Here is a 288,358-nt window from a genome sequence, read left to right as displayed (position 1 = left end):
AGAGGAAACGCCATCATAGCAGAATTACTGAGACTGTCAGACTTCATTCCTGCAGTTTTCAGACTCAAAGACAAGAGTGACCAGCAGAAATATGGAGACATAATCTGTGATTTCAGCTACTTTAAGGTACTCTCATTGTCATCTCTAATTACATCATCTTAAATGAATGGGATCTGATCTTTCTAAGATGATCAGAAATATTTGCAGTAAGCAACTGGTTCTGATGTGAAGCTGTGTGTTCTAGGGTCCTGAGTATTATGAGGGTAAACTAGAAGCAAAGCCGGAGCTCCAGGATTTGGATGAGGAGTTTCGGGAAAACAACATAGAAATATTGACGCGGTTCTACCTGGCCTTTGAGAGTGTCCATAAATATGTTGTCGACTTGATAAGGTGTGTTGTTTTCAAACGCAACGTATCTGAAATTATCCTAGTGATTAAAACACTTTTTGCAAAAAAAAGGGGAACATTCAACACGAGCAAATCAGCACCATTAGTTTTTTTGGAGCAAATCTACATTTATTTATTTGACATAATTTAGTTGATTTCTCACTAAATCAAATCTTTTTATTGTTATTTATTCAATTTAAAGAAATGTATTGGTTCCTCTGAAGGTACTTGGATGATCTCAATGAAGGGGTTTACATTCAACAAACACTGGAAACTGTTTTACTGAATGAAGATGGGAAACAGCTGCTGGTAAATTTCTGACTCACTAAATATAAAACAAATAGGAGTAAATCAGTTTGTAAATGCATGTGATTTCTGTCAGTGTGAGGCTCTGTACCTGTATGGAGTCATGTTACTGGTCATTGATCAGAAGATGGAGGGGGAGGTGAGAGAAAGGATGCTGGTGTCCTACTACAGATACAGGTAAGACAATATCTTGCCTTACTCTTTTTGGAGATGTTTTTTTTTTTTTTTTTACTCAACTCATCTGAAAGTAGCTCAGATTAGATGATTTATCTCATCAAATGGACAAACACGTCCAGGTGCTACTGAATTTACACATTAAACACTATTTCTCATCTCCCCAGCGCTGCTCGCTCCTCGGGTGACTCCAACCTGGACGACATCTGCAAGCTCTTGCGCAGCACGGGATACTCCAGTCACCCGGGAGCCAAACGGCCACCCAACTACCCCGAGAGCTACTTCCAGAGAGTTCCCATAAGCACCACCTTCATCAGTATGGTGATCGGCCGCCTCCGCTCTGATGACATTTACAACCAGGCAAGACAGTAGCGTGATTTAAACTGGGGGAGCTAGGGGCTCCTCGTGAAAGAAAAATGGTGTAAAAAAAAAAACAGTAAAGTAAAATAATACTAATAAATAGTAAAGTAAATTATATTATGTTAAAAAAAAATATTCTATTGACATACAAACAAAAAATGAATCAGTAAGGTTCAGATACAATTTTTTTTTCTAAAACATAAAAATGAATGATAAAATAAGTTTGATAATGTAAAATAATTTTATTCTTTTGATGGATAAAATTCAATAAAGTTACTTAATCTAAAAGTTCAAAGAAAAAAGTGCAAAAAAACTATTATTAATAATAAAACAAGTTTGAAAATGATAACTATTTAATTTTATTGACAGATAAATGTTCCAAGAAAAGGTGTAAAAACATTTATATATTTATATACTGTATAAGTTTGAGAAAACATTTTTTATTCTATTCAAAAATAGTTCAGAGAAAAACTGTACAAATCCACACACACACACACACTTGTATATAATATATACAATTAAATGCATATATAAAAATAATTATTATATAAGACAAATTATTTCATTCTGTTGACAGATAAAATGCAGAAATTTTATAGAAAGTATATTTTCTAGTTAATACATTTTTCATATTTTTCTACATTTGTCTTCTTTATACATTAAAATGCTGGCTTATATTTATATTTTTGGAAGGAGGTTCCTCACATATTCGGGGTGTTTGGGATCTGTACGTTTGAAAACCCCTCATTTAGGCAGATAACTCATGTTTAATAATGCTTCATGTTCAATGTTTCATCTGTTCTAGGTCTCTGCGTATCCTCTGCCGGAGCACCGTAGTACAGCGCTGGCCACACAGGCCGCTATGCTGTGTGTCTGCTTATATTTCACCCCCTCCATCCTGCAAACGCAACAGGCCAAGATGAGAGAGATCGTGGACAAATACTTCCCTGACAACTGGGTGAGAAGACTTTATGAAAGGGATAGTTCATAATTACTCGCCCTCTTGTCGTTCCAAACCTGTAAGACTTTCGTTCATCTTCAGAAGTTCACAAATGAAGAACTTTTTGATGAAATATGTCTGTCCCTCCATTGACAGCTATGTAACTACCACTTTGACGCTTTAAAAAGATATGATGAACAGATTGAATTTAGGCTTTTATCCACATATTGATCAGCGAACATAAACAGAAGCTCAACCGAACCTGCTCTGCGCAAGAACAAACCTCATTGGTTCTTGCGGAAGCTCAAACGTGCTCCGTAACACGAGAATGAACATCATTGGTTCTCACACATCAAGCGAGGATGCTTGAGCTTCAGTTTACCACAACTGATGTTATGAAAATGTTATATGCATGATATGTTTGTAATGCAATATCGACATTAAATCTTCAGGTTATAAGCATATACATGGGGATCACTGTGAACTTGGTGGAAGCGTGGGAACCATATAAAGCTGCTAAAATAGCCCTGAACTACACGCTGGAGACAGCCAACATCAGAGAACAGGTACAGTCACACGGTTGTTCCCGTTCACACACACATTCGATCTAAACCAGAGTCACTCTGGGCTCACACACAGTTCTCTCGTCTCAGGCCGGTCGATACGCTGCCAGTGTGGAGAGTTTGCGGCCGCAGGTGCAGCAGTTGTTGAAGGAGGGATTCCTGAGAGAAGAAATAGTCCTGGACAACATTCCCAAACTGCTCAACTGCCTCCGTGACTGTAACGTTGCCATCCGCTGGCTGATGCTACACACTGCAGAGTCCGGTGAGGCCAATAACGCCAATAACCCAGCACTTCTCAACCTTTTTGACTTAGACACCCACATTTTCAAAGACCATATATCAGATATTTTTGGTGCTTCTGCTGTAATGACAAAATATTTTTAACCTCTTTTATTTACAGAAACTAGTAGTGTCAATATATTTAAAGAAATACATAATTATATAATAATATATTGTTATTAAACACTGCCTGGGCAAAACATTTCACTCTTTTGATTTAAATTGGCAAATGCTTAAGAGTCTATTATTGAATCATTGCAGGGATTTTTATGTTTCTAGCATGTTATATATTTGGCAACAGTTCTTCTAACCCTAATTGATGGAGTGTGTAGGAAGACACATCATGGCCATATTCCAGGATGACAAAGTCATAATTCATCTGGCTCAAAGAATGAAAGAATGGGTGGGAGGAGCATGAAGAATAATTTTCACACATGAATTGGCACCTCTGAGTACAGACCTTAAATTGATTGAGAGTCTTTGGGATGTGCTGAAGGAGACTTTATAGAGTGCTGGACTCTTGCATTAGCAATACAAGATCTTGACACAAAATTGATGCACCTCTTGATTTGAAGTAACTCCCCGACTTTTTTGGGCCGGGCAGTGTATTTAAAAATTCTAGATAATTAAAAGAAGTATATTCCATAATTCTGGAAGTTTCATTGACATGTACATTCAAGTACATTGGACATGACATTTCCAGGTTTAGAAATTACAGTTGTAATAATAGGCTTGCTTAACTCTTTCACCACCAGCACTTAAAAAAAAAAAGTAGATTTTTGATCATTTTGACAAAAATTGCATAGCCCCCAGAAAGCATATGTATGAATATCTGAAAATGCAATATATGGAAAAAAAAAAGAACAGGGCCTCTGCTTTTAAAAACAAACAAACAAACAAACAAAAACGTTTTATTCTAGCTTCATGCATTCTTTTTTTATCTACACTTCAATGTGGGTAAGTTTCGTAAAAGAAGCATTTTTCCAAAGACTATAATGTACATAAGCAATTCTTTTATCACTGGTTTCTACTACTTTTTTGCCTGTTTTGATCTGGATATTCTCTACTCCTTCAGAAGATGCATTATAGCGCCCCCTACCGTTCACGTAAAGCCGGAAAATTCCGTCAATGGCGGGGAATCGTTGTCTCATAAATGTCGGAACATTTCGTCAGCGGCGAGGAAAGTGTTAAATATCCAGGCCTTTCAAGACCATAGGAATTCTGGTGCTTAAAATAAAAATGACAGTTGTTGAGGGAGTGAATTAAATTTTGACATTATCTTGAGGCCCCCTTGTGGTTCCTAGACCCCATTGGTTTAAATGTTTTGAGCTTTGATTACTGAATCCATTTGAAAGAAATGATACCTTTGTAGAGTTTGCTGTTCGATATAATGCATCAAAATGCTTTTCTAAGTAATTGTTGTTGTTTTTTTGTTCTTTTGTTAAAGCTTATGATCCAAACAACAAGAGACTGCGTCAGATCAAAGAGCAAATTATCAATGACTCCAAATACAATCCCAAAATTCTGTTTCAGCTGCTGCTGGACACGGCCCAGTTTGAGTTCATACTCAAAGAGGTAAATCGAAATAATCTTAAAGTTGTGCCTCAAATGTCACTTATTTTGTTAATTTGTTTTATCTGTAACCTAAGACCAAAATGTAAAAATGTAATTCATCCTAGGGCATATCTACCAATCTCAGCTCAGACCTTCATCCTGTTCTGACTGTATTTTTGTCTAGTGGACTTACAAATTTTGTGTATTTATCTGTCTGTGAGGCCAATATAGCCTTCCATAGTTAAGGTTTTTATTAACTTTCATGCAAGATAACATTTTTGTTGTTCACTACTGTTCAAAAGTTTGGGGTCAGTAAAAATGTGTTGTCTTTCTTTAGAGAAATGAATGCTTTTATTTAGCAAGGACACATTAAATTGATCGAAAGTGACACTAAAGACTTAATGGTAAAAGAGATTTCTATTTCAAATAAATGCTGTTCCTTTTAACACTATTCATTAAAGAATCCTGTAAAAATCACAGCTTCCACAAAAATATTAAGCAAAACTGTTCTCAACATTGATAATAATAATACATGTTTCTTGAGCAGTAAATCAGCATATTAGAATGATTTCTGAAGGATCATGTGACACTGAAGACTGGAGTATTGATGCTGAAAATTCAGCTTTGCATCACAGGAATAAATTACTTTTTAAAATATATTAAATTAGAAAAGAGTTATTTTAAATTGTAATAATATTTCACAATATTACAGTTTTACTGTATTTTTGATTAAATAAATGCAGCCTTGGTGAGCATAAGAGACTTCTTTCAAAAACATGAAACAATCTTACCGACCCCAGACTTGAATGGTACTGTGTTTTGATATGGGATCTCACAAAGAAGCCTCTCATTATTCATTTCTCTCGGTTTGCGTGATTTTCAGATGTTCAAGCAGATGTTGGCAGAGAAGCAGCTCAAGTGGGAGAGCTATAAGAAGGAAGGATCAGAGAGAATGATGGAGCTGGCCGAGGTGTTTTCTGGGGTCAAACCTCTCACCAGGGTGGAGAAAAATGGTAAACATGCAGAACCACAACATGCAGAAGGCACTGTAGACATTATTGCTCATGCATTGATTTGTTTATCAGAGAATCTCCAGGCCTGGTTCAGAGAGATCTCCAAACAGATCGAGTCCCTGAACTATGAGGACTCGACCGCTGCTGGCAGGAAGACTGTGCAGCTCATTCAGGCTCTTGTGGAGGTACAAACACATCTGAACATGTGCTGTGATGTAATTCTCTTCAGTGATTTCACATGAAATTGTTTCTCTGGGAAGGTCCAAGAGTTTCACCAGCTGGAGTCGAACCTGCAGGTGTGTCAGTTCCTGGCGGACACACGCAAGTTCCTCCATCAGATGATCCGCACCATCAATATTAAAGAAGAGGTGCTAATCACAATGCAGATTGTGGGGGATTTGTCCTACGCCTGGCAGATCATTGACAGGTATTGGCGTTACATTGGCCTCTTTTTGTTTTCTCAAACATTTAAGGTAAACGTTCCCCTATTATGCTATTTAAAGATTTGTAATTTTGTTTTGGAGGTTTCTTGCAATAGCTTTAAGGCCGGAACATACCAAGCTGACTTCCGGCCATTGAGCAATGTCGGGCCGTTTTTCAGTGTCGATCGGCTTCGGGGTTTTTTTGGTGTGTTCCGCACTTTTGTGCTGATGCATCATGTCTCAGGCCGTCGGTGAGAGAGAGAACTCTGATTGGCTGTTCAGCTTAGTTTGGTGAGTCAGTGCACGTGAATAAAAGCAAAAGTGGTGAAAGCGAGCAAAGAAGTCAAGACGGTACAGACAGAAGGCGGTTAAAATGTTACCTAATCTTACCTGAGCATTTGAATGCACACAATTTTCATAATAACATAAGCTGACTGTAATGAAGAAATTGATCCGCGTGATTGGTATTCAAAATAGTAAGCAATCACTGCTTTGTTTACGGTTTGTATTTCTGTAGTCCCAGTTTCGGTTTCTCTTTTTGAATTACGAAAATAGACTATTGACACCTGCTGATATAGACAGATCGCGGGCGCTGAAAGCATGTGCTAGTTGACAGTTGCCTTTTTAGTCCTTTTGGTGTGTTCAAGCACAGCTTTTTGGCAGAGATGCAGATGACGAGAAGCCACAAAACAGTCAGCTTTTGTCATCGCTAGTTCTATCGCTACTAGTGCATCCAAGGTTAAAAACACATTCATTTTCTCATAAATATACATTGCAGTATCATCTCTTTTCTCTGAGTGAAACGGCACAATAAAGGATCAGGTTTCACTAAACACCTCCTTTCTGAGATCCGACTCTGCTCTGATTGGTCAGATAGCCCAGTCTGCTGTGATTGGTCCACCTCTTACAGCGCTTGTCGGAAACGAAAGGCTCATTACGATATCTGAAGTTCAGTGTCTACGGCTTCATAAGCACTTGTATACACAGTGATACTGACAGTAACACTTCTGTCAAAATTTTCTATATTAATTTCAGCGCAAGCCCTCATCCTTTGTAGATAGATAAGTACACTGAACAGAATTATAAGCGCAACACTTTTGTTTTTGCCCCCATTTTTCATGAGCTGAACTCAAAGATTTAAGACTTTTTCTATGTACACAAAAGGCCTATTTCTCTCAAATATTGTGCACAAATCTGTCTAATAATCAATCAATACAGTTTTACCCCCCAATACAGTAAAACTGCACATTTTAGAGTGGCCTTTTATTGTGGCCAGCCTAAGGCACACCTGTGCAATAATCATACTGTCTAATCAGCATCTTGATATGCCACACCTGTGAGGTGGATGGATTATCTCGGCAAAGGAGAAGTGCTCACTAACACAGATTTAGACAGATTTGTGAACAATATTTGAGAGAAATAGGCCTTTTGTGTACATAGAAAAAGTCTTAGAACTTTGAGTTCAGCTCATGAAAAATGGGGTGCGTTTATAATTTTGTTCAGTGTAAATAAATAGATAAGTAGATTTGCAGCGCAGAAAACAGCATCTTCTCGACACGTCGACAACACGAACCAAACTCTTCAAGGCCTCAGCTACAACTATAGTGTTTGAGGGCGGGTCAAAGTAGATGTTGTTTGCAGGCAGCCAATAAAGACCATGGGCTAATCATTATGCAAATGTGTTACAAATCAACATAAGTTCTTGCAGAAAGTTAGACTGGAATCGCTGACGACTCGTTTCAGGCGGTTCAGAATCGGTTTCGAACTCCATTTATCAGGCACTATGATCTTTGAAACTTTACAGACCTTTAACATTCACAAACAACTATATCACACACTACATTAAAGTTAATATCTGAAAAAGCACAATGGTGGCACTTTAAAGTTCCTTTTCCCAATGTGTTTCTCACAGCTTCACCTCAATAATGCAAGAGAGCATCAGAGCAAACCCCTCGATGGTGACCAAACTCAGAGCCACTTTTCTAAAGGTGAGTCAGACTGGCCTGGTAATGTGTGACACCAGAAACAAATCCACTTCTAACTGAATCTGCTCTTAATTGTGAACACGAACAGCTGGCGTCTGCGCTGGATCTGCCTCTTCTACGGATCAACCAGGTCAACAGTCCAGATCTGCTCAGCGTGTCTCAGTTTTACTCCGGGGAGCTGGTGGCTTATGTTAGAAAGGTTTGGAGAAGACATGACTTTATTAATGTCTCTGTATTTGTTCCATACCTCTGTACACGTGTTTCATGCAAACATGCTTCCTACCAGGTACTGCAGATCATTCCAGAGAGTATGTTCACCTCGCTGGCCAAAATCATCAAACTGCAGATCCATGACATTATGGAGGTGCCCACACGTCTGGACAAAGACAAACTGAAGGACTACTCTCAACTCAGTGCCCGTTATGAGGTACGACAGATACATTTGAATTCTTGAATGTGGCGGTAATATGCGATAGTGTTATCAAACCAGATGTGATATTATCTAGGAAGCTTACTATAAACATGCCGCCTTTGGCTTGAAAGTTATGAAATATTGACATGACATTTTAGTTAGTCAATTTGAATATTTTATTCATTTTTTGAGTTTTTCAAGTTTTTTTTTTTTTCTTCCACAAAACCTGTAGATTATCAGCGGTATCGTTTAATTGACCAGTCGAATAGTCTCACACATCCCTAATTTATTCAACAACGTAGTATAGTATTTTTTGTGCTGCCTTTGATTTATGATTTATTTGATCTATTATATTATAAATGTAGTATCTATTAGGGGTGGAACGGTACACAGAAGTCACGGTTCGGTTCATACCTCGGTTCAGACATCACGGTTCGGTACGATTTCGGTACAATGGAGTGAATAGCAAAACAAAAATGCAGAAGGCTTTTTTTATAAATGTTTTAAGCCTTGTATTTTTTAAATAAGTTTTATTAATAAAGGCATAGAACCAGTTTATTTGTAGTGCACTGACAGTAGTTTTATATAATTAGTTTATTAATAAATTATTAAAAAGACGAAAAGTCCTTGAGATATGTTTGGTAATTGTACCTGAATGAATCTAAAATTATTTTGCTATTTCAGATCAATATATATTTGTTTTCCTTCATTTTAATTAACCCTAACTTTATTCTCATCTGAATTATAAATAATTGATTTCCGTATAAAATAATACTACCATTAAAAACTTTTTGTTGTAGGTTACAGTTTGACAAGAGTTTAGAGTGTGACAAAGCACAATGTTGTGTTTTATTGCGAGTGTACACAAATATAAGTAAACACTTTGCAGTTTTAATGATGTCCTGTATGAAAAAAATGACGGAGTATGTTTTTATGTTTCTGATGTTCGATCGCCCGTGCCTCTCACACACACACACACACACACACTGTTCGATCGCGCGATTCGCGCCCGCGCGCGCACACACACACACACACACACACACACTGTTCGATCGCGCGATTCGCGCCCGCGCCTCTCTCTCTCTCTCGCACACACACACACAAACACTGTTCATCGCGCCTCTCTCTCTCTCTCTCTCTCTCTCTCTCTCTCTCTCTCTCTCTCTCTCTCTCTCTCTCTCTCTCTCTCTCTCTCTCTCTCTCTCTCTCTCTCTCTCTCTCTCTCTCGCGCGCACACACACACTCCAGCATTGCAATCTTGATCGCAGCCTGTTCATTGCCGCGTGCAGTCACACCAAAAGCAAATAGAGCGAAAATATTTTGTACCGTGTATTCTCCGTGCAAATTCGTGCACCGAACCGTGACGCCCGTACCGTTTCGGTTCAATACGAATACATGTACCGTTCCACCCCTAGTACCCTATCTATTGTATTATTTATTTGTATTTATTTTACACTCCATATATTTATAATATTTTGGATTATTTTACTCTGTGTATATATATATATATTTAGGGCTGGGCAACGATTAATCGCGATTAATCGCATCCAAAATAAAAGTTTGTGTTTACATAATATATGTGTGTGTAGTGTGTATAATTATTTTGTATATATAAATACACACACATGCATGTATATATTTAAGAAATATTTGCATGTATATACTTTATATATATTTATACATAATTAATATTATATATAAATATAAATATTTGATATATTAATAACACATTTTTCTTAAATATATACATGCATGTGTGTGTATTTATATATACAAAATAATTATACACACTACACACACATATATTATGTAAACACAAACTTTTATTTTGGATGCGATTAATCACGATTAATCGTTGCCCAGCCATAATATATATATGTATATATATTGTGTAATTATTTATAAATGATAATAAATATAGTAACTCGCTGCCGTTCTTCATTTGACAGGTAGCTAAACTCACTCATGCCATCTCAGTCTTCACTGAAGGTATTTTGATGATGAAGACCACACTTGTCGGCATTATCAAGGTACTCTAAAGATTCTCTGAATGTTTCACTTTGATCATTTTTGATAGATCACAGCATTTTCCTTTTGCACTGATGCAGACCATAAATTTGCATTAAGAATTACAGGTAATAGGGTGGATTTTTTTTATATCTTGTTGAGAATAATGTAGTTGAGAACATGGTTTAACTAACCTTATTTCTATGTTTACGGTGTATTACACATTCTTATACGTTTATACCATGAGAGCTCGGAAGCCATGAAAACACGTCTGTTTCAGGTGGATCCGAAGCAGCTTCTGGAGGACGGGATCAGGAAAGAGCTTGTCAAACGTGTCGCTTACGCTCTGCACAAAGGCCTCATCTTCAACCCCAAAGCCAAAGTGAGCAAACCTTCATCTTGCCCTGCTAAATAATTATATTTCTGTCCTTTGTGCTTTAGAACATCATATCGTTTCTCTTTCAGCCCAGTGAGCTGATGCCAAAGCTGAAGGAAATGGCTGCCACCATGGATGGGTTTTATCGCTCATTCGAATATATTCAGGATTACGTGAGCATCTACGGACTGAAGATCTGGCAGGAGGAAGTGTCTCGTATCATCAACTACAACGTAGAGCAGGAGTGTAACAGTTTCCTCAGGACGAAGGTCTTGTCTTTGTAGCGTCTTATTCATATTGAGCTTCTTTTAAACCTCAGATTTTGTTGTTCGTTGATAGTTTATACTGCTAGTGTTGATTTAAAGATGTTCTTTTCAGATCCAAGACTGGCAAAGCGTCTACCAGTCCACCCACATTCCCATTCCTAAGTATCCGTCTGTCGATGAATCCGCCACGTTTATTGGACGCCTTTGCAGGGAAATCCTGAGGATCACGGATCCAAAGTAAGTCAGCGCAAAACTGATTGTTTCAAACTTTTGATGCTTTGACGGCCAGATGCCAAAAGTCTGGAGAAAAGTCATGTTCCTCGTCTTTATTCCTCTCAGAATGACGTGTTACATTGACCAGCTGAACACTTGGTACGATTTGAGGACGCATCAGGAAGTGACCAACAACCGACTCTTCTCTGAGATTCAAGACACGCTGGGAACCTTCGGGCTGAACGGACTCGACCGACTCTTGTGTTTCATGATCGTGAAGGAGCTGCAGGTGAAACTTGTGTTCAATTTCTATTGAAATGCAATGATTTTGAAATTGACGATTGATGATTTGAACGAATCAAATCAAGTCAAATTGCATAGAAATGTACGATTTCAAGGTGTATTGTTTAATTTAGTAAAGGCCCCTATATAATCAAGTCAAGTCATCTTCATTTATATAGCACTTTTAACAATGGAGATTGTTTCAAAGCAGCTTTACAGTGATAAACATACAATTTACGGTAACAGAGATTGTTTTGGCTTTATAGCGATTTTTGAGTAATGTTATTTCCAGCTAAAGTTAGTTGTGATTGATTCACTTCCAGCAAAATTATCATTTGTTATTACATTAGGGGCCACTAAGACGACGGCATTCTCTCTAAACAGACTTTAAACGCGAACCTGTGACCTGATGGCATTCACATGCGTTCACATGCGCATAAAAAATTTATTCTATAGTTATATTCGTTTTAATAAATGTGCGCAGGTTTGTTATTTCCCTAAAAACCATGCCTAAACAAACTACTTGTCTTGCCTATACATTTGATAAAGAATTTTGTTTTATTTTATCACTTCGGGGTACGCGAACCGGATTTTCAACAACGCTTTATTATATCTGTAGAGTGGGAAAGGGATCCTCCATAGCGAGAGGATAGTTGACACTTCAGCACTGCATTGTCATCGGGTCCTTCGTCAGATCTGGATACGACCTGGATCCGGCAGGCTGCGGGGAAACCTCGGGATAAACAAAGACACTAAAGTTAGCGTAGATGCCATTCTTCTTATGATGTAACGAGTACATCAGGATTTACGGGACGTGTTCCCAGTTCCGGCTGACCTAATCTGTGCAGCCTAACATTGAATTATAGAAGTCTATAATGTATTATGTGTATGCTAGGTCAAAGAGATGTGTTTTTAGTCTAGCTTTGAACTGACAGAGTGTGTCTGCTTCCCGGACAATGGTAGGAAGACTGTTCCAAAGTTTTGGTGCTAAATAGGAAAAGGATCCACCGCCAGCAGTCGATTTTGATATTCTAGGTATTATCAACTGGCCGGAATTTTGAGATCGCAATAGACGTGAAGGACTATAATGCGTTAAGAGCTCGCTCAAGTACTGCGGAGCTAAACCATTTAGTGCTTTGTAAGTAATCAACAATATTTTAAAATTGATACGATGTTTAATAGGGAGCCAATGCAGTGTTGACAGAACCGGGCTAATATGGTCATATTTCCTGGTTCTGGTAAGAACTCGAGCTGCTGCGTTTTGAACTAGCTGTAGTTTGTTTATTAAGCGTGCAGGGCAACCACCCAGTAGAGCATTACAATAATCTAGTCTTGATGTCATGAACGCATTAACTAATTGTTCTGCATTTGTTAATGAGAGCATATGGCGTAATTTAGATATGTTTTTAAGATGGAAAAATGCAGTTTTACAGATACTAGACACGTGACTTTCAAATGAAAGATTGGTATCAAAGAGCACACCCAGGTTCCTAACCGACGACGAAGACTTGACAGTGAAGTGACTTATATATACTCACAGTGAAGTTCTTTTTCATTCTTTGCTTAGGGATAAAAAAAAAAGTTCAAAATACGTGACTAGCAGTACGTATACTGTTAGCGAACGTCCCACACTGTTGGAGCGGCGTTTAGAGGAATATGTAAATATGTGCTGCGCGCTTTCCTCTCAATGACAAAATAAACACAACAAAAATGACAACGGTGAGAGAACTGCACTTAAGAAAGCGTCTGATTGTAGTGATGTGGATATGTTTGCACAGGCTCTGCAATTCACATCAATCACATCACATTTATTAATACAGTATTTTATACAATAGATTGTTTAAAAGTAGCAAAACATGAAAGAATTGTGAATTATAACTTCAGTGTTTACTATAAAGCAGCTCTCCAGTGTGTTCAATGGTAGTTCAAAGGGTTTTCTGGAAAGTTTGCTTTGGCAAGCTATTTCGAACTCCTGAGACGAACACTAAACGAACTTCATTTTGGAAATGACATCACACAAGTTCGTTCGTTCGTTCTTCAATTTCGCTTGAAGTATATCAGGGCCTTAAAGGGTTAGTTCACCCAAAAATGAAAATGATCTCATAATCTCATAAAACTCTCAAGCCATCCTAGATGTATATGACTTTCTTCTTTCAGCCAAACACAATTGGAGTTATATTAAAAAATATCCTGGCTCTTCCAAGCTTTATAATGGGAGTGAATGGTTACTGAGTTTTTGAAGCTTCCTTTCAGGAACTGAATCATAAAAGTCGTAACTGAATCAAAAAGTCAATTGAATCAGTCAATAAATGTCTGTACAAATAATTACATAAATATTTAGTGAATACCATGAAATCCCCTCATCACAATAAATTTCATCTAAATAATAATAATAATAATATAAACAATAATAATAATTAAAAAAAATCTGTCTTTGTTTCTCCTTTGCAGAACTTCCTGACAGTCCTTCAGAGGAACATCCTGAAAGACAAAGCGGTGGTTGACGTGTTTAAAGCTCTGCTGACAGCTGTCAATCCTGTCAAAGGGATTGTGGGTATGTGTGTTTGATGCACTTCCAAAATGCCCAAAGTATACTTCGGCCATCTGCTCTCCGTGTAATTTTCAGGCTCCGCGCACACTATCTGCGTGCAGCCCAATTTTTTGGATGGTGCACTTGAAAACAAAGTCCACTAGATAGTGCGCACGTGCCGAACGCATCTTCCCGTGCTCACAGCCAAAGGAGTATACTTTAAAATGCCCGTGTGCTCAACTGTGCGAGAGACGGAGCGGAATGTGGAAAATGAAGTATACCCGGGCCTTAAGCCCGACACTTATTCCCACAGTTATGTTCTTAATATATTTATCTTTCTGCATCAATATTCAGCAAATGCAAGCAAAGTTTACACCAACGCTGTGGCCAAAACCCAGAAGATTTGGGCGTCTTATCTGGAAGCCATCATGAAGGTGTCGCTTTCTTTTTATTTCTGAGACTTCATTTTGAACATTTGTTTTTCCATCCATTATTTCTATTTGATTTTGCATATTCATGCTGAAAAAGACCGTGATCCTTTCACAGGTGGGTCAGATGCAGATCTTGAGGCAGCAGATCGCCAACGAATTGAATTACTCCTGTAAATTTGACTCGAAACACCTCGCTGCGGCACTGGATAATCTGAACAAGTGGGTTGGGAAGGATGTTTCTTTCTTCCTTTTGTACTTGGATTAGTTTTGACAACTTACAATGGAAGTGTGGTCATTTTCAGGTCTCTGCTGTCCGATATTGAAGCACATTACCAGGACCCATCGCTGCCGTATCCCAAAGACGACAACACCCTGCTCTACGACATCACCGCCTATCTGGAGGCGGCCGGAATCCACAACCCACTAAACAAAGTGAGTCATGTATATGAGAAATATTCATTTCTCCATGTCAGTGATTATTTTATTAGATAGGCCCAAATTTCAGTGCTTCACTGCCTGACATGATGTGACCTGTGATCATCAATTTTGTTGTATTTATCAATTTGAAACTTTCAGATCTACATCACGACGAAGCGTCTGCCTTATTTTCCCATTGTGAACTTCCTGTTCCTCATCGCACAGTTGCCAAAAATGCAGTACAATAAAACCCAAGGTCTGTAACTTTTCTTTTTTTTTTTGCATCTGTTCAAAGGTTTGGGGTAGGTAAGATTTTTTTGAATGTTTTTGGTTCCACAGGGATGACGTGCAGGAAGGCTGCAGATCCAGTGGATTGGGCTCCTCTGGTCCTGGGTCTCCTGACGCTGCTCAAACAATTTCACTCCAGATACACAGAACAGTTCCTGGCTCTGATTGGACAGTTTATTCGCTCCATAATGGAGCAGTGCACCAGGTACCTCACTTCACTATGTGATGATAGAAGGGTGAATCTCACCAGACAATGTCCAGAAAAATATGAAATTATATTTTGTATTGAATAAAATAAAGACTATTTTAGCACTATTAAGATTTTGGTAACACTTAAGTTTAGGGTCCAATTCTCACTATTAACTAGTTGCTTATTAGGATGCATATTACTAGGATATTGGCTGTTTATTAGTACTTATAAAGCAAATATTAATTCTTTATTCTGTATGACCATATTCAACATCCCTTAATCCTACCCAATTAAGACGAAGCTTTTTAAATAAATGCTGTACTTTTCGGCATCATAGCAACAGAAGTGTCTAACAGCGTCTGTTCCCTACAGTCAGAAGATTCCAGACATGCCTTCAGATGTAGTCGGAGCATTAATGTTTCTGGAGGACTATGTGCGTTACACTAAACTGCCCAGAAAGGTAGGAAATATTGCCATGAGATGTTGTATTCATTTTCTTTAAAGACACAAATACTGCACATAAAAAATCATGAGTAATAGTTATTTTGGTTTTCTCTCCTTTTCAGGTGGCAGAGGCTCATGTGCCGAGTTTCATTTTCGATGAATTCAGGACTGTGCTGTAAACATGCCTGTCATAATGTCAAATCATATTTGATATCATTCATCTTTCTCTTAAAGCACTAATGAAATTGAGCAATTAGCATTTTTAACATTTCAATTTTTAAACATGTTGATCTTTTGTAGCTGTTACTGACCGGATGTCTGTCTGCTGGTGTAATAAATGCCATATGTGTATGTTTTGATAACTTTGATGAACTTTTTAGCACACTTTCAAAGAATGAATCACTTTAACTCACAACCTCTCATGATTTATTGCTTTTATAAAATGATGGCAACATCAACCTCATATAATTTTCCTTTTTTGCGAATATCGTTGGTTTAACTGTACGCTGTGGCTCATCCTATCAGAATTTAGACTGCGAATTATTATTTTGAGGTACTAAAACTATTAAACTGTACCTTTTTTTTGTACACAACACAGGAGACATGATTTGAATGAAAGTTTTACTTTTATCTTAAATATATTACAATACTGAATGGATACTGTATGAAAAAAAGAGCTTTTATCGTTTTAATTATCAGTCTATGTACAGCACACAATGAAAGAAAATTATAGCCATGAAGAATCTATGAATACCAACACTGTGTACATGGTCAGATGAACAGAAGAGAAACAACAGGGTGTGACAGCGGCTGACTTGATAAAGACCTTACAGCTGAAAAACAAAAAAGGGTTAATGCGGTCCTGGATTCCATTATGTGTGTGGGTGTTCTGTTTGTGTTGAATATGATTTGCCTTAAATACATTCATTGATATTTTGGTTGTGTCCTTCAATCAGGGATCAATGCGCTGAGATGCCTGATGCATTGATTATGACAATTGGCATCAGACTGACGTTTAATTCCAGTACGAATGTGCATTTGTTTCTGACAGGTCAGGGTCACAGTGAGCCGAGTATTGCTTCAGATGGTTATTACAAACGAAAAGAAACTACATTAAATTATTGTCAACTGAATGTTCTTTGTGTGAGTTCAGTCCTGGTGGTTACATATAATTTTGCACGTAAACTGCAAATACAATCACACGGAAACAGGACAAGCGTCCCACGGTGTGTACAAAGGCGACCTGAAATGAAATAAAAACTTTTATTTGCACAAAAACCTATCGCGGCATTAATCATTCTAAAGCACTTAATCGTTGTTAGGGTTAAATATGTACATACTAATACTGGGGAGGAGGGAAAGACTTTACAAATTTACCTTAAAAATACTTCATATGCATCATGGCGGTGTTACGGGACGTTATTCGTGGATTACAGGCAGAGTGCAAAAATCAGTGCCGACAGGTCGACCGCACAGCAGACTATGTACAGATGAAAACTGCCATTAATAATACAATACTGACCAGAAGTAGGCAATCGATCAAGACCGAGTGGTCACGTGACCAGAGAGTGTAGAAGAGTGTCATGCTGTAAACAAACATCTACCAAAGAATCTGAAAACTGATTATGGGTTCACAACAGCTAGTCTACATAAATGCTATTTAGGGAGAATGTTTAAAACAAATCTCAACATTAATTACTCCCTAAATCTCATTAATTCATCAAAGGAAATATGTTTAGTCTTACATTCACACATCTCCAGGTTTTTTGTTGTTGATAATATTAGTTTCAGTCACTTGTGTAACCCGTGACAGCCATTTATTTCATCTGTGATTCTGAATTAGACATTAATTCTGACGTTCGTTCTATCCACCAATTTTTTTAATTTTAAAAGAAAAGATTTAATTAAAAAGAAAATAATTTTTTTTTGTGAATGTGCGAGACGGCCGAATCATCATCGGGTAAACAAGAATAACTAAGTGTGTAGTTAACTGTAAAACTATTTGCACTGCAAACCAGAGTTTACGAGAATGAATTAAATATGAAGCAGCATAACGGACTACCAGCGAACAGGGAATGTTCTCTGTAAATGATTTTGAAAACTTGACATTTTGAACATTCAGAAATAATGTTTTCATAGCTTAATGGGAACATAAGCTTAAACATTCTTAGAAACTTTTTTGTTAGCTGTGCTGTCTTTGTTGACAGTTGACACCGGATTGCTTGCACCAAGGCCATTTCTGCTTGCACATTCAAGTTTTCACTTTTCCTATTACCTATTACATAAAAAATAAGGTGGATAGGTGATACGCAAATCGTTTTTATGAATGCAGCATGTATCACAAAAAAGCCAAGTTCCCAAAACAATCAGCTAAAACCACATTCCTTACGCTTACGAGAGAATTAATATATAACATGGGAGGATGACAATGAGTAAATGAAAGAATTGGATTCGGTTGTAAATATGAGGGAAAATAAACGCATTTGAAACACCAACAGGGACAAACTAAGGCCTCTTGCGCGTTACAAAACAGAAGCTCATGGTCCTTTGCACATTTCATTTTCTCTTGTGTTGTTATGCTAGCACTTGTACAACTACATAAACTCACATAGACAGCAACACTAGCGCTGATTTTAAGTTATCATCTATTTTCTAAATGTATGTTGTTGATCTTATTGTGAATGATTCTTCCATGCATGTTTCACTTTTAAATAATTTTTGACTATGTAATGTTTAAAATGTCATAACTCGATCTTTGACAGACTTCTCTCTGGTGACGTAAGCCAGACTTTCCCAATCATTTAGTCTGCTTAAACCCCGCCCCTTTCTTATAAAATTGAGTGAAAGCTCACATTCAGATCTGCCTCCATCCAATCAACAACCGATCGATAGAACCAAGTTCTCGCCCTACAGTTTTCTGTAATCTATTACGCTCGGATATATGTCAAAATGCGGAACAAAAGATCTGTCGCTATTTCTGTTTCATCACGACAAGAGCGTTAGTGATTGCCACGTGCTGCTATGATTTGGGACGGATGCAGAAAACATGAAACACCGCTTCTGTCTTGTAGCGTGCACTAGGCTTGGGATGGATTCTGTAAATTTAGCAAGACGATCACAGGACAGACACTCTAAAGCAGAAGAAAAGTTCTGCCACGCTCTCCACAATCAAACATTAAAACCGAAAAATACTACAATCTCACATTTCACTCTGAATTATATGACATATGTACAAAATTCTCTGAGAAAAGGTGACCATATGAACGAGGCCGGATGATGTTCTGGTGATGCGGACATGGGGGGGGGGGGGGGGGGGGTTTCAAACGTGATTGAATCTTACCAGCCTACGGAGCTGTCCTTCGATACATGCGGCACCCTTGAGTGAAAGATCTAAAATCATTTGTACATCGTTACACTACAAGGAATCGATAAACATGTTTTCTCATGCATACAGCAGTAGGTTCTACAGTGGCAGCGTGCATTCAAAACAATAGTTAACTTCCTGCTCCTGCATGAGCTTCTTGCACCCGGGCAACAAGGGCACCAATCACAAGACAGCATGTGTTTGGAGGCGGGCCAGGCTGTGTGTGGGCGGGGTCACGAGAGGGGGCGGGGTTTAATGAGGGCACGAGTGGCTGCTGTTGTCTCTGTTGTTTGCCATTCTGGGTTTGTATCGTGATGAAATCATGTTCCTGAGTCCTGTTTGCGAATGACAGCAGGAATATGATCCTGATGCCGCACTCCTCAACATCCAGGGTAAGACGGCTCCATGCCACAAATACTGAACAGACATCGGAGGAGACCACGCCCAATTCTTCCATTCACTAGTCCCTTGTTTCTCCTTTTGAATTCCTTATTTTCTGACTGGTTTCATTTTCTCATTCATACAAAAGCAGAGGAAAATCCTTACGGAGTTTTGCAGACCAGTTTCGAGGAGTTCTTTTATATTGACGTTTCCCACAGCTGAAACAAACAGACAAAAGACACAATGAACACATGCTAGTAAATATGACTCATGTCATTTAACAAAACAACTATTCATATACTTTTCAGAACGAATTCAATTTGTTATACACACAATTGAAGTATTATGGCTTTTAGCTATTAGGTCATCTATATTCTAGTGTACATGTGTCAAACTCCTGGAGGGCCACTGTCCTGCAGTGTGTAGCTCCAACCAGCTCCAAAACACCTGCCTGGAAGTTTCTAGTAAACCTGAAGACCATGGCTGCGTCTGAAATCGCATACTCTTTGAGTAGGTATTATTTTGAGTAAGTAATTACTTCACGACCGCTAAAAAAAGTATGTTCTATATAGTATGAGTGTGTGTAGTATGAATGTAATCTGAACGTACTACATTCGCCATGTTGTCATTATCATGTGGCCTACCATCAGCGTCCGTTACGTCGCTTCACTGCCATTCATAAATCCTCTCCCGTGGCGTCATGGGATAGTAAAGTGTCCATCTGTCCATCTCGCTGGAAGTAGTAGGTCATCCGGGTACTTTTTGCCTATTCTTTTGTGAGTACTACTATATAGTAGGGAAGTATGCAATTTCGGATGCAGCCCCTTATTAGCTGGTTCAGGTGTATTTATTTAGGGTTGAAGCTAATTGTGGCCCTCAAGGAACTGAGGGTACGTTTACACGACAACGATGTACTAAAAACGGAAAAGTTTTTTCTGTGTACAGATGCCGACTTCAGCAAAAGGATCCACGAAAACTACTAAAAACGCTATTATACATGCCAGACAAGTAGTTGGTGATGTCACTTTGCAAAGAAAGACTATGCTGCGCTCATAAGCATTCTTTTACTACAGTGCACTTGAGCCGAACGCACATGCCCATAGACACAAATTAAATAATCTATCATTTTTTTGTCTGATTTTCATTCTAAGGATGTTAATCTTGATAATACTGTATTATTACTTTGTCTGCAGGGTGAATTTCCTATAACCACTTGTGATGATGTCCGTATGCCCCCCCACACACACACACACCCACACTTATTTCTTACTGTTAATATCTGAATTCTTTCATTTGCAAAGCCTGTAGAGTTTAGACTAAACAAGTAATAGGCTACGCATGTGGATGACAACACCTTTTTCACAGATTAGTGTTTGTAGTTTACATGATAAGGGGGGTGTCGTTTTCAAAAACTTGGACTTTGAAACCTGTTTTCAAAAGTTTGTGTTTTCATGCCACCAAAACATCATTGTCGTGTAAATGAACGGCCAAAACGCATAAAAAGTCTTCTGTTTTTAGTTGAAAACGGTGTCGTGTAAACGGCCCCTGAGTTTGACATCTCTGTGCTAGTGTTGCTGAAATTACTTATAGCAGATATACACTTATTAAATATATAGGCACATTAAAAATAACTGTTTACCTGTTAAGCATTAAAAAAAACGCAACTCCGACTGCTGAACTCCAGTCAAGCCAGTAGAGATGAAAATAGTGAGGATGCTTATTATGATTATTCTAGTAAAGTGCTAAAAGACGTCTTTTCGAGTGTTTTCATTGAGTTGATCAGTCTTCGGCAAGAACCGCTATACAATTAGATAACACCAAAGCCAGTCATTTTCTTCTTAAGAAAAAAAGACGTTCTTACATTCATTTTCATAACTTCTTTCTTAAGAAGATTTTCGTAAATCCAGCCTCTGAAGTCCTGTCAAGCCAGTCACTATGAAAAAAGTGTGCTCGCTTATTATGATTATTACGGTAAGACGGCCTTTGAGGTGTTTTTGATCAGCGAGTGTTCCGCTATAACCACTATACAATCAGATAACACCAAAACCATTTTTGGCCAAAGAAAAAATAAGATGATCTTAGGAAAATATTTGAGAACTTTTCAAAGAATTGCACTTAAGATGAATTCTTAGAAGTTCGTAAGAATGTTTCTAAAAAATGTCTTAAAGTGCCCCTATTATCGATTTTTGAAAATGACCTTTCATGTAGTGTGTAACAGCTCTAAGTGAATGAAAAAAGTTTTAAATCTGAAAGTGCATCGTATATAAAATTATTGTCTTTCAAAAGTAAGAGTCGACTCTGAGAGTCAATGAAATTAATTGTTTTTCAAACGAGTCGTTTCGTTGTGACGTCAAGACGAAACATTAGCATATTGCCCGCCCACTTATTGCGCGCGCAGACACCAAGGAAATCTTGAACCTCAAACCAGCAGCTGATTCCTGTGGATACTGGATAGCATCATGTCCAGAAGACACTGTGCTCTACAATATGACAGTAAAGCCAGTTTTTTTTCACTGCCCAAGGACGAGCATGTGAAGAATCAGTGGTTAAAATTCATCTTTACCACAATACCACAGCGTACAATCCAAAAATGTTGCTCTGTTCCCTTTATTTTACCGACGACTGCTTCTCAAATCTCAGAGTTCAATGTCGGATTCGCAAAACCGCTTGCTCTTGAAAAATGGTGTTCAAAATACTTAGTTTTGAGTTTTATATTGTGTAGGTCTCCTGCTAACTGGTTAACTCACATTATTACTGTCTTACTGAAATACTTCTGCTAATCAGTTGTGGGCCACTATTACCTGAAACTGTCTATTAATGCAGATTGTCTGTCGTTCTCACTACTTTGAGGAAAGATTAAGCATGGAGCAAGATTTGTTTTACCAACGTTTATGTTACATCAGTCATTCACGCTAGAGCTCGGCTAATGTATGCACTGTTATTGATACAGTTCCCACATGTTCACCGCAATAAATGAGAAAAATACTCTGTAAATAAGTACAAGTAAAGTAATCTGTTTGTTAATGGATATGCACTTGTTAATGCTGATGTTGAGGAATTACAGTTGCAACATCTCATAATGTTCCTCAATCTGAGTAGCTTATCACTGAGAAACGTCCTGCTCGAGTCGTCCTTGCGATGGAGGTTCGGGTTGAATGACTAGTTCTTCCAATGTTTCATCATCGGACTCGCGCTCGGATTGATATGGTAAAATCGACGTCATTGTTCGTTACTGTGTTTAGTTTACGGTGTAGGAAGCCTCAGGACAGCTGACGTTGTTATGGCAATGGGTGTTTTTGTTTTCAACGCGCGCTGTACACGGTAGACCAATCACAACAGACTGAGCTGTCTGGCCAATCAGAGCAGAGTAGCTCGCGGAAAGGATTGATTCATCTGACGAGTCGTTTGAGAATCGTTGAAAATGTGGTGATGTGCAAATGTATATTATGAGAAAATGAAACAGTTTTTTGAGCTTTGATGCATGTAAACCTGTTGTAGGAGACTCCAAAACAACATTAGGAAACTTTAAAATAGCATAATAGGGGCACTTTAACTTCTTTCTCACAACGGTTTTGTGAATTTAGTTTACTTGTTACTAAGTGCTTCTGTGGACAGACCATCGTAAAACCTCTAAATTTCATGCATGTGCTTCTGTAGCTTCTCTACCACATTATAGTGTAGAAAATGTAGTGTGATAGACCACAGAGAAATAAAAGAGCTAAATCATAATTCTGGGAATTGTCTAAATATTTTGATCCTGAATACCTGCAATGCGCTGAATGACGATAAAAAGAGGCTTACGTATGGTGAGTCTTACCCTGGCACTCTGTCTGTTGGCCTTCCTCTCTTCATCTGGAAGGGGAGGCATGGGGTAGGGGTATCTCCGGCTGGAGGCGATGGAGCCCGTTGAAGAGGTGGGCGATTTGGCCGGTGACAGAGTCCTGTGGGATCAGAGAGATGTGACATTAGTACTGAAGTGTGTGAACCGGATAACAGCGTCAAGATCCAGAACAAACATGGACCTGTCACCTTTGACCTCTTGAAGAGGTCAGAGGGAGTGTTCCCACGGCAAGCCATCATCCAAAATCACTAACTTCATCAGTCCTTGCCACAAAAATACCCACTGGCTCTTACTGAAGAGTGAAGCTAGGCAGATAATGCAAGCACAATGCAGTGCTTTTGGGATGTTTAATGAACAAACATACCCGGCGTCATGTGGGCTTACAAACATGGCGGACATGATGAGGTGATCAGGACAGACACAAGTGATCATCATCACAGAGAACATGGCAGCCATACGTTGATGACATCATAGAGTGAACAAGCGACAAGTTAAGCAGCAGCCGGCATGCAGAGAGTGGACTGAGTGTGAGAGGGACAGAACCGTGAAGGAGGAATACAATACAAATATCATACAAACATAAGAGCTTTAACTACAATCAATGAGTCTGGTTTGGTCTTTTGATGTACACATACAGATGAACAAATACAAGAACCTAAACAGAGCACCTGAGTGAATCTCATATTTCAGTCCAAAATCAAAAGAAAATATTATTTTGAGTAAAAATTAATTTTACATTTAGCTGACGCTTTTATCCAAAGCGACTTACAATTGCTATATATGTCAAAGGTCGCACGCCTCTGGAGCAACTAGGGGTTAAGTGTCTTGCTTAGGGACACATTGGTGTCTCACAGTGGATTCGAACCCGGGTCTCTCACACCAAAGGCATGTGTCTTATCCACTGCGCCATCACCACCCCATTTTTTCATTTTTTTAGACTTAATGGGACATTTCTTATTTCTGTTGATTTTGAGATGAAATCTGATCTTGGTTTTGTGATATGATCATATGAAAGGCATGGATGCTTGCATCTCATGGTTATCAATGTTTACATCAAATGATTTACTGAATGCCTTTCGTCTCCTTTAAAAGACAAGTGGTGAGTTATACGACTATATTGGGATGTATGATAGGAAGATTTCTAAGGACAAACAATTAAGATTCATGATTACAAAACTCTGGATGTAAATCTTTGAAATTGTAGAAATGTTCATGCACTACTTTGCACATGACATTGTGCAAAGTGACATTGCAGTTAAATTTCTACTGTAGCTGTTCATGACACATTGGAATTGAATAATACACGTTTAGAAGATCAAAAAGAAACAAATACATCGAAACGAAAACCCTTCAAACCCTAACGCTCAGCTCTCATCCCTGAAAAATGATATTTGGTCAGGGAAAAAAACAACTGAGGAGGGAAACTGATGGATAGGGGACAGATATAATGCAGTCTGTTTTTTTTGTACCTAATAAAAGGTCCTTCAGTGTTTTTATTCACATCTTCTACCCATTTAGTAACATAATACTCTGATTTGACGCAAGGGGTTAAATACCTGCAGGAAGAGGATGGGGAAGGAGCGATGGTGAACAGAGAGAGAGAGATAGAGAAGGGAGGGGGAGAAGAGAAAGAACAGGAGAGATAGGAGAAAGAGGAGAAAGAAGGAAGTTGGTAAAAGACAGCAGCAGCACTGACATTCTTTTTGGTCCAAGATGCAGGTGAGAGATCAGACAGCAGCTCAGACTACAGCACCTACACAGATATCATATCAAGTTTTTTCGCTTTGTGGCTGGTGCAGGACAAAACAAAACGAAGACTCCACAAAATACAGCTGCTGTAACATTAGCATACAATTGACCTTAGTTTTAATTTGTCATCATTTACATATCCTCATGTTGTTGCAATCCTGTATGACTTTATTTCTTCAGTGGAACACAAAGCAAAATGTTCCTTTACATACAATTCAAGTGAACAGGGAAAGGGGTTCTGAACCTTCTGATCAAAAACGAATCTTGACAAAAATGAATCACTGTTTCCACAAAATATATTAACTGTTTACAATATTGATAATAAAAAGAAATGTTTCTTGAACACCAAACACGCATATTAGAATGCTATCTGAAAGATCATGTCTTGATCAAATAAATGCAGCCTTCGTGAGCATAAGACTTTAAACAGTAGTGTATATATTCAAATATATACAACATGCATATAATATATGTATATATATTGTTGTTTGGTATCACTGACATCAACCTGGCACAATTCTTCAAGCACTTAGGTTGAATATGTGTATGTGTGCATTAGATTTAAGAGCTATGGTAGAGGTGAATGTCAAGGAAAACACAAACTGTTTATAAAATTGCAGACCTTGAAATTAAAAGAGTTGGTCAAATTTAAAATACTACAAATTATGTGGAGAATGAAAAATAATTTGGTGCCAATACATATTCAAAACAAATTCATGCTAATTACAGACAGTAACAACAGAAGAAAAGGTCATTTTTGTGTACCATATTCACGCACCTCACAAAAACAAAAAGGGTTTCTTGTCATTGGGATCAATTTATGGAACTCTTTGGACATTGTGCAAAAAACATGTAACACGATTGTTCAATTCAATAAAATGTATAAAAAAAATGTTCTTAGAAAATAAGAAGGCAGTGAAGCATAAGAACCAATGTTTGACAAATTTGAAATTGTTAATTATTTAGATGTGAAGTAATATTGTAGCCTACCTCAAAAAAAAAAAAAAAAAAAAAAAACCTGAGCCATCTGTTTTGTGTCAGCTAAGATTATTGAAAAAAGGGGCATGAAATTCTAAGACTAGGTCTTCCTCATGCTCCTATTCAGCATTGAATGTTATTATTTTGTTGTTTATGTGATTAATATTGTGTCTGTAATAACATCATGACTGAATAAAGATTTTGAAATGAACTGAACTGAAGGTTATCTGTCAATAAAGCATTTCGATCTCTTCCTAATTTCATATGGCCTTAGATGTCTTGAAATATAGTGCATTTTGGGCTACGTTTATTATTCTTATTTGGCTTAACAGCCCCTGGTCACTGAATAGTTTAGTAAAAACGTCAGAATTCTGTTGACAGAAAGTCATTCAGGTTTGGAATGGCATGAAGATGAGTAAAGGTGACAGAATGTTTATTTTTTGAGTGAACTATTCCTTTAAATTTAGCAGAAGAATTTTTCCACAACCATCAAGCTATTCAACGTTAAAGCACATCACAGAAGTGTGACGCCACTTCCTAATGCATTTTTTAATGTCTTGCTTGAGATTTGAACAAATATTACAAAATAAAGTAGTAGTATTTGTGTAGGTCAGCTGAATGTTGTTCTTTGGTCAGTTTGTCACATGCGTTTGAAAAAGGAGAGTTCAAGTGCAGAAACAAGCGTCAAGCTGAAATCAGAATTTGAGTGTATATTGTGTTCATACAGATGAAGACGTGCAGGTCAGTTTCGGCGTGCTGTTCGTTCCAGAGATTAAACCAATGCACACATCAATGCACACCAAAAGCAAACCAGGATTTACACCAAACAGAACAAATTCATCTTGGACACACTGCAGTACTGATACATGGCATAGAGTTTAAGACTCCATGCAAAGTCCAATATCCACCCTGTGTTTCCAAATCACTCATTGTACGGTAAAAAAAACATGTCTCTATTTCAATACAAAATCTCTTACTCTGTGGAGTTGGAGCGAGGACGGAACTTCTTCCCCCTGAGCTTCTTACGGGTACCTGTGATGTTTCCTGCAGTGACAGAGGAGACAAACGTGATATGAATGCTGAGATTAATCTGATGTAAGCTCTGTCATTTAGAGCTGATGCATTTATGGATGTGTTACCTTGCCATGAGTTGCTCCTGGGTCGTCCGTTTTCACAGACGTCAGAGATGTGCTTGGCATCTGGGATTCTTTCACTCCAAGAGTGAGACAGACCGTTAGATCTTCAGACCAAAGAAAAGAGAAATTATCTTTTAAATTCCTTAAATGCAGTTACAGAGATTAAAAGGGTTCTGTATGAGGAAAACAAATGCCTGAGAAGTCACATGGGTCATTCCTACTTAGCAGTACATTTTAATGTTCCTATCGTGTATGTCTTAATATATTGGATAACATTAAACTCACGTTAAACATTAAATCGTTAAACTCACTGTTATTAATGATATCACAATATCACAATGAAGTGAACATGGGATAATTTTTCTCATGTCTCTGGGTGCTGCAATAACTTCTAATATGGAAAACTTGGCAATATATTTTCAAATAAAAGTCAAATTCCTTAATGACATCACCATCATCCAAGTGACATCATGTACTTCTTTAAAATTCTCTCTTAAATTATAACTACAGTATGTTCATTTCAAAACGTTGCAGAACTATACTGTGAAGCAGGAATGATTCGCAACACTGTGATGAGCAGAACAAACACACTGAGATGAGTGAGATGAGCATGAGATCATGGAGATGGGACACCAAAGACACTGACTTACTTAATGCCTCAGTATTAGTGGTACTAGAGCCTGATAAGACTTTGACAATAACCAAGAGAGGGACAAACAGACAGTTACAGCATTTTTGAGCCAATAGCACAAACCTGCAATGGAGAACTCATCAATGAAGTAATAAAAACCTGCAAGTCTTCAGTAAAAATTACATCCTGTACACTGGAACTGCACACTTTGTCTTAAAAAGGTCTGTGCCAAATAAAACAGGAATTATTTCATACTTTAAATAATAGAGCTCAGTCAAAAGCATGAATTGGCCCTTAAAAATAAAAAAATTCTCTCTTTAGGAGATCTCTTTAATCTCTCAGTTGTATCTCCTAGACAGTAATGAGACTAACTCCAGAACAAATGGTGACTTTGGCTCTGAGAAGTTTTATGTCTTATGCCTAGAAAGTATTTTCATGGAAACATCTGAGACAAAGTTGATACTTAAAGGGTTAGTTCACCCAAAAATGAAAATTCTGTCAGTAATTACTCACCATCATGTTGTTCCAACCCCGTAAGACTTTCGTTCATCTTCGGAACACAAATTACGATATTTTTTATGAAATCTGAGAGCTGGATCACTCCTCCATAGGCTGCTAGGTAATTGATATCTGCCGGCCCAGAAAAGTTAGTATAAGACATCGTGAAAATAGTCCAAGTGACTACAGTGGCTCACCTTAAGTTTATCAGGCGACGAGAATACCTTTTGTGCGCAAAAACAAACAAAAATAACGACTTTATTCAACCATCTCTTCTCTTCCATGTCATTCTCCTAAGATGTTGACGTAGTGTAACAGCGCAAGTACTTCTGGGTTGTACGTCAGAACGTAGGCTCACTATTGGCCGACGCTGGTCATGTGTGTGATGCGTGTGATGCAGGCCAATAGTGAGCCTATGTTCTGATGTACAACCCAGAATCGCTGCGCTGTTACACTACGTGAACTCAGTCAGAGGCCCACACAGAAGAAAATTAATAGTTGAATAACGTCGTTATTTTTGTTTTTTTGCGCACAAAAAGTATTCTCGTCGCCTGATAATCTTAAGGTGAGCCACTGTAGTCACTCAGACTATTTTAACGATGTCTTTACTAACTTTTCTGGGCTGGCAGATATCAATTACCTAGCAGCCTATGAAGGAGTGAGCCAGCTCTCAGATTTAATCAAAAATATCTTCATTTGTGAACGAAAGACTTACAGTCAGACATCTTTATGGGGAAGATCACCCTGTGAGGGTGAGTAATTACTGACAGAATTTTCATTTTTGGGTGAACTAACCCTTTAAATTTAACATAATTGAAAACTCCAACTTCAAGTCTTTTGAGCTCTCAAAGTAAACTTTCCTATTTGTTTTTAAATAAACGTTCCACTATATGTTAGCAAAGCAGGCAAAGCGATGAAGATGAAAATGGAGATGAAGCACACCTGAAGCCGAACAGAGAGATGTTTTGGCTGATGGAGGGGATAGAGGGGGTGAAAGAGCAGGTGTTGATCTGGAAGTGAGACAGGTAAGCAGACCTCTTCTTGGAGCTGCTTCCAGAGTTCGAGCTAACGCCCTGCGGCATGTCACTGTAGAGAGAATCCGCGTCTCCTGGCTTCTTCACGTAATCACCCGGAGGCATTTGACTGACAAACAGAAAAAAGTTTGCTCTGAAAACTGGGCTGGAAATATCGTCCACCAGCAAAAAATTTATCACTTAGGGAAAATATAAACACCACCGGTCAAATGTTTGGGGTCAGTAAGTTAAAAAAAGAAAAAGAAATTAATACTTTTATTCAGCAAGGATGCATTAAATTGATCAAAAGAGACAGTAAAAACATTTATATTGTAACAAAAGTTTCTACTGTTTATATTTCAAATAAATCCTGTTGTTGTTTTTTTTACTTTATATTCATCAAAGAATCCTGAAAAACAATGCATCAGTTTCCACAAAAATATTAAGCACAGCACAACATTGATAATTATAAGAAATGTTTCTTGAGCAGCAAATCAGCATATTAAAATGATTTCTGAAGAATCATGTGAAACTGAAGACTGGAGTAATGATGCTGAAAATTCAGCTTTGCCATCACAGAAACAGTTAAAAAAAATATATATATTTCACAATATTACTGTTTTAACTGTATTTCTGATCAAATAAATGCAGCCTTGGTGAACATAAGAGACTTCTTTCAAAAACATAAAAAAATCATACCTAGCCAAACTTTTGAATGGTAGTCTGCATGCCAAAATGTAGGGTAAAGTGCTTGTTCAAATTCTTAATCCAAAAGTATGAGCATTAATAATAGCCTTAGAAATAATTCAAAACTTTCCACTCCTTCACACAACACATAAAAGAACACTCATAAAATGAAGAGAAAGCTGGACAAACCGACAGAATCTTCGATGTACATCAGATTCAACATACTGACGCTGCCTGTAGCTCCTTCATGAGGAGAGCGGAAAAAACACAATTAACAAAATAAACATCAAGAGAAAAATCATAATAAAATAACAAATATATGTATGTACAATTCCAGTTTAAAGGGACATTTCACTAAAAAATGACAGTGTCTTCGTTTACTTACCCTCATATTGTTCCAAAACTGTATGTTAGGATTGTTTTCCTTCCATGGAGCACAAAAGGAATAGTTTGCAATATCTCTTAATTTTATTGAAAAACAGCTGTTTTGACGATTCTGCTGATCTTATTTTGTGTTCAGTGAAAGAAAGTCAAGTTTGGAACAACATGAGGGTGAGTAAATGATAATTGAATTTTCATTATTGGATGGACTATTCCTTTAGGGAAAGTTTAATAATGTTTTCAGCTAGTGAGACGTCTGTAGTCATGTGACTCACTTATATCCCCACGCAGAAATGCCTAGAATCAGTGCAAGGACCAGGATGGAGCCAGCAATGGCCCCGATGATGATGTTAGTAGTTACGATTCCTGTCAGAGGAACAGAATGGTTAATCTGTAGCCATGGCAACTAGCAGACAACACTGACCTGCAATCATCTGGACAAAGCAAAACTAATCTGGATGTAAACATGATTCATATTTATGTTTGATTTAGCATTTTGTTTGTTTTGTCCTGTTGACCGCATGACCAAATCAATCTGAAATAAAGACAGATAGAGACAGGAACTAGAAAAAAGATTAAGATAAAAATGTATGACTTTCTCTTTACGGAGGCTGTATGTTAAAGCCATCCATACAAATCAAATCCATGAAACAGGGTATATGACGAGGTTTATAACAACACAGCACAGCAGATACACACTGTTAGCTTTCATTCAGAAAGAAACACGGAGGAATAATGGGGTGAGTGAACGACAAAACGACAGAGAAGAAACAACAAGAAACAACAACTCAAATCTAAACTCACTGTCACTCCAGCAAAAGACATGAGCCTGTCCACAAAGAACGAGTGCGTATAAACAAAAGCCATGAAACAGAAAAATAAAAAGAGAAATTAAAAGCGTGTGAAATGTGTGAGTGGTGAATGAACTGTTGAACATGAATATGATAGAACAGAAGAATAACAGACTAATAAAAAAATGAAATTATTATATCTTGATATCCTTTTTTTTACACATTTAATAACAGGAACCATCAAATTTAGCCTAACACCCCTAACCTAATTAGATTCAAAATATTTAATGTAAGAAATAATCTGATGTAAAATGTCTAGTAAATAATCAAGAAATTCTATGCTGTTGCCAAAATAAATTAAATGATAAAATCCTTCAGTGCGTTAATATTGCTGGTGCCACGGTTTCATGTTGTGCTTAAGAAAGCATCTTATCAGTGGTAAAATCGCTGTAATGCACTGCATCACATTGCTTATTACTTACATTTTGACATATGTTATTTGTTTTATAGAAATGACCTATGAAATATGTTCAGAAGTGGCACCTCTTCTGATTCTTGCAACTTTGGTAATGAAGAGTTCACACTTGCTGGAGCCTTTACACATAACCACCATGTCTTCTGTCATCAGCTTTTTTGTAATGCGTGCTGGTAAAGGATCTCTGAGTAGTGGAACTGTGACTGGTTCTGTGCATCATCCTTTTGTGAAGTCTAAGGGAAAGTGGAAGTTTGGCCTACCTGATGTTTTGGCTGTGGGGCGCACCAGCAGGTAACTCAAAGGAGAGGTGGAGTTACAGTCCTCACCTGCCCAGCCCAGGTCACACACACACCTGAGCTCATTACTGCACACCTACAACACACACACACACACACACACAAAGATACCACAGTATTGTTTAGCAGCATTTCAACTAAATATTTTGCTTGCAGAACATGCAGGGACTTAAATCAGTGAATTGTTTATTTACATATTAGGGGCATTAAACACATATTTAGTGTTAAACAAAAAAAAATGGCCTTTAGAGGAGTTCAATCCGACCCACACCATGATTTGAGAAGAAAATAAAAATTGATTTATAAGTAGATAAGTAACTATTTAAAAGTTACTTAAAATGTTTATTTTTAATTGAATTTGGATAAATTATTATTCTCTTCTTCTTATTATTCATATATTCATAATAAAATATATTTAACTATACACATTTTATGTTTTTTTTTTAGTCAAAATGTATTTTTAGCTTTGTTCTATTGCATGTTTCAGGTCATATCATCATTTCAACTGAAGCTGGATCAGTGGGTGACACAACTGTCCCCGTTCACACCACACATAATCTCTCACCCCATGTCCGGAGCAGATCACCCTTTCATTGGTGCCAGGGCACGTGCTGAAGTTGAACTCCTGCACTGGGAGGCATTTGTGGTTAAAGCAGATGCGATCCGTCCCACATGCAGTTCCGTCCTCTACGTATCCCAGATCAGTGTCGCCGTCAATCAGCACATGCCCTCCACTGAAACATTCACACTTACTTTAGGAAAATTAATCAACACATAGAAACCTGAAGTGAGTGTCTCTGACTGTACCTGCAGTCCAGTGAGGCGCTGTGCTGGGCCACAGAGAAAGAAGTCAAACCTCCCTGTAACTCTCCTAGTCTGGGTGCTGGAGAAATGTTGGAGCAGAGCAGGTATCCACAGTTTACATCCCTGAAAACACACATGTGCACACTTTTTAAGTTAAATGATCTCACACATCCCGGACATGCTTTAATGACTCAAATGTGATCACTACTAGTAATTAAAATTAAAATAATCTTACTTAAAACCATCTCACTTGTACCACCTGACTGCTGCAGATTCATTTCGGCATTGATAGGGTTGCCATCTCGTAATTACGGTTACAACATGGCATGAACGCAGCATAAGCTTGTTGTTTAGGCTCAGGAGGAACTGTAAAAGGTGGCTGCTGTTTGTTTGTGGCGCTCTGTGACTGTCTGTCTACAAGTCTGCACAGCCTCATGAAACACGCTGATGATGTGTGATGTCTGCGCGAACAGGGTGCGGAAATACATATGTTGACAGGCAGATAGGACATCCTATCATTGCATTCGGACCGAATGCAATGATTGGACCAACATTTTTTTGGTCCTGAGACTTCCACAGAACAGAAGATATATGTACATGTTTTATTATTTAGACCACTTCTATTTTTGATTGCTATCAGGATGTGAAGAGAGTTTTAACCAGTTTTTTTTAAGTTATTTTTTTATTAAAACATATTTTACCCTTCCTCTAAGTGTAATTTTATATACATGAACCTGTCATGGAAATTCATTACCCATTACTTTCATGTAGTAACCTCTTATGCCGGTCAAACTCACTGTTTTTTACACTGAATCCAGGTGTCTTTGTCACGTCCACAGTTGCCCTTCTCTGTGCCCTCAATGTTGAGCTTCTCATAGCAAAACTTATCAGCCGATGTTGCTTCTTTTAAAACAAAAACATCAGATCATAATCACACCAGAACCACACACCAACAACAAAAAACATATTTCAAACAGCAGGAAGTGATGTCACACCCACCAGTTTTATTGTCATTAACTAAAACTATAAAAAAATGTTTTTAGTGATTGAATATATATATTAGATGAAAGACTTAGATAAAAAATACTAAATGTTGCATTGGTGGCAGCTAACTTCAACATCAAACTGAAACTGAAAGCTAAATGGAAATATAAAAAAAACTAACAAAAATGACAAAAGGACATAAATGACTAAAACTAAAATGAAAACTAAAAATATAAATAAATACTCTAATAGTATATAAATAATACTAAAATAACTGTCACTCACTCTCTCCCCAGAGGTACTTGCACTGCCTGTCCTTGGTTTTGCATCTGCCATTGAAACATCTTCCCTGAAATGAGATCAAATGAACAAAAATAGGTCACATAATATAAATTGTAACTATATTTCATATATATTTCATATTTAAAAACGCACTTGGTCTTTCTCACATGTGTACCCATCCATCTTGTGCAGGTTTGGAGGACACTGTAAAAAAAAAATATTGAGTTATTTACACTATAAATATAACATAAACCATTAAAAATTCTTCACTACAGGAAAGAAAAAGAACATGTTTATATTGTCACACTATCTGCTATTTTTAAACGTATGTAGTATGCACTATATAGTTCATATGTCATATGCTGTGCTGGTCACCGTGATTTTGCCAAGTAAGACATGTTTCTGAATCAACATATTTTGTTGACCCTGGAACAACATTTCTGTCTGAAAATTTAGTCCTAACCCTACCCCTACCCCTACCCATAACTTCTCCCTAAAATCAGAGGGAAATGAGATGTAACATTTATAACACTGATGTATAAGCACCTAACCCTGGTTGTAAACCTAAACTTCACATAAACTGGTAAACTTGTCCCTCAAATCTGATTGGTTGATTGGAATGTTGTTCCAGTATAGACTCTGTTGTATTAGTCCATTAATTATACTGCTGTAGGATGTGTTGTGCCCCTCACCTGGCTGGAGTTCCCAGAGCACATTTCCGGTATGTCACAATCATTGACAGCCTCACGACAAAGTACACCCATAAACTCCAGCTACAGACACAGCACAAAGAGCATTAAAAATCACACAAACAGAAGGCTGCAGATTTTTCTTGTACGACTCAGCGCCTACCTGGCAGTTTTTACAACAGAGGCCATCACTGCATTTGGCTCCTTGTGTCAACATACATTTCTTGCAGCAGTTTTCCCCTTCTCTAGCACACTCCTGCATAAAGACAGAAGAAAAAAACAGATTACATAAGCAGTGTCAGATTATTGTGATCATGATGTTGATGTAAGATCACTCACGGCTGGGCTTCCACAGTCACACTCCTCTCCTGCCTCCACAAAACCATTTCCACACTCTGGAGGATCCAAGAGCTATAAAATAAAAATAAAAAAAGAGAGAGAAAAAAGAACTCTGTTATTTTGCAGCATTTATTGCACTAATATTATTTCACATATATTACTTATTTTCATATACTAGTGCTGGACAACGATTAATCGCGAATAATCACATCCAAAATGTGTGTGTACTGGTTATAATTATTTTGTATATATAGATATACACATATGCATGTATATATATTTAAGAAATATTTGCATGTATATATATTTATACATAATTTATATTATATATAAATATTTTATATATAAATAACACATTTTTCTTAAATATATACATGCATGTGTGTGTATTTATATATTCAAAATAATTATACACAGTACACATTTTAATATATTTTTAAATGTAATTTATTGCTGTGATGACACTGCTGAACTACTCCAGTCTTCATTGTCACATGATTCTTTAGAAATCATTCTAATATGCTGATTTGGTGCTCAAGAAATATTCCTTATTATTATCATCAATGTTGAAAACCGTTGTGCTTTTTAATATTTTTGTGGAAACCATGACACATTTTTCTCCACATATTCTTCAAACATGAAGTTCCCAATAACAGCATTTATTTGAAATATCATTTTTGGAATATAAGCATTTACTGTCACTTTTGATCAATATAATGCAAATTTCTTTAAAAAAAACTTCCTGAATGAAAGTGTACGTATAAAACTTTGTGAAAGAGCATTCCAATTTTGTGGAAATCTGTGGCACTTTGTTTGAAGTTCTGTGGGTGCAGATTCTATGTGGGCTTAGTGGTGTGCTAAGGAAAGTAAATGCTATGAACTCAGACAGAACTGAAGTGGGTTTACCTTTGAAGGTTTGTTGAAGAGACACGCACCACCTCCACTGTTCAGAAAATCATGAAACTCTTCCACGTTACAGTCAGAAAATCTCTCGGGTAAGTAGAAGCTGTTACAGAGAACCACAAAGCACAAAAGTCATAATGCCTAATTTTCTTTGATTCATACAGCAGCTGAAACTCTATTTTATAGGCTATAAAAATTAGTGTTTGTAACACTATCAAACTCACATTAAGCTTATACTGAAAAGCAACTATTCTTACCTCAGTAACCACTTTTACATGCACATAATTCACATTTACTGCGCAAAAAAACTGACAAGCAGATTCTTTTCCCACTACTCACGTATGGAAATACTGCTTACCAGTAGAGGATTATTATTATTTTTTACCCATGTGTAGATGTAAATGAATATGGATATTCCAATCCCATATAAAAAGTATAGCATTTCTGATTATTACAGGGAAATGCCTTATGGAGATTGGTTTATAGCAATCAAGTTAAATCACGTTTACATGACACAAAATCAATATGTTTATGTAAACGTGGTCACTGTTGTGGAAAAGTTTTAACGGAGCATATTACTGTTAAAAATGATGGTCTCGGGTTAGAAAATAGGTTTAACATGAACTGGTCATGCTGAATGTAAACATCAGTCTGGCTGGCAGTGGCTATTGACTCGGTTTCATTCAGACCAGCAGAGGGCAGGACTCAGACTAACAAACAAAACACACCATACAAACACAAGGACCACAACAACCAAATTGGGTGAAAATGGAAGAATCCGTCAATTCCCTGTCATTTGTTTACAGGCAGATCTCGACCTTTTAAATATGATGGATGTGCTAATTGTAGAATCTGTGTATTTATTTCTATACTCTAAAACCAGGATTCCCAAATTTATTTTACCAGCCGAACCACTTTAAATTAAATATTTACTTGAAGTCCCCCTGAGATTTAAATCAATATTTGAAGAATTTAACACGTTTGCATGTTTTCTAATGTCAGTGGTCACAGTACATGCAGGGTAAATAAAATATTTCATCCTTTAATTTAGATTGATTTTATTAAAAAAATTATTTATTTACAATGACTTATTTTTATGATTTCATTATTTTGTAATCTTTTAATCAACTCACAAACCCCCTGCAGTTCCTTCATAGTTTGCGAACCCTAGTTTGGGAAACCCTGGTCCAAATAAATGACCCAAATCACTTTCTTTTTAGGCGAATCCTCTCTGATTCTGATGACACTTTCATAGCTTTTGCTACCCATCCACTAGACCCTCCCTTTGATGTAAATCACAATTTTCCCACTTGTAAACAGAGGTGTGGCAGTACGGTTAAATCGTACAGTATCAGGAGAACGCTGAATACTGCTTAGCCTGTATCAGCCGGGTCGCTGCCCTCAATATCCTGCAGAGATCATTCCGAACCAGTAAGCACTATTCCAATCTGTAACAATCTGCAACAATGCAGTTCAGGAAGCCTTAACCGCAGGCTGCAAATCAATAAGTGCATATCTCACATTATGCCTTGTACAAATGGTTTCTCTTCATTTACCAGACGCTGAGTGTGTTCCTGGAATATCAGGGCACCTTTTCTTACCTGCTCGAGCATTGGTAATTAATTTTAATGTGTTGCAGACATTTTCACAGGATTGTTAACAGCAGGAAGACAAACTTAAAGGGGGAAAACAGAGAACACAACATATCCTGCCACATTAACACTGGAGTTAGTGGATCAGATCGGACATGCAGGCTGCACGGAAAATAAAACTCATCAAAACATCTATCAATGGAGAGACAGATCAACATGAGCGTGTCTGTCTGAAAGGCCATTGATACTGGTGTTAATAACATGAGCCGTGAGAGTGTGCTGTAGCTTTCAGGAAATGATGGATATATATATATCAAAAACAACCCAACTACAACATATATAAGTGCATGTTGGAACCACAGGACTTTCTCATACTCAGAAGTTTGGACTTTTTGTCCCAATAGTCCCATATTCTCCTGATGGTGAGAAAGAGCTTAGCTTCGTGTGGTGATTACAACACTTTTTCTCTCAGTTTATGAACTTCTACAAATGATATTCAAGTTTGAAGGAGTTGTGGAAATGTTTGCATTGATTAAAAAAAAGTGAATGACTAATAAATGTGTTCTGAAACATGACTTGTGAAGAGAAGAAGTCTTTTTTGAGAAGCTAAGCACACAGCAAGACGGAGGGTGAACACATACTGAGAGTGCTGGTGTGAATTTCAGCTAACGTCCTGTCAGTAAGCCATTACATATATCAGATGACAGGTGTCAATCACTTTTGTCACCTTAATTCTGATTATCTAATTGTATTATAAAAGAGTTTTGTGTTTGAAGGTAGACTGTGTGTGTCTCACGCAGGCTTTATGACATTTGGCATTAGCGTGAAATCATGATTGTTCTGTTCTGAGTGTGAATGACTGCAGACAGTTTTAAACTGTTTAAAGGGGTTATATCACGGAAAATGAGTTACATATTATATATGTTTCGGAACTCAAAAAGATTGGAACTCATTCCAAAAATTTTTTTTTTTTAAACTATGCTGCAAAAACAGCTAGTTATGAAATTTTCATGGTTATTATAACCACACAAGGATGCCAAGGTGTTCATCTACTTTATTTTGGCACATATTGTATTTTTTTTTTTTTTTTTGCAAAAAGGCTTTTATTTAATTCAAACTATATTGGACCAAAAAATTGAATGATCAATTTTTTTCAAAACTATATTGGACCCCCCAAAAATGTTTAAGGGACAGAGAGAAGGTGGAAAATACTGAAAGCTACTATTATAAGGAACAAAATAAAAGATTAAAAATGCATGATATGACCCCTTTAAAATGAGAGGATCCCAAAAATCCCCTCTTAATGAAACATGTCCCACTATGAGCTGTCGGCCGAATTAAAAACCAGTGAAAAAATTTAAGAGAGCACACAGGAAACTGCAGAATGTTCCAACATAATGCACTTCCGCCATATTGCACTCTTGACTGAATAAAATTAAGGCCATAATGCTATTAGATGGAGTGAGGGGGGCGAGGCTGAAGTGACTCAGCAGCTGACTGGTCGACAGGACACGAGCGAGTAGCATGACACAGCCAAGCGTCTGCTCACCTGCTGTCCCATTCGGGAACAAGGGGAAACGCAAAAGGTATTAAAACACATGGATAAAGACAAACCAACACACACAGACGCACACTGTGACATGAACAAACACCTATGACATCACACGTATCTGATCACCTCACATCACGGCATTTCTTGCATGACCACTGTGAATTTTTTTTTACCGTTTTAGGCATAAATACTAATTATCAGTTGTGCTTTGCTACGTCTGATCATTCAATTTTTCACTTTGACACTGACAAACACGGTTTGTGAATATTAAGATTACTGAATTTGAATCATGAACAGTGAAATGTCAATGTCCACATGTGAAATGTCAACAGTGGAGAGCCAAAAATAGAAAATTGGACTAATATGATCAATAACACTTTCTCATTAAATGTTGAGGATATTGTGTTCTAATTTTACACAGGAGTTCATTGGTCAGTCTCACAAAAACGTCTTATATCAAAATATCAATATCAAAAAAACAAAACAAAAAAACAACAACAATGATATATATATATATATATATATATATATATATACAAACAGGAATAAGAATTAGGTTATTTTTGGCATTACAGTAATAAGAATTGATTATAGTGTGAAATGTGATTCTGAAATGTGCATATTTTGTGGAAGGTTTTGTGAGATTCACCCTCGCAGACTGTACTGTTAATCTGCCCACCCATCAACAGTCTGTGAGGTTCCCATGAAAATGAAAACAGGACACAGAAATGACTAAGCACCGAGACAGATGAATTGAGATGCCAAATTATTTACTGCCACCTAGTGGACTTTCATGAGAAATAGCATTTAAATCAGTCTCAGTTTCTTACTAGCTGCCAGTTAACAACATCTGATGTGACAGAAAGCGTTATGGATCAGCGAGTGGCACAAATTTGAAACACTGTTACTTTGACTACATTTAATGTAACGTTATTAAAGCAACAAAACACAGGAACACAGACTCAGCACAAAGCATGACAGGCTGTTTTAGTAAGACTAATATGCATTTCCAATAGGGTCTCAAAACTTAAGTGAGTTATGTGTGTTAGGAGATCTGGGAAATCAGCTTTATTAGAAACTTACCCAACATCATCCATTATGCAGCCAGACCATTTATCTTCACACTTGCACTCCCCTGTGTGGGAAAGACGGATTACAGTGGAAAAACTATGAGAGTCTGTGTGAGTACTCCTGTGTTTACTGCCAAAGTACACGCATGAAAAATATAAAGGTTAGAATGAGAAATGAGAACACTCACCGTTTAAAATGCGTTTCTTATCAGAAAAGATGCCGATATTTTGTCCCAGTGACTGAGCGAGAGTTATGGCCATTTCCTTTCCATACTAACAAATCAGAAAAAAAAACACCCAAATAAAATACCTTTGATACTGACAAACAAACAGATTAATTTTCATTACTTAAAAGCATCTTCCATAACCACAACCACAAACCTCATTGACTCCGCCTCCTTTAGTGAGCGAGCAGACTCCGCCCATGTATGAAGCTCCTCCCCAATTACTATGGAAACGGTTGCCCCTGGAGGCAGACAGAAAACTCATTAGAAATGTCCTTTCACTTGATCATAAAAATAATGTCTGCTGTGTGTATGTGTGTGTGTGTGTGTGTGTGTGGGGGGGGTTTCTTTTTAACTCACGAGAAAAGGTGAACGGAGTCACACTTTTCTTTAATAAAGTCTCTTCGGTACTTCATAAACTCTCGTAATGTCACCATGGGGTCATCGTTGATGTTAAACCTGTTGTCTGCCGCCCACGTTTCCATTGCAACCAAGACAATTCTAGTGTTGAGTTGCTCTTTGAAATACTGAAGATACAAAAAGATGATGTCTTTATTAACAACAGGGGAATAAAGAATTGCATCTCTTCCATGTAATTCTGAATCCAAAGGACACATGTGACGACTGCAGAATGATTGATCTTTTTTTTTGTTGTTCTTTCTAGAGCTCATTTGACATAATGAACAACAGGCTGAAGCAACCAAATGCCAGCTGCCTCTCACGAGAGAGAGAGAGAGATGGAGGAATGTTTATGGGACTGTCAAGGGGAGACAGACTGACAAACAAGCAGATAAAGCAGCTCATGACAAGAGTGTCAGCCTGCTCTATTTGTCTTGAGAAACTGATGAGGATTAGCCTTCTGCAGTTATAATATTATCTGTTTAATACATTTGCAATGTAAGTTATTCTGGGTTCAGACCACAATATCAGCCTGATTTTGGCATGATCCATTTGACGTAGGGTGTCGCATGTAGACGCAAGAATCGATAGTTTTATCTCATTCCGATCGTTTTATCGTACTTTATCATAGTGGACGACAACCAATGCCGCATCTGTAATGCTGCACAACATCCCGACAGCATGGATATTCTGTCCTCCACAACAGGTTTAGTCACATCTGTGACGACGTTGACCAATAGGTGCACAGAAGCTCTTGAGTACATAGCTTTCAAACATGGCGAAATGAAAGAAAGACAATGGCATTGGTGCTGCTAGGTGGAATTATGCAATGGCAACAATAATCCTGCCTTTATGATGTTTCCTCGACGTACTACCATGACAGAGTGAAAATAGATAAATACGCTTCGGTAGCCATTGTTTGTTTACACTCTTGTTTCTGGAAGTTACTCGCTAGTTCCACCTTCTCGATGACATCACGCAAGTTGTTAAAGATGGCAAGCGATGACTGGTCGTTATATCTGGTCGTGATATGTTTCTTGTCCATGACACAAAAAGGATTTAGGAGTCAAAATTGCATGATCTGACACAGTGACTATCGTAACAGACATTTTGATTGTGTAGTAGTCTGAACCCGGCATAAAAACATACATAATTAAAATAAATAAAAAAAGACTGTTAAATGTATATAATATGAGCAACTTACCAGATCAGCCATATTTACAACAGACTTGGCATAGTTGTTTGTTTGTCCAACGGAAAGGCGATGCTTCTTGTACTGGGGGAAAATGAACGTGAATGCATAGAACACTGGACTTGATCATTTAGATTGGTTAATAATTAGGTCGATCATGGACTGTCACATATCTTACCATTAAATGATCATTTATGACCATCAGCTCTACATATTTGGTCTCATCTGCAACACTCCGTGGATTTCGCGATACCTGTGTGAGAAATTTGACATTGTGCATTATTTTCCAGTAGTTTAAGGCTCTGATGAGTTCTGAGATAGTGACAAGGGATGAGGATTTCTGGTTCCCTTATGATTCTTTGAGTAGTTTTGAAGAAAAAATAAACAATTAAAAAGTGTGGAAAGTAATCTTAATGCATTCAATACTATCAGCAGCCTGTTATGAAATCTTAACAAAGCATTAATTTTAATTCCAAAAAACAATGTATCACACGTTCAGTCTGACATGCACCAACACATTTTCACGACAACAGCAAAGTTTAAAGCAGCACAGATGCACATACTGCAATTTTATTCCATCAACATAATTAGAAGAATGCAGAATAAACATCACGTCCTTCTATTCGAATATTTTTTTTAAAAGGAACCTGTTTTGAATTGGAACTGTTCTCGACTCCCAAACCTAGTGACAAACATGTTTCATATGATCACCCTGCAGCACGCAAAACATGCTTACTGCAGAGGAACAGCTGATCTATACATTAGTGCCATAGAGAGTCCACAGCCCTGCTCTAAATATTTCATGAGAGGAGCAGAGATGGTGAGAAAAAGATAGACAGACGAAACAGAGAGAGAGAGAGAGAGAGAGAGAGAGAGAGAGAGAGAGCAGAACTTACAACAGCATTGAAATCACATCAGAATGAATACTCAGTCAGACACACACAATGTCCCACAAGTGTTTTGAACACAGTACACACACCTGTCTCTTTTTCCTCCTGTGGGCGGCACTGAACAGTGGAGGGTTCTGGAATGGTGACTCTGCCAGATGAACTTAAACAAACATTAACTATCAGTATGGACAGTTGAACACAGAGTGTATGCAAACTAAACTAACTAATTTTGCTTTATTAATGATCCCCCATGGACCCTGATTTATAGTGTATAGTATACATGCTATATATATATATATATATATATTGTATATATCTATATATATATATAATGGTTGAAACCTGAACAGGAGAATGGTCCATACCTGCAGAAATGAAGTCCTCTGGGCCGTCCAAACTATGAGACTGATAAATCATGTGCACACGAATCTCCTCCTACAGAGAGGAAATACAGTATGATTATGTGTCAAATACTCCCACATAACACTTAGTGAATTTGATGAGGCACAGTGCTCAATCTGTATAAGAAAGAGATAGAGAGCATATTTAATAAAGCAACAGTCAGATTTCCAAATTAATTAATTACAATGTTACAATGGCCTAAACAAATGTTTAATATGTATAATATATTGTCTGAAACATTTTTGCTGTTTAATTAATTATTTTACCCAAAGGATCTTTTGTATCCAAAATTGTACCCAAATTTATATAGAAATATAACCAAATATATAACCACCCTGAGAAGTATTCACAAGTGTGACAGCAAGTTGATTGGGTAAGACCATTTAAAATAAGGTGCAATAAATAAAAATGAAGTGGAAGATAAACCTTTTGACTACTGTTTTTTTGCAGGCGCCAAAATACAATTTGATTTAAGCGAGAGGAAACTCCAGACTGCGTCGTTGAAAATAACAACACAATTGCCTTTTTAAATGCCACCACTGTGTTTATGATTCGCACAGTTATTTTGTGAGCGCGCACATGACGTCATGCAGCACCGCACCCGCACAGTGAGTTCTGCGCGCTCCTGAGAGTCCTTATAAACACAACAAGACACGACGGTACGGGGCCGCTGAGGATCACCGATTGTGTGAGAAAATGACGATTGTATCACCAAAAGAGTAATTTAAAATTCACTGTTAATCAGGTATGTGTGAGATATATTGGTCCTGACAGCGTCACTAAGATGAAATTAATGCGCAACAGGTTGTATCGTAAAGTTAGCAGTTAGCTGAAATTAGCTAGTTAGCGCTCGAATATACTCTTGAATAAATCATAACCAAACCAAACCACATCTGGAATCAAAACAAACCGTAAACACCAATGTTGAGCCCGTGAAATACAGAAAAAAATACCTTCAATAGAAGTAATATATCGTTTGTGATAAACTGATACATTCAGTAAGAAACTCCTGACAGAGATTCGATTGTCTCACATCTATTGTTGTAATGACATTTACACAGAGACATACATTTACTCTCCATAAACGGAGTAACGTTACACGTCTATTGTACATAAACTCAGAGACATTTATTGTAGTCTACATACACTCTACTCTTAGGTACATAACTTACATTAACACTTACACACTCGTACTTTTAACACGACATGTTTAAGCAATGCAATCATCACTTAACCCTTTTTTGACTCATCTTTACTGTATGTCTGTGAGGGAGGGTATATTACAGTAAGATTTCCAGTAGTCAAATCAAGTCACCCTTTATTTATATAGGGCTTTATAAAATACAGATTGTTTCAAAGCAACTTTACAGTGATAACAGAAAAATATGCATTGCATTTTGAATGCAAGTCAGTTCAGTGTTGATTCAGTTCCGTTGTAAAGATCATTAAATTAGTTAATTTCATCTATAAAGCAGTTTTGCAAAAAATGTCGTCATCGTCCAGCTCAGTTCAGTTCTCATACAACAGTACAGTACACCTTTCGTATTTCCATGCACTGGTAGTCTAATTCAATTTTCAATTTGTAAGCAAACTTTTGCAAATGACTCAAAACATGTTACCCTTTCTCTCTTCATTGTTCTTGGTTAACAATTTCCTTTCTTATCTCATCCCCACAAGGTTTCCAGTTTTTCCTGACCCCAGCCATGTCTTGCCGTGACATTCACGCCACCAATGCCTTCGCCTTCATCGTCGCGATGCTGTCGGTGGGTGGGTTGACCGTCGCTACGCTCATTCCTCAGTGGAGAACCACACGCCTGCTTACCTTCAACCGCAATGCCAAAAACGTGACCGTGTACGACGGCCTGTGGACCAAGTGTGTGCAGCGAGATGGTTCTACGGGTTGCTATTACTTCGATGCGGACTGGTACTCTAAAATAGATCAGTTGGACCTCAGACTGCTACAGTTCTGTTTACCTGCTGGTAGGTGCTCATGATGTGTTCAGTGACTTTGCTCGTCAGTTTATAGGGCCATATGTGTGTGTTATCGCTTTTAATTTTTCTGGATTCCATTTTAATGATTTAATATCATTTTTTAAATCTTAATGTCTAATCTTTTTTATTCATAAAACGTATCAATATATAAAATTATAATTTATTAACATTTTAACAATAATACTTTCCTATGAAATGTTTTTTTTTTCTGTTGTCTGCATTTTTCTGGATTCTGTTTATGATCTTATACACATTTATTATCAAAAATGGTGGCAGTCATATGATTGCATAATTAATCTTTTAAAATAAAGATCAAATAAAATGTTAACAAATAAAAACGGGTACTGCACGACAGGTTTACTGTTTAAAAAAAAAAAAAAAAAAATTAAATTGTGATATTCCTTAAATGTTTTTTTACTGTATAAATATTATTGTAATTATTTTGAGAAGTACATTCTACTGTACAACAGTAATATATTATTGTCATAATTTTCTTTACTTTTCTCAGTTAAACAACTTATTTTGGTGGATTGCAGTTAAGACCTTTGAGTGTCAGTGTGTGACGGTAGTTTGATCAAATGAAATGGTGAAATGCAGGTGTGCAGTGACTCGATAGTTCATGTCCTCGTATAGTGAAATGGCAGACACTGAAAACACCACAAGAATCACGCATGCTTCAAAGTGTGTAGTAGACGAAACTACAGTCTGTGTGAATGAGCGGCGCAGTTTCGCACATTCACATGCAGACCTCATTTTTAAATAGCAGTCTTTTTGTGATTTTAATATTCACAGACACAAGTCCATATCATAATTTGATTAAGTGTACAGCTCGACAAATTTTGCCACTTTTATGACTGGATTCCACATTTTCTGTATCGTGGAAATCATAGGGCCCTAAGTTTATTCTTAAATGTTGACGTCAACCTCTTCTCTGCACAGGTCTGCTGTTTTCCAGCTTGGCTCTTCTGCTCTGTCTCACTGGCATGTGTAAAACCGCTTGCTGCTCCAAAACTCCTGATGACATCAAGAACTCGCGCTGCTTGGTCAACAGTTCAGGCTGCCACCTAGTTGCTGCGATGCTTCTGTTTCTAGGTGGGGCCATCGCCATGCCACCCTCCGTCTGGTTCCTGTTCCACACGCGCGACCTTAACGAGCGCTACGAAAATCTGTTTGCCGTTGAGTTTGGGGTGTATGTGGCCATCGGCAGTGCTGGTGGTCTGATCTTAGCTGCTCTGCTGATGTTCATGTGGTATTGCATGTGTAAAAAACTGCCTTCACCCTTCTGGCTACCTCTCCCTGAAATGCCCTTAATGGCCAACAGCCCCTCCGCGCAGCCCCTCATGACCAACGGCTTGCCTTCTCCCATGACATACGCCCCCCAGAACTTCCCTCCAGCTGTTCTGGATGCCCCCGCTTTTGTCCCAGCACATGGGTACCAACCTGTACCGACACAGCCTATGCCGCCCCACATCTATATGCAACAGATGTCTGTGCCTGACGGTTATGGCTCAGAAGTTGGAGTTTCACAAGCATATAGCTACGCCCCCTCTCAAAGCTACGCACCTTCTCAGGGATACGCCCCCTCGCAGAGCTACGCCGCCTCACAGAGGTACGCTGGGCACCGCTATTCCACACGCTCCCATATGTCAGGCATTGAGATTGACATTCCTGTCCTTACAGACTGACACTGAGTTGGGGTGTTGTTCACAGTTGTTTTAAATCAAAGAGGTCAATCTGTTATTGTTTTTCTATACATTAGAAATTAGAAAATAGCTGTGATGGTCAGTTTGAAGTGAAAAAAATGGTAATATTGAAAGAAACGCCTTTATTCACTTGATGTAGCAGGTGCCTCTTAGTTATAGCACTGAAAATAGCCAAAAAGGGAAAAATGGTCATAAAAGCAACAACACAAGTGGAATTAGGAAGTTGAGCATCACTTTCTTAATGTGCTTTATTCTTAAAACACAAGCAAAACACATTTCTGTGTAAACCGTTCATATAACTCCACTGAGTATGTTGCATTCAATTTAGTGTGACTGGTTTATGTTTGATTTACACAGAAAATAATTTTGCTCATGTTTTATAACCCTGATGTCTTTATTATGCTTTTAAACCTCAATACTAACACTGAACTTATTGTTGATGTTAAGCACTGTATTAACTTGTTGGTGAATACGTCTACTAATATTTAAATATGATTATTAATTATTAGAAAGAGTCAAAGAGATGCAACCTACATTGACTGCTTACACTCATCTCTGTGGCTTGTATTAATGTCAGTGCCATGAAGTTCCACATTTGTGGTTTAGAGAATACGTTGCTCTATTGTTCTAAATTCTAATACCTGAACATCGTTTTTTTTTTTGCTTTGTGTGGTTGTTACATGACAATATGTGAAGGATAAATAATTTTTACTGCTGTGTTTATTATGATGTTTGAAATTGATTGAAACTTTTCTTTTAATTTCTGTTCTGTTTTCAGTTTAAAAATGGAAAAATGGTCAAAATGCTAAATGAACACTGACATTATAGGGTCTCTGTTTTTGTCTTTTTATACATTGAAGAAGAGCTTGCAGGTTTTAGAAAATGACCTTGTAGTTTAACTCATGTTACTCGTCTCTGCCTGATGCCTTTGAAAAGTTGAACTACTCTTATCAAGACTACTTCCACTTTTTGATTTATGCGTAGTAATGAGCCTTACATGAGCAACATACCTTTAATGAAACGCGTTACATTCCAGTCTCCTCTTTTTACGGCAAATGTTTTTGTTGTTGCTTTTTAAAGGTCCCACACCAGAGAAGTCACTGCGATGTAACTCGTCATAGTAATGTTTGTTTACTGTTATGTAGTCACATGTTCCATTAATGAAATAAGAGAAAAACACTAATGTCTTACAAACAAATAGTTTGTCTTACATTGCCTATGAAATATTGCACAGATTTATTTCATTTGGCCTTTTTCTGCAAAGCTTTGTTGCTAAATGTTAATTTTAATTCATGTTTTTTTACATAGTATATGGACTACTAATGTCTTGAATTCTCGTTTTATTAAAATGAAATTTATTGAATGACATGTTCTGCTTCGATTTGCTGAAATGCAAGACACAATTACTTTGCTTGGGTAAACATACTTGTAGACAGTGCTGGGCAGATTACTTACAAAATTTAGTCTGTTACTGATTACATGATGAAAATTGTAATTAGATATTTTAGGTAATGTATATTCTGACTAGCCTACCTTAAAATTACTTTTATATTACTTTTGATCTAACTTGTTTAAAATATTTCCCAAACTTGGGTTAATGAAAGAACTATAGGGGGATTGTGAGTAATGATTAATTAAATAAATGAAAAAAAAAAAAATGAAAGTGAATAAATTATTTTAAAATAAAAACTATCAAAATAAAATGATTGATATTTTAGGTTTTGTCAAGTTTGAGAATCCCTGCATTACATAAGCAAACAATAATAAACATGAAAACATTACACATTCAAAGTTTTCTAGGTTTGAAATATTTTTGTCCAAATTAGTGAAGGTCACTGAATATGATTTAGACATAGTGTTTACAACTTGCTGATTTACTCATATCATACATGGTGTAATTTTGTCCCCAAATTCAGAAGCATCACAAATTTATTTACATGGCCATGAATGAAGCTAAATGATGACACACATTTGGATTTTTTTAAAGGAAAATTTAAAAGAGTAAAAACAATAATTAGTGAGAATCAATACATTACAAATAATTTACTACTATTGTGTGAATAATATGTAGTCCATAAAAGATAACTAATCTGATTATGAGAATTTTATAATGTAATAATTATAAATACAAAATTTTTGGAATCTGATTACACAATCCAGATTAAATATAATCAGTTACTACCCAGCACTGAGTTATTGACTATTCATGATTATGTGCTTAAATATTATATTTCTATTAAAGCTCAAAAGATGAGGTTAGAATGTTTGTCAAAATAACATGAAAAACATTAAGATAAAAATTACATTGGAAGCAAAGCAAGAAAAAAATATTGATTATAATTCAATAAAAGTATTGGTTAAACCAATTGGGTATCCAATATTTTATTAATATTTTATCCAATATTTGTGTGTTCTATGTATTTTATGCTTGGTAGAGTACAATGTCGAAAGCATAGAGATACACTACATTCATGCAAATTCTACTGAAATCAAATGAAAGTTGCTTCTCTCGAGCACTATTTGTTTTATATGCAGCGTTGCTGCCTATGTAGAGTATTTTAAATGTGCAGTCACATTTACCATTGTTTGGCAAATTCTTGTGGGAAAAATCCAGTCATTTTAACGGGAATCCATGCAATAGGGATTTTCACAGGAGGGTGGCAAATTTACCCACACAAAATTTGAATTTGCCACGAGCAACAGAAAGCTGCTCAATTTGAAAGTGACTTCTGTGTGAGCTGTACATTGCTAAACTATTAATAAAAGACATTGGACCTTTTTTTAAAGAAGATAATTTAAAGAATGTTGGTAACCAGCAGTTGGCAGAACCCATTGACTTCAATAGTAGGACAAAAAAAAATACTATGGCAATCAATGAGTGCCATCAACTGTTTCCAACATTCTTTAAAATATCTTCTTTTGTATTCAAGAAGAAAGAAACTCATACAGATTTGGAACAACATGAGGGTGAGTAAATAATGTCCAACTTTTCATTTTTGCGTAAACTATCCCTTTAAATCAGTCACTTAAGTTATGAGGATCCATTTCATTCAGGATGCTGCTTCGGAAAGTTAGCAAGGCTCACTGGGTTTTGGAATAGAGCCAATCAGTCTCAAGACATTAAACAAAAGTTGACATGAAATATCCAACAACTCCAAAATTTAACAATTAAATCGCTGCATTTGGCAGAAACTTCTATCCACAGTGACTTACAGTGCATTGGAGGCACGTTTATCAGGCATTTCAAAGTCCCTGACCTTGCCGTTGCAAGCACCATGCTCTAGCAGCTGAGCTACAGGAACACCACACTCCTGCACGCTTCCACATGCTGCCAGTGGGGAATATCAGTGCGCTAGATAAGAAAGACGAGGGAGACACAGACCTCGTTTCTGTGGAGGCTGTTCCGCTCCACCCCCCATATACTCGCGTATGAGAAGCAGCATTTTGTGAAGGATTAGCCGTATAACGCAGATGGCCTATCAGATGTATTGGCTTAAAATAAGATGGGGTTTTCTGTATTGGATCAGAGGAGGGTGTGTGTGTGTTCTCTTGGGGACTAGATCATGAATAGAAAGCAGGTTGGGGGTTGGCACACTTTCTCTTTTTTTTGGAAAGTGTGTTAAGGATGTTGAGGGGGTGGGGTCCCTGAGACAATCTCACCCCCAACACTATCAGCCTGACTGTCCGGCAAGCATAAGATTGAATTAATTGTATATATCAATATTAGATTTTTATTTCATAATTACAAATTAAATTTGTGTATATCCAGAGAATAAGTTTGGCATCACAAACAACTACAATAAATTTGGAAGCACCTCAATGTATCTCAAAAGTGCTTCTTTTTTTTAATATATCTGTATTTACTATTTATAACTTAACATTAACCAGAATTAAATTCCTGTTAAATTTGTATTATTATTAATAAATATAAACAATAATAATATTATTATATTATAATAAAATACACTACTGTTCAAAATCTGGGGTCAGTTAGTTTTTAAAAAATAATTTTTAAAGAACTCTTAACAAGGCCGCATTTATTTGATCAAAAATACAGTAAAACAGAAGTGTTCAAAATATCATTATTAAAAAACATACATTTATTGTTAAATATACAATTTATTAAATAAATTAGCAGTTGTTTTTTTTACTGTGAAAGATTTTTCGAAAAGCTACACTGTAATAAGCTATCTGTAAATATACTGTATATTCTTAGCTATTTGGCTTAGAGTTCAAATTATTTGCAGCCCAGCTGACATCAATTGAAAAATATAGTTACTATATTTTGATGAATGATTGCAAAGATTAACATTATTACTTTGGAAACTTATGAATCGTGCATAAAATCACAAACATGATTAAGAAAGCAAACAGCGTCCACTTTGATTTCGTGTTGACTCTAGGTGGGCTGTTAGGCAGTGACCCTGGATGTACTGTGAGCTTTGTGCAGCATCTAGAACTGAGAGACGCTACAGAGGCCAAAGAGGGACACGTTTTCATGTCCCCTGCTGCAGTGTGAGGCGGATGACAGATGCATGTGCCATATGGTGAACAGGACGATACTGCCCCTCTAGTTTGTGTCTGAATGAATCAGATAAGAGGACTGCCCTGTTGCTGAGGTCACCAACACGCAAGGTCATGATATATAAAACATGACCAAACCATCAGGATAAAGATGATAAATAAAAGGGTGAGATGCTCATGAGACAAGCTGACGAAGCATTACTCAACAACCGGAAGACGACAACCATTCCACACATTACCACAGAGGAAAAGGCAGTTGTGTTGTGGAAAAAAAGAATAACTGGGAGGTGAACTAGGAATCAGTAACATCAGATACAAAAGTCTTGAGATTCATATACAAAAAAACTATCAAAAACTATTGCTCCCCATTATAATCAACTAATCTGTCTACTTCAAGCGGCGATTTTTTATGTAGCACTTTATTTTCGGAAATAATATATATAAAATTAAGAAAATAATTAAATATAATGCATTTATTAATTACACACACACACATATATATATATATATAATTTAATAGATGTATAGTATATACATTATATTGTGTGTGTGTGTGATGCTGAAGTGAATGTATTATATATTTAAATAACTTCTGACTATTACCTTATAGACATTTCTGATAGCATAAATAAAGATTTATAATACGTCTGTGACAGATAAAACAAAGCACTGACAGATAAAAGCAAACTGTAGATGGATCATAAACTCCCTTCTGTGTCACTAAGCAGGTTTCATTCTCCTATTCTCTTATTAATAGGAGAATGAAACCTGCTTAGCTTTAACATTCCAGCCTTTCACCTTTGCTCTAAATGACACAAATCTCTTCATTAGCATTTCCCTCTGTGAATCACTTAATGAATCAGATCACCATTCTGAGGTTAAGAAATGATATTTTCCTCTCTAAAACCTTAGTGTCTCGGTGACACAGCATTAGCTCGTCTTTCACAGATATGCCCTCCTCGTTCTCTGGGAGTGTTCATGTGGGATTCTGCCATTAGCAGATAATAGCTGTGCTTTTGCAGAGTCAGGTGTCTCTATCGACTGTGTGATGGGCTTATCGGTCAACTTATACCCTGTCTGTGCAGGAAATACCCTGTTAAACTGCTCTGGGTCATTTCCTTAGGAGATTTCACGTAGTGAAACTAGCTTCTAGGTTGTACGTCACACGCATCACACACATGACCAACGTTGACCAATAGTGAGCCTACGTGTGACGTGCAACCTAGAAGCTTAGCGTAGTTTCACTACGTGAAATCTCGAGGCCCACAGTCACAGGGAAGGAAATGAATAGTTGAATAAAGTCGTTATTTTTGTTTGTTTTTTGCGCACAAAAAGTATTCTCGTCGCTTGATAAACTTAAGATTGAGCCACTGTAGTCACTCGGACTATTTTAACGATGTCTTTCATAACTTTCGGGTCGGCCAGTTTCAATCCCTTAGAAGCCTATGAAGGAGTGAGACAGCTCTCAGATTTAATCAAAAATATCTTAATTTGTGTTCCGAAGTTGAACGAAAGTCTTACGGAGTTGGAACAACATGAGGGTGAGTAATTACTGACAGAATTTTCATTTTTGGGTGAACTAACCCTTTAAAACAAAAGTAGAGATGCAGTAGTACAGAAATAGTGGCCAATACAATCATTATTTTTACTTTATAGCTGATAAAGATATGGCGCACATTATAAATATATATAAAAAAATACAAATACTGATATAATGGCGATATAACTGGGCGATATAATGTATATAGAAGAACATTCTCTTTGTTTAATGCAGTAATCAACTACTTACACTCGTAGTATTCTCTCCTCCCGGTTCGATCATGTATGTGTGATTCCCATCAAAAAACATCCCACTAGAGAGAGAGGAAAAGAGAGAGATGGTGAACTGGTAAGTTATACAGTTTAGTGGTTTTTATACAAAAACATTTGATCCCAAATAGAAAAGAGAACACATGCTAAGCATCAGATTTATGAGCTGAATTGAGCTTGAATTGATTTTAAATCGAGTTTGTTAGCAGAATTGCAATTTAAATCTGAACGTAAGTAAAAGAAGTAGTATAATTAAAATTAACAGAAATTCACAGAAATTGTCCTTTTAGTCATTTTTAACTATAAAAGTGAATGCTGGCTTGACAAAATGTTAAAAAAATTAAAAAGCCTTGAAGTTTGGAGGTTTATACGCCTTATGGAAGTTAAAACTTTTGCACAACCCTTGCTCAATACTCCACAGTATTTATTGTAAACTGCATACTAACATAAAAAAAAACTTCTCAGGGTGAGATGCTCAAAAGACAAGCTGGCGAAGCATTACACAACAACAGGGAGAAGAAGATAACCCCATATTTCACACATTACCACAGAAGAAAAGGTAGTTGTGGAGTGCAACATTTTTTTTATCATCATAACCTCATCATGTTGCATGATTAATTCAATGAATAATTTGGTTATCATCTTGGACATAAAAGTGGTGCACAAATAATTAGCATATGGTAATGAGATTCATCCATCTAGAAGATGTTTCAGTGCTGACTCTCCAAATGCAGGTCATTCTTACACTTGTATACCAAGATTATACCTGAGGAATAATAAAGCATATGAAGACTGCGTGTGTGCGTGTGTGTGTGTCCAGACGTCTCTTTTAGCCTTGAGACATGCAGAGGATATCATTCTCTGCTCTGATGAAGTCTATCTCTTGGATCAATCAGTCGGTGACTCTCAGAGAGCCTCCAGACAGTGCCGAGACACTCAAGGTGACTTCTAAAAGCAAAGCATGCATTAGGAGGACAATACAATGCCCTTTAGCCTGACTACATCCATAAATACTGAGTGCTGCCTCTCTGGTACCTACTGCACAAATGAATCGTAAAAGATTTTTCAATGGATGACTAGAAAACGAAAGTTTATCAAGACAAACACTAGTCTCACATTGTCTTTCTTTCTTAAGGGAACATTTAGGAAACGAACGAACGAACGAACGAACGAACGAACGAACGAACGAACGATAGATAGATAGATAGATAGATAGATAGATAGATAGATAGATAGATAGATAGATAGATAGATAGATAGATAGATAGATAGGCTAACATATCTACATAACTTAATGCTTTAGGTCGATGATCTGAGAGCAGTTAAATAGCTCAGTCGATGAGGGGTTTTAAAAGTGTCTGCCGTATAGGCTGTCATCAGCAGCCCATGACTTTTAAGGACATAACTGTTTGTCTGGCCCGTAATATGACATTAAGATAAACCACCATAAAACTGCAGACTCAGCAGTTCTGCTCCCTCCCTCTCACACATACACACACTGTTCTCAACACACAAAGTATTTTCTCTCTGATGCACTAAAAAAAATGCTGGGTTGTTTTTTCTACCCAAACGCTGGGTTGAGCCTGTTGGGGTCATTTTGTTGGGTTATTTTGTCCATGGTTGGGTAGTTTTTGTATTACCCAGCCATTGGGTTAGTGGCTGGCTCAATGTTAATAACAATTGAAACAATACACCCCTCCGACGCAACAACCCAGTGGTGGCTTAATCTACAACAACCCAGCAGATGGGTTATACAGGCTTTTTGCATCCTCAAAGGTGCATTTCATCTGTAAAAGGGTTTGCATATTTTTTTGGTGTATTTAGTATTTACTGTGCTGTTAATCATTTTATTTAATGCAACGCAACATACAGGGATGAAATGTCAGTCAGCTGAATGTGTCAGTCAGCATCGGTCGACTAGCATGATGGAAACGCCTTTTTCTTGAATAAACAAATGTGATTTTTATTCATCATTAAACTGAATCTAATTCATTTGGATGTTAAAATATGTTCTCAGATTTCAGCCAAACAATGCTACGCTTACAACAGGAATATATGTGGGAAAATAGAAGAAAATTAATCAAAGTGGAGAGGAGAGAGAACTTTGAAAACTGGCTGCAGCGAGTTTTGGCCATAGTGCTTTTAGTCTGTTCGTTGGAGTGAGAAAAAAAATAAGCGAAATATGGTCACATTTGCTTTTAAACGCAAGTTATTAAATATTTAACATTTAAAAAGAAATCTAATTTAACTGTATAAGCTGTATAATTGTTGAGTAGTCATTCTTTTCGGCACTTTTTCACTCACATACACATGTACAGGTTGTTTTAACTCTTGCCTATATTTTTGTGCATTCCTGGGTGTTCTTGCTTATTAATAAATGTTTACCATTTGATTATTATTCTTGCCTGTGTCGTTACACTAGCAATTATGTATGTGTGATTTTAATTTAAATGAATTTTGGGTTCCGATCCACTATGTTATTTCTCCTATTTACACAGCAGGACTATGTACAAACACAATATTTTATTTCAGCATGCAGAAACACAGAACAGAAATCTAGCAAATATTGACAAAATTGTTTGTTTGGGTGTTGATTTCAATTTTCAACAGCGTTTCTCAGTCTGCAGTAAGCAATACTTACTGATTTGCTGGCACGTACGCAGATAGACCCCAAGTGGTGCTCAAGCACCTGCCCTTTTGGTTTCTTTATGGTCTCTGACTAGTGCACTTTTTATTTTCTTTTTAATTTAAATTTAGCTCATGGCATCGATTCTTAATTAAGTGTGTGCCTGAAAACTGCATTAAGATCTAATTCTGCGAGACCGCACAAGCCCCTGCCCCACCCCAGCTTCTACATCCTTCTTTATAGCCATCATGCGAGTGGAGCAGCACTTGTGACAGCCAGGTAACGATAGTGTTTACTCAAACTAGAGCAAGCCTAGCTATGCAATAGCCCGACATTAAGTTTAACAACAAAAAACGAGTTTGGTGATGGCGTAAAATAGCGTTGTGCTGGGTCGAAAATGCCAACCAAATTAATAAAAATGCCTGCAAAATTCAAGATATGAATTTTTCCTTTGTGAGATTTTGTCTTAAAAGATATATGTTTATATCATATATAGTTGAGTAATATCACACACGCAAAAGTGATGTTTTCCCAAATATCAGCACGGTTGCAAATTTTTATATTTGAATTTTTAAACAACAGTTCAATAAACAATAAGTTGACATTAATTCCACAATTTTAAAATCAGAGTAAATTTTGACTGTTTTTGCACTATTTCACAAAGGAAAATAGTTTTGAATGAAACAAAACACTTGTGTCTCCCTGCAATACAGAGAGGTGTTTCGTTCAAGAATGAATCAGCCAGTTTAAATGAATCAGTGAATGAATGATTCTTTAACTCACATATTAAGACTTGCCGCCACCTACTGGCAGTTTGTATCTAACTTAATTTTTATGTCTTTATTATAGTAATTATGAGAGGGGGGTGGCCTTTTTTCTCAATTGAGCACCTTCCTCCTTTAAATGTCTGTCCATGGCCATGCTGATTTGCATAAATCCTTTAGTACTAAACCAATCAGATATCATGCACATTTGAAGAGAAAGTATTTAGGCAGTAAACATTCGAGTGTGATGAGTGTGAATGTAAAGAGCGCTGCCGCTCTATTTCTGAGCTACATCTGACCTGACTCTGTACATTCACATACAGAGAGAGAGAGAGAGAGAGACAGAGAGAGAGATGGATCTGACCTGACTCCTTCTCACACTAAAAATACAGACGGAAGGAACTGAGCAATCCCAGAGGGCCACACAGAGAGGTGGTGCGTGTGTGTGTGTGTTTGTGTGTGTGTGTGTGTGTGTGTGCGTGCCGTGCGCGTGTGTGTGTAAAGCTCTATAGAGACTAACTCAACTCTCCTCAGGCACACGGGCAGCTCAGGAACACAGCTAGGTTTACTTCAGCTATGCAGAGAACACAGCAGGTTGCCAATAATACAAACATAAATCTTACAAACACAACAAATATTACATTTTCCCCATGCAATAGTGGAGCACAAGGCCAGATGTAATGCAACAAGCATTAAAGCATCAATACAGGAGATAACAACAAAAGCACACACACAAAGAGTCCTGGGAGCATCAGTGTGTTATGAGAGGAGGATAATAGCATGCTGTAATTGTACAGCTCTAATTTGTTGAATGGGATAATCACAGCTTTGGCCTGCTAACATGTGTTTATTTATGAATGTGCCTTAGACAGAGACAGACAGTTCTGTGGGCAACAGCTGCTTTTTGTAAACCCGTGTGTGTTTGCGTGTTCATACAGACATGACGCACAATGACAGAGCGACTTACTGTAATCCATGGCAAGTTGAAAGCGCCACATATGATTTCAGAATATCACGTACTTTCCCATGGTAGTAACAGTGTTCTCCACCCTGCAGGGAGAAACAAACAATAATCAAAAACAGCACATACTGTTAACATGAGCTTTGAATGTGGCTCATCCAATCAGAATTTAGTGAGTCAGAAGAACCATCCCTTTTATAATACTAGATTTTTAGAGGTTTTTAACTGAAGCGCTGCATATTGTGATGCAGCTGTTGAGTAATCAATATATATATATATGCAATAGTGGTGGAGATATTTTTTGGTTACGCTAGTAGGTGGCGACAAGTGACAAGTTTTTATGAGGGAATCACGGACTCATTTTTTGAACCAATAAAGTCATTGGCTGAATCCGAAATCACCCCCTATACCAGTGGTCTCAAACTCGCGGCCCGCGGGCCATTTGCGGCCCGCAGGGTGATATTTTGTGGCCCCCTACTTGACATTAAAGTTTAAATAAATAATTTTTTTTATCCCTTATGGGCTACCATAGATAGTCTCGTGACACGGTGGGTTTGTTGTCAATAGTTGTCATAGACAACCGCGAAGTACAAACATACTGCGCCTGGAAAAAATGAGCGCGTCGCTTCAATTATGAGCGCGCTTGCCGCGCGACTACATTTGAAATAACGAACTTGAGCGCGCAAAATATGTGAGCGCGATATGTGAACGGCCCCTTGGCGAGCTAACACCAATCAGACCACGAGCTACTGGCAGCTCGCGAGCGACGTGTTGGAGAGAGACCCTGCTCTAAAACAATGTGAGAATAATCATTTTGAGCTTGTAATATGTGTCCAACAGGTTCATAAGGAGGTTTGCTTTGATTTGTGCAGTCAGTAATTTGAGACACTATTCATGTGTAGAAAGAATTCAATAAGCTGGGCAGACATGACTGCAAATATTTGTATTTCAAAAGCAATAATTGTTTTTCTAAGTATAATAAAAGGAAATGTGCCTTCCAAAAAAAAAAAAAAACATTCAATATCATTAATGTGTTGTATAAAGAAAATAAAAAGGACATAAGCAAATATAAATATCACAAATATGTGTTATAGACAAAGAAAGTTTGTGAAAATGAACTTCAACTGTCAGAAGGACAGCTCATAAAGAACCAATCATGTACAGAAAGGTATGTTCAAATTCAGAGGAAGAGTTCAGAAGAAACGTTAATAATAAATATTGAGAAGATTGGATCAGTTGTGCTCCTTTTTTGGAATACTTGAATACTATTTTTTTGTGGAATACTTGATGCGGCCCAGCCTGACCCCGACTCTACCTCCAGCGGCCCCCAGTTAAGTTGAGTTTGAGACCCCTGCCCTATACCCTCAAATAGGCCGTTATTTGAGGGGAGAGCCATTTATAGTGGTGTGGTATCCGAAACCATAGTGGACATTATGGAGTGCACTTAATCAATCCCACATTGCACTGCAATAACGAGTGTACAACCGATGTATGGTTTCGGTGATTTCAGATTCAGCCACTGAATCACTCATTAAACTGATATGTTCAGAATTGCTGATTCATTTAAGAAGGAAATGCCACTTTTGCATGTTGCTTGGAGATGTGCAATAGTTCAGCTGTGGCTTTGTTTGGCACTTTTTTCATTGGCAGATCATAAACAGACTAAAGTAATTGGCAAAATTCTGTCTAAAATGTAGGTTACTAAATATTAATGTAATGTATTTTGAACTGAACTGTTGTATGAAAGCAATAACAAAAATAAGGCCAAGAGCATGGATTAAAAAAGGTAAAAATGGTCCATCTTGATTTCATGTTGACATTAAATGTTTAAATTCTGAGTGTGTGGCTCAACATTTATACTGGCTACTTTTGTTTGTACTGAAGCGATCACAAGATTCGTAAGATTATTCCTGAGTGTGTGCGTGTTATTTATGAAATGTTTTTAGTGTAAGTGCTCGACTGCCATTAGGGCTGCAGGTTTTCTCTTCCTGCTTTTTCTCAGAGGACTAAAGCTGCAGCATTTACCAGCAGATCAATTTCATTTCATCCCTTTCTCTTTCTTTCTTTCTGCACTGGACAAGAAGCTTCATACATCTAGGTTTACCCATTCCTCTGCTTCCCTCTTTCCTCCAGCTTATTCTGGAGCATTTCTGCCTCTTTTTTCCCACATGTAGCACTTTCTGTCCTAAAGAGTTCTCAGCTCTGCCTCAGCAGGGCAGTCTCTACCACACACACACACACACACACACTGAAACATTCCTGAAGAGTGCAGTTGTTGTTGAGGAAGCCCCTTTCAGACTAATGACCCAGCATGCATCGGTGGCTAGAAGCACAGAGAGATGGGCTGTGTCCAAAATCTGAAAAATACTGCCTTCTTGTGCAGGATACAGAGGTAGGAAAGGGATCGGGATCTTCTTTTACATGAGAAGATGCCTGAAATTGATTTTTTTCAAATACACTGGTGTTCAAATTCAAGGTCAGAAAGATTTTATTTTATTTTTTTAGAAAGAAATGAATACTTCTATTCAGCAAGGACACGTTAAATCGATCCAAAGTCACAGTAAAGACTAACTACTTCAAATAAATGCTGTTCATTTGAACCTTATATTCATTAAAGAATCCTGAATAAAATGTATTACAGTTTCCACAAAAGTATTAAGACGCAAACTGTTCAGCATATTACAATGATTTCTGAAGGATCATGTGACACCAAAGACTGGAGTAATGATAATAAAAATACAGCTTTTCCATCACAGGAATAAATTACATTTTAAAATGTATTGAAATAGAAAATGTTAAATTGCAAATATATTTCACAATATTACTGTTTTTACTGTTTTTTTTTTTTAATCAAACAAATGCAGCCATGATGAGGATAAGATACTTCTTTCAAAAACATTTAAAAAGTCTTAGCATCTCCAAACTTTTGAATGTTAGTGTGTTTATTACTTGTATTTTTATGCACACTATTATATATAAAAATTATAAGTGCTATTTTCAGGTCAAAGCAATTTTCTCAAGATTGTTGTTTTTCATCTCAGCTTTTACAAAACATACAGTAAATAAACTTTGCACATAGTTTCTCAACTCATTTTATAGACTATCTACTTCCTAATTTATATAGCTACTAAATATATTTCACAATTGTGTAAACATTATCAAAATGCATTTCCTAAAACTTATACATAAAGTCATAGACAAACATTTTGCAATAGTGAGAGTATTAACTTGTTTAATAATACATAATATCTAATTTAATAAATAAATATATGAATAATAATAAATAATATATATATATATATGGTCACACTTTAGATTAAGGTTCAATTCTCACTATTAACTAACTAATAACTACAAATTTTGCTTCAATAAGTTCCTAATTACTGCTTATTAATAGTTAGTAAGGTAGGTATAGGGTAAGTATTTGGGTAGGATTAAGGGATGTAGAATGTGATCATGCAGAATAAGGCATTAATATGTGCTTTATAAGTACTAATAAACAGCCAATATCCTAGTAATATGGATGCTAATAAGCAACTAGTTAATAGTGATAATTTGACCATAAACTAAAGTGTTACTAATATGTGTGTGTGTGTGTGTGATAGCATTTTGTATTGTTTGTATAGTGCTAAATCTGTAGTTAAACTAATAGGTTATTCACTATTGCAGTGGGGAGATGAAGCTAAATATATCTGTGCTTCTGCTCTAGAATTCGTTCACTGCCTCTCTTTTTCTCTCTTCATCCTCTGCCTCTTCATCCATCCCTCGGTTATTCCCTCCTTCCTCACAGAACCCTCCGCTCTATTTTTTCATTCATCCTAGAAACAGCCCTTTTACCCTTACATGCACACTGTGTCGTCGGACTCTACAGCTGGGTTGTGAGCTATGAGGACTTGAATCTCTTCACTGAAGGCTTCTAAACTCAGATCAGTAACTAAAAAAATACATAAAACATGTTGAAGGGGCCATATCAAAGTCCAATCATAGAATATGGGCCTTTTAAGAGTTTCTAAAAAAATAACTGAGAAACCAGACACGTCCACTATGCATAATCTGTCTAAAACACACACCTTGAGACGATGATGTCCAACATGCAGTACATGACCAGGACGCTGAGCGTGATTTCACCGTAGTACAAATACAAGAACAAGTACAACATGTTCCTGGATCAACATCTTTGTTGATCCTGGAACAACATATCAATTAACCAATATGTTAAGTTTAGGCTTACAAGCAGGGTTATGTGCATCTATATCAGTGTTATTCACCTGTCATTTCCCTCTGATTTAAGGAGATTTAGGGGTAGGGATAGGGTTAGGACTACATTTTCAGACAGGAATGTTGTTCCAGGATCATCAAAATATGTTGACCTATAGGAACATGTCTTGGCAAAATCACGGTGACCCAAACAGGACACATATCCCTGCCCCAATCTGCCGCTGGGCTAAAACAAGCAAACACATTCTGCTCTGGTTGTGTTGTGTTTCCCATCTGAACACGCACGTCTCAGTACGCTGACAGAATGAAGCTGAGAGTCCCAGTGTGGCACAAAGAGAGATCTGATCAGACTATATTCACTGTCCCAAAGCGAAACACACAGTCATAGAGGGGAAAAAGAGGGTCATGGCATTTGCATGAATTGTTCAGTAAAATGTTAATTGTAAGTTGAATAAACTGGAAAAGGAAGTGGAAGAACCTCTTGTTTTGTGTTATGAATCTAATTTCCGTGGGAATTTTCCACCAAACATCCACCAATCTTTGCGTTTGAATACCTTTTATTTTGTATAAACCATTTTAAATATATATAGTAACCCTTTATTTTAAGGTGATGTAATTACACGTTACTACATGTACTTACTATAGTAATAACAGTAAATAAAAATTATGCATAATTACAAGTAACTAACCCTAAACCAAACCCTGACCCTAACCATAACTCTATAGTAAGTACATTAACATAGTTAATTAACATCACTCAGTACTTATTTAAGTACAATGTAACATCGTCACCTTCAAATAAAGTTTACCATACATGCTTGTGGGAGCATGCTTTTAAAAACAAAATAGATTTTATACTCACTTTGTTGACAACTGACTTCCCCTCCTCTGATATGTGCCTCTCAATGTAATTTGATGATAGAAGATCACTGAAGAAAAAGAGCAGAAGTACACAGTTGGCAAAAAGTGAAATGTTGTCTGGGTTATTATTAATGGATTCACTCGATTCTGAATTCTAAATATTTTCTGAAATCTTCACAGAAATCATAAAAGAGTACAGAAAAGATTTGATTGCATTTACCAATCAAAATACCAGTGCTTGCAAAGCAGTTTGCAAAAGCTTGACATAAGTTTAGATTTTAGGCTTTGGTTCAGAAACCATCTGCAATGTAAAGGAAGTTATATGGTTAAATAGATGCAAAAGAGAAAAGAGTAATCAGATTTAAGTATGCAAATACTATAATGATGTATTATAAATGGAACATTAAATTAATATAAGAGATACCTTAAATTTCTTAAAGAGGTAGAAAGTTTACAAAAGCCAAAAATGTATATGATGGATGGATGGATGGATGGATGGATGATTTAAATGTATAAACTTTTAAACTTAAAAACTTTTTTTAAAAATTGCAGATTTTGTGGAGAAGAAAAATAGACTGTCTGAGGAATATCAGCACTGTAAATATGATTCATCATCATCATCCTCCCAAACACATCACTTCTGGTGATCCTGGCATCACACATTTAATGATCAGATCAAATCAACACTCATGTCACTCATTTATCCTGCTTATCTAACAGAGAACAGAAATGGAACCGAATCTGGAATGGGATCTGCGTTCCAACACAGAGAGTGAACACAGTTAACCTGAGGAGAGATCCACGGCTTTTTCATTTCATACATCACAACTCACACCAAGTTGTGTTCAAGGACACTTCAGTGTGTGTGGCAAAGCCATGATCAAGAATGAGTTCATAAACTAGGGTTAGAGTTTCACTGGATGTGCACACTTTAGTTTTTTGCAAGCCAAATGATCCAATTGCAATGATCAACAAAAAAAAAACAAAAACGTCAAGGTACCAAAAAAAAAAACAGATCGAGCGCAGGAGGAGAGAAGGGTCAAAGTGTCTCCCAGCAGGAGTTCTGACTGATCAGTAACCATGAGCTCATCAACAGGACAGTCACAGCATGACATCAAACCAGCCTTTAAAGACAGAAACACACATCTTAAACGGCTGTTCACTAAACCAGGTGATTAGCAGGATATTTATGGAGCCGCAGCGCTGTGACATGCGAAACACTAACGACAACAAAAGAAATGTTTGTGTTTACAGACTCATTCTGTGGTAAATGCATAAGAGGGGCAAGACAGAATTCAAAACATGGATACAAGGACTAATAGAGGACAGGATGAAACCAGGGGCTAGAGAGAGAAAGACTGAGCATTGAGAGAGGATCAGAACAGGAGAAGATAAAGAGAGCGTGATAAAGTGGGATGTCAGAGAAAATAAACATTGTGATTGATGATAAGAGCTGCCGTTGCACACACACAAACGCACACCCTCATTTACACATGCACCATCTCAGCCTCCAGTTGCTACAATCTCCAACCCATCACCTCCCCTTATTTGACAATAGTGGGTGAAAATTTGCTGAAAATAATTTTAAACTGTATTTTGCATTTAAATTAAATAAAGTCAAATAAATCATTAAAAACTCCTATTTAAATGACATTATTTCGCTTTATTATTTCACTTTTTCCTTGCATATTTGAGACAAACAGAATGGGACTTTATGTCACTCACAACATTATGTACAAGATGAATCTCTGTCTCTTTGCTAAACTGCCTCTGTCACTGTGATTTTGTTCCTTATATTTTAATTTCGTCGGCTTTATGCAATTCGCCTTTGGCTAAGCCCCACCCCCCTTAGTTACTGTTGCTACGTCCGACAAACAAACTTCATCTGGGCTCTGGTATCAACATGGCTTATGCTGTGACAGCTCTTCCTGCTGACATTTTATCAAACTTTTATAAAGCAGCAAATAAAGTGTCCGATAGAAGTAGGCAAAGGGGGCTGCAATATACGTTCGAAGGCTATATTCACGACATACAGGTGAAACGCAAGGAACAACAAGGCATCCAAATAGAGGCAAAAGCATTAACGTTATACCGGTCACAGTCAAAAAATTAACCACCGCATATTCTACTAATCGAGACGAATGTTGGGACTAACAATATCAAGGAGCAACACTATTCATGCAAAGCTGGGTAGGTCTCTATTCACTTCTATAATCGTTATTACAAAGCAAACGGACTACGCGAGTATAACGTTGTATTTATTAGCAGCGTGTGCTAGAGTCTAGACGACACTTGTCAGGATTTGACTTCGGTTTGGGAAGGGAAAAAAACGGACACCCCCCTCCAACCTCTCTGGGAAACGCGTATCTGTGTTACAAATGCCCCAGGCACAACGTTTAACCATATTTTTGATAAAACTACGACGGTAATAGCCGGCCGAGACCAAAAATATGAGACGCCTGTGTTAAAGTCAATGGAGCGCTGTGAAAAAGTGTCGGACGAACCACTGTGGGAGCTCGTTCTTGGCTGCGCTGTGATTGGTCAATCTACATTCTAGGGTGTGGCTTAGCCAAAGGCGAATTAGTACCGTTTGTCATCACATTAAGTGCAAGATAATAAATAACATAGAAAAATTATTATACAAATTTATTTAACATCCTAAAATGTCTGATAATAAATGTAATACAAAAAATTATATTTATATAATTTCAAAGCCCTCCACCTTCCCCAGCTCCACCTATATAGATCTGCTACGGGTAATTCATGTATGCTTTTTACAGCAGCAACATGTCTTACTTTCTCACAGCAGCGTGTCTGTATTGTATGCATTGTATGTATGTATCTGTATGTATTGGTCCCATAGTTCTGCAGCAGCAACAGCACATATACATACACACACGCATATTTAGTCCTAAGCTTTCTATAATATTGTTTATTAAATTTATTCAAGTTTTTTTTTCTTTATAATATGAAAAAGACAAGAATGACCAAAGAAAATAATAACACTTTTTCTTTAGTATTGTCTGAGAATGCAGGGGACCTTAGTGGGGATCTTAGTCTCAATCCAAAACCCATCATGTGTCTGTATACTGTACCAGGTGTAGATGCAGTGGTGGAAAGCTGCAGTATATAGTACTTTGTGAAATGCAAAGGTAAAGGCTGATAACAGATTTGAGTTTTAATTGCTTTGGGATTTGAATAATTTATAAGGAAAGCCCCACAATTCCCCATCCCACCCCATCCCATTCCATCTTCACACACACACACACACACACACACACACACACACACACACACACACACACACACACACACACACACACACACACACACACACACACCCTGCCCTACAAACATTTTAATATGGCACTGTCACATGACTAGAAAATGGCTCTCATTTCTCATGTAAAGCTTAATGGACTGATTCATTGTATGAGACAGACACCGAGAGGGCGAGACATGCTAATTAAAGAGGGAAACCAGAGGAATAGAAATGAAGGGTTTACAGAATAAAGAACAGATTGTGTGTCAAGTAGCACTGTATTATCTGTGTGTGAGGTGAAAAGGTTCTGTTCCAAAAGCCGAATGAGCTGCTTATCTGAACTGCATTTTAAGACATCATGCCATAATTATGCTGCCATATAATACCTTTAGCCAAATTTTAAGGTAGCATTGCATGTGTTCTTTGGAAAGAAAACAACAGTATGCCAGGATGCAGGAGTCCCATATAAATCTGATATTTGAGAGAAAGGCATTATTTTAGGTTTCTTCCTCAGCAAGGAAACATCAAATTGATCAGAAGTGACAGTAAAGATATTTATGTTACACTTTTTCTTTTTTTTTTTAAAATAAATGCAGTTCTTTTGAAATTTCGATTCATCAGAGAATCAAGGGCGGAAATCAAGCAGCTTAACTGATTTCAGTATTGATATTAATAAATAAAAAAAAGTTCCTTGAGCAGAAAATCAGCACATTAGAATGATTTCTGAAAATGTGCTAAAATAGAAAACAGTTATTTTAAGTTGTAATAATATTTCACTGATTTTACTGTATGAAAAATGCAGCCTTGGTGAGCATACTTCTTTCCAAAACATTAAAAGTCCACATGAAACGGAAGTTGTGATTGTTTTTCCCTATTGTGACGTAAATCCGAGTGAAACTTGAGCTTCTCGAACAAGAAAAAATTTAGGACGGACTTGATTTTGTCCATTGGTCAATAATAATTGCTGGTTGTAGTTTGCTATTGCTGTGATCTCATGTGAGATCAAACTTGTGAACAGTAGGTTTTTCTTTATAAATATACAGGTATATTTGCACACAATAACATTTATGCAAATTTATAAGACAAGTTCATGTTTTTTTTTGTCTCATGCATTTGCACATATGCAGCATCTTTAGAGATTATGGAGTGTGTAAGTCTGGTTCTAGACCCTGGAGACCAGCAGAAGAACATCTCCCCTGAGGACAGGACACCATCTAGCACAGCAAACCCTAATCTCTGATCTAATTAGCACTCAAACGCTGCAGTTCACTTTTCATATGGCTCACTTAAAACAAGTGTAATCAAATGTTTTGTAGACTGCAGTTTCCACCATTTAGATTCCATTAAAATTTGGAGACTTGATCTGATTCATGCTGTGATTTATGTGTTTGAGATTAAGATAGTGACTCGAAATCCCTTTTGAGAAAACACAATGTTCATTAGAGACTCATGCCTGTTCATGTTCACAGACAAAAACAACTACAGTACATCAGACAGAAGTGAATGATATAAGGCATCTGTTTAATAGAAATAAACATCATGTTAAAGTGTGAGAGCATTTGTTAACAAGTGAATGATGTAAGGCATCTGTTTAATAGAAATAAACATCATGTTAAAGTGTGAGAGCATTTGTTAACGTGTGTGTGTGTGTGTGTGTGTGTGTGTGTGTGTGTGTGTGTGTGTGTGTGTGTGTGTGTGTGTGTGTGTGTGTGTGTGTGTGTTCGGAAAAGCTGAAGTCAGTAGGCCTATTATAAAATGTGTGCTGAGCTCTTTTAAACTTGCAGCACTGCTCGTGTTCCCAAAGAGACAAAACTGCAGCCTAAGCAAACAAGAGACCTGCGAACATCCAGCCTTATCCACACACACATTTACAGTTATAACAAATGATCACTACAATTAAATGAAATTTGCTCTGGAAGAATCAGCTAAATGTAACCATAAAACATGGACGAACTCGCGGACACAGGAAAGGTCTTTGCAATGTAAGAAAGATTTGGTGTATTTCAAAGAGAGACCCTTCCCCCCATAACATTTCTGAGGGGAGCAGGTGCAGTTGTTCTCATTGTTAACGTGTGTGTGTTTCACCAGCCCCTCCCACTGAGCTTGTTATCAAATATGTTCATTATTTACACTGGTTTTCCTTCACAAACAAATAAAAAAGATTTCTAGCAGATTAAATATTTTTGCATAAACAGAACTGTTTGTTCTTGAAAAGTTTTTTTTTTTTTTTCGGGATTCTTTGATGAATAGAAAGTCCAAAAAAACAACATTCATTTAAAATAGAAATCTTTTAATTATTTGTAACAATGTAAATGTCTTTGCTGTCAATATCAATTAATTTATTGCATCCTTGCTACATAAAAGTATTCATTTATTTTTAAAAAGTTACACTGACCCCAAACTTTTGAACGGTAGTATATACACTCACCAGCCACTTGTTTAATTGCTCGTTAATGCAAATATCTAATCACTAGGAGTGCAAATCAGACAGTTCATCACGATACGATATGATATCGATTCTCTCAGCCAACGATACGATATTTGCAGATACCTCAAAAAAATTCTGCGATACGATTCGATTCAGGGCTATATTGATTGATTTATCGATATTTTGATATTATGTGCCAAGTTTACACAACCAGTTACATTTTTATTAATTCACAAATGCAACCAAAATATATAACATTAACTTTTTATTAAACTCTTTGAAAATTGCACACCCGGCCTCTCCCAATTAGGACATTTACAACAGAAGAGTCCATTTTGCAAAAACAGATTTAACTCCGTTCTTGTTCATTTTCATGAATCACGTTTTTTTTGTGTGCATTCCAAGTAACATCAATCAAACAGCAGCTGGGTTGTTTTAAATAAGTAATAATAACTTTTAAAAAACACAGGTAACTCACAAAATTAAAGTTCATTGAAAGTATCTTTTTTATATATATATATTAAAAGTTAGTTTTTTGGCAAAAGCAGATTTCATGTTTCAGAGTTAAACAAAACCAAGTAATTTCTATGATAGCCTATATAATAAAACACTTGGTTAATATTTGTAACGTTAATCTCCGCAGCTGACATAGACGCCTGAAAAACTTTGTTGTTGTGATTAACGTACACGTAATACAGGGAGCTTTAGCGTGCTGCTTTAGCAAGGTTGCGTGAAAAAGTTTCAGCTTTTAGATATCACGGGTTCATCAAGTTCGTTGAAATGATCCATCCTCGATCACTTTTAGTCAGCTTTGACGCTTCTGCTGTAAAACATGAACTCGCGATGCCTTGACAGTGTACAATACCGGCTTTTGTGACTAAACGTGTTTAGGGTTCAGTCAATCTTGTCAGGCGTTTATTTTAGATGAGGAGATTAAGGTAACAAAGACACACCGGCAGACAGTATGATGAGTAAACAAAAATGTGCGCTTTGGCAGAAATGCGTAGATGGACGTTACGTGAGGATGTGGAGAGTGTCAAAATAAAGGTACCTTATATCGATATTTTACGTGTGGCATCCATGTATCGTATCGTTAGACGTTTGATCGATGCATTGATCCATGTTGATGTATTGTTACACCCCTACTACTCAATGCATTTAGGTACAATTGTGGCATGGTTGTTGGTGCCACACGGGCTGGTCTGAGTATTTCAGAAACTGCTGATCTACTGGGATTTTCACGCATAACCATCTTTATGGTTTACAGAGAATGGTACTTAAAAAAAGAAAAAGGGAGCGCCAGTTCTGTGGGTGAAATGCCTTGTTGATGCCAGAGGTCAGAGGTGAATGCCAGACTGGTTCAGCTGATAGAAAGGCAACAGTACCTCAAATAATCACTCGTTACAACCGAGGTCTGCAGAAGAGCATCTCTGAACACACAACATGTCGAACCTTGAAGCAGAAGAGCATCTCTGAACACTCAACATGTCGAACCTTGAAGCAGAAGAGCATCTCTGAACACACAACATGTCGAACCTTGAAGCAGAAGAGCATCTCTGAACACACAACATGTCGAACCTTGAAGCAGAAGAGCATCTATGAACACACAACATGTTGAACCTTGAAGCAGAAGAGCATCTCTGAACACACAACATGTCGAACCTTGAAGCAGAAGAGCATCTCTGAACACACAACATGTCGAACCTTGAAGCAGAAGAGCATCTCTGAACACACAACATGTCGAACCTTGAAGCAGAAGAGCATCTCTGAACACACAACATGTCGAACCTTGAAGCAGAAGAGCATCTATGAACACACAACATGTTGAACCTTGAAGCAGAAGAGCATCTCTAAACACACAACATGTCGAACCTTGAAGCAGAAGAGCATCTCTAAACACACAACATGTCGAACCTTGAAGCAGAAGAGCATCTATGAACACACAACATGTTGAACCTTGAAGCAGAAGAGCATCTCTAAACACACAACATGTTGAACCTTGAAGCAGAAGAGCATCTATGAACACATGTCAAACCTTGAAGCAGAAGAGCATCTCTGAACACACAACATGTCAAACCTTGAAGCAGAAGAGCATCTCTGAACACACAACATGTCAAACCTTGAAGCAGAAGAGCTACAGCAGCAGAAGACACACACTGGTGCCACTCCTGTCAGAAAGTGAAGCAATTCACACAGGCTCATCAAAATCAGACAATAAGATTGGAAAAAACATTGTCTGGTCTGATAAGTCTTGATTCATGCAGCAAAATTCAGATGGTAGAGTCAGAATTTGGTGTAAACAACATGAAAGCATGATGGATCTATCCTGCTTTCATCAACAGTTCAGGCTGCTGGTGGTGTAATGGTGTCTGGGATACTTTCTTACTGGGCCTATTGTACCAACTGAGCGTCGTTTAAACACCACAGCCTACCTGAGTATTGTTGCTGACCATGTCCATCGCTTTATGACCACAGTGGACCCGTCTTCTGATGACTACTTCCAGCAGGATAACACGCCATGTCACAAAGCTTAAATCATCTCAAACTGGTTTCTTGAACATGACAATGAGTTCTCTAAACTAAAATGGCCTCCACAGTCACCAGATCTCAATTCAATAGAGCAGCTTTGGGATGTGGTGGTGATAAATTACAGACATAACTTCTCAGACAGGGTTTAACACATTGACAGTTCAACAGATACTGTTAGCACATTAAAAACCCTTTCTGAAAAGTTGCATCTCTAAATTCATCCCCTTAACTTTTATCATGAAAAATATTAAAGCTAAAAAATAAACTGAAACGGCACCAGAAAGATCACCAAAAACAAACATGCCACAACATGTTACAGCAGAACAAACCAGTTTAGCCTCATTAAATGATCAAATGATGCATCTCCACCATTTAGAGAAAAGGGGAAAGAGAGATAGGCTATGTAATGTGAGTTTACCAGTATGTTTATGATGGACAGGTAAAGTCCAACATCTCAAACATGCTTCTGAAAATGTCTTGTGCCACTATATGTGTGAAATATATAAGCAAGAGCCGTTCTGAGACTCAGACGCCAGCTGTTTTTCTCTCTGATCTCTCTCCTCCATCACACACCCACACAGACTCAAGGGTGCATGAAAAATGCTGGTTGGTCGGACTTTCACTCTCCCTCCATCCAACAACTTATTCACTTTCTCTCTCTCTTTCTGCCTCTTTCTCATGTTCTGTCTATCTTTCTTCTACTACGCAGTTTCCTGAAAAGATGGTAAAATGGAGCTATAAAAATGATATACTATATAAAATCAAGCCTAATGATAACATACCAGATCAAGACAGTGCAAGCATTTGCGAGTGAACCTCAGATGAGGATAATTCAAAGACATTACATCATTGTGGCAGAAGATATTAGAAAAAGTGGCTTTATAAGTCAATATATTGTTTGTTTTATTTACATCTGATTTCTTTTGTAAATCTAATTCAGCTTTCAGTGCTTACATGTGCATTTATTAAACTGTGACACATTAACGTTACAGTTTTTTAGGTTCCAAGTGCTCCTAAACAAAAATATAAGTGTAGAGCCTTGTCATCAATATCTATTTTTGTTATAAAGCTAATTATTTTCACTACAAACTAAACCAGCCTTACAAGGTTGGGAAACAAGAACCGGTTCTATTTTAGATAATGTGTAAAAGACTAAGCACACCAAAATAAAACAAAGACAATAAAGAGACATCTCACACATGCACACACACACACGTCACAAAACCCTCAGGTGCAACTGTCATCTGAAATTAAACCAATGAGAGTGTCTGGATGTGTGTATTTGGACTCTTTTTATGCATGCTGGACAAAGTTGACATGATGATGAATAATGGCAATCCATGAAGTGTTCCTTCGAGGTGTGTGTGTATCTCTAAAAGAAAGCACTGTGTTTGAACTTGATTTATAATTGCAAGCACATGGAAATACACTGCCTGGCCCAAAAAAAAAAACGTCACTGTTTGGATTTAAACAGGCAAATGCTTAAGAGTCTATTATTTGATCATCATTGCAGTGATTATTATGTTTCTAGCATGTTATATGTTTGGCAACAGTTCTACTAACCCTAATTGATGGAGTGTGTAGGAAGACGTATCATGGCCATATTCCACGATGAAAATGTCAAGATTCATCAGGCTCAAATTATGAAAGAATGGTTGGGAGGAGCATGAAGAATAATTTTCACACATGAATTGGCACATCTGAGTCCAGACCTTAAATTCATTGAGAGTCTTTGGGGTGTGCTGGAGGAGACTTTACAGAGTGCTGGACTCTTGCATTGGCAATACAAGATCTTGACCAAAAATGTATGCACCTCTTGATGGAAATAAATGCTGTGATGTTATTTCCATCAAGAGGTGCATCAATATATGGTCAAGATCTTTGCATTTGCCTATTTAAATCCAAACAGCAACCTTTTTTTTTTTGGCTGGGCAGTGTATATTCACACAAAACAACAGTAACATTACTATAAACTGCCCAACAAAACAAACAATCCATATACAGCGCACTCAACAGGAATCAGACTGATACAGGATAGGTTTGACACACACGCACCAGTGTCTCAGCAGACGTGTCCTGTCACAGGTTTGATCTGATGAGACGTCACGTCACGTGTGTGCTGACTGGGTCAAACACAAGCTCATAGTAGCAGATGGCAGATGACACAGGGATTCTTATTCAGTGTTTTGCTGAATCAGACCCTGCCTGGAGACTGCGGGTGTCATTCACAGAAGATTTTTGATTTGACCAGATTCATGCAAAAAAATTAAATGTAGCCTGCATTATACATTATTCTTTATATAATGAGTCTCACATAAGAGACATTCAAGAATTTTTGCATTTGAGAGTGTGAGAGATAGATATGATGTGTCTTGGATTTAAATGGGTACGGTTAGTAACTAGTTAGTTTACTTTTATATATTAATTAATATGTATATACTCACATATGCACCTCTATGTATATCCCCCCCCCCCCCCCCGCCCCCCCCCCCCCCCCCCAAATATTATAATAATTTAAAATAACTGTTTTCATTTTAACGTCATTTATTCATGTGATCTCAAAGCTGAATTTTCAGCATCATTGCTTCAGTCACATGATCCTTCAGAAATCATTCTAATATGCTGATTTGCTGCTCAAGAAACATTTCTTATTATTATAAATGTTGAAAACAGGAAACTGTAATCAATTTTTTTAAAGTAAAAAGCTCCAACAAAGTTAAAAAATAACATGGAACAGAAATATTTTTGTAACATTATAAATGTATTTACTATCACTTTAGAATAGTTTAATATGTAAATCATTTAATTAATAATACATATTCAAGACACATTCTTTGACAACAAGAGCTAATGTTTCATGGAAATTTTGCTTTGGTAAATTAAATTTATTTTGTTTTAAGGAGGTTTAGATGAGGGTACTGGAAAACTAGACAATTATGGGATTTACCATACATTTATCAGAGATCTGATATAATATGCATGATTTATCTGCAGTGATTCAAAGTTTGATTCAAAGGTGAGCTTGTGATTGTTTGTTATCTGTTCAGAGTTGCAGCTGTCTGTTCCCACCCCCAGCATCAACCATATCTGACTGATTTTAATGTTTCCTTTCTGCCACATGGTCCGTTGTCACGACGACACAGCGTGATTGAAAAGCAGAAAACCCATTTGCTCCAACGGCTTTAATCAAACACACTCATTCATTATTCAGAGTGTGTGAGAGGGTGCAGGGGGCAAGCCAGTTTGTGTTGTTGGGGGGGGGGGGGGGGGGTACGCAATAAGTACCCAATAAAACAATACAAGCAAAACAAGCCTTTTTGTTGTGAAACATGATACAAATATGTCACTCAGATGAGTTGAGATTGCTAACTAAAGTTGATGAACAATGATCACATAGCAAAGAAAAACTTTTAGGAAAGTAGGTCTCAGCTGGAGGCCGGAGAAAAGCCAAATGCACACAAACACACACACAAGCAAGTTAAGAAAATCCCAAACCTTTAGAAATTCACACGGAGAGGTGAGAGAATGAGAATGAAAGAATGAATTGGTTTCCTTGGTGGAAACTGAGAAAGTAATCTGGACGCAAGTCAGTGAGGATGGATCCAAGTGCCAGCTCTCCATGGGTGTAGAAGAGCAAACGGAACAACACAACACACACTTTTGTGTTTCTCTCAGCTATATCACAGCACTATTTCAGAGGGACAGAGGCAATCAAATCAATCCAGTCAGAACCCATTAAAGCAGAACATATATTGTACTGAACAAGACCAGCCACATGCTGACAGAGAGAGAGAGAGAGAGAGAGAGAGAGAGGAGAGAGAGAGAGAGAGAGAGAGAGAGAGAGAGAGAGCATTGACTGATATAATAACCTGAATCAATGGCTCTAATCCAACACCTAGTGAGCAGCCTACGCAGGACAAGATTTTAAGGTATCAGAGGTGCGCTCCTGACGCGACGGCTGTTCAGAAGAGTAGGCAGCGCAATTATGCTGCCTTCTTAGAAAACTTCTGGCCCAAATTCTGAACCGGCATTGCATGTAGACTTTGTGGAGATTGCAATCCCATAATGTACTGCGACCACTTGTGAAAAGATGGAGGACGAAGTTTAAATTATTATTACATATTCAATCAATCTAAAAATTGTTTACCCCTTATTTTTGTGTGTTCTGTGTATTTTTAATTTAGTGTTAACTTTGCAATATGTGACACAAAGAGTTGTTGCCCATGTAGAGTGCTCGAAAAGACTTTGTCTCCAAAACACACCTCAATGTCTATTTATGCATTTGCAAAATCATCAGTGTTAGATTTGGGTGATTGAGGAGGTAGAAACATGGTTCGAATAATCTGTCGGGTCTTCACTTAAGCTGGACATAATATAAATGGGAAAGAATGCCCTAAAGGCCTAAACGTCCTTTAATATTTAAAAGCAGCAGTATTGCATCACACTCAAATACAGTGACTCTTTACAGAGGTAGAACCTGTGTTATTTTAGTATCATTGATATATATTTTTAAAGTCAACATGAAATCACAGCTACTAGAAGACATACAGGTTGCTCACGTGACAGGCTCAGTTTGACCTTGCGCAGTACACCTGGCTATCAGCTTTTAACAGGCTTCAATTTTCTCAGTTGAAATCAATGGGGTCGCTGTGTCCATTTCTTTTAGTGTCTATGGTAGAACTACATTCGAATTCCAACAGCACAACACAAACACACTCCATTGACAAAGGGCTTGACAGAAACACATAGGGAGTCCCATCTTAAAGCCAGATTTTCTCTTCACCAAGATGTTTTAGGAGAAAAACACAGACACTGAGGGAGAACACTGAAATATTCATGATGCATTATTATAATGAGATCAAATCTGCTGACTGTTGACTGTCTGGCACCAGTTTAAAGTACAACGGCCGTTGTGGTTGTAACAGTAAGAGTTAATGGATTGAATATGATGAATATGAAAGAAATTAGGTTATGACTGTGATTTTGGTGCAGACTCATAGGAGTTATTTACACAATGAGCATCTGTACAAGACAATAAGAAACTTAAAAATAAAGCAATTGAAGGTCAGTTTTGTAAATGAGCACTCCACAGTAAAATCAGCCTTAATAAATCACCTTCTAAAGATTAAATACTGATTACAGCAACAGGGTGAATCTCACAAAACTCATTAAGAACACGCCAGGTCATATTTCAGCCCAAAATCGGCAAAAAGAAATAAGAAATAGTTTTAGGACGATAAATATTTTTGCACTGTGACATTTTTATAACTTAGATTTCATAATTCAAAATGTATTATTTATGATTTATAAAGAATTCCCACATAATTCGTATTACCATAACAAAAAAAGAAAAATAATAATAAAAAATGTGGTTAGTATAATGCAAAAAAGGATTGACTATTCAAATTATAGTATTTATTCATCATGGCAATATGTGCTGTACTACTGCCTTTAATTTATGTTGATTTAAATGCAAAAATCATTGATATTACAGCAATGGGTAATCTACTGTGAATCACAAATGAGAATATTGGAAATTGCTAAATGAAAACTCATTATGGTAATGAGGATTTGGGCTCAATGGTACACTATAAATAACGTAAACATGCAAAAACAACAACAACAACAAAAATTATGGTCTTAAAACAGGCTTAATTTTATTTATATAAAATATTTTCTTGTTTATTTTCAGGGTGGAATGTGACCTGGGCGTATTTTTACAAGACAGCATGTAGTTCAGTGCATTAGGGCATTACGGCTTCAAATCCAAAACAATCTCAAAATGCCAAAACAGCCTCTACAGGACCGTAAATTAGAACAAGAACCTGTGCAAATAGTGATGTTTATCAGTATTAAGACAACGTGTATTATAGGGATCCTGGCAAAGAGAGAGAGAGAGAGAGAGAGAGAGAGAGAGAGAGAGAGAGAGAGAGATAGAAGAGAGAGAGAGAGAGAGAGAGAGAGAGAGAGAGAGAGAGAGAGAGAGAGAGAGAGAGAGAGAGAGAGAGAGAGAGAGAGAGGCGGATGCCATGATCGATAGAGTGGTCAGGTCTTTCACATTCCTTCAGCATAAATCAACAGCCATTATGATCATGCAGTCCATCAGAAGCAACATAAAACCCTTTGCAAATAGATCTGATGGGTATTTGTCATACCTCACACACTTCAGTAACACACACACTGCATTTTTGCAGTGCATTTCCGAACTCAACAGCCTGGAAGCAGATACTCACTGGTTTAGTTCCACGTCTAAAACAAAGGTCTGTCCGAAGGCCTCAACCTGGAAGCTAGCCTGAGCCACGTGGTTCTGTAAAAGAGACAAAACAAGATGAGATATGGTCATTTTCATATATCAGGGTGCAACATACAGTATATGCTGTATTAATAAAAACCACAAAATTAGGAACATATTTGGTGTTTTGGGAGAGAAAAGAAAAATTAGATGCACTAATTAGATGCAGTCTTCAGTGTCACATGATTCTTCAGCAATCATTCTTATATGATGATTTGCTCCTCAAGAAACATTTCTTTCAGTATTCTTTGACAAATGTTGAATAAATGATGTTCTTTTGAACATTCTATTTAAAGAATTAGAAATCTTTTGTAACATTATAAATGTCTTTACTATCACTTTTTGATCAATTTAATGCACCCTTGCTGAATAAATGTATAATTTTTATTTAAAAAAGTCTCAAGGTGCCACACAAGAGCTGATGCAATAAAAAGGGTCAAATTAGAACATATTCAGTGTTTAGGGAGAGAAAAGTAAAATTAGATGCGCTAATTGTTTTTTTTTTATTCATCATCCACACTTTGATGTGCAGGACTGGTGGCTGTGTGGGTGTGTGTGTGTGTGTTCGCTGATGGTTAATTCACTGCCTGCTTGGGGCCCATATGGCCAGGGCCGTATAACACCCCCTCAGGGGAAAGAGAAGCATTTTGGTTGTGGCGCATTGTTCTCGCATCTCATGAGTGGGTGTGTGAGAGAGAGAGAGAGAGAGAGAGAGAGAGAGAGAGAGAGAGAGAGAGAGAGAGAGAGAGAGAGAGAGAGAGAGAGAGAGAGAGAGAGAGAGGGCAGAAGGGGCAGAAATAGAAGCATATGAGAGAGGTGAGGGGAGTCTAACACCCCCAAGGGAACACACCTCTCCCTAAACCAGCAAAGCATAGTTATCAATATAAATGGAAGGAGAACGAAGGATTGGAAGAAATACGGAGGGGGGAGATCCTCAACACTTCACCCATCAGTGACCTTCTGAATGAAGCGACCCTCCCCGAGACACACCCACATACTGCCCCTTGATTGAGTGTGGATTTGTGTGTTTCACGTCTAAACAAAATGCACAATAACACTCTCATCCCTTGTTTCTTTAAAACCAAATCTAATAAAGAGATTCAGAGTGTTTTCTAGAAACTGTGTAAGATGAGAGGGCTGCAGCTTTCTGTCCATTATGTCAGTGGCATCATCGATCGCCGTTTCATCATATTATCGCTCTAAAACAGCTTGACTCGATTTTTTTTCTGATCTGCATTGTGTGTTAAATAAAGAAGATCTAAAATTAGCAAGCTAAAAGATTCTCTGTTTTGTTTTCAGACATCAGCAAATATCTATAAATAAAACTGTCAATCTTCAAAAAGATCCGATTGTTAGTCAAGCGTGGAGCTAAAAACAGACCTGAGCATAGTTAAAGGTGTGATATGAAAAAATATATTTCATTGGCACATGCTTCGAATCTAATCTCTAATGTGGCATCATATAACACCACAATGATTAAATCAATGCATTGGCATGATGAAAGAGCTTTTACTTGAATTATACAGAGCTCAGCTGCACATGTCAGACAAAGGGTTAAGCCCACACGTGCACGCACAACCCGAAGCACATGTACAGATATTCTAACCAGTCAAAGAGACTCGTTACAGTAACGTGGCCACGAGCGAATGCATGTCTGTGCCTCTGAGAATTATTCAGTCACGCAAAGTATAAACAACAAAGTAGCTACCTGAGCAGTCGGGATGGACAAAAATGCTAAGATATTTTACAGAGGTTTCACTCCCAAACACATACAGTATACTAGGCCTTATATTATGTAAACACAAACTTTTATATTAGATGCGATTGATCGCGATTAATTAATTTGACAGCACTAATATCCATTTCTAAATGTGTAGCGTTACTTTAAAACATTAAATAGCTAATTAATATGACTTGATGTGATATCAGTTCACTCTCAGAGTCTTATTCACTATCTTTCAGGCCACCCAAAGCAAGAACAAAAGAAATAGCAAGTCCATAAACCTCTTATAGCATTACACGCTCAACTGATAAACCAAATACAAAGTACATTTGGGAGTTTATTGTTTTCCTTTTATCATCATGGCCCAGGTTTTGAGTCCCTGATGAAGTGTTTTGCTGAATAATAAGTGGAGTTATATCAGTAATCAGTTTCTGACATTTCTGTGCTATATAATAATGTAAAAAAGAATAATGCACTATTTATTTAGACTGATAATAATGCTCCAACACAGGAGCTGATCATTTGTTCTTTCTGTGTCCTTTGTGTTTCCAAAGCTGTGATGCCACAAGATGCCTCAGGAGGCCTAAGCATCAGCATCTTCCGGAGAAATGTGTTGTTTAGGTTCATTAGATCACCCTTTAAATGACTGGAATTAACTGTGCAGGGCTCTCAGACCACCCAGAGTCAGACTACAAGACTCAGAAAGAGAGTAAAAGAGAAAAACATACACATCATTTGAAGAGCAGCGCGTCTCCAATGGCAACGGGAGGAGAGAGCATCCCTATATGACACACAGATGACATGCTAACATGAAATGAAACAATACACACCTGTTTACTGTCAGAGTTCATTCGGACTCGTGTGTTCAGAACATCATGAGGCGTCTGAGTGTCTTCGTCTATTCGGTACATCAACCGAACCGGTACCGTGCTCTCCTTCCCGAGGAACCTGGCGTCATCACGCCGAGCCCTTGTCTTTACCAAGGCGTCTCCTACAATAATAAAAACACAGTAGCCTATTTTTAACAATTACACATTTTCATTCTGAGTTACACGTATGAAACTTGAAATAATAGTCAAGATAAATAATGATAAATCACGCCTCAGGGTCATATAGGCTATTTACCGTTAAGTAACGTTCAATCTGTTTACATCACCTGAACGGATAATTAGGCTACTATGATTAAAATACGGCACTAATATGGAAAAAAAAACATAATAATGATTTTATTTCGTGATGAAAATACACATATATAAATAAACACGTAATAAAAATACACCCTCACCGTAATGGGGCAGTGAGATGCTGGTATGAACCACAGAGCTCATCAACGCTACAAAGAGACACAGAAAGAAATTCCCGACACGGAGAGGCATCATTCCCGCATCCATTCGGTTCAGAAAATCGCGGCTAATCATATCCCAAATTATTCGATATAAGAGTTAAATCCAAAGTTATACTCGGTTTTCTGTTTCCCTCAAGAAGGCACACACATCCTCTCGCGCGCTGGTTGCCATTAGTGACGCGCGCGCAGCTACTGCATCGAGACGCTGGTTGCGCGAGCAGCGGGCGGATGACTGGTCGAAGGCGGGTGCGTTCTGGAAAACTAAAATCAGGCCCTTTTTTTCTCCACCGAGCAGAAACTACCACCTCCTCAGCAAGACATCAATAATGTCCAGCCGCCTCACTGCAGAAACGACTCATAAATATGCATGAGCGATCTGCACGCGGGATGACGGGTAGTGTAGTGCGCGCTCCACCTGCTGTCACCTTCTGCGACAAACAGAAAATTATCCCGCATGGAGCACAAGAACAGCGAAACACAGAGGTTGATGTGGATATATGAAAAATTATTAATGGATATATACCATATTTTTAATGTACTACCACGACGTATAACATAACGCATACCAATCATAACCACCACAGACATTTGGTTAAATCCTTGATAATGTATATTGGTAGTATGCAATAAATGTATATCATTTACACCAGGAAATAATAATGCTTTATGGATTTATAATTTTATTTTCACATTAACCAGTAAAGATAGATATCTTTATTGTCATTCAGAACAAATCAAAAGGTTTTATAATTTGTTTAAAACCATATCCTGGGATTAAAAACGTTGTTTGAAATAAATATTATTTATATATTCTTTATGCCATTTACAGAATTTGTTAATTGGACTACATACAGTACCATTCAAGATTTGGGGTTGGTAAAATTATTAAATGTTTTTAAGTCTGTTATGTCCGAATTGCTGCATTTATTTGATCAAAAACACAGTAAAAAAGTAATATTGTAAAAGATTTTTACATTTTAAAATAACTGTTTGGTGTATAAGTGACCTTTGACCAATTTACCACATCCTTGATAAATAAATGCATTAATTTATTATATATACCCATATCTTACTGACCCCAGACATTTGAACAGTACTGTATACTGAATGTTAATACCGGAACAACTAATCTAGAGATCTGTTCTAAACAAAAGATACCCATGCCAAATAAGAAGCTTTCTAGAAAAAAAAAAAAAAAAAAACATTGTGCAAAGGACATGTGCTTATAACCATGATACACAGACACAAAAACAAAGAAAAAAAAAAACTATGTAAAAAATATTTTCAATTTAATACAGGAACCAGGAAATCATTTCAAGACTGTATCATAGGTGTTATATACTTCAATAACATACACAACATAAATGTACATACTCACTGTGTAGCTCCACTCATTTTTCACTATATAGTCAGTATGTATTTTTCCAGTCTATAATCAAAGTTCTTTTAAAGCCTGTATGGTGAGAATGCAGTTTTCCATTCTACTGAAAAACACAGATCTATTAATATATATTATATATATATATTATTTGGCATAGTAATAACTTTTATAACACATACATATGTGTTGTCCACTCAATTGTTCAATTGTTGTTGTTCAATTTTTACTACCCAGCATTAATCTCAAAAACCCTTAAAGTCTTCATCCATGTTGTCACTGGACTGAAAGAGATCCCACAGGTCCGGGATAGACACTGTCTCACTCTCACACTCCTGTACAGGTTTAACAAGTGAAAAAGAGCCCAATGATTCTCTCTCTTTACTAGATTCGATGTGCAAGGCTGGTACTTGCTTTCTTCTCCTGGGTCTGACGTTCCGAACCTTCCGTTGAAGGGAATTATAGGGGGTGTCACAGTCCGGTTCAGGTTCTGTGCTGGCTAAAGGCCAAAGAGCTTCATTTTCAACTTGATTTTCAGGCATACTTTGCGTACACATTTCACTGCAGTTAGTCCTAAAGTATTCATTTCCAGTTATTGTTTCTTGGTTTCTTTCATTGAACTCTTGAGCTGGGTGTGTGTCAGGGTTTTTCCTGGTTTGTTGGTCTGTCCTGCATTCAAGTGCATTAGAGTCACAGTTCTGCTCTCTGCTGAGAAAAGATGCACCTTCAGATTTCCGCACAGCAGATCGCAAGTGGTAGTCCCACTCAAAGGATCCACGCTTGGACTGGGACTTCTCCGGAATGTCGGATTGGTCAAACAAGCTGTCCCTGTTGCTACAAGGGAATTCACACTGGCCCCTGCTGCGTTTGCGAACCAGCAGAGGTTTTCCTATGGTCTGTTCTGAGAGACAGTGCTTTGCTGTCGAGTCCCAAAGCAAAGACCCCTCACTTTCCTGTTTCCAATCACCATTCACAGATCCCACATCTTCCTTTACTGGCAACATGGCTTCAGCAAACAGAAGAGGGGTTGATGTACTGCATTTCACCCTATGGCAGAGAGACATTGACATGGCGCTGTCATAAGGCCAGTAAATAACAATAAGCAAATAAAATAGGGCTGGGTATTGACAGATTTCACAAATCGATTCAATTCCATTGCTCAAGCTTTTGATTCAATATATATATTCATTTGGAGATGAAACAGCAGCCACCTTTTACTGTATTTTCTTTTTTACCTTTTGCATAGGGGTGCACGATTCAGAAAATGTCACGATTCGATGCCGATTTTTTGTCTCAAGATTCGATTCAAAATCGATTTTCGATTCAAAAACGATTCACAGTATATAAATGTAGTTTACTTTTTCCTATGTGATTGATTGCAGTAGACACAATTTAAAAGAAAAAAAACACAACAAATTAAATGTAGTTTGATATTACTTTGTCTTCATACAAAAATAAAAACTTTTGCAACTAAAAAGTGCAAAGTGCCAAGCTTTGGCCAGCTTTCAAATACATTTAATTCAAGTTTAAAATAAATCTTAAATAAAAAGCTTTTACATTTAGCTTTAAAGTGCTGTAGTCAGATCAAACAAACAATATGCTAAATGTGGTTTAAGGACTACTTCAGCCACCAGGCTGACTGTTGAAATGTGAACTCGACTGGGCACATTGAACTTCCTAAAAATATACTAATGTCATAGAACCCTTGCGAAATAATTTTAAATAGATTTTAAAAAGCCACCGCTACTGGTAACATCTATGGTTAGATTGATTTGTTTAGATCCAGTGAAGTCGTTCATAGGCGTAATTTGCGGGTATCTCCAGTTAACTAGCAGAGCATTCATTTAGTTCGCTATTAAGTAAGAGATCTGTTGTTTTTGAAATCAAGCTGCGCGCTCGTTGCCGCTGCTATCAGTGTCATGGATACAGTGTTCTCTGTGGCTCGCGCAGTCTTCACTCGGACGCGCTCTTCAATCTATCGCCGTTGTGGAGACTCCGGTAAAATCTCAAAAATAAAAATGCACACAAACGTGATGAACATATTCGGTTTTGATGAGAGAGAGAAAAAACTATACGAGTGCGGTTTAGAACCCGTAACCTCTGACACGCTTGGCAAAAGATCTACAGACCATTAAGAACTCAAACATAATCTGCGGATCGATGCATTTATTCACGGGTTGAGCAGAGAGGCTGCACAGTTTGACCAGCGGGCGGCAAGAACTTGCAATGTATCTATTTATCAGACCGGCCCTCGCAGCCTCGAAACACTACCGAACCACCGGTAAAAGTCCCGACTCACCCGATTGCCACTCCGCCCGTGCACGCCATAAAAAAAAAATATGAATCGATTTTTGGAATTCTATGAATCGATTCTGAATCGGTAAAGATTGAATCGCGATTCAAATGTGAATAGATTTTTTTGCACACCCCTACTTTTGCACATAAATCAGTTTATGCTTCTACTCCAATTTGTTGTTGAAATATTTAAATGGTGGCTGTCATTAAAAACATAGATTTATTCATACATAAAATAATTAAGACATCACCAACTCTAGCTAACTAAGGAGTTATGGAAATGAATGGCTCTCCTTAAAGTTACTGTAACGTCACCATATTGTTTTATTGTCATCTTTACATGGTTGAAACACTGATTTCAGTTAATTTCTTTCAGTTCATGCTATGCCTATTAGTAAAAAGGAAAAGATGACTGGTTCACATCATCTCAGTTATTTGAAAGCTCAAAGCGGAGACTTTTTTGCATATCAAAAGTAAATAATGCAAAGCACAATGCTTATTGCAATAATTGATGGGAGGAGAGCTACAAATAATGGCAAAGTTTTGTTGATGCATCAATAAAAAACAACATAGGCTAAAAGACTGATTTTGGAATTTAAGAATCAATATCGTTTAATCAAAATGAAGATGAATTAAAATCAAAAAATCAATAGCTGCGTTTCCATTACCCTTTTAAATTGCACAAATGGAAATTGCAAATTGAAAATAGGCAGAATGGAAAAAAGTTAATTTCCCAAAGACTCCCATATACATGGCAAAATATTTTTACCTTTCGCACGAGGTGGTTTTTCAGGCAATTCGAAAAAGGAATACCTCTAAAATGGCAATGTAAACAGCATTTACAGGTCACCTGGCGTATGTAAAAGTAGACCATTCCTTAAAGGAGAACTCCGGTCAATTTTAACATTGAGCTCATTTTTTTGTACATTTGGAGTCCTGTCAGTACAGACAAAAACGACAAAAATCGGTGTTGCCTACACCGTGTTATCCTCTTTTTAAAATTCGCACCCTGTTGACTTCAATGGGGCAAGTTGTAAACCTGCTTTTAGCCTCTTAACAACCTTAATGTGACATTGCAAGTGCACAGCCATGTGAGTGGTGTTAAGAGTGACCACGGTCAATCTGACTGCAGTAGATGTGCAAGATATTAATAAAAATGATGTTAATTCAGCCAGCTCACATACCTGTATTTACTTCCTGTTTTCGTTCGAAGTCCACAGTAGTCGATTGTCGAGTTTGCGCGCGCGATCATTAGTTATATTAGTTACCAATGATCGCGCGCGCAAACTCGACAATCGACTACTGTGGACTTCGAACGAAAACAGGAAGTAAATACAGGTATGTGAGCTGGCTGAATTAACATCATTTTTATTAATATCTTGCACATCTACTGCAGTCAGATTGACCGTGGTCACTCTTAACACCACTCACATGGCTGTGCACTTGTAATGACACATTAAGGTTGTTAAGAGGCTAAAAGCAGGTTTAGAACTTGCCCCATTGAAGTCAACAGGGTGCGAATTTTAAAAAGAGGATAACACGGTGTAGGCAACACCGATTTTTGTCGTTTTTGTCTGTACTGACAGGACTCCAAATGTACAAAAAAATGAGCTCAATGTTAAAATTGACCGGAGTTCTCCTTTAAAGATGGTGCGGTATGTTTGGACAGAAGACGAGACAAACTGATTTAAAAAAAGTATCACAGTAATACTGGGATAATCGTCTCGTCTATACTTAAAACCTACTAACGTACGTTGCCATGTTTTTCGGAATGACTTATCGCGAGAAGAAAAAAAATGTTCTAGTCGCATGACATCGATTAATGAAACACTGTCATTCCGCAATAGCTTTTTATCGACATTTAGAAAATACTGCTAAAGTTTTGCGCAAACCTGTAATGGAAACCAGGCTAATGTTGTCAACCTAGCCGTAAAGAAATATATAATTGTAATGACATTTTTGTACCTTCTACAGTGCGTGCTGATGTTCATGAGGTCGCAGGTCAGTCCCGCTGTGACTCGATCCAAGACTCTATATTCCTCACTCTTTGAGAAAGCCTGATGCTGCTCACTCTCCAAGTGCTGGTGGTCAGACGTTCAGACAGGTCAGACACCGTTTTTGCTATTGCATGAGCTTAAAAATTGTGAGTGACTTTCAATTTTTTCAGCACATACCGCTTTTAGGTTGTCAAATTTGACCTCACAGCACTCACAGTAACCTCCTTTCCTCTTTTCTCTGCCTTCATGTCCTCTGCGCCTCTCTTTCTTCCCTCGAGTCCCTCGTTCCCCTCCAGACCTAAAGCAAAACACAGATTCTCATTTACACACACACAAAAACTTGACAATAACATTATAGGATGTGAGTGATGCTCATTCTACCTTTGCTCATTCTGTTTCTTCTTTGTATCATCTTTTCCATGTTCCTCCATCAGGAACGGACTGCAGGGAGGAAGAGAGCGGAGGTTGCACACAGGCATGTTGGACAGTGGAAGGTAGATGGGACGATAATGCCTGCAAAAAAAATTATAGATTGTTTTGAAACTGGACCAATAACATGGAAGGTAAAACAAGAAAACAAACTAAGAAAACACACCTGCTTGAGTCTTCCACTTTTATAAACGGTCGACGAATTCTTCCAGCTGGAAATAAAAAACAAAACGATTACCGGTAATTCAAATTAATGAAAGCATTGCTATAATGTGTTCAATTAACATTTTTCTACTGGAAGATGCAGCAAATTAAAACAGATTGGTTCTTTTGTACTTACCATTGTGTCTTTGATATGCATTTTTCTCTGTGTGCTGAATGCGAGCCTAAAAATGAAGAGTGATAAACTGAATATACACAGAAATAACATATATATATATATATATATATGCAGCCCTGGACAGAAGCAGAATTGTCTAGTAAATCAATAAGTTCAAATGTTTTAGCTTAGTTCTTAAAACAGGGCAGTAAATTACCAAAAACTTTGAACAATACGGTTGAAAATGGATGAATTTTAATTAACTTGTTCATTTGGTTCTTTATGTAAAAAGAAGAATAGAAAAATAATAGAAAAACAAAAATACTCACAGCTCCGTTAACCACTGGATTAGCTGCATTCACTGCAATTACTTTAGCTTTCTTCTTGTCAACGTATGAAATAACATCTGTTTGGACGTCAAGCATTAAACACCATGAAATACTGAAACCACATCTCACTTGTCTGACAACACAAGCATTAATAATGATAATGTTGATACCGTCAACATGCAGGACTTTGACCCCCCATTCCACAGCATTGGACAGGATCCCATTCATCTGAACACGTTCCTTTAACAGAACAGATAACCCCTAAATCACTCATTCAGAGCGCTGATAAACTACTCAGGACTGCTGCACAGAGTTCATTCACAAACAAACAAGGCTTGATAAAGATTGACTCACTTGTTCCTTAACGACTCTTTCAACAAGAGATTTGCCTCGACTTACAGCTGCCTGCGAAATTCCAGCACAACAAAACATGTCAAGTGTTTTCCCCCAGAAAACACACACTAACATTCAAACGTTTGAGGTCGGTAAGATTTGGGTTCTTTTCTAAAAACAATTTAATAGTTTTATTCATCAAGGATACATTCGCATTCAGCAAATATGCATGGTTTCCATTAACTCTGATATTTAAATGGGTCATATAATGCCATTTTTGTACAAGCTAGTGTGATTCTTTAGGGTCTAAATTAAAAGTTTGTAATATACTTTAATTACAAATTCTCATTAGTATTGTAAGAAAACACTTATTTTACCTGGTCAAAAACAGCTCTGTTTTCAGCACGCCGTTTCAGTGCATATGACTTTAAATGATAATGAGCTTTGCTCACCCCGCCTCTCTGTTCTGTGCGTACACCGTTTGTAACACATTAACACAATAACCATAACGCGTTGTTCAGTATAAACGTGGGATTATGAATTATATTGAAAACATCATACATAGAAAACATGCCGTAATGTACCCTGAGTGTAAACCTTAGACGCATTCATTGTGAAGCGTGCAGCTAGCGATTTGCAAAGATTAATATAAATATTAATATAAAGTTTAATAAAACATTACACTTACTTCAGTTGTTCTAGAGGTTCAGCAGGAACACGAATATCTGGTAACGATCCTTTTTTCATGAGCAGCTTCTTAGCAAAACCAGCTTTATACTGACCCTCGTTTATAAAGCAGTCTGGTGAGAAATGATTTGCGCAAACATGAGAGCATTGACGTTGCTCGTGGGGAATATTCCCTTCGAAAACAAACTCCGCCACTGCGTCTTCAGCGGTTCGGATTTAGGAACATTAAAATGACTGCTGTGTTTGTTATTACACCCAAGAACAGAACACCACAATCGCTTAGACGCCATTCTGCTCATAGACAGTGCTCCAGCGTATCAACAATGACCGCGCCGGTCAGCGCAGACTATGATTGACGGCTCGCTCACGAGCGAGGGCGGGTCTGTGTTGAAACGCGGCTGTCAATCAACAATCGCGGGAGGTGCTTCCGAGCGTGTGACGTCACACGGTCAAACGGCTTGATTTGAGGCAGGGGAAAACATATAAGTAGATTAAAAAAAAACACTGGATGGATTTTTATCATTTTATGATGGTTGTGTACAGGCACTGCCAACACACATTTCAGTACAATCAACTTGTAAAAGTACATGTACCATTATATGACCCCTTTAAAGCATGCATTGCAGAATATCACAAATCAATTTAAAGTATATTATTAACATAATACATGTTCAAATAAACATTTCTTGTTTGAAACTTTGAATTGCTTCTTACAGTCGTATCTGTGACTCCCTGAGAGCTGCCCCTGTGCCCGTGGCTTTCCCTCCTGCTGCCGGGATGAGGAGAGCTGACTCCCGAATCCGGACTGGGCGCTGGGGAGTCCGGTAGGAGACGCTGGGCATAACGAGCCTCCGGCTTACTGGACACAAGATACTTTATCTCCTTACTGAAGAATTTTTCCACTGTCTGATGAGCAGAACATATTAAAAAAAAGTTACTTAATCTGTGATGAAATGTGCATGGTCAACATCATAATGAGTTAAATTCCAGACTACCGGTATAAAACGTTATACAGAAACAGAGGTAAAACATATAATACACTGTTTAAATAAAGCAGATGCAATTGCAGTCTTTAAAATCAAGAGAAGTGAACAAATACATTGTGTACACTTCCAAAAGCTTATTAAAATTGTTTTAAAATAGTCTTATTAACATAGTTTCAAACTCAGCTGTCTACTTTTACTAATTTAAGACATTCTCTTTCTGTATGTGAAAATACTGTGCACAATAGCCTCAAATATTAAATGTTAAGATAAGAAACAGCACTTACACCACCAAGTGTCTTGATGTCATTTTCCAAGAGTTGTGTTTTCATATTCCATGGCAGATCCAAATAAAATATTCTCCCTTTAAATGGTTTGTTGTGAAGAGCATCGCTTGCTGGTTTAATTTTGCTTTTAGATGATGCGCCATTATATCCCTCTAGTTTTGAATCTGTGAAGATCAATATAGCACAATTAGACCGTTAAACAAAATATAACTTAACGTTACATATATTCAGACATACATATTTAGTACATATACTGAACAACAAAGCACGCCAATTTTCTTAAAGCGTTATTATAAGAGGCTACTTGTATGTGGAAAAAAGTCACAGCAATACAGGTCATTAGAAAGTTAATTTAAAAAGATTCACAACACCTCGGTCTTTACACCTGGAGAAAGATTCTTGCTTCATCATGGAGTTTTTAATTTTAACGGTTACAGCCCTAAACCAGGCTAAACCAGCTAGTTATACCGCACACATATAGCAGCATTACTCAAAAAGTGTTGCTCGATTAAAACACTAAGCTAAAAACACAAGACTGCGTTAAACGGCTCCAATGTTTGTAAATGTCTTCATAACAAACACTCGACGCAGCCCCTTTCCATTTTCCCGCTCGAGAGGTCTCTTACAAAACCTGATGCAATCTTGGAATTCATGAAAGGAATTTCGACGTACATTTTTTGACGTTTCAAAAAACGACGCCACAAAAAGTTTATATTCTAATGTCAATTACACTAATATAAACAGCCTGAATTTTATGTAGAATATAAATTAGAAAACTAATGTTAAATATATAGAATATGACTTAGATAAACTGTTACGTACATGAGTGTTCTATTGTGTCTAATGGCGAAATTTAAATAGCCGGAAGTAACGAATCTGCTGCTCCGAAACACATCACCGAAATACACATGTCATGTAATGTTGTTGAGGAAACCCAATGGCGCACACTAGTGTAGTAGCGTGACACTCTCTATGAATCACGTGAATTCATTATTTTTTTTGGATTGCACTGATGACATTGTTTTTTTCTTTCGGGGTTACATAGTTGTTGTTTTTTTGTGCTATTTACATAATTTGGAAACTCAGCAGTTGGCAGTTGTAATGATAACGGATAAAGGTCAATGCAATAAGAGCTACTTATGTGTTCAGATGATCTATTAGGAGCAAGGTAAGTGTGAGCTTGTTAAACAAGGTTCATTATTGGCACATGGCTGTCAGTCACTACAGACTGAAGTCAACGGAGTTTGACTTTCTCTACATCGCAGGCTTTGAGATGAGCTCTCAGAAAAGTTCTCCAGGACCCAAGGGGGGCATTACACCCTTTCAGCAGATGATGGCGTCTTGCTCTGGGGCAGTTATTACGTCACTGTTGGGTAAGATAAATATATTAACTTGTGCAACGTGGGACAGAATAATATAGTTAGATGCTTTTTTGTAACTACTTATTTAGTCATTGACAATAAATTTTGTTTCAAAGACAATATATTTATAATTTAGCTTGTGTGTGTGTGTTTCTGTTAAAAGTACCATTGTAATACTGTACAGTAAATCTATTTGCATAAAAAAAGCATCTTCTAAATAACAGCTTGATATTTATTAAACTGACAGAGTGTGTCTGTCTCCCTAACATTGCTAGGAAGACTGTTCCACAGTTAATGTGCTAAATAGGAAAAGGATCTACAGTTTGCAGTTGATTTTAATATTCTAGGTATTATCAACTGGTCAGAATTTTGAGATCGCAATAGACCTGAAGAGCTATAATGTGTTAAGAGCTCGCTCAAGTACTGGGGAGCTAAACCATTTAATGCTTCGTACGTAATTAGTAAGATTTTAAAATGTATACAATGTCTAATAGGGAGCCAGTGCAGTGTTAACAGAACAGGGCTAATATGGTCATACTTCCTGGTTCTAGCTGCTGCGTTTTGGACCAGCTTAATTTTGTGAATTGGTATGTTTCATCAGGGCACGAAAAAAATATAGATTTGAGTATCATGAGTGTATCAGTGAAAACAAACGCCATGCTTCCTAATGATATCTCCCAAGGATAGCATACAGGGTGAAAAGAAACAGTCCTAGTACTGAGCCTTGCGGTACTCCATACTGATCTTGTGATCAGTATGACATCTCTTCATTCACTGCTACAAACTAATAACAGTCAGATAAGTATGATTTAAACCATGCTAATGCAATTCCACTAATGCCAACATAATTTGAGTCTATTCAAAAGAATGTTGTGGTCGATAGTATCAAATTCAGTACTAAAATCCAGTAACCCTAATAGAGAAATACAACCACAATCTGAAAAAGCAAATCATTTTTTAACTCTAATGATAGCAGTCTCAGTACGATGATACGGTCTAAATCCTGACTGGAAATCCTCGCAGATACCATTTCATTCTAAGAAGGAACAGTTGTGAGGATTAGTAGTGTTTTTGACAGAAAAGGGAGATTTGAGATCGGTCTGTAATTAACTAGTTCCCTAGGATCAAGTTGTGTTTTTTTAATAAAAGGGTTAATAACAGCCAGCTCAAAGGTTTTCAGTACATACCCTAATAACAATGATGAATTAATAATATTAAGACTTAGACTTAGACTTCTCTTTATTAATCCTTTTGGGATGACTCCCGCAAGGAAATTGAAAATTCCAGCAACAGTTTTAGCAAGGAGGAAAGAAAATGGTATAGTACAAAAAAAGAAGTGGATCTATCTATTTCAGAGCATAAGAGACTTCTTTCAGAAATATAAAACAATCTTATAACCTTATAATAACCCCAAACCTTTGAATGATAGTGTATTCATTTAGCAGACACTTTTTTTTTTTACAATAAAAAAAAAGCAATATAATAATACTTTTTGCTGTTTTCTTCATGTTCACAGTAACACCTCTGGATGTGGTGAAGATCAGACTGCAGGCACAAAATAATCCCTTTCCCAAAGGTATGCTTGAGCTGCTTTCTGTTCAAATGAAGTCAGATGTTAATGTGGTTGAAACCTCTTATTCATTTTTTGATGACTGGCAGGAAAATGTTTTGTGTACTGTAATGGCCTGATGGATCATATATGCGTCTGTGAGAATGGCAATTCAAAGGCATGGTACAAAGCCCCTGGTCGTTTCAACGGCACTTTGGTAAGCTAAACCATATAAAAATGTGAGTCCAGTTTCTCTTCACCATATGATACTGTTTAAATACATATTCAAATGCTCTGTTTGTTCTTATGTTCCAGGATGCCTTTATTAAGATTATACGTATGGAAGGAATCAGATCACTTTGGAGTGGCCTTCCTCCAACACTGTGAGTTTTCTATTACATTTCTGAAGATGTTTGCTGCTGTCTGAACCCAACTGACCTTTCCTTAACACGTGTAATGCAATGGTTTTCCTTTGCAGAATGATGGCGGTGCCTGCGACCGTGATCTATTTCACATGTTACGATCAGCTCTGTGCTGTTTTCAAGGTCAGGATGGGAGACCGATCGGATCTGGCACCACTGTTCGCCGGCGCAATTGCGAGAGGTAATGTTTAGCCCCACTGATTAAGTGTTTGACCTTTTCTCCACATGCTGACCTTCTAAATCAAAGTGCACCTGGCTTCATATGAGTTTTCTGAATGTGTCAGTGGGCTCGGCCACAGTAATCAGCCCCCTGGAGCTGATCCGCACAAAGATGCAGGCTGAGAAACAGTCGTACCGGGAGCTGAGTGCCGTGATCCGGTCAGCGTTGCACAGCGAGGGCTGGCGGTCTCTGTGGAGGGGCTGGGGAGCCACGCTGCTCCGAGACGTCCCCTTCTCAGGTGAGACACGCACAGCCTTCACGTTACAGGGTTCACATTTTGAAGCACTTGATTTGCAAACACAAAATACTAAAACTAATATAAAACTGATAGTTCTGACTGTAAATTCTGATGGATGTTTTCGAAACTGTTGTAAAATATCCAGTATGGGTCTTTTAGGTCAGTATGATTTTTGAAAATAAATAAATACTTTTATTCATCAAGGATGCATTAAATTGATCAAAAGTGACTGTAAAGACATTTATAATGTTACAAAAGATTTCTGTTATAAATAAATATAATAGAACTTTCTATTCATCAACTTTTGAACTTTCTATTCATACAAGAATACTGTTTTCCACATAAATATTTAGCGGCACAACTGTTTTCAACATTTATAATTATAGGAAACGTTTCTTGAGTACCAAATCAGCATATTAGAAGGATTTCTGAAGGATCATGTGACACTGAGCCAGTAATCCATTGATTACTGTTTTTACTATATTTTTGTTAGAATAAATGCAGCCTTTGTGAGTAAAAGATACTTTAAAAAAACATTAAAAAATCCTACTGACTCCAAACTGTTGAACGGTAGTGTACTACGGAATAGCAAATCATACCACTCTTTGAATGTGTCATGTTTGCTGCTATTTCCTAGTTGCTTATCTGACTTTCTGTGTTTCTCCTCAGCTATGTACTGGTTTAACTATGAGAAGGGTAAAGTATGGCTCTGTGAATACTACAGCTGTACAGATCCAACCTTTAGCATCACATTCACAGCTGGAGCGCTTTCTGGATCGGTGAGTCTGTGATTTACACCTGGATCATCAGAGCTCGCATGGGCCCCATTTACTGATGCTAACACGCAAAAAAAAAAAAAAAAATGTATCCAGGACGTATTTGGCCACTTCACATTTGTATTGTAAATGATAATGTGTCCTAATGTGTCAAGTACCTGTATTTTCTTGTTTTAGATTGCGTCTATCGTCACACTGCCATTTGATGTGGTCAAGACAAAACGACAGGTAGAACTGGGTGAAATGCAAACAAAGAAGTGTAAGTATGAAAATTCATGTCATTTTCCATCATTGGGATTTTCAACTTTCTGTTTACAGGTATATGGCATTAATGTGTAGTATTCTCTGTGTAGTGTCCACGCAAGTCTCCTCCAGCACATATAATGTGATGAAAAGGATAGTTGCTGAAAATGGAGTATCAGGACTATTTGCAGGTAAATATATTTATATAATACAGTTTCAATCGAAATTATTCAACCCCCATTGCAAATCAGGTTTATTTGAAAAATGTACAGACTTTCAGCTGTTTGCAATGAACAAATCAAACAAAAGTAATTGAAATAGCTCAACACAACAAATGTTTCAAGTGGTTTCCCCAAAATTAACTGAAAATGCAAATTTCAAAATTATTCAACCCTCTTAAAGGGTTTGTTCACCCAAAAATGAAAGTTCTGTCAGTAATTACTCACCCTCATGTTGTTCCAACCCTGTAAGACGTTCATCTTCGGAACACAAATTAAGATATTTTTGATTAAATCTGAGAGCTGGCTCACTCCTCCATAGGCTTCTATGTTATTGAAACTTGCAGGCCCAGAAAAGTTAGTAAAACCATTGTTAAATGGTCGGACCGTATAGTGTGAGCACATAAATCCTGAACTTTGGCTTTACATCGCATGCGATTCACTCGTTCAGTATGAGTAGGTACCTTGCTGAAATCGCACAGACATCGCACAGTGTATGCCTGCCTTAAGGCGCGTACTAAACGCATGCCAGATCTCCAAGACGTACACCACTACTGTACTGACCCAAAAGCACAAGAAAAGCTCAAAACCATATAAATAAGCCACAGAAGTTTTGGGATTCTGTTCTGTGGAGCAATGAAACAAAACCTGTTCCAAAACTGGAACTTTTCGGCCCTATGGATCTGCGGTATGTCTGGAGGAAGAAGAAAGAAGCATATACTGAAAACACTCTGTCTACAGTTAAGCATGTTGGGGGCTCGGTGATGCTCTGCGGCTGCTTTGCATCCTCTGGCACTGGAAACCTGCAGCGTGTGGAAGGCGAGATGATTTTTATTGAAGTATCAGGAAATCCTAGGAGAAAACGTCATGCCGTCAGTGAGGAAGCTGAAGCTTGGGCATCATTGGACCTTCCAACAGGACAATGATCCCAAGCATACCTCGAATTCCACCAAGGCTTGGTTGCAGAAGAAGTCCTGGAAGTCACCTGGTCACCTGGCTTGAACCCCATAGAAAATCTCTGGTGGGATTTGAAGAAGATGGTTGCAGCAAGCAAACCCAAGAATATTACTGAACTGGAGGCCATTGCTCATGAGGAACGGGCTCAGATTCCTCAGAAACGCTGCCAGAAGCTGGTGTCTGGTTATACATCTCGTTTGCAGCAGGTCATAATAGCAAAAGGGTGTTCTACAAAGTACGAAAGATGCTTGCCATTAAGGGGTTGAATAGTTTTGTGACTGCAGAAGTCATTAAAAGGTGCATTTTCAGTTGAATTTGGGAAAACCACTTGAAACATTTGTTGTGTTGAGCTATTTCAATTACTTTTGTTTGATTTGTTCATTGCAAACAGCTGAAAGTCTGTACATTTTTCCAATAAACCTGATTTGCAACAGGGGTTGAATAATTTCGATTGCAACTGTGTGAATACATTTGGAGGGGGGTCAGTAATTTTTTTTATGTTTTTGAAAGAAATTCCTCATGGTCATTGCTCACCAAGCCCGCATTTGATCAATAAATTCAGTACAATAGTAATATTGTTCTAGTATTGCTTCTATTTTAATACATTTAGAAATGTAATTTATGCCTGTGATGCAAAGCTGAATTTCCAGCATCATTACCTCAATCTTTAATGTCAATAAAATATTGAAATATGCTTATTTGGTACTCAAGAAACACTTCTTATCAATTTTGAAAACATTGTGCTGCTTAATATTTCTGCAGAAACCGTGATACAATTTTTTAATCAGGATTCTTTGATGAATAGAAAGTAAAAAAAAAAAAACACCATTTATTTGAAATATATATATATTTTTTTACATAAATGTCTTTACTGGCCATTTTGATCAGTTAATTTTATCCCATATATAGAACTATAAAGTAAAACTAAAACACACACACACATATATATTTATATATATATATATTGTGTGTGTGTGTGTGTTTAGTCTTACTATATGGTTCTGGATTGCTTTCAGTTGATTTTTGGTACCTTGATTTTCAAATCACCACTAGATGTCTCAGCAGTGCACTCTCTTTCATTCTCAGGTTTTATGCCAAGGCTGATTAAAGTGGCTCCGGCATGTGCTATTATGATCAGCTCATATGAGTTCGGAAAAGCTTTCTTCCGCAGATACAACCAGCAGAAACAGGGGGTGACCCAACTGCAGCCCAGCGCATGATCTCACACAGCAAACCACTGAATAAGAACAACACTTGATCACAGGCCAGATAAATTAACTACAGATTACTGCATGTTTTTCCTATCATGCATTAGTTCTTGCTGTCTGTCTAAAGCAGGGGTGTCCAGTCCTGCTTATGGAGGGCCACTGTTCTTCAGATCCTTTAAGCGCAGCTGATGACGCTTTGAAGTGACGCTCGAGTGATCAAGAATATTCCAATATACAAATAAGCTTTCCTTCATCCTCATTTTCTTTCTTTGCATCCTTCCCTCGCATCCTAAGCGGGGTGGAGCTGGAAAGCGAGGAAAGGAAACAAGGATGCACAAATTAGAAATGAGAAGAAATGTCTAAAGAAAAATCTAGTTCATAGATTTGCTGTGAAATACATTTTTACTTTCTCTATGGTATTTATTTATTGATTAAAGGTGATGAAACAAACCCTACCATACGTCTATCTCCTGTGAAGAACACCACATTTATTCCCATCAGTCATGTTTATAATTGTGATTGATTTTATTCTACCTGTTTTAAGTTTACTACTTTTAAGTTGTTTAAAACATCTTAGTAGTGTTTCAGCTATTTCTATGTGTGAATGGTGCCAAAAAAAAACCTGAAGCTGTTTGTTGTGTAAAGGCCATATTGACTGATGACACATAAATAACTGATTTTTAAATGTTAATATATTTCCTAACCCTATGCCTAAATAGTGACTTTTAACGGTTTTTTTAAACAATTGCCCTGTATGTAAATGAACACATTTTAAGTACTTCAATAATGATTGATTTAAAATCATGTTGTCCTGACTCTTGTTTTCTTTATTCAATCACATCCAGAATGTTGTTAGTAATGTTGCTTAAACTAGGAGCCCGTAAGATCTCATGCAGTCTGCAAAAATGTAGTTTATGTAATGCAAGTATGCTCATTTTCTGTAAGCACAAATGACTTACATTTTCCAAAGTCTGCAGTTTACAACTGAGTACACTGCTTGGCATACTGCATCCCACAATGCAATATGCCACACCTTCCATTTCCAGTGTAATGAAAACCAGAATTTCAGCAATCTCTTGTTTACATTCTGTTTTTACACAATATTGCAATTCATTTGTATTGGTAAAAGGAAATCAAACACAGAATTAAACATGAAATGTGATAATGTTAATAGCCAATGAGACGAAATCAGCATTCAGCCAAGCTTGTATTTACATTTAAATTTATTGAAAAAACATGATCATAGATGAGGACATAAAGTGAAATTTGACTGAACACATTGAGGCTAATAATGAATATATGATATTCATCTGTATGCCCTCATTCTCACTCCATTTATTTCTGTCACAGTAACACAAAATTAAAGAGAAAGAAAGATTAACTAACAAAAACAGATTTTAAAAAAAAGTTAAGCGGAACAAATACATTCAAAAATGTCTGTAAAGGTAACAATTCAGTGTTTCAAACAAGTGTTCATTTTTCAAACAAAACTGAAAAGTAACACTGAAGTACTGAAATGATGTATAATAACTTTAACTGCACATTTTAGATCAATCAGTGCTGTAAAAAAAAAAAAAAAAAAACACTTGATATGCACATTTAGGGGCCATTTACACCACACCGTTTTCAACTAAAAACGGAAAACTTTATTCATTTAAGCCATTAATTTAGTTGGAGTTTTGGGGGCCTGAAACCGCAACCTTTTTAAAGTGGGTTTCAAAGGGAACATTTACATGACAACGAAACTGTATTTTCTATACTAAATACAGAAAAGTTTTTCCTGTGCGTTTTTCGCATAGAGACGACAACTTTGTCAAACAATCCCCGTTCATAGGGATCCGTGAAAACTATTAAAGTAGTACATCTTTGTTGTATAAAATGTACTGGGCTTCTGAAAAAAGACTAGCTCTGAACAGTGTAAAACATGCATTTCACATGTAAAACGTATTTCTGTGGTACAGGCAGGCAGACGAGACATTCTTGAACACAATGAACATGAATGTTCAGCAAGGCAACATACAAGCCAACAACACTATTTCAAATGAGAGGCAACAAAGGGAATTCTGCATATGTGTTTCCCTGGAATTTCTGTTAGTAGTCCGCTGATGAGGAGTAATCATATATATTTCTTAATATATTCAATTATTTTCATACACAACTCATGGCTTGGCATGCCTCTGTTTTTTATTATCAAATCACACTAGTTAAACTAAATATTAATTATTTTTGTAATTATCAGCAGCAGTATTAGGAGTGGACCATTTAATTTGAACTTCAAACAACAATTAATTCTAAAACTAAACCATTTATAAAAGGGTTCAGACTGGGGCTGTCAATTAAAATTTATTAAAACCTAATGGAATACTGTATGTTCATTAACACATGCTAATTTAGTAACCAAACCACGTATATAGAAAAGCCTCCTAATGAAAAGAATTAAAAGACATTTTTGTGGCAGATGGGTAAAGCAACATCTTATTGAACATAACTGGCCTATTACCACAGCTCCATTAAGCAGTCGAGATTTGCAAAAACAAAGTGGCACTTTAAGCTTGAATTGCTCTGGAGGTAGGAAAATTACACCATTTACTTACAAATTTCCCATTAAATTTCCAACCCTACTTCTGACAATTACAAATTGAGTTACAAGATCTTCGCTGTAGGTTCTGAATACAATTTGTTCCAGTCTAATGTACATCATATTATTTATCATCCACATTATTCTTATTTAATATAAAAATGCATGGCAATGCTTTTCATCAGTGCACATTAGCCACTATCTATGAGTGATGGTGGGAAAAAGTGCAAAACTGGTGTTCGAGTGCTGTATGAATATGTAAAATCACAGAACTCATGAATATGGAAGACCTCTCCATGTAAGAGGACAGAGTGAATCTCAAACACTTCTGTTAAAATACAGAGACGGGAAAAAAAAAAAAGTATTAACATCCACATTAGGCACACCAGAGAAATGTCTGAAATCACATCCCTCTTGCACCCTTAAAAGACAAAAGATGGGAAGTGAACAAAGCAATATTTGTTGTTCACACTTCTCTGTCAATATTGGACAATTTTACATTTTTAGAGCTCCATCATCCAATTTTCTCTATTCTAATACAGAACACCCAGTTCTCACAATCCCAACAATTTCAAATGGATAAAATTGTCACATTCTAAATGCTTTTCTTAATGAATATCACAGCTATACATTTGTGTTAACATTTTTAAGGCTGTTTTAAGTTTAAGCTGATTGTTTTAGTTGACAATGCAATAAATAAAATAAAATAAAACAATGAAACATCATAAATTAGCCGTTGGCACAGACAACTGCAGTTTCCTAAATATCTGTGCTAGTATAGCTGTGATGTGCTATGATGTGTTAGGCTTTTTATAAACGGACTTTTCTCAGACTTTTCCAACTGTGCAGGGGTCAATGACCCTGTGTTAAGGACAAATTAAGAACAGGAGCAGGAAAAGCTTTGTCTATGGCCTTTGCAAAAACAGCAGTCATTTGAACTGGGTAGGTTGATTTTCCACAAATAGCTGAAATTCACTGATGTCCTGAGTCAAGATTGTCATTCATCGTGGTTCATTATGCTCAATATTCACTAATGCTTACACTAGCTATGGACTTCAACGACCAAATGTTCACATTTAAAAATGAAACTGCACTTCAAATTAAACTAAAACCAGTCAGGACAGCATTGGGGTAACTTCTTCTCCAATGTCTCTTAGAAGCTCTGAAGATGGTACAGATGGGTAGATTTTCATTTCTTCTACTTAATTTGAAGCCCACACCATCTCAAGCAGGACGGTGTGTTTGTGTGCGTGTAAGCCTGTGTGCCTGTATATGTCCATACTTGTCTCTGTGTTCAGGACGGGGTCAGTCCTGGGCTGGTCATGTCTGTTGTTGGACTGGCCAGATACTCACTGGACTTCAGACTGGCCAGAGATTTGTAACTGGCCACTGAGGTTAACGAACCACACAAACCCCTCAGAGATGGAGTATCCTCTTTCCCTGTGAAAACACATATACACACTGTAGTAGAGTGTGGAGACATTACTAATATCATTTCACAAGGCTCATGTTATCATGTTAGGCAAAAGGCAGAGCAGTAGACACAACATCTGAGCAACAGAGAGGAGCATTTGTAGGGAATGATTTTATACTATTTCTGCAGTACGCTTTCTGTGTGCTGTGCAGAGTTTGTGAATGTTATGTAGGCATGGAATATGTACGACCTACTACAATTGCTACTGTAAAATGTGAAGTATACCAACAAAGACACGCAAGTTGTTATTGTTAACTAACTGAAAACTATTCAAAATAATTCTGGGTATGTGAAATACAGCTGAAATAATAAAATAAAATAATTAGAAGGAGAAACTGGAAAATTAGAAATGCTAATTTCTAATTTTCGGCAACTAGCTGAAAAAAAGTTTAAGTGGAAGTACTAAAATTACTAAATAAATAGAAATATAAAAAAATAATTAAAGCACATAACAAAATAAATAAAACTTGAATTAGAGTAAAATTATAAGTTTAAATATAATAAACCTAAAATTTGGAACAGAACTTTGATTTTCTTGCAGTTTTAGTAAAACATGTTTTGTAAAATATATATTTGTTAATAAAAAAAAATATTACATTTTCATAAACTTGTAAAACAAATAATCTGCCATGTGTCTACCAAAGTCTGTACTCCAAAGTATTCAAGATTTATAACAATTTAAAGTGGAAATGTCCTTTTGGGGTCTATGTGAAATGTTTTAATCAAAAATAAATGTCACAATGCAAAAAAAAATAATTGTCCACAAATGTGTTTTATTTTCTTTGATCAGAATATAGTTTCCTTTTCCCCCCTTTTTTTCATGAGATTCTGACAAATATTGAGGAAGGGGTGCCGTTATCTTCCCTCAGGTGGTGTAAGGGCCCTTCCACTGAAAAATGACATCATCTTTAATAGAGCTGGTTATCAGAGAATGATGTCACCGTAGCTGACTCATAACACGCATCACAAACCTTCTCTGTGCCAGTGTGTGAGTCCTGCCTTGCTGTCCAGACTGTGAGGGTTCAGTTGTGCTGGATCGAGAGACATCTGAGAGAGACTCATATCTGCAGAAAGCTGCTCCAAACTCTGGAAGCTTTTCCTGTAGACACACTCACGGGTTATAAAATATTAAAAATGACATTTTGCTTAAAAAAAATCTATTTTAAAACCATCCAGATTTCTTACAACATGATGTTATATAAAAATGATGTTAATATTTATTATAAAAAAAATTCAACATTTAAATTAAAAATAATTAAAAAGTTATTTTTTTATATACAAATTTTTAAGATTATTTACAATGTGACAGCATAACATTTTTTAGAATATTATATTAAAAATACTTTCTTACATATTATAATATATAAACAATTATTTAAAATAGAAATTAAATAGCTAATTTATTAAAAAAAAAATATATATATAAATTATTTTAAAAATGTGTTTTTAGAATGTTATATTAAAAATATTCTTTAATATAAAATATAAACAAAGTCCAATATATGTGGAGTTTTTAGATTTATTGTATGTAGCCATCTAATAATAAAGGCTTTTTAATTCGAAAGCGTGCCATGGTCATCCTGAAGTTTTCTTTGATGGACTATAAAATATAAACAATTGTATAAAACAGTTGTGTATGTTAACAAGAATCCTCACTGAAAATAATGGGAGTTTTAAAAAAGGTCTAAACGCATGACAGTAATGAAAACTTTGGGAGGAAATGTGAAAATAATTAAATAACATATTTGTAAATAACGATGTTTTTTCGTGAGAAATACCACTGTTACCAGTTTGGGTTACAATTAGATCAACCCATTTAATAACCCTCTGTAGGTTATCAATACATGAGAGTGATAACTGTAGGAAGTATGCCAATACTATAATGGGATTTGAGAGCTGCAGACATGAGCTAAAACTAGAGCCTAAGAGCTATTGCTTCCTGAATCATTCGCTGACCATGAGGAACTTGACTGGAATTCAATATTAGATGAGTTGTGGTGTAAAGCTGCATGTATCTCAGAAGGATGTGCATAATCTGAGAGGATACATTTATTAAGTACAACAAGAGTAAGCACATACTCCTCCCATGGTCCTGTGCATTTCCTGTACAGGAGCGTATCCAATGCAACAGCATTGGTATCCAAGGTGCCAGGTGAGGGCCATTGGTTCGTCAGGTGCGAGGTAAGCTCCTGTCTGGAGCGCATGTCGTGGTTCTTCAGCACCGTCCTGGGGGAACAAACATTAACATTTAAAGACACAGTGCTAAAAAGCCGAAAATGCAGTATATGAATAAATACACTCACTGGCCACTTTATTAGTTACACCTGTTCAACTGCTCGTTAAAGCAAATATCTAATCAGCCAATCACAGCAACTCAATGCATTTAGGCACGTAGACATGATATCAAGACGATCTGCTGAAGTTCAAACTGAGCATCAGAATGGGGAAGAAAGGTGATTTAAGTCAGTGGTCCCCAACCTTTTTTGTGCCACGGACCGGTTTAATATCAGACAATATTTTCACGGACCGGCCTTTAAGGTGTGGCGGATAAATACAACAAAATAAAATGATACGACCGGCATAAAAACTGGGGTATTTTTTAAATATAATAATAAACGTGAATCCAATGTGTAGGCCTACTCGCAACTTCATTAGCAGCGTCCTCGTAACATCGCGCCAACAACATAACTTGAGTAACATCCTCTCTGCCCCCTATAAGGCGACATTAACATATAGCGCCTAAAAACTCATAGAAAACGCTAGGCGCGCCGCGTTCTCCTTTTTCCAAAGCACAAGGGAGGTTGCGCTCCAGAGGCATCTGTCGTTGCTAAGCAACCATAAGCTGCGCTCTCCATTACAGCAAGGAAATTTCAGCAATGGATTTCCACCACCGAAAAACCCTTGCTGTAACTCTGTTACAAGATTTATTTACTAAGAAGAGTAAAAAAATACAGCAGTGTTTGGGTGCACCAAATACTACAAAAACCATGGGGAATTTCACCAGCTGATTCAGGAGCTCCGCCTGCAATGGGAGGTTCAAAGCCTATTTCAGAGTGGACAATGACCAGTTTGATTATATTTTAAGAAAAGTTGGCCCAAGCATCAGTAAACAGAGCTTCTGCCGTGAAACTATCTCTCTTGCGCAACGGCTCTGCATTTGTCTGAGGTTAGACTATAACTGAAGTGGTCATAAAACGCCAGAAATAGCAAACACATACACATTTATATATAGAATATAGAACAATTCTGTATAAACAATGATGGATTTAACAAGGAATCAGTTGTGAGCATTAATATTTTTAGTAAAAATATTTTTTTACTAGTACTAGTGCAGCAGTTTACAGTGTTGAAGATGATTGGTTGGTTTTTGTCACGTGACCTACGGTGCGCTTGCGGCATTCTGAAAAGTTGAGATGTTTTTATCTCGATGCGGCGCAGACTCGCTTGGAAAAAACGAGCGCGTCGCTTCCATTATGAGCGCGCATACCGCGCGCCTACATTTGAAATAACGAACTTGAGTGCGCAAAAGACGCGAAATGGGAACAGGTAAATGTGTGAATAAATAAAACGGAAATAATGTAAGTTATTTATTTTTTCTGTGCGGCCCGGTACCAAATGACCCACGGACCGGTAACGGTCCGCGGCCCGCGGGTTGGGGACCCCTGATTTAAGTGACTTTGAACGTGGCATTGTTGGTGCCACACGGGCTGGTCTGAGTATTTCAGAAACTGCTGATCTACTGGGATTTTCACGCACAACCATCTCTAGGGTTTACAGAGAATGGTCAGAAAAAAGGAAAAATATCCAGTGAGCGCCAGTTCTGTGGGTGAAATGCCTTGTTGATGCCAGAGGTCAGAGGTGAATGCCAGACTGGTTCAGCTGATAGAAAGGCAACAGTACCTCAAATAATCACTCGTTACAACCGAGGTCTGCAGAAGTGCATCTCTGAACACACAACATGTCGAACCTTGAAGCAGAAGAGCATATCTGAACACACAACATGTCGAACCTTGAAGCAGAAGTGCATCTCTGAACACACAACATGTCGAACCTTGAAGCAGAAGAGCATCTATGAACACACAACATGTTGAACCTTGAAGCAGAAGAGCATATCCACACAACATGTTGAACCTTGAAGCAGAAGAGCATCTCTGAACACACAACATGTCGAACCTTGAAGCAGAAGAGCATCTCTGAACACACAACATGTCGAACCTTGAAGCAGAAGAGCATCTATGAACACACAACATGTCAAACCTTGAAGCAGAAGAGCATCTCTGAACACACAACATGTCGAACCTTGAAGCAGAAGAGCATCTCTGAGTCTGAACACACAACATGTCAAACCTTGAAGCAGAAGAGCATCTATGAACACACAACATGTCGAACCTTGAAGCAGAAGAGCATCTATGAACACACAACATGTCAAACCTTGAAGCAGAAGAGCATCTATGAACACACAACATGTCGAACCTTGAAGCAGAAGAGCATCTCTGAGTCTGAACACACAACATGTCAAACCTTGAAGCAGAAGAGCATCTATGAACACACAACATGTCAAACCTTGAAGCAGAAGAGCATCTATGAACACACAACATGTCGAACCTTGAAGCAGAAGAGCATCTCTGAACACACAACATGTCGAACCTTGAAGCAGAAGAGCATCTCTGAGTCTGAACACACAACATGTTGAACCTTGAAGCAGAAGAGCTACAGCAGCAGAAGACACACACCGGTGCCACTCCTGTCAGCTAATAACAGGAAACTGAAGCAATTCACACGGGCTCACCAAAATCAGACAATAGAAGATTGGAAAAACATTGTCTGGTCTGATGAGTCTCAGTTTCTGCTGCGCCATTCAGATGGTGGGGTCAGAATTTGCCCTAAACAACATGAAAGCATGGATCCATTCTTTGGGCCTCTTGTACCAACTGAGCATCGTTTAAACACCACAGCCTACCTGAGTATTGTTGCTGACCATGTCCATCACTTTATGACCACAGTGGACCCGTCTTCTGATGACTACTTCCAGAAGGATAACATGTCATGTCACAAAGCTTAAATCATCTCAAACTGGTTTCTTGAACATGACAATGAGTTCTCTAAACTAAAATGGCCTCCACAGTCACCAGATCTCAATTCAATAGAGCAGCTTTGGTAAAGGTGGAACAGGAGATTCAAATCATGGATGTTTAGCTGAAAAATCTGCAGCAACTGTGTGATGCTATCATGACCTTGTGGACCAAAATCTCTGAGAAATGTTTCCAGCAACTCGTTGAATCTATGCCATGAAGAATCAAGGCAGTTCTGAAGGCAAAAGTGGATCTAAACTGGTACTAGCAAGGTGTGCCTAATAAAGTGGGGTGTGTGTGTATATATATATAACCCATATTCATTCACAAGTCACTGATCAAAACTCAAAATCTGGAACATGGCATTTAATGTAAAATATTCTCATCCATAAAAAGTGTGGACAGCAATTGGATTTCCAAACTGACCACTCAGCTGAAAAATCACTCCTGGCGGTCTGCAAACACTTGCGGCTCTCTGTATTGATTCAGCCAGATGGACCTCTGCAGCTGATGCAGTAAAACACAAACAGTTTCACGCGGACAGAGACGGGCTTTCATAAACAACATATAAACTGCTTAAAAAGTTATCTTTTATGACCAGATCTAAGCAGCTATTGACAGACAGATAGACAGATAGATAGATAGATTTCCCCCAGACAGACAGACAGACAGACAGACAGACAGACAGACAGACAGACAGACAGACAGACAGACAGACAGACAGACAGACAGACAGACAGACAGATAGACAGATAGATAGATAGATAGATAGATAGACAGATAGACAGATAGACAGATAGACAGATAGACAGACAGACAGACAGACAGACAGACAGATAGACAGACAGACAGATAGACAGATAGACAGATAGACAGATAGACAGATAGACAGATAGACAGACAGATAGACAGATAGACAGATAGACAGACAGACAGACAGACAGACAGACAGACAGAGACAGATAGACAGATAGACAGATAGACAGATAGACAGATAGATAGATAGATAGATAGATAGATAGACAGATAGACAGATGGACAGATGGACAGATGGACAGATGGACAGATGGACAGATGGACAGATAGATAGATAGATAGATAGATAGATAGATAGATAGATAGATAGATAGATAGATAGATAGATAGATAGATAGATAGATAGATAGATAGACAGATAGATAGACTTCGCCTGTTGTGCTTGATGATAATGTTTGGCTTTGACTTAATCACAACATGGTATAAGCGCATTCACATAAGTTTGATTTGTAAGAATGAATGCCAATAAAAAAAAAGTACATGCAAACAAATGCATTCTTTCTCCTTTCCTCTATTCTTTCATTCATTCCCTCTCTCATCGATCAAATCCTCTCCCCGCTTACATGCTGCAATAATCTATTAACTTATTTGCGTCTGTCTCCATAGCAACCCTGCTCTGGTCTATCTTCTGACGTCTGGCTCTCCAGAGCTCAGTTGAACCGTGAACTCCAGCTGTCTGACAGAATGAGAGCCGAAACGAATCGGAAACCTTCAGAGATCATCCGTACTGACACTCTGCAGCCATGGAAAATGCTAAAGATTAAGTGTTCTTCGGCTACAGCATCTTGTGCAACTAAAATTAAATGAACAGCATAATATCCGCATGATAAATGAGACCACACTGCAAAAATCTCTTCACAGGGAGACCAACTTTCCCCTCCTGCAACAGCATATTTCCGTGAACACGAATCACGCATACAAAGGCAAATTTACTAAACAGTTGCACTACTTTTGCATGCAGCATTTCATTGCAAAATCCAGTGTCATATTCACTAACCAACCACAAGTTTAATCATTCAATGCAGAATGTGCCGAGATTGTCTAATACAAAAGCAAAATCAAAATTAGAACTGGAAGTATAAAAATAAAAGCATACAGTCATGCTCAAAAGTTGACATGCACCTTGGAGAATCTGCTAAATGTTAATTATTTTAACTTAAGAGGGATCATACAAAATGCATTTTATTTTTTAGTTAGTACTGTCATGAATAAGATATTTTACATAAACGATGTTTACATATATTCCACAAGACAAAATAAAAGTTGAATTTATAAAAATGACCTGATATTTTACATACCCTACCTAGATGGTCCACGACTGTTTTTTTTGTTTGTTTGTTTTGTAGTGGTTGCTCATGAGTCCCTTGTTTTCCTGAGCAGTAAAATTGCCCAAAATAAAAGCTGAATTTACATTCCGTGATGCTCCAGAATAAAACTTTTTGAATTTAAAGATCAGGGTCAATTGTATTTATTTTGTCTTTTGGGAAACATGTACTTAATGAAAAACTATGATCTTTAAACAAAATAAGAAAAATGTACACATCTTCATCCTGTTCAAAAGTTTTCACCCCCCCCATGGATCGTCTAGGAGTCGGACGACACACAGTATTAGGAATCAAAGGGAATAAAGTTTTGAACGGGGTCATTTTTATAAATTCAACTTTTATTTTGTCTTGTGGATTATATGTAAACATCTTTCATGTAAAATATCTTATTCAGGACAGTGCTAAATAAAAAAATAACATGCATTTTGTATGATCCCCCTTTTTTTGTTAAAATAATTAACAATTTTTATATATATGAACGCTCGCGTGCGCGTGTGTGTGTGTGTGGCGTGTTCTGAAATTATGAATTTACTTTTGATTTAATTAAAAAAAACTCCTATCACAGATGGCAGATACACTTAATGTGGTCACATTTTCCTGGTTAAATTCATACATAACATCAAAAAGAAAGAAAAAATAAACTAAATACAACTCTATTTTGTATTTCTACATTAACAATGTTATTAATTGTTCTTTTATTATCAAAACCAAGCATAAATCTCATCAAGTTAGTGTTTTCAAGCATTTTTACATTTATTCCAAAATAATATCTAAAAGGAAGTAATAATTTAAACAATACATTTTATTTGTGAACTGATGTTCAGCTGTTCTTTTTAATATTCAACTTATTTTCGGATCATCCGTTTTCAAGCTCGGTAAACACTGATCACAGACACAAACACGAAGATGTTCCTTTAATTTCCCCAAGCTGATTGCTTACTAAAAAAAACCACAGCCATCATGCTTTCAGGCCATTTCAAGTTTGATTTGGATGTGACAGACATAGGTGGGATTTAGCACACAAACCAATAGTATCCAATCATAACCAATCATATCCAATCATAGCACGATGGAGGCATTGCCTCCTCTCACGTGACTTTCTCCCATTCATTCTCAATTACCCCCCACTAAACCCACCGCACGCTTTAGGGGGTCTGTTAAAACTCAATGGGCTCAGGGGAGGCAAGAGCTGTTGGACAGTGTTCTTTGGAAAAACAATTTTTTGAGGAGACACTGCCTCCCTTGCCACCTCAGAGAAAACGTATATATATATATATATATATATACACATGCATTCAGTAGAAAATAGTAAAATACTATATATACAACACTAAAATAACACCAGTTCAAACTTACAGCTGATCCTGCAGCTCCAGTATGATGATCTCCAGCTGCTCTTTCTCCAGTTTGTGGCTGATTTCGGTGTCTGTGAGCCGCTGCAGTAGAGATTTATTCTGAGAGACAGACTCGGACAGCTGAGCTTCCCTCAGACGCACCAGCTCCTCCAGATAACCCTAAACAATTAGAATAGTTAATGCAATCCGTGTCAGTGTTTCATGGTCATCCCCCCAGGATGTCTCTTAACTAACACACCTGACTGAACTCATGCGCTCATCAGTACAGACCATACAGACCCCATGACCTGATTTGAGGGTGTCAGACTAGATACTTAAAATCAGGAGCTCTGCGAATCACTGATCTAGAAACAGCACTCAGTTTAACATTCAAAGTTCAGTACACAGGATATGGAAAACTAGGTTACCGCTTCTGCATATGGCACAGTATATATTCTATGTGACATTATAAAAAAATATATATACCGGTATGTAAACGGCATGCAACAAATCGTTTGCTTTTTTTGCCGTCCAATCAGTAAATGTGTCAAAAAAGAATACTTGGGGGAATGAAATGTAACTTAACTTTTTATGCCAATTTTAAAAAGAATAAGACTTTTGTAACATAAAAAGGTTTTTAAAAAAACTGATTTAAATGATTAAATAATGATGTTTTAACAACACATGCATATGCTCAGCATGGGCTGAGTGATGAAGATTAAAAAAAAAATTAGCCTTTTGTTGACATTCAATAATGTAAAACAGTTAGCATTAATAAGTACGAATAATAAACACTGTAAAGGCAGTACAGAATCTGAATCAGTGTATAGACTACTATTCAAAAGTTTGGGGTCTGTAAGATTTTTTTTAAAGATATTAATACTTTTATTCAGCAAACATTAGAATGATTTCTGAAGGATCATGTGACACTGAAGACTGAAGTAAGGATGCTGAAAATTCAGCTTTGCCATCACATGAATAAATTACATTTAACAGTTATTTTAAATTGTAATAATATTTCTAATAATATTTCTGAAGTTTTGATCAAATAAATGCAGACATTTTTTAATGCAGCATGCTTGAAAGATTTTCATGCACAGCCAGTGATAACCAAGACAAATGGAAAGGGGCTTCCCTTCACAGCGTGCTCTGGTTGTGAACTATGAATTTTGGCAAATGTAGTAGATCATGTACATACAGTCAACTATACATACTGAATACAGCAGAAGCAGTATGATTAGTAACCGTCCTCACCTTCTGTTCCAGCACGACTCTGTATTTCTGCTCTAGTCTTTTGCTCTTGCTGTACCAGGTGCTCTGATCGGCCATCAAACTGGCAGCCATGTGGGATTCAGGAGTGCCTGCTTCACTGCCGCTGCTGCCCAGCGTTCTCATTTCCTCCTCGTCGCTGCTGATGCTGTCAGAACTACAGCACACACACAATGTATGATATTCAATCGTATGCATTAAGAAGGTCTAAAGCATGTGGACAATGCCAGCATGTTTATAAGTGTGTTTTTGTGTAGCACTCTTACGTTTGTGTGAATTTAAGGTATGGCGTGTAGTCAATGACGACGGGACAGCTCTCATCCAGCACCTCCCCTTTCAGACAGAAACTGTCAAAAGAAGATGAGAATTTCAGCATAAGCCAACAAATGCACTTTATTAGATGAGAACTGTGGGAGAGTATTACGGGATGTGATGAGGTTTCAGAGGTTGTTCTCGGCATCTATATATTGTGTGCGTGCGTGTGTGTGTGTGTACAGGAACGTGTGCGGCTCATGTCAGCAGGTGTTTATGGAGAGCCACCCATTTAATAAATGATCAACATCCTGTCCTGCTGTGGCACAGATGAATGTCACTGCCACCCACAGAAAGGAAGTGAATGAACATGAACGTACCTGAAGTCGATGGCATTCAGTCCAATCAGTGTATCTGCCAGAAGCCCCGCCTCCTCCCCCAGAACTATAGCCCCCTCCTCATAAAACCTCCTGGCAAACAAACACAAGACAGATCTTCAACGCACAAAAACTGATGAAGACCAGAGAAGAACAATTAGCAGCACTTTTATATGTCTATGATTTTGTAGTTGTTTGATTTTTATTTTATTTTTATCATTTTATAGAGACACATTACCGTTTAAAAGTTTGGGGTCAGTAAGACTTTTTAAAGGGATACTCCACCGTTTTTTCATATTAAACTATGTTATTCCCTTAACTAAGACGAGTTGATACATACCTCTCTCGTCTCAGTGCGTGCACTCAATTGCTCTGACGTGCGGTGACACTTTGATAGCACAGTTCATTCAATACGTGCCAAGCAGAGAAGCGACCAAACACCTCCACGTTTCCCTATTTAAATACAGTTACACGAGTAGTGTAACTCGACCAAGGATGGTGACACAAAATAAAACGTTGCGCTTTTCTAAGCGTGTAAAGTGGATAACTATAATGTATGGCGGAATACCACAGCAAGTGCTTGGGAGCACTTCGACTCGGCGCAGTAATATCATCACTCGTGAAAAGTCCTCTCTCCCCTCTCCCTCTCCGGAGTGATGATATTACTGCGCCGAGTCCATAGATATCATAGATATGCGCCGAGTCGAAGTGCTCCCAAGCACTTGCTGTGCTATTCCGCCATACATTAAAGTTATCCACTTTACACACTTAGAAAAGCGCAACGTTTTATTTTGTGTCACCATCCTTGGTCGAGTTACACTACTCGTGTAACTGTATTTAAATAGGGAAAACGTGGAGGTGTTTGCTCGCTTCTCTGCTTGGCACGTATTGAATGAACTGGGCTAAGCTAAGTGCTATCAAAGTGTCTCGCGCGCCAGAGCAATTGAGTGCACGCACTGAGACGAGAGAGGTATGTATCAACTCGTCTTAGTTAAGGGAATAACATAGTTTAATATGAAAAAAACGGTGGAGTATCCCTTTAAAAGAAACTAATTATTTTAAATTGAAGGTGACCATAAAATACATTTACATTGTTATTTAATTAGTTTGTTATGTCAAATAAATGCTGTTCATTGAACTTTCCATTCGCCAAAGAATCCTAAAAAAAAATTTAACCTACACAACTGTTTTCAACATTGATGTTAATAATAAATGTTTCTTGAGCAGCAAATCAGCATATTAGAATGATTTCTGAAAGATCATGTGACACTGAAGACTGGAGTAATGATGCTGAAAATTCATCTTTGCATCACAGCAATAAATTACATTTTAAAATATATTTATATAGAAAACAATTACTTTAAATTGTAATAATATTTCACAAGATTGCTGTTTTTACTGTGATCAAATAAATGAAGCCTTTATGAGCATGAGTGACTTCTTTCTAAAACATTTTTAAAAAGTACAGACCCAAATGGTTGTGTATTTTTTCTATACAAAAATAATACATAAAACAATTTAATTGTATGTATTCACAAAGAGCAATCTCACAAGCAAAAAAAATATTTTAAAAACATTTATGTTTCACAATCGAATTTTAATAATTCTAATATTTTATAAATTTCTATGACTTAAAATGGCCTAAAATGACAAATTGTAAATGTGATATTTTTTAGGTTTTCTAAGATCATGAGAACCACATCTCATTTCAGCAACACAAACAAACTCCAAAGAAATTTCCAAAATATTGACGTTTTCTCAGATCTCCGACTGTTCAGGCGAACAGTTTTTCCATTGTTCCCGCCCACAAACTCGCATCAAAATAAGCAATATTTTGAAGGAACCGATAAATGGCAAACTTTTAGATGTCTCTGCATATTAAACTGATATACAATGAAGATTTATTGATGGCAAAATGCAATTTTGTTGACTCAAAATTATGTCTTATGTTTTTTTGCCATGTCGTGCTGCTTTTATTTTGGTGATGTCGCCATGTTTAAACAGTGAGTGTTGTGGAGAGGTTGACAACACTTGACTTTGTAGAAAGATTTGATCACAATCAGCCTGCAATCAAATATGAGAGTCTCAGTGCGTGTGTCTGTGAGTGCTGCATAAAGTTACAGTACCTTGTATTTTTGAAATCTCTCAGAGCTGCAGAGATGTATTCAGACAAACGCTTCTCCATTAATGCCACTCTAATCCAGGCACGACCCTGAGAGAGAGAACGAGAGAGTTGCTCTTACCTGTCAACCACAAAAGCCTTTAAAACGGAAGTAATTCAACCGAGTGAGGATACAGACCCCATTTATGGAAACACATTTGAGCCGACTATCTGTCATAGCTGATCGGATCACACAAGACAGATAATACCAGATATAAACAGGACAGGTCTGCTCTGGGATGTCTTATTTCCTCTGGTTTTTGTTTGTGTAAAAATAAAAAATCGGATGAAAAACTTAAATACTAAAATGAAATTTTTAAATGTTGCAGTTGCATTGGAAACAAACTGAAATAAACTGTAATAAATATAAATCACAGCTTAACAGAAATATATATTTTTAAATAATAAAAATGACAAAAGCACATTAAATTTCTCAAACTAAAACTGAAAATATAAAAATAAAAGCTAATTCAAAATCTTAATAAATACTATTGCACTGTAAAATTTAAAAATTGAGTATTTTAATAATATAATACATTATAACACAATATGTTATAATAAAATAATGAACACAATTGTTATATTATTGTTATTATTATTATTATTAAGAACAACAATAATTATTATTATCATTATTATTTTATTTTTATTTCATTTTACAGAACAACAATATTATTACAATACTAACATTGATGGGTGCCTTAATTTCTTTGCTTTCAAGTGTTAAACCGTTGAGCTTTTATTTTGACAGAAATATGCGATTTGATGATCGTATTAATGCTGCGTTCCAGACGAGTTTGACGTGGAAATATCCCAAATTATACCTCAGTGAGTTCCAGGCAATAAGACGTCGCCTTCACATGATGTCGCCACGACACAACAAGAGCATATCATTGTTTTTCTGTCAATTATGGCAAAAACAGAATAAAAACAACATAAAATCGCTTTGAAAACAGCTGACGAAAACGTATTATTAAATAAACTTAATGTCTTATAATATAGTTTGTTTTTACGTTTATGCTCATTAAAAGCAGGACTTGCCGACATCTTGGAAGGGACGTCAAATGACGCGTCTCGATAGCATTGGGGTTGATCGATGTACCCCAAATTCACAGGTCGAATGTCTGACTTTGAGTGGCGTTCCAGACGTTATTTCCAAGAACGAGGTGGAAAAAATCCAAATTTCGAGCTGTTTGGAACTCAGCATAAGCCATATCACATTCTCACAACCATGCATTGTCAAAATTCATTTTAAAAAGTTAACTTACCAATCAACTGGCGATGAACACTGTTTCAACGCCGATTTTTACTCGCATTTGGAGCTTTGAACCCTGCAGCTCAAGGTCTAGAAACACGTTTTTTAAAAGTTTAACATATTTTAACTTGAGCGCCGCGCAAGACGCGAGACCTGGGCGCAGCGGTTAAAGACGTCCGTCTAGTGCGTTTAGATAAAAAAAAAAAGGAAAAGTAGCGCAGTGGAATGGAAAAACACGCTCTGTGAACTAAGGGTGTCCCGAATCAATACGTGCATTAAATAAATGTAATAGAAAACAACATTTTGCACTTTATTTATTAGTAATTGTTTATGGTCATTTGACGATTTCAATCATCATACAACCCACCCCTCCAAAAAAAAAAAAATCCCTCAGATTTATGCAATTCACGAATACTTTTAAGATCGGAAAATACGGAAATCTGCATAAAATAGGGAAAAATCACATCCCTGTATAGTACATACAAATTTTTTATAATATTTCACAATATTACTGTTTTTCAGTATTTTTCATCAAATAAATGCAGCCTTGGTGAGGATAAAAAAAATAAAAAAATAAAAATTATTACAAACTTTTGAACTTCAGTGTAAAAATCCTAAAATACAGACATGTGAGTCCTGACCTTTGCTCTAGAGCTGCGGACGTTCTCCATGTTCTCGATGCTGTGGATGCAGCTGTGTGGGACTTTAATACACGCCACACGTATGTAATCCCAGAAACTGCGCGGGCTCTCGTAGCCAAACCAGCTGACCTGACCTACACAGAGAAAACACACACAATACAGTATAAAAGCGGTTTGAATATACAATAACAATTATGCATTAATTCAGATGCAAAACTATTCTTCTTTTGATTACATCCAGTTGCACTATGTTTTAGTGCAGTAGCATTGTGGGTAAATATCGGAGCTAGTAATTGAAAGGGGTGAATCAGATAAGAGACGAGCCTCACAGGGATTTTTAGCCTGTTAAGATGTTTCCGAGGACATCCATAAACAGAGAGATCAAGTATAGCTGAAAGACTGAAAACCAGCGATATGCAAATGAGAGCTGTTTTGCCATGTAGCGAGAGTCGCCTGATCTCTTCTAACCCAAAATGAGACGCTATGCTGTATTTATATCTCATTACATCAGCTGTAGGTGTGGGACTTTTAGCAGCATGCATCACAGCATCAGTAACCATGTGTGAAGCTTCTGGCATAACTCATTTCAACAGTTATTCTGATTATGTGTGTGTTGGGATATTATTACGTTGATCTCACAACTGAGGAAACATGCATCAGCTTTGCCTTCATTAAAAGAGAAAAAAAAAAAACTTGATAATCAACTTTTTATTCTGTTTTTAAATGTACAGTACACATCAACAATAGACCTTGTTCAAAGCAGCGTCATCTTTGATTTTTAGCAGGAATGAAAGCGAGGCTGTGAGTGAGTCATCTCTTCAGTGTGTTGTACTGTTATTTAAGGTGGTTTTGGATTGTTCTGCTGACGAAACACTGCAAAAATGTCTTTCCAAGAAATGTCAGTGGACAAAATTCCAGACAATATGAGTTGTGGAAAATGATAAGTAATCTAGGAACTTTTACAAATATTTTTAAAGCAGATGCCATTGAAAACACGTTAAAGTCCCCATGAATTCAAAATTGACCATACTTACTTTGTTTGCCTAAATTGACCGTTTTGTGGTGAACAATTCATCCATGCAAGTCAATCCACACAAAAAAAATTTTTGGCTTCATAATCTTTAATCAAAATCTGAAATTTCCCCTCCCCTCTGCATTGGAGGACCTTGCCTGATGACGTAGGTTTCACGGTTTGGGCGTCTTCTTAACATCCGTAATCACGCCCCTCCAACTGACAGTAGACAGGCTGAATGAAGACACCTACTTTTCTAGATCCAATCAGGTGCTAGTTGGGGGAAAAGCCACGCCCACCATTTTGCCTCATTTAGTATTCCGTTTCTCTCGGAAATACGTCACAACACTGGAGAAAATTCGTTTGCAACTTCCGGTTCACGGGGACTTTAAGTCTATCCCTCACAGCCTTGCGTTCGCTTTTTTTCTGACATGGCGCTGCTCTGCTCTGAAACAGTGTGTGTATGTGTGTGTGTGTGTACTTTCTGCCTCACCTTTCAGTCTGTGGCTCAGAATATGTTCTAGAATGGAGACAAAGTTGATGAACTCAGCAGATGTGTCGTCTATCGTCTCAAAACATGAGCGATCAATGAGGGTCTTCACTGAGAACCTGCATACTCAAACACACACAATCACGAGAATGACAGAAATCTGCACAATACAGGCTAAACTCACACAAACATGTCTAACAGCTTGTACAGTAAAACACGAACAAACTTTAATTATATAAATAATTAACATAAGTATGCTGCCTTTTAAGATTTGCCCATATTTAAATGCAACAATCCCATAATGCCAATAGGAACTGAGAGAAATGTTGATTATAAATGTATTTCATTCAGCATGTAAAATATGGATACAAAAATTCAGTCTAATAAAAGATTTGGCTATTTTATAACACCGTAATATCACACTCGACCAAAATCCATTGTCAGTCGAATGTCTTTGTACACTTTGAATGGGCAGAATGATCTGGCAGTGTTATTTTAGTATTATTTATGTTGTATAATAGTATATTTATTATTATTTTGAATTCACTTTTATTTTCATAATTTTAGGGGTTTTTTTTAAATTTGTCCTTGTCATTTTTACTATTTCTATTTAGCGTTATATTCATTTGTTTTATTTCAGTTATTAGCCAAGGGGACGTTTCTAGTTGTTTTCCTTTAAGTATTTTAAGTTTAAGTTTTTCATCTAATATCTATATTTTATTTTACTTCAGCTTTATTTCAGCTAACAAAATGATTTTTTAAATAGTTTTAGTTAACAATAACATCACTGCTTTTGGACACGCTGATGCAGATAAAAAAAGAAAACTCATGAGTTCAGCAGAAAGACAAATAGATGTCTAAATTCAGAGCTAATATGAAAGAGCGCTGAGTTTCCAGTAAAACCCTAAAATAAAGCTTTTAAAAAAAAACATAAAAGAGCATTCAAGAGTCAAAGGAGATGTCTTGTTTTTTGTGGAGCACCATTAGAGCCGTTCATTACGATCTCATTAGATGTATGTAATTATGGCATAAATGACTGTCCTTTTCATTGTCTGCAGCTTTAATGAATCTCCTCATGACTTCCAAATACCCAGCAGCCTTCATGCAAATGTCATTTTAGAGATAATTTCACTTTTGACATTTTCTTTCTAAAACACACAGAGCAAATGTGAAAAAAGATGTTTGAACCAGAGACGATTAACTATCATCTTTACGTAACCCAAAAACCAAACCTATTATGAAATGCACAGCAGTATTATATGCCAAGGATTTGCAAATACCTTAAAGCTTGTGAGTGTAGTAAGTCTTATGATAAAAGTTAATTCAAAATATTAATAAATAATACAAAAACAACACTGACAGTGTGATAATGGCAACACTTATGGAAAATGACCAGTTAAAATGAACCTTTTTTATGTTTGAGCAAAGAGAGGTATTATGTTCGGAATAGCATGCAAAGTTTCATCAGCAAAACACAATACTTGGAAAATTGTATCCCACAATGCCCTGTGCTCAAGCTGACCTTCCATTTCCAATGTGATAAATGAACCGTAACTGATATCAGCCTCGATTTAATGAGTCTGATTTGATCAGACTACCAAAAGTTATTTAAAAGCTTTAAAAAAAAATAACTATATTTCTGAGACTATACCTGGCATTAGATATGCAATGTATGAGGTCATGTGACACCAATGTATCATATTACTACTTAAAATCTTTAATGATACACAACAGCACAGAGAGAGATTACCTCAATAAGCGGATGAAAGGTCACATTGAGAATATTAAATCTGATATTCATAACACCATCTCCAAAAATTGAATGTCTCAAGAAGCCATCCTGTGACATCTAACGTAGATTAAACCAGCCTGACATTTCAGTTGAGAAGGTCCCAAAATCTCTGGACTTCTGAAGTTTCATGATCATTTTAAGAGCATTTAAGACTTCATTCAAGACTTTCTGACAAAGTGAACTTCATTTCATGATTCGTTGAACATCACAGACAGGTTTATCACTCAGATAGACCAGCGGTGAATTATTTCAGTCCTGAATGAACTCTGGATCAGATATCACAGGAGAAACATGAGAGGAAATGGATTTTGCTTATCTGTTCCTCTATTCTTTCTTCCTCAGACACAAACAGTAAAATGCCTTTATTTGTCTGAGTCGTGAGCTTCGGTCTCACTGTGATTGTGTAGAGTAGACACATTACGTCACAATCCGAGCCTTTCGATTGGCCGATTCCTGCTGTGCCCCCTTATGGGTATGACATTCATTTGTGTTCAGACTGATGCTTTTCCTGCTTCAAACCTGCCCTGTGCACCACTGCCTAATTAGACATATTAACATAATTATTCATATTCAGCTATATACAAATGTTATGATTCCGATGTGTTACCTATCCTAGACTTATTTCAAAAGGTTGTACAAAGACAAAATATAACATATAAAAAAGAAAAAAAAAAGAGAGAAAGGCTATTTTCAGAACGGAATACGGATTTTATTTCACATTTGCAGAAAAAGCAAAGTCTTTATTAAATTATATTCTGCCCCTGTAATCATAATTTATCTAGAAAGGAATACAAGTTGTTGTCGTGTTTTACTGTCACTAGTGTTTATTTCAGCTGGAAATTGCACTGAATGGAATACATGTACGTTTTTGGAGTTTTGCTCAAATTTAGGTAGAAGCATGCTTTTTGCTGAGGTAACTTTTTTTTTTTAAACTAGTATATTAAAATACTTTATTATTTTCTCATACTTTATAAGTAGTGCATACATCAACCCTTTATTGTTAAAATCTTTGTTTAAGGGTTAGTTCACCCAAAAATTAAAATTCTGTCATTATTTGCTCACCCTCATGTCGTTCCAAACCCGTATGACTTTAGTTCATCTTTGGAACACAAATTAATAGTACTGTGGTATGTTAACATTCACCACAGTACTTTTTTAAAACATTGATCAGCGAACATAAACGAGCTCAACCGAACCTGCTTGACGCACGAAAACAAACCTGATTGGTTCTTGCTGAAGATGAAACGTGCTGCGTAACATGAGAATGAACCTCATTGGTTCTCACACGTCAAGCGAACATGCTTGAGCTTCAGTTTACCTCAACTGATGTGTGAGGTGATGAATGTTTATATGTGAATAAAAGCCTAAATTAAATCTTTTCATCAAATAAAGCGATCGATTTTCTTCAGAAAATTTGGACTAAACCGCTAATTTCATATGTATTAGTTTTATGATTTTTTTTATGAACTTTTTGAAGCGTCAAAGTGTCAGTTGCGTAGCTGTCAATGGAGGGACAGAAAGCTCTCAGATTTCATCAAAAAGATGTTCATTTGTGTTCCTATCCCTTTAAAGGGATACTCCACCCAAAAATGAAAATTCTGTCATAATTTACTCACCCTCAAGTTGTTGCAAACCTGTATGAGTTTCTTTCTTCTGCTGAACACAAAGGAAGATATTTTGAAGAACGATTGGAACTTTGGCACCATTGACTTCCATAGTATTTTTTTTTCTACTATGGAAGTCAATGGTGCCAAACAACCGTTTGGTTCCAATCGTTCTTCAAAATATCTTCCTTTGTGTTCAGCAGAAGAAAGAAACTCATATAGGTTTGCAACAACTTGAGGGTGAGTAATGACAGAATTTTCATTTTTTGGGTGGAGTATCCCTTTAAGACTCAATCATCACAAGCTATAATTATTTTGTAATATAAAACCAAATGGTGATCTGGTTTATTTTATTTTATTTTTTGGACATATATTGCAATAGGCTACCATGTATTTTGGACATGGCTCCATTGTAGAATTAAAAAAAAACATACCCTTGTAAAACGTTGGAGTATCTTGTAGCACAATGTAAAGTCAGTACCACTGTACATTAGCATTCACCCTAGTACTTTTTCTATAGACTCCATCTATATGACGTGATGATCTGATGACAGATCTCAGAACGGCGCTCCTGTGCGCACAACACGTACATCATCTAATCTCCCCTGATCCAGCATCAGCAATTTGCAAAAACAAACTTGCAACAAAAAAACAATGACATCATCACACATGTTCCGTGCAGCCGGTGTGCTGCAGTCAGTGTGTCAGATGATGAATGTGTGATCAGATTTTACCTGCACACGGTGATCAGATTCCTCCTCTCTACGGCTCTGATCCGCGCTGCTGCTTTTTTACGAGCCCCGTTAAACCCGAGATTTATCGATGCCATGATCGTCTCTTTCTGATTGCACAGCAGTTTATTTCCTCACGTCTTTCTCTCTTCTGATGCTTCGGATCAGTCTCCAGCTGACTGACTCTCACTGGAGCCATAGAAATTGAATAAGAGGGTGGAATGGCAATTAGCATGAAATGGGTGTCAAAGATAGGCGTGGTTTAGTGGGTTTAAAAATTAATTCGCTTGTTTTAACTCTTCGTTTGAGTTTTTTAATCTTTAATTAAATGTAAAATCTCCCAGTCATTTTTTCCCAGGCGTAATTAACCATCCAGATTGCGTCTAAAACGGACGGCTTTGTCACGTCTTCCCTGTTCCTTTTCTCAGCGCTGGTGTGGATTAACCAATCACAGATTACTACAAAGATTCGCATAATCCATTTTATAGATATTGATGAGGAAGATATCCATTTCCATGGTAGAAACCAATCCTTGTACGTAACATATGTAAATGTTTACCTCTATTGTGTACACGTGTTTCCAATAAGACAAACGCCGTGAAAGTTGAAGTCTCTTCAGTTGAGGATTGGCTTTCTGAGCCCTCTTTCGCCCCCTGCAGGATGTTGTGCGTTACAACTGGCCGATTGACTGATCATAACTCATATATGATAATAAGGCTTTTATTAGCGTTTTAAAAGCGTTTCTAATTATAACACTGTCATGAGAAATACCAACAAAGGATTATTGTGATTGTATGGTGAAAGTATTATTAAAGATTTTGTCAGATTCATGATATGTAATTTACTACAGCTCACATGGCCCCAAAATTCTAGTTCAGTTTGAGAACAGTAAACAAAAGAAATAAAAAAAGCATATTTCAAAGCTATGATCAAATAAATAAATTGAAAATAAATTGAAAAACTTAGATTTTTTCTTCAATTATATACATAGTATACAAATAATGGGAGCGTTTCCTCCGAGGAGGCAAGGGAGGCAGTGTCTCCTCAAAAACTGGATGAGAAAATAATACATTATTACAAAAATAAGAACAGGCAAAAATTACAAAACGTGACATTAAAAAGTGTAAAGTAACACTGTCCAACAGCGACACACGCAGGTGAATTGGTTTTCCTCAGGTTTTCCGTGACAAGTCACGTGAGCGGAGGCAATGCCTCCATCGCGCTATGATTGGATATGATCGGTTATTGATTGGTTATGGTTGGATAGGATTGGTTCGTGCGATAAATCACGCCTATTGTTTTCTTGCGCGTTCGCGAATCGTTCTGAATCGAATGAAGAAAATGATGGCGTTAAAGGGATAGTTCACTTTGAAATTAATTTTCAAAACCACGTCCAAGTGATCTGAGGGCGCGGGCGCTTCGGTCTGTGCGTTACAAGAGGTAAAAACGATATAAATACTGTTTTCTCACACAAACCGCTCGTTTCGTGTCTTAGGCCATCAATGTGTACTTACATTTACAAGTCATTAAATCATGTTTAATTTGGACTTCTCTGTGCATGCTCTTTGAGGTGGTGACCATAGACCTGCATTATATGACTGACAGACAAGAACGGTTTGACCTAAAAATATCAAAATTGAAACTATACTGCGGAAACAAAGACACCTACATCTTGGATGCCCTTGAGGTAAGCTAAAACATATTAAAAAAAAAATTCAGAGTGAACTATCCCTTTAATAGGAAGGATAATTGAGAAGTAAGTAAACAACTAGAAATCAAACTAGAAATGGCCTGAAAGCATGATGAGTGGGGTTCGTCGTTTTTTTAGTGTGCAATTAGCTTGGGGAAATTAAAAGTACATCTGTGTCTACAAGCTTAATTACTGTTGAAAATAAGTTGACCATTGAAAAGAAAAGCTGAACATTTAGTTCACGAATAATATATATGTATATATATATATATATACAGTATAAGGACTCTTGGCTCCTCATTCACACCATCGCACACCACTGAAAAAACATATGCAAATGTACATGACTTAATATAGTACATAACATTAGAGATTTACACTTCTTTTTTTTTTACACTTTTACTGGAAATAATAATTTTTATTTAACAAAATATAGTAAGAACTTGCTAAAATAAACTAATTAATGTTGTGTTATCATCAGCAGTTGTAAGGTTTGGTGTAAGAGCAATTTCAGCTCAAATGGTGGTAGATCAGTGTTTCTCAGTACAGCTCCCGGGGTCCCTTAGCCCTGAACATTTTCAGAGTCTCACTACTCTTACACACAATTCAGGTCATGGAGCCTCTAATAATGAGATGATGAGTTGAAGATATCTCAATGTGCCCCGGGGCCCCCAGAAGCAGGATTTGAAAATCACTGTGGTTGAGGAAAAAGGAAACTCGCTCAACACACATCAAGGATGTTATCGGTGAGTCATTATGCTTTTCCAGTCATTTTTCTGCATGTACATATCCAAAGATTCAAAGTGTGTGTGTGCAGAAACTAGGAGTAAACAATTATTTTGATAGAAATAAGCAGAGTTGGGGGTAACACATTACAGTAACGCAAATTATGTAATCAGATTACATTTTTCAAGTAACCAGCAAAGTAACACATTACTTTAAAATTTACAACAAAATATCTGATTTACTTTTCAAATAAGTAATGCAACTTTTTCAAATAAGTAATGCAACTTACTTGGTTTCCCCCTTTATTGACTGACAGCTCTCCTGTCCCCATGTTGAGAGAAATTGGGAGTAAGTGCAACAGCATTATGTTTGCTCTCTGAACATGATGGTTATTGTAGACTACAATAATGTGAGCATGCATTTACTCATCACAAAATCAGATTCAGTATTCTTTAAAAGGAATAAAAACAGTACAATGCAAATTCCGAATATTACGCAAACCTCCATTAATTAAATATGTTAAATGACACAAATATACTTTATGTATTTAATCTCAATTTATTAACCGATGTCTTTGCTGCTGACCTTTTATTATCCAATTCAGCCATGTAAAAAAGCAAAAATGACTTTAGTTAAACATCACATTTGTGTTTCTTTTTTATTGTTGTTTTTATTGCTTAAGTAAGGCTGGATCCCAAATGGCACACTCCGGCCTTGTGGACCTCCTTCGAGTTCACACTTGGTGACGTCAGGAAGTGCAGACCCTGGCCTCGAGTCCACGCAAGATTGTATTTTGGGACGGGCTTGATGACATCATGCCACTGAAAGTCAAACAGCCACGAAACTCCTCCCCTCATTTATCTGATTGGGCGTTCGCAATGATTCCTGGGTAAGCAAACCGTGTGTGGAGGATGCGAAACTGCAGGCTTCGCCGAAGTCCGCATCGAGTGCACTTCTGAGCGCTGAAATGCCGAAAAAGCATTACATTAAAAGTAACTACGTAATGCAATTAGTTACTTTTTTTTTCAGGGAGCAATGCAATATTGTAATGCATTACTTTTAATATTAACTTTAAAAGTAACACTGGAAATAATATCAGATTAGCAGCTAACAGTATAGTTGCATTTAAAATTGCAGTGTATAAGGTAAGACTTTAAAAAGACAAGACATACACAGATTAATTGTAGGTAACAAGGTAGGCCTATTGGTTTCTTACTCCGGTTTGACATTTTTCCTGGAAAACACCCAGTGAGAATGTAAAGGTAACGTTAAACAGAAGTGAGATGTCAAGTGAACAGATCACTTCTGTGTGCGTGGGAGCTTCATCTGTGCACATCAGTGGGACGTGCTGATTTGGTTTGCACTTTTGGACAAATGCTGTTTAAAACAAATTATTATTTTTTTCCATTTAAAATTGAAATGTACCACACAGTGTATTTGTCTAAATTCAAGCTATTTAAGCATGAACCAAAGCTATTTGTGTCCAAACTTGCGACTGGTAGCATCATGTATAATATGAATAGGCCTATTGTCATTTATACTGGCCAACCCAAAACAACCACATTACACTATGGATTTCATAATAATAATAAAGTTTTTAGAGAGCTGTTTCCCCTACAGAATAAAAAATAAAAAGGTAATTGCAACTATTAATCTCTCAGTTCTGACCCTAGAATCATCACCACCACCTTTCGCCCCTCTAGCGACGGCTGTTCATAATAATAAACAATGAGATATGTACACATTTTGACTGGTATAGCTAAACCAATGTCATTAAATCATTATTTGCTGGGAACTTTGCTGTGAGCTGAGCTGATTGATTCATTATTATAGCAGACAGAACATTTCAAGTTATGGGTCCGTTTTGAAAAGTTAAGACTGAAGGGTCAAAGGTCTCAGCCCGATTTAGTGACCCAGGGTATCCGCGGGTCCTTAAAAAGTCTTAAAAAGTCTTAAATTAGATTAAAAAAATGTATGGCCTTAAAAAGTCTTATTTTGACTTATGAAAGGTCTTAAATTTTCAATGGCAATTTGAGTTAGACATATCTAAATGTTTTCCAAATTAAAACTATCTAATTAGCGTCCTTTTTTATTTACTATTCGTTCTTTGTGGATTTGCTCGTTCACGTGACATTTCGCGTCACATTCGCGCCAGCATTACGTCTGTCTCCTGCACGCGAAACAGCAGGAGAGGAGAAGAAAGCTGGTTAATTTCAGTTCAATTGTAAGTTCATTCTTTATGTGCGTAGTGGTGTGCGATGTGTATTGTCTATTATGATATTGTAATCATTGTTTTACTTTAACGTTAACTATGTACGAGGGCGCACTGCGAGCTGACATCGCATTTGTCTCTCATGCTTACTTTCACTGCGTGATGTGTCAGTGCAGTTATAGGTATGTTCCCTAATAGACGTATAAAGTTTTTGTATTTTATATATCATATGTTGTTATCATACAATATTACATCAGCAAGAGGGCTGTTTTCCCGTGCACAATAGCAAATATGATATTTATTTTATATAACAGTTAAATTAACATTTTTACATTTTATAAACAATATTGTCAATATTGTTTGTTTTCCCTTTATTTCGCTGACGAGAATTTCAAAATGAAACCGTAGCAGAGTCTCAATGCAAAAGACAGCGATGATTTCTTGACTGAAATCCGCGTTTTGAACGAATCATTTTAACGATTCAATGAACAATCACTTGCAGTTCCTGAATGAATCAGCCGTTTGAACAAATCGTTTGAATCCTGAGACAGTGACTTGCCGCCACCTACTGGCGGGTTTAGTTTCCCATTAAGTACCCTGTAATTAAAATGTTACAATTAGAAATCAGTTCATATTTAAATATTGAATTAAGAATTGAAAGAATTGAATATATCATAGCTTTATTTATGCAATTGTAAATGGAGTATAAATATATTAATGCCAGTTCTGATGCTGCTTCTGTGTCTCCTCTGCACTGCAAAGATGGATTTTGATTTAATGATTTAATATAACTGGTAACAGTGGTATTGTGTTATTATTCTAATATAATTTAATTTGAATGTTAGAATTTGACATAAAAGGTGATGCATACCTCTAAGTAAAAAATAAAAATAAAAAAAAAGTCCATATATGGGTGAAAATGCCCCTGGAACTCAATTTAAGGTTGCAAATATTGCCCTTTAATAAAAAAATGTTAATTCCTTTCACTGCTGTGAACTGACCACTGCATAGAATATGAAAAATATGAATATCTTCGTGAGTCAGCTGTCAACAACAGGCCTAAACCAGCCATGGTACCAGTACACAAACACAATCAGTAAAATATCATCTAATTATCATCAACAAAACTTTGAAAATATTGAGACATTTTTTTTTCAATATTGCGCACCCCTAATGTAAAGTATTAATTTTGATTTCTTCAGGTCTTAAAAAGCCTTAAATTTGACTTTAAAAAGTGTGCAGATACCCTGATCAGAGCTAACCTACATCTGGAACTGAAGGACTGTTGTCTAATGTCTTACAGTAGAATAGTTTGGATTGACTTTTTGAACTCACATGGTGACAGTTTGCTCGCTTGCCCAATTTACGCAATTTCCGCTCCTGCTAAGGACAAATGTTTATGTCATACTGATGTCCTTGTGCATGTTCAAAGAAACATGTTTTTCGATTCACTGGCCTGGCCTCTTCTCGTTGCAACCATGAATCCACACATCCCCCCTTAGCATCACATGTGTGTCTCCCACCACTCTTGTTCTCTACCTCTATTCCTAAAGCTAGTGACAGTATCAGTCGTGCTTCTGAAGCATAATCTGTTCCAAAAGGTAGGTTGCATGATTACGCCACCTTCTAAAACATCTTTTATTATAATATACCATATTATATAGTAGCACAGCAAGGATTCATTCACAGGATTCATTTGATACAGTAAATTGTATCACCTCTCTCAGTCTAACCAGGTATTTTTAAGAGAAAAAAAGTTAGGAATAAGACATTTGTCAGCTGTAAACGGGTTCAGAGCTTTCTCATCCAACAGAGAAATAAGATGCACATGGAAATGCACTCATTAAATATAAAAAGATATGATATATCTTATTTAGATATGAAAAAGATATTATCATTATAATTCAGTTGCTTGTAGCTCATTCCATTCTGCTGTCAGAAGAAGTGCCATTAGCAGAATGCGTTTAGTGGATTCTGGGTTAAGAAGTCGAGTGGTTTGAGGTTTTTTATCTTCCTTCCTGCTGTGCTCAAGGCTCTCTCATCAGAGGAAGTGAGATCCAGTCACTCGCCGTTTCTCTAGCTGATCAGAACAGGTTCTGTGCTCTAAACACGTCTGTTAGGATGGCAAGATTGTTCAGGATCTGGATGTTTAGGGTCCTCTTCTTGGGACTGATAGACCCATCTCAGGCCTCCCTGCGTCCTCGCGTGTCATACTCTCAGGGTAAGTGAAGCTCACAAATTAGATGATAGCAAGAATGCTTTACTGGTGGAAAACTCACCTTTAGTGATAGTCAGATGTGAATTTGGAAAGATAATGGAAGAATGTTATGCAGGAAAATATTTTTTATACTTCATTTTCATGTTTAAATGTGTTACTTGCTGTGTCTTTTGTAATTGTGAAATTCACTAGAATTTATTTCTGAGTGAAAATTAGTTCTACAACATTTTTTTTTTAAGTGTATAGTCTCTGTTATTGAAATACAGTATAACTTTCTTGTTGACATCCTTGAGCTCAAGAAACCAGAACAGGATTTTAATCAGTGTAGCTCTCTTCGCGACAACACAGACACAGGTCAGTTCTTTGAAACGGGCGTTTATTGCTGTGGGCACGTCTGGTCTCTTGGTACATCCAAGCTTCGTTCAACAGTTCTGTACACCGTGCCATACACCATGCCATACACCGTGAGAACTACATTGTAATGAACACAATACAAATAAACCAATACATTAGCTTAGCAGAGAAAATACAAACAGCATCCAGATCAATAAAGACAATATAATAATAATACCTCGTTGGCCGCTTGTCGTGAAAAGAGGTTACTGAATTCTTGAAAGTCTCTTGAAAGTCCATTTAACCGTCTGCATTAACTTCAAAAAGCACATTTGCAACTTTGATGCAGTTTAACAAAGCCTCGAAGCCATCTGCTCCACTCGAATCCAAAGGAAGTGTGTGTCGACTTAAACCGTCGTAGCGGTAACACATACATAAAACATTAGTTCCGGGACAAACGTAAATACACAGAATGAGATAAATACACTGTTAACCATGTCTTATTTAGCAGCTTATTTTACCCTTTAGTTCTTAAGCATGTAATATATTTTATCTTTACATTAAAACAATTTCTATTTTTTTACATGAAATTATAACAGCAATTATGAACTATGCATCATGAAAACACAAACTGTATTTATGCAACAACACTTACACTCCCACCAAATCCCTAATTAACTTCAAATGTAGGATTTATATACACGAAAGGGCAATTAAGTGTTGTAAGACTGAATGAATGTAATCTTGTGTATGTGACTTAGTTAGATTCAAGTAAGGTAACTACTTTGTGAATGGGCCTTTCAAGGTAGACTCTTTTAGTTAGTGGCTGTCCTTTATCAGTAGTGTCTCCGACTAGTAGCTTCAGCTTCCGCACCATACTGTCTGCACTAGGGTGAACTTCTACAACCCTGGCAAGCTTCCATTCATTTCTTGGTGAGCTGTCATCTTGTAGAATCACAATGTCATCAACTTGTGAATTTCGTGTTGTTCTTTGCCATTTCTGTCGTTGTTGAAGATTTAGCAAGTATTCCCGCTTCCATCTTTGCCAGAATTCGTCAGCTAAGAACTGCACTCTTCTCCAACGTTTGCGCAAATAGAGATCTTCTTTGCAGAACTGTCCAGGAGGGGGCAGAATAACTGATGATTTCATCGTTAGTATATGGTTGGGAGTGAGAGGCTCTGGTCCGGTGGGATCGTGAAGATGTTCAACACTTAGTGGCCGGCTGTTGATTATAGCCATTGTTTCGTAGAGAAACGTTCTCAGCGATGTGGTGTCAAGTCTGCTTGCGGATTTGTCGAGCATAACGGTTAAGATGCTTCGGATAGTTCGAATTTGACGCTCCCAAACTCCACCCATGTGACTTGCTGATGGGACGTTCGTTACAAATTCGCAACCAAATGCTCGTTGACGTTCTTGGTCAATTCCTTTGAGCAACTCATAAAACACTCTCCTGGCACCCATGAAATTTGTTCCCTGATCGCATCTCAATTGACGCACAGGTCCTCTAATAGCTACAAAGGTTCGAAGCGCATTCATGAAAGCATCTGTTGTTAAGTCGTCTAGTGTTTCTATATGTATTGCTCTGGAGCATAAGCAAGTAAACAACAATCCGTAGCGTTTCAATTCCTTCCTTCCTTCCTTTACGATGAAGGGGCCAAAGCAATCAATGCCACAATAGGTAAATGGAGGGGACATTTCTGTTCTATCTTCGGGGAGATCTGCCATCTTTTGGACTTCTGTGGCTCTTCTGTATCTCCTGCAAGTTACGCATTTATAAACGTGTGAGGAGACCGCACTTCCGCAGCCAAGAATCCATATTCCATTTGCACGCAGCTCGTTCATGGTCATGCCTCTTCCTTGGTGATGTACACGCTCGTGATAATGTTTAACTAGAAGGGCTGACACATGAGATTTTTTCGGAAGTATTGCCGGATGTTTTACATCATAGTGTAAGGCTGATCGAGATAATCGTCCTCCCACCCTGAGAACATTGTCCTTGTCCAAGAAGGCATTCAGCTGGCTTAACTTGTTGTGCTTGTTCAGGGTATTTTCTTTCTGGAGCTTGATTTTCTGAATGTCTTCAGCAAAGGCTTGTTCTTGCACCAGCTTGATAATAAAGATTTCGGCTTCTCTTCTTTCTTCAAGGCTAGTTGGTTCCTTTGTTCTTGACTGATGTCCTTTGAATTCTCTGATGAATCTCTTTAGCCTAGCAGTAGCTCTCACTGCTCTGGACCAGTCAGAAAACTTTGTGAAGCGGTTCACCATTGAATTCACCTCTTTCGTCTTCACTGCATGAACATGGGATTTGCGAAGCTCAGGATCGGTCGTGTCAACTTCTCCCACCATTTCCTCTTTACATGGAAGATTCTGCTGCCAGAGAAAGTCAGGTCCTTTCAGCCAGTTAGACTCCTTCAACTGAACTGAAGTCAGTCCTCTTGAGGCGTGGTCGGCTGGATTATTTCCAGAGCTGACATGTCGCCATTGTTCAGGATTCGTGCTAGATCTTATGCGTTGGATCCGATTGGCTACGAATGTGTGGAACCTCTTGGCATCATTGTTCACATAGCCAAGAACCACCTTCGAATCAGTCCAGTAATACTCTTCTAAGTTCTCAATCTCGAGCTCCCTTTTGACAACATCGCCATTGCGGACTGAAGTCACAGCTGACGACAATTCAAGTCTTGGGATGGTCGTTAGCTTGGTAGGGGCTACTCTTGCTTTCCCCATGACGAGTGAACAACTGATCTGTCCTGTTTCACTTATTGCTCGGAGATAAGAACATGCACCGTATCCATTGAGACTTGCATCTGAAAAGTTGTGTAGCTCATAACGCATGACTGAGTCAAAATGTGATGGAAGGTAACTTCTTGGAATATTCAGTGCTGCCAGGTGTGGCAAATCCTTAAGCCATAACTCCCATCTTGGCAGAATGTGTTCGGGGAGATCTTCATCCCAGCCTACCTTTTCTCTACATAGCTCTTGCAGAATCTGTTTGCCGACTAATATGAAGGGGGCTACAAATCCTAACGGATCGTAGACAGAGGCGACTGTAGAGAGAACTCCTCTTCTTGTCAGTGGGCTCTCTTTAACCACGACTCTGAATTTGAATTCATCAGTTTCAATGCACCACTGAACTCCAAGTGCTCGCTCGATGTGAAATTCTCCTAGGGCCATGTCTTGATCTTTGGTCTGTGCACATTCTTCTGGTGGTATTGAGGCGATCACTTCCTTTTCGTTGGACACGAACTTGTGTAGCCGAAGATTTCCTGTTCTGCACAAGGCTCTAGACTCTTTCACCAGATGAACGGCTTCATCGATTGTTTTTACGCTTATTAAGCCATCGTCGACATAGAAGCTTCTTTGGATGAACTTTATGGACTCCTCGCTGAACTTTCCATGACCCTGAGATGCCAGATGTTTGAGTCCAAAGTTGGAGCAGCCTGGGGACGATGCTGCCCCAAACAAATGCACCTTCATCCTGTACACTGAGGGTTTGGAGTCCAGATCGCCTTTGTCCCACCAGAGGAACCTTAAGTAGTCTTGGTGTTCCTTTGCGACGTGAAACTGATGAAACATTCTTTCAATGTCGCACATGATGGCTATTGGGCTCTTTCTAAATCGACATAGTACTCCGACTAATGTGTTGGTCAGATCTGGACCGGTCAGCAGATGATCATTTAGAGAGGTTTCTTGGAAACGTGCTGAACAGTCGAAAACGACACGGATCTTCCCAGGTTTGTGGGGGTGATAGACTCCGTGGTGCGGAATGTACCACACTGATTGACTATCGAGTTCATTCCACGGGACCTTCTCAGCATCTCCTAGGGTTATGATGTCATTCATGAAACAGACATAATCCTTGTTATACTGCTCATTTTTTCTCAACTTTCGCTCTAAAGAGGTGAGCCTTCGAACAGCACATTGCTTATTGTCTGGGAGATTAGGTTTATCTGTCTTGAAAGGAAGTGGTAGTTCGTAGTGGCCGTCTTCCTTGTGCTTTATACCCTTCGTTACTTTAGACAAGAAGAGAAGGTCTTCCTGAGAAACCAGGTTGTCATCTGTAGTGTTATCTGCGAAATCGTATTCGAGAACCTTAATGATGTCTGTTGGACTAATCTCTTTGACTTGAGTTCTGCAAGCAAAGTGTACTTCCCTCTTTAACTCAACTGATTGATGCACTGCAGGCGTCACCTGTCGCACTATGATTCTATGACTGGTTCCTATTGCATCACTGCAGTCACTTTCTGTATTTGAGCAGCCGACTATGCTCCAGCCGAGATCAGTTCTCTGTGCGTATGGATGGTTCTCTTTGCCAGCCAGGATTTCCCTTGGTAGAAGAGCTTGCTGACAGTTATAACCAATCAATAGGCCTACTTCGCAGTCCAATGGTGGTGGAATCTTGTCTGCTAATTGTTTCAGATGAGGCCATTTTAGGGCAGTTTCAGAAGTCGGAATGTGCGACCTGTCTGCTGGGATAAATTCTCGTGTGAAAAGTGATGGTAATGGAATCCTTTTCTCTAAGTTGTATCCTCTCACTTGCAGGTTTGTTAGCTTTTGACAGGGTATGACTGTCGACCTTGTAGACATTGTGGATAGTCGCAAACTGACATTTTCTTTGTTTATGTTGAGATCCTGGGCCACTTCGTCTAGAATAAAGGTTGTGTCGCTCTGTGTGTCTAGAAGCGCATAGACAAGAACTTCTTGATCTGGTCGTTTTATGGATGAGATCCAGACCGGAACAATTGGAGATGTTTGTGTGCTTACGCCGTCTTGTACGACTCTGTTTGTGGTTGCAGTTGCAGTTATCTCTTTGATGTTTGCTTTGTACTTTAAGTGTTCTTCTCCTTTTTGAGGTGATGACCTTTGACGTTCACTGAACTTGTCATCATGCAAACATGTTGGATGTCTCCTCTGGCACCTTTCACATGTGCTCTTGTTATCACATCTTCTCGAGTGATGTCCAGCCTTCAAACATCCAAAGCAAAGCTTCTCTGCATGCACAAACTTGACGCGATCTTGAACTGTCTTTTCCAGGAACCTTTTACACTTGGCGAGGACATGTCCTGTTCCTTTGCAGAAAACACATGATGGAATGCTGCTCTCCGTTGTGTTTGTAGACAATGTCTTGGCTCGTATGGGTTGGCTTCGTGGATACCTTATTTTCTCACTTTCCACATTCTTGAGCGCCTGTACTGAGGATATGGGATCACAAGCGAGATCTGCTTCCTTCGACAGAAAGTCTACAAACTCTTTGAACGGTGGGTACTCAGCTCTTGTTTGTCTGACTTCCATTGCTTTGCGATTCCAACTGGACACCAACCAGTCTGGCAATTTCAGCAGGATTTTTTGACTCTCATTGCAGTCGTTGAGAACTTCCAATGTTTTAATGTAGGGCATTGCTGCCTCACAGCTCTTAAGAAAGTCTGCGAATTCTCTTAGTTCACAACCATCCTTAGAGCTTATTTTTGGCCATGCGTGCAGCTTGTCTCTGAAGGACTTCCCAATAATGAAAGGGTCTCCGAAACGTTTTTCCAGCAGCTGCCAGGCTGAGTCATATGCTGCTTCAGTTCCTAGTAGGACAAATCCCTCGACAGCTTTCTTTGCGGCGCCACCTAGGTACTTTCTAAGGTAGTACAGTTTTTCATTCTTTGGAATGTTTTTCCTGTTAATTAACGCTTCAAAAGAGAGTTGCCAGTCTTTGAATTTCAAAGGATCTCCAGTGAATAACGAGGGCTCTGGAGTTGGAAGACGATTAGCACTTATAGCTTCTGCTAGCACATTGACCAAATCAGAGCTGTTCTGCACTTGAGGTATAGGCACTAAAGTTGGTGGGACTTGAGATACCAGTTGTAGGCTTTGTGGACTATGAAGGGCTTGCATTGTAGCTGGAAGAGATTGAGGAATGAATGGGGTGCTTGAGGCACGAAGAGTTTGTGATGCGACTGGTAGAGATGGAGGAATGAATGGGGGACTTGAAGCATAGAGAGTTTGAGATGCGACTGGCAGAGATGGAGGACTAAATGGGGGGCTTGAAGCATGGAAAGTTCGAGGTTCTCCTGCTGATGCAACAGTATGTAGCAAGTCAATCGGTTCAAAATTTTCTTCGATTTGGTTGTAGACCTTTACTCGAGCTCTTGCAGCGTTCAATTTCTTCACTTCTTCAAGACGTTCGAGTTTTCTACGCTGCTCTTGCATTGCTTGCTGTCTAGCTAGGTTCTCAGACTCAAACTGTGCCAGTCGTTGCTTATCTTCAACCTCTAACCTTTGAAGTGCTGTCATTTCTCTTTCTTGTTCATCCAACACTGCCAAAACCTCCTGTGATGCAGCAGCTTCAGCAGCAGCCTCATTTTTTTTAAGTGAGTGGATGCTAGAGTGGGCAGATCCACATTTTGATTGATGAGACAGTGGCCTTGATGGAGCACATGTAGAGTTTAGGATCGATCCAACATCAGGCCAGGGTTCTTCTTCTGTTGTAAGGCCTTCAAGATGCCTTTCTGCCTTTTGAATAATAAATCCTGACAGCGATACACACGTGTCCACTCTGCGCCGCAGTTCTGGTTCAGGAACTTGGACTCGACGTAACTCTTCGTAAACTATCTTTAGATCAGCACACGTACCTTTAATGTTCTCAATTAGCTCATACAATTCGTCTTTGGAGGCCTCATCAGTCAATATTTCTTTGCTTGTTCTTGCATGATACCTCCACTTCTCATAGAGTATTCTATACCGACGTTGTACGCTCTTTAGCTTTTCTTCTTTAAGTTCTTTTCCCTTTTCTGTTAGGGTTCGGGTTCTTTCACTTCTTCGTAGCTTTTCTACTTCTTCTGCAGCTCCATTGTCTATAGCTTCGGCTTCAGCAGGGGATTTGGCATTCTCATGACAGGTCTCAGTGTTTGAGTTAGACATTTTGAGGCTGCGTGTATATGTAAGCTACAGTAGGCTAAGTGTGATTAACTAGGAAGTTTGTTAGTAATTATGTGAATCTTAACAGATGTGCGGAGACTGTGAGCGAAACCTAACTCTAAATACTTGAATATTGCATCACAGTAACTGTGTCAGTATTTAAACTTCTTTAGACTTCAAGTTAGCTTAAAACTAGGAATTAGTTTGGCACAAACAAATATAAACCTTAATTGTGAATTAAATATGTTCAAAATGCATTAAATCACTTGTTTTTACACTTGATTTTTTTTTTTTTTTTTACATCGATGAAATTACCCTTTAAACTTAGCTTAAGTTGTACTTTAACTTCTGTTATCTTTCAAAGTATAAATAAAGAAAATAAATTATAATGTACTTTCCTTTAACTTTACTGAAACATGTTAATTTGCTTAAGGGGTTTGAACTTTCTTCCTTTTAGATTTGTTGCAAGTAACAATCATGAATACCAGCAAATTAGATATATCCTTAAACACAAGCCAAAACAGTATGCAAGGGTCACAGACTTAAATCCTTAACTGCAATTTCCAAGTTAAACCACTTCTCACACCACTTGACTTAAGATGGCTTTGGTAGAGCTCTTTCTGGCCTTTACACGGAAAGCTGCACTTTCAACAAAGTCTAATAACCGTTGCTTGTGGTAGCTATGTCGACAGTGTGTCCAGGGCTTTGCTTATCTGATATGCTGGATCTTCGTCTCGTCGTTACCCGCCGTAGTCTCGTCTTCTCTCATACCCGCGCCGAGCAGGTCGAGTTCTCACTGTAGCTCTCTTCGCGACAACACAGACACAGGTCAGTTCTTTGAAACGGGCGTTTATTGCTGTGGGCACGTCTGGTCTCTTGGTACATCCAAGCTTCGTTCAACAGTTCTGTACACCGTGCCATACACCATGCCATACACCGTGAGAACTACATTGTAATGAACACAATACAAATAAACCAATACATTAGCTTAGCAGAGAAAATACAAACAGCATCCAGATCAATAAAGACAATATAATAATAATACCTCGTTGGCCGCTTGTCGTGAAAAGAGGTTACTGAATTCTTGAAAGTCTCTTGAAAGTCCATTTAACCGTCTGCATTAACTTCAAAAAGCACATTTGCAACTTTGATGCAGTTTAACAAAGCCTCGAAGCCATCTGCTCCACTCGAATCCAAAGGAAGTGTGTGTCGACTTAAACCGTCGTAGCGGTAACACATACATAAAACATTAGTTCCGGGACAAACGTAAATACACAGAATGAGATAAATACACTGTTAACCATGTCTTATTTAGCAGCTTATTTTACCCTTTAGTTCTTAAGCATGTAATATATTTTATCTTTACATTAAAACAATTTCTATTTTTTTACATGAAATTATAACAGCAATTATGAACTATGCATCATGAAAACACAAACTGTATTTATGCAACAACACTTACAATCAGTCAGACTGTTGCTGAATATCAGTCATTTGTAACCACGTTTCTGACGGAATGTGTTTCCAGTGTGAATAATTAATAAACTAACTGTTTTTCTGTCCGAATCCAAAAATCAGCTGTGTATAAGAAAGTAATTCAATGGGCTTTATTCATGAACCACAAGCACAACATTTTCTTATATAAATTGTTGCATTTGATTCACAGTAAATTGGACAGTTTAATTACAGATGGACTTAAATGATTTACTTATTTTAAATGATTTATTTCATGAATCTATCTGACCCATGAGTCATGTTGGGCGAACACAGACGTTTGCAAGTTTGGCAATCTTTGTTCTCTGATCTTGTGAGTTGTGGTTTTGTTTGTTTTTACCCATTGCTGTTGTTCTGCAAATGCTTGATGGTCTAAATGTTGTATTCTTGTGTACTGGTGGTGGAAACCACCGCTGGCAGATTATTTCCTCCACACGACACTCTCAAAGGCCTGCTGCTGCAGAGAGAGTCTTAAGTCTTAAAGGGATAGTTCACTTTGAAATAAATTTTTGATATGTTTTAGCTTACCTCAAGGGCATCCAAGATGTAGGTGTCTTTGTTTCCGCAGTAGTTTCAATTTTGATATTTTTAGGTCAAACCGTTCTTGTCTGTCAGTCATATAATGCAGGTCTATGGTCACCACCTCAAAGAGCATGCACAGAGAAGTCCAAATTAAACATGATTTAATGACTCGTAAATGTAAGTACACATTGATGGCCTAAGACACGAAACAAGCAGTTTGTGTGAGAAAACTAACAGTATTTATATCGTTTTTACCTCTTGTAAACACAGCCACGACCAAGTGATCTGAGGGCGCGGGCGCTTCGGTCTGCGCAAGCGCCGGAAAGCGCCGGAAAGCGCCGGAAGTGTGAATCCACTGTGAAGATCTAAACATATTTAGAAATCGTAATGGAAGACGATTTCGATTTATCAACAGACAACGTTGAATTTTTTTCACAACCATATTTAGATCACTTCCGGCGCTTTCCGGCGCTTGCGCAGACCGAAGCGCCCGCGCCCTCAGATCCCTTGGACGTGGCTGTGGTTATAAGAGGTAAAAACGATATAAATACTGTTCGTTTTCTCACACAAACTGCTTGTTTCGTGTCTTAGGCCATCAATGTGTACTTACATTTACGAGTCATTAAATCATGTTTAATTTGGACTTCTCTGTGCGTGCTCTTTGAGGAAGTTACCATAGACCTGCATTATATGACTGACAGACAAGAACGGTTTGACCGAAAAATATCAAAATTGAAACTATTGCGGAAACAAAGACAGTTTCTTGGCGTAAGACAGCCCTTGAGGTAAGCTAAAACATACCAAAAATTAATTTCAAAGTGAACTATCCCTTTAAGATATGGCTAGTTTCTGCTTTAGAATTTATCAGGCATAAATAAGAACAATTAGGGTGTAAACCCCTTTCTAGACCAATACATTTGTCATGAAACACTGTCTGGTGTTTGAAGTTTTTGGAAATTAAATTTATTTATTTATTTATTTTTGAAAGAAATTACTTTTATTCAGCAAGGATGCATTAAAATCATCAAAAGTGACAGGAAACGACAGGAACTGTTTTGAGACATATATAATGTTACAAAATATTTGTATTTCAAATTAATGCTGTTCTTTTGAAATTTTTAATCAAAGAATCCTGAAAAAAATCACGGTTACCACAAAAAATTATTAAGCGGCACAACTGTTTTTCACATTGATAATGATAAGAAATATTTCCTGATAAGCAAATCAGCATATTAGAATGATTGAAAGATCATATCACACGGAGTTCTTTCAAAAACTAAAAAAAAAACGTACCAACCCCAAACTTTTGAAAGTCAGTGTGTGTATACAGTATATTTAGCTTGCACGTTTACATTCTCAGAATTAAGACGCTTGCATATTTTAAATTATGCTTGGTGTACCACACTGTTTCTCAGTGCCACAATTTAGAAACAGACAATGGAAAGTTATTTATGTCATTGTTATGAAATCCAACCTCAATTATTAGCATTTAAAACCTTCAGGGTAGTCTTTTCCCATGATGAAAATATGTCTCAAATTGGGGGAACATTGCAATGAAAAAAGTTTTACACTCAAACAAAAGTTGCGATAGTCTTTTCTTCCCTATTGTGATGTAGTATATCCGAGTGAAACAGCTTCTCGAACAAGAAAAAATGTAGGGCGGGACTTGATTTGGTGACATCGGGAATTGATTGGATCATTAATGATTATGGTTTGCTATGGGTCTCATGTGAGTGACAGGTTGTCCCGACTTCGCTCCAGTAAATGCGTCATCAAAGAAGAGACGAGATGTGGAAGTTGTTTTAGTTAAAGATTAGGAGGGCACATGAATAGTTTAAAGTCCCCCTGCTGTAGTCAATAATTTTATCCCTTAAAAACTCATCTTTGATCACCAAAATTACATATTTTAAAGTTTTTCCTTGTGAGAATTTTTTTTTTCTTCATGCCAGCAATTGCTTGTAAGTAGCTTGAATGTAACTCTACACTCTTGCTTCATTTAGTATACGCGAAACTTGAATATGCAAATTAGCCCCACCTCCACTCACTCACACACACACACACACACACCAGCTCAGAGATTCACTCGGCCAAATTACTGTTGTAAACACTGCACAGCGGTATCGATCTTCTCAACGTCAAACACATAATGGGGGTTATTGACATGATTAGCCATTTGCTTGACTATGTTATCATACAGCTAATAATGTTAATGTTACACAAACCATGTTCCCATTTGCCATCTCAGAGTCAGAAACGCTTTGAACAACTCAGAACGTCAGTGGAGAAAGGCATAGTTCATCATAACATGCATCATACACCCGCTATATTGCTAAATCTACAATATTTTTAATATCAACAGAAAAATATACCGGGATAACATGGCTTCTCTCCAGACTCCCCTGCTAGTTCTCTGTTAATAATATGCTTAATATGCACGACGTGATTGGTTACAAGGAAGTTTGTGACATCAGAAACACCAGCGATTTCATACCGCATTTTTGAGTCTGTCTTTGGCTCACTGCAGTTTTAAAAAGAAAATAGTCAGCAATGATGTCGACTTATTAATTTGCACATGGTTTGTCTTAAAGCATTTTAAAATCACCACATAGACAGCCTATACATAACATTTAAAAACTTGATTTTCACCACAGGGGGACTTAAAATATATAATAATTTTATAATGAATATTTCAATATGCTGCTCATATTGTCACATCTGTGTGTGCACTATTGCTAAACCTTAGCTCACTGGCCTTGTCTATTTCCTCAGAACAAAAAGAGGAAAAGAGTCACAGTGTTATGATTAACTTTCATTTCTAAAATGTGAATATACACCGTTAATAGCAAAGGATGTCATTTACATAAAATGTATGTTTAATTAATTGGTTTAATTAAAGATTAGGAGGGCACATGAATTGTTATATATATATATAATATATTTCCCTTACACCTTAAAAAGATTTAAGTGTACAAATGAGCTTCATTGCGTCCTGCATGTTCAAGGTTTGTCTCGTTGGTCTGACACCATTAGCCCCTGCTGAATGACATAACATTACCATGGTTGTGTTTTTCTTCCACAGGAAGTCCCGAGCGTCTCTTGGACGTCTACAACAGCCCTACTGTGAAGAACACCACCACTCTGCTGCTCAGCACTGATGCTGACACACTGTTTGTTGGTGCTCAGGATGCTTTGCTCTCCCTAGACGTCAGCCAACCAGATAGTATTACATTCAAAGACAAGGTGAGAGAGATTGTGTGCTATATATTTCAGTTTACAAAACTGAATGATTTGATTATGTTGACCTTCTGTCATGAAGATCTCCTTAGATTTGGATGGAATATTACAATGTAATATTTACAGTTAAACATTTAAAAATATTGCATTTTTACAGTTGGAATGGAAAGCATCTAAAAACAACCTGCATAACTGTAAACAGGCCTCAAAAAAGGTATGTGCCATTCATGTGGAACTTAAAATTTGCTTTACAATATGTGTCATTGTCAAATAATATCTCAATGGTGTGCAGTGGTGTTTTAAAATGAAGACACAATCATCACTTTTATATATATATATATCCATCCAAGAATATCCAAGATGTTCATGTCGTCCTTTTTCAGTCGAAAAGAAATTAAACCGTTTATTAAAATTAAATTTTGAGGAAAACATTCCAGGATTTTTCTCCATATAGTAGACTTCAATGGGGTACAGCGGTTTGAAGGTTCAAATGTCAGTCTCAATGCAGCTTCCAAGGGTTCGACACGATCCCAGCCGAGGAATAAGGGTCTTATCTAGCAAAACGATCGGTCATTTTCTAAAAAAAACAAAAAAAAACATATATACACTTTTTAACCACAAATGCTGGTCTTGCACTAGCTCTGCAATGCTACACACATTGCGTAATCACGTTGAAAGGTCACGTGTGTTCCGGTTCAAAAAGGTAGGGAAGGGCGAAAAACTCCATCTCATTTTCTCCTCCAACTTCTAAATCGTCCGACATCATTGTTTTAGGTAATTTGTTTTTATTTTATTTTTTTAAATGGCGTTTGACTTGTCTTTGCACGTTCGCTTTGTAAACACTAGCTAACACCTATGTCACACGTGATCTTTCAACGTGATTACGTAATGCGTGGCGCATCGGAGAGCTTGTGCAAGAGCATTTGTGGTTAAAAATATATATAAATGTTTGTTTGTTTTTTAGAAAATGACCGAACGTTTCGCTGGATAAGACCCTTATTCCTCGGCTGGGATCGTTTAGAGCCTTTTGAAGCTGCATTGAAACTCCCATTGAAGTCCACTATATGGATAAAAATTCTGGAATGTTGGAATTAATGTTCCTTAATTTATTTTCGACTGAAGAAAGAAAGACATGAACATCTTAGATAACGTATGGGTGAGTAAATTGTCAGGAAATTTTAATTTTGAAGTGAACTAATCCTTTAATAAACATTTCATAAAAAAAGACCAAATACAATTCTATTTTGTATTTTTATACTAACTATGTAATGTTCTATTTATTAAAAACAAATTCTAAAATCCAAGATCTATTTATAAAAAAAAAAAATTATAAGCTTGATATTTATTATAACTTACCTCTTATTTTTTTTATTGTATGCTTTTCCATAACAGGATTGTTGCAACTTCATCAGGATTTTACAGTTTTTCAACTCTACACACCTTTTTGTCTGTGGAACAAATGCATATGGACCACAAGGCATCATCATTGTAAGTTCAAATAAATTGCACAGATCGATATATGAGGAAAAATTAAGTATTTCAAGAATGGATCGATCGCCACTCCTCTAACAAGACATCTCTGTTTTAGCCTGCAGATTCTCTGAACGCCAGCAGAGACGTAAAGGACGGCAAAAACTGCTGTCCCTACAGCTCCACCCAGAGGAACACAGCCACCATTGTTGGTGAGAGTGCAGAAACATAGTTTAATATCCTCGAACATAGTCTTATCTAATCTAGTGCTCTCACACACTTAACTGACCTGTTTGTTTACAGATGAAGAGCTCTATACAGCAACCAAAGTTGGCTTCTTTGGGAACAAACAAGTCATTTCTCGCTGTCACAGCAGAGGAACGCGCAACAACTTGGAGCTTGAGAATGTACCAAAATTGCTAATCGGTTTGTATTTATTGTATAAAAAATAATGCTACCATGATGCTCTGAATACCTGCTCTAACATGTACAAAGTAATAATTTGATCTTGATGGCCTAGCCCTGGTTCTTATAGGCCGGTAACACAGAGGTTGCCTTTCAGTTTCAAATCAACCAAATTTCAGAAACTTCCCCGGTTTAAATTTTTTATTTTGTTTTTCTGAAGAAAGACAAACATAAATAGTGATGAAAGCCAAAATATTAAATTTCATGGATATACTGTATATTTACTGAGTGATCCACTATTTTGTAGAGGGGGGTCAAAATTACAAGTCTTTGTTGCATTATGCCAACGGTGACAGTTCAAAAAAGGCAAAAAGCATGTCTTGTGTTTTTTGCCTCAAGTTTGCATGCCTGTTACTCAAGAAGTATTAAATATCTCTTAATCTCTTAATATCCTTTTATTTTCTGGTTCTTAACAAACTTTTCTTTTAGTATCCTAATTTTTAAAGCCCAAATGGTTCAATTTCCAGAGAAATGGGGATCTCAATGTGGCTCCATGAGTACATTGGTAAATTGTACACATTTTCAGTGGTCAAAAACCAATTGTGGGTCACTGCAGTTTGCACACAGCTGATTCTTTTTTTTCTTTTAAAGAAGAATATCTGAAGAATGAATAAGGTTGAAACTAAAAATTAATCTTTTTTTCCAATCAACACAATTGCATAGAACATAACTGTCTGAGTGCCATAAATATTTGTATGCCTGTAACCTAAAAAAAAGGTATTATAGATATCTTAAAATCCTTCTAGATTTTTATTCTTAATAATTTCTTCTTTTGTAATCTCCATTTTAAGGCCATATGGTTCAATCCCATAGATATGGGGATCCCAATGGGATGTGCAAATTGTTGAATTTGACCAATTTTCAAGGGTCGAAAACCAAATGTGGGTAACTTTTCAAACAGCTGATACGTATTGTGTTTAAAGAAGAATGTCTGAAGAACAAATTATACTGAAACTAGAAATGTATCTTGTTTCTCTCTGTCAACTAACGACTGTCACTGTTGCCATAATGCAACAAAGACTGCAAAATTCAACAGATTTTACTAATAGACCTTCCAATCTCTGTAAAAATAATGCTGCCATTTTTCTAAGGTAATTTTTGCCCCCCTGTAATTCAGCTCCAAATGATCATTTTGACCCCCCTCTACCAAATAGTGGATTACTCCGTAAATATACATCCATGACATTTTATATTTTGGCTTTCTAACTCATTTATTTATTCTAAATCAAACATTTTAGCCAGGGACCTCTGGTTGAATTGACACAGAATGACCCTACTTCATCCTTGAGCGAAACACAGAGCATTTCCACTGTAAAGTCTTTTTAGGAGTGAAAAGGGTTTTTTCTCTTTTTTTCTTAGACCCCGTATTCATCAGTTCGACACAAGTTGCCAGTGAAGGAAAGATCCTGCTGTTCTTTACTGAGGTTGGGGACTTGACCGGAGACTCACTTGTGAACTCTTTTACTGTGTCTCGTGTGGCCCAGGTCTGCACGGTGAGACTTCTTTTTTTTCTCCTATTCTGAAACATAATTCCATTATCATTAGTTTTTTTGTCAGAAAAAAATACAAACATTCAAGTAAATCCCAGTGTTCTGTTTTGCTGGTTTGCTATTGCTGTAATCTCATGTGAGTGACAGGTTGTCGCGTCCTCGTGCCAAAAAAACATGTCAGTAAAGAAGAGATGTTGCTGCAAGTTTTAATCAAAAGTTTAATTTTGATTAAAGAATATAAGGCCACAATTTGAAGAAAAAAAAATAATGTCCACTGATAATTCATTTGTAATAAATACTCCAATATTGAATTAAAAAACAAGATTGTCAATTTAGATTTCATGGTGGCTATGTGCCTAAAGGCTGGAATACACTACACTACTTTTGCCCTAATTTTCACTCCGGACTTGTCAACCCCAGTAAACATCCTAGCAAGCAATTTTGCGTTTAAAATAAGTCTAATAGCTATTAGACGTTTTTTTTTAGCTATTAGACGGCTATTGGACGTCCTTTAAACGCAAAATTGCTTGCTGGGTAGTTGCCGTAATTCAGAGCCAGTCTGCAGATTTTTTGGTAGTCAAGAGTTGACAGATTTAACAAAAAAGTCACGTAGTGTATGAAACGCTTCAGACTATATGATTCCATCCAGTTAGAGTGTATCAAAATGTTTGATATTTTTAGCCGATTTTAGATTGTGAAAGATTTTTCATAATTTCTAATTAGTCATAGAAATATTGCAAAAATAACAACTATTGTTACAACTAAATAACATATTGTTAAAGACACTCAAGAATCTCCACTGACCCCCAGCAAAATTACCAGAGTATACAAAAGATTGACTCCAAATATATTAACAAATATTATAAAATAATATTATTTATTTGTACAATGTTGTTCAGAATCTGAAGGTAATTTGAACAAACTGGTAACGCTTCCTTTTACAGTACAGTACTTACGTGTACTTACAGTGTACTTACCTAGAAAGTACTGGCTAATATAAGGTAAGTACATGAGTTAGGGGTAGGTTTAGGGGTAGGTTCAGGGTTAGTACCTAGTTATTACCCAGTAATTATAATTACTATAATAAGTACATAGTAAGTACATGGGTAACAGGACTGTAAAAGGAAGCGTTACCAACAAACTTAAAATATAAATTCTGTCATCATTTACTCAAGTTGTTCCAAACCTGTATGAATTTCTTTCTTCTGCTGAACACAAAAGAAGATATTTTGTAGAATGCCAGTAACCAGACAGTGGACGGCAGCCATTGACTTCCATAGTAGGAAAAAAATTACTATGGAAGTCAATGGCTTCTATTAACTGTTTGGTTACCGACATTCTTCAAAATATCTTCGTTTTCAGCACAAGAAAGAAATTCATACAGGTTTTGGATCAACTTGAGGATGAGTCAATTATGACAGAATTTTCATATAAATTCTTTTAATTCATCACTTTAAGTATATTTTTTACTGTTCCTAACTCTCATCTGGGTCAAAAATAAATAAATAAAAAGCATATGAATATGTTTAGTTTTAAAAGGCCCAAAAAACTGCTTTAATGGTATTTTTTTTAAAATACCAGGATGACAACGGAGGAAGCCGTGTCTTACAGAAGCGCTGGACATCCTTTGCTAAGGCTCAGCTGGTCTGCCAACAAGGGGAAGAGCTCCAGTTCAACAAGCTGCAGGATATTGTCAAGTTGTCCCCAGCGGATAATGAGTCTCCTGACAGCACCCTGTTCTACGGGGTCTTTACTTCACAATGGTGCCAATCATTTCGCTCAAACCCACCATCATGGCATATATTCACAGTTCTGAAAGGCCATGCGATTTATGTTTAAACGTTTTCTTCCCATCTTTCTCTGTCTCACAGGTCAGTTTCGTCTGGTCTGTCAGCAGTGTGTGCTTTTAGATTAGCAGATATTAAAGCATCTTTTTCAGGGGATTACAAGACATTCGATTTGAAAGGAAATCACTGGTCGCGCCATCCAAATTCAGACGGCAAACTCGGCACGGTAACTCAGACTAAGAAAGCTGGTTAGGGTTAGATTTAGGACTGTTTGTACAATTAGGCAGAAATTATCATAAATATTATAAATAAATTATTTATTTGAATAGTATTATTTGCACATTTTAATTTAATTAGATCAAAATATTTAAATGTATATGAAATTATTTAAATGATTATATTATTACGAATTATTTTCGCAATTCCATTTGCTGCCACTTGTGGCACAGATTATACACTACTACACCTTTAAATGATTAGTTCACCGAAAAATGAAAATTCTCTCATTAATTACTCACCCTCATGTCATTCCAAACCCGTAAGACTGTAGTTCATCTTCGAAACACAACCTAAGTTATCTTACATTAAATCTGAGAGATCATAGAAAAACTTCTAAAAGTTCATTAATGGCTTGTTTACACCGAGCGGTACAGTAAGATACGGGACGGCTGATCCTGCTTGCGTTTCCACCCCCAACAGTACCCTTACTTGATAGTGGTGTATGCCAGAAAGTAGCGATCCACGTCATTCTCGCGCAAAAAAGAAAGTGATCCAGTAAATAACAATGGAGGACATACAGCAGATCTTGTTCTTGCTTCTAGGCATGTGGCTGTTTGTCACAAGACAAAAAAAACATTGTGTATTGGGTTGTTGTCATTGTTGTCATTCCCCTTGTAGCACGCACAAGTGGCGATTCTTTGTCAACCAATCAACTTTCTGCAGTGAGTCTAGCTCCACCCTTTAAGTACCGGACTACTGTGCTAGGTACCCCAACGAAGGGGTCCCAAAAAAGTGGTACGGTTTGGTACTTTGGTACCATTCACAACTTTTGACAAATAAAGCAGAAATAATTGCGTACCGTACCGCTCGGTGGAAACGAGCCAAAAGAGATCGTAAAACGTATCCATTTGAATTGAATGGTTCAGTCCAAATTTTCTGCAGAGACTTGATTTTTGACTTGAATTTAGGCTTTTATTCACATATCAACATTGATCAGCGAACATAAACAGAAGCCCAACTGTACCTGTTTGACGCACAAGGACAAACCTCATTGGTTCTTGCGGAAGCTCAAACGTGCTGCGTAACATGAGAATAAACCTCGTTCGTCTATCAAATGTCTGCTTGAGCTTACATTTACCATATCAGATGTGTGCTTTGATGAATATTTATATGTAAATAAAAGCCTAAATTAAATCTGTCTCCTCAGAAAATTTGGACTGAACGGTTCAATTCAAATGGATTAGTTTTACGATCTCGTTATGAACTTTTTGAAGCGACAAAGTGGTAGTTGCGTAGCTGTCAATGGAGGGACAAAACGCTCTCAGATTTCATCAAAAAGATCTTTATTTGTGTTTCGAAGATTAAAAAAATGTCATTAAGTAATTAATGACATTTTTTTTTTTTTTTTTTTTTGGGTAAACTATCCCTTTAAGTTCATCATGAAATTATATTGACAACCCATTTTACTCCCATGTCACATTCTGTATTTTTTAATTAACAACATTAAGTTGACGTGTTGGGCCACAAAACCAAACAGCAATGTTTGGAAAGCACCACAGTGATTACACTCCTGAGGAAGTCCACAATCAATGGTTTACTTATAATATCACATTAGGGCAGGAGAATTTATTTTAACATCCAAAAAATTACTCACAGCTACTTCAACCATTGTGTAACCAATCTTCTCATCTATTTGCAGTGTGGACTGTTTAACGACACTGACCGTGTGTTAAGCATTGTAAAAACGAGCTTCCTGGCTGAAAAAGCTGTGCGTTCTGTGGGGAAGAAACTGCTTCTGTCCTCCACAGAAGAGCGTTATAGCCGACTAGCTGTTCAGAGAACTCAAGCTGCAAATGGACAAAGTTACACCATCCTGTACCTGCTCACCGGTAAACATAATGAATACTCATTTTACTGACTCAGTTTTATTTGATCCTTTTTATTTTTTCTATGGCCAGACTGGTGCCCATTTCTGTCCATTTCTATTTTCTTCAGAGTCTGGCTTTCTTCATAAAGTCGTCCTGCTGGCCAAAGGTCCTCATATCATCGAGGAGATTCAGACTTTCAAGCAACCACAGACTGTGAAGAACATCCTCCTCTCCAAAAGCAAGGTTTTAAAGCATTACTTTTTTCCTCTTTCCTTGCTTGTCTTTTTACTCTCCTGATCATTGGTACATTTTTATACAATGTCTGTGGGCTCTATTCCCAACCTAGACACTTTCACTTCCTAACTTTAAAGCAGCAGTTTAGCAATTTTTTTACTATAATATATATATATATATATATATATATATATATATATATATAATTTTAAATAGATACTTAAATTATTAATAATATAAATTATCAACATTTATCTTGCATCATCCATCTTGGATTAATTTTTTTAAAACTTACCTTTCGCATTAAAAGCACAGCTATGGCAGCAAACTAGGTCTTGGAACAGAGCCATATATATTAGATATACATATCATTAAATGGTCTTTGTAAATTACCACAGGGTGTACTGTTCATCAGCTCTTCCGAGGGCGTCTTCAGAGTGCCTGTGTCCAACTGCTCAGCTTATCCAAACTGTGCAGAATGTGTGTTAGCACGCGACCCGTTCTGTGGCTGGGACTCAGAGAACAGAGTGTGTGCTACGGTGACTGGAATGGGCTCTAACCTGTGAGTTGTCTGTTCTATACCAATATCTGATCTAATAGATGAAATTATCTCTGTTATATTGACTAAATGGGCCAAGAACCACCCACTTAAATCACAGAAGTCAGTCTGACCCAGAGTTATTTTGGTATTATATATATACTATTATAATATTTTTGAATTAGCTTTTATTTTCTTATTTTCAGTTTTCATTTTCATTTTGAAATTAAGCATTATTTATTTTGTTTTGCTATGTGCTTCTGTCATTTTTATCAGTTTTTTTCAAATGTATTTTTTATTTCGCTTTTTTTTTAACATAATTTTAATTTTAGTCATTTTAATGCTTCAGCTTAATTGATCTACCTTATTTATTAATGTAAGAGCAGCACGGCCATTAGTAACTTGAATTTATGAGGCTTCCGGTGTCATCTGTCTTCAGTAATTTTAAATATTTTGGAAGTGAAGTTTGGAAGGTGAATATAGATTATTGTATTTTGAATAATGAAATTGTGTGTGAAATGTTTTCATTTGAAATATTCACAGCTAAAATATACAACCGTGTTAAATTTCAGCCCCCAAAAATGCAAGCCCTGAAAATACAATGCATTAAAATGCAAGCACTGTTACTGCAATGCATTTTTTTTTTTAAATTAGTGCAATGCCTTTTTGTTTCAAAAACATTTGTCATTGATTTACTTTCATATTTATTTTAGTTGCACAAATACTTCTGTTAACTGTGCTTTATTCTTCCAGTAGTTATTTACCTATATAGCACATTCCAAGAAAACAGTTGCAAAATAAGGTTTTATTTCAGCTTTATTTAAATTAACAAAAACGATTTTAAATACTTTAAGTTTTTGGTCTGACCAAGATGAAATGTGACAGTTTTGTTTTTGATTATTTTGTAGAAGTGCTTTTATCTGATACCACACTACTATTCTTTTGTGTGTGTGTGTGTGTGTGTGTGTGTGTGTGTGTGTGTGTGTGTGTGTGTGTGTGTGTGTGTGTGTGTGTGTGTGTGTGTGTGTGTGTGTGTGTGTGTGTGTGTGTGTGTGTGTGTGTGTGTGTGTGTGTGTGTGTGTGTGTGTGTGTGTGTGTGTGTGTGTGTGTGTGTGTGTGTGTGTGTGTGTGTGTGTGTGTGTGTGTGTCTAAAACAGACAGCAGGATGTGGAAAACGGAAATGTCAACAAACAGTGCAAAGAGTTTAAAAACACTGCTACAGGTAAACATTTCTGTGCGACCCACAAGACTTGCATTGTCTAATGTCATATCCAACCACAGATTTTTATTTGCAACTACATGGTGTTTATTTGTAACTGCTGAGTCTGACACATTTTATCGTATCACATTTTAGATGAGTATGAAGGTGCCAGATCTTATAATGACCAACAATCAGCGGAAGTTTCTTGCGTTTGCACCATCCAGACAGTTTAAGATTACTGCGCATTGTTCTTCTAGTTATTTACCAATGGCACATTCACAGAAAATAGTTGCAAAATAAGGTAATATTTATAATATTTCTTTGAACTGAACCCTTTGTCTTTCTCCAGTGACACGGATTGCACAGTTTAATGAGATCGTGGTTCTACCGTGTCAGTCGAGATCCAGACTGGCCGAGGTGACTTGGAGGTTTTTAAACAACAGCGCCGTTCCCCAGTTTCCGTACCTGCAGCGGGCCGACGGAAGCCTGGTCTTCCGCATCACTCCAGAGACTGTGAACACCTACCACTGCATGTCGAAGGAAATGGGCTTCGAGCGAATCATTGCCGCCTTCGCTGTAAATCTGCCGATCATCCCTCGTTCTCTTCCTCCCCCATCACACCAGCAACCTGACGTCACGCTGGACTCCAGCAAGGGCACAGAAATTGAGCCCATCCCTGATTACTACACAACACTTGAGTTTGACAAATCTGATTCTGAACCTACAACAAACGAAAAGACGAATGCATTTATGACACCAGACAGGAGCGGTGAAAAACAAGCCAGGACTAACCGTGAATCCACTGTTAACATGAACACCGATGGAAAAGACGCTGTTTGCATCTCACAGAAGAGTTACTACTCTGAAATGGTTGCTTTTTGCATTTTGTTTGTCATTTCTCTCTTTGTATTCGTTGCTTTTGTGATCCTGTGGAGACAAAGCATGAGGTGCAACAAAACCACCCCTCAGAAACAACCTAAAGACACCGAGTCAGACAATATCTGGCAAACAGAACTGGAAGAAAAGAAAAGCTGAGCCTTAAAACCAGCAGAATCTGTACTCTAAGATTATGAAAAACTCAGGAGTGATTCTTGACCCATAATTAGTTTGGAAAATAACAACATTTCTATTTTGAAATTTATCAGATTTGATCGCTAGAATGTCAACAATACATTTCACGATATTTATAGTCATTTGATTTTATTTATATTTAATGATTTTAGATACTCATACTTATTTTACTTAGTTTCAGTACACAAAAACTTCATAAAAACGTTGTAAAATTGATGTGATCTAGAATCTTTATATAGCGCATGGCATGCTATGGTAAATACCTTAAGTCCATCACAGCCTCATCTTCATCCATGTAAAATTCAATATGGCTATATCTATATTCAATATAGATACTATACTTTGTATCGTATCTACTTTGACTAAGGTCTATTGTAACTAATAACACAAGAAAAGGCGAATCAGCTTTTGCATTTAATGTGTGATATTCAAAATATGTAATATTTTTCTAGTTTGAAACCATCCTACATTTTCAATTTATTTTTTATTGAAGTTGAATGCTATAAATTTGTCAATACAATACCATCCACAAAAAGAAAAACTTGTGTTACAAATGTTGTTTAAAGATATAATCTAAAAACTAATCACAATAAAAAGGTCATAAAACATCTTATTTATCATCTTATCATCTTATTTCTTTATCTGCATGTAAACATTTCAATATTTCAACATTCAAACATTTACTTGTTTCGGGGGGGCAGTTCATTTGCCCAAAGTCCATTAAAGATGTGACTAGGAATATTTTCTCTTTTTTTAGTGTTTAGGTTGGGGGGTTGTGTAAGTTTTATTTAAGGAAACAAGTTGCAGAATAAAAAAGTGGTAGTTCTGTACAGTGACGAGGATGCATAGAATGTGGTGTAACCTGTAAATAATGGGGGGACTGGGAGTAACCAATTAATCAGAGTCATAGGCCTAAATGCTACCCAATCAGGAAGTGGAGAAGTTAATGTGTGTGGCCAATCTGTACCAAGCAGTCAGATCCCCCAGGTATGAATGTGTGACAGAAATTCTGTCACTGTGCCTGAAGGGGTTAAATGAAATCGGTGGGAGGAGAAGGAAGTTTAATTTCCCGTAAGGTTTTTCTGTTGTTGTTCAGTCGGTTAATGAGGTCGCACGTCAACTGATCAGTGAATAGAATCGGTAAGTAAACAGGTTGGAGTTCGTTCTTTTGTATAGATACTACAAGCTAGTTTTCCAGCGTTGATAAATTCGTACTGCGTAGTGAACTATTAAGTTACTTAGGCCTTCGTAAATCGCTGTTATGATGGTTATTATGCCTCAAAATCTGGCTATCTAGGCAACGTTTGTGGTATTGTCGTCTTAAAATCTAGTGAGCTGCTTGCCTAGACGGCATTGTTATTATCCTAGACGGCATTGTTATTATCGCAAAAATATCTTTTGGAATACTTCCATGACTCTTAGACTTACTGTTTTGTAATATAACGTTAGCTGTTTATGAATACTGTACATCAGGCCAGGGACAATAAATGATGTTAAGATCGGTCTAGTAATTTTTCTGTGCTAAGATTATTCATATGACCTACATTTTCAAACATGTTCAATTCGAGCAATACGTAACGTTATTCAAAAATGCAGCGTGATTGACTTCCCTTTCCGTCAATGTCATAGTCACTGACTGTATACTACGGTATGTACATTGTATCAGGAAGGTGTGTGAAAACACCTGTTGTATCCCCAGAAATATATAAATATAATAACTACATAATTAAGTCTCAATTGTATAGTTTTACATTAACTTACATTGTGGCAAACATTCTTCTTAAAGGGATAATTCACCGTAAAAATGACATTTTGTTATTACTTACTCACCCCCAAGTAAGTAACCAGACTGTTGACCCATTGACTTCCATAGTAGAAAAAAAAAAAAAAACAGGTTTGGAACAACTTTAGGGTAATGACTAAATTTTCATTTTTGGGTGAACTATCCCTTTATGCAAACTAAAAAATAGGTTTGCTACTTTAATCAGGAAATGAGAAACAGGTTTGGCGTGTCCTGGTTCATGAGTTATTTGCTTCCTTGTTGCAGCATAAAAGTGAGCCTCATATTTCTGTGAGATATGGTCTCTTCAATGACTACTGAGACTAATGGAGTGAGGATAGTGACCTATGTTATTCCACTGGAGCAAAAAATGGAGTCTCCGGACCTAAAGGCGAGCTTGGTCAAACAAGAAAAGTCCAACCTGCCACCAAGAACAAGGATGTTCCTGAAGGGGAAGCCTATGTCACTGGGGGTGAGAGCTGGGCACATGCATTCAGATGCCGTTTCATACCAATATTAAATATAAGTTTAGCTTTATTGACAGCATGTTGATTAAAGAAAATAATTTGAACTCACAGAGGCTGTTATTTCAGCCTAAATCATTTTAGCAGTTTGTAAAAGATGTTCATAATTTGTGGATTTTAAATCAATCTTTCTTTGAACTTTCTCCCTCTGTTTAGATGAAAGTGATACAGTAAAGTTCGTTTAATGCGTATTTTCCTGAAGTGTGTTTGTGTTTGTGCAGTTGATGCAGGTTTTTACTGGTTTGGTAATCTTGACTCTGTGTACCATCACACTACTTGTCAACATGCTGAGTGCTGAGTTTGTAATCTGCCTTGGGCTTCCTGTGAGTAAACATTCTGAGCCCTAATAATACTCCAACATAAGAAATATTAAAATTTATATACGCTTTATAATCAATTATGCACAATAAATGTCACTGAAATATAATTGAATAAATCTGATTATTTATTGTTCATGTCTGAACATATGGACAATTGTGTTTGTCACTTTTATTTTCTGTTTTTTTTTTATTAACAATTCAATTTCTTATATAAAGAGCCTTTGTAGTTTTGTTCAGGTTAATGAACCAAATAAATTGTACATTCAAATGAAATATATTTTTGTTTTTTCAGTTTGTCATCTCTGGGTTTGTGGCAATTGCTGCACATAAGAGATCCAGTCGTTCTCTGGTGAGCAAATTCTCATATTTACTGTATATTATATTTATTTTTTAACACACTGCATTCAGTGCATACCTGGTGTGTTCAGATGTCTACAGCATCCGGCACTCTCTCTGAAGACTCAATAAATCGTCTACAGGATTTCATGAAGTGTTCAAATGTTTCTTGAAAGCCTGAAAACGCTTTCTTTTTTGAAGAAATCCAATTTTTGCTTTGTGTTTGTGCAGATCAAAGCCACACTGGCCATGAGTGTGATCTGTGTTCCTCTGGCTGCTGCAGGAACTGCATACTTCAGTTGGGAGCTCAGCAACAGACCCGGGGATGACCCTTGTGACGGCGGAAGTTATTGGTCTTGTTCAAACTTGTTTTGGAGATTTAATGTACGTCTGTATCTAGTAATGATCTCAAGCTCAAGTTTACATTTAATGAATGCTGATACATATGTCTTCCTGTACCATAATCATATGACAGATCTTGACAGTCTGTTTGCCATGTGCACATTATATTTTTTTTTTTAGAATTTGGTTGATGGAATGAGGGGTCTTCTGCTGGTGCTGTCTGTTCTTCAACTGTGCGTGTGCATCGCTATGTCCATCTTTTCCAGCCGGGCCATCCTCCAGGTAATAAGTGAACTGAATGAATATGTGTCAACCACATGACAAATTAGTGAATTATTAGTAAATGATGATATTCTGAAAACTTCAGTTCTCAGTTACCGGTACTGTTTCCATTCACAATTGTGAATTTACCTTATGCTCAAAATTGGAATATCGCATAAAACATTTACGGATAAAGCACCGTTTCCATATCTTCCATTTGCTTTCATCAAACACAACATACGTTTTATGAACTCAAAATTTTAAATGTTTTTACTTGTAGGTCCACATTCAACCGGCTTGCATTTTAAGTTAATATGAACATTGGTGTTACATAATAGTAATAGTTGAGCAAACTTTATGTTTGTTATACATTGTTTGTGTATATGTTCTGAAATGTTCTTTTACAACAAAATATAATCAAAAAGACTACATGGAGCTAAAACCCCTTTTATTTCTGAATAACAAATATTTCTATTATCCTAACTCTGCATGCTTTGACCAAAAATACTAATTATTCAAGTGATCAAACTGAGCATGCTCTGCTAGTTGAACCCTCACTACCAAACTTGACATTACAAGTGCTTGCTGTTTAAAGTTGCTCAGACTAAATGGCCGACTTTATACAATGTCAACTTTTTTATACATGCAATAATTTAGACAACCTTTAAAATGAAAGTTGGATTTATTTTACAGAGTGTTTTGCCGATTGTGACATACAGACGTGATCTAACAAAATCATCTTTTTTAAATTCCAGGATGATGAAACTGATGTTGATTCCTACGGCAGTCAAACCAGTCTCCTGAAGGATGGGGTGGATTGCGCCTCCAAACCCTGAACGGCCACACACTTATTGCCAAGGTTTAGGCAAAAGTTTAATCATCACATAACCTAAACCTTATAACATTTGCTTTGTTTCTTATGGAATTTTTATAATACAGCATAGCCATTTCCCATTAAATGGTTTGTAATTTTTGCGGTATCACCTGGTATACATACACACTTCTGTACGGGAATGTTCCGTGGGACATATAGCACACTTCTTGCTGACTTTATGAATAAAATGCACTTTGTATTTCATTATTGCTCTTGCATTGTTTTGAGGACGATCTAACTATATTAGCGTTCACAGCAACAGATGTGCTGAAGTCATTGTTGATTATAGCGCTTGTTGAGGTTCTGCCACTTTAAATTTTGGCACTTTTAAGGTACAGTGGGTTCTGATTGGCTGTTCGCTATTCTCATAGAATTAGAACAATTATTAAAAGTTATCCTTGTTAGTGTGTACTTTTTTTCATAAAATTATATGAAAATATATTTTTGGAACATTTCATATTAAAAGCATTCAATAAATGGTTTCAGAATTATAAATGTATAAATAATTTTTAAATTTGTAGTGGAGTCAAAGTTTATGTAGCTAGCACAATCTTCTCAACTACTATTTACAGGTTTTTTGTTTTGTTTTGTTCGAACAGCCTATTTAAAGTGGATGTGCTGTCTCTACCCTTCAGAGGCTGGGCTCATGAATATTTATTATCTTGTGTTAGGTAATCGACTGTTCAGTCACGTATTTTGGAAATATTCACAGGGCTTCACCTGATACTATTCATAAATATCCTGTATGCTGTAGTTTTTTTTTTCTCTATTTCAACTTTTTGTCATAATGACTTTTTATGGCATAATTTTGACTATCTCATAATTATAAGCATGATATTATTTGTTTTCTTATCTGGCATAATATGGCTTCCATAAATTAATGTTTGAATGACTCTAAGAAATTAGAACAGCAAGGTTGGGAGAGTGTCTCAAAAATTAATTTAATTGTTTCATATAACATCAAAGTTGTATTTGCCTAAGGAAGTAATCATAGCAAAAACATGTTGCTTGAGCATTTTTCTTAGTATTCTATTCTAAACCAAAACTTTCTATTCTAAGATGATGACTTAGTATGTCATAGTTTTGACATTTATCTCATAATTATGACTTTTTAATGTTATAGTCATGATTTACAAAAGTGCTTTTTTCTTATGTGGCAGAAAGGAGGGGCGAGGGGCAAGACCTGTTCCTGGATCAACATTCCTATCCAGAAATTGTGTCCTAACACTGTCCCTACTACAGCTAAACCTTACCCACAACTTGCCCCTAAAATCAGAGGGAAATGACAGGTGAATAACACTGATATAGACGCACCTAACCCTGCTTGTAAGTCTAAACTTGATATAAACTGTAAACTTAAATCTGATTGGTTGATTGGGACGTTGTTCCAGGATCAACAAGTATTTATTGTCTATTTTTTTATTATTATTATTTACAGAAATTAGGAATGTCCATCATTAAAGTAATTAATTAAAACAATAATAATAAAAAATTACATTTTAGATTTTCCAAAAATTACAATTTAGATTTCCAGAAGTTAAGAAATTTCATGATGTTTAGTTGTTTTCTTATTTTAAATCATTTTAAACCATCTTGAGGTCCCCTTGGAAGTTTGCTGAGGCCCCCTAGTGGGCCCCGGACCCCTGGTTATAAAACCACTGCTTTACTAAGACATACCATAGCCCATATATGCAATACATTATTTAGGAAGAAGATAAACAGATGTTTCACGAATTTATTAGTCAGCACAGTTTCTCAGAGCACACTCAGCTCTTATGCTTTACATAATTCATAACAGGGTTTAAAATACCCCTCTTTCGAACGCGTGCAAGGGTGTTTTCTAGAATAAGGGCCGGTTGGATGAGTGAGTTTTGCTCGGGACCGAGCCAACCTGGATTTCTCCTTTAGCCGCCGCCTCCCCTCATGACATCAACACTGCGGAGAGCCGCGCGCGCTCAGACTCTGCTGCAGAACGCCAGTGCGCAAAGGTAAGCGAGCGTTCCTCATCACACACGAGCGTGTTAGTACACATAAATAGTGTGTGTATGGAAAATATTATTCTCAATATGCATGGAGAATGGATTAGCTCGTGTCCACGCCATACCAGCATGTTTTGTTGACGCATGCTGTTGTGATTGTGTTTGCAGCGGATCGTGTGCAATTGATGAGTGATTGGTGATCTATCAGGATGTCGCTGTACGGGTCTCAGATTAAAGCTTTTAAGAGCGCAGAGCCCAAGACACTTGGCGTGAGTTTCACTACAGCACACTATCACATTATTATATCGATAATCGCTGCTGTTTTATCTCTATCGTTACAGATGTTTGATCAAATAAAGCCATGCTGGATGTTATAGACTGAGCAGATTGTTTGCTTATTGTTGGAATGCTGCATATGAGATTTTAGTCATTCAATCGGTGGTTCCTATAGATGATAATATTTAGGTTTAAGTTTAATATAAATGCACAATGCACACGTAGTTTATTTATTAAAAGACATCTGGCCAACATCCAAGGACACACCCATATCTGAGAAGAAACGCATACTGACAGACTGAACTCAGTAAAATAATGTTAAAACAATTATAAATTGAAGAATTTTTTTGGGGTATGCCAGTAAAGTATTTTATCTTGATTAAAAAAAAAATTATTACATTACGGTGGCTTAACACAGTCTTGTTTTAATCAAGAATAGAATTAATCTATATATTGAGAGTATACCAACACACACAAGGACTGACCAAACTGCAGTTTGTTTGCCATTCTAATGTTTTCTTTGCTTTGGTTTAGGCTATTGAGATCGTAATTGGAGTGTTGACTGTCATTTTGAGCTCAGTTGTGTATAAGCTGCACTATCATATCCAGCGTGAAATCATCATCCTCATCGTCAACGGTGCTCAGGTACAAATACACATACATGTGGATAGATTTGGGATGTTTAAAATCAATAATGTGATGGCATTGTTTCCTACAGCTTGTCGTAACTGGTGTTCTCCTGGTGCACACTGGGAGGAAGCCAACTAAATGCCTGGTATGAACACACAAATATTAAAATCATCTGAAAATAAGAAAGTTAGCTTATTCACTTAGTACACTCTTAGAAGAAAAGGTTCTATATAGAACCTTAAAGGGTTCTGTCAAGTGCTTCATATAGATAGAACATTTTAGGGGTTTCCATCATGGGATCATTTTAAGGGTTTAGTTTTAATTAATTTATTTTGTTTTAATTAATTTTTTATTTGAATTAAATTCTGAATTAAACAGCTTGGAAACATACATTATCTCTAGACATTTCTCTTTATATAGAGCCACTTTGGCATTGAGTCAAGAATCTTAGGGTTCTACTGTATATAAAACCCAATTGAACCTTTTTTGCTAACAGTGTTAGTACAGTTAGCAAGAATTATTTGGCTCTGAGGGTGTTTACACGACAATGATGTACTATAAACGGAAACGTTTTCCCTTTGCGTTTTTGAAAAGTTTCTCATACAGACGATGCATCAAACGATCCATGTTCACACGGATCCTTGAAAACTAAAAACGCTGTATTATGCATGCCAGGCCAGTAGTTGGCGATGTCACTTTGTAAAGAAACACAACGCGCCTGTGCACACGCATGTAAATAATGCGTTTCTTCTGGTCGTAGTAGTGGTGCCACACTGCTGAAGAAGCGTTTATAAACTCGATATCTTGAGCAGCACAAATGTAACGTAGGCCAGAAAGAGCTGTGTGTGCAAACCTCACTCCCCTGGCCTCAAGAGGTGTACTGGTGACTGACGCTAGCAGCTGCGGTCTTTAACATCCTTGTTAGCACACCCGCCTCCCACGCCGGAGACCCCAGCTCGAATCCTGCACGGAGCGGGTCGGGTAGGACCTGTTGCATTTGGTGCCGTGACCCGGATGGGAGTGAGGTTTAGAGGGGTGAGTGTAACGTAGGCCAGTTAGAGCTGTGTGTATAAACCTCACTCCCCTGGCCTCAAGAGGTGTGCTGGCGATTGACGCTAGCGGCTGCAGTCTTTAGCGTTCTTGTTAGCACACCTGCCTCTCACGCCAGAGACCCCAGATGGAATCCTGCTAAACTTGAGTAGGACCGGTTACACAAACACAGTCCTATAGTCCGCCATTGTTGTTTTGGTTGTCAAGTACTCGCGCATGCATAGACTGAACACATAATACGCATGTATTTTGTATTTTTCACAAATTCGCGCTTTTGTAGTTTACATGGAGACGATAACGGTACAAGCTTGCGTTTTCAGACCCCCAAAACAACGTTGTCATGTACATGAACGCATAAAAAGTTTTTAAACTGAAAACGGTGTCGTGTAAACGCCCCCCTGAGACTCCAAATATATCGATTAATATTAAAACCTATTCTTGAATGCATATAGGAACTTTTAAACGACTGCAGTCAGTTGACACAAATCATGTCAGTCTTTCTCTTCTCATTTAAAATCCTTTAAGCTCCCTCCGTCTGAAAGGACCTTGCGCACCGTCCTGTATTGACCAAATTAAGTGCAGGCTCAGCAACAGTAGTCTCTTGTATAGTCAAACTTCTGATGAGAAAGGTCTTTACATATTTTTTTTACCAAGAACCGCCCATTTAGATTGCAAGACATTATTTGACTGGCATGTGAAGTGACCAATCACATTTGATATTTTTACATGTCCTTTAGAGTCAGTGGATTTTCCATTATATTTTTTACCATTCATTATCGGATTCGGAAGTGAGATTATTAGAATGAGATTGGAAATAAGATTATTTATTGTTGAAGTACATGTCCGTTCATTTGTCGCAGGTGCTGACAACCATTGTTCTGCAATTACTAACAGCAGCATTTGATATTGTTGGATTTGGGCTCATGGCCAGACACATCCCATTCAGAGGAGAGTCGTACTACTACAGGGACACAGAGGTAAACAAACAGAGACGCCCCATCCTGCTCTCCCTCGAGCCAAGACACCTTCATTCCCACAAGTGACTGAAGATTACTTTACTATAAACAATATATAGTAGGATGGGACTCAAGGATGTCTTCAGCTATTACAAAAAGGGAAAATGTTATACTTCAACCAGACAACTTGCTTTGTTCAAAAAATGATTTCAAATTTTGAGAGCTGACAGTTTTAGTTCTGTCTGTCCTGTACAATGAATCTGAAAAGCCGATGATTTTGAGAGTAGGAATCAGGAAGCTGTACATCGATCTGAACATCGGTCTCTGTCAGACGGCAGACTGTGGTTGAGTGTGTGTGAGCAGAAAGAGAGATGTGACTCCAGGCTCTGTCCTGCTTGTTTCAGTGGTGTTGTGACCCACTTCACTCTGTTTGGGCTTGCTGTGGAGAAGGAGAGAAAGGGGGACATAAAGAGGTGAGTCACATTACAAGCTTTACGATGCAGCTGGGAACACCACAAACACATCCTGAGACTCCAAGCAGGATTAAAACTCTAATTCGGTTCAAGAAGAATGTAATCTGAATCACAATTTAGCCTAGTGGTCGACTGATGTGAGTTTCTCAATGGCAGATGTTGTTGTTTCTAACTAAAACGATTAAAAATCATAAAGTGACGTAGTTACACTTTACTACATGTACTTACTATAGTAATACCAGTAAATTATGCATAATTACAAGGTACTAACCCCAAAACCTAACCGTAACTATTGTAAGTACATGTAATTAATTAATATTACTCAATATTAATTGAGTAATATTACTTATAATTAACATAATATTATTAAGTAATATTAGTATTAATTGTACTTAACTGAGTAATTATTATGTAACTGTCTCCTTAAAATAAAGTGTAACCAAATGTTATTTTATTATAAAACTTTAAGCCGAAGTGCACACTACAAAAACTAACTTAAATAAATTAAAACTAAATTGAACTAAAATGAATAAAAATAACAAGAAAATTACTAAAAATTAATCTAAACTAAAAGTATTTTTAAAAAGCCAATATATTATAGCAGTATATAAATAATACTAAAATAACACTGTGATAGCCTAGGCCAATGTGAAAATAGACAAATATCAAACTATCACTAAATTAGACTTTTGAAATATTATTTAATTGATTCATTGAAGTATAACATTTTCCATTTCCTTCTCTGTTTATATTTATATCGTTTTTGTGCCATTAATTTGCATGTGATTATGATTTACCATGTAAAAAGACATAAATACAGTGGTGTTGAACTGTTGGAATATATTATGGTATTTGTGGTTTGTATTACAGTTCTTAGTGAATGGGATCTTGGGAACACTAATCGGTTTCCTGGTGCTAGCATGTATTATCGGTTTGGTTGTGTCTCTTTTTGGAGTCTACGCACTCTCTGTTAGTGCCATTAAGGTACGTAGTTCAGCACTGCTATTAAAGATAATTATGTTCTGTTCCAGATATCTATTGTTTTTAAGGCTAATTTATGAAACTGACTGTCAAATTGACTGTTTTCTCTTAGGAAATGACACCCATCCCTCACTCTACTGCAAACCAACATTATGGTGCTGGCGTTCAGGTCCAGAATGCGATCCATGCTGGGAACTGACAAAATAAGAAACATTCAGAGCAGAAGGGTACAGTTTTAGCACAGTTTTACACCACCTACAAAAGAGGACTGTTTCACCTACAAACCACTCACAGGTAAACAACCACAACAACAGAAAAAAAAAAAGAGAAAAAAAAACTTTTGTGATGTAAATAATTTTTTGGAAATAAAATGGATAAAATCTCGTTTTTTGCTTAGCTGTTGCTCTTACAGGCTGTAGGACTGCTGTAATTTCGAATGCTCAACTTAAAAGTTATTCGTACCTAATTCATTTTTGCTCTTACAAACTTCTGAAGCTTCTTAGCATGTAACTAAGCAAATGTCTACCCAGAAATCTTGACCAGAATCCAACAATGTTATAGATGTATGTTAGGGGGGTAAGTGTTTATCGTTCTTAGGATACGTGAAATTCAGCTTTAGGTACATAAAAAAAACTACGGAAAATGAATTATGGTGAATGGGAACGGTAAGATGGTTCTGTGATTCTGACTTGTTTTGTAGCATTTTGTACCACCTTTTGCATGAATCTTTATGGGCCGACATATGGGGCAACATTTATCAAGTTGATATTTGTTCGTTTGAAATGCAATTTGAAACCAAAAAAATCTAACAACATTGTAAGCTGGCCAAATAGTTATAAACACAAAAAAATCATGGCTTGATAAATGTGGCCCATGTACAGTGAAACTCCTCTAAAGCAGAGTAGTGAATTTAAACACCAGTGAATTACTAAACAGCATCGCTTGGCTTTTTTGTCATCTCGTTTTATCCGTACTGATTCTTCAGGAAAGCTATGATGACTGCCAACTCTGTAAGTGCCACCACTTGTGACCAAAATCATGGACACCCTAATGACTAATGGTCAGAGGTTGAACCCTCAGTCAAGGGCTCGACTTTGGTGATGTAAAATCCTCTTGTGGAAGCATGTGTCGTTCGTTCTGTGTCTGTAGATCTTTGTCTTTATGACAGCATGTGAGATTTACATTGTGCCTGTTCTCTGTGACCTCTTGACGTGTAGTAAAATGAAACCATGTAGTATGTAGTTATATGGCTGTGTTTGTGTTTGTATTTGACTGAATGATATTTCAAATAAACATGATTTAATACACATTCGGATACTCTCATTTTATTGCTTTATTTGTCACAGTGCACAATCAAATCAATAGACATGAAAATAAACTCTCAGCAAATAATTGAGAGTACAATTTAATTCAGAAAATGGGTTTCAAAATCTAGATGCATTTTTTATAGAATTTGTACATTACTAGCTTGTTTCCACCACGGAATAAAAAATTAAAAAGTTAATTTAACCTCTTTTTATCTCACAATTCTGACTATTTTCAATTGCCAGTTTATATCTCTCAATTCAGATTTGTGCAGAATTGCGAGTTTATCTCGCAATTTAGACTTAATCCAATAGCATTTACACTGCCTCTGGCGGTCAGTAGGAATGAAACAGAACTCGCAATTGCAAGTTTATTTCCCACATTTCTGAGAAAAAAAGGTAGGTAACCAGAAAGTTGACGGCACCCATTGACTTTCATAGTATTTTTTTTTTCCTACTATGGGAGTCAATGGCTGCAGCAGGCTGCCGTCTGGTTACCAACATTCTTTAAAATATCTTCTTTTGTGTTCAACACAAGAAATAAACACATGCAGGTTTGGAACAACTTGAGGGTGAGTATAATGCCAAAATTTTCAATTTTGTGTGAACTATCCCTTTAAGTCTGGGAAACCGGTGGATAAACTTACAATTGCGAGTTAAGTCAGAATCAAGGTTCGGTAATTCTCCCTCTTGACTACCTGAAAGAACTGTAAAAAAAATATTAATTTAATACTTTAGTAATAAAAAAAAAAGTCTAAAAAAAGACTTTTATTCTAAAACATTAGAATACGTCTTTCGAGTTGACCCGTTCTCTAAGCTCATGAATATTTATTACGTAGTATTACGTTGGCTCAGTATTTCTTCCTGATTTGCCGCAAGGTTTCTAAACGAATTAATAACACAGTTAATATTTATAGATGAGTCGTACAGCCCTTTTACAGTAAATAGACTTTTATTTTAAAACATCAGAAGCCATTTTCCGTAGGCTCAGTTCAGTGTTTGTTATGGTCTGGGGTTTGGGTTCAGAGTCTTGACAGCATGTTTGTGTCTCTGCTCTAAACACCCATTCATGCGCTCTGACGATCTCCTGGATAGTTAAGTTGTTCACCCTACTAGTACTAGTACTGTATGCAATACAATGAATGTTTTGTAGTGATTTGTCAAATCATGAATGAAAAAAGTTAATTATCATATTCTGTGGTGATGTCTACACAGTATGGAGAAGGTGCGAAAGATTGTAGTTCATCTGTCGAAGGAAACCAAAAACGCCGCTCCGCAGTGCGCTCGATTCGTGCAGGTCAGCTGAACTCATTATTCCACATCACTTTACAATAAGGTCTCATTAGTTAACGTTATTTTAATGCATTAACTTAATAATGAGCAATACATTACAGTAGTTATTAACGTCAGTTAATGAAAATAGAATTGTTCATTGTTAGTTCGCGCTCAGGTCAATCAAATAGCCTAATATTAACAAATACAACTTAATCTTAATCATGTATTAGGAAATGTTAGTTCATGTTACCTTCTGTAGTTAACTAATGTTTACAAATGAAATATTATTCTAAAGTGTTACCAAATATGCATATAATTCTTAATTAACTTCAAAATGTCAAATTATACATCATTATTTTTAATTACAATCTATTTAAAACAATCCTATATGATAGTACCAGGCCATTTGTGGGCATCTAGAGTTGGAAAAACCATTTAAATATTTGGTAACACTTTACAATAAGGTTTCAGTTGTTAACATGAACTAAGATTGAACAATAACTCTACAGCATTTATTAATCTTAGATCATGTAAATTTCAACATTTACTAATACATTATTAATATAAATAATTCATAATTTTTATATTAAAAATTAAATAATTACCTTATAACAAAGCAATAGAAGTCTATAGTATGTGCTTATTTAGCTGGATAAACACACAGTGTGTATTTTTTTTTTCCAGAGCATAACTGGACACTTTGTCGGGAGTGAGGATCAGGTAAATGTGAGCTGTTCTTTGGAGAATAACAGATTTATTTTATGTGACCGGTTGTGTGATGGAGCAGTTCCTCTGAAGGTGAGATCACACTGAATTTATTTTATGGCCTTTTCAGTTTTGTTAATTGACTCCAGTTAATACAGGAAATGTATTTGTGGATCAAACTCATTGTCTGACCCTAGAGGGCGTCCTTTTGCCCCATCAAATACCTGTCTCACTCAGAGGCAGTCTCCCTGCCTCCAGATACCCTCAGGCGTGGGGTAGACGTGGCCGTGGCTGTGCTGCTGCAGTCCGCCGATCAGAAGCTGTTGCTGACGCGTCGTGCCTCCAGCCTCCGGATCTTCCCCAATGTTTGGGTTCCGCCCGGTGAGTGTCATTCCGTACCGACCCAAATGATTCTCTCAAATTAACACTCACTCAAATAAGCTTGAACTGGTTCTAAAGACACCATTTTAAACGGTTATTTTAATTAGTTTTATTATGTTTTTACATTCCATCATGTCAGCTGAAATTGGCTACAGAAATATGGCCAGCATATGTGTGTGAGAATACTGTGGTGTTCAAGACTAATCATGGATTTAATTTGTTTGTTCAGGAGGCCACGTGGAGCTGGATGAAAAGGTACATTTTGTATTGCATAAACAATGAGCTGTCACTCAATCATATGCATATATGTATATATGTACATATATATGCACACACTACCATTAAAAACGTTGGAGTCGGTAAGATTTTTTTTATGTTTATTATGTTTCCTAGTCTTGTTTATTTATTTGACCAAAAATGTGGTAAAGACAGTAATATTGTGAAATATTGTTGCAACTATTAATAACTGTTTTCTATTTGAATATATTTTAAAACGTTATTTATTCCTGTGGTGACAAAGCTGAATTTTCACTTCAGTCTTCAAAGTCACGTGATTTTACGGATTCTTTGATAAATAGATTTTTAAAACAGTATTTATTTGAAATAGAAATCTTTTGTAACACTAAAAAATGTCTTTACTGTCACTTATGATCATTTGAATGCATCCTTGCTGAATAAAAGTATTAATTTCTTTAAAAAAAATCTTACTGACCCCAAAGTTTGGAGTGGTAATGTACATTTTATAATTATATTTCATTTCGAGTAATTCTATGTAATGTAATGTCTTTGTATAATAATATAATAATGTCACTGTGAATAAGAGTGAGTTAATTCTGAACGAATCAATGACTGAATGAGTGATTTCTTTGTGTGTGTGTGTGTGTGTGTGTGTGTGTGTGTGTGATCTAGCTGTTGGATGCAGGACTCAGGGAGCTGCAGGAAGAGACTGGTCTGAAACTGAGCCCTGATGAGTTCTCCTCTCAGCTGCTCGGCCTGTGGGAGGTGTGTGTTTATAGCACGATGTTTTCGTGAGACATGCAGCCAAAGTCCAAAGGGACCATTGCGCAGAGACGCTGAATTTGACAGACCGAAGCCGATTGTTTGCAAACCGCAATTGCGTAACATGGAACAGTCAGGCCTTGCACACATCTGTTGTCTATCTGAAAGTTTTAATCATTGAAATTAAGCTGTTAGCTCAAGATGTAAATCTAATCAAGCTGATCCAGAGGGTTTACTTTAATTTTCACAAAACAAACATATGAGATGGTAAAGGAATAGTTCATCCAATGATGTTGTCGTCATGTCCTCATCTCCATGTTGCAAGGTTTTATTATTTTTTTCCATGAACATGTAGTCTGAATATTCGAGCTACTCTTTTCCATGCCTGGAAAGTGAATGAAAAAGGACATTAAACGTTGAGTATATGACTAGTGTGTTTTATTCCAATACTTTTGGAGCCAAATACTAAATTTATGTGAGGAACAGACTCAGTTCTCTGATAATCTTCATCTCCCACGTAACTCTCAAATGTTGCGGGTTGCATATAATCGAACTTTTTTGGCAGTATAAATCACCATCCACTTTCATTGTATTGAAAAGAGAGGCTCGAACATTCTTCCTAACATCTCATTTTGTGTTTTATGGAAGATAGAAAATAGTTAGACATGATGATAACTAGAATGATGCCAAAAACATAATTTAAATAAGATAAATTTACACTTACAATTTAAAGTTTGGGGTCCGTATGATTTAAAAATCAGTAAAAACAGTATTATTGTGAAATATGATTTCAATTTAAAATATCTGTTTTCTATTTCGGTATTTTTTTTTATGTAATTTATTCCTGCGATGACAAAGCTATATTTTCAGCATCATTACTCCAGTCTTCAGCGTCACATGATCCTTCAGAAATCATTCTAATATGATGATTTTGTGCTCATGATTTTTTTTTTTTGAAACCATGATTGACATTTTTTTCAGGATTCATTGAATAGAAAGTTTAAAAGAACAGAATTAATTTGAAAGACTGTAGAAATCATTTGTCACTTTTGATCAATTTAATACACCCTTGCTGAATAAAAGTATTAATTTCCCTCAAAAAAAATCTTATTGACCCCATACTTCTTTAAAAAAAAAAAAAAAAAATTTAATGGTACTGTACTTTATTTGAATATTCTCTGTCCAGTCAGTGTATCCGCCCATGTTGTCCAGAGGACCGCCTCAGAGACATCACGTCGTGACGTACATACTCCTGAAGAGCTCTCAATCACACCTGCAGCTTCAGGTACAACTTTGGGATATCAACAGATAGAAACATGTTTACAGATTACAGCGGCTGTTTTGAGGTCCATGTGCTCCATAAGGTCTCTCTCCTTCTTTCTCAGGCTGGTTTGCACCCAGATCCAGCTGAAGTCAGTGCGTGTGTTTGGGTCGATGCAGGTCTGGTGAAAGTTGTGGTGTCTGCTGTAGATGGTGAGAAGGATTCTGTTCGAATGCCAGCTGACCTGCCACAGACCATCAGGTATGGAGAACTTTATTCATCTCTATTAATATGAAATCATAGTCAGAAAAATCTCATTTTTTGAAATGGAAGTACATAAAAAAAAGTTTAGTTTTTCTTTTATCATATTTGATACATCAGGCTTTTATGACTCATATGGTATGATATAGGAGAATATTATGGAAGATTGTTTCCGCCACTGAATACAAAATAAAAAAGGTAATTGCGATTTTTTTTCTCTCGCAATTGCGAATTTACAGAATTGCGTGATATAATCTCACAACTGAAAGTTATAAATTCAGATTTGCGAGTTATAGGGCTAAATTTGCAAAGATATAAGCTCACAATTTTGCCTTTTTCTGACAAATCCGAGTGTATCTCGCAAATCTTTTTTTCTCACAATTCTGATTTTATGACTTGCAATTGTTAGAAAAAAGTCAGAATTGTGAATGATTTTCCAAAAAATTATGGATAATCATGGATAGTCAAGCAATCCTAATTTGTTTTAGTCCAGTATGTGAAATACAACTGTATTACATTTATTCTTACATTTACTTTATAAAAATCACTAGAAGATTTAATTGAAAAAAGACACGTGTACTACGACCTGAAGGGGGACGTTTTTAGAATTATACAAAAAGGCCTTTTACTTGCTAAAAAGTATAAACTCTCAATGAGAAGACAGAACGACATGTAGTAGATTGTGTACATCAGGTTTTTCAGCAAAGTTTTGATCGTGTTGGTAAAATGATACAGTAGGCTTTACAGGTTTAAGTATTTGTTCCATTGTTTTGAATGTTCGTTTCCTGTACGTTGTTTGTTGTCAGTGTGACAGAGGTGTCTCCACACGCTGAGCTGAGCGAGACCTCACTGCCCGTTTCTTTGTTCTGTAACCGGGCCCCGGATCATGGCGAGGACATTGAACGAGTCAGCACCGGAACCAAATTTGCATTAGAACTGTGGTTGAAAACACTGGGGCCTCAAGCTGAGATGGACTGACGATGACTCTCTGCCAGCTTCTGTTTATGTTCGTTACCATTTAACCAGTGCCTTGAGGAAGACAGCACCACCTGCTGGACCGGAGCTATTTAAGCAATGCATGTTATTCAGGAACAACATTCAAATCTAAATTTTGCCAAAAAGTTTCAAAAGCCTTAGAATAACTGTATCACGAGAATATGTGGTATTTTTATTTAACCCCTGTCAGTGCGCAACATTTGTCAACATTTATTTTGAATTACAACCGAAACAACTGTGTCCTCTCTGTTAAAGCTGACACATTAAAGTTGGTTTAAAGGTAATTTAAATAATTAAAATCTGAATATTCGCTTTGACTCTTTTTAACTCCATAATAATCAAACACTTTCATATGCAGAATAAATTAATCATGCCAAATACACCTATTAATGGGATATAATCAAGTGTGTGTGTGCGTGTGGGTATGGGTGGATGGATTGATTGATTCAGGGTCAGTGTAACCAGAAGATTTGAGACTAAAATATGAGAAAAATGACAAATTTCGTCACAGATTACACTTGACCACAAAGATAAGCTTCAGAATTTCACTTGCTGCCCTTCCTAGTCTATCACATTGTGTTCTTGCTGTTCAAATACTCCATATCTTGATTTCTCTATCAGGATAATGCCTGGGACATTTTTCTCCTCTTTGCTTTTAAGCAGAAATTGACCTGAAGTTACAGAGTCCCTCGACCAACTACTTCTGTTCAGTTTATTCCATACCGAGTTTGTCACCTGATGCACAATCATGAGCCACGTGTTTGTGCTCTTTCTCAGGGCCAAAAATTATGCTTCACTTACTATGGGTTACACTATCGCTCTACATTGAAATTTAAACATGCTGTATGTGTTGCATTATGTGACTCATTTCAGCTCAGATTTTTTTACCTCAATCCTCTCCAGAAAACAAACTAGTCATCCCACGGCCATTTTCAGAAACTCTTTTTAATTTCACTGAATCACTGTTAATACATCACATCATTCAATCCATGTTTAAACGTTACAAAGTACATTGTGCAAAGGTATATTGTAGGAAAATAAATTCGAAATAGATGGTAATGGCATGTAAAATAATTTCCCTGTCTGTTCAGCTTCCTGCAGTGCAGTGCCGGTTGTATGACAGTTATTCTTCCAACAGAAGTTTTCCTCAGGTCTTGTTCTTCACACGTGGAGGGAGTGACAGTGTTGGGGAGTCAGAGAACCTGAATGATGGAGTCTAAAAAATGTGAGATTGAGCTCTGTTGGGTTTGTTAAGTGTGTCATAGGTACTGCTGCATGTGTGTTTTACTGTACCTGTGTCCATCATTTGTTCACCACGTACATTCCTGTCCGGTTTTTCGGGGGTTTTTCTCTGGCGTCCTGTTATTAACAGAGTCAGTTATCATTACATGTATGCACACCATAATGCCAATTCTGAAAATAAAACAATGCTTCCTTCAGCATAAGACATCAGTGTCAAAAGTAACCCCCTTTATATATTTTGATGATGTTTGAACTCTTTATTTACTCTTTTGTTTTTAAATATATAATATTTTGTTTATTTTATATGATTATATGATTGATTTATTAAATTATTTTTACTATTGTTTATTATCATTTTTATTTTTATTAGTGCTGTCATATTGATTAATCACATCTAACATAAAAGTTTGTTTGTATAATATATGTGTTTAATATAACATTAATATTAAATGTCTTTTGGCGCACCAGGGTGACTAGGAACATGAAATTGTCTAGCTATGACTGGTTTCATAGGAGTATAAATATGACGAAACACAAAGGCCAAATTCCCTTAATCATCCATCACAATGAGTAAAACCAAAGAATATAGTTCTGATGTGCAGCAAATGATTGTTGAGCTTCACAAAATAGAAAGTAGCTGCAAGAAAATATAGCTAAAGCATTGAAAATTCCCATTTCCACTATCAGCAATAATTAAGAAGTTCCAAACAACTAAAGATCTGCCAGGAAGAGGACGTGTGTCTGTATTGTCTTAATGCACGGCGAGGAGGAAAGTTTGAGTGGCCAAAGAGTCTCCAAGGATCACAGATGGAGAATTGCAGAGATTACTTGAGTCTTGGGGGTCAGAAAGACTAAAAAAATCAAACAACCCCTACATCACCACATGTTGTTTGGAAGGGTTTCAAGAAAAATCCTCCGCGCTCCTCCAAAAATAAACTTCAGCATATTCAGTTGTCAGACACGACTGGAACTTCAAAAGGGACCGGATTCTGTGGTCAGATGAAATTAAAAAGAGCTTTTGGCAGCAAACCCACCACAAAATGAAGTTTATGCCATGGCCATTCTAGTCCCCAGACCTGAAGAGAAGAAGCGCCAACATGGATCTGTGAATCTGAAGGATCTTGAGAGATTCTGGAGGAATGGTCTCTTGTCAGGTGTTCTCCAAACTCATCAGGCATTATAGAGGAAGACTCAGAGCTGTTATCTTGGCAAAAGAAGGGTTAATTGGAAAAAGTATTTAATAAAAGGGTGCCAACGTGTTTTGGAGAAAAGCATTTATTTCATAATGTGATTTACGCCCCACTTTCAATTCTTTACATCAATGAAAGGTTAGATTTTTGCAAATTTTTTGACTGAAATATTAAAAGGCAGCCATCTTTGATCATTATTTACCTGGGTGCCAGTAATTCTTACCACAACTGTATACACACACACGTATATTTTATAAACACAAACTTTTGTTAGACGCGATTAATTGCGTTTAATCGATTTGACAGCACAAAATTTTACATTATAAATCATTTGACATTTTTGTTTGTTTATTTATTTGTTGTTTTGTATGCTATAGTTAAAATACACCTTTTCATCCTTTTCACTTTTGATAAGGTCTTGCTCTTCCATAACCTGAGAGTACAGGAACAACAAACAAATGTTTGATAAAAGATAAAGATAAGATTGGTTTCTTTCTTTTTTTTGGTTTAGGTTAATGGTTACGCCCCTGTTTCTTTTTATTTTTACAGCCATCTTTGATCATATTTACATGGGTGCCAATAATTCTTACCACAACTGCACACACACACACGTATATTTTATAAACACAAACTTTTGTTAGATGCGATTAATTGCGTTTAATCGATTTGACAGCACAAAATTTTACATTATAAATCATTTTACATTTTTGTTTGTTTATTTATTTGTTGTTTTGTATAGTTAAAATACACCTTTTCATCCTTTTCACTTTTGATAAGGTCTTGCTCTTCCATAACCTGAGAGTACATGGGAACAACAAACAAATGTTTGATAAAAGATTGGTTTCTTCTCTTTTTTGGTTTAGGTTAATGGTTACGCCCCTGTTTCTTTTTATTTTTACAGCCATCTTTGATCATATTTACACGAGTGCCAATAATTCTTACCACAACTGCACACACACACACACATATATAAACACAACATTAATATGTTAGATGCAATTAATTGCGTTTAATTGATTTGACAGCACTAATTTTTTAATTATAAATCATTTTACATTTTAAATTCGTTTGTTTATTTGTTAGTTGTTTTGTATACTAGTTAAAATACACTTTTTCATCCTTTTCTCTTTGATGACCTGAGGAACAACAAACAAATGTTTCATAAAAGATAAAGAAAAGATTGGTTTCTTCTTTTTTTTCTGTTTAGGTTAATGGTTACGCCCCTGTTTCTTCCATTTTGTGTTTGGGGTCCATAAGGAAAAAAGTTGGGGGATTTTGATCATTTTCATTACATTATCCCTGTGAATCATCCCAGCGTGTTATTAATAAATGCCAGTGCCCTAACAAACGCCTCTGTTCAGCTCGGTTCAGTTAATCACTCTCTGCTCTGATCAGCTCTCGACCGAAAACTGCTGGTCAGATGCATTCAGCCCCGGAGGCCTCAATGAGGGTTAGATTCAGAGTTTAAGTCTTTCTCTCCTGGCTCCCGGTATTGTTCGAATGTAGGCAGGGCATTGTGAGCGGTGACGCCGTGGCTACTGGACGATGGAGGAGACGCAGGTGGAGGCCTGAAAGTCTCTGAACGAGAGTCGAGTTTCCCACGCTTCAGGTTTCTTAGTCAGAGCCACACAAAGAGGGGCCTGTGCAGGCGACGGGGACGCTGGAACGCCAGGTAACAGTAGCCAATTTTCCCTAGTTCTGATCCGTGATTGTGGGGTCAGTGTTTTACATGGGCAGAGATGGGGATGGAGAACCCTCTTGAAAACCCCTTTGTTTCCCTCCACAAGAAAGATGCAGTACTATAATTAAAAGTTGCAAAACAAGATTTGCGTTCGTATTCAGTCTTAACATTGGCTTTATGTTGTGTTGTTAGTCGTGTGAACAGGTTCACATGGACGCCGCATGCTTTTCAAAAAGTGTTTGCATTAAATTACAGGTTTCTTGATGCTTTCTGACCTTAAAGAGCTGCATGTAAGGCTGTATTCACACAGTGTTTTCACTAATAGGTGTGACTCTCAAATTCTCCCATTCATGGAGCAGCAGGCAGGAACAGATCCATATCCATTATGTCTACGAGCAGGTAACCAAAGTTTTTAACTTGAAAGTAAGTCCTGTAGTTCTAGATAACTATTGTAAAAATCAAGATGTTGTGCCTTTAAGGATTTAATACTTAAAATCTCCTGCTGCTTTCATCCTCTCAAAAATGCTGTGGTTCTGTTTTTGACTAATTTAGGGGTTATTTTTTTATACTCTATTGCTGCATGTGTTATTTAATGTTTACTTACTATTATATTATTTTTTTTCATATTTTGAAATGGCATTTATTTTATATTTTAATTGTAAGTAATATCTTTTGTCATTTTTTAAACTTTTATATCAGTTTATTTTTATATCAGTTTAATCATTTTAATACTTCAACTTTAACCTGTTTTATTTCAGCTAGTTGCCAAGACAACATTTTAAAAGTTTTTTAAATCATTTTTTCATTTAATATTTATATTTGACTCAATTTGAAGAATTTGTAATCATTTTTGTTTTAGATAACAATAACAACAACACTGTCTTGAACAAACAATTTCGACAACCCCACATGAGTTATTGACAGCAGAGAATAAGCATTTGTCAGAGTTTGTCAGAGTTGATTCTTTTTATAATGCACATCGTCTGAACTCGCTGGTATAAAGTCCTAAAAATTTTAGGGAGTCACTTTTGTTATAGAATCTAGTTTCATAAACGAACTAGGCCTATAGGAACAAAATGCAAGCTAAATTGCGTCAGAATGAATTATGGATTGTATCGCACCGCTTGTTTGCCGTTGGCTGTATCAAACGTGCTTTGCGTTGAGTACATGGGGATGTCTGGGTTGAAGTACATGGGAGGACTCATCTCTTCAGGTTCATTCATGAAAACTCTTCGTTTCGGACAACAGCACCAGAGCACCACCTGAGAGGAGGAACACTTTTGTCCTTTAACAGTACAGTCACTGACACAAAACTACCAGATTACCTTTACTTTTTGGACATAGTATCATGGTTTTATGCACATGTATACATGAACCATGGTATTATTTTGAGTAATTTACCAATAATACATTGCCCGACCAAAAAAAAAAGTCTCTGTTTGGATTTTGGGATGTGCTGGAGGAGACTTTATAGAGTGCTTGACTCTTGCATTGTCAATACAAGATCTTGACCCAAAATTTATGTTATGCAAATAACATCACAACATTTATTTCCATAAATTTTTGGCCAAAATCTTGTATTGCCAATGCAAGAGTCCAGCACTCTATAAAGTCTCCTCCAGCACATCCCAAAGACTTTCAATGAATTTAAGGTCTGGACTCAGAGGTGCCAATTCATGTGTGAAAATGATTCTTCATGCTCCCTCACAACCATTCTTTCACAATTTGAGCCTGATGAATCTTGACATTGTCATTCTGGAATATGGCCATGATGTGTTTTTCTACATGGTTATTTAAGAAATGAAAAGCTATGCACTCCATCAGTTAAGGTTAGAAGAACTGTTCCCAAACATATCACATGCTAAAAACATAATAATCACAGCAATAATGATCCAATTACTCTTAAGTATTTGCCTATTTAAATCCAAACAGCGACTTAATTTTTGTTCGGGCAGTGTAGATGAATATGGTAATCATTTAGTAGTATGCTATATATCAAAAGGTTAAATTGCATATGTACCGCCACTATACCGTAATTATGGATAGTAATATAGATGTTGGTCAGTTTTATTATTTATTCAGATGAATGTACAATCAATACAATTTTAATGTTCTCCTATACCATGTTCTCCTATAAAACCAAAGGTTCATACAATATTGATCCTACACCCTCGATCACTCACCAGAATGATGAGGATGATGAGGAGGAAGAGACTGACAGCCGCCAGCGCTAAGAGGGCGATGCCCCATCCCGGCACCAGAGCGGAGGCAGTGGTAGATGAGTAATTCACAGGCGTGGTGGTCTTCGAGGGCTGTGCTGTTGGAAATGGAGTGGAGCTGAATGTCGGGTTCACAACAGTGATGGAGGTAAAAGTGGACTTGAGGGCTGTAGTGGTGTTATTGGGGGCTGTAGTGGTGGTGCCATTTGGGGTTGCAGTGATGGTGGTATTTGGGACTGTAGTGATGGTTTCAGTGGTGGTGGTGCTATTAGAAGGTAAAGTGGTGGTACCAATGGGTGCTGCTGTGGTGGTCCAAATAGGGACTTTTGTGGTGGTCCCATTAGTTACTCCATTGGTGGTGCTGTTGGGTGCTGCAGAAATACTTGTATTATTCATCAGTAAGTTGGTTGTGGTGTTTGGGTGCATTGTGGTAGTGTTAAAGGGCGTGGAGTGGATGAAGTGTGTGATGTTTCCCACAACAACAGAGGTGGACATGTCGGGTGTGTGTGTGGATGGAAGGCGGCTGGTGAGGGATTCGTCTTCTGTTATGTTCTCAGGAGTGGAAATGAGAGGCGTGGTCGTAAAGGGTGTTCCTTTGTGTGTTGTCGTTGGTGGACTGATGAAGGTCTTCTCTTCTTCAAAAGGTTCTTCAGTTGATAGTTTATCTGCAGGAAGGATTGAATGTACTTTTCATTAGTTGTTGATGTATTTGTCAACACAATCTCATGGCAATTCATATCTATTTTACATTTTGGCAAATTGGTGGCTAATTTGTATGAATGTGAATAATCTCATTTGTACATTTTCATACTTTCAGCTGCTTACTCCCTAGTAATGGTTATGTTTAGGAGTTTTCACATTGCATGGAATCATACAAAATTGCCATCTTGTAAAATAGTTACATTTTCCTGTGAGATGGGGTTGTGTTTGTCTGTTTTAGATGGTCATTTCTTTAACTTTTAATCCTATAAGTATAAAGTAAAGAATCTGAAAGCAACCATTGTTGACTGTTATTTTACTTTCAATGTAGCTGAGGTCGATCTCTAGTGCCGGCGATGGAATTTGCTTGTACGCAGGCAAAAAGATGTCTCTCACAATCTCTGGATTGACTTGGGTCGGCCCAAACAACAGTCGAGAAGTGGCGATCACAGACCCATTACTGCAAGAGAAGCACTCATAAGATCAGATATTCTCTGTCGCTTGGATGTATTAGATGTAAATCTAAGATTAGTTGATCAAACCTGAAGATCATCTCTTCTGTCCCCAAATATATCAGGTGAGTGGTGTTAAATGGTGGAGCATAAACATCTTCAAACTGGAAAAAGGAAAGAACAACAGTGGAAAAAGTCAAAATTCTTCAGAGTAAAACCAATTTAGGGGCCGTTTACACGACACCGGTTTCAAAACCTCTCTCTTTTTTGCGTTTTGTCTGTTCATTTACACGATAACAGCATTTTGGGGGCCTGGAACAAAAACACGTTTGTAAAGGGGTTTCAAAGTGCAAGTTATTAAAAACAATACCATTACCTTGTCCGTGTAAAATACAAAAACACGAATTTGCGAAAATGGTGACATCATTCACATTACGTGTTCCTTTACAAAGTGACATCGCCAACTACTGGCCTGGCATTCATAATACAGAGTTTTAATAATTTTCGCAGATCCGTGTAAATGGGGGTGGTACAAAGGAACTCCCCCAGGCCCCAGCCCCTAATGGATGATTTTATCCAAAGCGACTTACATTGCATTCAAGATATACAGTACATTTAGTCAGTTCAATTTATCACATTGATAATACTGTGATATTCTATAAAGTACTTTAATTATTAGCATATCTTATTTTATTGGTACCATGGTAATAAACATGCCATGGTGGTATGTCATTGTAAATCTTGTAAATACTATGGTACATTAATCTGGTAAGTTTATAAAAAAATACTGTAACATGGCAGTACCGTGGTATGATGGTATTACCATGGTACTTTAATATAAACTGTTATTAACATGGTATTTTAAGGAAAATGGTACTTTTCTGTAAGTGTAATCATAGTATTTCCATCTGAGACCATCACTGTACACCATTCGCTTTCATATGGCATACTGTATCCATTGGATGTATGTAATATATCCCAGAATACTGTAAATACCCCATGAATGCTTTACATATACAAGCATGATTAAAAAGAGACCCTCACCAGTCGTTCCACCTCTTGCTTGAGTGTTGTATACTCTGCTGATTGCTGGTCAGCCAGTGAGTCATTATAAACACGGTTAGTGATTCTGAGATCCATGATAACTGAAGTTAAAGCATGTGGAGTCAAGGCATCTGTGTTTTCAGTTGAGGAATCCCACGCAGAGATATTGACAGACTTTACACCTGAATCAGATTTTGATATATTCATCACAAAGTTTTTTTTGTGTGACTTTATCCTTTTTGCATAATATTTAACATGTATAATTTAATTGTTATTTCACCAAAAATGAAAAAAATGTCATCAGTTATTCACCCTTGTGTCGTGAGACAAAGGACGACATTTTGTACAGTGAAAGTCAACGGTGTCAAAAACAACAAATACAATTACTTTCATTGTATGGACAAAAAAAAACGGAGACATTTTTCAAATTATCTTCTTTTGTGCTCCACAATAGAAAGATCATCATACGGGCTTGGAACAACATGAGGGTGAGTAAATAATGACTGATTTTTCATTTTTGTGAAAACTATCCCTGTTACAATGATACATAAGGTAATTGTTATATTTTGTGATTCACATTTTTAAAACAGCTACTTACCCATGAAAAGTGCAATCCAACCAACAGCCAAGGTGGTGGAGGCTCTTAGTATAATCTTCATCATCTTTGAAGACGAGTAATCCTTCAGCGTGTGATCTGTGCCAGCGGGTTGAGTCAACATCAACTAATGTTCTGGACTCTGGAGAAAGTGCCTCTTTATCAGAGTGAACAGTCCTTTTATTGTTTGAGCACCTGAGCAGGTACCACACACAGGTGGGTGGAGCTCCTGCACTGCATTTTCTCTGAAGCATTTTATAAAACCTCACAAATGATATCTCAATCATTTCTCCTTGACCGCAATTAGATTAAATGTCGACTTTTTCTCATATCTCATGCTTTTCAGATGGTTGTCCTAAAAAAAACATGTGATCCCACATGACTCCAGTAGAGTTTCAGAAGAGGTCTCATTTATTGTTTATAAATGTTCTCTGAATGTAGATATGCACAAGTGGCTGTGGAATATAAATCTGATTTACTTTGAATAGAGATATGAAATTGTGAGAGAATAAGAATAGCATTAACAGAATGGACATAATATTCACATGAGATTTGGTCTAAATGCATTTCAATATATCTCTCCAGAAGACATTTGACATTCAGCTTTATGGTCATAGCTTCTCACCATAAATAGCATATCTCACCTTTGCTGAATTGTATGTGATGACGTCACCCGTGACATCAGCAGTGGCATTATCCGTGTGTGTGTGTGTGTGTGTTTCCTCTGGCTTTAGCAGGAGACATCTCTCCTTCTGACCATTTCAACAGCTGTAAACCACATCTGTCTGCCTTTTTTTTAAGTATCCACTCAGATAAATAAGATAATAACAGGGTCACTGTGTTCCCCGTTAACAGAAATGTGTTCTAAGAATGTTTTGCTAATGTTCCCGTTAAGTTATGAAAATGTAATTTCTGAATGTTCTCTGAACATTCACAACGTCCAGTTTTTTAAATTTTTAAAATCCTTTTTTTTCTTGGTTATGCGATCATTAAGGAAACTATTCTTATCATCCTTTAAACATTATGAGATTGTTACATTTGAATGTTATCCAAACATTCTGAAACCAAACTTTAGACAAACATCCAACTGAAACATTTCAGAAAATAAAATATGCATAAATAATGTTTTTGTGCTAATATTTTGAGAACGTTACTAAAGACCAGATAACAAACGTTCTATTAACGTTACAGGAAGAACGTTTATTCATAACTTTGAGAGAACCTTGCCAGAACGTTAGCTAAAGTTCTTTGAACGTTTCCTGTTAGATGGGTTGCCAGATTGCATTAGTTCAATCATTGTGGCATGTTTGTATCAGATGGTTGAACAAAATCATCTGCATTCACATAAATATTTTAAACCCCTTGATGTTTTTTTTCTCCAGGTCAGAGAAAATACCACACTGTGGTAAGAACTCTTCCCCTTGGGTCAGGGATGTTTTATTCACTTGAGGTTTGAGTGTTTGTCTGTGTCTGAAATTTGAGTTGTTAAACGGGTCATTTGGTTTTTCCACAGGGCTTCAGTGAAGTGCTTTATGCCACCCTGATGTTTGCTCATGGGAGGAAGGACGTCATCTTACCACACACAGTCTAAAATGTTTAGGGACACTCAGTTTAGTGACTGAATTTACACTCCTCAGTGTCTTATTTGCTATTTTAGTTTATTTTCCAGTCTTGTGTTTTTGAATATTTAAAAATCCACACAATGTGGTCTGTAAAATCTGGAGAACATTATCCATCAACATTTCCATTCATGGCAGTTGCCTGGCTGGTGCAGGTGTGCATCATTTTTTTAAGTGCTATTAAAAGTAAAAACATTTTTAAACTTATTTTATTGTCGGAAAAATGATTGCATGTATTTAAAAAATAAGTAATACACAGTGAAAATGTGCAAGGTTCCTTTTGTCCTTTAGTTGTTCTTGGAACAATTTCAAAGAATTCCAGAATGTCCCAATGATGCCCAAAGCCCTTTTCCAGAGATTTTCACAATATGTTGAACTTTTCTTGTCTTTACTCTTGATGAAACTTAATTATCTAAATGGGAACACACAGTTACATTAAGTGGTTACATATGTGATTTTTTTTTCAGGCCATAGTCTACATTAAGTAAATGTGGTCTAAAGAAAGAGAAGAGGATTACTGAAACTAACTCATAGTTCACACAAACGGACGGGATGGGTGCTCATGGCTGGAACAGGAATGTACTGGACTCTATCAGTCCCTTGGGACTCTGATGTCTTCATGTGTGCATGTGGTTTTTGCTCATGAATTCTTGGCAGATTCCTGGGATGGAGAGTTGCAACACAAGCGGCTGATTGTCCATTTGGCCAAGTCTCTGCTGTTCCTACAGGCCCACTGCAAGCAATGATAAAACACAATTACCTCACAGACCATGGTAACCAAATTACCTCTTGTATTGTGTCTAAGTTTCGGCCAAGATATGATACGTGCTACTACAAAAGTAAACAAAATTACTAAATTTATATTTATACACACTAGCTAATGTTTTTGAAAAAAAGTCTCTTATGCTCACCAAGGCTACATTTATTTGATAAAAATACCTTAACAGTAATGTTCTTAAATATTATTACTATAAATTAACTGTTTTCTATTTATAACATGCAATTTATTCCTGTGATGTAAAATCTGTATTTTCAGCATCATTACTCAGTCTTTCACATGATCCTTCAGAAATCATGCTGAAGAAAAAGATCAACAGTTGTGCTGTTTTTTCCACCCTATTTTTTAATATATAAAATCTTACTCGTCACAAACGTTTGAACTGAACATGTTCAATCAGCGTTTGTTGGGACAGTGTGAACACGACCGTTATTTTGCATAACATTTCAAATCCAACGGCCAACTTGTTTGTTAGTGTTTGTCTGTGCGGTGTGAATTGGCCATCCAAGGCTCTCACTGTGGACGGAGAAGCCTTCAGAAAGAATAAGGGCATTGGCATGATCAGTGATCACCTGTGACTGGAAGGAAGTTGAACACATCCGCAAAGTTATTGGGACTTTTATTTGTCAAAGCAGCAGCTCCGGGTCATAGGTGTTTGGTCTGTGAAGATGGCGGCTCCCTGTGAGCTGTTTTGCTGGAAGGCTGGTTTGGGTTTACCGTCAGTAAATACGGACTGTCTGATCGTGCTGGTGAGTTTTCATCACAGGCTCATGTAGACTGGATATGTATATGGGTTGGTTCTGGTCACGTGCCTATATTTGTAGTACAGCGATTCGGCTCGGTACTGCACTAACGTTACAGTGTAGATGGAAACGTTACAGTGATGCTACATAGTCATGCCTTTGGCTTTGCACCTAACGTGTGTATATACTGTATATATGCTTGTTATTTAAACACAAGGGACTTAAAATATAGTTTTATATGAGTAGTGGTCGCAGGTGTTGTTATATGTGTGTAACGTTGTATATTATTACGTAAAATAATTAATAATAATAATGCATGCATCCATCCATTCTTCAAACTGCTTATCCTATGTCCTGTGCAGGGTACTAGAAAATAATGTTTTTTTAATATAATATATTTAATATTGATATTCGTGTTTAAATAATAATAATAATTGTTATTATTATTATTAATAAAATTGTTTAATTTCTCTCTTCTGTGAAACATAGCTACCATTTTCCAGAATGAAAGTGTGGATATTATCAAGATGAGCACTAGGGCCCCAGCTAACTTACTATTTTTATCCATTTTATTTAAAGCATACCAAATTATTTTATTATTATACTACTAAAATAAAAAAAGAGTAATGGTTGCCCAGGGCCTCACATGACCACGGTCTGACCCTGTCTAAATGCCAGTCTACCATTTGAGACTGCAAATCTCCAATGTTTACTCTTCATGATTTAAGCTCAAATTCCTATCTCAGTTTTATTCCAAAGCCAAGGTGGTTATCAGCATTTTTTTTTTTTTGCATGAATCATCATGTGAGACATTTGCTCCACTTTTCTTATTTTTCCACTTCAGTTTGGTCACACCAGGGCGCCACCTGTCTGTGCTACTGTAAACCACAAACCCACCACTGTCATCTGGAGTTAGCATCAATCTCATCTCCTATCGGCAGCTTTGGAGACTGAATTCAGATCCATTTTATTCCTAATCAACAAAGGTTGTATGTGGGTAAAGAACCAGGTTACTATTGCTGAAATCGCATGTTAAAGTGGTTAGGTTACATCAGTGCTGTGTGTTTTGGACTCTCTGAGTGTTGTGGGATTTTTCCAGCTCGCCAGCGGTCGGGTTGATGTCTGTGCATTACAGTCTGTCTGCACCTACCGAGGGCGCTTTAAAAACCGCAGGCATGTTTTGCTCCCTCTGTCTGATGGTTTGGTAATGTGAAGTTCATTCAGAATTTTCCAGATTATCTCACTGCACCAGAAAGGATATAGTTGCATTAAATTGTGACTGCATGTGAAGCTCTGTGGATGTTTGGAGATTTGCCTGTCTGCTGCCAACATGAAGTTAGGCCTGTCATAACAAAAATGTATTACGTTTATAATACTTTTTAGTGCTCCCATATCTTTTTACGGCACCTGGAAGGGAGAAATAAAATTAAATAAAAACATAATTTAATTATTCAGTTCAGTATTTGTTTAAAAAGATTTTTTTTTTGTGCAACATATGAATGGAATTTAACATCATTTGATCAAATAATATAATATAATATTAAAAACAATCTAAGAAATTCATCAAATAATGACCAGGCAATTGTGTAATAATTATGACAGGCCTACTTTTAGTTAAAGGTGCTGTATGTAATTTTTTGACAGTGCTAATGCATAATAAAACCATAATATGTTTGCAGATATTTAGGAAACATGCTAAGTTCACAAACTTGTTTCTCTGAAGAAGAAAAAAAATGCTACAGCCAGTTATTCTACTTGGAAATGTGCGTTCCTTGTTGGAATGTCTGTTTTTGTTTTGGTTTGTGTGATCCCACCCACTGCCAATTTACCCAATAGTATTTCCGGAAAACGCTGCGTATTGCAGCCATGGAAGCCAGCAAACGACCTGGGTCCAATATCGCAGATTCTACCTCGCCTAAAAAGTCTCAGCATCAATCTAAAAAGCTCTAGGACCAGAGTCATTTTAAAATGCAGATATGTTAGATGATCAACTTAGTGTGAAGCTTGTCGCTTTTCATTGTCAATTGTGCTCGTTCTTGTTGCGTTCTCAAACTGGCAACCTGTGTGATAGAGATGCGCGGATGGGCTATTATTTCATCCGCAACCGCATCACAAAACTCATCATCCATCCGCCATCCATCATCACTAGCGTTTTTGACCAATTTTCAAAACCGCACCCGCCCGCCATCCGCTGATTGGGCGATACAAGGCGCTGCTGATGACAGCCGCGAGACTAGCAAGCTCTCAGAATATCAGCAGTGAACTTCGTCTCCGATCGGCGCGCAGGGACAAAAATAAATAAATAGCCTAAATTAAACGCACTTCGGCAAACCTGACCTTATCTGATAGGCTACTGTACAATATTTTCAGTGTAGCCTAATAGAAAACGCATTTTGGCACATAATTTCAACATGCTGCTATTGTATGGGGCGCCGTTTGTAAAGCGGCTCACGCTGAAAATAACAGCAACATTTTGTCACATTTAGCTCCAAACAATGTTTAAAAAACTGGTATGACATCATCACACACTTGTGATGCACCATATTAGACGTACCCGTCTTGTGGCTGTCATGAACATAATCTGCTTTGCAGGTTTTGCAAATTACATAGCCTGCAGCACTGGTGTCATCCTGATTTACCACTTTGTAAAACTTATTCCAGGCAACACTTTTCTGACCTTCTATTTTCTTTGTTTTTAATTCTCCTTTTTTGAGTTTGTCATGTACCTCCTTCGCCGGCGTTGCCATCTCTGATAATAACAAGCAGTCTCTGCATAGACTCGACTAGCTGCCTGATGAAAATTTGACTATTTCAAAGTGTGCTTGATTTTTTTTTTTTTGGATGTAGGTATAGTCAGATAACAATATTTAACAATGTATACATATATTTTTCATTGGATTGGTTCAACCGCCCGCCACCCGCCCGAATTTAATAAAAAAAAGAAATTCCGTTACGTCATCCGCCCGATCCGCGGTTTATCCGCGGAGTCCGCGGCTGTAACCGCCAACCGCGCATCTCTACCGTGTGAGCGTGGAGTCTGAGGAGGAGGAGGTGGGGAAACAACTCTCTCCAATATTTAGAATTTGGACTGCAATACCAATGTCAACCACTAGCTGTCAATATTACATACTTCACCTTTAAGAGATTTCTTGTGATGGTATGTGCTTGTTTTATTCTACACGTTTCAGCCTTGATCTTAAACTATAGTATGCTTATTTGACATTTAGGAAGTAATTTTTTTCATTATGTTATGCTTGATGTTTTGCAGTGGTCTATTAATTTATACTAGCACCTAATGTGGATCCAGTGTAATACTACTAGTGTGTACTATGCTTTTCTTTTCGTGGTAAACTTACAACTTAGTTACTTGGAATTGGAATAATTGAATTGAATGCTCCCGATCTGAATTCTGACTTATGATGCAGCCTAAATCATAATCGCACCGTGTTTGTTTATTGGCCAGAGGAGAATTTGCCCCCCGACTGCTGGTTTCTTCCAAGGTTTTCTTTTTCTCCATTCTGTCACCTGATGGAGTTTGGGTTCCTTGCCACTGTCGCCTCAGGCTTGCTTAGTTGGAGACACTTACAATATTATTGATCTGACTACTGACGCTCTTGTATGAGAACTGAACTGAGCTGGACGATGACATTAGTTAATTTCATCTTTCAGCAGTTCTGCAAAAAAAAAATTAATAATTGAGGATCTTTACAACAGAACTGAATTGACACTGAAGTGACTTCAGCTGAAAAACAGCCAAAATGCATAATTTCCCTGTTATCACTGTAAAACTGCTTTGAAACTATCCGTTTTGTATAAAGAGCTATATAAATAAAGGTGACCTTTTAGATGTTAAAATGAATGAAAAAGTGATCTAATGTGGAAAAAACAACGAAATGTTACTGTTCAGCAAATACATGTTTTTTTCATTGATAAATTAACCCATGTTGTGGCTGCTTGTGTGATGGTGTATTAGAACACTCCCTTAACGACACAGCAGTGATTGGATACACAGCAAGACATGGGCGGGGCTTAAAATCAAGACAGCCATAATCTGTGCCACTCTATTAAGGATCTTATGAAAGGTTCAAACTAATTATTACCATCTGCACTTTCAAGAGAAGCTGTTCTGTCATCTGTGGCCTAATTTCAGTGTGTTTATGTGTACAGCAGGAGTCTGATGAACTGCTTTTACTGTGGGCAAAGTGGACTTCAGCCAGCTGTAGTTTTCCTCCTCATGTTTGTTTTGGACTCTACCAGTTGTTCTCGTAGGAATGATTTATATTCAAACCTGATCCTCTCCACTTTACGAGCCACAATTTAGGATTCTTTAGGAATCAATCTAGTAATAAATCTGAGGTTATGATGTCAGCCTTTGATGGAGATAACTGCACTTTTTCAGCTCACCGCACGACTGCAACTGGGAAAAGGAGAACTCAATACTCAGCTCTTTCCACAAATCTGGTTTCCTCTCCCTCTTTTACAGTCACAGTTAGAGTCCTGTAAGTGCTGGAAGCCTAATGTTAAAGTAATCACCCCGAAATGAAAATCCTGTGGCTGTTTCTCACTGAAACACAGGAGAAGATTTGAAGCATCTTTATGCAGTTCTTTTCCATTAAAGGACAGTTCATTGTGACTAAACCTCATAAATAAAATACATATTTCCCATATTCCCATATTTACAACATAAAATCCCATATTCATGTTTTATATTCCATGTCTCTTACATCATAAAATATATTTGAGGGACAGACTGGCATAATTTAATGACATTTATGCGTCCATCCATTTTCTTCTATACCCACTAAGGAGAGTGCTAGAATGAAATGTAAATTATTTACTCGAGTTATCCACCGTATCATTTTCTGTTTATTTTATTTGTAATGACTACATAATTTAGGGTATTTTATGACTTTTGGACACACATGGTCAGTTGTTCAAGAGCTCCATGAAAATCACACGAGGACGAGTAAAAAAATGTCAGAATTTTCCTTTAGAAATCGAGGCCGATAATTCTTGAGTCATTCTTGGCTTCAGCCTGATGTGTAAAGGAATCACTCCAGGGCATTTAACCCCAGTGATCATTAGTATACAATGCTTTCATTGAAAGAATCTGCTAAACGACGTGCTGACGTTCTGAGCCAGATGTGAAGCGCTGGATCTGTCAGCTCTCAGCTGCATGTGCTGGAATGTGAAATTACGTCGTCCTTTATCGGATGTCGTCGTAAAACGAGGCATCCCATCCAAGAGCTAACCCTGTCCAAAAGCTAAAGCTGTTTTGTGTCAATGCCTTTGGTGTAGCTAACTAGCTCTTGTTTCAGGTTGTGTTCTTGCTTATGTTGCTGTTCGAGTTTGTTGCGACTTGATATTATGTTGTCGTCATCCATATTTTGTGAGGTTGCGTAGTACTCTTGGTTTGTGCTAGAACATAAATGATACTCAAATTGCTTCTAGCACATAAGATTTATAATTCTAGCCTGGCAATAATAATTATGTCTTTTATATAATTTTCCAGGCATATGCTCGCTTCTCTGGAGCTCCGCTCAAAATTCACAAGATTTCTAACCCCTGGAGAAGCCCCACAGGTAAGCAGGCCCAGTTTTAACAATCTGTTTCTTGGCAGACACTTTACATTCATTAAAGAGGATCATTTAGCATGTTTTAACTGAAGCACACAGGCCTCTTCCTCTTTCCTGCCGAGCTGCTGATAACTTGCATCTGTATGTTTCTCTTTCACATTTTTGTCTATCTCCAATGGTTTTTTTCCTTGGCTCCTGAATTCTTCCGAAGTTCCATATTATTACATTTCGAATACATAAATAAAAATGAAAGACCTATCAAAAGTATAACAGTTAATTAGCCTGTTTTTCGCATTTTTGTGGATCCCCTCTTTGAGTGCGTGATAATTTAATTTTATAAAATGTACTATAAAATTACTTGATCATTCATTTATTTATTTATAATATTTCTTTGGACAGAAATTATTACTTTTATTCAGCAAGTATGCATAAAATGTATCAAAAGTGACAGTAAATGCATTTGTAATGTTACAGAAGATCTCCATTTCAAATACATGCTGTTCTTTTAAACTATTTCTTTTAAACTGTTTTCCACTTTGATAAGAATAAATGTTTCTTGAGCAACAAATTAGAATATTAGAATAATTTCTGAAGGACCATGTGATATTTTTAAGACGTTATCTAGAGGTCATGCATTTCCATTATTGATATCCAGAGTGATAGCTAGCTTAAATGGATTGTGTTGTTGGTCATCTTTAGACATTTAGAAAAATCACAAAACTTTGGCAGTAAACTCATCCAGGCAAAAAAAAAAAAAGTGCTTTACTGACGCTAATGTATTCACTGAAGGTTCACTACCTGCTCTCAGGACCAAAGAGGAAGGCAGCTGCTCTCAACCCAGTCAGATCATCATTCAATTGAGGAAACAGGTGATTATCTCTCGCCCACAAAAACCTCTATGATCACATTTTGGTCTATACCGTGTCCCTCTATATTTCACTCTTCATGGGTGCCTTTTGTTCCGAACAAAGCTAAGTTTAGTAGTTTCGGGTTCATTCATTTGAGGACTGCAGAGTTTCCAGTGATGCAAGTTGCCATCATAAAGGCCATAATTTTCTCATTAATCATGTTTGATTGCACAATGAAGGTATCCATTAAATTTGTTTTGAATGAGACACAATAATTATGTGTTTTCAGGAAAGGTTTTAATTATGTGCATAATTAAAACCCTTTCTAGAAATATGTTTCTTGTCTCTCATTCTACCAGGTAGTAGTGCTGTTCAGAGTCAAAAACATACACAGATCAAGTCAATGTTTGCAGCTTCATTCACAAAACTACACAACTTTTTTGATGCTAAAATACCTTCTCCTTTTCTTCTCCATTTGGTTAAGTGCCTGAAATATGAATTTAGAAAAGGTATTTTCATGTTTTATTCTACGACACAAAATACATCAGTACTTACTTTTTTAAGCTTTTATTTGTCTTAAATTTGGTTGCTAACAAGTGGCTAAATGGGATTACAGATGGTATGTTAAAGGTTATCACACCAAATAGGAACACATCTCAAAGAATCTACTTACTAGTCTGCTTTCACAGCCCCGTTGTGTTTATACTTGCACTCTTGCAAACTATTATAACTCAAACTTTCAAACTTATAGAATTTAAATTAAGATTTAAATCCAACAGCAATGGTGCGACCATGGTGTAGTTCGTTTATAGCCTAACTTTTGCTTGTTACTTCTGCCGCTTGTATTTAGGCCTCAGTTCATAAGTTGTGTTCATTTGTGAAGAATATCTTGATGGAAAAAAAATTGTGAGAATCATTAACTTTATTTATTATAACTTTATTAAGCTTATTTTCTGCTATAATTCAAAAGTCAATGGAAAAATCTGGCTTTTTGTCAAGGGAACCAGGTGATGCTTACTTCTGGGATGGCCTACAAAAATACAGGGGTTGAACAATGAAACTTTAGGTTTCACACCTATATATGCGCAGCCTTGTGGCCAGTCCTCACTGATTTTACATTTCATCAGTAAGAGCAGAGTGTGAAGGTTGAATTAGCAGAGCAATAGCACAGCTGTACATTAAATATCCACACAGCATAATGGGAGACATATCAGTTCAAAAGAAGACAAATTGTTGGTGCATGTCTCGCTGGCTCATCTATTGTCGACGCAAGAGGAAGCTGTCTGAAAGGGATGTCCAGGTACTAACTCGGATTGTATCCAAAAAAACATAAAACCACAGCTGCCCAGCTCACTGCAGAATTAAATTCTGTCCTTGACTCCTCTGTTTCCACCAAAACTGTTCGTCAGGAGCTCCACAGGGTCAATATGCATGGTCGGGCTGCTATAACCAAACCTTTGATCACTCGTGCTAATGCCAGTAGTTGGTTTCCTTGATGCCAACAGTGCAAATCTTGGGCTATGGACAATGTGAAACATGTATTGTTCTATGATGAGTCCACCTTCACTGTCTTTCCCACATCCGTGGGAGTTACGGTGTGGACACGCTTAACACACACAGACTGTTGCTGCCCAGATTGAAGCACAGCGGTGGATCAGTGTGTGATGCTTTGGGCTGCAATATCATGGCATTCTCTACTGAGATTGATGGGCACGTCACTGCCAAGGACTACTGAACCATTCTAGATGAGGCACCAATACACACACCAAGACTTGTGAAAGAATGGTTTGATGAACATGAAAGTGAAGTTGAACATCTCCCATGGCCTGCACAGTCACCAGATCTAAATATTTTTAAGCCACTTTGGGATATTTTGGAGGAGCCAGTCAGAAAACGCTTTCCTTCAACAGCATCACAGTGGCCTGGCCGCTGTTCTGGAAGAGGAATGGCTCAAAATCCCTCTGGCAACTGCGCAGGACTTGCAGTATCTGTCATTTCCAAGACGACTTCATGCTGTATTTGCAAAATGAGGCTCTACACTATACTAATAAATTATTGTGGTCTAAAACCAGGTGTTTCAGTTTCATTGTCCAACCCCTGCACATCATCACTTCAGTGCTCAATAAATAAGCCATTCTTTGGTTGTAATCACCGGCCCTGCTTGAACGGTCAAATGCATGATTTGGAAAGGGACTACCTGTTTGTCTGAACAATAGCAGATGTAGTAGTAATGCTGTAACTTTGTCTTTCAGAAATACAATGCAGACTATGATCTCTCGGCCAAAGAGGGTGCGGACACGCTGGCCTTCACCTCGCTGCTGGAGGAGCGACTGTTGCCTGCGCTTGTGAGATTCGAATCCTGAAACTTGAAGATGATAGCTTTGGTGGGTACGTGCTCAAACACTCTCCTCATTTCCCACCAGATCTACGCTTTATGGCTCGATCCTAAGAACTATGCAGAGGTGACGCGCCGCTGGTACGGAGAGAATATGTGCTTCCCGCTCAATTTCTTCCTGCCGGGCCGCATGCAGAACAGACAGCTGGAGCGACTCCGTCTGATCCGAGGAAACAGCGCGCTGGAGGCGGGAGAAGAGGCAGAGAAGGAGGTGAGATAAGAGGAGTTGGCTACATGTTCTCCGGGTGGGATTCTGGATATTGTGCTTTATAGTATTTGTTTTTATGTGCTGTGAAATGGTCATCAGATGGTGTTTGGGCTATTGTGACACTAACAACCCTCCTTCATAGAACAGGGCGGCTGTTAGACTCAATGTTCCAGAGGCAATGATGTTCTGGTCCCTGAAGAGGACACTGATAAATCAGCAGATGTGAGGAATCTGGGCTCAGATAGAGCAGAAGTTCCGTTCTGGCAGAAAACTAGTTGCTAGTGTTAGGAAACAACTCTTTGAGTCACAATGTGCATGCTTGTGATCTGCTCACTACGACTAAGCAAAATGTTATATTTTGCAATGTTTAGGCCCAGTCACACCTATAACTATATTAGGATCCACACCAATGCACAAAAATCGTTCTGTTTATAATAAGCACACCCTTCAGTTATGTCGTCTGCCGCTTTAAATGCTCAAGCTCTTTAAAATCGTGTTGATTCTGATTGGCCGTCAATGTTTGTATTGTTCATCAGGTGGAAAAAATAGTTCTACAAGTGATTCCTTTGTGTCGTTATCATTATAGACTGCCCTATTCTCATAGAATGATTATTAAAACTTAAATGTATAAAAAATGTGTTTCTTCTATATCCTCTCTGTCTCTATTGTCTATGACTCTCCAGCTTTACCATGATGCTCTGGAGTGCCTGAATCTTCTCTCTCAGCGCCTGGGATCAAACAAATTCTTCTTTGGAGATTCGTAAGTCCTATAGTTAGAAAACTGCTATGTGTTTTACGCTTCAAGGTTGATATTTGAGCTTCACTTTGAGACTCTTGGTTGATTTATTGGTTTGGTGTAATACACATTTTGATATACATTTGATGTATTTGTGTGTTAAAGGCCCTCTTCTCTGGATGCGTATGTGTTTGGTCATCTTGCGCCACTTATTAAGATTCAACTGCCTAACTGCCGACTGCAGCAGAACTTGAAGAATCTGGACAACTTGAACACATATTGCTCTAACATCCTGAGCCTGTACTTCCCCAATGAGAGTAAAGGTGGGCAACTAACAACTACGATAAAGTGTTTGCAAAGAACAAAATGTGCAGCATGTTGTACTTCTGTCTGTAGAATAAGAGAAGATTTTTCTTCATGTGGTTGCGTGTCTGTTCTGTGTGCAGAGGGCGTCAGTCGTCCGGTGTCCAGCACACAGCAGGGGGGCGACTTTGACAACGAGCCATACAAGAGACGCAAGCAGCTGCTGTCAGTGCTGGTTGCTGTGGCAGCGATGTTGAGCTACGCTCTCCTCACCGGCATAGTAGCTATTGAGCATATGCAGGAGGAGGAGCATGTAGGCCCCGCCTCACTCAGGGGCCCCTCCCATGAGGATGAAGAGGAGGAGTGAATGAGAATGAATGAAAGTAGGGCTTTCTGTTAGTTGCACTGGGATGGTCACTTTACATGGTGGAGAAACATACAAGAAACCATATATTGTTAGGGATTTATGTATTATTTATTCCTTGACTTGAGCTTTAATTGCATAAGCTTTCATTTTCTATTTTTGTTAAATAATTTTGTTTTTCCATAGATATGCATTGTTGCTTTAATCTCTTAACTTGGTATGTTCACGTGTTTTTTTGTTCCAAAAATAAAAAGCATAACTATTCATAGCTACTAATATTAAGCTAAGTTCAGGTAAGAGAGCACTTCAAACTTGTCACCAACTAAGGGATTCCCTTAACATTTATTGTGTGACTGTGGACCAAACCAGAGCGTTTTAAACCCTTTCATAGCTTTATGACAATGGCAATTAGATTTTCACATCTCGTATGTGCTATTGCCTTGTTTGAAGCTCAGTGTTTTTCTTGTTTTAATGCACATTTTATTTGCTAACTGCTTAAATCATTCTTTCCGCTCTGCTGTCAGTGCTTGTCATACTTCAGACAGATTAATGCTCATGTTAATGTGATGGATCCTATTGATGGAAATAGAAAATGACCAATATTTAATCTAAACATTTATTCTCCTCCATGTTGTTCCAACTCTGTTTCTTCCGTGAAACACTAAAGGATTTTGCCAGAATGTCAATGATGCTGATTTCCACATAGAGAAAGTGGCTGTTTGTTGTTGTTTTTTTACTGCCAAGCTCCAAAACAACATAGTAACGCTAACGCATTCGAGTAGTCCAAACAACTTGTGCGGTATTTTCAAAGTATTCTGCAGCCATACGATAGTTTATGTGAGAAACTGTCCCTAATTTATATCATTATTTGCTAAAAAATATTCCTCTTCTATCTTATTTGCTTTAAATCAAATAATCAGTGCATATGCATATTCAAATTTGGTGCGGCATGCTTGGTCACTTGGACCAATGGCATTCGGCATCACTAATTTTGTGTATTGCACATTTGAATTTTGCCAGAATGATCCAAAATAGCATTACAAATTGAATAAAAAAACTGTGACTCAAACATGATTCAAAATATGTTCTTTTGTAAAAAAAATCATACAGGTTTACAACACAAGTAATGTGACAATTTTAATTTTGGGCACAAAAACTTTTTTTAAACATGATATATTCAAGGATAGAGAGAGAAACTGTGGCTTATGTTAAACCGCAAAACTGGCTAAGATGTTTCAGTTCCTGTAACTTTCCATGAGGTTTTCTGTAAGGTAGTTAAACTACATGCGAGTGAATTTTTCTCTCTAGTTAAACTGTTTGAAATAGAAACAATGCATTTTTGAAGGCTGCTGATTCTTGCAAGGTATGAAGTCATTTTTCCTCTTAACATCTTTGTTTTGCACCTTTGAAACCAGTTCACCTTTTACACTGATGTGTTGATTTGTTCAAAATCATTATTAGACAAGGCATCTGTCGCATGGGATTCTACAGAAATGTAAAGGAAATCTGAACAGCCAGTTTATCTCTTTTCACTAGGTGTTATGTGCTGTAATAATATTGCTTATGGATTTCTATTTTCATAATTTGAGGGGCAAATAAACAGTCCTGAGTAATCCTTATTCTGCATGGGGTTTCTTTATTTTCTGCAGATGCAATGCTGCATTGACACTGAGGGGGTTGCTCCTACAAAAATCCGATTTTATCTGTTGCATTGTTGTAACAGGAGGTCCCTGAGGACTGTGTGTGTGAAGTGGAGGTTGTAAGAGAGAAAGATATTCTCTTCAAGCTACAATTTACCTGCCGGCAGTGTTTCCGATCATCAGAGTCGGCTGAGCGAGGGCTCTGTGAATTTGTGCCCTGGGGAGACACAGCTGTGTGTTACAGCACCAGACTGGAATCTCTCTCTGGCTCCTGTTCATTCCTGGGTTGTTTCCTTGTATTTGTGTGTGGAAACATAGTGAACCCCCTCCCCACCACTAGATCCAGAGCAATCAGGAGCCCCCCCGAAGCCGCACGACAGCGTTTAATGACCTCAACAAAAATCATCTGGGAAAGAATTTCTGTTTGAAAAGGAAAAATGCATTTGGATTGTGCTGATTTTCCACACAGGGATTGAGATGGGGAAGCGATGGGTGGGGTTATGCTCTGAAACTATGTGTCATGGACCAAACTGGTTCTGGTTTTGTTCAGGGTGTAAAAGTTAGATTCATGACTCCATTGTGAAAATTTTACTCAACTCATATTTTCCTTTCTGGGAAGAGGGCTGTTTAACAAGTCCCCTCATTTAAAGCACTTTCGGATGGTGCATAGTACAAAAAGCTGAACAATTTTTTCTGCTTGCAGGGTCCAGTAAAGCTCAAGTATGACAGAACTGTTCCCCTGACACCTGCTGTTAAAAGCTGTTTCTAAGGAAACTCCGAGGTAATGAAAAATAAACATCACCCCAGGACAGACTGTCGAGACTGAACAGTCCTCATACTGCTCTACTTTAAAATGTCAACAGCGTTTGCTTTCTTTATGACAATAAATTTTGTTTGCTTGCAGATTGGTGCAAAATCAAAAGCTGACACTGGAATTATGAGTTTGAGCAAGAATAGATGGCCAAAGCCAGTGTTTGCATTTGTTCTTGCCATTTAAAATAATTTAGTTTACCCCAAAATGAAAATGTTGCTCAAGTTATTCCAAACCTGTATGAATTTTTTTCTTCTTCTGCTGAACACAAAAAAAGATCTTTTGAAGAATGTCAGTAACCAGAATGTTGACGGCACCCATTGACATCCATAGTTTTTTTTTCCTACTATGGAAGTCAATGGTTTCCGTCATCTGTCTGAGATTACCAACATTCTTCAAAATATCTTCTTTTGTGTTTAGCAGAAGAAAGAAATTCATACAGGGTTGGAACAACATGAGGATGAGTAAATGACAACATTTTCATTTTTGGGAGAACTATCCCTTTAAGGGAAAGCTTTTGTGGGTTTTTTTTTTGCCCAAATGTCTTTAAAAAGAAAAAATAATAATTTAAAAATGTGGCTGTAGGGTCTTGACAAGTACATCAACACGTTTTCAGTTACCATAAAAGTCTACCTGAGTGACCACACATATCTTGACGCTAAAAAGGGGCTAGCAAACAAAAGTAACGCACAACTTTTTAACGGTTTTCCTCTTTTCCAGAATCAACCACACGTCCATGGCAGTTCCGCAGCGTGAAAACAGCTTTAAAGCAGTTAAAAATCGTTAAAGTTTCAAAAAGCTGTCTCGAGACTTCTACGGTCCTCTATTTATGAACGCTGAACGCAACCTGTGTGAACAACTAGTTACCCCTGAGTATACGCGTGCAATCAATGCGTGTGTGTGTGTTTTACAGAGGAATAATGTATTGTATGTTGATGAAGAGGGCGGATTCAGTTCTCATTTAGATCAGCTCATTCTCTGTCTGAACGCAACTCACACACTCTCACACACTCTCTCAATCTCTCTCTCTCAACCCGCACAGCGCAGGTTTGTTCCCGTGGAAATATTTCGTGTTTCAATGCATCGTTGACGGATCTGTTTCTGATATTCCCTGGCCCTGCATCACTTTTTTGCGTTTATTATTTTGTAAACATGACATTTTGGGTCAGTCTCTTCGTGTTGATGTTCGTCCGGTACGCAGAGAGCGCACAGAAACAAGACGTGCCGGGTAATTATTCTGACTTTTTTTTTTCACTTAATCAGTTATAGACTAGTAACGTCTCTCATGTAGTTAGTTACCAGTTAATGTTTTGTCTTTCTTTTATATGCATATGTTTCTTTTAAAGTCATTAATCCGTAAAAAGTTAAACGTACATGGTCCAGTTAAAAGAACTGTGAAAAAGAGAGAGAACTCTGATAGAAAAAGAGTCACTGAGGAGATTTTGAGGAGACGGAGTGCAATTTCTCTCAGAAAATATGGTAGATAATTCATCATTTACTCACTCCCATGTTCTGCCAAACCTGCATGACTTACTTTCCTCTGTCGAGCACAAAAGAAAAAAATCTATGATAATAGGCCATACAATGTCAATGTATAAGGAATAGGAGCACAAGCTTTCAAAAATGGCGCAAAAGCATTGTAAAAATGATGATGCACATGACTCGGTCATATGGGATTCGATTCAAAACTTGTTTTAGAGTCAGATTTTCTTTCGATTATTCAGTTGACCCATTTCACAAACCCATTCTGAATGATTCATTCACAAATAGGTCTGCTCAGTTCTCGAGGTCAACTCGCTGACTTTTGACCCTTGACCTTTATTTAACCAGCCAAATAACTTAAGAACAATTACGACGAAAGATTGGGAGGTGGTAAATGGGAACAATTAAGACTAATTACATCAGATGGTAAATAGAAATAATTATATAGGCTATAATGCGTTATATTAATTATATATAATTTAATATTTCTTTTTAGCCTACTTGAATTTATTTACATATGTGACCTTGAAGGAACCCAAAAGTAATCAGATTACATTACTTTCATATTGTGGTGCTTGGATTACATCACTGAATACTTTTTTATGAAGTAATTTGTTCAAATGAAAAGCTTGTGAAGATAAAATAATGGAAATTTAAATGCGATTAAAAAAAATGAAATATAGTGTAGCTTATGAATCATATGCTTTTATTGCTTTTTATTAAATTGTTCTTTTTTGTTGTTATTAGAGTTATTTGTCATTGTACGACATTGACGCCTGAAGATTCTGGAAAAAATCTTGTTTCATGGGAAAAAAAACATATATACGGGTTTGAAACAACTCCAGTATGAGGTTATTCATTGCCTGTTCCTTTATTTCTCCCCGTCTCTGTTTCTCACTCTCAGTGATAGACGTGTTGAGTTTGGAGGATGTGAAGCAGACTGTGGCCGCAGTGGAGAAGGTCTCTTTAGCACTAAAGACTCTCAGTGATGTGTATGTGATGTCTACGTTTCGTCTGCCTCCTAAACTGGGTGGAGTTCTGCTGGGCCTCTACAACAAGCAGGATAACAAGAAATACCTGGAGGTTGCCATCATGAGCAAAATTAACAAAGGTAATGCAGCGATGACCCATTTTTATCATTATATCATAATCAACTTGCTTTTTCTCTGAAACAACTTTACTTTTCCACTGACATCACTGCATAGGCTGTTGTATAATGTTGACTAACAGCCAAATAGCAGGTTGCTTGTTTCAACAAACTTGCATTGAGATTTCGCTCCATTTTGGTATGGAATGCCCACTTTTCACCATCCAATCAATTCTTGATGGATAAAAACAAGTCCCACCCTTATTTTTATTTTTTTCATTATATCCTGTATATCCATAATATCCTGTTTCACTCATAAATATGTAGCATTACAGGGTTATGAATGTGGTATCGGCTCAGAACATCTCTAAAAGGTTTGTTTGTTTTAGTTCTGGTCCGGTATGTTCGTGAAGATGGGAAGCTGCACACAGTAAACCTGCAGACACCTAATGTGGCAGACGGACGGCCTCAGTCTGTTATTCTACGAGTCGGTGGCCTGCGCAGAGAGTACCTGAACCTGGAGCTGTTTGTGAACTGCCGTCTGGCTGACTCCGCACAGCGGCTGCCCCCATTGGTCGCTTTGCCCAGAGACAGCGAACTGGTGGAGATTCGTAATGGCCACAAGGCATACGCTCGTATGCAGGTGAGCTCCAACACAATATGACCTTGATCATTATGTCTTGATGATGTCTTCACACAACAGCTGCATACATTTCCGCTCAAATGTTTGTAATTGTATGGCATTGTAATGTTTTTGAAAGAAGTCTCTTATGCTTACTAAGGCATTTATTTTGGGGGAAAACAGTAAAATTGTGTGAAAAATGATTATAATTTAAAATAAATGTTTTCTATTTTAATATATTTTAAAATGTAATGTATTTCTGTGATTGCAAAGCTGAATTTTCAGCATCATTACTCCAGTCTTCAGTGTCACATGATCCTTCAGAAATCATTCTAATATGGTGATTTGGAGCTCAAGGAACATTTATTATTATTATCAATGTTGAGAACATTCTTTTCAGGATAGAAATGGGAATGTAAAGACTTTTACACTGTTACAAAATATTTCTATTTTAATTTAATGCATATTTGCTGAATAAAACTATTAATTAAAAAAAGAGTAATATCCCCACATTTTTTAACAGTAGTGTGTGTATTGAATAGTGTTGTCAAATCGATTAATCGCGATATACACACACATATATAATACATATATAAATATGATAATATGCAGTATATACACACATGTTATATAAACACAAAAACTTTTATGTTAGATGCGATTAATTTATTTAACAGCACTAGTTCTGACATTTTTTTTGTGTAGTTTCCAATTTGTATACGGTTATTCTCCAAAAGTTGTCCTTTTGTGTATCACAGAAAAATAACAGCATTCAGGTTTAGATCTAAGGTTTAGAAGTAAATAATGACTGATTTAACTTGTTTTTTTTTTAAATAATGACTTTTCATTGTTGTGTAAACTATTCCTTTAATTTTTAATGAAAGGAAAGATTAGATGTCATGATTGGGTAAGACCTGAAATGATAATTTATGATATCCAAACTGTTATTTTATAAAATACTATGATCAAAGGATGAACGCACAGAAACCAGAGGAGCTCTTGTAACTAACAAGTTTGTCTTCCAGGGCTCAGTGGAGTCCCTTAAAGTGGCACTAGGTGGCACTGTTGCCCAAGCTGGAGCTCTCACCGACTGCCCGTTTCAGGGAGACGCTTCTTCATATAACATAGGTTAGCCAACATCATCACAAGACTGTACATGGGGCTTGAATATGTAGCTTTTTGATTGCTTGGGAAATCTTTGTCTGAAAGTTTTTTGCTTAAAATTTGTTTTTCAGTGAACGGTGAGGTTAATTCTATTTTAGGTGAGTTGACATCTCAGGACATTGGTGAAGTCATAATATGCGATTTGTTGGCTTTAATTTATTTAATTGAAAGATATTGCATTATTTTTTGTACAGGTGACCACACTAAAGCTCTGATTGGCCAGCTGATCATCTTTAATCAGATTTTGGGAGAGCTGAGAGAGGACATCAGAGAACAGGTGTGTGAGTGAGTGTGTGTGTGTCTGTGTAAGGGAAATAGTTCTGAACATGTTTAATTAAAGTTTTTTGTACTATTTAGGTGAAAGAAATGTCTCTTGTCAGGAACGCTATTCTGGAGTGCCAGATGTGTGGTGAGTAGCAAACATCAAGCCAACCTGACAGAGCTTATGGTCTGCGTTCAGAGTCAGACTCCAGCACACGGTCATCAGTCCTGTTAGAAACGCTACATGTACATAAAGTTGTTCATACACAGTTGAGTTAAGAAAGAGAGTGATAACCAGAACCACAGTTTACACACTGTTGTACATACTGAATAATTCCTGACAACATTAATAGATTTGTTTTATTATACAAACTATTTATTACATGTGATTGGAGAGTGAGTGAAAACACTATCGTTTAAGAGGTTGGGGTTGATACATTTTTTTATAACAGTAAATACAGTAATATTGTGAAATATTATTACAATTTAAAATGACTGTTTTCTGTTTGAATATATTTTACAATGTAATGTATTCCTGTCAGAATTTTAAGAATCATTACTCCAGTGTCACATGATCCTTCAGAAATTAGTTTAATATGCTGATTTGCTGCTCAAAAACATTTCTTCTTATCAGTGTTGAAAACAGATCATTTTCTTTTCAGGATTCTTTGCTAAATAGAACGTTGAAAAGTTGAATTTATTTGAAATAGAAATCTTATGAATTTACTGTCATTTTTGATTACTTTAATGTGTCATTCCTGAATAATAGTATTACATTCTTTAAAAAAAAAAATCTTACTGACACCAAACTTTTGAATAGTAGTGTATATATATATATATATATTTATATATTTATATATTTATATATTTAATTTACAAATTTTTACTGAAGTGTTAAATATTTTATTCAAAAAACATTTATTGGTGTTTTGTGTGACAATACATAATGATAAATCAGTGAAAAAATAAATTACATTTATATAATTAATAATATAATTAATAATAATTAATTTTATTGTCTACAAATTTGAGAGGATGACAGCAGCATTGTTAAAGAAATGGCAAATAGTTTAGAATAAAAGTGAGAAGTGCAAGTAGCAGTGCTGGAGAAAATTATTGGAACTTATCTGCCATTTTTCAGGCAAATTGATAGTCCCTCCCGAACCCCGCAAGAATATAATGCAAGTATGCAACACACTGCAAATAACGTATACCATAATGCAGTGCAATTGACTGCTGTGATTTTCTTATTTTTTACTCATCATTTGGTAGAACAGCCAAGACACCTTTACACAAAATTGGATTAAAAACACAATAATGAGGTCATGGGACACCAAAGTTTGAAAAGTTTATCACTGCAAAATGTATACTTTTTCCACATACTACTACTTTTTAATAGTAGGAAGCATGCAGTGTATAGTGTGCAGAAAGCAGTCTGGTAGTATTCCATTATGAATATGTCCTAAAACTCTCCGCTCACAGACAGGAGGGGCTTTCATTTATGTATGTATTATTCGTATGATATTAGATTTCTGAAGCTCATTTTCGACTATCTGGTTTTGATAATTCATCTTTTTGGTTTGAAGGATTTCATGAACCGCGTTCACGCTGTCAGCCCAGTCCTTGCTTTAAGGGCGTGGGCTGCATGGAGACGTTTGATTTCCCAGGGTACAGTTGTGGCCCCTGTCCGGAGGGAATGACAGGGAACGGCACACACTGTAAGGATATAGATGAGGTGGGTGAAGGCATTTAGCGCTTGTTTTATCTTCGAGTACTGATAAGTCTTGGTCCAGAACCCACTGTGAGTTTTTATGTCCATGTTCCAAGCGTCTCAAATAAACATCCCTTCGTTTTTTTTAATCATAAAGCTGATTCATATTTAGATCATTTGAATGATTAGCATGTCTCTCTCTATCAGTGTGCCGCGGCTCAGCCGTGTTATATACCAAGCGCATGTGTCAACACAGCAAAAGGTTTTACCTGTGAGTCCTGCCCACCCGGGCTATGGGGTCCACCTCTCTCTGGAGTCGGTGTGGAATATGCTAAGAGTTACCGCCAGGTACAGTGCATTTATTTGATCAAAGATACAGTAAAAACAGTAATATTGTGAAATAATATTGTGCTGCACATTTTTTTTTAAATCAACTTTTTAAGACCTGAATAAATAAAAAACAAACTTTGTATTATATGTATTTGTAATATGAAAATAGTACACAACTCCATATACTATAAAAATAGTAAACGCATGACAACTTGTAACATCTTAAAACATGTAACAGTACTTAGTAAAAGTTCAAACATGCATAACTGGAAGTAATGTGACTGGTCAAATAACATGTCAAATGACGTTTAAATACTTTTCAAAAACAAAAAGTAGAGCAACCTGCTTCATTTACAGGGTTACTGGGGTAACGGCTGATTTCTGGTTTCATAAGCTATTATCATATGCTATTGTCATATGGTTTCATATGCTATTGTCAGAGTGAATGAGCATTTTATTCAGTCCGTCTCCTTCACTCGTTCTGCCATTCTGTGTAAAAAAAGAGTCAAGTTGCTAACTCAAGTTCAAACTTTTAAGACTTTTTAATGCCCCGTGGGAACCCTGTATTACATTTATTTAAAATAAATGTTTTCTTTTTGAATATATTTTAAAATGTAATTTATTCCTATGATGGCAAACCTGAATTTTCAGCATCATTACTCCAGTCTTCAGTCTCACATGATCCTTAAGAAATCATTCTAATATTCTAATAATCTGCGATCATTTTTTCAGCGTTCTTTGATAAATAAAAAGTTCAGCAGTTCAGAACAGCATTTATTTAAAATATAAATATTTTGTAACATTATAAATGTATTTGCTGTCACTTTTGATCAATATAATGCATCCTTGCTGAATACTATTGAGTATTATTTCTTTAAAAAAAATGAGCATTTCTACCTGAAACTTTTGAATGGTAGTCTGTATAATTAATTATTTTTGCTACAGATTTAAGAGGATGAAAGCAGCGGAAGTGTCAAAAATGAACTTTTTAGAATAAAGGTGAAATAATTTGGTTGTAATTTTGGCTCATTTGAATGTCGATATGGAATATGCTAAGACTCACCTGCAGGTACAGTGACCTTAAAAAGAATTTACACTTAAAAATGCCCCAATGTCATTGCATCAGATAGCACAATATCAAAGCAAGTGGCAACAAATATCTTTTTGCAATGAATTTATTTCAGGAATGCTCTGACATCGATGAATGTCTTGATTTGGTCAACGCCTGCACACCCAACTCCATCTGCATCAACACCATTGTGAGTATAAGACATAACTCCCAGACATTTTCTCTGAAATCACACACAGTGTATGTTAATGTTTTTTAAACTTCTTTCCCTTCTCTCAGGGATCATATCGATGTGGTCAGTGCAAAATTGGATATGTTGGGAATCAGACAGCTGGATGTTTCCCTCGGAAATCGTGTGCTTCGCTCAGTTTCAACCCCTGTGACACTAATGCTCACTGCATCATTCAGCGGAACGGGGATGTCACCTGTGCTGTATGTGTACACTCAGTTACCAGTTACCTGTAGTAAGATTTGAAAGACAAGCAATTCACATCCAATCAGAAAGAATTTGAAATTTAAAGTCAGCATGAAATGGAAATTCACTATTATTTTATGATCCTATTGTGAATGAATCATCCACGCATTTTTTGTTTTTGTTTTGTTCATCTCATCATTTTGAATCAAAATGACCTCTCTGTTGATTTATACCAAACTTCTCCAATCAGTTAGTCCTGCCTTCATCCAATCAACAATCAGTGGATTAAACCAAGACCCCACCCTACATTTTTTTTTTTAAATTGTGGGGCTATCTAGCACAATGCAGTAAATAAAGGTTCTTTATTGGTATCTATGGTTCAATGAAGAACCTTCAACATCCATGGAACCTTTCTTTTACACAAAAGGTTCTTTATAGTAGAAAAAGTAAAGTAGTGATTAGTGAAAGTTCTTTACTCTAAGAACAAAATAGTTACTGAAATGTTCTTAGGTGTAATAAAAATGGTTCTTCTATGGCATCACTGCGAAAACCTGTTGGAACCTTTTTAAATGCCTCGTCACTTATCATGGCTGGTCAGGACAAAAACTCAGATTTACATGTGTCATATTGTATCTTTATTGCATCATGAAAGTTTTCTGATAAACTTCTGTATGATTCTCTTAGTGTAATGTTGGATGGGCTGGTAATGGTCACACTTGTGGGATGGACACAGATATTGATGGTTATCCGGATCGCTCCTTGCCCTGCATGGACAACAACAAGCACTGCAAACAGGTATGAATCTCACAGTCATTTTACCCACAATCCTTCTCCCTGCACACACCGATGTTGTATCAACATTCACTGAATTGTGGGGGTGTAACTGTTCACAAAATTTAGGTTCGGTTCAATACGACAGTGGTTTCATGGTTCGGTACATTTTCGATACAGCAAAAAGAAAGATATGCCAGAGAAATTTCCTTAATTTTTAAAAAGGCGCACATGGTGATTTTAAGGCGCACAAGCAGAAAATTTAGGGGCACTTCTTAAATCAGCCTGCAGCGCTGTTATTCACATTTCCCCCCATTTTGACTTTATTACTGTAATAAATAGACTTAACTTACAGAAATTACAAGGTGCAGTTTTATTTTAAGTTTGCAAGGCTCCAGATTAACATTTGAGGGCAGCATTTGTATTCATAATCTTGAAATAATAATTCAAAAGCCAAACGATTAGAAAATAAATATTTGGGAGTGGAAATGGCAGCCACCTACTGGTTACAATGCTAATAAGTGTGAGTTTTCCTACATCTAGAAACTTTTAGTTTTATAAATGGGGGTAATCTTTGAAGGATGAACAAATAATGTTTTGGTCATCATATTAAAAATAACATTTAAATATGATAATATTTGAGTTTGAAGTGCTGGATTTTTACTATTCCTGCCAAACTTTCATGGTTAGAGTTAGTTTTACTACATTAAATCCATGGTGAATGTTGCTGATTTGTGGACTTAAAGCCTACAACTACTGTAGTTCATTCATGGCACAATGTTTCTCCTGGTTTCCACGTCAGCGCTGTTTGATCTAATAGAGATCTACGGTTAAAACGGAGAAATTTGAATGCTTCTCACTAGATCTCGCAGCGATGTTATTAGTTCTGTGGGGAACTCAAATGCTTTCTTTACTGGATCTCTTAGCGCTGTGTAGTAACAGTGTTGCTTGATTAAGATCGGCTCGCGCTGCACTGACATTGGTCCAAACTGATAAACGGTCCTTTAAGCACAAATGAGTAGCGCAGTTTCGTTCAGCTTTCATTAAGTTTGCCAGTTGATGTTGGGCAACGTTGTGATGGTCACGACTGCTAACAAACTTTTGGTCGCACCAGCAGGAAAAATGGTCCAACGAATCGGTCGGTTTGTAATGCGTACCGAACTAAAAGACTCGTACTGAACGGTTCAAGACGAATACATGTGTCGTTACACCCCTACTGAATTGATATTCTTTATAAGTATTGTTTGGAAACCATATTGTTCTATTTATTCTGATGGTTTATAGACTTAAATATTTCCAGTTCAAGTGCAATTGTTCACACATCATGTACCTTTCAAGTAAATTAAGCTATTCATCCTAGATGAGGTAATGTGTTTGCATAAACCATTTTTTGGGTTTGTTTGGACTTTTATATGACAGATTCACCGTAGTTTGCTGTCCCGGGACTTCTCCCATGAACTCTCTTAGATTCAGTATGTCTGAAAGAAGGATTTTATTCAGTTCCAGCTTGAAGTGTTGTGCTAGGGTTTTTTGATTTTCACATTCTGTGTTTTTCAGGACAACTGCGTGTTCACACCCAACTCTGGTCAGGAAGATGCAGATAACGATGGGATCGGAGACCAGTGTGATGAGGATGCCGATGGAGACGGAATAAAGAACGTAGAGGTGTGTTTGTGTCCCATCCGACCAGTGTTGTTAATGTTAACTAAAACTAACTAAAATAATTTTTGTTAAACTGCCCCTATAATGCTATTTTATAAGTTCCTCATTTTGTTTTTGAGGTTTCCTGCAATAGGTTTACATGCATCCAAGATCAAAAAAACACTTTAATTTTCTCATAATATAGATTGCACTCCACCTAATTTCACCTAAAAGTCTGAAAACGGTTAGTTTGAAGATTCAGTCTCTCTAAATCCCTCCTTTCCGAGAGCCTTCTTAGCTCTGATTGGTCAGATGGCTCAGTCTGTTGTGATTGGTCTAACGCATACAGCGCATGTGGGAAACGAAACACCTATTACCATATCTGAATTTTAGCGTCGGAGGCTTCCTCAGCGGCTGATACACAATGAGACGAACAGTCCAGGGTTCCTACACAGTTTGGAAAAGTATGGAATTTGATTTGAGTAATTTTCAGGTCTGGAAAAGTATGGAAATAAGAAAAAATAGGAAAAATATTTGTGTTTCCAGACTATTGACCCTATTCAGTTTTCTAAAATATAAAATGAAACATTTCTAAAAATAGATGTAAGCCTATCACACAGGCTTAAAAATATAAATTTCTCGATTTTAATCTCTTCTCATTTTTATGAACCAATATCTATTCTTAAATCCCAAGAATCGATGTTTTAGTCTATGCTGTTTTCAGTTGATGAATGAACAAAACTTTATAGCGCCTCCCATCAAATAATTCGCAATAAGCTTTGAGCTTTGTTACTTTTGCTATTAAACAAAGTCTCAGTAACAATGGTGTCAGTTTTTCCATATCATTTCCTTTCATGAGTCCTCATCCTTTCGAAGTGCATGCGAAGTAGATTCACAGCGCTGAAAACAGAATCTTCTCAACATGTCGACAACACGCAATTCACTAACTGCTAAATAACACACTACATGAAAGGTAATATCTGGAAAAAAAATAGGGGCACTTTAATCAAAATCTTGAAGTTGAAAAAAATAATAAAAATGACAAAAGCACATAACAAAATTACTTAAACGTAAACTAAAATTGGGAACTGAAAATCGGTGTATCAGTTATACTAAAATAACACTGCATTTGATTTGGCTGTGTGAGGGGTGATTTAAAAAAAAAAAAAAAAATTTATGTCTTCCTATGAATGAATGTGTATGTTTCAGGATAACTGTCGGTTGGTGTCCAATAAAGATCAGCAGAACTCTGACACCGATTCATTCGGTGACGCGTGTGATAACTGTCCCACCGTTCCCAACATCGACCAGAAAGATACTGACAATAACGGAGAGGGAGACTCTTGCGATGAAGACATCGATGGAGATGGTAACGACTGTTCAGCCTGATTAATTGCTTCACTTTGTGTCTCAACAACATCATCATTTGTGTATGTGATGTGTGTGGATGTTTTGCAGGAATCCAGAATGTGCTGGATAACTGTCCCAAAGTGCCGAACCCAATGCAAACAGACCGGGACAGAGACGGAGTGGGTGATGCATGTGACAGCTGTCCTGAGATCAGCAACCCCATGCAGGTACTGCATCACATCTTACTTTATATCAAACATTACACTTTCATTGTAAGTTGACGCAGTGTCAAAAAGGAGTTGTGTGACTTTCTTCTATGGAAAAATAAAAAAGGACATATTTAAAGCCCCCATTTGATTTGAGAGCTACAATAGAGGGAATTAAATTAAATCCTCATACAAAGCTATCGTATATACACTTTTATGACACCTTATGGTGCTTTTTAGTCATTTTGAAGCTTGAAGCTTTTGACCAGTGTATATTTTTGAACTTGTGTTCCACAAAAGAAAGTCATACAGGTTTGAAACTATTGCTATTTAAGTATTATTTATATACTACGATAGCTTTTATTTATATTTTGAACTAACCTTTATTCAATGTTTTTGGTTTATTTAAATTGTATTTTTTATATTACTATTTAGGTTTAATCAATTAATCCATTTTAATTTTTGTAACTTTAGTACTTCAACTTATTACAGTTAAGTTGTTTAATTTCAGTTAATTTTCATTTAGTTTTGCATTTAGTATTTATATTTTATTTTGTTTCAGCTTGATTTCAATAACGTAAATATTTTTAATAAGTTAAGTTTTGTTTAACACTATTAATCCTATTTGAGATGACATTAGTAAATGATGACAGAATTTAAAATTATGGGGTGAAATATTGAGTAACTAAAAAACAGCAAAATTTTGCTTTTGCAGTGAATGGTCTATTTTATATACTTTTTTTTTCTCAAATTAAATGTATGAATAATAAACTCAGTTAATACTATTGCAGACAGATGTAGACAATGACTTGGTCGGGGATGTTTGTGACACCAACCAAGACACGTGAGTACGCGCACAACTCTGGTCAATTTAAATATATAAATCCCACAATTGGCAGACTATCCTTTTCACTCACTAACCTGTATATGGGAAGATTGCTGCCATCTAAGCTTCGTTCAGACTGTCAGTCTGAATTCAATTTTTGTGCACATCCAAATATGTACACAACAAATTAAGTAAGAGTGAACAGCAAAAAATCACATGAAATCAGATTTTTAGAAATCTGTTTCAAGCTTCATTCATATGTGGCTTGAAATCCTATTTAAAATTGGAAATTTGTTTGTCTGACTGCTCTGATTGGATTTTGCTTAACTTTTTGACTTGTCACATGTCACTTTCTCACAGCATGTAAAAGGTAAACACGTCAGACATTGATGCAGAACAGGTGGTGAATGTGCCGGCAAGCATTCTGAAGTTTGACAGCCACATCCCTTCATCAGATTTGGTTACCACACGAGTGGGAGGATGCATCCACACACCTCTTTGAATTTTGAGACAGGCGGAGATGGCAGCATGGAATAAAGCTGCCACTGCTTTCATTAGACATAGTAGTCCAGTGCCGTGGCTACTCATCATTGCAACCCCCTCCATGTTGATGTTGATGCTTTTTGGCGTATGCCTACCAATGCAACTCCATTGGCATAGAAACCAACACAAATATTCTGGAAAATGAAAGAGCGCCACAGCACACACAAATTGGATCAGTTGTGATACACAGTGTGGACATTCAATCATTTTTAAATCATATTTCAATCGGATATACAAATAATCTGATTTGGAATGACAGTGTGAACATAGCCCTTGTGACACATTGTTGCTTATACCAGTTATTATCACCTCACACAATTTCAATTCAGCTGAGCTCATAATGTTGAATGTTGGGTGTTTTCAGTGATGGAGACGGACACCAGGACACTCGAGATAACTGCCCCGACATTCCAAACAGCTCTCAACTTGACTCGGATAACGACGGCATCGGAGATGACTGTGACGAAGACGACGATAATGATGGGATCCCGGACAATTACGCCATCAACGGCATCGGGCCTGATAACTGCAGACTCATTTCCAACCCCAACCAGAAAGACTCGGACAGTAAGAGCGTTCATATCCACTGATGGTATATAATCTTCCTTATTAATGACTCGCCTAATTCTTTACTTTCTTGTTATTTAGGTAACGGAGTTGGTGACGTGTGTGAGAATGACTTTGACAATGATGCTGTACTGGACGTGGTTGACGTGTGTCCAGAAAGTGCTGAAGTCACTCTTACGGATTTCAGAGCCTATCAGACGGTCATTCTAGACCCTGAGGGTGACGCTCAGATCGACCCAAACTGGGTGGTGCTTAATCAGGTAAACCATCATGCAGGGGCGCGGGAGGATGTTTTGGGTGTAAAGGTAGGGAATGTGGGTAGAGAAATAATATATAAAACATGTCAACGCCATAAGCAAAACAAACAATCCCCGAGAACGCTTGTTTAATAGATTGAGCATACAGTACATTTTTGACAAAACATGATTGCAATTGTAAATGCAACAAGGAATGCATTTATAATACGCTATTTCAAAAAAGGGCTATTGAGGTATTTTTGCAGGCAATAAATGAGCCTACACGGCGACAGGAAATAAACAATAATGATTAAATAAACACTTGTGCCTACTTTACAGACTTGACAGGTGTCCCTGTCTAAATGAGTGAGTCATTGAATCATTCATTCAGAAACGTTGACTCTCTCAGGAATGAAACATGTTGCTCAGACATGGTTCTGATGTGGCTTAGTTTGGAACTATTTTCATTGAAGGAGCAAAAATAGACAATATGTGTCTAAAATGTAAGTTTCTCACAGCACCTGATATAATTAAACTTTAAATAATGAAACCAATTTGATGGCGGATCCAGAAAGGTTCAAACGACAATCACCAGGGACAACTGGAGATTCACCCGCTGTAAAATGCAAAAGACTTCGGAGTGGCTACAGAAAAAAAAGAGACTGCAACCGGGCCCATGCGAAAACAAGGATAAATATCGGAAGGGCATTAAATGTAGTCACGCAATGCTGATGTTGTTAAAGGGGTCATAAAATGCCATTTTTGTACAAGCTAATATGATTCTTTAGGGTCTAAATTAAAAGTTTGTAATATACTTTAATTAAAAATTCTCATTAGTATTGTAAGAAAACACTTATTTTACCTGGTCAAAAACAGCTCTGTTTTCAGCACGCCGTTTCAGTGCATATGACTTTAAATGATAATGAGCTTTGCTCACCCCGCCTCTCTGTTCTGCGCATACACCGTTTGTAACACAATAACCCAATACCATAACGCGTTGTTCATTATAAACGTGGGATTATGAATTATATTGAGAACGTTGTACATAGAAAACATGCTGTAATGTACCCTGAGTGTAAACCGAGTGTAAACCATCGTGAAGCGTGCAGCTGGCGATTTGCAAAGATTAATATAAATATTAATATAAAGATTAATAAAACGTTACACTCACTTTAGTTCTTCTGAAGGTTCAGCAGGAAGACGAATAGGTTCCGATCCTTTATTCAGGTGCAGCTTCTCAGCAAAACCAGCTTTACACTGATCCTCGTTTATAAAGCAGTCCACTGAGAAATGATTCGGCAAACATGAGAGCATTGACGTTGCTCGTGGGGAATATTCCCTTCGAAAACAAACACAGCCACTGCGTCTTCAGCGGTTCGGATTTAGGAACATTAAAATGACTGCTGTGTTCGTTATTGCACCCAAGAACAGAACACCACAATCGCTTAGACGCCATTCTGCTCATAGACAGTGCTCCAGCGTATCAACAATGACCGCGCCGATCCGCGCGGACTATGATTGACAGGACGAGCGAGGGCGGGTCTGTGTTGAATCACTGCTGTCAATCAACAATCGCGGGAGGGGCGTCCGTTTTATTGACGTCACAAAAACGAACGGCTCAATTTGAGACAGGGGAAAACATATAACGAGATTAAAACAAAAACACTGGATGGATTTTTATCATTATATGATGGTTGTGCACAGGCACTGTCAACACACATTTCAGTACAATCAACTTGTAAAAGTGCATGTACCATTATATGACCCCTTTAACAATAACAATTTGAGAACAAAGTATAATTTGCACGGTTTGACGTGATATGATAAGCGATCGTTAGATTTAATCAGCGCGATTTACTGCAATGCTTTTTTCCCCTTAGTTGGTCAGAACAAAAGTGGATGTTACTTACTTGTTCAGATTACATTTTCCAGTGAAAATTCTTATGTTGGTCATACTTCCAAAAAGTAGAATCTGTGATTCTGAATGCCAGTATCCACACCGGCGCTGTGACTGACAGCCGCACACTCTCCTCAAAACATTGGATTCATCCGCGCTGTGCCGTGCCGAGGCACAACCCACGTAAAGTTGATTATTCCGCGAATGACTGCAATTGCAGATTTCGAACAGAGATGGCGACAAAGAGGAAAACTACGGACTGCAGCTTTAATGTTAAGTTCTTGATTATTTAACTGTTTTATAATATCAACATCACGTTTGCAAAATGTTTTTCAGGGAAAAACAGCACTATTGCTTGTGTGATAGCCTATTGCTTAACTATATCGTACAAAATTCAGGAACTCATTCTTAATATTGGGGGGCATTTTTGTTCATTTTGATTGAATTTGCTCCAGGTGTTTGTGTCTATGGTTTGCAGTGTGTGTGTTCACTACTCCTAATGTGTGTGCACTAACTTGTATGGGTTAAATGCAGAGGACGAATTCCGAGTATGGGTTCTTACCATGTCACTTGTTAATTTCACTCCCTGGTGTGCGTCAATCAAGATCCAAGAGGAATGAAATAATAGTCCCATTTTGAGAAAGTAAACTATGTAAGATTAAAACATTTTAAAAAGACAAAAGATTTGTAGCCTACTTAAAATTTACAGTTAAATTCCTTAATAAAGGTTAACTGATTTCGAATGTATTGATTTCTTTATAAAAGTTTATAAACCTGTGAAAACAGGGGGTGCTTCAGCACCCCTACTTCTGACATCATTAGAATCATGTTGATCTCATTGACACAAGTTCATCATGTTGCTGTACTTTTCTTTTTCCAGAGATTTAAATCACACTTTTTTGGGGCATCCATGATGTCATTGATATTATTTAAAGATGAAGTCTGTAATTTTCTATACTTTGCTAAGTCCTTGTATTAATACGGATAAATTTGGGTTTCAGGGTATGGAGATTGTTCAAACCATGAACAGCGACCCGGGCTTGGCAGTGGGTGAGTCCGGTTTCAGATTTCAAGAGCTAACCGCCCAGAAGACACTCAAACTTAGACTCTAAATCACTTCTCCACAGGTTACACAGCGTTTAACGGTGTGGACTTCGAGGGTACTTTTCACGTTAACACGGTGACTGATGACGACTACGCCGGCTTCATCTTCGGCTATCAGGATTCGTCTAGTTTCTATGTGGTGATGTGGAAGCAGACCGAACAGACCTACTGGCAGTCGGTCCCATTCAGGGCCATGGCTGAACCGGGCCTGCAGCTCAAGGTACGAATGTTACTTAATTGTGTAGTTTCATTGAAATATATTGGCTTGCTAATGTTCATATGACCTCTTGTGTTTGTGTAGGCAGTGAAGTCTCGTACAGGCCCCGGTGAATTTCTTCGTAACGCTCTGTGGCACACGGGGGAAACGGATGGAGAGGTGAAACTGCTGTGGAAAGACCCACGTAATGTCGGATGGCAAGATAAAACCTCGTACCGGTGGCAGCTCAGCCACCGGCCACAGGTCGGCTATATCAGGTGAGATGATCTACAAGTGTGCAGCAGCAGGATATACGCTACTGTTCAAAAGTTTGCTGTCAGTTAGATTTAAAAAAGAAAAAAAGAAATTAATACTTTTATTCAGTAAGGATGCATTAAATTGATCAAAAGTGACAATAAAGACGTTCTTTAAAAAAACCTTTCTATTCATCAAAGAATTCAGCATACATTTATTTTTCACGGTTTCCACAAAAATATGAAGCAGCACAACTGTTTTCAATATTGATAATAATAAGAAATGTTTCTTGAGCAGCAAATCAGCATTTTCGAATGATTTCTGAAGGATCATGTGACACTGAAGACTGGAGTAATGATACTGAAAATTCAGCTTTGCCTCAGGAATAAATTAAATTTTAAAATATATATATATAAAAAAATATTTTAAGTTGTAATCACTAATCAGGGTTATTATACTTAACTAAGAACTTATTTTATTTCAGCTTGTTTCCAAGGAAACATTTTTCATTTTCATTTAGTTTAACTTGATAAAAATACAAAAATAAAAACCAACTCAAAAATATTAATCAAAACTATCTCAATGTTACTAAAATAACACTGGTTGTAATATTTCACAATATTACTGTATTTTTGATGAAATAAATCCAACCTTGGTGAGCAAATAAGACTATGAGCATAAGAGACTTTTCAAAAATCGACGCTAAACTTTTGAATGGTAATGTACATTACTGTAAACCATTTTTTTCTCTCAGTTTTTTCAAACTGAGTAGCTATTTGAAAGTATTGTTATTGACTGCATGCCAAAAATGTTATTTTGAATTATATAATTTACCTTGTGTATTCCTTTATTAAGTGTAATAATATAAGACATTTGTCCTTGGTGAAGCAACTTTTTTTTCTGTCCGATTGTGGGCTGCGTTTGTTGTCACAAGAGGGCGCAATACCAGATTGGGTCATTGACTGCACTCACTGGTGCGAGCGGCAGCTGATAGAACCTTGTGCTGGTATACTGGGGAGGGGAGGAGGGGTGGGCGTGCTATGACTCGTTATTCTTAAAATTTCTTCACAATTGCCCCCTCCTCTTGCCCTCCTCACACCCCTGAGACTCTGCTGAGTGGTTGGGCCCCCTGGCCGCCCATTGTTGTGGTTGCCATGCCAATGAAATCCTTGGCAAGAATTTTCTTGGTGCCTGTTCATATGCAGATCCAACGGAAACTACTGTAGTGGACGGGCCGTTAAAGAAAGAATGAGAACGGACCGCAGAGGACAGTTAAACATGTATTGTGTATGATTTCCTGTTCTGAGTAATTTCTTGGCATTGTATTGTAAATCAGATGCTCATGCCAAAGAAACAACGCATAAACTCCAGCAAATGCTCCAGCAATGTCATAACAGAAATTGCCTAAAAATAAATTCTCATTTCATAGTTAAACAGTTCTGAAGCTTTTAAACTTTGAGTCTGCAAGATTATTGAACTTTTTAGAACATTCCCAAGATTCTAGTTTGCATAAATATCTACAAGAAGAGAGAAAACTGTGTGGAGCTCAGTGTGTGTGTGTGTGTGTGTGTGTGTGTGTGTGTGTACGTACACGTGTATGCACATTTGTGTGAGACAATGTGTAGCTGAGGCTTTGTAAGGGCCTTTTCAAACACACACACATAAACACACCTGCTTTGTATTCAGTGAGAGGAGTGAATAAAGCACTGGACTTCAGTACGCACACACACACACTCACTCTGAATTGTGCTGCAACTGTTCTCTGCTCATACATAATGCAATTTAAGTCCGGCCTGCTGCTAAATCAAATCAGATCTCATTTATTATCAGGTAATTAGAGGTCGAGCAGGTGGAGTTTAGTAGTGGCCTGTAGCATAAAACAGTTCTCTGCTTCATTCAGATCAAATATTCTAGAACAACGGTTCTCAAAATTAGGTCGGCGATGCTAAATGCAAATTATAAAATGTAACCGTATAAGTTGGGATTGCAAAATAAATGGGTTTTTAAGTGGGAGGACAAAATGCTTCTTATGTTGTTGATGTAAAAGTTTGTGCGTCCAATAAGACTAAAGTACTTTGGTGCAAATTCATTTGTTAGTTGGTAATATTACTTAGAATAATACTCATAAAATCCTCATATTTTGTAATATTTTATACATTTTAACTATTACATTTATATATTATTTATAATAATAATATTATTATTTGTTTAGGGTAGCTTTTACATAATTGTTTATAATTGTCTTATTATTATTATTATTATTCCTATATTTCATAATGTTTTTATTTTTTGTATTTTATTACGTTTTTCTGTCAGTAATGCATTGTTTGTTTAATTGTATGTTTTATGTTTTTATTCTTGTGAAGCGCTTTGATACTTTTTAAAGGCGCTATATAAAATAACGTTTTATTATTATTATTATATAGTATATATTTTGAATACATTAGATATAAATTATATTATTATATATAATGTATTCAAAATAAAATGTTACACACACAGTATATATTATTTAATATATATTTTGAAAGCAGACATAATATATAATAATATGGTATATTATCTATATATTAGATATAATATTATTATAATATTTATAAAAATATATTTAAGGTTTTAACACACATATATATATATATATATATATATAGTATATATTTTGAAAACACATTATATACTAATATGGTAATTATATATATATTATATAATAATAGTATTATATTTAGAAAATATATCTAAAGTATTAACAAATATACATTTATATTTTATATATACGTATGTATATATATATATATATATACACACACACACATACATACATACAATTTCTACACTTGCAAAACTTAATTTTTCTATTCATGACATTTTTGCTCACTTTTGTACGATAAACAATTTTGCTGTCGTTTATTAAATCTGGGTCCAGCAGTAGTCCTGCACAGTAGTATTTGACAGTGACTCTCATGCGTGTGTGTGCTCCTGTTGCAGGGTGAAGCTATATGAAGGCACAGAGATGGTGGCTGACTCCAATGTTGTGATTGACACCTCCATGAGAGGAGGCCGCCTGGGCGTGTTCTGCTTCTCTCAAGAGAACATCATTTGGTCCAATCTGCGCTACCGCTGTAATGGTAAAGATTAATCCACTCTTTGATATTTAAATCATGATCCCTAGACACCCAAATCCAACGCACAAAGTCTCCAAGAAATCTGCAAATTCTGTATAAAAGTTGTTTATTGACAAAACCCAGCATTACAACAGAAGAATAAAACAATAAGCAGATTAAACATATCTTTTCCAGATACTGTTCCAGAGGACTTCAGTATACACCGTAAACAGGTTCTAATGCACATAAAGGTGTGAGAGGAGTGAGACGCCCACCGTCTCTCTCTCGACCCCCTGAAACCCAGTGTGGGGCCACTGAACTCCTGTGTACGAGGGGCCAAACAACCAGGACAGATGAGAGATTTACCCAGCGTCTGTGTTACTCCGGTTGAGGAGACTGAATGAAAGGAGAGAAAAAACTTTTATTTTACCTTTTGCGTGTTTTTGTGTCGTTGCGGAGCCATATAATGTGAGTATGAGAGTGTATGTTTGAAAGGGTTCATTAGAGTGTGTATGCACTTACAATATGTCTTAAAATAAAGGGATATGGTGTATTTTCTAGAACACAATAAATACCTGACAGTACTTTTGTTCTATAATATAATGACAACAGTCAATTTTAAAAATGCCAAAAGTGACAGTTTAATGCGTCAATCCCAATTCTCCTGTTCTGTATTTCATTAATGATGAATAAGAGATAAGCTCTCTTTCAACACTCAAGCATATGTATGGAAATATATTAATTTAACATTAATTAAAATAAAACCATCTTAGCCATTATGGGGAAAAATGTCATATCTACTATGAATGCATCAAGTAAAAATGTATATATATATATATATATATATATATATATATATATATATATATATATATATATATATATATATATATATATATATATATAACATTACATTTATTGAAAATTAAATACATGGAAATTCATACATATTTTAATATATTTATGTATCATTTTATATTTTCATATATATATATATATTATGTTTTTTATCAAGAATTATTTTATACTCACAAAAGAAATCTATGCACACTATGTTCAGAATAGAATGCTTGTATGCTCTTACTTTTTGTGCAGTATATAGTATGTATAATACATCAATTTTATGTATGCATAAACACCAGAATGATCTAAAAGCACTTGCTTTATTGTGCAGTATGCAGCAGAGCACACTGTGTAGAATACTGTATCCCACAATGCAATGCAAAATGAGTATGCACTATACACTCAGTGCATGCTGCACAACAGTCAGTAAGCAAGCAGTAAGTTAGTATTCCATTCATACATAGCCACTGTCATAGGCTGTGTCTGAAATTGCATACTTGAGTAGGTGCTTATTTTAAATAAGTAATTACTTCACAACTGCTAAAAAAATATGTTCTATATAATATTAATGTGTGTAGTATGAATGTAATCTGGACATACTACATTCACTATGCTGTCATTATCATGTGGCCTACCAGCGTCAGTTATGTCGCTTCACTGCCATTCACATATCCTCTCCCTCATGGGATAGTAAAGTGTCCATCGTATGCACACTTCAGAATCTCGCTGGAAGAAGTAGGTCATCTGGGTACTTTTTGCCTACTCTTTTATGAGTACTGTGAGTTTGGGCTTACTTCTTTTGTCACATACTGTTTTTTGCCCACTATATAGTAGGGAAGTATGCGATTTCGGAAGCAGCCATATACTCACACTGGTGTTGAAGATACACCTGCAGTCTGGCGCCGCCCTAGTGGTCGAACAGTTCATAAGCTGCTGTTGTGGCGCGAGATTCCAGCGGGGAGTCGCGTGTTCCTCGTGGTCAGGGAGGCCGGGACGAGTGCAATATTGGCGGGAGATTGAACAACAGTGCACAGCATCCCACACCTGCCAGACCGCAGGACTTCAAACACACTCTTGAAGGCTTCACTTCAGACTTCTTCTCCGCAGAACTACAAAATTAACACAAATACACATTTATTTACAATGTCTTACATAGAATAGTTTGAAACAATCAAAATGTTGTTTTTAAATGAAGTTGTCTGCTTGTTTGAAAAACATGGTAAACGTATTTTTCATTTAGTAAGGAAGGACCATTGCGGCATGTGGGTTTTGGAGCACCTGAGGGCTGAGGCCCGAATGCCAAACTTTGTTTGCATGATCTTTAATATCTTGTGAAACTCTGAATATAAGGTAACGTTACTGAGCTTCATGATTCCCACCAAAGTTTCACCATCTTTTTTTGTCTTATCGCTATACACTCCCATCAGTAATGTTCTTATAAACTTATATCAACATGTAAAACCTTTACGATAATAATAAAACGACAACAGGATATCTTGTGTGTTGGAAAATGTATTGGCCAATTAAATTGTCGCAGATTTGGAATAAGTTTAATGTTCCGTTTATTCAGTTATTTTAGTTATTCGGTTAGGTTAGTTATCTAAATATATAATGACAGCTCAAATATTGAAGTATTATAAATAAGTTTAATATAAATTTAATTTGTTTCGTTTGCTTTTTAGGTTTAAAAGCGCGAAAGCGAAATCGTTCCAAGTATTCCTGGCGTACGCGCGTGCTGCTGGTTGAGAATCACTGTTGCTTAGTAACGGGGTAATCTGTTGACCAGCGAATAGTCCAGTAGACAAAGATGTACAACCCAAAAGATAATCTATATGTTTGTAAAGAAAATAAAGTTGTCTATGATAACAAGTTGAATAATGCACTTCACTAAATATACTCAACAAATAATAGATCATGAAATGGAAGGTTTTCTCCTGACCCCACACAGAGTTTGTTACTCACCTAAAAATTCACAACGCTGTATTGAAATCACATCTCTGTACCGGACGTCGCTGTTTGTGAAGTTTTTCTTCACAAAATATTTGTGTATAGCCCGGTGTCATGCTTTTGGCGCGTCTGCAGCTCGGTTGTTCTGGTTTTGCCCAAAATGTGAGGGGCACAAAAGGACCTGCGGCCCCGCCTCCATCCAGCCAGCCAACAAAGAGCCTGAGACTCACTGATGCATGCATGCATACTGCAGACAACAGAGCAATCACACACAGTCCCATATCACACTCTGACGAATGCAGCATCACACCCAGTATACATGCATCAGTGTGTGTGTGCAGTAGGCTATACACTGACAACAACTTTTGTTTTTAAATTTAAACTTTTAAGTCTTGAAAAGCTGGTGTCCGACTCCGCCATGTATTTCAGTGTTTACAGTATTCATTTTCGTGTGATTTGCATCAAACTCGCTCTATTCGCGCACGTTCATTTCTCGCTGGTCAACACCGCCACCTGCCGGACGGGCTCTGAACTGCAGCTCTGAACTTTCTTAATGTAAACACCAGGAAATATATCTAACAAGTGCGAATTGAGCGACCTAAATCAGTAAAAGAGAGACTCGTTGGAGATAAAATGCCCGCTAAATGATTCCAAAGATGGGCAAACACATCCTCAAACACACACATTTAACAGCAAACAGAGAAATCTCACAGACACACAATTGGGCTACTGTACGCTACACAAACCTTTTAGCCATTTAGATTTTCACCAAGCCACTAATTGTATGTATTTAACATTTTTTAAGACTGCTGGCAGCTTCCCACCTGTGATTTTAGGACATTACGTACATTTATGTGTATCATAATAACCTTAACGCATTTTAATAAAAGACTAATACGGCTTAGATTCCTTACAGCAAATACATTTTTGATGAATTTATTGGATTCTTTTTGTTAATTCGAATAATTTAAGAAACATTTACCAGTTTTGTTAATTTTACTATTGTACTAAATTGTAGTGTAAAAGTAATAATAAAGAAGTGTAACGTCTAGAAAGATCAATATTTGTGTGTTGACAAACAGCTCACACACACACACAGAGAGAGATTTGGAGTCAGCTGGTGATTTACGCGTCTCCACTCGTGCGGGACAGTGACGCGGGGGTCACGCCGCACATGAGTCCGTCACATGAGCGCGTCAGTGTCAGAAGTGACGGGGAAACATCTCAGCGTCGGTCTACAGGAGAGAGTCCTCTGATTCTGTGAGTTTATCTCTCTTATATTCTATGTGCATGGATAGTTAATAATTAACAACACAAGTAATATAAATATATGTAAAAATACAAAGAATGTCTGTTTATGCATTTAACTTAATATTCTATTAATCAGCACAAGTAGTGCTATGGTTGTTGTAAAAAAATAAATAAAAAAACATTAATTGTTAAAAATAAAGCTCCCAAAGTGGAGTTTTCAAAGTGATGCCATAGAAGAACATTTTTTGGTTCCCCCAAAGAACCTTTCAGTGAACAGTTCTTAAATGAACCATGTTTTCCACATTCCAACCTTGGAATGTGATGTTCTTCATAGAACCATCAATGGCAATAAAGAATATTTATTTTAAGAGTGTATTTTGGAGTACCATGTAAATTAGGCTATATCAGAAAATAACATAGTATTACTATCTGATACATCACTGTTCCGTGGTATTGCTACAGTACTTTTTTTATGTCCACAATAAAGTACTGTATAGCAGAACCATGCAGTAAGTGTATTGTGTTTATTCATTTAGGCTTATTCATTCATTTATTTACCTTAGCAATGTATTCCTTTGTTCCAAAGTTAGTTTGGATGGAGTTAACCTAATAAGCAGTAAGGTTTGCCACCAGGAATTAAAGAATTTATTTATTTCATACACACAAACAAACAGAGTAATGCACATGTGCATGCCATGCCACAGACAGTCACACTTCCAGTCATGTCTAACAGGATTCACAGGACTCTGTGTCCCGAAAGAGAAGCAGCTGTTTAGAGAAGGATCCTGTGTCCTGAAATATTTGGGACCCGATGAGCGTTTAGACAGGTTTGGAGTGGAAATGAGCTCTCTTTAAAAGTGCTGGCACACCAGATCCTGCCAGTTTCCACATGCAATGGCACTATAGCGAAAGAGGGAATGATTCTGAAGTGTTCGGCTGAAATTAGCCTGCAGAAGGAAACGGAGAGCTGTTGAGTTTCTGCTGTGTGTCTCACACCTGCTTCTGTGCTGCAGAGCTTTCAGCCCTGGCTATTTCCACTGGGGCAGGTGCTGGAGGGGCAGGCCGGTGTGGTGGGGTATATTTAGACCCCCCGTAACCGCCACCAGCCGTCCCAACAGCTAAAAAAATAAATATCAGTTGTCAGTGTCAGGGAAAAAGCTTTGCTGGCATGAAGGTGGAAATGCATCAGAATTACATGCAGTATAAATGAGATTTTAATGAGAGTTGAGATATTTGTCATGTGCTGAAAATTGTCACCAGGTTTGTTCTGTTTAAACTGATTGAACTCAGATTGTTCATATCAGAGTTGTTGGTCAAGTGCAAACACACGGATGGGACTTTAGTTTACTCACGCATTCCCCCCACTGTTTGTTCTTAAGTCTTAGTAAATAACACATCAGTGCTGAGAGTCCAAACGGTGAAATATCCCTGCTGATACACATGTGAAACTCTTTGTATGACAGTTCATTTCTGCTGATCTGATCTATTATTTATGTAGTTGCAGAATATGCTAATTATATAGTTCAAAATGTCAACTTTCATAGGTGAGGTGTTCTTGTCTCGCTCTGTGTTTCAGTGACCGCATGAAAAAGTTTACAACATGTCCACAACAGTTTGAATGCACTCGCTATCAAATTCTTCATATATTCTTCTTTCTCTCCCAAGGCTGTACGACATAATCATGACATTATCCGTCTCTTGATGGGTCTCAGGAACTTATAATTGATCAGAGGAGCGTTTGAGGTAAGAGAAGGTTTCTAGAAACTATAGAACATGTCATTTTATTGCATAATGCCTATTGGATGAATGGTTAAACCCATGCTAAATGATACTTTATGCAAAAGTATAATATAACATACTGTTCAAAAGTTTGGGGTCAGTAAGAATAATAAAAAAAACAATACAACTTTTATTCAGCAAAGATGCATTCAATTGATCAAAAGTAACCGTAACTGTTTTTAACATTGATAATAATAATAAATGTTCCTTGAGCAGCAAATCAGCATATTAGAATGATTTCTGAAGGATCATGTGACACTGAAGACTGGAGTAATGATGCTGAAAATTCAGCTTTTGTAATAAATTACATTTTAAAATATATTCAAATAGAAAAGAGTTCATTTAAATTGTAAACATCATGAATAAAATGCTCTTGTTATGTTCTGAAAATAAGACAATATTAGAATTGTTTAAAGGGACAGTTCACCCAAAAATTAAAATTCTGTCATTAATGACTCACCCTCTCATGTCGTTCCAAACCTGCAAGACTTTCGTTAAATCTGTTCATCAAAAGCGATCAAGTCTCTTCAGAAAATTTTGACTAAATCACTTAATTCATATGGATTAGTTTTACAATCTCTTTATGGACTTTTTGAAGCGTCAAAGTGTCAGTTGTGAAATCTCTCAGATTTCCTCAAAAAGATCTTCATTTGTGTTCTGAAGATGAACGAAAGTCGGGTTCAGAACGACATGAGGTTGAGTAATTAACGAGAGAATTTTAATTTGTGGGTGAACTAAGCCTTTAAAGCTTTCTAAAGAAGTAGGCTATGTTTTTCCAGATTTGTGATCGGACTCGTCCCCCCGTGTGGTTGTGCGCTTCAGCAGTCAGCACCTGTGCAGACACCTGTGAGCAGGCCGTCCTGCCTGTGTCTGTATGGATGGGAATGGCAGCATCAGCTGTCCGTGGGAATCATTCACACACAACATGGAAACACATTGTGATCATTGTCACAACGGTCCTGCTCTTTAGTGCTCCATCAGGTAAAAGTATTCGGTAACGCTTTAGATTGCAGCCCGGAAAGTACTGTGTAATTAAGAGGAATTTACAGAGTAACTTTCGGTAATTATAGTGCCTATAAAGTACTTGCATGTAAGTATAAGGGAACAATATGTAAAGTTTGGGGAATAAAGGGGTAACAACCAGGAGAATTAAAAAAATATTTATACTGTAAGTATCATAGAACTAAGGGGTACTTATTCTACTATATGATACAACAATCTTACATTTGGGAGCAATTTAGCGAGAACATACGCTGCATACCTTTTTGTAATAATTGTGTACCAAGGCAATACATACTGTATAGGCTTTTTTAAAATGACAGGGTACATATCTATGCATTTATACTTTTATTTATTTATTTATTTTATAGCAAAAGTGCAGATGTTAAGTTTGGGCTAACATGTTTCAAGGTAAGAAAAGCTAAGACTATTGCAATTTTTTGAAATACTGGGAAATATATCTTGTTTCATGTGGTTACAGGGTAAGTGGTGCTTGTATAATAAATAAAGGTTTCCGAGTCACTGATATAAGATTGTGTATGCATTTTTATTGTACTTACCCTGTAACTGCATGGAACAAGAGGGTAACAAGCACCACTTTAATTTACGGCCCGCAATGTCACACTTACCCTGTAGCTACATGAAACAAGAGTATCTTTCCCCAATATTTAAGCAAAAGTTGCAATAGTTTTCGTTTTTAGTGCACTTTTGTTTAAAAGATTAATTTTAAAAATTACAGGGAACATATCTATTATATCTATTTATAAAGCCTATACAGTATGTACTGGTTCACCATTATTTCAAAAAGGTACGCAGTGTATGTTCTTGCTAAATTGTCACAAATGTAAGATTGTTATATCATAAAAGTAGAATAAGTACCCCTTAGTTCTATAATACTCACAATATTAATATTTTTTTAATTCTCCTGGTTGTTACCCCTTTATTCCCCAAACTTAAAATATTGTTCCCTTATACTTATATTGTAAGTAGGTACACTATAATTACCGAAGGTTACGCTGTAAAATTCCTTTAATTACCCAGTACTTTCCGGGCTGTAATCTAAAGCGTTACCAAGTATTCCAGTTCTATTTAAATTCACACACACACACACACACACACACACACACACACGAATCAGTATCGCTAACGTTTCAATATTTTAGTGAATGTAAATGAGCTATGCTCAAATGGGTCATCCCATTGAGAGCACCTCAGAGCACTGAGCAGTTGAAGTAAATAAAAAACTCAGCTCATAACATGGACGCAGTTATTGCATGGACGGAGCAAGAACAATGTAAGTGTCTTAAATACATGGACACAGTTCAATTGAATGGTAAAGCTCGCCCTCTTTAACAATACAGTTAAACTAAATGTACGAAGCAAACTTTGTACAAAGCTGAAAAAACCTCAACAACAGTGAAATATCAGATGCATGTAAAAGTGTAGTTCGTTACTATAGCAACAGTGGGCTCCCAGCACATTAGAACGAAAAAAAAGAGCATTTAATTTAACACGTTAATACCCCACTTAATTTTTTTTTTTTACTGCCACTTTTTTATTCATACTATTGTAAATCTCTCTTTTTTTTATCGCACCTTTCACTTAACCTTCTTTGCTTTCAATTATGAAATGATTCAAATGAAAGCATTTAAATGATCTTACCCGGACTTACTTTTCGATATTAGTAATAAAACAATCGCTCTTGACAACAGGGAAAGCTAGTATGTTTGCTTGGCATACCGTCAAACACTACAATTTATGAGTTTAATATCATTTTTTGTTCAAAATCACTATGCATGTCAGTCGTGTTTGAAATGACTTCTGTGGTTTTATGTTCTGTTTACTTCTTAAACAGAGTGAGAATATATTTGATTAAATTATATGATACAGGCTATGTTGATTAGCATTGCATTAAAAGGTTAGTTCACCCAAAAAATTTAATTTAGCCCATGATTTACTCACCCTCAAGTCCTCCTAGGTATGACATTCTTCTTTCAGACGAATACAATCAGAGTTATATTAAAAAATGTCCTGGCTCTTTCAAGCTTTATAATGGGAGTGAATGGCTGGAAAAAATTTGAAGCCCAAAGTGCATCCATTCATGATACTCCACACGGCTCCAGTGGGCCTTCGGAAGTAAAGCCATGGGTTTTTGTTAGAAAAATACCCATATTTATAACTTTATAATCTAAAATAACTAGCTTCCGCCAGACGACCGTACGCATACTATGCAAGTCGACTTGTGCCACAAGAGTAACCCTTGGCGCATATATGACGTAGGATGTAAGGAGTATCGTAAGCTTAGATGCCTCTCGCGGTTTAAACAAATAGGGCTGTGCAACAAACTGAAGTTCGTCTTCTATTGGATAGAAATCCTCCGACATTTCTTTTCAAAAATTGCTAATTCGCGACAAGGGTTTTGTTTTGCTCTTACCTCTGAGCTTCCACGTTCGTCATTACGCTGTGTGTCGGGTCAGGGGTTAGTCTTCCACCGTAAACCGATTCGTACGGCCGTCTGGCGGAAGCTAGCGATTATAGTTTATAAAGTTTAAATATGGGTATTTTTTCCTTACACAAATGCATGGCTTCACTTCAGAAGGCCTTTATTAACCCCGGAGTAAAAGTGGAGCACTTTAATCATGGATGGATGCACTTTTTTGGGCTTCAAATTTTCTCCAGTCATTCACTGCCATTTATAAAGCTTGGAAGCATTTTTTAATATAACTCTGATTGTATTCGTCTGAAAGAAGAATGTCATATACCTAGGATGACTTCAGGGTGAGTAAATCATGGGATAATTTTTCTTTTTGGGTGAACTATCCCTTTAAAGACATACATCATTCTTATGAAAATACCTGAGATAGCTTGTATCCATATAAGGCATTTGCTGAAACGTCATAAGTTTAATACTTCTATGAATCTCACTTGTGGACTTTCTGCGCGAGGTATGAATCAGTATGTACCGGGCTTCCAGTATGAATGAAACTGATATGACATGAGAGTGTTTAGCGCTCCATATCGCTATCATCTCCCCATTTTGGGTAAAAATGGAAAAATAATACTATACTTTGTAACGTAGTTACTCGAGGAGTTTTTAAGCTAACTACTTTTTTACTCTTACTTGAGTCATATTATTTTTCAGGACTTCTACTTGTACTCAAGTAAATTATTACTTAAGTAGCAATACTTTTACTTAAGTACAATTTTTTAGTAAATCCTGTTAAATGTACCTTCTTTTGGTGTCTGACTCCTATAATGAGTGAATTCTGGAAATTTGGCCACTTTTAACATCTAGATGAATGCATTTGTTTTTTCCCTACAGTGTGTGCACAGTGTCGAATCTTGCGATGCAACTCAGATTTCGTGGCTGCGACTCTGGAGATGGGCCTCATTGGAGGTGGGGGTAAAGAGGGTGCTAATGCTGGCTACTGCAGCGCCCTGCGATCCTACGCTCTCTGCACCCAGCGGACGGCCCGAGCGTGCCGAGGAGACCTGGCGTACCACTCTGCCGTGCAGGGCATCGAGGACCTGCTCATCCAACACCGCTGCCCCAAAACCGGCCCCACAGCTCAGCCGCGGCCCCCGCCCCAGCCCCCGCTCTCAGGGGACGGATGCTTCTATGAGAAGGGGTTTATGCAGAGGGAGGGCCGGGCCCCTGAGTACCTGCACTGCGGGGTGTTTGGAGACCCTCATATCCGCACCTTTAATGATGAGTTCCAGACGTGTACAGTACAGGGCGCCTGGCCTCTCATAGACAACCAGTACCTGTACATCCAGGCCACCAGCACGCCCACTAGAGAGAGCTCTTACACCACCATACTCACAAAGGTGTGGAAAATCACATTCACATTTATCCTCTTCTATAACTTATAATCATATAATAATATAAAATTACCCTGGAATTATTCATTTAATAACACTTATTTGTATTGTAATTGTATTTGTAATTACTATTTTTTAGGAATGAGTTGTTAGGTTAGGTTAGGTTAGGTTACTTTTATTGTACCCGTAGGTAAATTTGTTTTACAGTGCAATGACATTCTATGGCATCCAGTACAAAAACACACAACACAGAACACTCCACAACACATAAAGACAAGAAAATAAATACTCATACTTAGTAAAGTGCTCTCAAAACATTACATGGTCTTTGTAAAATCATAAAACCCCTAGTACAATATTTCCGAAAAACCACCTCGACAATTTGTTAATCCTATTACCGGTAATCGCATTTGGTACGAAGCTGCTCTTATATCTTTTCGTTCTACACCTTGCGACTTTATACCTCCTCGCAGATGGCAATAACTGAAACTCACTGTGCAGGGGGTGAGAGTCATCATTTAAAATTGAAAAGGCCATTCTTGAATGTAGGCTAACTCATTATTTTAAATAAACCTAAGGTTTATAGATGGTGGACTACATTGCTGCTAGTATTTGCAAAAACTCTGGACTAATCAGTTGCTCATATTGACCAAGAACTGCTCACATAAATGCTGGAATACACTACACTACACTATAGATTTTTGCCCCAATTTTCATTCTTACACCGTGACACTGAAAAAAACACCTTACTAAGTGTGACATTGATAATCTCAGGTGCTGTTTGTGGTCCTTATTTAATGTTAAAAGCGTCTAATGTGAGTTTGAATATCATTTTGTGTGCTCTTTATACCCATACTGAAAACAATGGATAATTCACCTCAAATAAATTAAAGGGGAAAAGAATGTTCAAACTGTAAACTCAATGTAAACAAACAAGAGTATTCTATGACAATGATTACTTCAGTCACTCAGTATGTAGTTTTAATAATGTTAAAAGGATGTAGGCCTAATATATATTAATTTTACTAATCCATTTCATTGTGAGTGCTCCAAGTAGGAGTGCAGTGCACTTGCAGAGAGACTCCGCCCACACAATCTTCTGATTGGCAGTGATTTTTGATCGATTTTGTTATAGTTGTGTCGTCTGGTGTGGACACTGGACAGAAACGTTGTTGCTGGAATCTTATCGCATCGTGTCTGGTTAGGACACAGTGTAGCCTATCAGTTTTGTTTTGACACTCCTCATCAACAACTGTGAAACATTACTGAGAAAACACTAAACCGTGTCTACACCAGACCCAACACAACAAAAGCAAATAGAACCCATTATAATGAGTGATGCTGTCTACACTAAATGCTGTGCTGATGTACACTGATGTCCCATTCGATTTCTGAACTTCTGACACAAAACAAAAGACAAATGGATTTGCAACGGTCGCTTTATCGCATCCAGTGTGGACAGCTTCTAGCTGTTGCAGTGTGAATAGCACGTCCAGTGTAGACATGGTTAGTAGCCGAAAGTCAGAGACAGATTTTGGGCAGTCGGAGTTGACAGATTTCATAGAAATTGGCATGGACTCAGATTTTTTTTAGCTTCAGACTGATTCTGTCCAGTCAGAATTATCTTTGATATTTTGAGCTGATATTAGAAGATGTATTGGTTTAAAAAATATTGGTAGTTCTCATCTCGTGCTCATACTTTTGATTATAATACATTGCATCCAGTCAGGTCACAGGTGGTTGCATACAGTCCAGCCGTAAAAGTTTAAATATTTAAATGCAACCGACGCTCAAATCGGACCCGTTAGGTTTGAGATCTGTGCTGTTGGTAGGCTTATTAGTTATTACATTAGATAGTTTCGGTTTTAATTTAATATGATTTACTGGCTTTATACTACTTTTGGGAGCACCAGTTTGCCTGGAAACAAGATGTGATTATGAATTAGCAAGTTGATGCAGGTAGCATCAAATCGGTAAAAGATGCACATTTTTTTTATATGAGACTTAATTAGATTCATTCTGTTTTATTTAAGAGTTATGGCTATAAAATATTCTGCACGTATTTGTTTTGAAATGTTATTAGAAATTCTAATAACAAATATTTGGCTTATTTTTATTAGTGCATTCTGTACAGCCAGTTGAGAACTGATGATGCTGTGCAATAAAAAATAAAATAAAAAAAATTCTACCCAGTGGTTTGAATTTTAGTTTCCATATTGGGCTTATTGTGGTATCAGCTGTTTCAGAGGACTCCTTCCCTAAACAGCATATACAACCAAAACAAACTGTTGGCCTTTTGACATGCTGGTCAGACATTCTCTTATTGTTTATGTTTGGGATTCCCAAACTGGGTTTTCGTGAGTTGATGAAAAGCTTAAATCATAAATAATAAAAAAACACCATCAAAATAAAACACTGACTAGAAATGTTGGTAACACTTTATTTTACAGTGTCTTTGTTACACATGTACACAATAACTATAAATTATGTATAATTACATGCAACTAACCCTAAGCCAAACCCCTTTCCTAACCCTATGTAGTTAATTAATATCACTCAGTACTTCAATGTATAATTACACTGTAACAAAGACACCTTAAAAGAAAGTGTAACCAAAATATTATGGTACAATGTAGAGGTTTCAAGAGTGGGATTTTTTGGCGACCTTTCAGGGAACAGTTATTAAAAGGTTTCATGAATGTTAAAGGTTCTTCACTGAATCACAGATGCCTTCATTTTTAAGAGTGTACACGAGGCTATCTGTTAAAACACTCCACATTTTCAGTCAGTCCCACTTTTTTATTGCCATATTAAAGGCTCCAGCATTACTTTATTAACAGCCGATCTTAATAAAGGCTGTTCTTATTCCCTTATACGAGCCTGTCCAGCTGAGAGGGAGATAACAGATTTGTCTTCTTTCGGCGCTGCTCTTCAGTGCTTTCAAACACACTGGGTTGAGGTAATGATATTCTACAGCCTGACATCTAATGATGAATTGCGATGAATAATTAATAGGACATGCATAATGGGATATGTGCTCGGGTTTAGAATCACTCCTGTTTTACTGTCCTGCAGCTGACATTTCTCAGGTCTGTTTCCTCATCAGATCACGGTTATCTTGAAGAACTGGCGTGAATGTGCAGAGCAGCAGATATATCAAGCAGAGCTGGATAACGTCCCCCCGGCGTTCGTGGATGGGTCTGTGACCAGCGGCGATCGCAGAGGGCACCAGAGCCTGCGCATTCACTCTCACGACCCAGGCAGACACGCTGAGATCTGGGCGACTCACATCGGGACGACGCTAGTGGTGCGTCAGGTCGGCCGGGCGCTGAGTCTGTCCGTGCGCTCGCCTCGTGCGATCGTGGAGTCCTATGCACCCGAGCATGACCTGCAGTTGTGCGTATGGGGGTGTCCGTTCTCACAGCGCCTGGAGATGCCACACGCTCATCCGTCCTCGCCTGCGTACTCGCACTGCTCCTCACTTCTTCCGGTGCGGGATGTGTATTTCCAGGCTTGCCTGTTTGACCTACAGGTCACTGGGGACGTGAACTCCAGTGCATCAGCTGTGGCTGCTTTAGAGGACGCTCGTGCGATGATCTCTGACCCTGATAGGGTTCACCTGCTGACGGACAGGGCAGGAACTAACCCTCCGTCACTGCCGGTGGTGCTGGCCTTAAGCGTCCTCACAGAGACACTCAGACACACTATTTTGGGCCCCGTGTGACATCAAAAACACTGCACTAAAGCAGGCCTTATGTGATATTTAAAGGGTATTTATACTATTGGTCAATGTTTACATCTCAGTGGTTTGGAGGCTTGGGTTTTGTGAGTAGAGGCTGTCTGGAACGGCCTTGTTAAGAATTTTATTGTGTTTGTTTCAGTGTTAAACGCACATGTGTGTGAATTATAAATGTAACATATTTGTGAAGATTTTTAGCAGGATAAACTTGAATAACCTTTGCAAAAATGTAAATTTGAATGATATTTGCTCATGCAGCTCGTGTATGTTTTCTCAAAGGTGGATTAACTTTTTGCAGGAGTGTATTTATTATAATGAAAAAATGTTAAATATTTCCACAGAGCAGGTTATTTTCATATGCTGGCCTACAAAGTATTAATTAATGATGGTCATCAGGGTTATTCATGTTTTGTATAGGGCTGCCAAAGTTAATGCATTACCTGAAATGATTTAAATACATTTTGGTAACACTTTACAATAAGGTCTTATTCATTAACATCTGTTAATGTATTACCTAAACTAACAACGAGCAATATATTTGTTACAGTATTCATTCATCTTTGTTAATGTTAGTTAATAAAAATGCAGTTGTTCATTGTCTGTTCATGTTAGTTCACAGTGCATTAACTAATGTTAACAAATAATTTTGATTTTAATAATTAGACAATTCTGAAATAAACATTAAGATTAATAAATGCTGTAGAAGTATTGTTCATTCCTAGTTCATGTTACCTAAAGACAAGTAGTTAACCAATGAAACCTTATTGTAAAGTGTTACCTATATTTTTAATTGCGATTAATCGATTTGCCAGCACTAAAGGAAACAGAAATACACAAATAAATTCAGGACTAAATTGAACTAAAACTAATTGTATTTGTTTTTTTTTCCAAGTCATTTTATTACTTTATTAATTTTCCCATTATGACATTTATTTATTTATTTTGAATATCTGCAGGTTTGGGCCTCCGTATTGGTGTCATGAACATGTTTTTCAGTGGAGGTTTCAGTGTGTTAACAATAATAACACTGGAGACGTACTGTAGAATAAAGCAGTTCATGGCAAATTGCAACAATCACTTTCTCAAAACTAAAATAAAGAGTATTGAATCATTTCCCTGTCAAACTAGTTCTTATGATTTCAGAACATTATGGATATAATATGTGTCTGAGAAATTTACCATGAGAATCAATGTTTCTTTTCAGTAATTTTTCTCTCATAGATCTTCATTGCCCTGAGACTCTGAAACCTGTGGAAGACCAGGATAATGGATCTGTGGTATTCTCTGTTCGCATCTGTTGTTTAAAGTTAAAACTATGCTGGTAAACTATAGTTTTCAGCAGCTGTGAGATGGAGGCTGTAGATTAATCTGTTTGAGGATCACAGGTGATGGAGGTTTCACTTCTTGTGAATTATCAAAAATTGGTGGGGTCTTTCACACTTGGGTGACACTGAATGGTGTTCGTTTGGAAGAGCTTGAATGTTTATATTATATTACTCTGTGTTATGTAATTTAAAACTGTCTTTTCCCTGCACTCTTACCTTAAAAGTACCATTCACTATATAGTATATGCTAGTTTTATGTTCATATGATATAATATAGGATGGAACAACAGGTGTTAAAAAGTACACAGACAGCCATCCATAACAGAGGGAGTTGAGCAATATCCCACTCTCTTCGGACAGGATTGTAACTCTGGAGATGGATGGACAGCATAATGAATGAGGTAAGCAGCTGTTTGTTTATATAGGCTCCTCCGATCACTGTGATGACAGACGAACGGGGTTATATAATCAGAGGACTCCTAAACTTTTTGTAGGGGCTCATGCAGTGAAGTGTTTTGGATTAGTCAGCAGATGGCAGTGCTCATCCAATCAGAACAGTCCATGTGAATAGTCTCTGTAACACGTTTCAGAGCATGTGGACTGTTCATGGTTGCATTCGTTTGGTCATCTCTGATGACCACTGGACTTAACTATACATGTCTAATCTGTCAGATATCTATAGTAAGATATCTCTCAAAATACCACAAATACAATGTAATACAATGTTTTTGGACATGTACCAGGGCAATACCATGGTTTTTGGATATGCACCAATGCAATAACATGGAGTATTGGACATGTGCAAAGGCAATAATGTGGTTTTTGGCCATGTACCAGGTGAATGACATGGCATTATCTGAGGGTGGCCTACCTAGTGCCATTTAAACACCGTGGCAAATGCATTTGGTTATCATTCGGTAGTATGGCATATCCTCACATAAACCTACTGTGGCAGTACCATAGTACAGTGACAGAAGTAAATGCATATACCATACCATATCTGGAACTAAGTATACCACATTACTACTGTGCTATATGTCCAAAATCATAAACTTTTTGGTACTTTAAAAAAAATCAAATTAACATAGTATAACCATCCGATACTATTTCTTTACCATAGTACAGCCACAGTCATTTTTGTTAGGGTAAACTGGGCTGTCTAGAAACACTTGATTCTTTGGTGTCATTCAGTTCAGGTATAAATGCATTTGTTATGTAGAAAGAAATCCCCACTAATTATGAATGAGTCACAGGAGTGTTTTGGAGCAGGGCACATACTCCACCCCTGCTCCATATAATCATTCCACCTCCTCAAAGACTCCCGCCCCTTACCCACGAGCTGTCCACGCGCTCTGGCTAGGTTGCCATTGGCCCGAGTGGGCGCAAACAGTCCGTGTGTCCTATGAGAGAGACGCGCCTGTGGCGATCCACGGGGAGCATGTGGGACCCCACCACTGATGCCCATGTGTGTCCAGCTCGCATCATCAGCAGAGCGGCCGTGTGAACTATATAACCACCTACTCCCACTCAGTGTTTACTGACAGAACAGAGTCACCAACATCCAATCGAAAATAATATTACAACAGAAAATAACACCAGCACGTACTGGTGAGTTTGTTGCTGAACTGATCAATTCAGTCAGTTACTTTGATAACCGAAAAGAGAGCGTTAATAGAACTATTAGTGGAATACTGCTAATTACTACTGGAATTCTTGTTCGCAAAATTAATAAAATAGAAAAATGGGCGTACTGACAAAGAAACCCAAGACCTTAGAAGTTCAGTTGAGTGACCCGAACAAGAGCTCGTATAGCGGCGGAGATAAAGTGGCCGGGCGGGTGATCGTGGAGGTGGCGGAGGCGGTGCGGATTTCCGCCGTTAAACTCTTCGGAATCGGATGTGCTAAAGTCGATTATAATAAAGGAAAGCTGCGCTGCAGGGAGGAGATTGAGTACCTGAAATATGAAGAAATTCTTCACCTCGATCATCAGCCAACAGGTGAGACTCGCACAAACTTTTGAGTGAATTCAAGAGGGTCTAACGTTACTTTTTCTGTCAGTAATTGTGCCTGTGCCTGTCCAGCTACTGTTGCTATAGTAACCTCCTTAAACGAGACTGCTCTACTTAGCGCACTCTGACTAACCTGTAAATCTTACTTTAGTTGTCATTAAAACGTTTTAAAACCTAAATGTAAAACAGCATACATCATTTTAAGACCTCTAACCTCTGTTTTAACTTCTTTTGGGTGGTTTCAAGCCCCATAACTAGGCCTAGTCGTGCTCCTTTAACCTAGGCCTACTATTGTAGTTTGAACAAGGTAGACAGATATTTTTCTCCCATTTATTTCGACTCTAATTTTGGTGTGGGTTGAATTTAGTTATTTGTGCATAGAATGAAAATCAAAAGGGGATAACTCAATGAATGGGGGGTTGGGTTGGGGAGGGGACAAATGTAAGTTTACGAATTGTTTATTGAAAAACCCTTTTTAAATTGAAAATGCAAAAGACATAAGGCTGAGTAAAAATGATGACTTTGGAGTGTTTCTTAAAGCACAATCTCGTCTCCACAGATGCAGATGGCTCCATCACTCTCAGGCCTGGAAACAAATACGAGTTCATGTTTGGTTTCGAACTTCCTCAGGCAGGGTGGGTTTCTTTCTGAAAATTCCTATTACAAATATTGCATTAAAATATTAATATTTTAACGCAAGACCTTTCAAAACAGGTGCCTGGTTTCCTCGTATGTGGGAAAGTTTGGCTCAGTCCAGTACTACGTGAAGGCCGTCATAGAGAAATCAGGCCAGTCGTATGCAGAATGCAAGCGATATTTCGAGGTGGAGGAACCCATTGATGTCAACACCCAAGATCTCATGGTGAGTAATTCCAAAGAGGTCACACAAATATCTATGAAATTTACATGGTTAAAACGTGAGTAAGAACTTTAGTACTTTCTGCTTCCTCTCAGGCTCCAGTTGCAGGAGCGAATCAGAAGAAAGTCACCTGCATGTTTATTCCCGACGGCAGCGTTTCCGTGGCCGCTCACATAGGCCGGAAGGGTTACAGCGAAGGAGAAGACATTTGCATCGACGCTCAGTTCGAGAACACCTGCTCTCGGATCATCGTTCCTAAAGCCGCCATCATAGCCAAGCACATTTATCTGGCGAACGGCCGCACCAAAGTGTTTCACGAGAAACTCACTTCTGTCCGGGGCAACCACATCATATCTGGCATGCGTGACGTGTGGCAGGCGAGAGTCCTCCGTGTGCCCAAGCTGAAGCCCACCATCCTGGGCTGTGACATTATCCACGTTGACTACTCTCTGAGGGTAAGTTATATTCATGATAATCAATGCAGATGCTTCAGACTCCACTGGTACATGCGGATCAGAGGTTAACCTCTATGCTCTCTCTCTCGGGGTTTAGATCTCTGTGCACATCCCAGGAAGCGAGAAGCTGATCCTAGAACTGCCTCTGGTCATCGGGACGATCCCCTACAACGGCATGAACAGTCGGACCAGCAGCATGAGCAGCCAGGATGGCAGTGCCACTTCCAGCACCTGCGTGTCGCTCCCGTCTTCTCCGCCCAGCTACAGCGAGATCTCCCGGGACAACCGCATGGATAGTTCCTTCATTCCTCTCCTGGATGATTACGACGAGGATGACAGTCCTATCTTCATGCATATTAGCGAGTATCAGCTTCCCCCTCCTCCAGCATACACTGAGGTACACACACACACACACTTACAGATATATTTAAACACAGCCTTTACCCTAGCTGAGATTGCACTAAGGATTATGTCTGTCTTTTCTCTGATTAAACAGCAGAACTGAGGCTGCATTTCCAATGGAGTTCTCCTTCACTTGCTGCCACAAAATATTAAACTCCAGTAGAAGATCAAACGCAGGAAGATTCAGATCTCAGAACGCAGAATGACACTGCTAAAGGACCATGCATGCTTTACTCCAGACTTGTGGACTATGAAACGCTGTGTCACATCCAGAACTGGTTGATTGCAAGTTGGTGAAGTCGCCAGAATCACAGGACAGTTTTTCTGATGTAAGAAGAATCCACCTCTTGAAACTGACCATTGACGTCTACATGTTTAATTCTGAAGAACCCTCAGCATCTGAGAGAGTTTGTACATTTATGATTTTGCCATATTGGTGTAATATTCTGTCAGCTTTTATTCCAAATTGGAATGTATAGAGTGAAAAATGTTCAGATTAGAGGCACAATATTTTTGTGATGCACAAAAATGTGATGTAGTTTTGTGAGTAGAAACAATTGTATATCATAACGAGCATGTGTATTTCTAATTTAATAGATAGAAATCAGAATACGCATTTATATAGAATATGCCTATATTGTCAGTTTTCATATAGTCTACAATAGAGTATTAGTGTCGAAGTAATCCAATTTGAAATTTAATGTGCATTTTGTAACTGATTTTTTTTATTTTTAAAATGATTGAGTTCTACAGATAATAACATTTTCACAATACAATAAAAGTTAAAATTATCAAATGCAATCAAGTGTCATTAAACTTTTTATCTATCTATCTATCTATCTATCTATCTATCTATCTATCTATCTATCTATCTATCTATCTATCTATCTATCTATCTATCATCTGTCTGTCCATTCATCCGTCTGTCTATCTCTGTTTACTGTATATCTGAGTACTATATATTATTGCACACTGTGAAATTTTACAGTCACTGTACTAAGCATGTAGTTTTGTTTTATGAAACATGGTGTGTGAGTAGTACATTAGCACAGAGTCTTGTCTACACTCTTGGCATGAGGATGAATGGAGAGCAAAGGTTGATAGCAGGAAACAAAACAAATAGCAGTGTTATGAGCACCTGTTGTGTATCTGTAGGGGAATATTTTCTGGCTGGAAAATATTCAAGAGCTATTTACTCATGGCCAATACACTTCCATCCATGGGCCTGTGTTCAGAATAGCATTCCAGTTACGTAATTCTAATCCAAATGGGCAAAGTGAACGTGCCGGTAACTGAACACTCACTCACCGGGCAGATCAGACCATGTGTTTTACAGTACCTACCTAAAGTTTACTGCGATTATTGTGTGTTTTATCATATTTTTGGTTGTGCACTGGGGTCCAAAAGTCCACAAGTGAAAATGCTTATATGTAGTATAGTTTTCAGATTTCTTATTTATTGGGTAAACTAAAAATATTGTTAAATGAATAATTGCAATACAAAAACATTAAAGTGCAAGCATTGAAATAATATGTGAAGATGTTCAGAAAGGAGCAGCCCTGTCCGCGGACATCCATGCGGGACTGCATGCGTGCAGGGATGGAACCAAGTCAAGGCTGAGATCAGCAATCCTGGAACCATTAAATCATCAGAAACCTGATGTGGCTGTTTACCCACAGTGCAGCTGTTCCTCTTTATAGAGCTCTCTCAAAAAGGATTTGTATCTCTCCTGACCCCCCGCTTTCTCGCTCACGTACTCGCTCCATTTCCAGCTCTTGAACTTGAACCTTGCTCAGAAATTCATACAGATACAAGACTACTCGTCTTCCCTTGATTTTTCTATATGCTTCCGTAAGACTGGAGTGAATTGTGTAATGCCATTGCATATTGTGGGAGACAAATAAATCAGTGGTTGAAGCCCACTGCATAGGTCAGATAGGGAGGCGTCTCTGAACCTGTGCTGGCATTTATCGCTCTTTGCATTTGCTGAGGAGTTTAAAGTGAAAATGTCAGACAGTCACACTAAATAGAGATGCAAGGCTGCATAGACTTATTCACATGCAGTTAGGGTTGGGTATCGTTTGAATTTTAGCGATTCCGATTCAGATGCTGCTTATCGATTCCGATAAAATAACACTGCACTTTATAAATAAGGTATACATTACAAATATGGTTACAAAAGTATTCAGTCAAGAACAGCGAGGGAATTTTCTCTATGTCTTTTGTTATTTGATTAGCATTACAGTGACGGCAGCAGGAATATTAGGCTGCTGGCACTTTAAGAGCTGCAATCCAATATACAGTTATGCATTTTCTTTGTCAAGTGTTTATGTTCACTTAAGATATAACCGACTGTGTTTACGAGGATATTTTGACATATTTTTGTGTGTATTCGTCCGTTCAAGTGCAAAAAGATGCGGAAGAGAACTCAGTTCAGTATCGAGTAGTAGCCTATACAGTATGAGAGGTGGCGTTCTGTGCGCACCTTTTGGATGTGCGCAATACAGAAAACAGCACGTGAGTCTTCTTGCGCTTGATTGATTTAAAATCACATTAAAATATTTTTTTCTGTGCACGCACTTTGGAAGTGTGTGCAGCACAGAAAACAACAAGTGGGTCTTCTTGCACTTGAATGGTTTAAAGTCATATTAAAATGCAGAAAAGGGAATCAATAAGAGGATTCAAATTTTTATTTTTATAACAAGTATCCGATTCCAGAGTTGGAATCGATTTTCGATTCCAAATAGTATACCGTATTTGTGTGGACATCTCATTGACTTCTATTTATGTTCAGTTAAGCTAATAATAATTAATTCACCCTAACTCTTACCATTACAGACAGCTTATGAATTAAAAAAAAAAAAAAAAATTATAAAAAATATATATATATTTATTATTTAATTCATTTAATGTTTTGTTTTATTTAAAAAAAAAAAAAATCATAACCCAGTTGTCTGTGGTTTCTCCAGTGTAATGTGAGTGCTGTACAGGTCGTCCTGCTGACTGCCTACAAGGGACTCTATGCTATTATTGACAGGTATGAAATGAGCCTTAAAGTCCCCCTGTAGTCAGTATCCCTTAAAACTCATATTTGATCAACAAAATTACATATTTAAAGAAAAAAGATTCTTCATGCCTTAAAATAGCTTGAATGTAACTCTACACCCTTGCCTCATTTAGTATACGGTTCTATGAATATGCAAATTAGCCCCGTCTAGAGTGACCACCATCAAACAAACCAAATGTGGGACGATTACTAAGTTTGTGTGGGACATGTCAACACTAAAACATAACCTGAAACGGTTATATAATGTCTAAACTTAATAAAAACATTTGTATTCTGCATTTCAGCTGATAGAAATACTTTGTTCTTTATTCCCTTCCAGAACACATCACAATGTAACATGACATTTACATGTCATTTAAATTCAACATCACTGAGCCCAAAGGCAGCTGGCATCATGCAGATAACTATTTTTTAAACAGTTCTGTCCAAGTCCAACTAAAATCCAACAAAATAAATAATGAACAAATAAAATATAAAACAACATGAAATTAGTTCATTGACAGTCTTATAGGCTATATTAAGAATATATTAAACCAAAAACTTTCATATTTTTTTTAGAAAGGATGTGAATTAAAACAACAACACCAGGCAAGAAGTTGATAAATTCTGTTAAGTTAAAATGTTCATTTACCGAATTATCCATTTGTTTTCTGACAGGGAACACATGGAACGAATCACCACTCCACATTTTGATTGACAGCCGTCACAACCTACTAGTGAGCGTGTTTACTCCTTTCTTTTCAACTATTGGATATGATTTTAAAAACGGCTGTTGTATTTGTACTTCTGACGAAGCGCTGTTAATAGGTGAAAAACTACGCCACAAAAAGAATAAATAAAATGCTTTCTTAAAAAGGCAAAAGAAGGCACGTTTTCTTAGGCACGTTTTCTTAATATGATAATTAAAAACCAACAGACTGATGAAAATGCGAGACATTTTCTCTATATGCAACGTGCGGGACAAGGGGTGAAAATGGTGTGCGGTACAACATAAAGCGGGACGGGTGTTCACCCTAGCCCCGCCTCCACTGACTGACACCAGCTCAGAGATCCACTCGGTGACGATCACACGTTGACTTGATTGGTTTCACTTTCAAGGTAGTTTGTTTGTGACGTCAGAAACACCAGTGATTTCAAACTTTTTTTCAGCGTATTGGTTCACTGCATTTTTAAGGAGAGAATACTCAGCAATGGTGTTAAGAAGATCATCGGGGTCTCTCTTCCCACCATCAAAGGCCTACATAAAACGCTGCATCGGCAAAGCAACCAGCATTGTGGATGACCACACACCCCTCACATAAACTCTTCAACCTCCTGCCATCTGGCAAGAGGTACCGTAGCATTCGGGCCAGACTGTGTAATAGCTTCTTCCCCCAAGCCATCAGACTCCTAAATACTCAGAGACTGGTCAAACACTTGTGTGTCGCATCTTTTGCACAGAGTTGCACTTTAATTCATTTTCACTCTATACCGGGCTGCTACCTCAATAATAGACTTGTAGTCAAGGCCGCCTAAACCGAGACCAAGACACTACCAAGACGAGGGTATCAAGACCAAGACAAGACCAAGACAGACCAAGTCGAGACCAAGACCGAGACCGGAGGGGGGAAAAAACAGAATAGTGTTGTTGAAGCTAAGCAATAACTTGTAAGATTTTGTTTTGCATTGCCTGCTCTGCCGATTTCGAAGTCTCCAAATGAATACATTCTGCAACTTTTAAATACATAATTATATTTTTAAAAACGAAATTATAAGCTAAAGTCCAGGATCCGAAAGTTGGTTGTTTTGTCGCTATGGTTACACACACACACACACACACACACACACCGTTGGCGGTGCGCTTAAAGTCATATGTCAGTTGTGCAGTTACCCAAAATCTAAGTTAAAACCCATCATGTCACTGATATGTGTTTTACTAAATATTAATACATCAAAAACTGTACATGAAATGTGTTTTTTAAATCAAGTGATCAAAGTGCTCGTTGCAGCTGCGATCAGTGGCGCGGATACGGCTCGCGCACCGCTGTGTCTTCACTCGGACGCGCGCTTCAATCCGTTGCGGAATAATGCGGATATCGCCGTGGATATTGATATCAGTGTTGCCAACTTAGCGCCTTTGTCGCTATTTTTAGCGACTTTTCAGACCCCTTTAGCGACATTTTTTCAAAAAAGCGACTAGCGACAATTTTAGCGACTTTTTGGACAAACCTCAGTAACCTCCAAATGTTGTCAGTACTGTCCTGCGAGCGCGAGGTCTTGCTTTCTCCCTGTCGTCACTCTCTCTAGCTGCGTCTCCCCTGTTCAGTTAGGGACTTTAAGCAACAGCTGCTGATAGAACGGCAACGGCAGCCGGAAGTAAACGGTTAACTGCCGTAGCTAAAGAGCGCAAAAATCACTAAGCAACAGTAAAGAGGACGTATGACGTCATCTAGCGACATTTAGCGACTTTTAGGCAGTGGTGGACGAAGTACACATACCATGTAGGGTAGACTGGGTACAGTTGAGACACTTTTTGCGTTTTGATTTTTCACACAAAAATAGATGCTGAAAAGACGTGAATTTCCACATGATATGCCACATGACATTTCATGAGCTTGTAGACTAAGATATTATCAATCAATATTACTCATAAGTAGTTTATATTTTCCACAATTAGCTCATAAAAATAAGGTGCTTTTTGTCTCAACTTTGTCTCAACTGTACCCATATGTGGTACAGTTGAGACAGTACCATGGTACAGTTGAGACACCCATTTTTAATGATGTAAAGGTAACTAATCGTTCATTGAAAATATAATAAATAAAGACAAATAAAAAAATAACAATTGGGCAACATGTTTGTTTATTCATCCATTCAAATTCATTAATGTTATTTAAATTAGCACTGGTTAAATTTTATAAAACAGAAACAACATATTTTATATATTCATTAATAATACACAGTTTAATTATCACAAATACCAAATTTTTATTTCATTTGCAGCTTATGCTGGCTAATTATGACATTTAACCTGTTATCATAACACTGAACAACTAAACAGTGTGTTTCCTAATAGAACTCCATCGCGGGTACAGTTAAGACAGTGTGTCTCAACTGTACCCTGATGGCCACCTCGCGCATTTCTCTAGATTTTGCAATGACCATGCCTGAAACAATCCCATGAAATATGCCCGTTTTTAGGGCACAGAATAACGTTTGTGATTATACCAGTTACGTTTAACAGTCACATAAGGATAATAAGCTATTCATTGTGGAGTGTGCATGGTGAAGTGAACGTCTTACCTTAAAAAAAACTTTTGCCGATATCTTCGGAGCGGAGATGCGTCCATTGATCAAATTTCCCACGATCAAAGAGGACACTAATACGCATGTGCACAGCAAAAATCACAACTTGTGCTGGCTGCGCACGCAAGTTATTTAAGGTGTCTCAACTGTACCTATGTCTCAACTGTACCCAGTCTACCCTACTTGAGTAAAAGTAAAGATACTCAAGGTAAAATATTACTCAAGTAAAAGTAGAAGTGCTGCCTTTAAACATTCACTTGAGTAAAAGTACAAAAGTATTTGCCTTCAAATGTACTTAAGTATCCAAGTACTTGATTTTTTTTATGGCTATAATGTCCTATTATAATTTGTCGCAAGACTCTTGCTTAACTCAGTCTAAGTGAAGACTAATGTCACTCTTGGCACACCAATCTATTAATAAAATGACATTAATTAGTTTGGTATATATATATATATATATTTGAATTGAATTAATTTTTTGTGTGTTTAATTTTGGAGGGAAGGGGACTGTTCCTATAAGGTATAAAACATTTTACAGTATTTATTGTAGGCCTATATTTTTCTCCAGCGCCTATGGTCATAATTATTAACATCTTAATGTTATGATACATTCACATAAACCTGCACAACGCCATTAAATATATATATATACACTACCGTTCAAAAGTTTGGGGTCAGTGAGATTTTTATTTTTATTTTTTGGAGGAAACAAATCAATACTTTTATTTATCAAGGACAGTAAAGACATTTATAATGTTACAAAAGATTCTATTTCAAACAAATGCTGTTCTTTTGAACTTCCTATTCATCAAAGAATCCTAAAAAATAATAAAAAACTGTACAACTGACAGACCAACAACTGTTTCAACATTGATGATAATAATAATAAATGTTTCTTGAGCATCAAATCCTCATATTATACTGATTTGTGAAGGATCATTTGACACTGAAGACACTGACACAGGTGATGCTGAAAATTCAGCTTTGATCACAGGAATAAATTACACTTTACTATATATTCACACAGAAAACAGCTGATTTACACTGGAATAATATTTAATACTATAACTGATTTTTGTTGTATTTTTAATCAAATAAGCGCAGCCATGGTAGCAGAAGAGAATTCTTTTAAAAGTATTTAAAATCGTACCGACCCCAAACTTTTGAACGGTAGTGTATAATATACACACACATATACACACATACACACATATATTCACAGACGCGCGCGCGCGCACACACACACACACACACACACACACACATATATATATATATATTCTATATTCTATGTCATGGGAGCAGCCAATTTCCCTCCAAAATTAAACACAAACCCAGAAAAAAAAGCTATTATATGCAAGTCATTTTAGTGGCAACGTAAGCAATGTACATTATGCGTCAATAGCCTACTTACCGATAATTGCTGCAATAATAGCAGCTCTCTGTCCCGCTTAAAATCATTGTCAACGCGATTTGTTTGGAACTATTGAAAGCCACGCGAATAACGACCGCGCGGCGGCGAGATCACTGTCACAATCATCTATGTTCGCAACTCTCATATTTAACGGCTCTGATTCGCGCTCAGATACCGCCAAGGCAAGTTCAAAACAAAGCGCGCGCGCTGTACTGTGATTGGTAGCTCGTTTGGCCAGTTACGTTTTTATCCACTCATAAATAAAAAGGAACGACTGATTTTGAAAATGTAGTAGAGTAAAAAGTAAGATATTTGACTTTGAAATGTAGTGGAGTTAAAGTAAAAGTCTCCCAAAATTTAAATACTTGAGTAAAGTACAGATACACAAAAAAGCTACTTAAGTACAGTAACGAATTACATTTACTTCGTTACTGTCCACCACTGCTTTTAGGGAAGGCCTTATACTTTCCTTTGAAAATAGTTGGCAACACTGATTGATTTTGCTAAATCCTAGACAAGACCGAGAGGTCCGAGACCAAGACAAGACCAAGACCAAAGACCGTCAAGGCCGTGACAAGGTAAAAGTGGTCTCGAGACCAAGACCACTACTCAATAACTGCTATGTCCATAGAACACTATTCATAGTATGGTATGTTTACATTTGGCATTTTTTTTTAGAAAGTATCATCTCTTTGCACTACTCAGATCACAAATGTACTGGTCGGCGCTGCACTGTCTTTTACTGTGCCTGTTGTCCGGTTTCTGAGTAATTTATTTATTGTGTTGTACTGTCCCGTACTTTTGCACACGTTTGCACGTGCTGCACTTATGGAGACTGTGTAGTCTCGTGTGATTTTGCGATTGTCCTATGTTGTTTTTATGTAGTAGGGCCTACCATGGTCCTGGAGGAACGTTGTCTCGTTTCGTAGTGTACCGTACTAACTGTATATAATTGAACAACAATAAAAAACACTTATCAAAATAAGTTAAGCAATTTTCAACTGTTTTTATAAGTTATACAAGATTCAACTCATTTTTTAAGTCAGTTTAATGTAATTTAAGTTGAAATGTCTTAATGTAAAGTTGAATGTACGTAACAATTTAAGACATCAACTTTTTTTTTTTTACAGTGTATGACGTTATTGACAGCTAGGCGACCCAATGATATTACACTGGTTAAAATAGCTGATTTCTCTGTATTTAAACATTGTTGAAACATTTGGGATGATGTACACAAGTAAACAAAATATATAACATTGTTTTATATATATATATTTTAATCCAAAAATCTTACATACTGTGATTTTAAAATGTTGTTTCACAACAATGGTTTGTTTGTTTCCCCGAGGTTGGTTTCCCTGAAATACTTATCTTTGTATGTTTGAGTATTGCAACATAGCCTGAACCAATGGTGGGATTTTGGGGCGGGGATATCTGTTCTGGTAAACTAATGGCAATTGGGGGAGGGTTTGGGAAAACATGTTTATTTTTGTTATTGCAAACACACTTCACCTTTAACATTTCAACACAGGGGAGGGAGAGGAATTGTCCCTCCAAGAATCATTTGTGCAAGACTGTATGCGTGCTGGGATGGAACTACATCAAGGGCAACATCAGCTATCCTGGATACATTAAATGAGAGAATCAGATACCTGATATGGTTGTTTACTCACTATGCAGCTGTTCCTTTTCTTAGAGCGCTCTCAAAAAAGGATCTGTATCTTTCCTCACCTCCCGAACTTTAGCCTAGTTTAGAAATCCACCCAAGTAGAACTGTTTATACCAGTCTCTTCTAGATTTTTCTGTGAGCTTAATTTGGTTGCAGTGACAATTGTGATTCCATTGCACGAGAAGAGCACCGGACACTGTGCCATTCATCACTCTTGCTTCTGTAGAGCATATTAAAATGAAAATGTCAAATAGTTACAGGTGCCATAATACTAATTATTCCAGCCATCAGCTAATCTTTGCCATTATCCGGTTGTTTTAGATTACTGTTATGTGAGAGAGGTTGTCCTGCTGACTAATGCTGTAGAGCGGGACTCTCTACTGTGACTGACAGGTGCAACATGAGCCTTGGTATTTGTTTTACATGTGTGGCCTAGAATTTGAAGCATTTTATAAAATGCATAATAGAGATGATGTCCGTGAGATATGTTATTAATAACCCTGAGCTAGAGTAATGCAGATATTATAGACAATATTATTTGCACATGTAATAAGGACGGAAAGCTTGTTTTATGAACTGCCTAAAATACCACAGCTACCCTATACTCTCATCATGCTTAGAGTTTGGTATTTGAACAAATCTCTAACCGCAAACAATTACACTTGGGCACATAAATTGTCTGGCACAGTTTAATGATGCCTCAAATCATGCATGTTATAATAATTGGGCTGAAATCACAATTATATAAACCGATTGAAGGACACTGAGGAAAGAGCCCAAGGGAACAGAATTGCATACAGACTACTAGTGCTCTTATTTTGACATATGTCACTAACCACCTAGCAAAGCCTTACCTTACTTCAACATTTTTTTCTCAGAAAATATTAAAATGTAATGTTTTCACTCGATTTTTAAAATCTGTTTTGCCTACTAAAATCAGTTGTTCAGATTTGTTCAGTGATTCTTTCCACATCGCCAGTAGATGGAGACAGATTCCTGAGGTACCTTTACGCGCAAACGCTAGATGCATTCGAAATTGCATACTTCCCTATAGTAGGCGAAAAACAGTATGTGACAGTAGAATTCATAATAGCCTTCCCTACACAGTAGGCTACAGCGAGAGTAGGCAAAAAGTACCCGGATGACCAATTACTTCCAGCGAGACTCTGAAGTGTGCATATGATGGACACTTTAGCCCATGATCCCTCACTCACTCGTTTTCATTCAAGTGGACAATACATGTAGGGAAGACCTAATTCACAGCAGCGCCATCTTTGATTTTTAACATGAAAGCGAGGCTGTGAGTGAGTCATCTCTTCAGTGGGTTGTACTGTTATTTATTTAATGTGTTTTTTGATTGTTCTGCTGACTAAACAAACACTGCAAAAATATCTTTCCAAGAAATGTCATAGACAAAAAACTCCAGACAACATGAGCTGTGGAAATTATAAGTGATCTAGCTTTATATAGATTTTAACAGTGGATGCTATTGAAAACATGGTAGGTCTGCACACACACACACACACAGACACACACACACACACACACACACACACACACACACACACAAAATATTAGCCTTGTTCTACAACTATCAAACATACCGGACGATCTTTGCTCAAGCAGCATTTTTAAATGTGAAAAAGATGAACAGATTATGTGGCTTCACAGCTGTAAGCTGTCACTTCAGATACATTCTTTTCTGATTCTTAAAGAGCATATTGCAGGTAAAAAAAAAAAATCTAAATTAATATATAACCTTGTATGAAAATACCATATGAAAAGGTAATGCAGGATTTAAAATGTTTTAAAACGACATAAGGGCACAAATTTAGTAGATAAAGTGAGCATTTCTTTGACTGCTCGTAAAAACCGTTTTTTTTTCAACATCGCGTCATTTTACGTCACCAGAGGGAGGGAGCCTCAGCAGCGCAGATAGGTTTGTATGTACGAGCGGGTAAATTAGCTTTTTTATACTCAGAATGACAATTTGGAATGTAAAGAACAACATATTATACAGTTATTTGTTTTATTAGGAAAATACCATACACTGATTCATAAAAAGAATTGGGCTTTTTTCACATTTTATAAATGACTTCACATATGTAGGCTACATCTCTTGGAACAAACTAAAAACAAAAAAGCAATGAAAACATGTAATGCTTTGAAAGCACTGGATTTTATGTAAAACTTTTTTTGTATTTTTTATTTCCTGGCAGCTAATGTTAATGTGATATTGTGAATATGTAAAACCTCTTGTTCTTGTGGCATCGAATAAAAAAAAAGTCAGTGAGAGCGTCGTGAATCAGTGTTTTCGGTATAGTTTTTGTATTTTAATTTATCATCGTCATGGTAAATTATTGTGTTTGTGGAGGTTGCAAAAACTCCAGCCTGTCAGGACATCGAGTCCACAGGTCTTCTAAGAAAAGGGACTGTAGGCTATATCTTTCGTGCCTGTGTGCGGTGTGTGCAGCTGCGAGACAGGATTTCTCTTCTGCATCGGCTTCGAAAAACGCGGTCGTGTGTAGCGTACACCAGATCGAAGAAACAAAAACGTGTAGGCTATATCAGGAATAAAAATATCTATCTGTCTCTCGATGAGAAAACGCTAAGTTATATCATGTAATTTACGTTAGTCTGGATGGATATTAATGAGCATGACATGCGCCTGATCAAAGCTTAGTTTATTCTGGTAAATTCCAATACTCCTAGTCCTAGATTACCAATAATAGCTTTGCTATTAACTGATATACGATGGTAATAATCTGTACAATATTGTGAGCACAATGTATATCGTTAGCGAACGTGTATATAGGCTATATATCTATAAGTTAGCGGTGGTCTCTCACCACGACACCTGCCGTGGCGGCGTTTTAAATAGGCCTATGGCATTCCCCATTACTCTGTGCATGTAAAACAACGACATTATCGAACGATATACACCACATTTTACCAAACAGAATGAACGATGCACTATTAACTCTATTACACTATTAATTAAAACTCACAGTGAACAGCATTAAATATAAAAACACATATGCCTTACCTTTTTGTTGCAGTGCAGTTTTTATTGCAGTGGTATAATGTTTTGCCGACAGCACTACAGTCCTCATTTTTTTATTCCTGCTTCCATTCTCCTGATTGCTATTATTTAATTTCTTCGTTAAAAAAACATCCAGGGAAGATTGAATAGGCCTGTTCTTTTAATGTTTACTCAGTATCTGACAGCTAGGCTAATCAAAAATAGCGTGATTAAGTGATGCAATAAACTGCGGCTGCGCACACTCACTCCACGCAAGTTTTTTTTATAATAATAGGCCTACTTTTGCAATAATGTCTCCTCTGACCGTTGTTCTGTCTAACATTAATCCTGGCCTGTCCCTGCTCTCTCAGCAGCATAGCAGGCTCATAATTGTAAGGCTGTCGTCCGTGGTCTGTCATACGAGTAAGTCCGAAATGTCATTGCGATCCATTGTTTTCCTGTTGTTTGAATGGTTTGAATCGACCGCTCTCCCGCCCGTTACGTCACGCCCGTCACGCCCATTTTCAGATGCGGAAGTAAAATTCTCTCACAAAAACGACTCCAGAAGCCAATGTAACGTTTTTTTTAAGTATATTTTAAAGAAAATCTAATTACTACATTGTTTTTCTATATATTGACTCGTTGGGTCCTCTAACCTGCAATATGCCCTTTAAACTAACTTGTTGAGCTACATCAAAACAGTCCAGACTCCAGCATCTGTGAGCAATAAATGCATTTCAATTCAAGATCTCCTTGTTTGGGAGGAAATCTGCTAGGCTAGGAGTGGCTATCATACTGTCCAGACAGAGTTGGCCTGAGTTTTATCTCAGAATCAGATTTCTGTGACCTTTACATCAGTAACAGGCTCATCCAGGGAAGCCTGACATCTTCATCTGATATTGTTGAATGCTGACTCATTTTTCTGTTTGCTGGTCACTGCATCAGTTGTCTCCTCCAGAAAGTTTTCTTTAGCCAACATACGTTTGGGAATGTAACACAAGAGATGTTCTATCGTGTTAGCTTTATATTTTAGCTCTGAACTGATCCTCTTGCTCATTCGAATGGGATGAGTGACGTGAATGCAGATAAAGCTTTTACTTTATGCAGAGTGTCCTACAATCTCAGACCTCAAGTGTCAAAAAGAATTATGTTCCTGGAATAAGTGTGTGTGGTGTGGACTGAGTGTTTTTTGTATGAAACTCAATTATTCATCCCTCTATGGAGGGCAGGACAGGTTGGAAATTATTATGTAGGGTGCTTACGTTGCTTTTGTTTTCAGTACACAGCCATCCAGACGGAGCACTGCATCCTAATTACCCAAGCTGAAGGACAGAGGCCATCTCCTCGCCTCCTTAGCTGGAAGAACTGTCTCGGTAAGTGTGTGTGTTTGCTTTTATTTACTGCAGCTTAAAAGGATCCTCAGGGTATTCATCAGGCCTAGATGGACTTTCGATTGAAAATGTGCACAATGGGTTTAAAAATGGTAAAACATGTTAAAGAGTATTGGCCTACTGTCTCATTGGTAGCTGAAAGTATGATCAAATTAGTCAAAGTATTTAATAATACATACATAAGCAATTGGAACTTCTGGTTTGGAAGTTTAGGGTCTGGCTGCAGATGTGGGCTGCGTCTGAAATCGCATACTCTTTGAGTAGGTATTTATTTTGAATAATTAATTACTTCACGAGCGCTAAAAAAGTATGTTCTATATAGTATGAGTGTGTGTATTATGAATGTAATCTGAACGTACTACATTCGCCTACATGTTGTCATTATCATGTGGCCTACCATCAGCGTCAGTTACGTCGCTTCACTGCCATTCATAAATCCTCTCCCGTGGCCTCATGGGATAGTAAAGAGTCCATCGTATGCACACTTCAGAATCTCGCCAGAAGTTTTTGGTCATCCGGGTACTTTTTATCTACTCTTTTTTGAGTACTGTGAATTCGCACATTTTACTCTTGTCGCATACTGTTCTTCGCCTACTATATAGTAGGGAAGTATGCGATTTCAGACGCAGCCATCCACTCTCGGTTTACAAACCTTCTGCTGTCTGTGAGGTCATATATGCTCTCTCTGCAGAGAGAAAGTTGCAAGGATAATCTTGATAATTGTGTTGGAAAAATATGCATGTGCATGATTTTCAGTAATTTTTCATTTTAGTCTGTGAGGTGCAAGAAGAAACAAAGTAAACATTTGTGCAATTAGTTTGTCATGTCTTTGCAAGCATAGACTTGAGCACATTTTTAACAGGGTGCTTAACTTAGACATATTATTTGATTGATGTAACTCAGTCTCAGTGTAATGCAAATTTGCATGTCCCTATTTACCACCATTACATTTTAATATTTATTTTTTTATTTAAAAAATTTAACTAAAAGGTGGGTTTTTAATGAAATTAACATCACACGCATTACATTTTGTAAAAAAAATTCTTAGCATTTCTCTGTTATAAAAGAACAGTGAATATTTTAATCATAAAAAAACTAAAGCTGTAATTATTTATCATTATATTTATAATATACTGTAAACACTGTAATATTCAACCTCCAAAATTCAGTTTGTACAAAACATGTTTGTAATCTAAATTAATATTTAATATATTAAACTGTTTGTACATTGCAAGGCTGTAATAATTTATTAAGGATTGAGGGAAATTTGCATTATTTGAACACTAAATATTGGGGTATGTCTTCCTATGGTGGTCCACAAATGTTTATGGTCATTTTCTGAAATTTTCTGCCACATGGCATTATTTCCTGAGCATAACCATGCTGTACATTATTATTGACATTTGGCATTAACTCTGAACTCAACAGTGTAGCTGTTGATTGTGGTTATTATTGAATGCCAGTTAACTGAGCTTTCTGGATTTTAGTGTCTGATCGGTGTTCAGGGATTCTAGAGTGAATATATCACTGCAGCGGCTTCATTTGACGGCTCTTATGTCAGTTGTCTCCAGCTGCTGTAATCTTCCACTGGAGATGAACTGCTCTCCGCTTCCTTGAATAAAAGCCCAGGCTTATTCCTGGAAGAATTCCCCTGTCTGTTCTCTGTTAAAGGACGCCTGAGTCAGCCACTAAATTCATCTTCAGCAAATTTGCCCAACCAGCGGAGTGTTCTCGAGCTGAAGGGTCGCGTCTAGAACAATTCTTTCTCCTCTGCTGATCATTTGCTCAACAAAATATGAAATTTTCTTTCTATTCTGATTCTTTTCAGGTGTTTCTGGTCAAATGATATTCCTGCTATTATCTCTGACTTGAAAGAAACATTCACAGCAAATTAAAGGTGAGACTGAGACCTGTGAATCACTTTAACCAGACATTTAAAGACAGGTATAGACTGTGGTACTCAATTCCCCAAGACACACACACACACACATATTGTTAGTCAATTTTACGAAAGCAACTCTGATACACGTTCATGATGAGGTTGATCAGGGATTTTGGTGTGTTTTAAAAAAAAATCTAATCTGTGTTCAGGAAAATGTATTTCAACAATTTATTCCTTAATAAATAAATTATTATATTAATTAATACAAATATATTAATTATATTTTTACAGAGTTTATATTAAAGATGCTTTTATCTGCTTAGATATTTCAAATGCTCCTGTTATTCATGCAGTAAAGGGTATATGATTATTTCAAGAAATAATCCATTTCATTTTTTCAAGATGCAATTTCATGTTAATTTTTTTTCGATGGATGCAGATTCATACTACTAAATAATGTTTCCAGTTAAAATCATGTGTGGTTATCAGGGTTTTTGTGTGAATTCTGATTACAAACGAATGTACACAAACAGCATGGAGGGAAATATCCAGCAAAGTTGGATGTAAACCATAGAACTTTAATGTAGTATTACACTCCATCCATCCATCCAATCTATATTCATTGAGACAAAATCTTAAAACACAGTGTGACTTTATCACATAAAATGGCAATAACATGAATATTTACAACCACTTGACTTAAGACTTTATAAAACATTACTTAATTATCATACAAAATAAACAATCTACATTTACTGGTGTTTATCCAAAATCTAAGATGTATAAAAGCTATTCAGACAAATACAGCTGTCTAAAACTTAGACTAAAACATACATGTTTATAGATAAGATTTTAAAAAATGACACAAGAATAATCATTTACAAAGCTCTAAAAACGTATAGCTGCATTAAAAGAGAAGTTTTTCTTTCAGTGTCTTTCTCTGTGTCCTCCAACCGTGGCCCTCAGATTCAGAAGCTCTTCGTCAGCAATCAAACACCTTGCCAACCGATTGGAGGAGAGGAAGTCCACTGCATACAGATTTCAACATTAGCTGCCAAACATAATGATCCACCCCAGAACAGGTCCAGAGACAGTCACTGCCCAGAGGAGGGTGCTGTGGAGCCACCGTCACCTGCTTCAGTAAATCGCCTCATCCATATTATCATCACTTTCCCCTCCAAACTCCTCCTCATTGTCAAAGTAGGACATGACGTAATCTGTTTCCTGTTACACACACAGGATTAACTGGTTAAAACTTATATTGAACATTGGTTTAATTTCCAGTCATTTCCTGCCGGTACTAGAATCGAACCAGCAACCTTTGGGTTACCAGTCGGACTCGCTAACCATTAGGGTTTTAGGCTTTATGTTTTAATGGCAACAAAGTTGTAAAACTGCATTTACAGAAAAGGTTAGTAAGGGATTTATATAAATGCATATTGTTTACTTCTGGTGGCTATACTATAAAAACAGTGAGAATTTTTATGTTTTTGGAGTTTTTTGAACTTATAACATTAAATTTACATTGCAATTATGCATTTGGCAGATGCTTTTATCCAATGCGATTTACAATGCATTCAAGTTCGACATTTTAAGTCATAAATTGCAGGCCCGTTTTTTCATCTCAACTGAGCATTTCTTTTTTTCTTTTTTTACATTCTCTGTTGATCAAACATGTTGGCTTAATATCACAAGAGAAAGGAATCACTTACGCCCTCGAATTCCTCTTCATCACACTCCTCCTCTCCCTCAGCTTCTTCCTCCTCTGGCTTCTTTTTCTCTCCCTCCCCTTCATCAGAGCTCCCTTCTTCCTCTTTCTGCTCTAGAGTCTGTACAGAAACACAGTTTGTTCATATGCCACAATTTATATGGGAATGTGTAACAAAGTAGATTAAAACTCCTTATTTTTGAACGCATTACGCATTAATGGCAAGTATTTGTACACCTCCAGTTTGCGTATGATCTCCTCTTTGTCCACTCGTGGCTGTTTGGGTTGTTTGGGAACAGCTTGGCTTTCTGCAACCACATAAGCAAAGCATGTTTGTGACAGTGGAAATGACATCAGCAACATCTTCCCATAATAACATCTACTCTTTGATCACAGCTCCTCTGACAAAAGACTAAAAATAAACTTGTTTCTCCTGTTTTAGTGACAGACGCCCTTCAAGCCCAAACCTTCATCCCTCTCTCATCGTTCTCTTTCTCTCCATCCTTTCATTTTGGAGATGTGTGTGCAGCGCGGCTGAGAGCCGTCTCTCTGATTTCCCCAGAGACGCCGATGAGTCAGAGAGCGAAGCGCAGACCTGCCGGAGCGGTTTGTCTTTACACACTCATTCATGAGCACATCAGCCTCACCTGCTCCCTTATCTCGGCTTTAAACAGGAGCACATTTACAAACCCATGCTTTCTGCTGCAGAACACAGTGTCCAGTATTAGAGCATAAGAGCCAGTTAAGAGCATCAAACAAACTCACTGTCTCTCTGCGGTCTCTTCTCCCTCACGCGCAGCTCCTTCGGAAAACGCCTCCAGTCTGAAAACACAAACGGATGTAGAGGATCACACACGCGTGCATGTGAATCAGTGCGGTTATTGTTAACTAAAACTATTAGAAGAATGTTTTGTTCATTGTAATAAAACTGAGATAAAAGAAATTACAAGTATTAGATGAAAAACTTATTTTGAACATTGGTTTAATGCAAGTAAACCTCAGCATAATGCTTGTTACCACACAAAATCATTTCGATTCATCCCGCGTGTTCTTTAAAAAAGGCAAACGGTGAGGCACTTTTTAGAGCAGACATGTGAAGCATATAATTTCATAAAAGCACTTTAATTCATTTTCTGTTAGTACCCGTGTATTATTTGAGCTGTAAAGGTCTTTTTTTCTCTTTTTTTTTTTTTTACTGTTTTAGGGTTTTAGGCATGGCAACAAAGTTGTAAAATAATTTTTACAAACTAAATGAATTAATTTTAATGAAATATGCATAGTCTAAAAAGTGCTAAAATGACTAAATGAATTAAAACTAAAACTAAAAAATAATTTTAAACTGTTAAGAAATATGAAAAATAATCATTTTAAAATCACAAAAGCAAATAAAAAAAACTTAAATGAAAACAGACAATATAAATACTAATTCAAAATATTATTTGAAAATATATAAATAATGTTAAAATGGCACTGAAGTGAATCACTGACATAAATCACTCACCTGGCTTCCATTCCAAACTGTTGTCAGTGGTTTCGTTTTTTTGGTATTTGTCAGAATAACGCTCCACATCTGTCAAGAGGAAAAAATAACTTCAAATTGCTAATCACTAATTTTTACATCTTTGATCTTAGATTGATTTAAGTCTTTGATCTGTGAAAAAAGTAAAAATTTATTTAATAAATTATGCAGTCTCAGTCTAAAACTGTTTTAAAAACGTTGGATTTTGTCTTCATACAATCTGTATGGCAAAGAAATGGAGGATGTCTTAAAGTCGGCATGAAATGGAAGTTGCGATAGACTTTTCTTCCTATTGTGACATATTCAAGCTTCTGGAATGAGTAAAATGTAGAGCGGGATTTGACTTTGTCCTTCAGGAATTGATTCTATCATCGGATGTTGGACGTTGCTAACTAAATGGAGGCTGAGAGGCTGCTCACTGCAGAGCCAATGGGTGGAGTTGACGTCCAGCCCCTCCTCGCTGAACATAATGGGTGGAGCTATAAGGTCGAACCACTACCCTACCCATAACCCGATTATGGTTAAAGGGCTCCATTAGCTCAGGAGAGGTGGAGCTGGACTTGGTCAAGCGCCAGATCTGAAAGCCAGTTTGCAGTCAGTTGTGGAGGATATTTATTTAGCCCCGCCCTCCACCGAGACATTCATCATGAACAGAACAGACGTTGTTTAGAGGGGGAGGGTAATGTTTTTTATTAAAAAATCTATAATGTCCCTATGAATTAAAAAATAAATAATGATGTGCACAAATAAATCATAAATCAAAGCACCAGAGTTCTGTAAGAAAAAAAAAAATCATGGTAACTTTATAGATGCCAGTAAAGAGCTCATCCTCCACCCTGACCTGACCTTTCTTGGGTGCAGCTGGACGGATGTAAAATGGAAGTGTCTTCATGGCTCCTCTGAACTCCTGTTTGAGTGCCAGCATGTACTCGGCCTCCTCACCCGCCTGCAGGGGCACCGGCTTCTGATCCAGAGGCTGAAACATCAGACAGAATTGAGGAAGGACAGCTGATACACATCTGTCTTGTATAAGGGGTCAAACAAACACCTGCTTTGACAGTTAACTGTTGACTGAATTAAACATTCCTGTACATAAATGGGCTTTTAATAAGGGATATCGGATTCATTATGCTAGAGTTTTACTCAAAACTAATTTCACTATTCTTAACCATTTTTTTCGCAGTGACTTTTCAACTCATCACATGTTTCAACAATTCCTAACAACCACTTTTTGTTTTATTATGAACATTATTTTTTTATAGTAATTTAAAACTTGCACTTATGTTTGTAAAAAGTTTTAATTGTGCTATCTTTAAAAGCCCAGTGAAGTGCCTTGAAAAGCTCAGCATTATTCAATGTTGACATAATTTCCACTGGAACAGGAAGACAGGGCGGGATATATCAAACAGCTCCTCTCCCTTTTAAAAATAGTCAATAGCGTTTTGTTTATATCACAGCTCAGCCAGAGCAGTTAATCTAAATATTTCTAATCTAAATAAAATATAGCATTCTGTGTAGAATTCAAATGGGTCTGATACATTTTCAGGTCTGCGCCAAATAAGATCCGCTCTGCTATCGTGTCTCTGGACCGGAGCAGACTGTGTGTGCGCTGCTGGAGCTCTTTACTTTGGACAGAAAATGTCCAATTTTGAAGCTGAAGTGTAGAGAAATGTCATCAAAAATCATTGATCTATATTGGCGGAAGTGAGAGACTGTAAGTATATAGATAACCTTAAGCCTAACATATCCATCAAATTTGATTTCATGGGGACTTTAAAATAAATAGCACTTTAATATTTTGTTGTGATGACATTCATATATTTTTGCTGTTTTACAGTTTTTTTTGGGCTGCTCTACATGTGACAGTTAAACTGGAGAAGATGTTATTACTTAGTTGTGTGATTTCTGGAGCTCAACGACGCCAGGAACGCCTGGGTTCGACTCTGAGACTCGAGAGTCCCAGATTGCAAGAATTGATGTGTATCTTGAATACAATGTAAGTCGCTTTGGATAAAATCGTCTTCCAAATACATAAGTGTAATGTAATATAATTAATATCAGTCCGTTGAGGTTTTATCTTATCTTGAAACACTCACAGGGAATACAGGGGTCGGCTGGACGGTGGACGGAGGGAGATTTTCTCCTTTACCGATTCCAACAATCTCCACAGAGAAAGTGAGCTGCCCTCTGCCCCTTCCTGCCATTATCTGAGACACAATCACATTTATACATCAGCTTTATTTATTCTAACGTATATGATTGATATGATTATAAATGTACTTATTTGTCTGAGCACACCTCTATTCGGCTACAAAATAGACATTTAGACCAAACCAATGTAAATATTTTACATAATATATGTATGTATAAATATATTTTTATTAGTTTAGACAGAAATGTAATATTTAACGTTAAACACGCCTCGTTCACTCACAGACAAAAGTGCGACGAAATCCCTCTTTATTTATAACTTCATTTCATTGTGCCAAGCATTTATTGTATGATCCGTAAATATTAAACGCAGTTGTTTGTCATGTAAATTCATGGATTTTATTGATCTAGAGCAGTAAAATCACCCGCCAAACATCTGCATATTTGTTTTAGCCCGCTGCTGAAAAAGTTCCTGCCAGAAACGTGTGCTCGTTCACTTATGGTTCCGCGTCTGTCTGTTAAACGAATAATCTAAGAAGTGAGTCTTGAAAAGCAAACAACTCAATTTAAAAAACGATTATTTGAACAGCTCTGATGGAGTATCAAATGGAAAAGGGTGTTTTTTCCAACTACATGCAGTCAAAAGCTGATTTGTATTAAAATTATTAAATTTTTTAAACTTTTCTTCTTTTTTATACCGTTACCGTTAAAACTGTCATGGAAACTGTCTGTCATATATATATATATTTATATATATAAGTATATTTAAGTACATTTTATTTAGGCTATTATTTATTTTATTGTTTTACCCTTTACCCAGGCCCATTTCCCCATCATAAAATGTGAAAAAACACCATAAATGTAGGATTTATTGCTGAATTATGGAATTAATTATTATGAAACTGTTTTTTTATTATTATTTTGTATTATACATTTTTCCAAAACTACAAATGTCCCACTGTCACTTTTTATGACTACCAACAATTTTGCCCAATTTTGTGTGCAAAATGTGTTTAAAAGAGATTTTCAAATTCAGTGCACTTCCATTTTCTTCTGTTCTGATGAAGCCGCTCACAGCACTTTTCTAGAAAGCCTGACAACTGTTAAAATTCAGCTAAATCTGCATTTGTAAAAAATAAAATAAATAAATAATGAAAGGAAAACTAACCATGATATTGCTGACTCACAGCCTCCCCCGTCAAAATCAGAAAATATGTGTGTATTAGTATGAGAGACAGAAATTAAGGATGGGCTCGTTTCAATAAGGTAACCTAATTTTAACAAAATAAACTAAACATTAATTGAAATATTGGGACACAATATTCAAGTCATAATGTAAGTCTAAACATGGAGAGTAAAGAGCACATTCACTACTATAACCTCTCTCTCTCTCTCTCTCTCTCTCTCTCTCTCTCTCTCTCTCTCTCTCTCTCTCTCTCTCTCTCTCTCTCTCTCTCTCTCTCTCTCTCTCTCTCTCTCTCTCTCTCTCTCCTGCAGCATGTGCATGTCACCGTGGGAACGCTTCTGTCGGAATCCACTGAATCAGTTGCCATAGAAACTGTGTTCAATAATAGCTATAGTCACTGAATTAGTATTTATGCAGTCTGAGAATTGTTTCACACCCCCTTCTTTCTTGCAGAGAGGGCCTTGAGATATATAAATATATATATGAGCCCCAAAAATAAATAAAAAAGGTGTAAAGGCAAGGAAAAATCCAGATGTTGAGGGAGAATATGCACCAGAGTTGACTGATGACCTGAAATATGCCATCTTTACACTGCAAAACCAGCACAGATGCTGCACAAGGCATGTATTTACACAGAGTAATCGAATGGCATTTTTGTCTGCAGTCGTACTTTGTTTTAAATCTAAAATGATGGATATTGAAAATGCAAAATTAGAAAGTAAAAAAAGCTCTGTCATGACAATAACAGTTTTTAAGGCACCAAAACACTGCAAAGCTGCATCATCTACATTCATTACTAGGGCATTAAGTGGGTCAGGGCTGGCATATTTTATATTTTGCATGGGTTTAATGCGCCATTGCGTCTTTACACAGAATTTAGAGTAGACACAGAGCCTGCTCAGAGCAGCTTTAACTTGGCTGTGTAAAGCACACACAATGCTTAAATGTTCTCATGCATCAAGCCAAATTTGGTCTATTTCTTAAACAAGACAAGTCTATTATTAGCCTATTATTATGGTATCAAATTGTATTCCACCTGTAAACATAGCACACCATGACACACACATGCAGGGGTGCATCAAAAAAGAGGAAAAAATTCTATGCTAAAATGAAAAGAATGATAATATTTGAAATAAAGTTTCCCCCTAGTGGAAAGCAGAGATGGTGCCGTGCATGCGAGCAGTCAGACAGCCAGTGAGTCTGTGCGTGATCGTGGGAGACTCGCATCAGCTCACTGCCCACTCCACGCCCCCGCAGAGTCTCCCAAACTCTCGGTCGCAGGAGGAGAGATGATGTGGGGGATGTAAGACACGGGGATCAGCAGACAGCAGCTGGATTCTCGGGCGAAAACCAGCCGCTCTGATGGAGTGAAGACAGCAGATACACGGTGAGACTCTCGACATACTCTTCTGCAAATGCTTCTTTGCATATGTTAAAATGTATTATTATTGTCATTATTATTTTGTATTATTCTCAACTGAGCATGGTCATAATTAAGCAGACTTCAGTATTGCAGATATCTTAACATTTCCCTGCACCGTCTTTCTTGATATTTAGGCTACATTTCAAACCACTTTTATAGAGCATTTTTTTCCATGTTGAGAAGCATGCAAACGACTATGAAATCATTTTCCGCCGGAATGCATGTGCACTGTTTAGAAATGGGTGCTCATTTTAGGTGTGAGTTGATGAAGGTAAAAGCAAATGTTTTATTGGAGGAATGATGTGCATGTGGCTGCTGCTGTTCATAAGGCTTTATAAACGTTCATTGCGGTGTGAGAACAGCTGACAAATTCATGCACCGCAATTCGGATTCTCGGCTACACCGACTGTGTGCTGGCATTTCCTTAAGATCCTTTTGAAAAAGATCACTGAAGATTTACTGGGTGTCTAAGAGGAGGTTTAAGACTGATATTTATGCTGCTATAATGTTCATTCTCTCACTTTACTGCACGAAAACTTAAAATATGAGCCTTTATGTGGCGATTGGCGCACGTTTGCTTCTCTCACAGAGACTTGAAGTGTGTGTCTGCTGTTCGGAAGTTCATTTGTGGACACTGAGGCTTTGCGTCAGGCAGAGAGCTGACGTGAATACACACCAAATTTGAGTCTTCAAAACTAAAAATAGTTCTGAGCTGAAGATATTTGCAGCTGGCGTGTAAAACCACCAGTCTGTAACACGTCAAATTCTGAAACTGCTCCGTTTTTGACGTTCAGCACCGCGGACAGCGACACACAATCAGCTGTTACTCTCTTGTATGATTTTAGTAATATTTCCAATTACATAATTAAGTAATTAGAAATGTTGCTGCTTGCATTGTTGCCTATGTAAGAAATAATACCATTGTACTGCAATGATATTGCCACGGTTTTTTTGAACATGGCAATAGCAATACCACGTATGGTATAGTGGCAAGCAAGTATGGAGTTGATTGAAGCACTATATAAATTCTATAGCACAAAAGTATTAATTTAGTATATAAAGCATATAGGCAAATCTCACTAAGGATATCAAAAAGATGCCCCAGTGATATCACTCCAAAATCAAGAAAACAAAAGGAATTGTATTTTGCATAGGAAGCCTATTTTTAGGACTATTAAGAGTTTTGATTATTATGACAATTAAGTATTTTACACCCCAGTTCTCATGACCTATTTGAAAAAAAATATTTTTTTTGATCATGCCAAGTTTTTTCTTATATATATATTTTAAAAATTAAAAAAATGTAAGCTTCTTAAAAAAAAAAAAAGCTTGCATCAGTCAGAGAGCTGATTTGATGCTTTGAGACTAAAAATAGTTCTGAGCTGAAGATATTTGCAGCTGGCTTGCAAGTCGAGTCTGAAACGCATCAGTTTCAGCATCAAACTGCTCCGACTGTCTACAAAATACAGTCTAATTTCAATTACTGTCATGTGAAAAAAATCATTTATTGTGATGCATTTATTCATCATGCCTTGGTTATTTACTTATGTTTGTTATTAAAATAATTTTAGCTTTTTTAAAATAAAATACTTCTAAAAATACTACTTTACAGTAATGAGAAATATATCACGTAAAAGTAATTGGGATAGTAAGAGGGACATGATCAGATGCAATGAGAATTGGGGGGTAAAATAAGCTTATTTGTCTCAAAAACAATGTCAGAATGCAAAAAGCAAATCTTAAACGTAAGACATATCCATAAATGCTGTATATTAATCATCAGATTTCTACATTGATCACATGAAGCTACTTTCCTGTCTGCATAAAACGTCTGCAGTTCGAGGGCAGAGAAGAATGTGTTGGTTGTGTGCAGTTATGTGAAAGGAGACGCGCAGATTGCTCTCGAATTGGAGGAGAATTCATTCTCAGCTCTGTAAATCACTGAACACTCAGTCTAGTCGAGTCAAGTGGTTTTGTTGGCATTCATTTCATTAAAGACCAAGTGTAGGAGAAAAACAAACTCAGCACAACATGTACGGCGATGAAAATGACACCGAGATCTAAACATGCCACAATAAACATTCGAAAAGAAACACAAACGGCAGTAAAGGCAGTTCAGCGGACGTGTCAGGAACGCTTAGGACATTTAGTATGAAGGAGATAATCTCATTGCCCCTCTGCAGGATGGTTCTCGGTGAAGCTGCCAATATGAGTGATGAATTTCCTCAGCAGTTCTGATGCGACTGGGTCACAGGGTCAGCGGTGCACCGCTGATGGATGCTGTTCTCTCAGCTGCAAAAGGGATTGCACCTGCCTTGATCCGTGTGATCTAATGAGGCAAACAGCAGCTCAAAGGCACCACGGGGCTCTTGGTGGGGCGAAAAGGTTTGACTGCGCAGCCCTTTCTGCTCACGGGCCCACTCGCGATACCTCAGATGAAGCCTAGAGTCACACACAGACTGCTTTTACGTAAAAAAGAAAGCCATGGGTTGGGTCTCTCAGTGGTGTGAGAATGAAGACATGATATTAATCTCCATCATCTGTCGGGAGACCAGAGAGAATTGGATACGATTTGTCCCGACAAGACAGCGTGGTGTGTCGCCTCGCTCCTATGGCGCAGCACTAAAACGCAGACTCGACATGCTTCTCAACATGCTGCAAAATTGGCAAGTTTATTTTGCTCTCCACTACACTGGTGTGTACACACTCGAAGATCCATAGGGAATGCTGGGAAAAGCAAAGGCTTTGTTTAGTGGCACATAAATCCAATTTATCTATCAAATTTAATCTTTGGGACTGTCTGAACTGTCATTTTGCAAGTGACAGTGAAGTCAATATCTAATATCTACACATATACCAAATATTGACTGAGAATCCTGATATCTTTTAATACACAACAAATGCAAGAGAAAAGTGAATTCAGAGTGACACAGCTGTAGACAGCTATTAGAAAAAAACAACTACTTAATCTGATCAGATAACATGTACTTTCATAAATACAATCTTCTGCCTTTAGTCATATTTATGTGTTTTGGAAGTCTGTAAAAATTTTTTTTTTTTTTTTTGTAATATGTCATCATGTGTGACATAACATCCATTTTGGAGGTACAAAAGTGAGTGAAGAATCAGACATCTGTAACGTTTTTTTTTAATGCAAGTCTTGAAGTTCAGTTCGTTTCCCCTTATGTTTGGAGGAGCCAAAGACAAAACTGATAAAACAGATAAAAATGTATACATTAAATGCAATGTAAATCACTTTGCAAAAAATTCATCTGGCAAATACATAACTGTAATGTTCACAATCCCTCCCTGAAATGTACCAGGTGTTTCTTGTTTAATCAGTCTGTGTATAAATAACCCTCATGGTTCTAGAGTATATCTAAATTATGCAAATTAGAAAGCAATTTATTTAGAAAACACAGATGTTGGTGCAGAATTGCACTAGCTGCATGCACTTACATAACTTTAAGCATCTTCTTTGCATATATCCCTACATATTAGCTCTGACTGCTTCTAAACTGAGCAAGCAGTCTGTAGCATCGAAACTGAACTCATGAAATAAACTGAATACTTGACCAAAGACAAGGGAAACATGAGTGTTTTTACACAGACTTACAATTAAACGAAGAAGACATGTGAATTGTGATCACAGACAATAGCAATAGAACTTCAAAATGTATAAGTCTTGGCATTGACCAGAACAAAAGCCTTGGCTGATGTCCTTAAATTGATAGTTCATTAAAAAATGAAAATTCTGTCATCAGTTACTCACCCTCATGTCGTTCCAAACCTGTATGACTTCTGTGCTGAACACAAAATAAGATATCTGAAGAATATTGGGGTCTAAACAATATTGGATCCCTCTGACTTTGAATATATGAAAAAAAACATTGAGACCTTTTTCAAAAATATGTTCCACATTTTAATGAAATCTGAGAGATTTCTGTCCCTACATTGAAAGTCTGTTCTGTACACCCAAAACACTTCAAAATGTTGATCAAAAAGATTGTAAAATAAATCCATATTAATCAAGTGGTTTAATCCCAGTCTTCTGAAGAGAAGCTCTATATAATGAACAGATTTAATTTAGGATTTTATTCACATATAAACATTGATCAGCTAATATACATAGATCACTTAAATATGGTAAATAGAAGCTCAACCCTACTTGCTTGACACGTGAGAACAAACCTCATTGGTTCTTGCAGAAGCTCAATTTAATTGATGACAATTTTTATTTTCTGGTGTACTGACCCTTTAAAATAGGCTGGTCACAATACACATCAGGTCAGGATACACACAAGAAGGCCTGTGGGTTTTGGCAGGCTGATCTCCTGAGAGACGACGCTTGCCCCAAGTCTTTGTGCCACATCTCTCCAGTGAGTCTATCATGGAGATGAGTCATCCATGCTGCCTGTGTGAGACAGGAGATTAACCTCACTGTCTCGAATCCATGAGACCCTGGCCTCTTAAAGATGGATTTTTTTTTGCAATTACACTTTCAAAGAACAGAGTTATTTTCCCTGTTCCTCTCCACCTCGCATAATCAGTATGCAAAAACAGCATTCCTCTTGCTTTCCCTGGCTGAGCTGGCTCGGAAATCACAGAGAATTCCTTAAGAAGGCAGGCAGGAGGAGCAGCAGCAGCAGCTCGGGGTCTGTGGGTGTATTGGTGTGATGGAGGAGGGATGTGAATTCTGCACAGCTACACACTCTGAACGTTCCCAGTGTTCTTCTCGCATTGCCAGAGATAGACTGGGCGTTAGGAGCACCGGGGCCTCTTCTGGTGGGCCAGTCGACTTGAGGGATGGCTGTATAATGTAAATATACAAATGTTTAAAGTTACATGGTGCAGCACAGATAGATATTTTGTTAGGAAACCATAATATAAGGCCCTGTCCACACGGACACGGGTATTTTTATAACCGTGACTTTTTTTACGCGGTTCGGCCGTTCGTCCACACGAAAACGCACTGAAACCGAACATTTTTGAAAACCCCTGCCAGGGTGAGGATTTTCAGAAACGCCGGTTACAGTGTTGTCGTGTGACAGTGAAACCGGGGTTTTTGCCTTGCGACGTCAGAGTGTGCGCCGTTATCAGCTGTGTTTGACATCAGATTTGCGCTTCTGATTGGCCAACGTGGCTTTAGGGTTAAGGTTTATATCACCGCCTGCTGGCGTGGCATGCTCTTGACCGCGCTTGATTGCGTGTTTTTACGTTTTCATGTAGACGGAGACCGAGCATGTGTGGACGGGATTTTTTTTAAAAACGCTGTAGGAAAAACTCCGGTTATAAAAATACCCGTGTCCGTGTGGACATGGCCTTAGTCAACTCAATAAATAACATTATACAAAAGCAGCCAGTTAAGATATATTAAAGTATAGTGAACATACACTCACCTAAAGGATTATTAGGAACGCCTGTTCAATTTCTCATTAATGCAATTATCTAATCAACCAATCACATGGCAGTTGCTTCAATGCATTTAGGGGTGTGGTCCTGGTCAAGACAATCTCCTGAACTCCAAACTGAATGTCAGAATGGGAAAGAAAGGGGATGTAAGCAATTTTGAGCGTGGCATGGTTGTTGGTGCCAGACGGGCCGGTCTGAGTATTTCACAATCTGCTCAGTTACTGGGATTTTCACGCACAACCATTTCTAGGGTTTACAAAGAATGGTGTGAAAAGGGAAAAACATCCAGTATGCGGCAGTCCTGTGGGCGAAAATGCCTTGTTGATGCTAGAGGTCAGAGGAGAATGGGCCGACTGATTCAAGCTGATAGAAGAGCAACTTTGACTGAAATAACCACTCGTTACAACCGAGGTATGCAGCAAAGCATTTGTGAAGCCACAACACGCACAACCTTGAGGCGGATGGGCTACAACAGCAGAATACCCCACCGGGTACCACTCATCTCCACTACAAATAGAAAAAAGAGGCTACAATTTGCAAGAGCTCACCAAAATTGGAAAGTTGAAGACTGGAAAAATGTTGCCAGGTCTGATGAGTCTCGATTTCTGTTGAGACATTCAGATGGTAGAGTCAGAATTTGGCGTAAACAGAATGAGAACATGGATCCATCATGCCTTGTTACCACTGTGCAGGCTGGTGGTGGTGGTGTAATGGTGTGGGGGATGTTTTCTTGGCACACTTTAGGCCCCTTAGTGCCAATTGGGCATCGTTTAAATGCCACGGCCTACCTGAGCATTGTTTCTGACCATGTCCATCCCTTTATGGCCACCATGTACCCATCACAAAGGTGCATAATGCACCATGTCACAAAGCTCGAATCATTTCGAATTGGTTTCTTGAACATGACACTGAGTTCACTGTACTAAAATGGCCCCCACAGTCACCAGATCTCAATCCAATAGAGCATCTTTGGGATGTGGTGGAACGGGAGCTTCGTGCCCTGGATGTGCATCCCACAAATCTCCATCAACTGCAAGATGCTATCCTATCAATATGGGCCAACATTTCTAAAGAATGCTTTCAGCACCTTGTTGAATCAATGCCACGTAGAATTAAGGCAGTTCTGAAGGCGAAAGGGGGTCAAACACAGTATTAGTATGGTGTTCCTAATAATCCTTTAGGTGAGTGTATATATATAAAGCAATCATTTGTATTATATACTTGTTCATACACTACCATTCAAAATTTGTGGTCAGTAAATTTGTTTGTTTTCTTATGCTCACAAGGCTGCATTTATTTTATCAAAAAATACAGTACAAACAGTAATATTGTGAAATATTATTACAATTTAAAAGGATAATTTTCTATTTGAATATATTTTCAAATGTAATTTATTCCTGTGATGACAAAGCTGGATTTTCTGCATCATTACTCCAGTCCTCAGTGTCACATGATCAATATGAGCATATTAGACATCATTTTAATATGCTGGTTTGGTGCTCAAGAAACATTTCTTATTATTATTATCAATGTTGAAAACAGTTCTTTGCAACATTATAAATGTCTTTAATTCAACTTAACGCTGAACTCACCCCAAACTCACCCCATCTTACTCACCCCAAACTTTTGAAGGGTAGTGTGCATACTGTACTTTTTACTGGGCTGTTATCTGCTGTGTGTTGTGTCCTGGGCCGGCATGGGTCCTTGGCTGTTTTTTTTGTCTCAGTACATCTTTGCATATCGCTGCTTTATATCACCAGAGTTCACGATCTTTATGCAGAACAGCAGCGAGTGAAAGAACACAAGGAATAAATCAAACAAATTATATATAGATGAGGACTCTCACTCTGTGTGTTCAACAAATCAGACTGTGAAGGAACATCTCAGATTTTACCTTGCGCAGTTAGTTTGTCCTTTCCCCCACTGACCTCAAATAAGTCACTTAATGTCACCATCTTCCAACCACCCTGACAACCCTCTGTGACATTACATGAGCGACTGCCAACTTAGTCAAAACAATTGAATCTTTCTCTCCTCCCTGATTATGTAGCTCATTGTTTCAGTTTGAAAAGAGGATGGTTTCATTCTCAGTGACTATATCAATATGCCATTTGACTTTGGGCTCACTGAATTTCATATTTAAACTGATTTCGAGGGCTGTGGAATGTTAATAATGCTATTATTAGACTGGATGCCCTCCTGCCCACCCCCTGTCGCTTGCTCTAATCATCTTACCAAGATAGTTAGCTCATACATTGCATGATGGGAAGGTTTCTGATTGAGGGTGAACATTCACCTCTTTTTTGGGTCTAATAATTATTATCATCTTTCACACTAATCCCCCTCCCCCACACATTTTTTTCAGCTCAAAAAAACATCATATAGAGTCAAAAACAACTGTTAAATATTGTAAATATGTTGTTTTTTTTGCCTTACCTTGCAATTGCAGTACCTCAGATATCAAATAAAACTATTTTGAACAACATAATTTTTGTGTCAGTAAATCTCTGGTGTCTGTGTGCAGAGCGGACTGAGCTAGGTCACATGTCTTGATGCTCTTTGCACCACTCAGGAATTCAATTTTCTTTTCTTTACTGGACTGCCATTATCATCTCTTCTCCTGCCTTCATTACAGAGAAGGTGGAGAGAAGACTGTGTTAAAGAGTACAGGGCTGTGCAGAGTGTCAGCGCACAGGACACAGTGTTCAGAACACAACTGACTAAGAAGGCAACACCTTTATAAGTTTGTATACATTAACTTTAGTTAATGCATTCATGGGTACATGGTTAACTAACAATTAACAATCATTTTAAAGTGTTAATAGTAAGACAATGTAGAGTAATTATGGAGTTTTGAGTGCTGTGGATTATGTGGTTTTGAGTCTGATCAAAATAATGTGCTTTTAGATTTCAGATTTTGTTTGATTGATTTGAGTGGTGTGACATTCTAAACTGAATTGAGAATGCCTGTTAAATTCCAATTCACTTCCTGAATTTCAACTGAATTTAGTTTGATACAGAAGTATATTTGAATGTAAGGAAGTACAATTCAAATAAATTGAAATTGAAAGAAATTCATGCAATTAAGTAAAAAGCAAAGTTTGCCAAATGTACCTCATGACAAAGCACTTTTCGTTCCAGGTTGACCAGAATCTGAGCCGGGATGTGCAGACAGTGCTGAGGCCGGAGGACGGGAGAGTGGAGGATTCTGGGATTCTTGAGGTGGAGAGCGTGACATCATGGGTGATGGAGGGGCCTTGCGCACGGAGGGCAATGCCCTTCTGAAAGCTGTGTTCCAGGGCAAACTCCGCCTCGCACGCCTCCTCCTGGAGGGTGGAGCCTATATCAACGAAGGGAACGAGCGAGGAGAGACGCCCATCATAGCAGCCTGTCTGGCAGGATACGATGATCCGCAGACCCGGCAGAGAATGGTGCGATACCTGCTGGAGAAGGGAGCAGACCCAAACATTCCCGACAAATCGGGTCGGACCGCCCTTATGCATGCATGTGCAGAACAGGGAGGCAAAGAGGTGGTGTCGCTGCTGCTGGAAAACGGCGCTGATCCCAGCTTGAAAGACTACTCCGGGTCCTCTGCACTTGTACACGCCATCAATAAGGGTGACCGGGACACTCTCCAGGTCCTGCTGGATGCCTGCAAAGCCAAAGGCAAAGAGGTAATCATCATTACAACCGATACATCACCCTCTGGCACTAAAAAGACCAAACAATACCTGAACTCTCCACCGTCTCCGGGTATAGTGGACAATCTCTCCCCTGCTTGTATGTCTCCGTCCGAAGTGGAGATCCACACCACTGGCCCTGCCCCCAGTAAGGAAGAGGAAGGTATCTTCAGCTTCGCTGTGACTTTAGCACTCCCAGTACCTTCCAGCAGACCACAGGGGGAGAGGAGACCACCGCCCCGCAAGCTTCTGAAAAGACTGAACTCGGAGCCCTGGGGTCTGGTGGCTCCTTCCGTACTTGCTGAGAGAGCAGAGCGGATAGAGGGCGATTTAGCAGAGGAGGACAAGTTGGTCTCAGAGATGAATGGGATGACAGTTTCCGGTCCAGGCAGACCTCTCCTGTCGCGAAGGCACAGTATAGAGACCCATGACCCATCTTCGCCGAAGCTAATGGACAGGTCCTGTTCGGAAGACTGTGCAGCACTGTGTGGCTCGTCCTGGGCGGATAAAGTCCATCAGCACCAGTCACTGTATCGTAGAAACACGGCCCCTGAGACTCAGGACAATGTGGCTCAGGCATCGGCGGGAATCCGTGGCTTGCCACACCCCAAACTCACCCGCATGGAACACTACGAGTCGGACACTCACCTGTGTCCTGCCTCCATCCCTGGATCTCCAGATTCTGGACGTGTCTCAGTGGAGCGCCGCAAGTACAATGCCTCTCCCTTGTCGCTCCTCACTAGCTCTTCTCGAGAGTCTCTGGAAAGCATTCCCAACTCTGTGTCTCCCATCACAATGCGACGGCGTCCAACAGGACTGTTGGAACGGCGGGGATCAGGGACTCTCCTCCTGGACCACATCTCCCACACACGACCTGGGTTCCTTCCTCCTCTCAACGTCAACCCCCAGCGACCCATTCCTGATATCCGAGCTAACGGAAAACCCACTTCTCCTGTTCACTCAGGGAGCAAGATCCTGCTGCCGGTTGCACCATCATCTCCAAAACGTGGTCCTGACTTCAAGATGAAGAAGAAACTGATGAGGAGACATTCGATGCAGACAGAGCAGATGAAGCAGCTTTCAACCTTCCGTGAAATCCTCACAGAAAAGGTTATGGAGATGAATGGAGATTGAGACCAAGAGAGAAAGAGAATGGGAGAGAGTCAGTGCTGGCCGAGAGGCTCCTCGCCGGGTTCATCTACATCTTCTTTGAGGCACACCTGCTCTGGTCCAGTTCAGCTCATTTAAAACAAAATACATACATCAAAGATATGCATTGTGAACACAAAACAATCTTAAAATTCAGATTATGAAAGAAAATGAGTCATGGTAACTTAAGATCATAAAGGGATCAGTTACAACAAATGATCTGTTCCATGTTTTTCATTGGATTCTAATGTTATTTAGGATTATTCATTGACCATCAAGAATGTGTGAAAATGAAACCATTAGTGTCTGTGGAAGTGCTTTTGGTGTTTGAATTTGCTGCAAGCCCCAGATGAGACCTCACAGATTTGGTGTTCTACAGGTTTCTCTATGTATTAGCGCTGTTATGGCTATCAGCTTCCTTCCTGTACTGTCATGCACTGTCAGAATACATTTCAAAAAATTTATTTTTAGGGGTACAACAGCTTGTCAACGGGGCAGTACCAGTTCCAAATTTGGATGTATATTAAGGGACAATAATTGGTATGTACTTTATATACCCCTAAAGGGTGAATATTAGTACTTTAGAGTAGTATTATGTACCCTTAAGGTACTACTATGAAACTTTTAGGACTAAATAAGGTACAAAGATGACCCATTAAAGGTTCTGCTACAGTGACAAGCTGCCATGCCCATAAATGTACATTTTTTTGCACTTTTTTTCTGAGAGTGTGGCTCTGTGATGATCCTGTGGAATAATTGGGTTAATGTCTTTAATATTCCTGATAAAATGCATCAAGTGAAGTTAAAAATCTCAAAGGCTAATTTCTTTAGCATTACAATGCAGATATAGATTCAAATGTGAATTAAATTGATTAAGTTGATTATTTACTTATAAACAATAGAATGCTCAAGCCTTTTTAATGTGATGCTTACTGCTGCTTTATTGTTTGGACTTTTAATTTAGCAATGGCACCCTTCCTGATTTTTCCACAGGATGTACCCTAAAGAGGACTGGAGATAGCTGACTGCTGAATATTCCTGTAACGAATGATAGTCTTAGATGAACATGTATCTGAAGAACATTTTAATGCAAAATGAAAGTGGAATATTTTTAAAGCAATCAATTAACATGAAAACAGAAAAAAAAAACTATATAACAGAAAAGAAAAAAACATAATTGTACCAATTAAACATACTGCATGTTTCAGGGCTTTTGGATGGGTTGTTTATCTTTCTTAAACTCTTATAAGTGATACAAAATAAGTGAAGTGCAATTCTTGAAACTCAAAATCCCAAAGAAACTCTACAAACCCCATCCAAAACCACACAGATCCACCCTGACCCCACTCAGGTGAGGGGAGAGAGAAAGCCCTCACCTAACGCACACTCCCATCTGGAGACACAGAGCACAGATATTGTGTACATACTGTACAGAGTACAATTGTGTCTCAAGCGTTTGAACATGCAATATTCCGTGCTGCCTCAGCACTGATTTCATATTATTATCGTGAATGTGAACAATCACTCGGACGTGTGTCTGTGGTAACATGCTGCGGTAAATAGTTCAAGACGAGCTGGGAGCTCAGTTTACATTCAGAGGACGAATTTCTGCACACAATACATGAGAATGAATTTCCCTAATGAGCTGCAGTGCACAGTGTGTCCGTGTCAAACACATAGTTCAACTCAAGCTTATGATGTGAGTGAATTTAGTGCTTCTGCTTTGAGATATTCTACACTTGATGTGAATTAACCTTAGTGTACTTGAAATATATCACGAAAACAAAAAGGAATATTTTTTTATGCCTGTAGGGTGTTATTCTTGTTGTTTTTTATTTTTATTGAAATGAATTGTAATGTTTAAAACCGAATTGTTGGTGGTGCAATTTCACTTTGACGGTAGCCTAGCTTTTGTGTTCCAGGATGTTTGTAGGAAATAATGTATGAGCAACCCGGAGCTCAGTGGCTACTACAGCAATCTTCCTGAAAACAGTCGCGATAAAACCTATCCGTCTCCTGTTAAACTGACAGACAGAAATCCAGATCTCTGATGACCTAGCTCTCTGTTATCCTGATGTGATTAGGAGAATCTCGGCACTTTGCTGTGTATTCATTGATTTTAGCGATTCTCTGTTCATTTAACACACAAGTGAGATAACCGAGTCACAGGAGTTTGATTTGTTTCTAAATATGTTTGTATCTAAATATATCCAATATTTCTGACCTGCTGTACAAAAGATCCATGTAAATGGATTGAAATTGTCTTCAAGTGTACCTGAAAAAAAAAATGTTAATAGCGTAAGGGTGTTTTAGGTGCTGTACACAATGGACCTTTGTATGTGCTACACTGTCGTTGGGTATTTTGAGCTGTACCCCAGTGTTCTGCTCTCCATTCACATAGAAGGGTCACAGTTACACTATCAATGCATTATTTAATGGATTATGAATTAACTATTTCTTGTTATTTTGTATGTTTAGTGTGATACACAGGTCAAATGTAGTAAGCCAAATAATTTTAAAAAGTATTAAATTATTTAAAAGGAAAAAAACTTTGTGGTGCAACTTCTCTGACTAATTGAAGGTGTTTATTCTTTTCGTGAGCTTTAATCTGCTTTGAATAATCACATGACTGAATCAACATTTTATCTTAGACCAGTGGTTCTCCACTGCTAGGTTTCAGGCTGTGTAGAGGAATGAAAAACAATGCTAAATGTATAAATAAAATGCAAAATATACACTGATGAGCCAAAACATTGGCCATGACCAGTTACAGGTGAAGTGCATATCGTTTATCATCTCCTAACAAGGCCACATAATAAGGTCTGGGTAGATTAGATGGTAAGCAAACAATCAATTCTTCTAATCAACATGTTGGATGCAGGAGAAATGGGCAGGAATAAAGATCTGAGTGACTTTTGACAAGGGTCAAACTGTTAAAGCATGGCGACTGGTTCAGAGAATCTCTGAAACGGCAAGGCTTGTGGGTTGATCCACCAGGATACCAACAGTATCCTGTTGGATCAAACCACAAACCGGCGACAGGATGTTGGGCGCCTAAGGCTCATCGATTCAATGAAGGCTATCCCGTCAACGAAGGGCAATGAAGGCTATCCTGTCTAGTCAAGCCAACAGAAGATCTACTGTGCCCCAAGTCACACAAAATGTTAATGATGGATGCATCGCACTCTGCTGCGTATGGGGCCAATCAGAGTGCCTATGATGGCCACTGTTCACCGGCAAAAGTGCCTAAAATGGACAAGCGAGCGTCAGAACAGAACCTTGGAGGATTGGAAGAAGGCAGGCTTGGTCCAATGAGTCCCGTTTTCTTTTACATCATGTGGACGGCTGTGTACGTGTGCGCCGTGATCCTGGGGAAGTGATTGCATTGTTGTGGAACGACGACAAGCCGATGGAGGGAGTGTGATGCTCTGGGCAATGCTCTGCTGTGAAACCATGGGTCTGGCTATTCATATGGACATTCCTGACAATGGTGTTCCTCTTTCAGCAGGATAATACACCCTGCCAACAGCACACATTGTTCATGAATGCTTTGAGGAACATAATGAAGAATTCAAGGTGTTGCCCTGGCCTCCAAATTCCCCAGATCTCAATCCAATTGAGCATCTGTGCGATCACACTGAACACTGTGAGTGAGTGTTAGAAATCTGGAATGGTGACAGAACATTGTGCTTGGTACGTTTTTCGTTTTCAAACCAAAATTAGGTCCTCAGCCGACAAGTCCTGTCTGTCTAGCATGCTTCTTATAAAGTTTACGCATTAGGGCAGTAGGTGGTCATTTGTGGCTCTTCGAACACATTCCACTACATGACTTATTCACTAATTCAGTCAAAGGTTTTCAACTCTGAAAGTGGAAAACACCTTGGACAAGCTCAAAACATTTAAGTACCCGTTTGTGTTGCCCTAGTGATTATATTGACGAAAACGCTCCTTAATACCAGTTGTAAACATGGCCCAAGTAAAGAACGTTAATTGTTGTGCCTATCAAGTGTATATATCAGTTCTGGCAGGTTTCTTTAGTCAGACACTCAGCTGATCCATGTCTACCTATTGGGACACAACGCCTATCACAGCATTAATATTTAAGCTGCCTTTTCAGTTATCCTTCAGCTGCTTTCATTGTTTTCTGTCCCTCCATTTACAGCTACACAACTGACACTTCAAAAAGTTCATTAAGAGATTGTAAAATGTAAAACTAATCCATATGAATTAAGTGGTTTAGTCCAAATTTTCGGAAGAGACACGATCGCTTTATATGATGAACAGATTGAATTTAGGGTTATATTCACATACAAATGTGACGTGTATCCAAGTAGGGTGTCCTATACATTTTTGATATGGTGCCCGGGGATCGATTTGGAGTTAGATGCCTTGCTCAAGGGCACCTCAGTTGTGGGTGAGAGTGGAAGAGAGCACTGTTCATTCAGTCCCCCCACCTACATTTGCAGCCCGTTCTCATTCCAAGGCGTCATATACTGACGCTTTTGCCAATGCGTATATATCAAGGGGGTAATCCATCGACCGGAAGTTGAAGCCGGCCGGGTGCCGCCATGTTGTAGCAGAACTTCACTTGCGTTAGCATTTCCATTGACTCCCATTCATTTTGGCGTCACTTTGACAGCGAATAACTTTACATCTGAGGCGTTTAAAGACTCCATTTGTCCATTATTTATTTCTAAAGAAACACGACAATGTATAAAGTGCTCCATTACCTTCTATGTTACATCATGGCCCCGTAGAAACAGTTTTAGTAAAAATAGGCTAACGATTGCGTCATAACCACTCGACTCTCTGTCGCGCTGTACAGAAATTACCGTACAGACAGCAGGAGAAGCTCGCAGGCAATCGGGGGGACGTCCCGTCAAGAGAGAAGCCCGTAGATAATGAGTCCATAAAAGCAACGGAATACTTACTCCTGCTCACTCACGCCAAAGAACTCTTTGCTCAAGTTCCCCGTCTCTGCAAGATTAACGTTAGCAATTTTCACGCACAGCTACTAGAAGATTAACGTCTGTCAGACAGGTTGCTCACGTCATCAAGCTTAGTTTGAGTCGGTTTGAGTCTGCGCGTCAGGAACGGAAGTGCTCAGAAATCGCTAAAAATGGGCTTCAACTGTCTCAACTGAGTTCCAATGAGATGGCTCTGTCCATTTCTTATACTGTCTATGGTATATATCCAACGCACATGGCACCCTTTAGCGTCAATATGAGACGCAGATATATATGAGCCAGAAGGCGCCTCCTAGTGGTCTAACCCTAACCCTACCCTACCCCAGACCTAAACCTTCCCATAACCGAAGCGTGTTGTATTGACGCTAAAGGGTGCCATGTGCATTGGATGTAGACGCTTTGGCAAAAGCGTCAGTATATGACGCCTTGGGATGAGAATGCGTTGACATTTCCTGCCGGTACTGAGACTTGAACCCGCAATCATGGCAGCAACAACTGCCCCCAGTCATTTAATTACAGTTAGGCTACATTTGATATAATTGCATTAAATACTGTATAGACTATACAACAAAACAATACTGGATTTTACATTTAATGTTATGTATGTTTTTAATGTAACCTTCTCTAGTTACACACTTTGGTCAGTTCAAGAATAAATTTTATGCAATTGATTTTTTATTTGAAAGAATTTACAGTGCAGTTTTTTGTCTGTCCTTGTATTGTTCAACTGGTCGAAGTTTATATGGGATTTAGAAAGTACTGTAATTACAAATAAAGTATCCAATACTTAGAGAGTAATTACAGCAAACTAATTACACTGTTGAAGATGTAATTAGTAAGTTAATAATTACTTTTTTAAGTAACTTACCCAACACTGATGCTAATTGTCATTATCTTTGATGGAAGTGGTCCTGAAAGAAATGCAGCTCATTGTAATAATAATAAACTTGAATGTTTTGCTGAACAAACAGTTTTGGTACTGATCTGGATCGCATTGTAATACAAAACTGGTTGAGAACCACTGTCTTGACTCTTGTACAATGAATGAATGCTTCTAGTTAAAGAGTGGTTAGTGAAATAGAGACAATAGATGAATGAAAGGAAATGAAACTAAGCAGATCATTCCAGACTCTGGGCATGTTCCATAAACAGTCACTGTCAGAGGAGGAGTGACCTTCATCCCAGAGGAATTGCTCTTCTCATCCAATTTCAGAACCTCTGGCTGTCTCATCTCTTCCGTTTGTTAGACACATAGCAGTGTCAGCGATGCCTGAGAGCAGTTGTCCTGCAAAAACACTGACACACACACACACACACACACACACACACACACACACACACACACACACACACTCCCAGCTGTGAGACACCATGATACAAAGTACAGATCACAAAGCCACTGAACTCAGACATCAAAACATCTGCTAACAGGAAAATGTCTCCAACACCAAGCCACTTAGGGTAAGGTTCAAAAAGCGAAGCTTAAAAAAAGCAATGTTTGTTCATAAAACTGGAACATGCGGTACAGAAAAACTATTTTGTAGTCTGTTCATATTTGGCTTATTTCATGAGTTTAATCCTTGAATGGTATTAGGACAAATATAGCTGGGTTGCTGTTGATGGAGAGCTCAAAGTCAAATCCAAAACAAAACTCAAGCTTTAAATGACACTTCTCACAAATAGGGTACAACCCCCCATCCCCCCACCCCCCACGAATGCAGTAAAAAAGGAGGAGCCTGTTTCTTACATTTTCAGTGGTGTGCAGACACTTCATGTTTAAAACTTGCTACGTTAGTTAGTTTACTAAAGATATGTCAATCACAGCTAAATTCGTGTCTCTAATTCTTAAAAAAAAAAAAAAGAGTCTGGAGACAACAAGTATTTCAGCGTATTCGTTGAAAGTGACATAGTCCTCCTCCCCCCTGGACTATTTTAATCTATTAATATAAACAACGGTTCCGTTGGAGAGGTGGAAGAATGGTTACAGAAGTGAGGTAGGCATCTTTTTAAAAACTCTTACGTTGTGATTGACAGGATTAGATGAACATGCTCCTTCCGAAGGGTGGGTGTCGGTACACGATCCGTTCCACCTGCACGATCCGTTCTACGCATGCGTAGTAGACGCAGTAGAAAACGCACATGCGCAAATTATAATTCTGTTTTGCGATGCTGATTTTGATTTACGACACTGCACGATCTGTTCCACGCATGCGCATATTTGTACCGCGAAACTTTCATTCACTCACAGCAAAAGAAAATGGAGTTCAGTGGAAGAAATGAGCGAAATGAGAAGTTTGCCCTTTACGCTGCCGTTAGACAATATTTGGTTGACGGGTTGGTGGATGCAGCGTTGAAGAAGAAGGTCTCACGAATGGCTGCAAATTTTGTTATAAGAGGTACGTGAGTGCATAGACATCATTATTGATAGACGCCCTATCAACCGCTAAGTTACTGCCAGTGTCCCATCTTAGACCGGTCACCCGCTGTAATCTGTTTGGCAGGTGCAATGAGCTGTCAGCGCATTAAATTAATTATACCTCACTGAATATCAAACTGATTTTCGCGCGGTTTTTTTTGCTGCAAATGTCATTCATGTAGCTATGATACAGGACACATGGTTCGGCGTATTTTAATATTCACAGTAGGCTTACAGTAATATAATATTCTGATATAAGATATACAGTGACCAGACACAATATATGATGTATGTGATGTAGGATATAAGGTATTTTATAAATCACACACTATAAATATGATAAAGAAGCAGAAACAGATAGTTGCAGTAAAGTAAGATATTTTAATAAGTTGACACAAACAAACACGAACAGACACTCTCTCACACACAAACTCACACACAAACAAACAAACCGGAACAGACACAAACATACTCCCTCTCACACACAAACACACTCTCTCACACACACAAACTCACTCTCTCACACAAACACAGACACTCTCTCACTCATACAAACAAACACGAACAGACACAAACAGACCATTCAAGTTGAATTATGATTTGTGACACACACACTCACACACAAACAAACACGAACAGACACTCTCTCACACACAAACTCACTCACTCACACACAAACAAACAGGAACAGATACAAACAGACACCCTCTCACACACAAACACACTCTCTCTCACACACAAACTCACTCGCACACTCTCTCACACAAACAGACACTCTCTCACACACAAACACACACTCTCTCACTCACACACAAACAAACAGGAACCGACACCCTCTCACAAACAAACAGACACACACACTCTCTCTCTCTCTCTCTCTCTCTCTCTCTCTCTCTCTCTCTCTCTCTCTCTCTCTCACACAAACACGAACAGACACACACACACACACTCTCTCTCTCTCTCTCTCTCTCTCTCTCTCTCTCTCTCTCTCTCTCTCTCTCTCTCTCTCTCTCAAAAAGCAAGACTATGTAAACAAAAACACAGCCACTGTACAAAAGTGGCAATTATAGAATAACGGACACAGCAATGCATCATGTTCTATAAGATCATCATGTTTTTAGCATAATCCAGGGGATTAAAACGTACAAAATATATTTCAGGCCTAGTGAAGTTGGTAACTAACTAATAATAGTAGTAATTGTGTAAAGTTGCATAAAATGGTAATACTCACTAATGCAAGAAAAAACTACCTCAAAAAACTGTTATCTGTGCTGTTGTCCAGTAACTCCAGTTGGAAACTTCACCCCAAAATGGCGGGCTACCGAAACGCCACCTAGTGGCTGTTACCAAAAAAAGCATCAGAGTTTCGCCTCTTGTTCTTCTATACTCTGGTATTTGAAAATAATATTTCGCATTGTTTTAGTTAACACGTGTGAGCATGTCAGTAACGTTCCATCTAGTCAGACATAGTAACCGCCAACATTTTTCACCACACGTGTTTGCATCCCTGAACAGACACATGTGCACATACGTGCTGTATTGTAATACCAAACAAAGCAGCAAAATCATTACGTTACAAACATTGTTTGTCTATCACAGAAAGTAAATTATTCTACATTGGCCCCAGTGCACAATTCATGAGGCTGGTTGTGCTGTCTGATGAGCAGAGGCGGGCTGTCCTGGAGGAGTGCCACAACAACCCTGGAACAGGGAACCATGGGGGCGTGAGGGCGACCATGGACAGGGTTGCTGTGGGGTACTACTGGGATAACATAAAGGCAGATGTGGCAGATTGGGTACTTTTTTGGAACTTTAATGGAATTTGACACTATGGCTCTCAGGCAATGAATTGATTTAGTGGCTTTGTTTGACTTCAGATAATTATTTTGTCTAAATAATATAATTATTTTGTCTAAATAATAAATGTATCCATCAGGTCAAAAGCTGTCACAGATGCCAAAAGAACGACCCCATAAAGACTGTGTCTCCTGCCCTTCACCCTATTAAGGTAGAGCTTACCTTGGTGTACCACTTAAAGCAACAAGTTAGGTGATGTGGTAATATTACATATCTCCACAGGTGAAAGAGCCGTGGGAGGTGGTCGGTATGGACCTCATTGGTCCACTGAAAAAAACCATGAAAGACCATCAATACGTCCTCACGGTGACAGACCTGTTCACCAAGTGGGTTATCGCTGAGCCTTTGAAGTGTGGCTCTAGCACTGAGGTGGCTGAGGCACTTGTGTCAAAGCTCTACACATTTGGTATGGTCCGGAAAATCATCACTGACAGGGGCCGTGCATTTGTTAACGAGGTATGTGTCCTTATTACCCTCTCCCTTCACACAGGGCATATGGCATCATCACAATTCATTGGTCATTTCTGAGACCAATAAATATTGAAAATAACCATGTGTGTCTGATGTACAGCTTAATGCACACATATTTGCGGCGTTGAACATCAAGCATGCCATCACAAGTGCATACCATCCCCAGTCAAACGGCCAAGTAAGTGTGCCCTCATGACATCCCGCAAAACAGTAAAGTCCATTTTAGCCAATGTACACTAAAGTGCATGTAACAATTCCTTTCTATGTTGAAGGATGAGAGAACTAATCAAAATATAAAGAGGACTCTCAGAAAATATGTTAATCAGCACCATGATGATTGGGACATCCACTTACAGGCCATAGTTTATGGAATAAACACTGCAAAACAGGTTATTATTCAAAATGACTAGATAACATATGTTGCATACATGTTTTAAGAGTTTTATTTTGTGATTTGATGCAAAACATTTTGTTTCAAATTAGAGATCCACCAAGTACAGCCCGTACTTTTTAATGTACAATAGGCACCCCCGTCTACCACAGGCATTAAATGTCTGTGAGACAGACGCTGCCTTTGAATTGGCGGACCCAGAGGAGGAGCTGGAGCTAAAACTAGCTGGAGTCAAGGCCCTCAATGAAACGGTTTGTTCAGAGTTGTGTGAATGGCATGTTCAATTTGAATAAGAATGTTCGCATAGTAATATATTCTTATCTTTAAGGTACGGAAAAACATTGAAAAGGCACAGGGGAAACAAAAAAAGGCTTTTGAGGCAAAGAAAAGGAAAGGGGTTCGCCAGTGCTCAGTTAAGGCAGGGGACGAGGTCCTAATTGGGGAGCCCAAAAAGAAGGTGAAGAAGGGAAATTGTTTACAGGATCTCCACCAAGGGCCATTCACCCTCACATCCCTGACAGAGAAGGGTGTGGCAAGTGTGGCTATGTTAGGAAAAATACAGAAAATGAATGTTGCACAGCTAAGGCCCTACTTTCGGCCACAAGGTATTGTAATAATCCTACTTGGTGACATAGCAAATATAAACATGACACTTGGCAATGCTGATTACTATTTACTTTCCTGTTGTGTAGATCATAGCCATGAATCGGAGGGCAGCCAAAACAATGCAGAAGACATTGGACTGGTGGACCACCAGTATGCCAATAAAGGTCCACTGTGGCACAAGAGGTTGTGTCCTCAACAAGAACAAGTGGTGAGTGCCAAACTAAACTGGATAGTTCACATGCACAGCTTGTTGGTGTGCTTTAAATAATAAATGCATGATTGCTTATTCCTAACAGGGATATTTTTTATTTCTAGCTGACCTATGTGCTGGATAGAACACGTCCAGCAAAAGAAATTGTTGTTCTGGATGGCCCAGTTTGTCTTCAAAGGGAAGACTTTTGGAGCCTGGGGCTAGATGAACAGGTGGAGAGCAGTGTAAGTGGATATTGCTGTAAAGAGTTTGGATGGTTCTAATGCCTTTATTGTAATTATGCAAAACATTCTGTGCTTTCAGATTGGGAATGCGTGCTTCAGGCTGGTAGAGGAGGCAGGCAGGAGACATGTATGTATTTGTATTTACCTTGATGACTTACACATAAGTTTGTGCAAAAGTGAGTGCACCTCTCACATTTTTACTACTCACTTTTGTGAGATGTATGTATATGAAATGCAGACATACAATTTTATTCAGGGAATGGATGTCCACATTGCTGACCTATTTGAAGTCCCTAAATGGAAACTAAGCGAACCTAGTTTGCCGGTAAGTTGTATAATGTGTTGATAAGTCCCGCAGATACACCTCTTTAAGTGAAGATTATGTCCAAGGAGATCTGAACATAGTTTTTTTTTCATAGGACAATGTGGAATCTAAAGATATCATCATTTTGCCAGCATGGTCTAGGGGGTCACAAACAGCAAGCCACTACATGCTTTGTGTACAGTTACATTGTTTTTTAGTTTTTCCTCTATTTTTAAACCAGTTGGTGCCCCTATAGCTGACATTAATAGGGTATGTTCTTCACAGGTGTTATTAGTTGCTAAGAAGGAGGCTATTTTTCTGGACTCATTATGTCCAAATGGGTTTGGAGATGAGAAATACCGAACCATATTTAGGTTTGAAATGCATAAGCAGAGGACATTAGCAAGGTTTGACCTGTGACCGATTAAGGCTAACAAAGAACATAAAGTGCATGTAGTTACGTGCTACTATGGGAATTAAAGTTAATACATGATAGGGGGTGTTTTCTACTTTTTTTTTCATCCAGTTAAGCCTGAACAGCACTCTGAAAATCTTCAATCTGATGACATTGTGTAACAGCCTTAACAAATACAGATCAAACTGAGTGAAATGGACTGATATCCTGTTCAGGCAAAGCCTTGTTCTCTGGCTTTAGGTTTGATTAAAAGCCTTGTTCTCTGGCTTTAGGATTGAGTAAAAGCCTTGTTCTCTGGCTTTAGGATTGAGTAAAAACCTTGTTCTCTGGCTTTAGGTTTGATTAAAAGCCTTGTTCTTTGGCTTTAGGATTGAGTAAAAGCCTTGTTCTCTGGCTTTAGGTTTGATTAAAAGCCTTGTTCTTTGGCTTTAGGATTGAGTAAAAGCCTTGTTCTCTGGCTTTAGGATTGAGTAAAAGCCTTGTTCTCTGGCTTTAGGATTGAGTAAAAACCTTGTTCTCTGGCTTTAGGATTGAGTAAAAGCCTTGTTCTCTGGCTTTAGGATTGAGTAAAAGCCTTGTTCTCTGGCTTTAGGATTGAGTAAAAACCTTGTTCTCTGGCTTTAGGATTGAGTAAAAGCCTTGTTCTCTGGCTTTAGGATTAAGGAAAAAACCTTGTTCTATGGATTCAGTTTTGCATAATGTTTTTCCAGACAACTTGCAGGAGCAGTGGCTAATGGACCGTGGGTGGAGAAGACGGGCAAAGATTTTGATGTAACTTTACTTACTATGTAAATTTGCCATTTCATTTTGCTCAGCGGACACTATATATGGTTGTCAACATTACATCTGAGTAACTGTATATTACTTTTCAGCCATTTCCAGTTCAGTCAGATGGACAGAGCTGTGGGATATTCATGCTTATGGTAAACTTATACAATTTCTACTCAATTTTTCCTGTTTGTCCTAAATCTCCATAGTAATTATTTTTCTCTTTAACAGTATGCCCTCTGCATCTGTACTGGTGCCATGTTTCACTTTTTGGATGTAAGTTGTAATTCATGGAATGTATATGTATCAAAGAATGTTAAAAAACAAACAATGCAAGACTCCAATATTACATGTGTATTACAGACTGACATACCATCTATTCGGAAGTGGTGGTGTCTCCAGATTCTGGAGAAATTCTCGATCGCAAGGTAGGGCATATATTTCAAGCAGTAAAACATTGGTCTGCTTTACAATTATGCTACATTAAAAGTACCATACTTTTGAATAGGCATGGGCAGAACTTCGGGCAGCGCTTTGCCTTCTGGACAGAGGAGGCAGAACAGCTGATGGCAGGCACCCTACCACCTATTTATAGGATTTCTCGACCCCAAATAGTCAAGGTATGGCCAAACTAACCAGACAACCATTTTCACGTACGCATTCTAAATGTTAAATTAACACCGGTAACACCGACTACCGTAGCAAGCCAAGTTACTACCCGAACCCCGAAGTTCCGTAGTGCCAGTAAAAGCGATACAGACCCCGTCAGGCAATGGCAGAAGTGCCTTTCACCCTGTTATGACTTGATGAACCACTGATAAGATTTTGGAAACATTATTTTAAGGTAAAAATGTTACATAGTGTTGCTTTAAGTATTGTGTTTACATGAGGTAAAATATAATTGCAATATTGCTAAAATCCCATTATAATCGCATTATGAGGGTGCATGTAAACGTTGTCAATCTTTCACCCTTAGTTACATTGCAGCCATCTCCAAGAGACATTTGTTCATTTTTTTGCTGAAAAGATGTCTTTAGGCCCCGTTTGAAAGACCAAAACATTTTATGTTGTAGTCTTAATTTATGGTATTTTACTTTATCATAGGAGGAACAGGTAGAAGTGGAGGAGCTGCCCCTCACATTGAAACATATGTACCAGGCAGAATACATCGTGAGGAACAGTATTGGGCTTTTCACTGGCCAGGTGCAAGAACCATCATACATGTTGATGGATCATGATGACCAAATGAAAGCGTGGAGGGTGCTGATGGAGTCGAGGAAGTGCTATGCCATGGAGCCTTTCACGTTCATTTTTGAAAACATTCAGGACATGGAAACCTTCATGATTATTTGCAAAGACACCCTCAACCTGAGAGTAAATGCTGGAGTTGGGGTGCACAGTCACCCCTATACATTTTGTTAGTGTGTGTGTGTGTGTGTGTGTGTGTGTGTGTGTGTGTGTTACAGCGGAAAGAGTGTTCGTTTAAATGAACAGAGCTGTTACAGCGGAAAGAGTGTTCGTCTGAAGTGGACTGAGAGCTGTTACAGCGGAAAGAGTGTTCGTCTGAAGTGGACTGAGAGCTGTTACAGCGGAAAGAGTGTTCGTCTGAAGTGACTGAGCTGTTACAGCGGAAAGAGTGTTCGTCTGAAGTGACTGAGCTGTTACAGCGGAAAGAGTGTTCGTCTGAAGTGACTGAGCTGTTACAGCGGAAAGAGTGTTCGTCTGTAGTGGACTGAGAGCTGTTACAGCGGAAAGAGTGTTCGTCTGAAGTGGACTGAGAGCTGTTACAGCGGAAAGAGTGTTCGTCTGAAGTGGACTGAGCTGTTACAGCGGAAAGAGTGTTCGTCTGTAGTGACTGAGAGCTGTTACAGCGGAAAGAGTGTTCGTCTGAAGTGGACTGAGAGCTGTTACAGCGGAAAGAGTGTTCGTCTGTAGTGACTGAGAGCTGTTACAGCGGAAAGAGTGTTCGTCTGAAGTGGACTGAGAGCTGTTACAGCGGAAAGAGTGTTCGTCTGAAGTGGACTGAGCTGTTACAGCGGAAAGAGTGTTCGTCTGAAGTGACTGAGAGCTGTTACAGCGGAAAGAGTGTTCGTCTGAAGTGGACTGAGCTGTTACAGCGGAAAGAGTGTTCGTCTGAAGTGACTGAGCTGTTACAGCGGAAAGAGTGTTCGTCTGAAGTGGACTGAGAGCTGTTACAGCGGAAAGAGTGTTCGTCTGAAGTGGACTGAGAGCTGTTACAGCGGAAAGAGTGTTCGTCTGAAGTGGACTGAGAGCTGTTACAGCGGAAAGAGTGTTCGTCTGAAGTGGACTGAGAGCTGTTACAGCGGAAAGAGTGTTCGTCTGAAGTGACTGAGAGCTGTTACAGCGGAAAGAGTGTTCGTCTGAAGTGGACTGAGAGCTGTTACAGCGGAAAGAGTGTTCGTCTGAAGTGACTGAGAGCTGTTACAGCGGAAAGAGTGTTCGTCTGAAGTGGACTGAGAGCTGTTACAGCGGAAAGAGTGTTCGTCTGAAGTGACTGAGAGCTGTTACAGCGGAAAGAGTGTTCGTCTGAAGTGACTGAGCTGTTACAGCGGAAAGAGTGTTCGTCTGAAGTGACTGAGCTGTTACAGCGGAAAGAGTGTTCGTCTGAAGTGGACTGAGAGCTGTTACAGCGGAAAGAGTGTTCGTCTGAAGTGGACTGAGAGCTGTTACAGCGGAAAGAGTGTTCGTCTGAAGTGGACTGAGAGCTGTTACAGCGGAAAGAGTGTTCGTCTGAAGTGGACTGAGAGCTGTTACAGCGGAAAGAGTGTTCGTCTGAAGTGACTGAGAGCTGTTACAGCGGAAAGAGTGTTCGTCTGAAGTGGACTGAGAGCTGTTACAGCGGAAAGAGTGTTCGTCTGAAGTGACTGAGAGCTGTTACAGCGGAAAGAGTGTTCGTCTGAAGTGGACTGAGCTGTTACAGCGGAAAGAGTGTTCGTCTGAAGTGGACTGAGAGCTGTTACAGCGGAAAGAGTGTTCGTCTGAAGTGGACTGAGAGCTGTTACAGCGGAAAGAGTGTTCGTCTGAAGTGGACTGAGAGCTGTTACAGCGGAAAGAGTGTTCGTCTGAAGTGGACTGAGAGCTGTTACAGCGGAAAGAGTGTTCGTCTGAAGTGACTGAGCTGTTACAGCGGAAAGAGTGTTCGTCTGAAGTGACTGAGCTGTTACAGCGGAAAGAGTGTTCGTCTGAAGTGACTGAGCTGTTACAGCGGAAAGAGTGTTCGTCTGAAGTGACTGAGCTGTTACAGCGGAAAGAGTGTTCGTCTGAAGTGACTGAGAGCTGTTACAGCGGAAAGAGTGTTCGTCTGAAGTGGACTGAGAGCTGTTACAGCGGAAAGAGTGTTCGTCTGTAGTGACTGAGAGCTGTTACAGCGGAAAGAGTGTTCGTCTGAAGTGGACTGAGAGCTGTTACAGCGGAAAGAGTGTTCGTCTGAAGTGGACTGAGAGCTGTTACAGCGGAAAGAGTGTTCGTCTGAAGTGGACTGAGAGCTGTTACAGCGGAAAGAGTGTTCGTCTGAAGTGACTGAGCTGTTACAGCGGAAAGAGTGTTCGTCTGAAGTGGACTGAGAGCTGTTACAGCGGAAAGAGTGTTCGTCTGAAGTGACTGAGCTGTTACAGCGGAAAGAGTGTTCGTCTGAAGTGACTGAGCTGTTACAGCGGAAAGAGTGTTCGTCTGAAGTGACTGAGCTGTTACAGCGGAAAGAGTGTTCGTCTGAAGTGGACTGAGAGCTGTTAAAGTGTGTGTGTGTGTGTGTGTGTGTGTGTGTGTGTGTGTGTGTGTGTGTGTGTGTGTGTGTGTGTGTGTGTGTGTGTGTGTGTGTGTGTGTGTGTGTGTGTGTGTGTGTGTGTGTGTGTGTGTGTGTGTGTGTGTGTGTGTGTGTGTGTGTGTGTGTGTGTGTGTGTGTGTGTGTGTGTGTGTGTGTGTGTGTGTGTGTGTGTGTGTGTGTGTGTGTGTTTTTATAAAGATAAATAAAGATACTCAAAAAGTGTACTTTACTACTGTCCACCACTGGTCCCATGTCACTTCTGTGTGTACACATGCTTCTTTCAAGTCATTTCCATTGTCAGTTTGAAATACTCTATAACGTTTCCCCAGACTTGTTTGTAGTTCTTTTTTCACGTAAGTGCAGATAGTCTAGGCAGAAATGCATATTATGTTCCTTTATTGTCTTTGTAAACAACATTAAAGAGATTATTTTCCGCATTTAGATTATATAGATATATATTAGCCTATATAGACCCATACTAATACAAAATTACTCAACTTAAAAGGTAACTAATAGCCGATTATAAATTAATAATTTATTTAATTTAATAATTAAATTTTAATCAAAAAAAATGACACCAAACCATCTGACAATACTGACCTCAGACCAAAACACGGCAAGTTAAGTCAGTTAAGCCTAATACCATACAGCAATGAATCGCAAAGGAGAGTGGGGGAAACTGATCATGTATGTTCATAACTCACAGTCACAACTCCTTTATTATTTTGGATTGGCAACCACGTAAACACATCGTAATGCAGCGTAAGCTACATTTAAAAACATCAAAATAGACCCGCTGTGAAATGTTAAACAAAATACAACTAAAGTTACACAAACATTGAATGTCTATGTTACACAAATACCGGTATGCCGCAAGTTGTGCCGCCTGGCCGTAAAGTGTTTCATCCACGCATGCGTGGTACCGATAGTGTAGGAAAACCGTGACGTCTTCTACTACGTAATTACGCGCATGCGTAGAACGGATCGTGCAGATGGAACGGATCGTGTACCGACACTGGGTTTACAAGTCCTTTACAAGTTAAAAAACACTTCAGCACAAACAAGGCCGTTTAAACGTTCATACACAAAGTGATGCGTTCTTGTTTAATTAATACTCCCTCTGCTGGAGTATATAGATACTGCACACGCCTGCACATTCTTATTTTATGGAATATTTTGCTTTTAAACGTAACAGTTATTAGATTTAGAGCTCAAAGATTGTGAACCAAATCTAAGATCCTAGCAAAATGTGATTGTGTTGAGTTTATTATAAATATTGTCATCATCAGTGATTTATGATAAGATGAAAAAAGTAGCCTAAAACAATTTTTAATTTGGATGGAACTGGCAGCGAATTTTAACTTTGTTCATTCTCCCAGACTGGTTCGCTGAGAATATGGTTTTATAGAAATACAGTTTAGCCTATAGTACATTTGCAGGTCGAGGAGCCAGGCTGCAGAGTTGCTCTAACATCACTGAGCCTTAGTGAAAACACATAAAACCAGGGATACAGATATAATAGTGTAAAAGCTCTGGATAAAAAGCATTTGTCAAAATGTGCTGTTAGTCCAGTGGTTACAACGGCATGACTGTACAGTAGGTTCAAACCCACCAAAAGCTGATTCACGAAATAACACTATTGTGCCCTTGAACACTTAATGTCAGCTTGCTTCAGGTGGATTGAACAAGTAAGTACGTTTGCTGTAATAAACTAGATTTAGCAGTATTGCAAATGACAGTTCATGAAAATTTACTTTGAGGAGGAAAAACAATCTGACAATTCAATACAAAAAAAGTAATTATTTTAATTTAATCATCTTCTGTCCTTCAGTCCTCATGTCTGGGACAGAAGATATAGAGGCCTGTGGCTACTGTTCATATTGCAGTAACACAGAATTTCCTATTTTAGATCTTCATTTGAGCTTAAAGATCTTTTTCTAATGACAAACATAATTTGATGAGGGTTTTAGTTTACACAAACCATCATTTCTTAAGGCTCATCAGAATATTTCAGTCTGGCTTGACCGTGTTCTGATGGCAGTGCATGTCGGACTGAACTGAAAACTGTTCAACAATCACAGTATTCTGGACAATCACGCTATAGGTCTGTTCCTGTCAGAACGCCAAACGTTGTCTTGCCTGCGAGTGTGAGCCAATCTTTGCATTTATCGCAGGCGGTCGAAGTGACAATTGGATACAGATCAGAGTATCACAGACCACAAGGACCATGGTGGTCCAAAGAGGCTGAAGAAATGGTCAGAAAATGCGCATGGTTGACATTTTTGAAGGACAGTTTAGTGTTAAACCAACTGTAAGTTGACCACACTGATGTTAGCACTTTGGTGTACAACCATCGTTTAAGAACATGAATGTACATTTGACAAGTTTTAAAGATTGAAATCTGTATAGCACTGAACTTGCGTTCAGCAGAATGAATACAGATGGAAATAGAGGTCATTCTGGCACACAGACAGCTCATTATTTGTGAGGTTCTGACCTGATCTGAGAAAAATCTGCTTTGAAAATAGTTGCTCCTTACAAAAAGGTTTTAAACAGTGTAGTGTATTTTATTCTATTATCATATAGTCATTCGAATAGACAAAAACATTATTTGACTAAGATGAATGACCAGATATACATGATTTGTTTGAGTTCAGCTGAGACCATTACAACTCCAGTGAAAAGTGACTATGTGAATGAAAAAAGAGTATTTCAGGTTTCTGGTATTTCAGCACAATGTTTTCCTTATGAGAAAAGGAAAGAAACACTTACAAAGCACAAGAAAAGAAAAAAGCAAGCTGCCCCACAATGATAAGATGATACCCACTAAACTTATCAATATTTCCAGACCCTGTCAGAGACAAAGATCATCTGTTTAGATATTCATCCAGAAAATATACATAGAACCTTTGTATACAACAGAAAATAATTTCTAGCAAAAGCAATGAAAAACGTTTACAGTATACATACAAAGTAAGCCTATGGGGTATCACAAATTAACTGTGTTTTAACTGTGTAACTCACATGTCAGCATGAGACCTGTGTGATAGCAATGTTTGCTATGTTTGTTCATAACACTGGGACATGGTACATAATGTACAGGGACATACAGACTATTTTGTAGTATGTTCATATTTGGCATATTTCATGAGTTTAATCCTTGAGTGATATAAAACTTATGCATATTTTTATTTATGAAAAATATTCAATAACTTCACTGTAATGCACAGCATTGTTGCCAAATTCAGTTCACACATCACTGCTGTCCTGATGGTTATACAATTTACACAAAAATACATTTATCCAAACTATGTGTTGTAGTATAACTAACAGGACAGCAGTGGTGTGTGAACTGAATTTGGCATCAATACAGTGAATTACAGTGAAGCTATTGAATATTTTTCATAAAAAAAAAAAAAAATTATGCACAAATATATTTTTTCAAAATAAGTGTTGTAGTATAACCATCAGGAAAGCAGTGATGTGTGATCTAAATTTGGCAACAATGCAGTGTATTACAATGAAGTTATTGATTTTTATTTCATAATACAAATCATAAACATTATACAAAAAGATGTTTTTTCAAAATAAGTGTTGTAGTATAAGCAACAGGACAGCAATGATGTGTGAATTTAATTTGGCATCAACACAGTGAATTACAGTGAAGCTATTGAATATTTTTCATAAACAAAAATCATATAAATTATGCAAAAATATATTTTTCCAAAATAAGTGTTGTAGTATAAGCAACAGGACAGCAGTGATGTGTAAACTGAATTTGGCATCAATACAGTGAATTACAGTGAATCTATTGAATATTTTTCATAAATAAAAATCATAACAATTTTGCAAAAAGATATTTTGCTATCCAACAGGACAGCAGTGATGTGTGAACTAAATTTGGCAACAATGCAGTGTATACAATAGAATCTCTACAAGTACAAGTTCTATAATCTCTAATGTTATTGTCTATGACATACTGTTGATTACAACCGAATTGTTTTTTCAAACACACAGTCTGCACCGGTCCAGAGACACAATAGCAGAGCGGATCTTTTGTGTGATTTGGCGCAGAGTACAAAATGTATCGCACCCATTTGAATTCTAC

The 288,358-nt window shown here is 37.5% G+C and overlaps 18 protein-coding genes and 1 long non-coding RNA gene across 34 annotated transcripts in view; 14 read left to right on the top strand and 5 right to left on the bottom strand.

The window, feature by feature from the left end:
* The window catches only part of washc5 (WASH complex subunit 5), a 16,693-nt gene extending 494 nt beyond the window's left edge, over positions 1–16,199 (top strand). For both annotated transcript variants that reach the window (XM_056266180.1, XM_056266179.1), the window contains exons 2-29: positions 1–126; positions 245–390; positions 612–696; positions 770–870; positions 1,035–1,227; positions 2,033–2,185; positions 2,620–2,733; positions 2,821–2,992; positions 4,457–4,584; positions 5,447–5,576; positions 5,649–5,761; positions 5,837–6,003; positions 7,911–7,986; positions 8,072–8,182; positions 8,270–8,410; positions 10,345–10,425; positions 10,683–10,784; positions 10,868–11,047; positions 11,157–11,281; positions 11,384–11,546; positions 13,991–14,093; positions 14,424–14,503; positions 14,616–14,719; positions 14,803–14,932; positions 15,077–15,173; positions 15,257–15,410; positions 15,768–15,855; positions 15,962–16,199. The exon at positions 1–126 is cut by the window's left edge and continues 124 nt beyond it. In XM_056266180.1, coding sequence (XP_056122155.1) covers positions 1–126; positions 245–390; positions 612–696; positions 770–870; positions 1,035–1,227; positions 2,033–2,185; positions 2,620–2,733; positions 2,821–2,992; positions 4,457–4,584; positions 5,447–5,576; positions 5,649–5,761; positions 5,837–6,003; positions 7,911–7,986; positions 8,072–8,182; positions 8,270–8,410; positions 10,345–10,425; positions 10,683–10,784; positions 10,868–11,047; positions 11,157–11,281; positions 11,384–11,546; positions 13,991–14,093; positions 14,424–14,503; positions 14,616–14,719; positions 14,803–14,932; positions 15,077–15,173; positions 15,257–15,410; positions 15,768–15,855; positions 15,962–16,018 — 3,420 coding nt within the window. In that variant the 3' untranslated portion in view covers positions 16,019–16,199. The remainder of the gene's footprint in view (positions 127–244; positions 391–611; positions 697–769; positions 871–1,034; positions 1,228–2,032; positions 2,186–2,619; positions 2,734–2,820; positions 2,993–4,456; positions 4,585–5,446; positions 5,577–5,648; positions 5,762–5,836; positions 6,004–7,910; positions 7,987–8,071; positions 8,183–8,269; positions 8,411–10,344; positions 10,426–10,682; positions 10,785–10,867; positions 11,048–11,156; positions 11,282–11,383; positions 11,547–13,990; positions 14,094–14,423; positions 14,504–14,615; positions 14,720–14,802; positions 14,933–15,076; positions 15,174–15,256; positions 15,411–15,767; positions 15,856–15,961) is intronic.
* Positions 16,200–19,453: 3,254 nt separating this feature from the next.
* Positions 19,454–80,842, bottom strand: adam22 (ADAM metallopeptidase domain 22). Of its 4 annotated transcripts, XM_056266168.1 has the most exons (32): positions 80,360–80,842; positions 79,905–80,065; positions 77,293–77,366; positions 62,842–62,908; positions 57,768–57,850; positions 53,391–53,454; positions 43,346–43,415; positions 43,070–43,140; positions 42,269–42,343; positions 42,103–42,174; positions 40,860–41,026; positions 40,657–40,741; positions 40,464–40,548; positions 40,289–40,340; positions 36,065–36,164; positions 35,159–35,230; positions 34,983–35,075; positions 34,823–34,903; positions 34,284–34,334; positions 34,134–34,197; positions 33,662–33,767; positions 32,868–32,987; positions 32,626–32,794; positions 32,025–32,136; positions 30,774–30,864; positions 30,307–30,360; positions 29,360–29,560; positions 27,292–27,392; positions 27,130–27,196; positions 24,895–24,981; positions 23,402–23,525; positions 19,454–19,802 (listed from the first exon to the last, which is right to left on the bottom strand). In XM_056266168.1, exons 1-32 carry the CDS (start codon positions 80,490–80,492, stop codon positions 19,782–19,784), a joined length of 2,973 nt encoding a protein of 990 aa, XP_056122143.1. In that variant the 5' UTR covers positions 80,493–80,842; the 3' UTR covers positions 19,454–19,781. The 4 variants fall into 4 exon arrangements, with proteins under 4 accessions (XP_056122143.1, XP_056122140.1, XP_056122141.1 ...); XM_056266165.1 differs by lacking the exon at positions 24,895–24,981 and having other exon boundaries at positions 80,360–80,840; XM_056266166.1 differs by lacking the exon at positions 24,895–24,981 and having other exon boundaries at positions 29,453–29,560; positions 80,360–80,838.
* cldn12 (claudin 12) lies at positions 43,976–48,440 on the top strand. The gene is made up of 3 exons (XM_056266169.1): positions 43,976–44,127; positions 45,060–45,362; positions 46,314–48,440. The coding sequence occupies exons 2-3, from the start codon at positions 45,086–45,088 to the stop codon at positions 47,057–47,059; spliced, it is 1,023 nt and encodes a 340-aa protein (XP_056122144.1). The 5' UTR covers positions 43,976–44,127; positions 45,060–45,085; the 3' UTR covers positions 47,060–48,440.
* An 849-nt stretch (positions 80,843–81,691) lies between the features above and the next one.
* On the bottom strand, positions 81,692–90,090 carry dbf4 (DBF4 zinc finger). The gene is made up of 12 exons (XM_056266223.1): positions 89,828–90,090; positions 89,457–89,620; positions 88,901–89,092; positions 87,521–87,571; positions 87,337–87,406; positions 87,167–87,243; positions 86,859–86,904; positions 86,685–86,730; positions 86,471–86,602; positions 86,267–86,387; positions 86,058–86,173; positions 81,692–82,844 (listed from the first exon to the last, which is right to left on the bottom strand). Exons 1-12 carry the CDS (start codon positions 89,865–89,867, stop codon positions 82,043–82,045), a joined length of 1,857 nt encoding a protein of 618 aa, XP_056122198.1. The 5' UTR covers positions 89,868–90,090; the 3' UTR covers positions 81,692–82,042.
* Positions 90,091–90,401: 311 nt separating this feature from the next.
* Positions 90,402–96,813, top strand: slc25a40 (solute carrier family 25 member 40). The gene is made up of 11 exons (XM_056266224.1): positions 90,402–90,624; positions 90,722–90,829; positions 92,334–92,393; positions 92,477–92,583; positions 92,682–92,749; positions 92,845–92,969; positions 93,073–93,246; positions 93,916–94,025; positions 94,200–94,281; positions 94,376–94,456; positions 96,527–96,813. The coding sequence occupies exons 2-11, from the start codon at positions 90,730–90,732 to the stop codon at positions 96,658–96,660; spliced, it is 1,041 nt and encodes a 346-aa protein (XP_056122199.1). The 5' UTR covers positions 90,402–90,624; positions 90,722–90,729; the 3' UTR covers positions 96,661–96,813.
* Positions 96,814–100,344: 3,531 nt separating this feature from the next.
* rundc3b (RUN domain containing 3b) lies at positions 100,345–121,128 on the bottom strand. Its single transcript, XM_056266258.1, has 11 exons — positions 120,835–121,128; positions 116,708–116,823; positions 115,203–115,336; positions 113,272–113,357; positions 111,149–111,238; positions 110,783–110,863; positions 110,502–110,673; positions 109,270–109,427; positions 102,780–102,926; positions 101,672–101,799; positions 100,345–100,666 (listed from the first exon to the last, which is right to left on the bottom strand). Exons 1-11 carry the CDS (start codon positions 120,927–120,929, stop codon positions 100,521–100,523), a joined length of 1,353 nt encoding a protein of 450 aa, XP_056122233.1. The 5' UTR covers positions 120,930–121,128; the 3' UTR covers positions 100,345–100,520.
* Positions 121,129–127,564: 6,436 nt separating this feature from the next.
* Positions 127,565–151,048, top strand: LOC130100693 (semaphorin-4A). Its single transcript, XM_056266237.1, has 14 exons — positions 127,565–127,680; positions 140,010–140,170; positions 140,322–140,378; positions 141,557–141,652; positions 141,753–141,846; positions 141,938–142,060; positions 143,459–143,592; positions 145,171–145,352; positions 145,461–145,602; positions 147,295–147,484; positions 147,591–147,706; positions 148,096–148,259; positions 149,393–149,457; positions 149,786–151,048. The coding sequence occupies exons 1-14, from the start codon at positions 127,581–127,583 to the stop codon at positions 150,469–150,471; spliced, it is 2,310 nt and encodes a 769-aa protein (XP_056122212.1). The 5' UTR covers positions 127,565–127,580; the 3' UTR covers positions 150,472–151,048.
* A 494-nt stretch (positions 151,049–151,542) lies between these two features.
* On the top strand, positions 151,543–155,148 carry si:dkey-7j14.6 (uncharacterized protein LOC556585 homolog). Its single transcript, XM_056266256.1, has 7 exons — positions 151,543–151,647; positions 152,555–152,759; positions 153,033–153,134; positions 153,424–153,480; positions 153,699–153,851; positions 153,990–154,091; positions 154,826–155,148. The coding sequence occupies exons 2-7, from the start codon at positions 152,586–152,588 to the stop codon at positions 154,904–154,906; spliced, it is 669 nt and encodes a 222-aa protein (XP_056122231.1). The 5' UTR covers positions 151,543–151,647; positions 152,555–152,585; the 3' UTR covers positions 154,907–155,148.
* A 1,602-nt stretch (positions 155,149–156,750) lies between these two features.
* Positions 156,751–162,016, top strand: si:dkey-7j14.5 (uncharacterized protein LOC556563 homolog). Of its 2 annotated transcripts, XM_056266249.1 has the most exons (8): positions 156,751–156,932; positions 157,092–157,192; positions 157,734–157,844; positions 157,918–157,974; positions 159,740–159,856; positions 160,240–160,308; positions 161,179–161,292; positions 161,402–162,016. In XM_056266249.1, the coding sequence occupies exons 2-8, from the start codon at positions 157,133–157,135 to the stop codon at positions 161,486–161,488; spliced, it is 615 nt and encodes a 204-aa protein (XP_056122224.1). In that variant the 5' UTR covers positions 156,751–156,932; positions 157,092–157,132; the 3' UTR covers positions 161,489–162,016. The 2 variants fall into 2 exon arrangements, with proteins under 2 accessions (XP_056122224.1, XP_056122225.1); XM_056266250.1 differs by lacking the exon at positions 160,240–160,308 and having other exon boundaries at positions 156,767–156,932.
* A 1,569-nt stretch (positions 162,017–163,585) lies between these two features.
* Positions 163,586–168,572, top strand: nudt17 (nudix (nucleoside diphosphate linked moiety X)-type motif 17). Of its 2 annotated transcripts, XM_056266251.1 has the most exons (9): positions 163,586–163,692; positions 163,809–163,890; positions 164,553–164,666; positions 164,771–164,954; positions 165,184–165,209; positions 165,864–165,956; positions 167,140–167,238; positions 167,339–167,475; positions 168,282–168,572. In XM_056266251.1, the coding sequence occupies exons 2-9, from the start codon at positions 163,810–163,812 to the stop codon at positions 168,451–168,453; spliced, it is 906 nt and encodes a 301-aa protein (XP_056122226.1). In that variant the 5' UTR covers positions 163,586–163,692; position 163,809; the 3' UTR covers positions 168,454–168,572. The 2 variants fall into 2 exon arrangements, with proteins under 2 accessions (XP_056122226.1, XP_056122227.1); XM_056266252.1 differs by lacking the exon at positions 163,586–163,692 and having other exon boundaries at positions 163,755–163,890; positions 164,553–164,588.
* An 834-nt stretch (positions 168,573–169,406) lies between these two features.
* On the bottom strand, positions 169,407–177,933 carry LOC130100713 (mucin-5AC). 2 transcript variants are annotated; one of them, XM_056266264.1, is made up of 8 exons: positions 177,597–177,933; positions 176,999–177,180; positions 176,045–176,118; positions 175,823–175,962; positions 174,768–175,468; positions 173,706–173,846; positions 169,765–169,830; positions 169,407–169,673 (listed from the first exon to the last, which is right to left on the bottom strand). In XM_056266264.1, exons 1-7 carry the CDS (start codon positions 177,715–177,717, stop codon positions 169,774–169,776), a joined length of 1,416 nt encoding a protein of 471 aa, XP_056122239.1. In that variant the 5' UTR covers positions 177,718–177,933; the 3' UTR covers positions 169,407–169,673; positions 169,765–169,773. The 2 variants fall into 2 exon arrangements, with proteins under 2 accessions (XP_056122239.1, XP_056122238.1); XM_056266263.1 differs by having other exon boundaries at positions 169,407–169,830.
* LOC130100714 (uncharacterized) lies at positions 170,044–170,972 on the top strand. The gene is made up of 2 exons (XR_008808918.1): positions 170,044–170,126; positions 170,851–170,972. It is a non-coding gene; the product is annotated as an uncharacterized LOC130100714 (long non-coding RNA).
* Positions 177,934–180,636: 2,703 nt separating the features above from the next.
* On the top strand, positions 180,637–191,337 carry mtx1a (metaxin 1a). The gene is made up of 8 exons (XM_056266164.1): positions 180,637–180,739; positions 186,246–186,315; positions 187,099–187,178; positions 189,410–189,502; positions 189,581–189,763; positions 190,444–190,520; positions 190,662–190,819; positions 190,943–191,337. The coding sequence occupies exons 1-8, from the start codon at positions 180,659–180,661 to the stop codon at positions 191,164–191,166; spliced, it is 966 nt and encodes a 321-aa protein (XP_056122139.1). The 5' UTR covers positions 180,637–180,658; the 3' UTR covers positions 191,167–191,337.
* Positions 191,338–191,806: 469 nt separating this feature from the next.
* Positions 191,807–215,227, top strand: thbs3a (thrombospondin 3a). Of its 2 annotated transcripts, none has more exons than XM_056266161.1 (23): positions 191,807–193,584; positions 196,001–196,207; positions 196,573–196,826; positions 197,831–197,933; positions 198,041–198,067; positions 198,164–198,246; positions 198,327–198,378; positions 199,817–199,965; positions 200,149–200,289; positions 201,456–201,530; positions 201,620–201,772; positions 202,440–202,550; positions 204,084–204,191; positions 205,377–205,536; positions 205,626–205,744; positions 206,515–206,567; positions 207,457–207,659; positions 207,741–207,919; positions 210,794–210,842; positions 210,920–211,116; positions 211,198–211,370; positions 214,333–214,472; positions 214,644–215,227. In XM_056266161.1, the coding sequence occupies exons 2-23, from the start codon at positions 196,096–196,098 to the stop codon at positions 214,703–214,705; spliced, it is 2,703 nt and encodes a 900-aa protein (XP_056122136.1). In that variant the 5' UTR covers positions 191,807–193,584; positions 196,001–196,095; the 3' UTR covers positions 214,706–215,227. The 2 variants fall into 2 exon arrangements, with proteins under 2 accessions (XP_056122136.1, XP_056122135.1); XM_056266160.1 differs by lacking the exon at positions 191,807–193,584 and adding an exon at positions 194,652–194,842.
* Positions 215,228–218,412: 3,185 nt separating this feature from the next.
* On the top strand, positions 218,413–228,989 carry hjv (hemojuvelin BMP co-receptor). 2 transcript variants are annotated; one of them, XM_056266163.1, is made up of 5 exons: positions 218,426–218,498; positions 220,155–220,232; positions 221,048–221,249; positions 224,590–225,095; positions 228,196–228,989. In XM_056266163.1, exons 3-5 carry the CDS (start codon positions 221,147–221,149, stop codon positions 228,811–228,813), a joined length of 1,227 nt encoding a protein of 408 aa, XP_056122138.1. In that variant the 5' UTR covers positions 218,426–218,498; positions 220,155–220,232; positions 221,048–221,146; the 3' UTR covers positions 228,814–228,989. The 2 variants fall into 2 exon arrangements, with proteins under 2 accessions (XP_056122137.1, XP_056122138.1); XM_056266162.1 differs by lacking the exon at positions 220,155–220,232 and having other exon boundaries at positions 218,413–218,498.
* A 2,689-nt stretch (positions 228,990–231,678) lies between these two features.
* txnipb (thioredoxin interacting protein b) lies at positions 231,679–234,182 on the top strand. 2 transcript variants are annotated; one of them, XM_056266262.1, is made up of 6 exons: positions 231,679–232,150; positions 232,722–232,797; positions 232,877–233,024; positions 233,117–233,476; positions 233,574–233,873; positions 233,976–234,182. In XM_056266262.1, the coding sequence occupies exons 1-6, from the start codon at positions 231,895–231,897 to the stop codon at positions 233,979–233,981; spliced, it is 1,146 nt and encodes a 381-aa protein (XP_056122237.1). In that variant the 5' UTR covers positions 231,679–231,894; the 3' UTR covers positions 233,982–234,182. The 2 variants fall into 2 exon arrangements, with proteins under 2 accessions (XP_056122237.1, XP_056122236.1); XM_056266261.1 differs by having other exon boundaries at positions 233,973–234,182.
* A 13,412-nt stretch (positions 234,183–247,594) lies between these two features.
* LOC130100651 (ankyrin repeat domain-containing protein 34A) lies at positions 247,595–268,656 on the top strand. 3 transcript variants are annotated; one of them, XM_056266193.1, is made up of 4 exons: positions 247,595–247,708; positions 251,759–251,922; positions 257,322–257,559; positions 266,149–268,656. In XM_056266193.1, exon 4 carries the CDS (start codon positions 266,247–266,249, stop codon positions 267,819–267,821), a length of 1,575 nt encoding a protein of 524 aa, XP_056122168.1. In that variant the 5' UTR covers positions 247,595–247,708; positions 251,759–251,922; positions 257,322–257,559; positions 266,149–266,246; the 3' UTR covers positions 267,822–268,656. The 3 variants fall into 3 exon arrangements, with proteins under 3 accessions (XP_056122168.1, XP_056122167.1, XP_056122169.1); XM_056266192.1 differs by lacking the exons at positions 247,595–247,708; positions 251,759–251,922 and adding an exon at positions 254,806–254,831; XM_056266194.1 differs by lacking the exons at positions 247,595–247,708; positions 251,759–251,922 and adding an exon at positions 254,992–255,010.
* Positions 250,244–255,462, bottom strand: polr3glb (RNA polymerase III subunit GL b). Its single transcript, XM_056266195.1, has 8 exons — positions 255,270–255,462; positions 254,932–255,042; positions 253,682–253,811; positions 252,818–252,886; positions 252,082–252,138; positions 251,554–251,624; positions 251,321–251,437; positions 250,244–250,832 (listed from the first exon to the last, which is right to left on the bottom strand). The coding sequence occupies exons 2-8, from the start codon at positions 255,037–255,039 to the stop codon at positions 250,746–250,748; spliced, it is 639 nt and encodes a 212-aa protein (XP_056122170.1). The 5' UTR covers positions 255,040–255,042; positions 255,270–255,462; the 3' UTR covers positions 250,244–250,745.
* A 10,221-nt stretch (positions 268,657–278,877) lies between the features above and the next one.
* On the top strand, positions 278,878–281,893 carry LOC130100691 (uncharacterized). 4 transcript variants are annotated; one of them, XM_056266234.1, is made up of 9 exons: positions 278,880–278,979; positions 279,059–279,106; positions 279,236–279,304; positions 280,409–280,469; positions 280,571–280,621; positions 280,698–280,742; positions 280,830–280,894; positions 280,975–281,086; positions 281,571–281,893. In XM_056266234.1, the coding sequence occupies exons 5-9, from the start codon at positions 280,613–280,615 to the stop codon at positions 281,886–281,888; spliced, it is 549 nt and encodes a 182-aa protein (XP_056122209.1). In that variant the 5' UTR covers positions 278,880–278,979; positions 279,059–279,106; positions 279,236–279,304; positions 280,409–280,469; positions 280,571–280,612; the 3' UTR covers positions 281,889–281,893. The 4 variants fall into 4 exon arrangements, with proteins under 4 accessions (XP_056122208.1, XP_056122209.1, XP_056122210.1 ...); XM_056266235.1 differs by lacking the exon at positions 279,236–279,304; XM_056266236.1 differs by lacking the exon at positions 278,880–278,979 and having other exon boundaries at positions 278,990–279,106.
* Positions 281,894–288,358: the final 6,465 nt, after the last annotated feature.

This window comes from Rhinichthys klamathensis, unplaced genomic scaffold (assembly GCF_029890125.1).
Source record: "Rhinichthys klamathensis goyatoka isolate OS25496 unplaced genomic scaffold, OSU_Roscu_1.1 h1tg000246l_1, whole genome shotgun sequence".
NCBI lineage: Eukaryota > Metazoa > Chordata > Actinopteri > Cypriniformes > Leuciscidae > Rhinichthys > Rhinichthys klamathensis.
Note: the sequence above shows the minus strand (reverse complement) of the source record. Positions and strands in the feature narration are given on the sequence as shown.

Excerpts from the sequence above, each read along its gene's own strand:
- cldn12 (XM_056266169.1), top strand. The coding sequence starts at position 45,086 with ATGTCTTGCCGTGACATTCACGCCACCAATGCCTTCGCCTTCATCGTC. Across the intron at positions 45,363-46,313 it reads ACAGTTCTGTTTACCTGCTG|GTCTGCTGTTTTCCAGCTTG; the intron begins GTAGGTGCTCAT and ends TTCTCTGCACAG.
- adam22 (XM_056266168.1), bottom strand. The coding sequence starts at position 80,492 with ATGATTAGCCGCGATTTTCTGAACCGAATGGATGCGGGAATGATGCCT. Across the intron at positions 42,344-43,069 it reads ACAGGAGGAAAAAGAGACAG|GTATCGCGAAATCCACGGAG; the intron begins GTGTGTGTACTG and ends TTTCTCACACAG. Across the intron at positions 34,198-34,283 it reads ACACATGTGAGAAAGACCAA|GGAAGATGTTTCAATGGCAG; the intron begins GTGCGTTTTTAA and ends ATCTCATTTCAG.
- dbf4 (XM_056266223.1), bottom strand. The coding sequence starts at position 89,867 with ATGATGAAGCAAGAATCTTTCTCCAGGTGTAAAGACCGAG. Across the intron at positions 87,572-88,900 it reads AGGGAGTCACAGATACGACT|GCAGCTGTAAGTCGAGGCAA; the intron begins GTAAGAAGCAAT and ends GGAATTTCGCAG. Across the intron at positions 87,407-87,520 it reads AAAGAGTCGTTAAGGAACAA|GAACGTGTTCAGATGAATGG; the intron begins GTGAGTCAATCT and ends GTTCTGTTAAAG.
- slc25a40 (XM_056266224.1), top strand. The coding sequence starts at position 90,730 with ATGAGCTCTCAGAAAAGTTCTCCAGGACCCAAGGGGGGCATTACACCC. Across the intron at positions 90,830-92,333 it reads AGTTATTACGTCACTGTTGG|TAACACCTCTGGATGTGGTG; the intron begins GTAAGATAAATA and ends TCATGTTCACAG. Across the intron at positions 92,970-93,072 it reads CGCCGGCGCAATTGCGAGAG|TGGGCTCGGCCACAGTAATC; the intron begins GTAATGTTTAGC and ends TGAATGTGTCAG.
- rundc3b (XM_056266258.1), bottom strand. The coding sequence starts at position 120,929 with ATGGCATCGATAAATCTCGGGTTTAACGGGGCTCGTAAAAAAGCAGCA. Across the intron at positions 110,864-111,148 it reads CTGAATGCCATCGACTTCAG|TTTCTGTCTGAAAGGGGAGG; the intron begins GTACGTTCATGT and ends TTCTTTTGACAG. Across the intron at positions 100,667-101,671 it reads CACACACTGGCACAGAGAAG|GGAAAGAGGATACTCCATCT; the intron begins GTTTGTGATGCG and ends GTGTTTTCACAG.
- LOC130100693 (XM_056266237.1), top strand. The coding sequence starts at position 127,581 with ATGGCAAGATTGTTCAGGATCTGGATGTTTAGGGTCCTCTTCTTGGGA. Across the intron at positions 145,353-145,460 it reads GGGGTCTTTACTTCACAATG|GTCAGTTTCGTCTGGTCTGT; the intron begins GTGCCAATCATT and ends TCTGTCTCACAG. Across the intron at positions 145,603-147,294 it reads CAGACGGCAAACTCGGCACG|TGTGGACTGTTTAACGACAC; the intron begins GTAACTCAGACT and ends ATCTATTTGCAG.
- si:dkey-7j14.6 (XM_056266256.1), top strand. The coding sequence starts at position 152,586 with ATGGTCTCTTCAATGACTACTGAGACTAATGGAGTGAGGATAGTGACC. Across the intron at positions 152,760-153,032 it reads GGAAGCCTATGTCACTGGGG|TTGATGCAGGTTTTTACTGG; the intron begins GTGAGAGCTGGG and ends GTGTTTGTGCAG. Across the intron at positions 153,852-153,989 it reads ACTTGTTTTGGAGATTTAAT|AATTTGGTTGATGGAATGAG; the intron begins GTACGTCTGTAT and ends TTTTTTTTTTAG.
- si:dkey-7j14.5 (XM_056266249.1), top strand. The coding sequence starts at position 157,133 with ATGTCGCTGTACGGGTCTCAGATTAAAGCTTTTAAGAGCGCAGAGCCC. Across the intron at positions 157,845-157,917 it reads TCATCGTCAACGGTGCTCAG|CTTGTCGTAACTGGTGTTCT; the intron begins GTACAAATACAC and ends TGTTTCCTACAG. Across the intron at positions 157,975-159,739 it reads GGAAGCCAACTAAATGCCTG|GTGCTGACAACCATTGTTCT; the intron begins GTATGAACACAC and ends CATTTGTCGCAG.
- nudt17 (XM_056266251.1), top strand. The coding sequence starts at position 163,810 with ATGGAGAAGGTGCGAAAGATTGTAGTTCATCTGTCGAAGGAAACCAAA. Across the intron at positions 164,667-164,770 it reads ATGGAGCAGTTCCTCTGAAG|AGGGCGTCCTTTTGCCCCAT; the intron begins GTGAGATCACAC and ends GTCTGACCCTAG. Across the intron at positions 165,957-167,139 it reads AGCTGCTCGGCCTGTGGGAG|TCAGTGTATCCGCCCATGTT; the intron begins GTGTGTGTTTAT and ends TTCTCTGTCCAG.
- LOC130100713 (XM_056266263.1), bottom strand. The coding sequence starts at position 177,717 with ATGTTGACTCAACCCGCTGGCACAGATCACACGCTGAAGGATTACTCG. Across the intron at positions 175,469-175,822 it reads CGACCTCAGCTACATTGAAA|ATAAACTATCAACTGAAGAA; the intron begins GTAAAATAACAG and ends TCCTTCCTGCAG. Across the intron at positions 169,831-173,705 it reads CAGCCAACGGCAAACAAGCG|GACGCCAGAGAAAAACCCCC; the intron begins GTGCGATACAAT and ends TGTTAATAACAG.
- mtx1a (XM_056266164.1), top strand. The coding sequence starts at position 180,659 with ATGGCGGCTCCCTGTGAGCTGTTTTGCTGGAAGGCTGGTTTGGGTTTA. Across the intron at positions 180,740-186,245 it reads CGGACTGTCTGATCGTGCTG|GCATATGCTCGCTTCTCTGG; the intron begins GTGAGTTTTCAT and ends ATAATTTTCCAG. Across the intron at positions 190,820-190,942 it reads CTTCCCCAATGAGAGTAAAG|AGGGCGTCAGTCGTCCGGTG; the intron begins GTGGGCAACTAA and ends TTCTGTGTGCAG.
- thbs3a (XM_056266160.1), top strand. The coding sequence starts at position 194,767 with ATGACATTTTGGGTCAGTCTCTTCGTGTTGATGTTCGTCCGGTACGCA. Across the intron at positions 200,290-201,455 it reads ATGCTAAGAGTTACCGCCAG|GAATGCTCTGACATCGATGA; the intron begins GTACAGTGCATT and ends AATTTATTTCAG. Across the intron at positions 207,660-207,740 it reads CAACCAGAAAGACTCGGACA|GTAACGGAGTTGGTGACGTG; the intron begins GTAAGAGCGTTC and ends CTTGTTATTTAG.
- hjv (XM_056266162.1), top strand. The coding sequence starts at position 221,147 with ATGGGAATGGCAGCATCAGCTGTCCGTGGGAATCATTCACACACAACA. Across the intron at positions 221,250-224,589 it reads GCTCTTTAGTGCTCCATCAG|TGTGTGCACAGTGTCGAATC; the intron begins GTAAAAGTATTC and ends TTTTCCCTACAG. Across the intron at positions 225,096-228,195 it reads ACACCACCATACTCACAAAG|ATCACGGTTATCTTGAAGAA; the intron begins GTGTGGAAAATC and ends TTTCCTCATCAG.
- txnipb (XM_056266261.1), top strand. The coding sequence starts at position 231,895 with ATGGGCGTACTGACAAAGAAACCCAAGACCTTAGAAGTTCAGTTGAGT. Across the intron at positions 232,798-232,876 it reads TTCGAACTTCCTCAGGCAGG|GTGCCTGGTTTCCTCGTATG; the intron begins GTGGGTTTCTTT and ends CTTTCAAAACAG. Across the intron at positions 233,025-233,116 it reads TCAACACCCAAGATCTCATG|GCTCCAGTTGCAGGAGCGAA; the intron begins GTGAGTAATTCC and ends GCTTCCTCTCAG.
- polr3glb (XM_056266195.1), bottom strand. The coding sequence starts at position 255,039 with ATGGCAGGAAGGGGCAGAGGGCAGCTCACTTTCTCTGTGGAGATTGTT. Across the intron at positions 252,139-252,817 it reads CAGTTTGGAATGGAAGCCAG|ACTGGAGGCGTTTTCCGAAG; the intron begins GTGAGTGATTTA and ends TTGTGTTTTCAG. Across the intron at positions 251,625-252,081 it reads GAAGAGACCGCAGAGAGACA|AAAGCCAAGCTGTTCCCAAA; the intron begins GTGAGTTTGTTT and ends ATGTGGTTGCAG.
- LOC130100651 (XM_056266193.1), top strand. The coding sequence starts at position 266,247 with ATGGGTGATGGAGGGGCCTTGCGCACGGAGGGCAATGCCCTTCTGAAA.
- LOC130100691 (XM_056266233.1), top strand. The coding sequence starts at position 278,960 with ATGAACAGGTGGAGAGCAGT. Across the intron at positions 280,743-280,829 it reads CCATGTTTCACTTTTTGGAT|ACTGACATACCATCTATTCG; the intron begins GTAAGTTGTAAT and ends TGTGTATTACAG. Across the intron at positions 281,087-281,570 it reads CTCGACCCCAAATAGTCAAG|GAGGAACAGGTAGAAGTGGA; the intron begins GTATGGCCAAAC and ends ACTTTATCATAG.